Raw genomic sequence first — 243793 nt, 5'->3', positions numbered from 1 at the left:
TGGGCTGGAGCTAGTGAGACCCTCCTTTGTTTCCTCTCTCTAATTGTCTGATATCACTCCGCTCCAGCTTCAAACGTTAGGCCCACACCGTGCGTAATAAGCTCAGGCTTTTGGCTCCAAAGTGCAGAAATCAAGTTTTCTTCAATTAACTGGAATGCGGCCATTTCCCCGTTGTACCCTCTCCCAGATCCCACTGGGATTGGCAGAGCTGTTGGCGCTCTGTGGGATCCACATTAACTGTGTGAACATTCTTGTCATGCTATTCTGGTGTATTTATTGGCTGCTTGATTACATGCATGTTTACTTGGCAGTTTGTTGCCCCGCCAGGGAGAGAGGAGAACGCGTCCAAGCATCATGATCCGCGGGGATAGTTGGAGCTTTCAGGGGTTGTGCTTCGCCGCTTTGATGCGCTGTCAGTCACAGGCAGAAACTAAACAGACGGAGGCTGTTTTCAAATCCCACTCCGCCGCTTCTGACGCCGGCGATGAAAGATGAGGGTTGAAGATGAAGTTGTTGCTGCTGACGGCGGTCAAACACATGACTATGAAATCACAGCCACTTTATTAGGTACCTTTGTCCTCCCTATTTACATACGTGGAGGCAGTCCAGCGCAGCACCTTCACCAAACATGACCTCAATGCTAAAACATATCTGAACATTATAGGCATCATAAAAGCAGACATTATGGCAGAACTATTGTGTTGGATTGCATCAGACTGTACAGGTGTAACTAATAATGTGGATTTTAATGTTTAGCATCATCATTAAATCTCTCTCTCTAACAGGTGGAGGACACCGGGCTGTAGCTTGAAACGGGAATGCCGAGCAACTGCCAGTGAACAGGTAGGATTTCTACCAGCCACACGTTTGTTTAATGACTGTTTGTGTTATGTTGTAGATGTGAATTACTAAAAAGAGCTTGGAGCCAACTGGACCCACAACAGTGTTATTTTATGCATATGTATTGTTATGCACAGTGGCACTGAGAGCTCAATCCATGCAGCTTAAGAAAACAAAAGCAAATCAGGACAACGTCTTCATCAATTTGACAACGCATGCATGTCGATAAAAAATGGAGAAAACAGTGAGAAAACATGACCAAAAACGGAGAACGCAACCAAATACAGAAACGCTGCAAGGAGCACAGACGACAACAGCAACCGTTTCCAGAGGACTGAAAAGCAGTGAACACGGCTGGGTCGCACTTGCTGTTGGGAACGTTTGTGGAGTATCTGAAGTCAGCTAAGTGGTGTTGGAAAATGAACATGTTTTGAAAGTTTTTCTTGTTGGACAACAAGTGTGTCCCGGCCAGGGGCGGATCTAGTGTTTTACTGAATCAGGAGCCATAAAGGGACCACATTTAACTTAGAGGGGCCAAGTATATGTCCAACATCCATGCTGATTCCTCTACTCAGCGAGGTGTACATTTCACCAGTCAGTCCTTGTTTGCCAGTGGCTCTGTAACTTTGAGCGAGGACACACATCATTGAATCTGTTTTGCAAACTGAGCCTTGTTCAAGCACTCTGTGTGCTTCAAAAAAGCAGAGGAAATAAAAAGTCTGAACAATTTTCAGATTTTTTTTTTTTTTTTTTTTTTGCAGTTTCCCCGTACCAGTCCACTAAAAACGAGCCTAAAACGCCGATCCAAGGCTTGCCCGAATACACTGAAATCTGCTGTTGAAATACTTGGAGGACATGTATGGTTTTGGTCTCTTTTGAAAGCTAGCACTCTGAACTTTTATCCCCAGCAGGCAGAATCACTGTTTGAACACGCTGCAGGAGACGGGCTTTTGTTTTGCCTGAATATTTATTTGTGAGTAGATAGCTGGAAAACACAGAAGAACCACAGCATGAAGCCTTACCATGGTCCAAGTTCAATAAAAACAGAAAACAATACCACAGAAACTTATTTTAATGTTTTCTCTCATGGTATATCTAGGCGTGCTCCATATTTAAAGTATATTTTGGCTATATGTCTTCATATTGAGACCATTTATAGAATTTATCACTTCAGATTGTTTGAAATATTGCTATTTGTGTCTGGAGCTGTTTCATTGGCTATTCAGAGTGTCAGTCATCTGCAAAATCGGCTTTGACTGGCTCGATCTTCACCTGCAAAAAGAGAAGGCGGTCCTTCTGTTCAACTGAGACTGGCTTCTCTGGTTGCCAGGCTTCATATGGCAGAACGTGATTGGTCAAGGGAGGTGTCATTTGGAACATGAGGCTCCACAGAGTAAGTGGAGACAAGATGTGAAGGTTTCAGGAAGTTGTAACAAAAGCACAATGCCTGCTGATTTAAAAGGAGAAAATGTCTTTCTGTGGATTATTATGATGGTTTGGATTCAATATTTTGACTGCAGTGGATCGGGTGGACCTTTGTTGTAGTAACCAGACCATTTTTGTTGGAGTATTATCGATCTGTGGATCACTGAGAGACGTAATCGAGTGAGTTGCGTATGTTACATACGTTTTTCATCCCATGCCGCCTCCATTGCATTGGAATTACCATTACTTCTTACTTCCTGCCCCTGAATCCACCCATGGCTCCTGCCATGTCCAGCCGTGGTGGCCACAATATGTCATCCCTCAATGCTCTGTGTTGGCCAGTCAAATATCTACAATATCGACTTTAATGGAAGCTTACACTGTAGAATAAAAGCCAGATTTCTACTGTTTGCCTCTGAACTGGTGAGGATACAATGCCTTTCTGTCCTGCTTTATACTGCTACTGTGGTGTTTTGACATCTTACAAGCTTTAAAAATCAAAATGAATGTTTGTATTCCTCCAACTGGACTTCCTGGATCATATATTATAATCACACCTGACACCAAACAGCCCCTTGGTCTGAACATCTGCCAGTTCTTTGATTCAGGGCAACTTTACATCATTTTTATAGGCGATTCTAGGTGAAGGCTAGCCTCATTTATAACGTCATGTTACTTACTCATTCGGACACATAGCCTTCCTACACAAACCTCATTTACACAACAGCAGACTGTATCTATGGAAAACTCCGGTTTAAACGGGGGAGTGCCGAGTTCACTCAGTGAAGACGGACATACTTTAACTTAGAGTATGTCTCCTTTGAATGAATTAGAATCAAATCAGACAGGTATAATCCCGGGCTGAGTTACTAACTCAGTGCATCACCCCACCACTTTAAATGAAATTTATTTTCGCAGGATGTTGTGAAGTATCCTGGCAAAGCCATCCAACAACTTTTGCCCTGCTCGTTATGGTCTGGCAGGGGCCACAATTGAGACAGATGTGATTTCACGTTGGCTGTGCGGCGGGTGATTGTCAGTTTTCTTTCTTCAGACATCGACATAAAACGCTGAAATTGTTGTTCGAATGTCTTGTTTAGCACCAGAATTAATTTCTGAGTAAGCACACCGTGAGTTGCAGAATTGTTACGTGCACAACACCTCGTTTTAAGAGGTGCTCGGAGGATCAAGTCATCCAGTGTGTATCACGTGGAGCTGAATTGGATTTTCAAACGGATGTTTTCCAGACTTCAATTTCACTGTAAAACTGAACTGGTCAGATGGAGTTTTGGCCTGCGAGACTGATCTATTTTGCTCTTTTTTTAGACTTAAACCTCCCTTACTTACTTAAATAACCTTATTACCCAGAGATTATCTTGCTTTCCCATAGTGACCACTACACTGTAGGTACCAGAGCTATTAGTTTTAGCATTTGGTCCCATGTGAAGAACAACAAAGGAAAAAAAAAAGCCCTGACATTCATATAACATCCCAGAATGATGATTTTATGGCTAGTCTGCAGAGATTTAAACATTACAGGCCCTCATGAAAATGAACTTTGTACATTTTTCCACCCCATAAAAGTTCCCTCCCAAAATACCATAATACATATCAATCTGCAGGAGCTCTTTTAGTTTGACTCTCAGTAGCGGTTTTGCAGGCCTACTGTGCGCATTACCTGCTCGATGGCGTGCCTTTTGTCTGGATGAGAAAGAGTTCATGGTTGTGACATTTATTACGGCCTGTCACAGGGAAGCTCACGGGGCCTTTTTAGTGTCAGGCCTCGGCAGCGTGGGGCTTATTTCCAAACGGCCGCATGTGTCAGGAGACCTGCAACATCAAACTAGTGTCACTCAAGCATCTCTCTGGTTTCTGTATGTGTGTTTTACGTTCAATTTTTTTCATTTCATTTTCCTGGAAAGATAAGCAGTACATATAAGACACCCCCCCCACCCCCCCACCCTGACACGCATACACACCCTGTATGACCAGCCAATATTACCTTATCTCATGATGCCTTGATGTTGTCAGTTTAGAGGTTTAGAGTTTAGAGAGGACATCATGGCCACACTGCTTCATGCCCTCAGGACACTTAATACCTTTTACTGACAGCGCACTCTTCTTTTACAGCTTCCTCAGGGTCAAAGGTCAGCACAGAGGTCCCACTTTTGTTCCGAAAGCTATACACCAAGCCATACAGCGAGACTGTGAGGGGTTCTTTCAAATAGCACATTTTTTTCATGAGATCACAGCATCTTTGAACCTTAGAGAGGATTTACATCTGGCGACATCCCTGCTTTCTTTAATTCCTCTGCGTTGCTTGAACTATGATGAAGAGGAGGACTTTGCTGTCAGCGATGCCCGCGTGCACAGCGTCATAAGTCAGAGTGGTCTGAGGGAATGATGGGGGAGTGGCTCTGAGGGATCAGAGAAATGACTTTGGGATCTTTTCTGGATAAAATCTATCTATAACGCTCCGTATATGGAAGGTTGAACCGCTTCTTTCACTTACAGATTAAATTATGTCCATACATTAGGAACATTCTTTTTGTCCATCTCATTCATTAGCACTCAGAGGAGAGCTAATGCTATTTTTAGCCTTATTATGGGAAAGCGTGCACACCCTTTACATTGCTGCAGAGGTAGAAACTATTCTTTTGGGTTTCACTTGCTGTATGATTTGGATGATCGAAGGAGTATAATTTACATTCTTATAAACAAGAGTGATTGGTGCCCCATGGGGACATGAAATAAATAATAAAGAATGACTTCTCCATATTTAGGGACCGATGCAGAATTCATTCCAAAATGTAGCTCTGGGACATTTTTGTCCAGGGAAAATGTATATGCGATAAGACAAAAAAAAGGACTAAGATGAAGGTTTTTCCCTTTTTTTTTTTACATTGTGTAAAATAAGTATGTGAACGACCCTCGGTGGCAGTCCCATCTCCAGTGAATCGCAGGTTTAAGCCTGACATTGTGACCTGTGAATTATGTCAAAAACAAGACAAGATACCGCGTCATAAACAAGCAAAGTAATGAAGTTCAGATGGTAGGATGGGAGCCTGCTTCGTGGTACCGCCTCTGGGCTGTGGGAGAAAGCAGAGACAGGAGGCTGAGTGCAGAACAAAGTGTTTCGGTTTGATGCCCGTAAATTCCCCACTGAAAGAAAAAGTCATGCAGAAGTTCAGCGTAGTCAGAGCGAGGCTGCGCGGGGAGATAAAGCGCCGTCCTGGCAGGTGATACTCAAGCGGCTCTGGATTACACCCAGCATGCCATCAAAGTGTTGTTTTTTCACTCTGGACTTTTGGTGGCAGAGATGAAATAAATGTGACTCCAGGCAGTGTAGCGGAGTGTTAAGCTGCAGAGGAAAAGTTTCTTTCACACTCCAGTTTGAGGACTACTAGCTGTGTGTGACTGCTTTACAGCTGCATTGCAGTGCTGATCCTTGTTGCTGATTGGGATTACTTTCTCACTCTGGACTGACTGCACCACACTTTAAAGAATAAAAAAAAAGACTAAGAGCTGCTTTTTATGGCCTCTCAGGTGCACCTATCCATGGCCACCCACGTTTCAGTGAAAATTGCTTTCACTTGGCTCAATAATAGAGCATTGTAACACTCTAGACACCAAATAAACTGTTTGTCAGCATCACACTAAAAGGCCGACCTGGTTCTCCATGTTTTCTGCCTGCCAAAGCTCTCTCAGTTGTATCATCTAGGAACACACTCTGGGAATCCCTCCAACTTGCGATTACTTAAAGTCAAGATACTTGATTACTTTAAGCTAAGATATCTGAGAGCGGAACAGGATCTGACCCCATGACCCCTCAGATAAGTTGGCCCACCTCTAACCTCTGGTCTTGACCTGCACCCTAAAGTTCCCCGGAACGGCTCAGACAAGATTAAAGGGGATTCCCTCCATCGGAGACCTTCTGTTTCTATTTTCTTTCTATTTTGACGATAATATCTGCTCATTTCTCAACTCGTCCCTTCAAAGTGACAGGCTCTCCAGTCCAGATAATGTAGTCGAGAGGAGGGCCGTGTCATAAAATGGACTATTTGGCACAAAATCTGTCAATTCCTCGAAGAGTTTTTTTCTCCTTTGGTGTCTCAGGAATGATCTCGGAGCATCAGTGGGTGAAAGGCTGCCCACCCACAGAGACCTTTTTTGTGGGGAGAAGCCAGGAGCGTTGTCTCCTCTCTGGATCTCTGAGCTGTCCCCATGTAAACAGCCTCCCTGCAGCAGGAGGAGGCAGATGCCGCAAACTGTATTACTCCAGCTGACAAAGCCATTCACTTCTGAAGAATGCAAATTTAGATTGTGAACGCTCCCCTTTGCTTTATCACACTGGACAAACAGTGCTGAGTTATTGGGAGGATTATGAATAACTTTTTTCTGCAGTGGAAAAAGAGAGATGTGGCCAAGAAGGAGTCATCAGAGGTCCCTAAAATAGAGTGCAGTCTGAGAATGAAGCAGAGAAAGGTGAACAGCGCTGCTTGGTGTGCTTCAGTTAAGCCGATTCTGCTTCATCGCCCCCAAAAAACCTGATTCATTTCAGTGGAATCCTCACTTTTCTTTGGTGGATATAGCCTGTTTGGGTTTTCAGAGATGCTTCAGCTTTGTAAGTTGTGAAGCATTATTGTTTTCTTTTAATAAATGGTCTTTTGTGTGGTGTTTAATGTAAATGTTTTTGTTGAAGCGTGCTGCGTGCGCGTGTGTTTACTTTGGCGATAATGGCTAGCATGCCCTTTTTTGTTTACAGGTCTTATTGGCTCTTCACTCTCGCACTTTTAATGCGATTTGCTTATTCCTCTTCTCACTCATCGCGTCTGAGGCAGGTCAACAAGGCATCACCACACGCACGAGCACATGTCGAACCTGCGCGCGAGCACAGGCACGCATGCAAACACGCAGACAAATATACACAGAGAAGTGGCCTCCGTTCTCTTGTGTATTTATTATATGCTAAAGATAAATGAGCATTTGCATTAGCGATGTAAATAGAGATACTCAGGGATGACGGTTTCATTTATTCTGCTCAAATCTCCACAGACAGTTTCACATGGTTCCCATGACAGGGTCGCAACAGTGCTGTGGGCGGCTCCTGCCAACCCCTTTATTTTATTTTTGACCAGAGACTCATGGGAAAGCTATTTCGAGACCTTTTCCTGTCGGCCTCAGAAAACAGTGGCAGTGGTTGGTTAACAGGTGCAATGTGACCAGAAGGATTCTTAAAACAGCTTTGGTTTTACCCAACAGTTTGATATATGCTTTCTTTTGTTTGGCTTCTGTTTGAGCGTGCAGCAGAGACAGTGGGGCTTGTATGGTTTTCTCTGTGGATGCATTCATCACATATAGTTTTATTGTATGTCAGGGGACTTGAAGAACATTTTACATCAGCTGCACAATGTGATTTGCTGTTCCACTCTCTAAAAAGGAACTCTTTAATGAGAAGAATAATAAGAAAAACTTGCTTTTTCTTCTGTTGGATTCATCGGTAAGGCTGCTTCAATGGCCTGTCAATGACTGTCTAAGTCAATCACATTTATCGCTGCAGACTGGATGGATTATTAGAACCCATGGACATTTACTAATAGATTACTGACAATTACAAATGCATTTTTACCAAATGGAAATAATAAACACCAGTCATAAGAATTTTCCATAATCTGGCAACCCACAAGTTGTTAATGGTCTATAATTGATCCATAAAGTACCAAGCAAGTGATTTGTCTATCATTAATAAAGGCATGAGGTACAACAATACACTTCTTTTTAATAGGGGTGCCTTATTGGATAGTAGTGCTGTGGTCTTAAATTATTAAGCTGGTCTGTACAGTTCACCAAACTGCAAGTTGTATTTTCCTGAAAAATACAGCAAATACAGTAAACTGTGCAGTGAGGGGAGATCAGTGATGGGTGTCCATACCTGCATACAAAGAAAGTAGTCTTCTCCTCCAATCTTAACCTGTGAGCCTTTAATTATACAATGCCTTCCTGTCACCACAGCAATGTTTTAGTATGTACGGTATATAACTGTCCACACGAAATACTTATTGTTGCATACTCTGAACTTGAACCTCTCATTTTGAATGACATATATATGATCAATCAACCACGCAATTCACTTCATTTCAGTCATGAAACTAAAAGATAAAAAACAAACTGCATAAACACATGCATGCATACTTGTACAGAAACCCACATACTGTATATTGTATGCATATGTATGTACCCTGCACACACACATGGACTGTACTTGCAAGTACACATTCCATCATACTCCGACATACAGTAGACTGTTACATGATGTGTGCAGACACAGCTCAAACACACGAGACACACAACCATCAGCCACATCTATACAACTACTGACTACTACTGTGAGTAATAAAGGAAATACATAACAATTTGTTATGAAATTATTAAACAGCAAGCAAGACTGAGCAGAAAAAGTAGTCACACCCTTTACTTAAATAAAAGTATGAAGACACTAATACAAATGTCAAAATAGTCCATTACAAGTAATAGTTCTGCATTTAAATTGTTACTTCCCTTGGGACTGATATATTACTATGTATTGTATCATTCATTAATCAATTATTGTTACTCGTGCATTAATGTGAAACTAAAGCAGGATTTTACTGTTGTAGTTGGTTGACGTGTGGTTTCAAAAACACCAGAAAATGATGAGAAATGCCGTCACAGTAGCCTGAGCCCAAAGTGACACCTTCACAGCTCTGTTTTGTCCAATATTAAGGACATATTAAAGTAAAAGTAGCGACACCTCACATTTGGGAAGCAGGAACTATGAAATGTTTGGATTTTTAGCAGTAACTAGTGAAATGTCGTGGATTGGAAGTACAGAAGATAATTAAGTAAAGTACAGATACCTCAAATTAAGGCATACACAGTGGAGTGTGTGTGAGGGTGGGCCTGACAGTGAGAGACGGAATGAGTGAGGAATTGAAAGGACAGAGAGGGAGAGAGCGCTGTCTTTGGGAGCAGGACGACCCATGTGACTCAGCCTGCCCCTCTTTGTGTTTCCCACACAGTCTGACATGACCGGAGCTATATCCACACCATCACATTCACATTCACAAGGGCCTCTGTCTGCAAACTTCCCCCTGCTTTTGATTCATAGCTCAGTGAAGGGCACGATGTTTGCTTATGGTACTGCCAGCTGCACATGGCATCACCAGCACATTTTTTCTACAAGGCTGCACAGAATGCACTGGTCACTCCCACCCCCACCCCCCCCCACCCAACTCAAACTCACAGAGCATCGAAGAACTGACTGTCCCGATATTTGTAACTTTCCCAGGATGATGGAGATGCATCATTTTTCACGAGACCTTCTATATTTCAGGGTCATCATCATGCTTTCCATTGTACATGTGCATGTTTCTTGCACAATATGGTCTATGTGCTGTCTGCAGCCGTGAGGGACTGTGGGAATTCTCAGATATCATCTTATATTGTGGATGCTGTTGCCATGGGAACAGGTGTACTTGGCGTGCATGTTCAGTTTGCACACAGCGCTGCCCCATGCTACACAAAAATAGGCAATGCAATTAAATTAAATCAAGTCTGTTTGGGTTTTTTTATCTGAGTGAACTCAGTTTCACAGTACATGACAACCACTGGGGTACGCACTCAGGGTACCATATACCATACGGACGGAGTACATCTCTTAAGAGCCATTGTGAAGCTCAGTGACAGTGGCTCTGGCCAGCGCCATCTTGGCAGTGCCAAACTTGTCATGAACAGGGAAATTAGTTTAAAAAGCAAAAGTGTTTATCTCTGCTGTGAAGTTGAGCGTTTAACACGGGGGTCTGTGAGTATGGATCGCTTTTGGAGCCAGCCTCAAGTGGCCATTGATGGAACTGCAGTTTGGCACTTCCACGTTGGCTTCATTTTTCAGCCCTGGAAGTTACATTCGGCATTAACACACTTCCTTGTTTCTTTTTATTTTTTTTAAAGAATTATGGTATCCACTCCTACACCAAGCCATGAATGAACATATTTACATGTACTGTTTGTACATAAATACCTCTGTCTGCAAAAGCAGCAGAGAGGAGCTACTTTCATTTATGTGTTTCATCCGCAGAATTATTCAACATCAACTTATCATTACAACCAGCTGCAGCAATTTATAGCATCCACATGATTTCCTTATACACACACACGCACACAACAAAGACACACACATCTTGGCAGTAAGATCTTAATATCATCAACAAAAGAAAAGAAAGATAATCAATAATGGTTTACTCTACATCAGTCATGATTAAAATATACATTTTTACAGTGAACGATAAAAGGAAAAGAACAACACAGGTACATAAAGTAACACGTGTAGAACATCCATCCATCCATTATCTATACTGCCTATCCCTTTCGGGGTTGCGGGGGGCTGGAGCCTATCCCAGCTACAATGGGCGGGAGGCGGGGCACACCCTGAATCGCCAGCAGATTGCAGGGCCACGTGTAGAACAGCAAAAGCAGAAACTGGCAGCCAATCTAAAAAAAAGTAAAAGTAAAAAAATAAATACATTTTTAGGCAGATGCTAGTGCCTCCCAGTTGTCCACAGCCAACAAACCATAATTGTCTCATAAACCTGTTGTTTTGGTGCCTGAATCTAACCAAACTGAGTGAAAACTGATAATGATAAGTCATCTAAGTCTAAGAAAAACTTTCAGTTGGCTTTCAGTTTCACACAGCATTCAAGCCTTGGTCTCCTGAGTAAAAGCCCCATGTCTGACCCATTTATCCACCACAGCTTCCTCCTTTTGTGGACTTTGCCGTTCTTTATACGACAGCACCCGATGATGAGTGTAAAGCTGCCGTGTGACTGCTCTCACCTGGGTGCAAATAGATTTAAGCTTCAGCGTATTGACTCCTCTATACCTGCCCTCAAGCGTATGCAAAGTGTGCATCTGTTCATCTTTTTCACACAGGTATGCATCGTTCATCCATCTGGCCTCAGTTCAGTGTTCAGTGTATTTAGTCAAGGTTGAAAAAACAAGAGATGTTCCTTTACTCTGATATTTCAAAAACTTGCTTCAGTTTGTCCCTCAGTTGCATAGAAACTGTCGCTTGTTTATTTGTGCCGTTGGCCAGTTACGTGCCATTATGCACTTGTGTAACTATGTGAGCTATGGCTCTGATGTCAAACTGTTGTCTTCCACTGACCTCTCTTTGAGACAAAGTCAGTGCCCTTGAGCAGTACTCGCATGGCGCGGGGTGCATGGCGTTGCCGCAGTCATGCCAAGCCGACGTGGCATTTTGGCAGAATCTCCTCCCTCAGGTCCTCCGCTCCCCGAGGGCCTCTCGAGAACATGGACCCAGCTTGTTTCCCATCTTCTGGGCCACAAACAGAACCAAACAAAATATGTTGCAGATGGCTGCCAAAAGGCCCATCACTTAACGTCATTCCTACAACAACTACCGCTACTACAGCTGTGCGTCCATCAGGCAGGCCTGCGGTCACTGTCCCAGAATTTACAGGGGCTTTCCCCGCAGTCTGGATGGCTATTTCCATTCTACTGTTCTCCACCCCTACACCAGCGACCCCTGGGAGCCCCTCATTTTGGCATCCGCCCAGAAGCGTTTTGTTTAGCTTTTTTTTTTTTTTTCAATCCTTACAGGCCGTCATTTAATCTTAAGCGAGATAATTGGATGAGACCGAGACTTCTAGAGCCAAGTAAACAGACAGTGTGAAAGTTCACGGAGAGCCGCTGGACATCATATTGGATTTTGAGGGCTGATATTCACAGAAGTGATTTGTGGGTCCCCAGCCTCTCTGCCCCATGACACAATCACTGTCTGTTGAGACAGAAAGCATGGGATTTCCCATACATTCATCTGGCTGTGTTAGCAGCAGATCTGATAAGGGAATAGTAATGTCCCTTATCAACCACAGAGTGTCTCAATACTTTTTCCTCCTTTGCAGATTTGTATGAACTGGCTCAGTGAAGCCTGTAATCTATGATATATGATTACTCTCATGTAATTATATTAGAAGAATCATAGCATAGGCTCTTGACTGCATGTGTCAGGAGTTTTCTGTCTTTGTTGCTGTTTTGGCTCTTGGCTTCAGTTCTGAAAAGCACCAGAACCTCAAAATCGTGACATATATCAAAATTAAAATCACTCCGGGGAACATTATTGCCATTCTACAATTTGTAGCAGAAATCATGGTATTACATCAGTTTTGATTCAGTAAATCAGTGCCTGACCACAGGCCAGACCGCAACCGCTGCTTCCAGTCGACCCCTCTGAGGGTGTACTGTATACACCCCCATACGCAGAGGGCAGGAAAAGAAGTGTCACAGCGGGGGGGGGGGGGGGGGAGTGAAGAAAAGGCAGAAATAATAAGTGAGAGTGAGAGTTAAAGTCCAAGGCAGTGACCACGAGACAGAGCCAGGGGGTCAGATTTGGACAGAGACGAAGAAGGTTCGGGAGGAGAGCCAGCAGAGCTAAGTGGAGGTATTTTGAGTATAGGAACACAGTGTGATTCCCCCCCGCCCCAGTCTCTCGTCTCCTAGGGGGGCAGGGGATGGGAGAGGGATATGGGATACTGTGTTCCCAGCCCAGGATCCGGGGAAGGAAACCTCCCCTGCATTTCTTGGCGGCCCTGGCTGCTCTGACCCTCTGCTGCTGGCCCACCTCAAACCTCACCCTGCAGACACCAGAGATCACAGCATGTCTCGTCTTTGTCATGGGGGCTGATCTGGCGTCATATTGTTGCTCGAGAAATGAGAGAAGGGGGGGATGCGAGGGTCATTATGTGTGAGTTGGATGTGGAGTTTCAGTGGGCCTGCCTCTCTAGTTACTGTTGCCATGCCTGTGAAGCTTTCTGTGCTCGCCTGGCACATACACACAATCAGACGTGTGTTCGACTGGCCACTCAAAGTTTTGAAATGACAGGTCTTTGATTTCAGACAGAAGCAATCAAAGATTGGCTTCTTACTTTTAGTCGATAACTTTCGACTGTTGCTGTGGTTTTGTTTGAGGTGGACTGACTAAACCTGACCATGTCAACATTGTTCACGTTCACTCTTACACAGAAAGCCTCCTCAGTTAGCTGCCTCTGACCTAAAGATACGAATGGTGATTTTTCTATATTCTTCAAATATGTGGAGACCAAACCAGCAACAATGGGATTCTATAGCACAACATAAATAGACATATCAAGTTTGGAGGCAAAGAAAATTTTAGAAAACTGACAGCCTTACCTTTCACCTCTATAACAACATTTGAAGCTGGACTGACCTGTCACAGATGTTTAAAAGCTCAAACCTTGAATTTGTTTGACTCTAAATGGTAAATGACACTTTCAATGAACTCCTCCAGCTGTTATCTGTGAAAGCATCTCTCACCTCTCAAACAAACAAATCTAAATCAAAATAAGATTCTTCTAAATTCAATTTAAGAATGGACAAAGTGATTTGACAACAGTTGTTTCACTTTGCATCCTGAAAATCTGTTAAATTCATGACTGTAGTACAAAAAATGTCCAATTAACAAAGATGTCTCATGGAAACTTATGGGACCTGCAGCATCCCAAAAAAAAGAACAAATAGATCTTCAGCCAAAACATACACACGCACGCCAAAGGAAAAAAAAAAAATCTTTTGCTGACTGACATCAGTCCGGACTCAGATTACATGCCTTCAGACTCCATTTGGTGTAACTTTTCCAGTTGTGACATTATTTGTTGTTGGTACCATGGATATGGAAAAGGCTTCACAAAAAGTTACATTTGAGAAACTAAACAGCGCCATCCATAAATTCTACCTTCAAACAGCAGTCCACAAACTGCAGGTAACACATCGGATATGTCTAAAGGTGTTCTATATTTTTCTTATTGTCAACCAGTTTCATGAGTGGACCCAAGCCAACAATGAACTACTCTAATAATAAGTTTTGTATGTGTATCCAAAGCCTGATAATATGTTATTCTTCTTCTTCTTCTACACTGTAAACCTCTGTTGTTGTCCAGAAACTATTAAAAACAAGCCAGTGAGCCACCCCCTCTGCACTGCATGACATGTTCCTTCATCGCGAAGAGTTTGGTCACGTTAGTTTGTTTGGAATCAGCTCCAAAAAGACCAAACAGCGATCACATTTTGGTTCTCTGGGGACTAATTCTGTGGAAAGCGGAGGCCAAAACACTGACATGGTACTCCCTGATGAGGTTTGAGGGTCGTCATTGAGGTAAACAATTAATGCTTTCAGTATGCAGACTCCTTTTGTTTCCGTGGCATCCTTCTGCAGCAAAGGACCAGAGAGATGTGTAAGAGATGCGTCACTGCTACATGCTTCTTCATTTCTTGACTGCCAGCTTTAATGCAATGCTTTAATGGCTAATAGATATCAACTGGGGCCTCCTTTGTGAAAATCGACAGCACATGTTGACTGCTCATCTAGCTTCAAAACATTCCCTCTGTCCCACTGTCTATGAGGGATGTTTGGAATGCGTAGTGACCAAAGCATGTCAGAGGTTGTGCTTAACGAGGCCTCGGGATGTAATATGTGGTTTGCCACCCCCACTTTCACTTGTAGGGGCCTTCTCAGGCCAAAATACAGATAGATCACATCAGAGACTGGGAGGGGTGGGAGAGGGCTGAGAAGGAGAACAGGGATTTTAGGGATGGTCTGGCATGGAGCGTGTTTGTTGTATATCACATAAAAGGACCTGCGTTAATGTGAATCAGTGAGGAAAATGTATAGAGCATCTGAACAGAGCTGTTAGTAGCTGCTATGTGTGCAGCAAATGAGTGCTCCAAACCTTCAAAGTACATCGTTTTTCACTGGGTCCACGTAGGTACTGGCAGGACGGGGGCCTTCCAAAACTATTACTAATCCCCGCTACGAAACTGACCCACATGACTGTTTCCAACCATGTTCTGACTGGGCTCAGTTTTGGCACTTCTTAGGGTTAGTGAAAGATTGCGGTTTGGGTTCAAGACAACAATTTCATTAAGGGTACTTCTGTCGTCATCGTTGAAAGAATAACTACTAAGGTTGGGGAATGGTTCGGGGAGAAATGTTGACTGCTTGTAGGCAACAGGAAACAAACCGCGGTCTCCCATGTCAAAGTCTAATGTTTTGTTGACACATCCTTCCACCCTGACCCCTCTGTGCAAAGTTTTTAGGATGCATGATGCAATTTTATATGACCCCTTGAAGTCCATGTCAGGAAAACTTGTGTCTAATTCATATTTAAGCAGTGGCTAAGAGGGATGTACTAGCAAAAAAAAAAAAGGTCAGGGACGATAGGTGGTGATGAGAAAGATCCGGCTGGTGGGAGCTTCTTAAGTTTTAAAGGAGAGCACACAACACAAGTTCTTGGAGAAGAAGTCCATCTGCAAAAGGTTGAGAATCCTTGAGGGTAAATGAGGGATTAAAGCGGACAGCTCTGAGCAGGGCTGCGGAGCGTGTGCGCCATAATTGAATTTCACGCTCGCTGCCTTCTTCTGAAGTCGTGTAGCAAAGCGATCATTTGAAAAGAAAGCTATTAGTCAAGCCCTCTGCTAAGCTCAGAGCTGTGCCATAGGAAATCTGGGATTACCCAGGCAGCAGGCTTCGGTGTACTCCGTCAAAACACGAGTGTCACAGTGAGCCGCAGGAATGAGGGGACAGCAGCAGTGTATTATGGGCTGTGAAACGGTGATAAACACACATCGCTTACCCTCTGGATGTTCCATTTTTCTCATCTTTCATCCCCTTTGCTTTCTTTGGACTTTTGTTTCTACCTCGCCTGCTGCATCGACATACAGAATCAGAAAGCCAGACTCACTAATGTTGGCTACATTATGCCCCTTAGCTCATAATGAGCATCATTTTAGCAAACACTTAAATGAATTTATCATTTTTCATTGGTCAGTTTATTCATTTCACCCATTTTATGCTGCATATCTGGGTCCAGGTCATATCCTATATCCTATCCTATATCATATACTGCCAGGATGTTGTGCAAAAATGTGATTCAATAATAATCCTGAATGATTTCATCTCTAATATTACTAGTTGTCCATGATAAATTCATACATTCATGACAGTTTCACAGGTATTAAATATGCAGTACATAAGAATTATCAACAACGCAGGAGACAGGAGTTCGATTCTCATGTGAATAAACTTGTTTGATTGTTTTAATGTTTTAAGTTCTTTTTGTCACACATGCATACCAGCCTAATACTGTAACTGTACAGTACGTGCACCCCTGCCTATATATTCCATTTACACTTATTTTGGCTGATTGTACACATATGAAATACAGTCAAGCAGGTAAAGAAGCACAAATAACTGACTGCAGTTTGAGCTGACAGCAGAATTAATATTGACTGTGTGATGACTCCAGAGTCAACAGCAATGAGGCTCAACAATCACAATAATAATCATTAACTTACTGTTTGCAGGAATGTGATAATTTTGTTTATCGGGGTTTGTTCTGGTAATTCTTTTCTAAAACAATATTTTTATTGTTTTTTTCAAAACCCAAAAGGTTGATTGACAGGTACGGGAGCCGCAAAGAAAGACCAGAATGGAGCAATTATTCAGCTATTTGCAGATGTTGAGAATCCTCCGTCAGGCAACATCTTTACTTTTCCTTCTCCTGATTTCCAAACACACAAATAGCTGCAGCATGCTCCCACTAAATACTGACTGACGTGTGCAGTGCATCAAGCCCCACAGCAAAAAAAAAAAAACGAGAGCTCTCATGAAGTGGAGCAATGCTGTTTATTTGGTTATTCAGAATCGGAGAAAATAAACACAGTAATGGCACATTAATCAAAGACAGAGCTGTTGCTTTTCACTTCCATTGTCCCAGAACCTGCAGCAGCACTGATTACATTGTTATGTGACAGCTTAGTTACATGTTAATGTATGTTAGTAGAATAGCTGGCATGTTTTGATCGGCTGTAAAACTACGCTCCAGTCGGGGAAGGGCGGACATCTGAACTTGGATATATCTTGTAGCTCATTTCCACATAGAAGATTAAAAAAATCCCCTCGAAAACAAAGCGAATGAGATAAATTAAAAGTATTAAAACTGTAGCTCAAGTCGGGATGCCCCTTAATTTAACTTTTTTTTTAATTCTTTTTTCTATCACAGCTTTGAATTGTCATTTTTTTTTAAAAATCATAGTTTCTTTTCAGGCTAGGTTCCAGTTGCTTTTTCGAGTCCTGATCTGTGAAACCCCATCTCGTCGATATGGAAGCTGAGAATGGCCAAATGTTCTCCGTGCCTTATCTTGAGATCTAAAGCTAATTATTTCATTATCAAGATAATTAACCCAAACAATCACAAACATGAGGTTGTTTCCACTTAGTGGTTCTAATAATTATCAGAGATCAGGAGAGACATGCCGGCATGCGTAGATGGCGTCTTGATGACTGGAGCAACTGATTTCAGCTTAAAATGTCAGATGAAGGGTTATTGATCAACGCGAGGTCTCAGTCCTCGTCATTTCAGGAGAAGACGAGCCCGGCTGCACCTTCACAGGCGAGTGCACATCAATGATCCTAGTGATCAGTTTTAATTATCTGATCCATTATTATCCCGTGATCTCGAGAAAAGTGTAGAGTTTGATAACGGAGGTTTGGAAGTGCAACTTTTGTTCACTTTCTTCCTTTTGATGAGACACACCTGAACTCACTCTAAGTTCTGAAATGGTTCTGAAAGTCACATTTAGATGATATAAGGTCTGACTTGAAGCTGCCAAACTTCAAGCTAAATTCCATGACGCTATTGATAAAAGAAGGTCTGACTCAATATAAATGGTATAAAGAGATAAATAAATTTGCTATTTCTTCTCAGATTCTTCTCAGGGCTCGTTCACTTTTGCTGCAGCCTCACATGAGCTTCGCATTAACAAACAAAATTCCTTATTTAGGCCAAGTAATGCAGTTTAATGTTTTTACAGTGTACAGCAACAAGTCCACTCATCCACTTTGTAGTACGTTGTAGTACTTACAAGTCCCGGCAAAGCCAAGAAACTATTTCATTTGAGCCAAACGTATTCAAAAAGCGGTTTACATTAAAGTCAACAAACGGTTTGCCGGCCTTTGGACGATGATCTGAGGGCGTTTTAGAAGTGCTGCTGAGATGCAGGCCAGGCCAGACAGGGAACACGTTCAGCACTTTGAGACACAGATAGATCGGCATCGTACACATCCAAGCTTTTTCTTTGGAGAAAAGAGCTTTCCTGTGAAAAATAAGGTGACAAAAGGCCTTCTGTCTGCTTGTGCGCAGCGCTGCAGAGACGGATGAGCGTGTCTTCAAACACTCTGTCTTCAGTTCTCACACCTTGCAGTGAAAAAAATATCTCCTTTGATTTGGAAGTGCTGTAGACTGATTTTTATTGTCTCCGTGTTTAACTTTGTGAATTCATGTGAGCACATCAAGACTAGTAAAAATTTTTCTCTCTCTCGTTGGCTTGTCTCGGAGAAACCTCAACACTGGAATATTATACACAGCATTCTTCTGTGTAGAGCTACGTGCACGCTGGTCCTCAGATTGAGACAGCATAGCCAGATAATGAAGCTGCACAGCTGCATCCTCGGCTCACGCTGAAATATTTGACACCTTTACATTAAAAACCTGGCCTCGTAGTATTTGTCGTATTCATTCATTTCCCTGCAGTCTGCTAAGTTTAGCAAGCTGTTTGATTCTAGATGTGAAGGACAGCTTCAAGTGCTGCGGCTGTGAAAATGTCTGCACCGTCTTTGACAGGCCTGCTATGGCAGAGGAAGAGCCAGCAGGTCAGACTCGTTTGCTAATTAGCAGCCAATTAAAAGGCTGAGGTTTCAGCGTGACACCCCAGTGTTTGTTTCCTGCTGCTGAGTGTGCAGCACTGATATGACCCCGCACCAGTATCCATGGTTATGCTGTGGATCGCTGCTCACTGGCCCTGTAAACACAGAGGGCCTTCACATGACACACACACACACGCACAGAAGAAGAAGAAGTGCTTAGTGTGGCTTAATATGCCCAGTGGCTTCAAATGGGCTAAATCCAACAGGAAAGCTTAGATTTAACTTATTCCAATAAGAATGCAGCGTTATATGATCTTTCCAGGCAATATTAATTTGTCTATTTTCTTGTGTTTTTCTTTTGTCATATTGGTAAGTAACACTGATTACAACATAATCAGATTATAATATAATCAGCAAAATAATAACCTTGATTCAACCCTTTATTTTTCAAACGTCTGAACAGAAATTTAGAAGAGCACCAGTAGCAGAAGACATGAGAGTAAGAGATTAAAAGCTGATTTTCGGCATTGTCTCCGGGTTTCGACCAGGGGAACCACTGAAGGCAAACTGAACGGGCCACCAAACACGCAGAGGATTTCTTCAGGGACATAGTTCACATTAAGATGATGAGGAGGCGAGACTCCAGTGACTACCTGCGTGGGTTGTCCCTCTGCCAGCCACCTGATATTATGAACCAATCACAGGTCATCACATTTACCTGAACCACCATATAGCAACATATGTTTGATTAGATTGACGACGGATTTGATGGCGACTGCTCTTTTGAGTGAAATGAGTTCTTTTGGTTGGATCATGTGATAAAAAAAAGCTGAGTTGTGTTCTAGGGAGGGTACCTTCTTGTGGCAGATGTTATTTGTGGAGCTTGGGACAGAACAGGAGCTCTTTGTTTGCAGTGAAACGTTATATGTAAGGAGTTATGTCTTGTCTTCCTGGTGTCTTGTAAATCCCTGCGGGGCTGGACGCCTGATAGAAATACAGCTAACGCGCTAGCTGAGACAAATCATTTAGAAAGCTCATGTGATCTGTTTTCACGTAGATCTCAATCCAAATAAATTCTTGTGTTCTGATTCTCGAAGCGATGCCGTAATCTCAGACACATTCCTCTTTTGTGAATGATTGTAATTTCAGACACCATAAAACACAACGTTAAAGTTCTTTCTCACATCCTAAATATCATCGCCACATCTCGCCATAACTCTGCACGCCCAGATAACAGCTCACCCTTGATGTCACCACTTCATCTGATCGCTCCGGTCTCGTCGTTTCCTCCCTCCCATTGTTCTCCTCTCCCCTCAGTTTCTCCCCCGGCCTCCTTTCCTTCCATCCCAGGCCAAACTCTTACCACCTCGGGGGCTCAGGGGCTTATTTGGGCGCTGCTTCCCAAAAGGGCCCATCCGAGGTGCATCAGATTCTGCTGGCGCTGGCTTTGCTTGTCTTGGAAATACAACAGAAATCACAAAGAAAAAGAGCGAAGGAGATAAGATGTTACACGCGTCAGAACCCCTATTTCATTTTCCAAATAGCAAGAGCTCATCAAACATGTGTGACAGGGCGTCAGGTCCTCCTTTGTTTTTATGGCTTTTCTTTCCTTAAATCAGCTCGTTCTGAACACCCCGCAACTTCAGTGCCCAGAAACGAGTCTCATATTCTGGGATGGCTGTCCCCGTCATCTCGTATCTACAGCCTTTTGGCAAGATAGTGGGACATTTTAAAAGCACACAGTGTAAAACAACAGAGGGAACGAGGCACATATTTTACAGTTTGCGAATCTTTGAGCTTTGCCAATTAGACAAAACATAATCACCATATTAGTCCTCACTTATCTGCACTCATCACAAATAGATATTTTTCAAGCTCTTTGTCCAAAGTGCAGCTATTTATTATATTAGCAACATACAATTGAAACAGCAGGCTTCAATTTAGATGACATCATTCATTAGAAATTCCTACTGCACTTATCTGCATTAGATCTCTCTAAACACTCAGAGATGCAGAATTATTTCCTCTTGAATAAATATAACAAAGTGATGCAGTCTATGAGGTTTGTATTTTGAACTATTTGGAGATGTGAAGGCATGCACTAAATACTAAACAGCCAGGCACATCAACTCATACACTCATGCGGAGCAAACACCACCTCTTTGACAAGAAACACTGTCGATGTGTTTCTCTTACAGTCCGTGCTCTTATAAAACAGTGAAAGTACACAGGCTACATTGATCTGGAGCCTAAGGAATGGAAAAAAAAGCCTCTTGGCTGTCTGTTTCCAGTGTTTTCAGGCTGATGTGACACCTATTAAACAAGAACAGCATCTCGCTGGTCTCCCTGCAGTGTCAGATGAGGCCAGCACAGGCTCAGAGGTAAGACACGCTGCGCTCCAGGAACCAGACCCATCAATTCTTTTCTTACCATTTGCAGATATACATCTATTCATAACCTCCTGGAAAAAAGGGGGGCATTTGGCGAAAAAAAAACACACATGGCCCTCGTCAGGCAGCTCGATAGAGTTGCGTCAGGGCGAGGCGCTCCTGCAGCGTGTCACGTTCGAATGTTTGGGTGGAGGAATGTGCTGGTGTGTATCTCCAGTGCTCTGTGTGTCTCCCGCTCCTCTGATGATAAAAGGTCACGGTGGAATGAGACGTTTTGTCATGAAATGCAGAGTTGTAGCACAGGTTTTCACACTAACTAACATTTCCAACAAGGGAATGAGCCAACAAGGGGCGACATCAATTTATCATTGAGACGTCTTACTGTGTGTCATTTATGCTGCATTCACATGGATTCAGGCAGGCAGTAGATGGCAAACTAGATACTGTTTAATGACAGAGAACAGGACAGTAAAATTAGGCAAGGCTGGCCAAGCACGCTGGCAAGGGTAATGCTAAACAGCATTGCGATCCAAAGTTAAAATATTTTGACTTCTTCCCATCATCCGCCACTGAATTTATAACTGGATGTTCCATAGCCCCCAAACCCAAGGAGAAAACAATCTGGACAACGAGAAGCTAATAATTTTGGTGTAGCAACACTCGGAATATAAGATCAGAGCTTAAAATCACACTGAGACATAACAAGGAAAGCATCTGCTAGCTAGTTAGCATCTGCTCTAATGCGAATGCAGCATTATGTAGACAATTGGGATCATGGTGGGGATGTCTGATCGGTTTTTCTGGGGTCTTGATACACTAGAATTTCACAGTGTGAGGTTCCTTTTTCATTCAGGCAGTAGTAGAGGCTAGCTGTTAAGGTGTCAGTGTGCATCAAATGGTGTGTTTATCCGATCGTCCAACAGTATCCGTCAGAAAGGTGCGACATCCCGCACTTCGTTTTTGGATGTGGTAAACATGCCAATGCCATAGTTGACACAAAAGCTTCATGATTTATCACAACTTAAGCTTTATTTTTATAGTTCGTCCATCATTTCGTTGCCCAGATCTGGGAACTCTGGGAGCAGTGTCGCTAAAGATAAGCTGGACGTGGCAAGAAACACAAATAGTTAGGCAGTCAGAACAAGCTTGCAGTTTAGCTAAACTTTGGAAGAGAGAAAAGAGACTTGAATGGTAAAATTGTTATCCAAACTGTCAGTTGGGAACATTCATCACAGGCTTTTCTGGTTCTACTTTGACCTGTCATACTTGCCATAGTTGTGCACACACACAATCTTCCTGGGGGCTTTCACCAGTGTCCAAATAAAGTGTTTTAGCTAATCTGGCTAAACTGTTTGCAACCTATCAGACTGCTCATTTCATGACCTGTCTGACTTTCACCATGTTCTCAGGTCTCAGTGGTTACTTTGGTAAGTTGTTTTAACTGAGAATGTTATACTAGAAATTAGAAAATGATGTTTGTTCCTATGTGTCTTCCCTCAGTTCCCTTATTTTATTCTGAAGTGTCCGCTTTCTATTTTGTCTCATGAAGCCAACTCACTTTGTGCTGTAACAGTGATCAGTTCAGTATTTGTAGTGTTCAAATTTCATATAAACACGCCATATTTCAGAGTCTTTCTCAAAACGGATAGAGGTCAACCATTAGTAAAGCGACCTTAGACAGAACATTTGTGGGAATATTAGATTGTCTAGGAGAGGACTTCAGAGGGCCATGTAGGGCCTCAAAGCAGTGAGGTAATGGCTGGTGAGCTCCGGTGGAGTTGCCAGGTCTCATTCTGGAGCTCACATTGGATTCAGGTCTTAACTTGGAGGGACCTAAGTAGGCGGCAAGTGTGTTTGCTGCCACTCATAATTACTGTCACCCCACCGCTGCTGTTCCCTGGACCGCTTCAGTTTGTTTTCTCGACTAAATGCATTTCAGAGGAGCGTTACATCAGCACTCAGTGCCTGTAGGAGGCTGCATGACACGCGTCTCATGTTGTAGAAGTGATTGAATGAAAGCGGCGAGGTCGGAATGGCGTTTCCCGGTAGTGCAGCGAAACAGAGGGAAACCTTCATCCTCGTGAAGCGTCAGCTGCTGCCGTGGCTGTTATGAGGGTGTCACTAAGAAATTCACATGTATTGAAGTGTCTACAGTTTGACACAAAGCAGATGTTTACATGATGTCTGGGATTTCAAGGTTTTTCATCTCTTTCCGTACTTGTAATAATTCACTTCACTATCAGTCAAAATAAGCTTTTAGCAAAAACAAATTGAGTTTTTAGGACAAATGTCTTCAGTGTTAAGGCTCTACAGTGTTAACAAGTCTGTTTACGTGTGTGTGTGTGTGTGTGTGTGTGTGTGTGTGTGTGTGTGTGTGTGTGTGTGTGTGTGTGTGTGTGTGTGTGTGTGTGTGTGTGTGTGCTTTAAATGGAGATTACATAATCCAGGAGTGTATGAGAGGTGCATGACATACATGTGGTAACCCAAATCTCTTCCCTTCTTTACCCCAGACTGTTTTCCGGTCATGAAAGGCCACTGTGAACATTACTCAGAATACTTTGTGACTCCCAAGAACCTACCGTAATGTAAATATTGTTTCTGAGGGATGTGGCTTCCTAGAACTGACATCATGGAGACACGGTATTATTAGCAATATCTGCGATGAGTTAAAACAACAGATCGATGATGTTGTCTTCTCTCACACTTGCGCTCATTTTACGCCTGTTCCATCCAGTCAGAGAGTGCATGTGAAGCATTCGTGGACCGTCGCGTCCGAACACAAATAAAACATTGATCACATTTACTTCAAATGAAGCAAGCTACATGAACACACAGAAAAAAAAAACAAAACTTTATTTGAATACCAAAATCTTGTTATTATCATTCCTGAAGTGATACAAATGTTAAATAAAATATCCTGTGTCTAGGAACATGACAGTTGAAATATTTTGGCGAGCATTTTCTTAAAATATTAGCTGAAAGAGACAAAATGTGAAGCTTGGAGTTTGGAAGCTAATGTTGGATTTCAAGTGACAAGACTGAGAGATGAAGTAGAGCTCCTGACTCTGTAGATAGTAAAGCTTTATTTATAAGACCTATGACCCATGATCAGACTTATGTCATTAAGTGAGAAGGGTAAAAAGACTTCCATAGAACATAGATAGTAGTGTTGGTTTCTCGCGCAAAGCCTTGAGACTTTGCACTTACCTCTGCTGCATCTAGACATGTAAATAGTTTGGGTTTTGTGTGGATATCTCAGAGAAATCAAGCAAATAAAACCAAAACCAACCAACCATTTCCGGATGCCACAAGCATATTTGTTGGCACTATGTTCACAAGTGTAATACCAGCATAGCTAGCTAGGGGTCGTAGCTTTTCAGAACGGTGATCGAGGACCCGGGAGCATTTTCTTGAATATCGGAGGCCTTACTTGACTGTTGGAAATTAAGTCTTCTTTTCCATCATGGATTAGGCCTATTGCACATGGTGACACACGGCAGGACAAAGGCGAGGTAAACACACAGTAGCCTCTTAGCTTGCAGCCTGACAAACAAAGCCAGTATTAATTGTCAACAGAGGTTTTTTTGAGACAGGACACTAAAGGAAGCAGGGGAATGCATGGAAATGCTTGAATGGAAAGTGGCAGAGTGGATTCCAGGGAGGTCTGTGGCTGTTTTCTTGCTGATGGGTATGGTGCGTTAAAGCTTGTCACACAAAGCCCAGCAGAAGTACACTCTCTGTAAACTTTCCGGGAGCTTTTTAAACACAGAGAGTGCCAGCCTACCCAACCAGAGACGGAGCGGGAGGCACAGCCAAAATGTCACAGTCGCACACACGCGGTCCGCACACACTCAGAGTCCACGACCACGGTGTGTTAGATTATACGGTTCCTTTGTATTTATATTACCTTATGTATTTAGATTACATGGCTTCTTTGTATTGAGCAAGTTAAACACACAGGCCATTATTCATGATGCCAGCAGGGAGCCTGTTCAGCAGCATGGTGGCTGCTGGGCCGAGGAGCAGTGATGTCATATAGGTTATTGCAGGATAAGTTGAGTGTTGGCAGACTTCTGTGTACGTCACTAACTCACTAACAAGCACGGCATTTCAGAAATTAGCACAAATAAATTGATCATTGATGTGGATTTTTTGCAGAGCTCACAAAGTGGTAGTGCACAGTACTGTCTATGAAAATGTGTCTAATGTGTCTAAATAATACTGACTAATCTCAGGCGGCACAAAGGACCCTGGAGTGATTCACACGTCCTTAAGGTTCAAACCAGGTAGTCATTCCATACATAGATCAGCTAGTCTGACTTTTTACGCAATCAACAGTATAATAAAACATTGCAAAGTCAACTGACACAAACACATAAAACACATTATACATGCTGCGCAGCAAAGGAACACATTGTGCTCATTGTGTCTCATTCTCAGAGCCTCGAATAGACTACTTTGTCCCTCCCCTTGTCGTCTCATACAGACGTCTGTATGAGACACACCTGGCTCTTCCTTTTGAGCTTGGAGAATAACCAAGTAACAGCTGCAACTGTCACAGGGATTGTCAAAAATGGGACAAAGGTTTGCGCACACCTCACTTAAGGCGGAAGTGACCACTAAATGATCAGTATGTGCATTTTAGCCGACATTGCACTTGTTCATCATGTTCGGTGTTTTCAATTTGGGTCACACAGCATGCTCCCTGGATTATGCGTTAAATCAGTGACTGATTAAGATTTATGCAACATGGGACATATACTACATATTGCTGACCTTAAGCACCACCAATTTTCAGTGTTGACCAAGCTGTCTTGATAGCGCTTGACCTTTGGAATTGAGAGAAAGTGAGTCCAAAATAGAGGCAAGCCTTCGTAGATTTGGTGTGATGCACCATTAATTTTCAGTGTATCAGCTATTTTTGTCTTTCTTTAGTAACTCTTCATGGAATTTAATGACAGTCTCAAGAACTGAACCCCAGGTGGTAATAAACTGATGGATGAATTTCACGGTGCCGCCATCTGGTGTGACCGCACTTTAGCCCACAGTGGTGAAACACTCAACTGTATTGCATTGTCATTCCTTTGTAATGTACTTTTGACGAAATGCAAACAGCTGGCCATCTGCAGCCGCATGCCTTTACACTCTGCCAGTGTCAATTCCACCTAATTCAGGGTTAATTGACCGACAACGCGTCAATCTGCACAGAGCAAATCGAGCAAGACAGGAAGTCAGACACTAGAACGGTGTAGAGCTCTAGTAAATTTTCAAAATAAAACACCCTGTGCAGACTCCTGATCACACATCAACAATAAACGCAGTTTAAACATTTAGCTATGAAGCCTACTTAGAAATCAAGGAAAAATGACCAAAATCAGCTAAATCCGAGCAGGTTAACAAAATAAGCAAGGCGGGCTTCTGAAACGCACCCAGTGGGTTTTGCAGCCATGCAGGGGACGGAACAAAAACGCGTTGCATATGTGATGTCACAGTTAGCACCCAATAGAATCTCAGCGTTCATAATTAATCACTGGCCAGTCCATTTTATTGATGACAAGTTCCAGTTTCTGGGTTACAACACCTTACCTTGAAGATTCAAACTGTGTGGCCAAGAAACATTAAATTGTTTCCTGTGTTTTCCTGCGAAAGAACCCAAAGCTCTTTAAATTGGTCCTCGGTGTTCCTGCGAGCTGGATCAGTTTTAGGCCAGTTCAGATGAGGTCATGGTCACTTCTCCTCCTTGTACTCGTATCTATCATCTGCATTTTTTATCTTGTTGTTCTCTCTTAATTTGGGAAAGACAAAGCAAGCGATGAATTCTGATCGTACTGCTATTTTTTACGCTGGCAGTAAAATGTTTAAACTTGCACATAGTTTGGTTGTAAATCCACCTTCAACATGTGCGGCGGATGACGTACAGGATGAGGCCTGATGCACACAGGGTGAACATGGAGGTGCAAATCATGCACATTGTGCTGTGGCTGTGACAAAACATTTCAAACACAGACCATTTAACTCTCCGCATGTCTGTTTTTGTGTCTTGGTGTGCATGTGAGAGCTCCAGTATTGATATTTGCTGGATTCAGACCTTTGACCTCCTCAGGTCGCCAGCTCAGCTGGGTGCTGTAACATCTTTTGGCACCAGGGTGGGGGGGGGGGGGCAGAGGGGAATCTGCTTAGGGCTCTTAATGTTGAAGTAATATTTCCTCATCCACCGCGTGCCACTGCCTTTGAAGTATTTGGTGAGTTCTGAGGGCCGGGCAGGACTGGAAGATGATGGATTCATCGAAAGCGTGTTTTTCATAACACTCTGGACATGTCTGGTGAACTGTAAAATATTAACGGATCCTCTTCTCTGGAATATCTTAATCTCTCTTGGCATGTGCGACCAGACAAGACACGACGCAAGCCCCTGCTGCTGCACACCATTCCAGTTAATTTGTGCGTAAGTGGGTCTGGGACATCTTCCACTGTTTTAACTGTGGAAGCTGTTGATGAAACGCCCATGGCTCGATTCCTCGTGTGACTGATGTGGATAAAGGCCGTCAAGCTAAACAGTTTGAAGGAGGGGAATACTAGAAGCCCAGCTGCATTGACAAGAGTGGAAACATGTCGGCCGGACTGCAGCTCCTCACTTACCCTCTCATACTAATCACTAAATTCACACACTTACTGAAGCCATTTGACAGAAGTTTGGAAGATGTGTTGGAGCCACGCTAAGGAAGATTTTGGGGGTAAAAATAAACACAAACTATTCGGGCTGAATCTCAAAGTAGCACTGCAACAAAGAAATCCAGCAGCAGACACCCTGCAGATATGCTGTGTTTGCACAAATGTGTCTGATTTAGACAATAAAGACAGGAAGAGACAAAATGACATTGAGCCTTCAACCTGATTGCACAAACTTTATCCTAAGCAACAGACAGCATCCAGCCCAAATAGGCAACAAGTTAGCATTTGCTAAATGAGCTGCTTTAATATGAAAAAATGCATTGGAAACTTTGCAAAGTCAAACTAGTCTTCCTGGTTTTTCATTGAGCAAAGATGCATCTGTTAAATCTATGGTCTTTAAATATCTGACTGTGGGTCCCATCAGCTTGATGAAGACCACAGTTCACATCATTTACTTAATGCAGTGTTATTCGGAGTCTGAGAGCATTTCTGAGGTCACACAGTCACATGACTTAGACTCAAGTGAGGCTCGAGATGTACAGTAAATCTGATGACTCTACTCAATCAAAAAGACTTACTACTGGACTCACTTGGATTTAGGTTTTTGAAATGGAATGATTTAGTGTCCTTAATTTGTAGTAAATCAAGTCTTTAAGGTGCATGAGTCAGTGTCGAGAAAAACTGACATTCAGTTCAAAAATTAGAAATAATTGTTATGTGTCACAGGACTAAGATACTAAGATACATGTATCTGTTCTGTATTGACTGTCAGCTCTTATTTAAATTGCCATTAAATTTGATGGTGCATAAAGACTTGAAGACTTGAAACACAAATTATTTTAGGACTTAATGGGACTTGATTTAAGAGACTTTCAAGACTTAAGACTTACTTGTGAGGTGCAAAACATTGTCCATGTCTGCATCCAGAGGGTGCAAAGAGATCATGGCAAAGAGACACACATCAGAATAGACGTATGAGGCAAAATAAGCAGAAGGAAATGGAGCAATATTTAAAAATATGGTATATGAGTTGTATTTTTAAGATGCAAAGTACTTGAGGGGGAAAAAAGAAACCTCTTATACTACGGAACAATATTAGTACTGTTGTGCAAAAAGCTCTCCTCCAAGCCCTTTACCTCCACCAGCATCCTTTCATGTCGCCAATCTTCCACAATGTGCAGCAAAAACAGTTATTGTAGCCCTCGCTTGTTTATTTGAAACACTGACCTTTCAACTTTCTCCAACGCTCTATCTGCCATAACTTACAGCAGCTCTGTGTATGCATCAACTGTCACCCGCTGCTTTTAGGGGCCTTCTAGACTAAACCACATTGGTCATAAAATAGGTAAAAGTAACAAAAAATGTTCGGCTTGTTTAACGCAGTTTCAAATGAATAAGCTTAATAATCCCATGTTCTATAATAAATCCCAGAATGAGCTGAGGCTGAAAAGGTGCATTGATAGCATACTTTTAATCTTCATGTCTTATTGTTTTGTTTACATTTTTAGGAACTGCTGAGCGGATCATTTTTAGTTTTTACTCCCTCACCATTGGTACATTCCTTTTGCACATATTTCTGCTAATTCCTTCAGTTATTACCCACTTGAACTTAAGTTTGCACCGCATTATAACGCCGTCATCGTTTACAAATCCTGTAAATGGGGGATGAAGAAGGCCACTGGGCTTTTCTGGAAAGTTCTTCAAAAGCCAGGCTCTGTGTTTACAGGTTGGGAAAGGGCTGGGCTCAGCGATGTGGAGCCTGCAGTCTTTTACAACGTTGTCTTGTCTGTCACTTGACAGTTGACTGCCGTACAGCTATCCCCCCGCTTAGCAAACAGTCCTGTTATATTTTCCATTCGAGAAATCCTAGGGGTCACCAGCGTGTCTGACTGTGTTGGCTGAAGCCAGATGGGGGTTTTCCTATAAACAAGTGTACAGGCAGTATTTATACAGACCGTGGCACCTGACGCCATAACACTCATGACACTCTGTTTAGTGGCCAAAGTTGCCATAAGTCACTTTAGAGAATTAAGTAAATATTTTCATTATGGACACACCATTGTTTATTATAGAATGGCAAAAGTTCTAAATCTTGCCAAATCCTCTGTTAAAAAATCATTTAATAACAACTTGTCTAAAGTGAAGCGCCATGCCTCTTCTTCTTCTTCGTCTTTCTTTTTTTTTTTTCATTATTCGCAAGTCTATTTAGTTTCAAACAAATCCCGAAACACCACCTGTTTCAACAGCGGTGTGAGTAAAGGCTCAGGTTCGAGCAGAACGTTACACAAAGCGTAGAGTGAAGATGTTGGCCGCTCACTCCGGTTTTCGCTTCATCCACAGCAGGATAAAAGCACGCCTCTGGCCTGCTGAGAGGGACATTGTCTCCTTCAAATCCAGTTTGTCACCCATCACAGGTACAAGCTCGCATTCCATGCTGCTAAGCGTTATCATGCTGCTGGATGAAGGATGCACTGCACAGCATTGGGTGCTGAATTACTGGAGAATACCATTCGGCCTGATAATAGTGTGAGGAAGAGTTCAGTCTTTAAGATAAAGGAATTCCCATAGTAAGCGTTGGTCAGTTAGACTTTTGGTGGAAGACATAAACAAGAGGACCCGTATTGTAACGGCACTTTAGCAAAGCTGGAAACAGCCAATTATGGTGCTCTCATCAAAGTGTGCAAAACAAATGTTATTAATCAGAACTCAAGGAGGAATTATCATAATGAGCTCAGCTGGAGGATCCCCCATATTGATTGCAACATAAATTCACAATCATCAGTTGGAAATCCTGGAGTAAACCCAGCATAAATAGTACAGGCCATGAAAGCCTCCCGTAAATCTGGCCGGGCTTCAGCTCGGCTGGTGGTCGCCTGCGAGCCCCGGAGAGTGTGAGAGAAGCAGGAAGGAAAACATCAGATGTGACCGCTCGAATGAATAATTTGTCAATGAAAGACAAGCGGGGCTGATGAGGATATTCAGTAAATGTGTGAATCTTTGGCTCATGACAAAAAAAAACTATAAATAGAAAGTGCATTATAATTCATCGTGAAATACTGTGATCTGTGCTTTTAGTCCAAGTTAAATAAAACAAAGGCTCGATTACAGTAAAGCTGCTCGTGAATGCCACAAGAAATTGCTTAATGACATTGTTAGTGCGTAAGTATACTATAATAGGAAGTAGACTACTAGAAGAGTTCATATAATTTCAGAGTAGTGCATGCATATTTCTCCTAACTATGTCATGGTCAGATGAATGGGATGAGATGACCTCAGTGCGTTACGGTGCCAGAAATACTCTTTGTCTCATTTTAGTCTGTAATGCAGATGTTTTTTCCTGTTTTTCGACAAGCAATTTAATTTCGGGGAGGATCCATCGTGCTGCTGAGTTTGCACTCCGCTCAGGAAGTGGATATGTGCCACGTTCCCAATATGTTAGCCACAGAAGAGGCAAATTAGCTTTGAAAAGGGTAAGTCATTAGCTTGTACACCTGTAAACCCACTACATCTGTACTTTCATTAATGTTACTTGAAAGTCATTGCTGCTCCAATAGCGATGGGGAGTGGGAGGGGCCAGTGATTCACATTTCAATTTTTTTCTTTGAATGATATTCCCATCGTTCCTCCCTCTCCTGGATAACACAGCAGCCATACAGGCTTATGTTATGTTTTGTCTGTGAAAATCACATTTTCTCTGTGAGCTGGCAAATGGTTCCAGAAACTACAATACCCATGAGCCTCGACTGCCGTTGCTATGGGGAGGACGCCAGTGGCTGCAAAAATCAAAGCATTTCATTGTTGCAGTTGTAAAACAAAAGTCAAATTTCAGTTTTCTCAGCAACGTAACAGAATTTGAAACTTGGTTCTTGCCGAAATGCACCTTGGGAGTCGTAGTTGACTTTCCTCTTAAGTTTTGATGTAACAGAAAGAGCAGTCTTTTGTACCGATGATTTTGCAATGACATTTCATGTTGATCCAAGCCCCAAAAGTGCCCCAACTGTCAGTCAGCTCACCCTGTTTATGGGAAAAATTAATGGGACCTTGCTCTCCGGAACGAGGGGCACATGAAATAGCTTCTCCCACTTCACAGCTCCATGAAAAGAAAAAAAAAAAAAAAAAAAAACACGCCCCAAGGGAACTCCAGTGTGGGAGGCACTGTAGAAAAATAAATAAAACTTACATTTCTTCCTTTTGTTATTAAAATTTTTACAAGCAATTTTAACATCGGTTCAAGTTTAAAGCTTTCACCACTAAAAAATAAATCAGAGTTGCAAATGCTGCAATGTCTCACCTCACGTTTTCATCACCGACAAAATCTACGACATGGCGTCTTCGAGTGTGACATCACACAAGCAAGTTCTGTGACCGATAACGTAGACACCGCTGGCTAATAAAGATTAACATCCGACCGCGCAGAAGATATAGGAGGGGTCATAAACATCCTGAGGCGAGTAACTGTCTACCTTCCAGTCACTCCTTAATCCCTGAGTCATTAGAGAGAAGGGCAGATAATACAACAAGCGTTTGGCCCGGCCCGGGCAATCGATAAGAGGACAACTGTTAAGTAGAACCTCCTATCAGCTCATCTTGTTGGGGCTCCGAGTGCCACGTGTCTTGGCTCTCATTGTGTTGACACAGAGATACAGGCCACTATTCACTCAACGCAGCCTCAGATAGCATCAGACTATAACCTGGTTCTTTTGAAGACCGCCTTGTTTTTTTTTCTCTCGTTTTCTTTCTTTTTCCGTACTCTCTTTTCCCTTCAAGCCTATCGGTAAATGGGCATTCTTCTTCAGTGAATCTCCTGTCGTATAACCAGCAGATTCACAGATAACTTATCGTAACGTGAGCTGATGTGAAACATCGACTTGTGCTCGGGTGTCATTGTTGTCCCCTCCTTGACTTTGAGGCAGCGTTCCTCTGCCTATCTCCACCTATTCCCAGCAGGGGTTGTCACTGTGGTATAAATTGTCAGAGTGGGCCTTCTCTGTGTCTGGGTGGGCTCTGGGTGGGCTTTTAAGCCAGGCCCATCAGTTAAGGCATCATTAAAGAGGTTCCCCCTGATGCTCCACGGAGGAGTCCCAGTCTCCTCTTGCCTTTTAACAGACTATGATTTATTCTAAGTGTTGTCTTGTTTCTGTGGTAAATGCACGGCTCTGTTATTGTTTGCCCTGGCTGATGTTTATGTACAGTTTAGCGTGCAACCCCTTTTCGTTCCTTCATCCACATGACGTGTAATCCGTGTGTCAAGATATGGCGTGAGTAGATGCAGTGTCTTCAGTGTTTTTTCCTGGAAGAGGCGAGTGGAATCCCAGAAAACCGCCAGGGCATCCTTGAGGGCTTTCAGGTGATAACACACCCTTTGGCAGCCATGTTGAAGGGCTTTGGCAAAACAGGCTGCAAACAGCTGGTTGTGTCTAAATGTGTTCAGCTTTGTGGATACAGACGGCATACTGAAGTTGACTTCTCTACTGGTTTTGACCAAAGACCGCAGAGAAACATGGGAGTCACCCGTAGATTTCTGAAAGGAAGTGTTGAATTCTAGATTTGCTTTTTGGGTTAACCGCCTTGGCAGTTCATGGAGGCAGACATTACGAATGTGGGCAGATGCCCAGGTAGCGTGCTGGGTCTGGGCTGCCTTTGGCCTACATATGGCTGCCAGATTTGGCTCTTTTTTTTTTTTTTTTTTTGGTGGACTGAAAATCACCTTGAGTTAACAACGCTGGAGCTGGTTTTGGGCCAGTGCAATCAGCCTGGCAGATTCTATTGCATCATTCATCTGGATGCGGTTGAGCGATAACATTTTATCTAGCTGGAAAGCAAGTGGAGAAGCTGAGGAAGAGACAGGGAAGCAATAATCACTTCGGCTGAGGTTTATGGGTTGAGATACCCCTCAGACAGTCATCTCCGTCAGTCTCACACCAAGAACGTTTTGCAGTGGACATGAACGGTACTTTTGTTGAACCACGCATTTTTGCAGAGCAGTTTAACACACTGGATGAGGTATTCTGTACATGGAGGTCCATTCAATCCAATTTAAATGACTGACAGGGTTGAAATGGACCCAACTGGCTTCCACAATATTCTGGACCTAATGGTTCAAAGTGTCTCATGGGTCACTGCATGATACCCATTGTGAATTTATGTTGCAGTCAATATGGGGGATCCTCCAGCTGAGCTCATTATGATAATTCCTCCTTCAGTTCTAATTAATAACATTTGTTTTGCACATTTTGATGAGAGCACCATAATTGGCTGTTTCCAGCTTTGCTAAAGTGCCGTTACAATACAGGTCCTCTTGTTTATGCCTTCCACCAAAAGTCTAAGTGACCAACGCTTGCATGATTACACATTACTCTTTGAAAAGTAACTGCATTACTGTTCTAATTACAGCAGAAAAAGTAATGCATTACTTTAGTCGTTACTTTACTTGCATCAACACACACACACACACACACACACACACACACACACACACACACACACACACACACATATACACACTACTTTTCTTGTTGCAGAGACTCTGCTGTAAAACTGTACCCTTGATAATATCATAACCTTCTGAAGGAGGCTTTTTGAAAACTTGCATACAATTATGGGAGTTTTCTATAAGTAAGTAAGTATATGAGGGCCTCTCCAAACAGAGCTTATTAAAGAAAACAGTTATGTATGTTTGTGGTGCCCTATGGTGCAGGCCTCAGGAGGTGATGTAGTGCATGGAGCGCAGACAGACTGCACAGAAGGCTTGTCTGGGATCTGAGCAAAAGGCTCATTTTTCACATCGACACCTTGTGGGGCTCTCTAAGCTACTGAGCCCACAGAGTAGATGTGTTTAATATTTGTCCAGGAGGTAGGAAAGTCTGCTCTTTGTAAATTGTGTAAATTGATAAGTTGGCAGCGGCAGAGGATGGTGGTGGCTGACGGAGGGATGCATCTGGGAGGCTGACAGTGAGCTTAAAGCTCTGTAAACAAACAGACGCGCCCTGCCGTCTGCCTGAGCTGAGATGGACCTCCGAAAAGAAACAATACAAAATCTGGACCTCACGTTGTGTTCTGCGCTAACACTAACATGGCTTTCCTCCAGCTCCCGGCACCGCGGAGGATTTTTCAAATGCAAACATTCAAATGACTGTTTGCTGTGTCTTTCATGCTGGTTCAAACTCAATTAATGCTGGCTCTCAAGTTGTTACAGCTGAGCGAGGCGGTAGCCAGAGTCAAGTGCGCTCGCTGTGATCAGTATGCTCCTTCATTGTGTCTCGTTCTCTCTGAAAGGGGACTTGAGGTGACCCGAGAAGAGATGTCATCTACTGGCGAGTGAAGCGTGGGCCATGAATGCTGTGAACTGCTCTGAGGTCGTGGGCAACGGTCCAGAGGACAGACAGGGTCCTAGACACCTGCAGAGAGACACACGGGGTCATGGAGACGCTGGACAGCTGAAGGAAAGGAGAACTCATGTACTGAAGAAGCAGCTGCCATCAACAGAAGGCCACAACGGTAAGTGCAGTCTGTTCAGTGCAGTTAGAGGTTTCATACGTAAATCTTTGAGGACATGGAGCAGCATTTTGCTTTTCAAAATAAAGGAAAACAGATTAGACAGGGACAGCACCGCCTTTGGCTCTCATATGATTGGCTGATCATAGGATGAGCCGTCTTGCTGCAGCGTAGCTCCACTTTTAGCGCAGCTGCACAGTAGTTCATTTGCAGTTCTTACTCTGAGCGATGGGGCCCGACACAAACACAGTTTTCTGCCAAGTTTTGGTTGTTTTGCCTCAGAGATATCTCTCTTTAGTTTCTGTCTGTGCTCCTCTCACAGGCTCGTAATGTGACGCGCCCGTGCTTCGTTCGCTCAAAACAAAATCTGGTGCTAGTTTGGAGATCGTTTGCCGAACACTGCGGCGACGAACCAAAGCAGCCGAGCTTTTCAGAACTGTGACTTTGATTGTTGCTTGTTTAGCCATGGATATCTTCTGTTACCCAGAAATACAGAGGATTTCAAACGAAGTTTCCAAAACATGCAAGAAGACCCCGTCCAAATCTCTCGAGACATTTTAAACTTTAGAAATTGAATTAAGCTAGATGCTAAACTTCCAGCAAAATGAGCTCATTGATCGATCTTACACAATTCACCTGTAATTTAAGAAACTAACTCGATTGTAATTAAATAAACCAATATTTTTCAATGCAACCGCAATTGTGCAAATGTTCCGTCTTCACAATGAAAACAGTGGAAAGGATCTGTCAAACATTTCGTACATTTTAGTGTTTCAATGTCATAACAAATGACCATCTTCTCTGTTTCCAGCGCCAATCAGAAACTCTGATTTGACGATGTTGTTTTTGCTCGTAGCATGAATTTGGATTGGCATTTTTCAGAAGGAAAATCAGAGAGAAGTTTCCAGTGTTTACTCACAGTGCCATGAACATCGTCCAGGAGGATACTCACACTGTACACACACTGCTGTACAAAGACAGCAGAAAACTGACATAAGCAAATTGCATATATAGCTGCATGTACAGACTACAGGGTTAAAAATAGTGCAAAGGTGGGAGGCAGTGCAAAGAGTGCAGGAGTAAAAATTGCATGTATGAGTCATGATTTTAGTATATAACCTCATCATGTATAGAGATTTACCACTTGATTTCAGTGAGTTATCTGCAATGCATCATCAAAAGTCCTAATTTTAGGGACATTTTTGCATTGCTACCTCTAAGGTGAGGAGTCATTCATATGAACATGCGTTCCTGTTTGCTGTTCACCTCAAAATGACTTGACCTTTATCCATCTAACTGTGCATAAGCTGCACTTTTGCATGCTTGTCTCGGACATTCACGGTTGCAGAGACAACAACGGCAGCCTTCAAATGATTGATGAAGTTGTCTAACTTAATTTTAAAAAAAAGCAGAGTGAAACACGAACGAGCGCACCTCAGTTTGATAGGAGCATTTTTGTTTTGTTATATTTAGAAGCGTTTTTCTAATCCCCAACTACAAGTATTATTTCAGTCAACATACATACGGCAGGTAAATAGGTAAGAATGCAAGTCACGCATCTTTGCCAAGAACGTCCCCACGCCAGATAAAACAAGGTTGTTTGAACATTTTATTGAATCCGTCTGATGATTAATCCATTCTGAAATATCTCTGCTTTTCAGCTTCACAGCCCAAATCAACCTGGCTTAAATGCCACTCGCATCACAGGGCTGAAGGTGAAAGTATCTGAGGAATCCTGTGATTGAAATCGGTATTTTTAGACTGATGTATCCCTGCGGACTCTCAGAATAGCAAGAGCAACGCAGCGTTTCCCTCTGCACTCCTAGACCCGACAAAGTTTTCCATGATGTCATGGGTGCTGAGGGAGTGAGAGTAATTGAAGAGGCAGATGAACATAAACTGGAATCTCCTCAGATTCAGCCATTCATCTAATCGCCTTATTCTTCAAATCAGCCTGTAGACGTCAGGGACAAGAGAAACAAAACAAGTGAGGAGCCCAGACTGTGGCTCCTCGTGGTCCTGCCAAACTCCACATGACAGACTGCAAACACAACTGAAAGATAAGACTGTGAATGACACAGTGACCTTTTCCTCATGTACTGCTGAGGGATACGGTAAGAAATGCTGTCTGCTGTTCAAACCTTATAAACGTCATTTCATCGCTGTGTACTCGAGCCTGGCTGATTTTTCAGGTCAACATCAATCTTAAAGTTTTAAAGTTGAAGCTTGAAATAAAAATCCTGATGCATAAATGATATATATTGTACAATATAAGGTTTTAAATTGGAAAAAATGGGGGACTGTATGAAGGCTATTGGAGTGTGAATCTTTTTTGAAAAATCATAGCCCTCCCCAGTGTTATTGATACTGTGATAAAATAAAATAATATTGAAAGGGATGTGTATTGGATCAGAGAAAAAATAGAACTCCAAAAAATTCAGACTACTCTCCCTTCAGCAAGAGGAAAAATTCAAACATCTGCCCCTTTTTTGACGCTTCCTTCCTCCCTAATAATTTTTTACAGTCCCTAACATTCATGTAGATTTTTAATAAGAAAGGATCTTTTGTTTAGGGCATGATGGAATAATAAAAATATAAAGAAAAGAAAATTGGCGTGACTAAAACAACACATATAGAACAAACCTATGATTAAGTTGATGTAAGAAAATAAGACTCTAAAGATTTAAAATCCCAAAAGCCTGATTATGAATAGAGATGAAGTAGTGCATGGTTGGTTTACACATGGTAAATCTAGTATTTCTACACTCAGTGTATTTAAATATTACATATTTTGGTGACCATAAATGTATAAAAGACTCATGAATAAGCATTTCTCCAATCCTGTTGGTCTGATGTGGGTAAACCTGCATGACAAACATTCTTCACGGATTTTGTGTATAGATAGTCTGCCACCAATGACTTATTTATTTGTATGCAGTAATCTATGCTTCAGTTTGCCATACAAGTTACAGCCAAGGGTTTTTGTTGTTGTTGTTTATTTTGAAGCACCAGCCTCAGCAGAGCAGAGAGTGGCGAGTGATGATGATGATGTGTGAACTGGGATTAGATGCTGGGGTGGAAATGGGGCTTGTGAAAACCATATGAACGCCAGCAGTGACAGCAGGCGTCACAGCAGGTGATAGCGTAGTTTTCAGGTGAGTGCAGCAGAATAGTGTAAAAGGCATACAAAATAACATAGAAATGACTTGAGCAGAGCATTCAGAGCCTCACAAACTGTGCGTCTTTGTGAGTGTGTGTATGTGTGTGTCGGCGAGAGGACAGAAACAGGGGGTGGGTTCACACTGAGTGTCAGGCGTGGTTCTCTGCCAGAGCTAAATGTTGAGAGCTGGCGTCCTGTCACAGTGATGTTTTCTCTCCGTGGGGCTTCAAATGACTGATTCTTATTTCTTATTGAAACAAGCTGCTCCCTATGACAGCCACAGGACTGAAATGTGAACTAGAGATTCAGATTCAGCTCAGTTATGTTCCTCTTTTGCTGACCGGTGATGCAGACAATACATCTCTTTACTATGACATTCCTAGAACTTTATAAGAGTCCACATGATGGCATCATTAACACAATTTTGCCATTGAAGGTGTTACCAGCGTGCTGGGGCCCACTCACACTTTCAAAGCCTCCTCCTGTTGGAATGGGAAATGTATTTTTTTTTTAATTCACATTTCCACGTTTACGTCATGACAGTAAAGATCTTTATTTATCAGTTGGAACATGCAGGAATAGACAGGCCCAGACATGAAAGCACAGTATGTTTTATCCTTTTATCCCTAATTTCAAATCATTCACTGACTGATCAATTTGTCCCTGAACTAAGTCTGTAATCACCTTTTTTTTTATTTTTGAAAATTCTTTAATGAACTGTTCCCAAAAAACACGCAATCAGACTTCATTGGCCTCACATCAGAGATGCTGATTGGCCAGCGCTCCGACTGCTCGGTTGAAGGTGGCCCAACACCACTTTAATTATCCACGGGGTTTAACATGAAAACAGAGATTTACCTGATACGAATCTGGGCAACGCTCTTTTGATTTAGTCAAATAAGAGTGGAGGAGAGGTCCGAGTGGGTAAGAGGGTTGTTTGGCAGCCCAGGACTCTCTAACACCTGCTGTAAAAACAAGCCTTATTGCTCCAGTCTGGCTTTTCGTGCAGCACCTTTCCCCTGCAAGCCGAGTGGATTCCACACTGATTTGATGGTGGCCGGAGTTGGGAGATTACTCTCATCTGGAGGAGATTAGTCAGTGATGCTGATAGACATGATCAGCCCAACACTTCATCATTTTTTGCAGGTTAACATCGACTCTGCACAGCGTGCTTGTTTATGTAGCGCTGTGCCCCTAAACTGACATGATTCATTTTCATCAGGGGAAATTAACTTAACTTTCTGATTATAGACAATCATGCACTGCGCAATAGCTTTAGCTCCATGCCTGTGGTGAATATTTGAACCTTTAGCTGAGTCGAAAAAAAGATTTTAAATGAATGTAATGAACAGATATTACTCTGGACATGATAAGAACAGCCTGTTCTGTAAATATGGACAGACAAAAATGTTTACCTTTCTATTGTCATTACCAAAAGCGTTTTCTGCAGACCTGCCAGGCGCTCTATCTTAGCCACGATCAGCATAAAACCTCAGCACCATAACAAAAACCTGCCTTTTTCTGCATTAGGCAACAGGTGGAATGTGTGCCGATGCATTTTCCCTGCTGTTGTTTTTAGCTCCTAATTCATCCGTGAAATTACTCACATGTTCATTTATCATCCGAGCGAAGTGGAGAGCAACAGGCCCTGAGACGGGAATCAGTTGATGGATAGAACATTTCTGAGGGCAAATATTACCTCAGTCCACATGGGCAGTAAACAGATTTATTATTTATCAAACCAGTCTGTGTGACGTGATGAAAATCCAAAAGGGAGAACATGAAATAAATATGTGTATTCGACAGGAAGGTTTAAAAAAAAAAAAAAAATTCAACCCAAGGACTGTGTTTGTAGTGCTGGCCCAAGTTCCTAATTGGTTTCATATTTAGTTATACTACAGTAAAACTTATTGAAAGGTATACCAGGGCTCTGTGAGCTCAGACACATAAATAAGTCTTTGTTACCTTTGTTGCAAAAATGCTGCGCACCTCCTCATGCCAAGCGCTCTGTTGACTGGACATTGATTGCCGATTTTTTTTTTTTTTTTTCTTCTTCTAAGCTTTGAAATATTCGCCTGCCTGGGCCAAGTGCTGTTCACCTATCTGGAATGTACAGTTAAAATTGCTTTGCAGCTAACATAAATACAGGCCACGGCTGCTGCAGTGCGGAGAGATGGCAGGCCCTTGTGTGGAGTGCAAGCAACTCTTAGTCACGGGCTCTTCCAGTGAAGTAAAAGGTGGTCATGTTAGCTTTTATGTTGATAAATCTGCGAGTGCGTGTGTGTTCTGCTCCTGCCCTCGATCACTGACAAGTAATTAAGAATATGAGGTCACCATTGAAAACACATCAACGTGTCGGTGATCCCCGGTGACAAACTGGCTGCTTATTGGACGCTCACACCTCCCAGAGAGCGCTTCGCTGTGCAGCTTCTCTCTGGTTCGATGTGAAGCACCAGAGTGATCGATTTCACAACAATAAGTAAGTTGTTGTTGTCAAGTACATAACAAATCGAATGTGTAAATGTTAAATAATAAAACAGATCATTCAGTTTTACTGGAGTTGACAGGCGTGTGGTTTCTCGTCACATGGCCCCAGCTTTGTTTAAAGTGGCTATAATCAGTATCTTTATTGGGTCTTGGACGTGAAAGGGGTCACTTGTAATAACAAACCCGCAGAGAATTATTTTGTGACTCACTCTCATAGTGTTGTTGGACAAGAAAACCCTCCTTTTCCAATGGGGACGTTGAAACATTACTAAGGTGTAATGAGTGCTGAAGTTGCCCACATCTGTTGGACGAGACAACAGCTGGCTAGCATGTTGACGACCACTTAAAGCGTTATTCTGTGACAGTGTTGTGTTAATAGCTTGCTTCAGCTGCCCCCAAGTGGCCAAAAAAAATCACTTAGCAGGCGAGCAAGCTCAACAACTGCTACCTGAGGCCTCTTACGAAAAGCAGATTTAACAAATCCGAACTCTGAGGTGACTAAACCGTGAGATACGAAACTGCTATCTAGGCTTTGTGTAATGTAATGTATTTATTTAACATAAAATACTCTGGGGCTCCATATTTAGGCAGCGGGGAAAATGACATTGTTTAATCTCATCGGCTGACTCCCATTTGGACAGTTTTTGAGGGCGAATAGATGTTATTATGATTTCATGGCTTTTATTATTATGAAAAGGATTTTCAGATTTGAAGCTACTGTCCACTGGAAACAAAAACTCAGCTGGGCGGCTCTTAAACTTTCCGTGATTGTCGCTAATATGCGCTGTGGATATGAGCAAGGACAAATGTAATATAGAGGGAATTAAAGGGCTTAGTTCAGAAGCTTCCATTCGAAGTTTTCATTATTCGTTACGGTCTTCACCGAGGCAGGCAATTAAAGGAGTGCCCTCTCTCATCTGTCACCACAGATACCAACCGTATTTATTATAAAAGCCTTAAAAGCTTCTCTGGAATTAATAGGGATACAGTAACACACACACTGAGGGAGACAGGAACAAGAACGTCCATACAGTTTATCATATGGGCTATATCCTCAGAGGTATCAGCAATCAGTGCAGCACCACATGATGTAGTACACTTAAGTTAAGAACAACACTGACAGTGATCTAATCTGTGCTCCTCTGTAATAATTCATTCATCAGCTATTAGTCGGAGAGATAAAGACCGTCTAGGATTATCTATCTCTTCAAAACTCCGGAAAAGATTAGGTCATTGCATCCACTGGGCTATTTTTAGAGCCCTTTAACGGTGGCATATTAAACAAAACGCTTAGAAATTCAATTAAGAAACCACTCGCCCACAATGACCTGAAAATAACCCAGAGTTATTCTAAAACAAAGGCTCTGCCGACCAGCCGCTATGCCGCCTCACATGTGGTTTGGAAACAGGAGTGCTTAAAACCACAGATTCTTAAGGGCTGCGGAGATTAATGAAGAGTTTCTTTTTCCAGGTGTTGTATTGTGGATACAAGAGCTTTGGGCGGTGAATTTTTACCAAGGGGAGAAATCCTCACGGTAGAAATGAAAACAGTCACACAATATACAGCTCTGATCCGGCTCACGGCTCAGATGCAAGAGCGGGAGCGCATTCCAGAGCCGAGAGAAAGGAAGCGAGAAATCCAGCTCCGGATCATTCGCTGATATCGATCACATGTAGGCATTTATGTGAATGGGGGCTGGAGGCAGTTGGTGCTGTGTGTTCCCATGGGGGCTATTTGTGAAAAAAAAAAAAAAAAGGTTGACTGGTCCCCTTTCCGCTTCAGACCTTTTAATAATACTGTCTGACACTCTGACATAAATATGAAGAAAAAAGACATCTTAGTCCATCCTGTCATTTCTTTTACATATTGCTCTGTCATCATCGGCCCTTTCCTGAGCTGTTAGTCATCTAGCGTTGCTTTCATTGGCACTGCTTAAAACTGCCACATGCGTTTTTGATTCTTATGTAAAATGAGTCTCAGCCTGACTGTGTTTTCAGCCTGAATGACAAAGTGGAGCTGCAACGGTGAAAAGCGGTTGATCCCTACAAATCAGTTTGTCATATTGGCATGAGTTTAATGAGACTAATCACCGAAAGACTCACATACAAACTAAACACATTTGAGTTACTGCCGCGTCCACCTTTCTGTTGTGTAAAGCAGAGGTGTGGACTTGAATCTGAAGTGTGTTAAAAGGCAAGTCATGTGCCTGGAGCTGAGAGAATCCAAAAAAAAGGCTTAAACTTCACTTAGACTTTTAGCCTTTTCCCTGGAATGACTGGTAAGAAGAAACACAAGTGTGAAGCACAACAACTCTCAAAAACCCTCCCAGTTAAGCTTTAATTCATATCAGATTCAATATTATATGAATCAATATATGAAATATTCATTTAAGATCATCACTGTACTACTCCTGAATCAGGATCTCCATTATTAAACACAAGGTGTGTGTAAGTAGGCTAAAATCTGTTAGTCTGATGTTATTAGACTGGGGCATGACTCGGGATTGCCTGTCTTGATTTGGGATTAGACTCAGGATTTAACTCTCTTGACCTGAGACGTAAATGTCTTGATGTGAGACTTAAATCAGGACTTTCTCGACCCGGATCTTGACTTGGGACTCGATCTGGGACTTTAACTGTCTCGGCCGAACTAAAACTGCCAAGAGACATTCAACTTGCATCCATTTGCAGCTGCTGCAGTGCAAAAACACAGCCTGCAACGTCGCTTTGAACTTCTCTGTTTCACTGCAATCGCAGATCATGAAGATTTCATATTAAAGCTTGTGTTACTGCACTCTTCAAATGCAACCAATAACCCAAATAACGCACTCATGAGGGAAAAAAAAAAGAATTTGGGGCAGCCAGATACAATAGGTCCTGCTTCCAATAACTGCGATCCCAGTCATGTATCAAGGTACACAGCAGAGGAGGGCTGCATGCAAGGTGAAATCATTCTCAGCTCTGTTCCACCTTGCTCTCTCAACCATCCTCATGTGTTGTGAATAATAAAAAAGAAGAATTCATTTTACGGTTTTACTAGTCAGCAACCCAGGTATGCATTTGTCAAAATAGGGGGAAAGTTAGAACCATATGTTAATTTGAATGGGAGGCACCTGCTTGTGATTAGGGCCATGCTGTGGATGATAGAAACGCACCGGGCTGTGCTCAGGGAGAGCACAATGGACAGAACAACACTGGCTCAAATCAGGGTAAAAGCATTTATAAGAGCTAGAGGATCCATTTTAGGAACAGGCTGATGGACAGGCTTACTGAGGACACATCTGTATGCTGTGTTTATGAGCAGATCAGTGCGCTGATGGACAGGGCAGAATCTCCACACAAAGACGACATTTTCCATAAATTCTAATGTAATTTATTTTACTACATCCCTCTCAGTATGTGGGCTTGTTTGAGCGCAAAGTTCTCGTCTCTCGCAGAGGCCTCGACAGAGCTTACAAAGCAGCGTTTTTGAGGTGTTATTCATCTTAAATTTCAGATGTTTGTCAGAGCCAAACCTTTAACAGGTGCTGGGAATAAAGTTGATCTGATCAGCTTTCTGTTCAGATTTTTGTTTTGTAGATCGAGAAAGTGCAGAAATATAGTACAGCTGCCAAAAAGCAAAATGCTACTTAGTGTCAAATAATGAGTTGACATGTCATCAAGCCATGTATCTAATGGCTGTGCCACATTTTTGGGATGTTGGCCTGATGAGTAATGAGTACTGAGTACAGAGACAGCAGCACCATCCGCATGCACGCCTAATTAAGCAGAGGCTTCAGTGCATGCAGTGACTGTCAACTGAACTATGATGGAAAAAAGGAGAAAGTTGATGGAAAACACGCAGAAACCACTGTGACCTGTGAGCCTCTGTCAGAAAAAAAGAAAAGAAAAGGTCACATTAACGTCCCATCAAGTGTAACTTTTCAGCCCAGTGGTGGAGTTGAAGCTCCGTAAAAACCAACACACAGTTGTGAGGAATGTTAGCCAAGTCAGAGCTACTTGAACCACAGCAGACAATGGAAATGACTGCTTCCCCGACTGCACGCCGCTGTGGTCACCACCTCTCTTGACAGTGTTGTCAGGAGCAGAAGCCAGAGAAGGCGCACTGCAGTGAACCACCTTTTCAGTTTTCATGCTGACTGCTCGTCCTGATACTGATACTTAAAGTACCTTATAACTGAATTTAGTGTTAAAAGCAGCCCATTGTACTGGCAGTGTGCATGTCACTGACTGCAGCATTCCTCCATCTGTCTTCTGTGATGGCTGAGCTCATCAAAGGTTTTGGAGAAAACATACAATTGGTGAGGTTTCCAGTTCTCTTTGTAGTCCCGGTTTGGTCTCCACCAACGTAATGGTCTCCACCATTATATATACCAGTGTCTCTAATGAACCAGTAATATAACTGTAGTGATCGAAACACATTGGACTACCAAAAGATAATCCCAGCTCACCATATGATAGTGTGCTTTATTGGCAGGCAGACTGAGGCTGAGTGTTGTGATTGATAAGCCTCGCTATCTAACGCTCAGATTCTGGCCTTTTCCCTGTTCTAGATATGTTCTTCATTAAAGTGTGGAACAGAGAATCCGTCAAATGTTACCTCCAAATGTCTCCTAAATACTGCCTATCCAAAAGGCCAAGTACAACATGGCACAGAGGGTCATAATTTCAAAGGTTTCAGCTGACATACCAGGAGCTATGGGAATCGGCTTCAGCAAAAACAACAACTTTTATATTGAGATCACGCTCGAGCCAATTGTATGGAGATCCTATCAGGGGTCAAGTATGTGTTCATTACAGATGTTCTTCAATTAACGTTCAGGACAGCAATCTAGTCTGATCATTCTCTGTTTATGTACGCTGCACTTCATTTTCAATACACCTTGGAAATTTCATTAAAATGAAGAAGAGCTACAACAGGTATCTGGCTTTTGATCCACTGTTTGCTTTGGTTTGATGTAGACGGCTGTCGAATGATACTAAGCATTGTGCAAGTTGGCTTTCCTGTGAAATTACGAACTGGAAAGACTGGGCTAAGAGAGACTTTGTTTCTAATAAGAAGGGGAGAATGGGGTGAAAGGAGTCCATTTTATACTTTATGTTAATACAGAAAAATAAATATGTACTTACGTCAAACTATATCTGCTTTGTCTATTTATGGAATCTGTAGGGGAAAATGTTCAACGCCTTTTCTTTCCATAAAGCTTTCCCTTCTGCAAGAACCTGAGATATCATCTGTTTTATTCCACACATTCTTCTTCCTTTTCAAAACCTGGTGTCTCCATTACCCACAATGCAACTCAACCAGCGACAATTTGATCAGATATTCTGGTGTGTTGTGCTACGGTCCTAACTGTTCATGTAGCCTCGAGCTGCTAACCTCAAGCAGTGGGCTACAGAGGGTCTGTAAAATTAATTCCACACCTCCAGATTTGATCATTTTTAACACAGTCTTCAGCCCCAGCCTACGCTGACTCAAGTGACATCACATGAGGACTTCACACAGTAGCAGCAGCTTTAAACAACGTCTTTCCCGTATGCAGCAGTGCTCACTAACACTTGTCAACAGACTCTGATGTGTAAATTTGGCGTGTTTCCCCTTTAAGGGTTCAGCGCGCTTAAAATAAACTAGGTCATACAACGTGTCATCGGACAACATCTAAACACAAAGCCTAAGGTTTTTACTAGAGATGCACCAATCTAACCTTTTTCTATTTCCTGTTTTCCTGACTAAAAACTGAATCATTTCATAAAACGTGAGGCCAGACATTGCTGTGGCAGTAGAACTGAGTTGGCGTGATTGCATGAATGCAACTGATTTGCCTCAACCTGGCAAATCCCTGCATAATATGGGCATAATTGTTGGATTATTGGTTTTGTTGCAGCTTTTCCTGCTCCCCCAATCCCCCTCCCAATACCGAGGTGGGATAGGTGCCATCAGACAATCCAAAAAGCTCTTTGAAGCATACTGATACCCTTACTTTCCACTGCATGAAGGGCACTGTACATCCTGCACTGGCACTGAAAGTTGGCACAGGATGGAAATTAGTTACATTAGGTCTTGAATCATCCAATATGACCATAATTCATGGGATTCTGAGTTGGCACTCGCCCGCAATACCTCAAGTTCATATTTAATTACCCTCAAATGTACGTCAATGTAAATCGTACTTTTCCTGGCCCTCGTGCTACTTTCTCCACATGCAACTATTTCTTTATCCAAATTTATGATCATATTATTCTCTTTCCATGTGATTGTCTCCTTTTACCCACATGTCTGTCTTACTCCCATTTCGCTTATGTTTCTCTCTTCATCTCTCTCACCTGTCCAGCACATTTTAAAATACCGTATAATTACAGTTTTTCTCTGTAAATGCAACACCTACCATAGCCATTTAGTACCTCCACAACCTCTACCATCCTGCCTCCCGTCTCCCTGGTATGTGGCCGGTGGCCGATGTGATCTCTGACCTGCAGAGTCTGAGCCAACAGCAGACCTCTCCAGAGAATTTCAGGCAGCCATCCCCACAGGCCATGAGTGTTCCCGTCTCTGACAGACAGGAATGATAAGAGTCGCCAGGCAGCACGTTCCCAATCACCATGCAGCCAAATCCTGCAGTACAATACAAGGTCAGACTCGAAAAGGCTCCCTCTGCAGAGGCAGTCGGCTCCTTTTTTCCAGTCGAATCTTTGACATCCCACACATGTCCCCACGGGTTAACTCTGAAGCTTTTACAGTGTGGTGAAGGTGATACTTTGGTGTTTTTTTTACTCAGATAGGTGTGTTTTTCCACGCAAGTGAAAAGGTGAAAACACTCAGAAGCCCGGAGAGAGAGATTCCTGTTATCTCTTTCACTAATGGCCTGATTAGTGAAAAGGACACACCGACAGAGATAACACCAATGACCTCTCTGTTGCATTCAGTTTCTCCAATTTGCCGTCTCCCGCCTCCTCGTCTGACGAGCCGGTTGCTGTCTGTTTCTGAGAGTTGTTTATCTGACAAATTGCGCCCTCGGACATGTCGAGGTGCACAAACATTTGCGAGCTGTCAGTCAAGCTGATGAGCGGTTGAGGGGAGCAATGGACAGTTTGCAGGCTCGTGTGAAGTATGCAGAGAGTGAAAGTCCTCCTTGTCAGCACGTTGCTGAGGCGTCTCCCATCACACACAAATGTAGAACACTGCTGACGGGGGTCTGCATGTGTGTGTCTGTGTGTGTATACATACGTGGAAGCCTGTGAGTTTAATCCAGGCATCTCTACCAAACAGAGGCTCTGCGCACAGCTGCCACCTGTAGTGCTGCTAACATGTGACCAATGTCTGTACTGTACTATATATATTATATATAACATGACACAAGAATCAACTAGATCAGAGCCATAAATCCAAAGATGGATCAGTACATTGACAGTTTTAGTCAGGAAAAAGCTTCTGTTCACGCACTAGGCGTGTGGTGTCTGAATTTATTCCATTTGCCAGTTTTCATGCTCGTGCTCCTCAGCAGGAAGATCAGAAAGTTGAAATGAGCTGACAGTAGTTTCAGTTTAACTTTGTTGGTTTGCTTCAAAATGTGACTTAAGCTTGACTTCAAAAGCCAAACTATCGCTAAATGCCTCTGTAGATGCTGGGAGCTGTACGAGTACAAGTTATTTCCTCCTTTTCACCAAAACTGTCCAGTTTCCTGTCTGTACAGACCAGCTGACCCAAACCACCTTAAGATTCAGTTGTATGTAGTTGGTTTAGGCCTTGACCACACGTATACAGATATTTTGCAAGTTTGAGCCTCTCATCGATGTCCAAACTACATTTTAAAGGTAACAAAAACAGAGATTTTTGTCGGCCTCTGTGTATCTGAACGAACATGAAAAACGGAGCGTTTGAGAACGATGGTGTCATCACCTCAACCCTGTGCTGGTATTTCACGTATCTTTGCTGTCGACTTTATCGCCCCCTACTGGTCAGGCATGCTTTGTTGAGCATTTGGCGTAGCTTTCACATTCCTGTGCGTACGCAGAAATTTTATAAAGGCCTGGTCAAGGCCTTAATTCATTTCCTAGATATATACTGCAGTTGTTTTATTGCTTTTTTACTGCTATTTAAATGTACATTGTGTACAACATGGGCAGCTGAGGAAGAAAGTTCATTCATAATGTATACATGTACACATTAACAGGCTGAAACATGATATCACATCTGGGGGGTAGATGACTGTTGAACAGGAATCACTGGCAGTCTCTCTGATTCCAGCATCATTTCTCTGCAGTCGAGGACACCGTGGAGTTGTCTCCAGCCTTCCTCCCTGCCATTTACTCTCCCTCCCTTGCCTTCGTCCTCCCGGCTCGTGTGGAGCCTGTGAGTTGTTCAGTCTGTGATCATGGCGCTGGTCCACGACTCAGCGGACAGGCAGCCAATGACATCATACTTCATCGTGGATATGTGTATCTGTCGGGGGGGTGGGCTAGACAGAAAATGACACCTCTGGTCACTGTGACACACTATCTGTCTCACCCACCAAGTTCACGCTGTGAGTCAGTTCTAATTGTGGTTATGAGCGTGTGTTGTAATGGTAATCCAAAGACTTCTAAGCTACTAGTACTAAGCTAACTCTGCTTTGGACAGGAAGGTGCAAATTCTAACAGTATGGAATGCAACATCGAGAAAGTTTGAACGCTTGATTTCTGTAATAAATGTTATGAACCATAACCTGCATGCTCTGAAGGAAAACACACCCTAATAACAGAATTCAGAACTTGAAAACAAATATGCTTAAACTGATCCTTCTCATTCGGAGCGTGTCATTCTGTACCAGAGCATGTATATACAAAAGCAAATAACGAACGAGCCAACCCTCTCGTCTCTAATCTGCGTGACATTTAGAATCATTTGTAATAGAGCTACTGTCATTTCAGCAGTGTAAATCCGCAGACGGTGTCCTGAGCAAACAGTGTGGACACTGTGACCGTACACTGGGTGATTATCGCAGGATATAGGAGCATTTTGTGTTTCAGAGCTGTCTCTGCTGCAATGAAATAAAGCTCAGTTGAGCTCAGAGAAACCTCGTTGGATCTGGAATAACGTGACTCCTGTTTTCATCTTGAATGTAACATGGGCTCTTGAGACACTGCATGCACAAACCAATGGCGCGTGCACAAGGTTTGATACAGCTCAACAAAGAGCAGCGCAGAAAGCTAGACTCTCCATATCTCCATCTCATAAATGAGGAAGTTGCAGCCTTGTCTTACCTTATGTGGTGATATGGTGGCCTTAGGGTTAAGGCACCAACCATGAACCCCAACACCTCTGGTTCTTGTCTGGCTGGGGACCTTTTGTTGCACATTGTTCCCCATCTCTCCTCTCATTTCCTGCCATCGCTCTACTATCACAACATGTGGTTGAAAGCTCTGGAAACAAAGCAAGTAAGAGGAGTCTCTCTGTCAAAGCTCTGTTTCAGTTTGGTTTGTCTTTTCCATTCGGCCCTCAGTGGAGATTGTCCACCCCACTCAGAACCCAGGCTGCCTCCAGGCCATGAAAACTGCCATAACCAATGAGGTAAAGGCAATAGTTTTCCACAGTTCACAATCCTGTTAGCTGAGTCAACAGCATCAGCTTTGCTTTATCCTATTACTCTCAATCACGACAGTTCTACAAGTTTCCAAACCCACTTAGCCTGGAAAGGTGTGGGGGTTTAACACACACACACACACACACACACACACACACACACACACACGCACACACACACACACACACACACACACACACACACAGACAAAGGTAGGAAAAAAGACACCAAGAAACACACATGCAGCCCCTTTAAGAACCCTAGAACAACATTTGATCATGACCCACCGAGGGTCCCTGGGGTGTTAAAAACAAGCAGCACCATGTAGCTGTTGGTGCCCCTTTGTTGATTCAGCTTTCAGAATCGGGCAAGGAAGAAAGAAAGGTTTGTCCGACCAAATTACCTATCACAGGAAAAATAATACAAAAGGCAACATACCGAATCAATGGGTTGGCGTGACGATAGTGTAATTTCTTACTGACAAGTCGCATAAGTCAGGCCTCTCAACATCCCGCGGAGTGGAGATAGCACATGTAGCCGTGTGTTTGGTTTGAACGTGGAATGGCAGAAAATGTCACCCCTGATGAATGCTCCGTGGTGCTGATAAGACGAACTCCCCTCTAGGCGAGTGTGGAAACACATAGGACAACACACGTGCACGCATGGACAGATAAACACACACACACACACACACACACACACACACACACACACACACACACACACACACAGACGTAGTCCTATAAATAAGTCTTTGGTTCTGTGGGGTCAAGTGGAGTCCAGCCCAGCAGATACCAGCTCTGTACCCAGGGATCAGTCTGTGGCCCGTGGCAACCCCTGTGTCTGCACTCTGTCTGTCAACCGCCTCAAATGCTGTACCCAGATCAGATTACACAGCAGTCAAATCTCGGCAAAACTGTTTTTTATGCAAGAACCCAAATCTGACCCCGTATCAGCGTCTGGAGCAGCATGTTTTACTCTGTCAAATAGACGTCAGTGGTGGAAGGAGGGGTTGTGGGGATAACGGGGTCGCTGGGGTGGGGTCATACCAACAAAAACATGGCTCCGGTCGGTCCTCATTGAGAGAAAGAATGTGCTGGCTGACAGGCCATTTCAGCCAGGCCATTTGGAAGTGCTGGACCAGCTCAGGAGATCCAGATAGCTAAATATTTGCACAAATGTGTCTTTCCTTTACGCCTTCTCTGAGTTGTGTAATGATGCTGTGGTGGGCCTGCATCACTGTGACTGCACAGTGATGCAGATTTAGGCCATTCTTTAAATAGTTTCAACCCTATGATGCTTTCGGTTTACACACCCTTTATTGACAGGCTTATGGAGTAGTCGCGACAGGTATGTTATTTTTAGAATCAGGCTGCTCAGAGATGCCATCACTTGGTATGTTGGTGGCACTACACATGTTCTATAACAGTCGTTGTGAGCAGTAGTTCGAATATGAATGGATGGAAGAGTGTCACTGCTTCAGGGATATAAGACCTAGGTTTATAGGACCTTCTGGGAATGTTACACATTTTACTCAACTACATTGGTTTGACAGCTATAACTAATTTGTACTTTTATATGCAATTTGTAGCACACACTGATGGATAAACCAGACTGTCTGAGAGCATCACAACTGAATTCTGCAAAGACAAAGACGCACTGATACACTGGTTCACCTGAGGCAATGCTGCTGCACCATATGTTGATATGGCAGCCAACAAAACCAGCAGTGGCATGCCACACTTTATTCCATACTGCTTTCCCAGGACTTATTTCAACTGACGCTGAATCATTCTATTTCGATTTCACTAATTTTTACTTAATGGGTTTCTCTTTATAACTCCGTCAAGCGTGATGAAAGACATTTGTTTGGCATAGATGGTTGTTCCTCTTGATGTGCCTTTCATCTGGCCCGTTAGTCACGGACACACACATTAACAACAACAAAGTAGACTTTGAGTTATTAAATTTCTGATAGTGAAGTTTTGGGAATACCGCATAAAGCCAGTCCATAGCCCTTGGTAATAGGCAGGAGTTAGAGTTAAGCTGTGGTGATGCAGGCCTGTCTCTGTGCTGAAGCCTCACAGACACACACAGCCCTCTCCTCCGCCTCCTGCCCACGCTGCCGTGGCCACCGGCCAGCGCCTGCAGACTGCAGCGGAGGCGAAGTCAATTGCCGAAATCTAAACAACCACAAAAACACAAAACAGCATCTCCCTGTGTTTTCGGTTTTAACATGATGTGGAGACAGTCTATCTCTCTCGTGCTCTTGTTGTGTTTTGAGATTCCATTCGGATTGGTTGCAGCGCCGCTGTCTCAAACCCACTGACATTTCCACCCCGGCGGCAGACGAGCGCCGCTCGGACCCACGGGCTTGCGGAGGCCTGAGGAGAGGGAAGGTGACCAGGCTGCAGACAAGATAAAGATGGAGAGAGAGCCCAAAGGACGGATGTATGTGGAGACAGGAGGGGAGGCTGCTGGCTCGGCCTCGTCTTTCTGTCACTTCTGGTTTGGATTCGGCTCGCTCCCCCTGGAACTTCTTCATTATAAACCGCAGCTCAGAGGCAGAGGGGAAGCGCTGAACCTGACTCCACGTCTGGCTGCGTCCACGTCTCATTCTCTTTCCCACCCTCCTTCACCTCTTCTTCTCCTCTCACAGTATATTTCTGGCTCCTCCACCCTCACTGCTACACCATGCCCTCTTTCCCTCTCTCTGTCCTCTTATATTCTTTATACTTCACTCACTTTGTTTGCGTTCCATGATCCCCCTCCCGTCTTTTTGATTTCAGCCGGTCGCTTTGTGCCGTGAGAAACTCCTCAGTTTTCTGATAAGACTGATTGGGCGCTGATAAAGGACTGAATCACTCTCAAGTCTCTCTGTTGACGAGTCCAACTTCCATCATCTAACCCCGTATCACCCCATTGACTTGCTAACTCTTCTTTTTTTATGTACAGAGGAGCTAAATGTTAAATAATAGCTTACAAAAGCACAAGTTCACTTTAATAGTGATGCAGATTACGTAAAGGAAACAGATGAAGTCAACCTTCCTCCCTTCATTACTGTTGCTATGCCCGTCAAGCTTTCTGCCACCCCACAGTTTACAGAAATAATTGTGGAATAGGAATGAGTCTTTTAAACAATTAATTCCTATTTATTAATAGGAATTAATTGATGAAGCATTGTAATGTCAGAGTGGTAGACAAATGTAACTAGCTATTTAAGCTAAAAAAGCTAGCACTGGCTCCACGAGTTGGTCGAAATTGCTGTCTCCAGCTGACTTTTTGTTTACAGCTGACTTGTCTAATGTGATATCATCCGACAAGACTGAGGTTGAAGCTGCATGTCCCAGAAAAACAGTTATGATTCTCATGGAAATAAAGGAACATGCTTTTTTTGTATTGCAGTGTAGAGATGACATTATAAGTGTGATGAGTAAAAATGTGAGATCAGACTGTTGTTTCATTCGAACATAACCGACATGGGCTGATTAGATTCGGTTGTTCGTATTTAACAGTTCATTTTGCAAGAGAAAGGGCTTTTAGGGTGAGGATTATCTGATGTCATTGGGAAGAGTAACACTATCTTGGGTAACAGGTGTTGATGGGGCTGCTGGTGGGTAAACTTCAGTAGCTAATGATGTTCTCCTTGCCATTGGAAATCACACTCTTTTGGGGAAGTGGTTTAACTCTCAATTCATTCATTCCTCACTGGTACAACTCAGTAATGCCTCTTTCTCCAGCACTGTGATTGGTTGATTAAATATCAGCGTTTACCTGTTCAGGGACAGTGAGCAGAGGAGAGCTGTTATCTGAGACTGAGCAGCACAGAACACACAACACTCAGACTGATAGGACACAGCTGCTGCTGCTGCTGCTGCTGTGTTTGCCCCTTTACAAGCATGCATACAAACACACACACACACACACACACACACACACACACACACACACACACACACACACACACACACACACACACACACATACACACACACACACACACAGTGCCCTCCAAGACCCCCCACACACATCCTGTGCACTGCTGACCTGAGAAACTCATCTCTTGTCATCAAACAAACTCTTTACCCGCACTCTATCAACCCTCTATCGCCCATCCTCCTCCTCCTCCTCCAGTGCAATGTCCAGTGCATGCACGCACGCACGCACGCACACACACACACACACACACACACGCACACGCACACACCTCCATTCTACCTCTTACATTCTCTCCTCAAATCCTCCCCCAATGGATGGCCAAATTATATGGTCAGAGAACTAAAACACAACTTTTTTGAAGAATATGAACCACATTTGTTATTATCAGCTAATTCAATGAAAAGACCCAAACCAACAGTCAATCTATCCAACTACAAGTATCAAAGCCGGATACACACTTCTGTGCCATAGAGCTCCAAAATCTACTAAAAACACATCAGTGAGCCACACTGTTGAACTGGTTGTTCATTACCATGAACACACATAGTTTATTTTGACTCAATCCCACATGAAACATGAATTTGGGAAATTCTGGTATTTGGAGAGGTGTGGGGCTTTGGTTCCCGTGTGTCCTTTTTTGGCAGAGGGTGGGCATGGTTCTCCAGGTGGCTTGAGAGCTGGCTCCAACACAGCTGGGACTCATCACAATCAAGCACAGCATAAAGACTGTGGACTGCAGAGGACTTGTTGCCAGATTGTTTCTGCTGTCTAGTGGTGCATCTGTCTTCTCAGTTGCAATTTTTGTGGCAGTTTTCTGTCCCAGTATTTCATTTATACTGCCAGGTGGTGAGCTAGCTGTGTGGGACCAGTATGTTCTCGCTCTTAATCCTGCTTTTTTTTTTTCAAGAGCCAAGAGAAACAGCAGTCAAAAAGACCAAATTTCAGACCTGTTTAAATCACATCACGATCAGCGATGAGGTCTGGAGCTAAGACACACTGTCCTGGTGTGGGAATCAAATGTGTGTTCACTCTCCGCTGAAAACAGTCCCCCAATGTCCTGCTGCACCTGATTTTTCTTTCAGTCACTTCTTTGAACTGATTTTTTTAGCTGTATTTAGTGATTCTTCAAGTCTTCGGCAGGTAGGAAAGTCAGGAGGTGTTGCGAGACAGACTGATGCATTGCTGGTTTTGTCTCTTATGGAATTTACTGACAGTAAGAAAGATATGGAATAATGCCAGTCTGAAAAACGAGGCATCTGGTGCCTGCAGAGTAGTTGCCCCCCATCCCTGGTTGGTAGTCCAGCCTTGACCCTGGTTTGAAGGTCTGTCTCTGCCCTTCCTCTGATGGAAGCAGGCAGGCAAGATCAGGACAGAGGAGGCTTGAAGATAAAGAGATGAAGGACATAAAACCTTCAAATCTCTTCTCGTTTCCTGTAGTGTAACAGCTGAGTGCAGCTCCCTTGGTGTCCGGCACATGTTCCATTCATACTACGCTGCATTCCAGTACACTTCCTCCTGTGACACTCTCTCAGACAAATGGCTGAGGGACAGCTGGATTCCACGGATGGCATATGAGTCGAGACATCTGAAGCATTTCAAATACGTGTCTGCTCCCATCAGCAGCGAGGGTTAGCTAAATAGCGTTTTTACCATTGATTGAAACTGATGACTCCGACGATGTGACGACAATGCTATTAAAAAAAAAACATTGTATTTTTAATAAATATTTGTAATTTCCTCACTGAACTTGGACATCATTTTTATGATATTTTGTCCACTTTGGGCATTTCGACTAGTCACATCTGCTTTATCTAAAACACACGAAATCACACAAAACACTAACAGTCCTTTTTTTGATCTAGATGTCTGCGCAGTCGGCCAATAAACATGCTGTGGTTATTATGAAATGTGTGTTTTTAGCATGCAAAGGGGTACGATTTATTGCATGAGAGGGGCATTATTCTACAATATGCTTCATGCAGCAGAGAGAAAAGAGACAGACCGTGCTTGTTGTATATAATGTGTAAAAAGTGCACTCCAATCTGTCCATTCGGTCTCTTTCTCTGTCTCTTTCTCTTTATTACACACAGTGTAAAACACACACACCAACATGTGCAGCTCCAGACAGTTCAGATGAGACTTGTCACGTCCGTTGACATAGGGCCCAATTAAAGGGGAGGATTAAGCCAGGGCTGGGTGACCTCTTCAGGAATCTCTCTGAGACGCTGTGTGTACACTGTCAAACCCTCTGACAGACCTTCCCTTTAAGCACTTTCACCTGCTAATTAAGACGCAGGACTGTTGTGTGCGTGTGTGCATGTACATCTGTGTAATTTGTGCGTGCATGTGTGTGTTCATTCACCGTGCAAACAAGACAGATGTACCCGTGAATGTGAGTGATAGATTTGCAGCCTGAGATGCTTCTATGTAAATATTTGATTTGAGCATTGTGTGGGTTTTTCTGGAGTTCACTCCAGTGCACAGCGGCACACGAGCCACAGCGAAGAGACAGGCCGTGTCATTTATTACATTAAATTATTACATGTTTTGGTGTGTGCATCTCGCTGCTGTGTGCAGAGGCTCCTCGGCAACAAAAGCCAAGCAGTGTTTATGGTGTGAAGAGATTAAAATGGATTGCGGCGAGGCAGAAGCAGTGAGCTGTTGCTGGACAAAGCTCTCAATGACTGATTAGTGCTGTGTCACTGCAGTTTTTACACAATGTGGAGAAAAGGCCTGTTGTAATCACACACTTCTCTTTGGGATTCTTTTTATTTACAGTAGCAAACCGTGAGGTGGCAGGGTCGGAAATTGGTGGATATTTTAAGGGAATAATAACTTTGGGACAAAGTCTAGCCGGAGATGAGGCTGAAGGGGATACAAAAGGTAGATAGAAGAGGTTAAAAAAGGAAAGAGGCATTGAGATCAAATGAGGGGAAGAATGACACGAGGACAGAGAGGAAGTGCTGCAAGAATTCCATTGTATGAACAAGCAAAATAGGTTGTGTGATCGAGAGAAACGCCACCATTAAAAGAAATCTTCCTGTCGGGAAAAATGCCAAAAAAAGCCAAATTTTTCTGAACACCAATGCAGCAATCTGCCTTTAATCCAAATGTAAAACTCCTCCTTATGTAGATATCTGGACTGTGTTTTTATTAAATTCAGTAAAAGAAAACAAAATCATATTAGTGTCTTTCATTGTCACAAGACTGATCTTATTCTTGGAATAAGAAAATAAATTTTGCCTACTTTTAAAGTAACAAATTGTTGGGAAATATGCTAATTGTTAAATATGCTAAATAAAAGTTAAATAAGATACCACTCTTATGACATGTGCAGAGTACTGAGGAAAGTAAGGAAGGCATTAGCTTAGCTTAGCATAAAGACTGGAAGCAGGTGGGAAAATAAGCTAGCCTGGCTCTCTCCATAGTTCAAAAATATGGCAAGCAGCACCTCCAAAGGTCACTAATTAACACGTGTCGTGTTTGTTTGACTCTGAAAACATGATCAAATATGACATTACTGAGCTTGACAGGTGTTGGTAGATGTGTTTTTAAATGACAAGAACGTCCCCACAGTCAGTGTATGTAGGACCAGGGAGCTAGGAGGACAGTCGTCCAGGGATGCATACTGTATTTCACCATTTAGCCTCCCCACATTCTCAGCTGCAACCACTGAACCCTTTAATCAGGCTTTAGTGAGGCAGTAGCCCTTTGACACCTGCTGCGCAACGAAAACAAGAACACATACTCTAAGTTAAACTCCCACAACATATGCTTTTGGTGTGTTCCTATTGCGCCTACTTTGAAGCATTGTGTCACATTCCTTATTACGTCCAAATCGAGCCCGGGAATAAGCAACTGCAGAGGAAGCCTCGACGGGCCCAGCTGACGTCCTGTGTTGACGGACGCTCGGTAGGCTCTGCGATGTACGGGAGCTGCAGTTGGCTAACGCCACCCATCTGAGGCAAGCGGGCACAGAGCTTACTCTAACTCTGACAAATGTCCGCCTGGTTGTGTGGGAGCTGGAGGAAGGGATGCTTTGTTGAATGCAGGCTGGAGAATCTGCTATCACGCTGCTGATAAGATAAACGCGCTGTTTCTCAGCTGCTGTGTGACTGGCTGCAGTCAGCCGATCACTTACTGTACACTGTGTCAATAAATGAAAGTAGAAGAAGGCAGCAGCCAGCTTACAGAGATTAACACAGAATGTTTTTATCTGGCAATATAAGCAAAGATCTAAGCAGTCAGTACATCATTTTTCTCCCGTAAGAAGGCCTCTGTGTCCTTTACTTCAACATGAACAGCAGCACACTTTGTGATGTTGTGTTCACTTACCCTTATAATTTGATTACTTTAAAGGCATGTTGCATTTGATGAAGTTCAAATCACAGTCTGACAAACTCTTAACCTTCACGATGACCCATAATGCTTCTCAATAGCTCCATCTTTTTGTTTTTTCCAACTGCAGTCTGCTTTCTTGGCATCACATGTACTGTAAATACAGTTGTGTTGCCAAAGCATATAGAGAAGAAAAACATTTTAGATGTAACATTTACATTGATTGGAGTCATGCCCACGTGATGGATTTAAGGCCAAAATGTACCCATGTACTAATATCATTTTCCGATCATGCGTTCACAAAGTGGTGAATGACTGAGCCTCTCCAGGATGGCCCTTTCATACCCAATCATGATACTCTCACCTGTTACCAATGAAGCTGTTTACCTGTGGAATGATCCAAACTGGTGTTATTGGAGCATTCAACAACTTTCCCAGTCTTTTGCCCCATCTTGTTTGAAACGTGCTGCATGAAATTCAGAATAAGCTGATATTTACAAAAATCTATGAATCTGATGAGGTCGAGTCTGTGTTTTTGGCACAGTATGGTAAAACTGCTCAGTACGCAGTGTCAGCAGTATATATCACACATGTCACGTGCGGATGTGACAGCAGTTAAATGTAGGCTGACAGGTGATTTTTCAGCTGCCACAAGAGGTGGTGAGAAGTGAAACTTGTTGCCATCCTTGCTTTTCCCACTTTCATCCTCCTGGCTGTACTGCTGCTCCACTATCAGCGTCTGTGTCTCTATCTTGATCTCGCCCTATCTTGCTCTCCTCCCTCTTCTCTAATGACAGTCAGCAGGGCTGATAGGCAGATATATTTACACTGTTGGCAAGGGAGGAAGGAGTCATCAGCCAAGCCCTGTCCAGCCTCCAGGCTGTGGCAGGCGTGGCTTCGAGGAAACCCTGGCCGGTTAGCCCCTCCCCAAGCAGGGCATATCTCTGTGTGCTGTCCCTGGCCCTGCTCAGAGTTCTCAGCTAGATGGGACCAAAGCTTCGCTGGCCCCAGACTCACACACTCCCACATCAGCCTCTGGGGGAGAGAGAGCAGAGAAGAGGAGGCAGGAAGAGAAAGTAGAACAGAGAGCGGAGAGCTGCTGCTGGTGCACGCTGGCTGAGAGACAGACAAGAAAGCCAGTGTGTGAGTGTGTGTGACTTTTTTCTTAGACTAGTGTTCTTCTAGAGCTTTTGATGAGGCAGGCTGGGTCAGCTCCATCTCATCTCAGTCTGGCGTCCAGAGGTGGCCCGGGGGGTCGAAGTGTGTACCGCTTCTCAAGTGTGTGTGACTTTATTTTGCAACTCTCGACCACTGGAACTGTACTGTAAGCATTATGACTCTTCTGGGCTCTGAGCACTCCATACTGATACGAAGCAAGTTTAGATCAGGTAAGGCAAATGATGATTGACACGTGACTTGTTTGCACTCCTCTGTGTCTGTGTACGCTCTGTCAACTTGATTGGTGAACAGTTTCTGTGAACAGCTGTGTTTATGCTCTCGTAAACAGTTTGTCTGTCAACACTTGGCATTTATAGGCAGCGCTGTGTACATTATGTCATTCATCTGTCTTCACGGATGAGCTGTGTTGACACTCACGACGCTCTCCTCAGCAACACCAGCAAAGTGACAGGTGTGTGCAATATACTGCGGGCATGTGACGGTGCAAGAGATACCAGAGGGAGGCCAGCCTAAGTCAGAAATCCTCCCAAGCGCCGAGCCCTAACAACAGGCCCTGTCACGGCGTGATGGATTTACGGCTGGGAGTGTTCTTTAATGTTCATCCACCTCCTCGGAAAAGCCCGACATGTGAGGGTGTTGTCTCGGGCAGGTCAGCGCACTTGCTCCGTGCCAGCCGCCAACCTGTTGCCACTGCTGAGGCAAGCCAGTGAGGCGTCCTCACTCTGTGCACGCTGATAAAGGGAGATTAGACTCTGCAGAGAGGTCACAGGTTATCTTAATATGGCTGAATTGGAAGCTGATGGCGCTTGTGTGTGTGTGTGTGTGTGTGTGTGTGTGTGTGTGTGTGTAGGTGTGTGTGTGTGTGTGTGTGTGTGTGTGTGTGTGTGTGTGTGTAACCTGGGCATAGCAAAGAGGGAGGAAGGGTATGAACTACAGCACTGATTTAAACTCCTCTTAACACACAGCAGCTGTTGGGGCTTTGTATTCATCTATCTCCCTCACACACACACACACACACACACACACACACACACACACACACACACACACACACACTTTTAATTCCATTACTCTCTCTTACAAACACACACTTTCTGAGTCTTTATTTTGAAGATACTTTCTGTGATGTGTGTGCTGTGCAGCTCCAGTGTGTGTAGTCTGACCAACACTGCCATCTCCCTGAGGAAAATGTAACTGATGGTGGCAACAGCAGAGCTCAACTCCTGCTCTCTGGCGTGTGAAGCACGACATACACGCCGCCGCCTCTGAAAGTGGCACTCCACACTGCTGCGAGCCTACGAACTGTTGGCTGGACTGGCTTCAGTCCGGACTTGCGAGCTCTAATTGCGTACCAGAAATGGCAGAGCAAATGATGCTTTTCCTCTGAGCTGTTTAGAGCGGATCGGCAGGGTGGGAAATGACCCCCAGTGCTCCGGGGAGCATGAGAGCTGTGTTCAAAAGCAGCAGGAGGCTTTGCGCCAAGGTGCCTCTGGTTCTTGATTGCTTTAAACCGTTGCGTCGTCTAGCTGGTTAATATGGCACACATGTAGAGATAAAGGTCATCTTCCTACAAGTCTGCTGGGTGTTGCAGTCGTAGGGATTAATGTTGGGTGATACAAGGTACAACCGACATGACTGGTGGGGTGAATTTAGGAGTGCGTGAGTGAAATATTGAGCGTAAGAGAAGTGAAACTGCCCATAATTCTCTGTGTGATAACCGCTGATGACAGAGGGAGTCTTAGACAATCAGGTTGTCCAGGATTTACAGTTTTCTTTAAGCTGCTGCAGCTCGACTTGCATTCTGGGCCCCACGAAAACCAGCGACTGCTGCTCCTTTTGCACCACACTGGTACTATATTGTCAAAGCCATGGGAACTGCTGCTGCATGGTTGAAGCTAAAAGGACAGATAAAGATCTCATTTAAGTGCTCCCCACGGACTGCCAAATGTTTTCTGAGTGTGTATGTTACCGACTTGTTCTCATGCCGATTTGATTAACAGCTCAAAGGGCTGTGGTCCGTGCTCTCGAGCTGGCTGCCATTACATAATTGCTTGGCAGAAGCGTCAAATATAAGTCGATACTCCAAGGTGTCGCGCATAGGTTGAAAAGTGAATCAGCGCCAGACAAAGCCGCTTGTAGTTATGAAGCTCCTTGTTTGTATCAGCTTCCGCACCCAGACGCTGGATGTTTTCACCTGAGTTAGATAGAAAAACACTACTTTAATGCTATTGATTCATTCAAAATCTGCTTCTCTGGGGTGGTTAATAAAAACGTCCAACATGTTATTTTCCATAACCACCATGAAACAATATATATATATTGCATGTACATTGATCTGTGAGTTCATAATTCACATGCAGAAGCACAACAATGCTTCACTGCAGAGCCCACACTCACACAAACTATTGTCCTCCAAGCTAAAGTAAAGGGGAGAAAGCTGGCCAAACAGATAGTCACAACACCAAATCATTGGACGGGTGAAACAGGAAAAAATTCTATTATTGCAAAATATATCATAGATAAAATTAAGGCTGCTGACTTAAAACGCAACTGCCCGACCATAACAGCACAAGCCGACAGCCTCAACTGCTATCACTGTCTGCTTATCATGTCAATTGTTCCTTTAGCAAATGTTTCTGCAGTGATCCTGGCCAATTCTATACCCTGACTAATATTTCTGCCATAGCTGACCATTGGTAGTGATGTGAGAGACAAACCCGAGACACCCTCCGCTGACACTGAATGGCGGTCTGGCAGCAGATAAAAAAGCACTTACCTGTGGAATTGGTTGGCTTGTACACTCGTGTTTTTTTTTTTCCTCATCACCCCACTATCCCACTGTTGACTATAAGTCACTGTCAATGGAGCTGCTCCAGAAACTGTATCTTAATGGTGGACCGCTGGCTCCCCTGCATCTGGCTCTGGCTCACGTTCACAAATCTGCCTAAAACTGTCCAAGACCATAGGAATAAAATATGTGAGATGTGTTTTAAGGTAGATTTTCACTTTATGCCGAGGTATTAGACTAAAATAAACCTAATACTTCATTTAGGGATACCTGTTTATTAGAAGTTATACAGTCGCGCTCATACATCTGTCGCAAACACATTCCTGCAAGAGCGGAGGGAAAGTTCAGGAGAATTCATGGAACAAATGCAACTGGTCTCTTTCGCTGAGATGTTGGAGTTTAAGCATAAAAGTGCGCTGTTATTATTAGCTTGTTTCTTTTCCGTGTGGTGGCTGTGGATGTGCGAGGCACAGGAGGACCATAAATCAGAATATCACTACACCGGCTTGTGTAATTATCACCACTTCACCGGTGCAAACCAGGCCAAATGATAATTTATTTACACTATAAATCTGAAAACTTGTAAATGTGGCTGTGGATTTGTATGTCCTTTGTTGTCAAGAAAGCCTGAGTTAAAACAAATGTCTTTGGTTTCAAAGTCAACAGTGAGGGAGGCCGAGTATCGTATGGTTCAGTGATCTGTGATTACACAGCCTGGCTCAGGTCCTCTTTCTATAACATGTACGCTCTGCGGTCGGGACAGCCGAGCCTCTGCTTTTCTGCAGAGAAAGAGCAGATGATATGGCAGCTGCTGTGCTGTTTCAGACAGAATTATTGATAAGCTCTCGGTAAACACGGCGCAGCAAAGAGCCGTTCCTTCAGTTAAAATCAAAGCAGCCTCTGCAGAATGAGCTTACAGTAACAGTTACATGCAGTTTGTCACCTTGCTTTCTCCGAGCCTCGCTGTAAAGTCAGCGTGTCACATTAGCTTGTTAGAAGCACGGCAAATGAACAGAACTCCTCCAGCATAGCTCGGGATGGGGCTGCGTGGGTTGTGTTAGAAATGAATGCAGAGAGTTATGTGCAAAATTGTTAAAGAATCTGCCTTAATGACAAAGCTTTTGAGGAAAAAGGCAGATTATCTTGCATCTGCTGTGCTTTTCCAGACAGAATTATTCAGTTAACATAAGAGCAGAGCAGCGAGGAGCCAGCCCTTAACCAATACTACAAGGTACATTCACTGTCACCTTGCTTTTTCCATGACAGAGGCCAAAGCTGCATAAGCATCTAAGCTGACTTAAAATGCAGCTGCATTCTCATCACTCAAGTAAAACAGTGGAGGCACCACAAATAACAGCAACAAGGCCAGATCTACCACAGAATTTAGGGTCAGAGATTAGGCGATGTGGGTTCCATTTGAACAGTTTTGTTCATATAAACTCTCTGCTCCAAATGTTTTGCTTTGTGAGCAAAGCTGTAAAACCCCAACTTCTTCCCTCTCAAAGGAGAAAGAGCAGATTATGTGATGGCTTCGTCAGAGAGACTCACTGATAACCCTCGCAGTAAATACAACACAGAGAAGCAAGGAGCCATCCCTGGAGTTCAAATCAAAGACTCTCTGCAGAATTAGCTAAAACTAGCTGCTGCATTCCTTTTGTGACTTGTGTTTTCTTTGACTCTGTGTGCCTGCACGCATTGACGGGTGGTCATTATTGGAGGGGAGATGACAAAAAACTGACATGTTAACGGTCAGCTTTCAGTCAGGAACTAATGCCTGCGTTTGCTCTCTGTGATGTTGCGACCAGCAGGTCTCGACCCCCTCACTGTAAACTAAAGCAGATGTCAGATGAAGGGAAGGGCCTGCTGTTACATAATGGAGGTGCTCTCCCAAGAGAGCGCTCCGATGTGGCACCCGAGCTCACCGATACTCAGTGCAACTGCTCGAAAACAGGGATTACATCAAAGGTGGAAGGCTTGAGGAAATTCATCAAATGCTTGAATGTAGCTAAATCTGCGGGAACGGGAACCACCTGATGGAGATCATTAGGAATAGATTAGACGAGCAGAAAGCGGCGAGGGCCTTGCAGAAAAGGAGGAACATTTCATACTCGTGTGTCAGATCCAGGGTCTCGCCGAGAGACCGTCAGATAACAGCGAGGAGGAAAAACACTCATGTACAAAGAAAGGGAAAGAAAGCAAAAGAGCCACAGACACGAGCGGACCGACAGACACGGGGGAGACTCTATGTTTATGGCCCCGCACTCCCACCTAGACCACTTCTTCGCACATGCACACACACACACACACAAGGAGCACGCAGAAACGTGCACACACGCTGCAGACCACACACTGCCGAGCAGATCTGTTTAAAAGCCAGGAGCTGTGTTTATCATTCCCTACATCCTGCTCACAGAAATATTTGTGAGCAAGCAGCGTTGTTTTTTTTTTTTTTTTCTGTGTTGTCTGCATGCGTACGCAGATATAGATACATACATACGCACATGTGCGTCTGTGAACCACCAGACTGACACCAGCAGCTTGTGTTCATTCAGCCTGGAGGTTAAGACGTGAAATGAAATCAAACTACAAGCTCGAGTTATGAAATTTAAAGTGGGTTGAATTCTCAGCCTTTCCCCGCTTTTTGTCTGTCCCTTACCTGTCTTTCCACATGTCTCTCTCATCTTTCCCCTTCTTTTTGCTCTTCCCCTCCATCTATCTCACCCTCCTCCTCCTCCTCTTCCTCCTCCCTCCAACTTCAGTCCTACAGTTAAGACTTCAGCAGAGGAGGACACGAGAACAGCTGGCAGACCAAGGCATCATGCCTCGTGAGTAACGCCCTCCATCACTGAGCTGCCGCACATGCAGGCGCACACACACACACACACACACACACACACACACACACACACAATCTTAGACTCGCTTTTAGACTGCAGTGTGAGTAAGACAGAGGGAAAGGGTGAGACACATGATGAACAATCACAGGAACACATCAACCCTTTGGACAAGTATAAATAAGATATAAAGGTACAAATAAACCCCAACTGACATAAAAACCCTTTGCTTCCACTTATCTGTTGGGGTATGTAGCCATGCTGTGTTTTTACTGAAGAAATAGTCCCTGCAGAGACTGTCCGCCATTTGTTTTGCTGATTATCCACAGTAATGGAGACACTGTCTCAAGATGTTGCTGTTCCATTTTTTTAAATGTTGTTTTGCAGTGCTGTGAGCAGCACAAACAAAATCCAACCAAAACTATTTTCATGGATAGATACCAGACACTAGGAGTAGGAGAGGAAACGTGTTTCAATCAGATACTTTAAACTAAAGCGTGTCACATCGGGCTGTAACGGTTAGTGCACTCGTGCCGTACAGGGATGAACAGGGGTCACGATCCAATGCTTGGAGACCACATGGTATATAGATTGATGCATGTGATGCAGAAAGCTTCACAACAATCAGTCACACTATGGCGAGCGCAAATCCTGCATCCATTAAATCAGCTGTTTGGGTGCAATGCAGATTAGCTGGTCAGCGACAACAACAGAGAGTTGTGGATAAGACGAGGACGGTGTGTGGGTGTTGCTCCACGCTGAGCTGTGTCACATGACAATTATCAGGATCATTATATTTGACTGGTACTGGTTTCTTTTTTAGAATCTGGGTGTAAAGTTGGTTAAAGCTGTAATAATATTTTTTCAGCCACTTGGGGGCAGTGAAGAAAGCTTGAAACTAACCCTAACCCATATTATCACTCTATACAATTTGCATAGCCAACATGTTAGCAAGCGGTTGCCTATTTACACCATCTGGCAAATTTACACCCAATATTCACCCTCTTCTTCCTCTGTTTGTGGTGTCCACCAGCTCCTGAGGAACATATCTGTCTCTTTAGCTGCTAAATGCTCCACTACATTCACCAGCTACTCACTAACGTTGTCTGCTTAGTGTTTGACGCTGGGCAGGTAGTGTCCAGTCCAGTTATTGTTGAAAACAGATGCCTGTCGTGTCTGGAAGCGTTCACATTCACACTGTGAGTGAGAGTAGCTTTAAATACACTAATGATGCAATTAGCTATTAAGTAGACAAATGAGGAATTTTTTAAAAATAATTTAGTACAATGAGAAATCTAACATTGTGTGTGGTGACAGCTTTTGAGAGCAATGTGGATGTAAAGGTTCAAGCATTTAGTCCACGAGTGGTTACTGTCTTTTCAAATTTGCCCTTTAGTTAAAGGTCCCCTTGGCTCAATCAGTATTATTGTTAAAAATCTTGGAGGGCAGTTGTGAAAAACATCACATCATTGATTCTGACATATGTGAAAAGAGAAAGATATGACTGATTTGAGATTACCTGTTGTAGTTTTGAAATGAAACAGTTAAATCAGATGTCAGCTGCTTGTAAGGGAACAGAAGAGGGGGGGGGAGAAAGGATGGAGACTCAGGAGTCAGCAGATGATTTCACTGATGAACTCCAACCAGAACGATGCAGCCAATCAGTGAAATCAGCTGCTGTAGCTGTTTCTTTGGAACCAAAGTGGAAACCTGCAGATTGCTGCTAGCACATACAGTTTTTCTTGCACTCTCCTCGCTGAGAGGAGAAACGTCAACTTGCGTTAGAGCTGAGGTCAATTTAGAAACTCTGCCATTGCACAAAAGACTTACGCTGCAGATTAAAGCATTAGAAACAGACGGAGAGAAACAGGTAGGGAGAAAGGAAAACAGTGGAGATGACAGATGCTCTAAAGACGAGCGGATCCAGACTCCACAGACGGATAAATCCACAGGTAGTGACAGAGACGAGGGTGGACATGGAGGAAGCAGGTGGATATGCAGCGTGCGCCCGACAGGCAGAGAGACAGGCAGATAGCGCCTGCAGCCAGCAAGTAGGGCAGACAGGTCGGTGAGTGACCGCCGAGGAATGCTCTCGTGCTGGAAGAGGCTCGGGGCCTCAGAAGAATCAGTGACTGCTCGGGCCAGATTTACAGAGACGTTACCTGTTTACAGCACAGCGCCTGCGGAGCGCCACATCAAAGCAGAGGCGCGCCTGAGCGCAACAGCATGGAGCGTGAGCTGCCATTTATAAGGCCGAGGCTTTGGGGTTTTAATGTCATGTAAGACACAGTGATGAGAACAAGTAGACCTGACTGTACTGGGCGTACTCTTAAATCCTCACCGCCGTGACTAACGGCCTCTCGTGTTCTTTGGGTCATGGTAGCACTGTAATCTATCTCCCTCAGCTTTGACTGCCAACAGGCTGCACTACATGACACAAGACAAGTAATTCTGCCGTGCACTTGTGGAATACAAAATTTTAAATATTCATCAGAAAGTTTGTTTAGCATGAGACGTTACACAGCAGACAGCCACTTATAAACTAAGATCTTATCAATTCCTTAAACTGCAGCCCTGGCAAACATGGGAGCAGTGAGCGATGGCAGTGTGCAGCATGTAGTGTGTTTTTTTTCCCCCTGGTTAGTTGCCTGCAGGAACAACAAGGGGACTGGGACTGCAGGCCAGGGATTTGTCGAATGATATCTCTGGCACCGTTTGCCATTTCACAGAGGCTCCAGCCTCCAGATAAACTGCTGGTAAGTGTGCGGGGGAACGGAATCCAGGGGCCCGGCGAGGCCCTATCAGTTTCTAGGAGTCTGTCACAGATAAGGTAGCAAGGAGAACTGCAATTGGCCAACGGTGCTCCAAGCACTTTTTTTTTTTTTTTTTTTGAAAAAGAAGTTTCAATTGGCTATTTATCTCTTGATTGCAGGCGGTGGCGCAGATGCGAGAGGCTTTCAAAGACTTGTGTTTGTTGGTACACACTTTCTTACACCCACACGCTAGATGTTTTAAATCTCTCTAAAGCAGCGAAATAATTCGCCCCCCCTGGCTCGTTATGTCCAGAAAGAAGCCATTTTCAGGAGGTTCCAGCATCCTTCTCCTCTGTGCTGCTGTAGATGTGATCCCCCCGATGCTGGCTGGCTCAGCCTGGCTGTGTTATTCCTGCTGGGGAGATGGACACGGCACAGGGTCTGTGTATATATTACCCAGCGAACATCTGGTGTTTATTAGGCTATTCAAGAATCCGCCCCAGCCTCTCAGGCCTGACTGGCGTGTGGCCTGCATAGGAGCACACTGTCTGCCTGCTGGCCACAGGTCTGAACGCACACACACACACATACAATCTAATATTTCCTCATAAAGATAATAGGGCTGTAGCTGCAGGTTTACTGTGCTTTTTCCTGCAAACGTTTGTGCATAAAAACACCCCATTTTCATTCCCTCGGCAGCGGTGCTTTAATCCTCAGTGGATGGAAACACAAAGGGAATAATTCTGCCCAAAGCACCATATGTCTTACCTCTTAGTGTAGTGTTTACATTGGGCAGATACAGTCAGCAGGTATATGTATTACAGTAGGTTTAAAGTGCGTCGTGTGTTTTAATTCTGCTGCAGAATGTTTAAAAGTCTGTAAGCCAGCTCCAGACACACCGGATAATGTTACAGCATGCCCGTGCGGGCCAGCGCAGCCACGGTCGAACACGTTTTTTAAGTAGTTTGGTTACACAGTCGAAACACACTTAAAGCTCCATGTGTCCCCGCGATGTCAAATCAGGTCTTAAATCAGGCCAGTCAGTGACAGGTGAGGCGGGAGGCACGGTGGGCTAGCTGAGTTATAAACAGATGATGATGTCATCCTGCTGGTGGAAGGCGGCGGCTCGCCAACGTGACCGGCAGCTGATCCCTCCCCACCTCCCCTCTGAGGCGGGAAGGGCGCTGGATCCAGGTTGGCATACTGGACCATCTGACCATCTCGTTGCATCCCTTCATCCCTCCTTTCTTCCTTCCTTCCCATCATGCACCTTTTCGTCCATTGTTTTCCTCTCTTCTTTCATTTTTTATACTTTTTCTGCATTTTCTGCCTTTCTTCAATCTCTTTTTCCATGTTTCTTTGTGTCATTTATTCTTTTATTCATCCCTCCAATATTTGTTTCAACCATAATGTCTTACATCCATAACGGTCTTTCTTCATTTCCTCCATCCATCCATCCCTTTTCTGTTCATGGATCCTGTTGGGGGGGGGGTCAGCATACATCATACACATATCATCTTTCAACCCATTCTTTTTTTTCTTCCTCACTTTCTCCATATGTCCATTTTTCCTTCCTCCGTGTTGTCTTCCATTATCTCCCACCCGAATATTCCTCCTTCCTTCCATATTTTCTCCCGTCCGTTCCCCGTCCTTCAGGGACATTCTTCTGTCCTCCTCGTCCTCTAAGTTTCCTAAAGAATTACACAAGTCTAATGCGAGTGAGACATTAAGGCAAATATTTGCTGTATCTGGAGGATAAAAATGCTCAATATTGCACATTAATCTTAACTTAGTTTTGATGTTAAAGTTATTTTTGAAAGTTTCTTATGAAGTCTTACATTTCAGCTCCATTTTTCATCAGCCAGTAATACTCTACCTGAGTTGTCCAGCACAAAGCTCAATATCATTCCTTTCATTTTGGCACTGTATCCTATGTCAGCCCTCAGAAATATCCCACTAAAATTATATTTGACCAAATAAGTGCTGTTGCTCTTTCTTGCTCTCAGATAATCAAACTGATGTGGTGTTCTCTCCTCACTGCTGGGTAATCAGTCCTGTGAGTGCTGTGGATAGACTGTGTGCCAAGCCAGGTTAGCTCTGGCCCTGATTATTTATACTGGACTTAACAGAGGGAGATTGTGGAAGGTTGAAAATCTCACCCAATGCTGCCCTTTAATTACAGCCACTCCATTTATTTTTCTAGCACTCAAAGTATCTGGCTGTGCTGGGAGCGCAGCAGCTGAACAGATATTAGATCCAAAACAGAAATATTGATTATTGATGGCTGAGGGGAGTCATGTGCAATGTGTTTGTTGGGGGAAGTGTCAGCTTTAAATACAGCAGGGTTGAACTGCATGAATGAATAATGTGATGGACAAAATGAGATGGAAAAACCAAAACACTATTTGTAGTAGACAGATATTCTAGATTCAAAATGTGGACATTGATAGAACAATTAAAGAATCTCCTATGATTTACAATCTGTATGTTCACGCTTAAATGTTACTGCCTGAAATGTACTCTGTGGGGGAGTAAGCATGAACAACAGGAGCTAGCGTGGCTAGTGTGCTAACAGCAGGTGAAAATTATACTTTTTTTAATTAAAAAGTAGCCACAGAATGGCAGTCCAACAATGTATGTTACTGGATTAGCATCTTCAATTATTATATGTGGCATCATGTTTAATTCCCATATACCAATCTTGAATTGTCTATATGATCAAAATACATTTTTTAATTAAAGAAATACCAAACTAAATTGTACTTATATGCAGCCTTGAGCAAATGCAGTGCAGTATGTGCAGACGTGTGTAGGCAGTGTTTCCAGGTGTGTCCCATGTTGTTGATGGTGTGGTGCTGCTGTGTGTTGTGCAGACCCGGCCTCAGACGGCTCCTCTCTGGAGGCTCAGATGAGGCTAAAGCGAGCCCGGCTCGCCCAGGACCTGAATGAGAAGCTGGCTCTAAGGCCGGGGCCCCTGGAGCTGGTCCAAAAGAATATCATTCCCCTAGACTCTGCCGTCACGATGACAGGTATCAGCAGAGAGACGCTGCGTGCCGTGTGACCTACCTTTAACACCTGCTGCAGCTCCGGCTGCGTGACTCCACACGTGTGTGTTTGGTAGTAGCATCAGTTTGTTTCCATGAAGAGGAGAGCGAGCCTTCCTCATGACTACTCGTTTGTGTGTTTTTGTGTGTGTGTATTAACAAACCATTGTTCAAGTCATAAGCTAAGCAGTACAAAGCACTCTGTGAGAGATTGTTATCGACTCAAGCAAGCATGTGCTTTAATGACTGTAGCGCTGGACTTCAACACAGTCACATCATTTTGTCAAACAAGCACATAGAATGTTTATTGTAGATTCATCAGCATTGTGTTCCTCCACCTTCGAAAGCGTTTGTAACACCAGCATGATGACGTTACATTTATCCTGCGAGTGACTGAAGATCTGACATCTGATACTTTAACTGTGCCCTCAAACCCTCAAACTCACTTCCTCTCTTACTAACTGTTCATGTTATAGGACTCATCACAGGTCACAACATGAAAATACATGGAACCAGGAAGTGTTTTTTGACAATTTACTAAGAGTAAAATCCATTTATTAACAGCTTATTATCACTGCCAGCTGCATGTGCCCTTCATAAATAAGATAGAACAGTAACCAACAACCCATGAGGTTCGCTAAAGCCAACATTGATTCTTTTCTGTATCTAATAACTGATCTATAAAGCATTAGTAAATATTTATTAACCATGAATTGAAAATATCTAGCACCATTTTCACTCAACAAGTAATTGGTGAGTCTTGATCTCCCCTCCTTTATGTTCTACTGGACTCTCTCAACACGTGTTTCCTGTTGTTCCCTCTTAATGCGATCCACATGTCTTGGCAGGAAAATGTATTTATTTGTATGCCCTGCACACAGAATGTTATTTACATTTTTTGATGAAATCTCCTGAACCCAGAGTAGATCTCCAAAAATGCTCTTATTGTGGGATTGAAAAGGTAGATTATCTCAAAGAGGCAGAGCTTTGGCAGTTCTCTTTACAAATGCATATGGTGGACTAAGGTGTATGCGAGCCCTCCGGAGACCTCCGCCTCTCCCCGTGTTTGATTTAAGGAAATGCACAACATGCATGCTTAGACACTGCGCTGATTTAGGACTGTGCGAAGGATCGGCCCAAGCCATCCGAATGTGGCCCTCTGTCCTCGCACTGTTTGTCTTTTAATACTCAACATGTTACTCACTCTCTCTATATCATTCTTGGCAGTGCAACTAGTGTATTTTAGACTCTGGCGTTTTAGCAGTTTTATGTTTGCCCCCTTGAGCTTCCAGTAAACATGTTGCGTAAAGGAGACGGCGAGCTGCCGTCAGCTGGTTTACACTACCTCTGCAGGAGGAGGGGAGCGCCGTTTATTGAGACGAACAGCAGCTGTATTTGGGTCCACCCTTTCTCTTTAGAAGTGGTGATGTGTGTTTGAGTCTGAGTGCATCCTTGTGTGTATGTGTGGGTGTACCTGTGTGTATGTTTGTCCCATCCCTCCTCCTCCCTGCTTTGTCTCTGCTTTAACAGGCCACCAGTTCAGCCACCTACAAAGCTCTGTGACAGGACCAGGCTGTTGCGTTCCCCTCGCCTGCAGCATTAACCCCTCACCTTAAAGCTCTATATCCCAGTCCACAGCACTCCCAACGATTGTTTCAACCTCTGTCCAGTAATGTTGAAAACTATGTGACCCGCCGTAACTTCTAAACCAGCCACTTGGAAAGCGGAAGTGTGCACAGCTCGCAGAGTTCCTGCAATTCTGCTGTCTCAATCTCCTGGTGACATCGAATTGAATTAAAGACTCATGGAAACAGCATGTGCTGGACGGCATCTCGTGGAGACAAACTGCACCATGACAAGCACGTTCACACATGACCCATTCAGTGTGTGTGTTGTTGTGTGTGTGTGTGACTGCAGAGAGGGAAGGAGTTAAAAATGAACAGGTGGGAGGAAATGGCATTTAGGACAATGTTGTGCACTAAGCTGAGTGTTAAGCTCTGGGAGTGTGTGCGTTTGTGTGTATTGCGAGGTCACTGAGTTGCACATGGGCCTGGTGCTGTGATTGAAACCAGGGTCTGTTCCTGCCTGTCACATGTTTGGATACAAAAGGAGAAACGTATACCTCTGCACACACACAACACGCTCACACATACACACACCAACCTTTGCCACCTCCCTCCCCTGGCTCTGTCCCCTCAGCTCTGTCAGATAGCCGCTCTTAGCTCCTCCAATGAAAGCTGCAGTCGCTATCAGCCCAGCCAATCAGGAGCGTGGTGGATGTAAAGTGGCGGTCACCCGCACAGCGTAACACCTTCGGGCTGAGTGTCGTACTAGGTGTCAGTGACAGACAGGCTGTGTGTGAATACCGCTGGTCACATAGCGTACAGTGGTTTGCTATATGGATGCAAGCTGCACATAAACAGCAGGTATTACCAGTCATGAGCTAGAGTGTTTGTTAGTGTTGATACAACATTAAATATGGAGGCTTTGGCCCCTCTGATGGTCTTGGGCAGTTGCCGCTTCACCTGCTTGTTAATCAAGCCTTGAACTTAGATCTTACTTTCAGAATTTTGGCCAACGCTCATATCTGTGCTTACAAGATTATACTCAATAAGATGTTTTTTGGCAATTTTCAGACAATGAACTTATTTGTTGAGATCTGGAAATGTGGTGACATCACTAAAAAGAAGTCAGAAACACAAGCAGTCAGACGACCACGGCTTTGAAACAGGTCAGATGGTAGAATTGTTAGCCAAACTGTCAGTTGTGGGCAGCCATCAGGGTTTACAGACCCTCTGTCCTTATTTTAGCTGTGTGTCCTGTTTAATGAGGGATTATTACAGGTATTCTGCATATGCTCACCTTCAGTTTGGCCACCAAATAAGGTGGTTTAATCTGGATAAACGCGCCCCATCTGACTTCTTGTGGCCAAACATCGAAAATAAGACCCTAGCTGTAACAAACTGGAGTTATAAGTTAGACGCATGCTCTGTTGTCCCTCTTCCTTTCCTCACTGATCTCAAGGTAATGCCTACTGACCGCTCACCCTTCTCCCTCTGCTCTCCTTCCAGTAAACCATGGTAAGTTCCCCAAGCAGGAGGACTCTTATGCATTTGAGGAGGACAGCAGCAGTGAGAGTCTGTCTCCAGAGCAGCACCACAGTGATGAGTCGCAGAGCTCGGCCTGCCCTTCGTCTGAGGCTGTTGGCAGCACGCCCTCCTCCTCCTCCTCACCTGCCCTCACCAGCCCACGACAGGTAAAGGATGCCTCTCTATCTTGACGGCGCGGAGGTAGAAGATGCCTTTTATCCCAGAATTCCTTCTGTCTCCTCTCTGTTTTCCTCCATCAGTCTTCACTCCGACATTGTTGTACCTCTAGCAGGTGTTGCCACTGCTTTTCTTCTTCTGCCCTCCTGTGGTGGCAAAGTGTACTGCACCACCATCCTCGGCCTCCGCTGTTTTCCACTGACCGTTGGGCTGAGTTAAACTAGGCAGGTGTCACATTCCTGCACGCTGAGCCGTCCCATCAGCACAGCTGCCTTTATTTCCTCAGTGCTTACCTTTCACTCATCATGACCTCATTCCAACGGTCGCCATCAGCAACGGTCGCTTGATTGAAATTCATGCCAGAACAGGATTGTTTATATCTGCTGAGCTTCTCTCTAAAATGTTTCAACTGAATCACCAACTCTCACTGTCTTATTTCTGTTTAATACTTTTGCAAATGAAACATCAATACATGTGCATTTTTGAGTGTAATTATTGCGTTTGGAGGACAGACTGTCCTCATGCCTCCTCAGCCCAACTTCACAATCCTGAGGGAGAAATCAGTATTGCAGGAAGATGAGGAAAACAGATAAATTTAGACTGAAATCATAAAAATCTATGGTAACAATAGTGTCCAGATGAAGGAAGTCATTGGTATACTTTCATTCACGTTTATTATATGCTGTGATCTAAGTGTTAGCACAAGGCGGGGATCATAAAACAGCTTGATGGATAAACCTGTTTGAGCGTCTAAACACTCCAAACGCAACAAGAAGAGGGACCAATGTATTCTTAATATGCACAATGTTTGGTTCAAGCTGCACTGAGTATTTTTTCAAGCCACGCTAGCAGCGTGGCTCCACAGATGTTAGCGTCGGCCCACGCTAAACGAAAATATTCAAATAAATGTAATCAGCTATTTTCCACCACTGCCCTCAGAATGAGTTGTAATAACTTTAGTGACTTTTCATCTAGTGCCAGCTTCAGGTTTAATGTAGATCAAATACTACGTGCAAAACTAAAGACATTCCCATCATCCTCAGTGTTTAGTACTACTTTGCAAATATTAGCATTCCAACATGCCAAACCAAGACTTTCATTACGCAGTCGCTTGTCACTGTGAGCATGTTAGCAAGCATCAGAGCGTCACTGTGACCAATAGGACAGTAAACAGTGTGTTGTTTTTGTTTGTGAACAGGGAGGTGCACCCCGAGATCCACCTGATCAAAGCCAGGATGAAGGCCTGTCTGGTGCCAACAACGGCCAGGCCACTCCCACAATACCTGCTCCTGCTATTGTCAAGGTCAGCAACAAGAATTTACTTCCATCTTCACTTTATAGTTAATATTTTTTCCCCAGTGCTGAGTTAAGCCCATCAGCTTGCACGCTCATACAATCTCACCCTCCTTACTTTCAACAGTCCAAGACGTCAGACAAGAACCGACACAAGAAGCCCAAAGATGTGAAGCCAAAGGTGAAGAAGCTCAAGTACCACCAGTACATTCCTCCAGACCAGAAGGCAGAGAAGTCCCCTCCGCCCATGGACTCGGCCTATGCCCGACTCCTCCAGCAGCAGCAGCTTTTCCTGCAGCTGCAGATCCTCAGCCAGCAGAAACACGCTCACACACATCCACAGTCGCAGCAGTCACAGCAGCACACACACAGTCCACAGACACAGGCCCAGGCCCAGGCTCAGCAGCGGCAGCCTGCTTTCAGCTACCAGCCTCACCCCCAGACCCAGACCCAGAAGTAAGTCACATTTATGGACAAATAATAAGAAATCTGATAAAAGATATAAAAGTAATCCAGTGCCAGCTGTCTGTACATTCATGGGTACACTACAAACAGGGACTTCTAATAGCTAATTCAGCATGCTCTTACAGCAGCTTACAGCTGATCTAGAAGGTAGAGGACATAGTAACCATTAATAAAGTCATCATTTACAACTTGTAATCCATTTATAAATGGTGTTTTATTTTAAAAGTGATACCAAGTCAATGTACGTTTCCACTGCTGCTATTTTGACTTTACTATGTTTACTGACCCACTTCAATTCTCCCATTCTAGAGGAGCCAGTGAGCAGCTATCAGCCTGTAGCTCCAGTGGTCCATCCAGCCAAACCAACAGCAACTCCTCCTCCCCGGTCAAGAACACATATCCCAACCAAAGCAACATCTCACCGGTCAAACCTGGGCCCCTGCCGGCTAATCTGGATGACCTAAAAGTAGGTGTTATAAAGTAAAATGAACATAAGATCAGCAATGTGCTGGAGGTACGATATAAAGGAGGTTAACGTTAATGTCTCTTTTTGTACTGTGTAAGGTATCAGAGCTCAGGCAGCACTTGCGTATTCGCGGCATGCCCGTCTCCGGCACCAAGACGGCCCTCATCGAGCGACTCCGACCCTTCAAGGACTCTAACGCTGGCTCCTCACCCTCCAGCTCTTCTGACATCACCACAGTGACCTTCCCTGTCACACCCACAGGGTCTCTGTCCTCCTACCAGTCCCCATCCTCCTCCAGCGCCCTGTCCCAGGGAGGCTACTACCCTTACCCCAGCACCTCCTCCACCCCTCCAATCTCTCCAGCCTCCTCCGAGCTGTCCCTCAGCGGCTCGCTCCCCGACAGCTTCAGCGATGTGCCCATGTCTTCACCAACGCAGTTCGCCCTGCAGCCGTCTCCGGCCCAGCTCAGCATGGAGGACGGTCTGGGAGGAGGCAGCCTGGGCGGGGGAGGACTGAGGGTGGGGGAAGGTGGAGGTATGGATGGCATGGAAGCTGAAAAAGATAAGATGCTCGTGGAAAAGCAGAAGGTGATTGAAGAGTTGACATGGAAGCTGCATCAGGAACAGAGACAAGTGAGTAACCAGCAGCCTGTCAGTCGATAATAAGCCTTTCTGGAGGTTGAGGTCTTCATAGAATATAAGAGGACACAATGTTTAAGAACAAAACATCTTCTTTGATTGACAAGTTAACCTTTGTCACCATTCATTTTAGGTTGAAGAGCTGAAGATGCAGCTCCACAAGAGGAAACGCTGCTATGGAGCAACGCAGGACAACATCCCTCCTCCATCTCACCCCTCCATGCACCACCAGCAGACTCCAGCCATGATGGGCCAGCACTTCTTTGGGGTGACAATCAAGCAGGAGCCCATGTCCTTGTCCTCCAGCTGTCCTCTGTCCTCTCCCAAACAGCTGAAGGGCTCTCCTGGCAGCTGCATGGAGGATATGGGACACTGCAATGCCCCCCTCCCCAATATGGGGGCCACCGGTGGGCAACAATGTATGGACACAACCCCGTCCTCTGGCAGCCCTTCCACAATGTCGGCTTTCCTTAGTCCACAGTGCTCACCACAAGACTCCCCCATTGGAAAGCCTTCTAGCAGCCCCCAGCCTTCGTCTCCTAATAACTCCTACCTGCTGTCACCTCCGCTGGGAAGAGACGGCTGCAGTCACCCCCACCCCCATGGCAATAATAGAGCACGCAACATGCAGGTATGTCGAATTCATGGATGGACGATTTTTAAATAAATCTAATTGGGCAAATTCATTGATTGTGGAACTACTTACTATTTAACTACAGATGCAGCAGAAGAATGGTGGCCAGGCGGTGAACTGCTCTTATCCCTCTGACCAAAGAGGCCTTCAGGGAGTCTTTCCCAACTCAACTGACTGTGGCCACGGTGGCTCAGCCAAGACTGAGAATATGCAACCAAAGGTAAATATTACGTTGACATCAACAGCACTTGCAGTGTTGTCATGTCAGTGTCATGTACTTCATCTGAATCACCTCACAGTCACGTAACCGTTTTTCTTTCTTCTATTCATTTGTGTTTGTGTCTGCCTCTGACTCTATATAATTGTCTTTTGTGATGAGGTTCATTGTCACTCTTGTCATAGCTCTGCTCTTTAAAACAGAGTTCATCTGTTTTCATCACATATTCCTTCACATGTTGGTGACTTTGCCTTTACAAGAACACAACGCCAACCCTCCTCTTAAAGTAAATATTTCATGTGATGAGATGATTCGATCAGCAGGGCCTGATTTATAGATCTTTTTGCTCTTTTTTTTTCAATCTGCAGTTCACTCACATTTGGTAAACTCCCTTATTCTAATAGGTGGGCTAATGTCACTTTTCACCTATTTCTCATATAGATGTCAGTATTGCCCTCTCCTCGGCATGTTGGCCAAAAGAGCCAGGTCTCTCCCCCTGCCTTCAGTAGCTCAGATTCAGATGCATCAGACTTAAGACAGCCCCCATGCTATGAGGATGCAGTCAAGCAGGTAAACTCAAAATCATGGTAAAATTCCGTAGAGATTGGCTGTCCAGAGATTTTATTTTACCTATCGGCGTTGCTGGAACTCCACTTTTCTTCCTGTCTCCTTTTTTTGTCTCTTGAAGTCCATCACCTGCATTGCACCTCTTTGATTCATCCATTCGCTGTGTTCACCGCACTAACTTTCAACCCTTTATTACCAAGTCTGAAGCAGAGTGGTGTTTTAGTTGTACAAACGCTTTGGAGAGGTCGCTACTGAGCCCAACCGACTAATTGGCCAGGCTGATATGAACAGCCGATATTAGCTAATATATCATTAACAGGGCTGCACGGTGGCGCAGCAGGTAGTGCGCGTGCCTCACAGCAAGAAGGTTGCCGGTTCGATCCCCGGGTCAGACGGGGCCTTTCTGTGTGAAGTTTGCATGTTTTTCCCGTGCATGCGTGGGTTCTCTCCGGGTACTCCAGCTTCCTCCCACAGACCAAAAACATGCTCATTAGGTTAATTGATGACTCTAAATTGTCCGTCAGTGTGAGTGTGAATGTTTGTTTGTCCTTGCATGTTGCCCTGCAATCGGCTGGCGACCGGTTCAGGGTGTACCCCGCCTCTCGCCCATTGTAGCTGGGATAGGCTCCAGCCCCCCACAACCCCGAAAGGGATAGGCGGTATAGATAATGGATGGATATCATTAACAGCACAGAAATGTCAAAGATATGTTTGACAAGCAGTGTCTATGACATAGTTTGTCCAACAGTGAGTGTAATCTCAACCAATAAACTGGCCTGTCTCCAAGAAACGTTTGTATTACCAAAACCCTATTCTGCAAGTCTTTGTAGACTGCTTGACAGCTTGCATATTTGTCATGTAAAACCCTTTGACAGAACTGCATTGGATTTTTAAGCGTTGCTCAACTGATAAAAGAATAACTCTTTTCATTCCTGTTCCAGCAACTGACCAGAAGTCAGCAGATGGACGAGCTTTTGGATGTGCTCATAGAGAGTGGAGGTAAGGTGACATTCAACAGATGCTGATAGCATAGCATAGCTAGCACTGTGCATGTATGTGCAAGATGGTTAAAAAGTGGTGAATAAGCACATGCATTGGTTTGGAATCACAGTGGTATCAGATCCCAGTAGTACCTGCTGTGACCCTCCCTCCTCTCCTCTTTCTCTTCAAGAGATGCCAGCTAACGCCAGAGAGGAGAGGGAGCGGTGCTCTGTAACCAAAGTTGTGCCTCACATTACTGTGTCCCCAGGGTGTCCCGGCCTCCTCATCCCGAGGTTCCACAGACACTACGAACACCTGTCCTCCGCCCAGCTCCCTTACGACCACTCGGCCGGTCACATCACCGAGAGCCACCTGGAGACTCTGCTGGGAAGTCCAGTCGTCCGGGGAGGGGAGGCGGCCCTTCTCAAAATGGCTACTGAGGACGGGGGACAGGAAGATGAAGGGAACAGAGACGGCGAAGGGTACGGCAGCCCCCACAACCACCACCGTCAACCTCATCACCCCCAACAAGACAAACTTCTGACCAACAGAGATCTGATTGACACCCCTCTGTCACCCATCAGCACCAAGGTGTCTGCTGTCCCGGAGGTGCAGGGGATGGTCAGCATGACTTTCAGCGAGACGCCTTGGGAGACGATGGAGTGGCTGGACCTGACGCCACCTAGCTCGGCCACAGCCTTCAGTGTTGCTCCACCCAGTGGGCCCAGCATCTTCAACACAGAGTTCCTGGATGTCACAGACATTAACTTGAACTCTGCTATGGACCTTCACCTGGAGCACTGGTGAAAACATCAGCTCCACCAAAGCGCCATCAGCCATCAGAAACACAAGACACCAGCTCGCAAGTAGCTGTACGTCCGCTCATATCAGCTATGACCATACCAAAGAGTTACTGAATCCTACCTTAAGTCTAAGCACCAGAATTTGCCTCTTTTTTTTGACAGCGGGATGTGACATCGAATAACCTACATCCAAAGATTGACAGCTAAGTCTGAGGTCGAAATGCAGAATACAGTATATTTTTTTGATTCTTTTCTCCACATGGCTGAAATGAGGTTCTCATGTTGTCGTTATACCCAGAATCCAAAAACTAGGTGCTTCCTGACATGATCTTTGTCCATTTTGGACAACGACACGCACAACAGCCAAATAGGTATGACAGTGGACACATGAAGGATTTTCTAGATAATGGAGATACATGATTACAATGCTTTATACCAACACTTTATGCAATATCAGTGTTACGCCACCTTGACTTGAAGACACATTTTGACAGTCATTGTATATTTTCGGAGTTTATGTTTGTATTACTGGAAAAAAAAAAAAAAAAAAATGAGAGGAATTACAAGGTGAATTGGATTGCTTAGTACGGCCATTCTGTAAATATCTTAAGTATCTGTACTGACAGAGACAAGTTGACGTCTGCATATTTTGTCAGTGGTGTGGGAGATGACACAAACCACAAATCAAGTGTATTATGTAATCAGTTCATCAATTGATGTAAATATGACAAAAAAAATCTCACTGTGCACCTCTATCTAAATACACATTTTTCACAGTTTGCTTGAGCTTAGAGTATGTGTGTAAAAATGGTTGTCATTCCCTTGAAGGACCCCCCCCCCCCCCCCTTTTTTTTTTATACAAGTTTCTTTACACTATTTGGCGTTTCTATCCACAGCGTGACATTCTGGAGACAAATGAATGTCTTTGAGAAAACTTTGGTCTTATGGGTTTTAATCAGCAGACAAACAGTGCCTTATTGCTTTTTATTGAAGACATTTTCTACCAGTTTCCCCTTTACAATGTTATCAAGTCTCTACTCCCAGATTAATCTAAAAAGCTCCACCAGTTTCCCTTTAGCTGCAAAATCAGGCAAACGTTCATGAAAAATCCAAGTTCATCTCTATATTTTCTTACAAAGTAATTTTTTTTAACCCTTTCTATTCCCAATCACAGTTATTTATTTTGTGTTTTTATATTTATATTTTATCCTGTATTTATACTGACATTCCTTTCTAATAGATTGGGGCTCGCTGATTTACCTGAAAACTCCAGTGCTGCCATTTTGACCACAGAAACTTCTTAGTACATCAGTTCTCTTAAAAAAAACGTAAGACAAAGTGAAGGAACCACTTCGAAAAGCCATGCTTTCTTAAATCACTTCTCTTTAAAGACTCCTATGAAGTGGAAATGTCCATTATTAGCACTTGTGAATAGAAAAATGTAATATATTCTGATCTTTACTGTGAATACTGCATATTACCACAGCGTAGACTTGGACCAGAGCCAGCCCATACACACATCAGTCACACTAAGGAGACCATTTCAGACTCGGAACACCTTTAAGGCTGCAGTTTTGGTCAGAAATTGTCTGTTTTCCACACAAACTCAAAGGACTCAGATGAGACGATGGATAGCGCTCTCGCATCTATACACTAAAGGCCAGCAGCCTGTTAGCTTAACTTACATAAAGACTGGAAATGGGGATACTGCTAACCTGCCTTTGTCTGAAAGTAACAAAATCCACCCACCAACACCTCAAACTCACTTCGTCCTCTGTGTCCTCTGCGGGACGTCCGGCCACAGTCAGCTCCCTCCAACGCTGTCCATCACCAGTTCCTCTAACACTCACACATGAACACGTTATACCTCTTATTTAATTCAGCACTTAACCCATCATCAGAGTTTGTTTTCACACCTTTTGTACAGATAATTATTGAGCTTTATTGGTGCTGGTGGGCAGACTTCATTCCCCTCAGAGTCAGGGTAGTTATTTGTTTGCTTGTTGTGCTAAGCTACGCTAACGGCATCCTGGCTCCAGCTTCATATTTAGCAGACAAGTGCGAGAGTGGTGTCGATCTTCTCATCTTGTCCACTCTCAGAGAGAGCGAGTGAGCGTATTTTCCAAAATGTCAAAAACTGTTGCTTTAGGCGCATCGGCCAATTCATTTCTTGCCTTTTCAGTGGTGTCCTCTGTAAACATGGGTCTCGTTTTCTATTGTTTAGACCAAATGTTGCTTTTTTTCTCTGTTTCTTATGAAGTGTTGCACTTGTTAAATGGATTCAACAGTCGCCTGTTGGCTATTAATGCCCATCCTGAATGACAAAGCTGATATTCTTTCCTTCCTGTCCTCTGTTGAAAGAATATCTCCTGGCCTTTTTATCTGGGCTTCATTTTGCAGAATTTTCCCTAGTCAAGAAAAAAAAGACAATCAAATCTGACAGAAGCTTCCATGTTGCTTGGCCACTGACTTGCTTTACTATTGTAAAACCAGTATTTGCCTGCATCCCTGTATACTACAGAACGAAGAGCAATAAACTTATCACAGCAAAATCAGTTCTACAGTCACTTTTTATTCACGTCCAATTCACAAGAAGCACACAATACAGCTTTTGAATCTTTTCCATGGGGACTTTATTTGTAACCCTTGATAAAGATATAATATAATATTCATCGCCCTTAATATCATCTTATAATCTAATATGAACATTCTAGTAAATTGCAATTTATACAACATGTACCCTGGAGATTCATGTTCACCAGTGGCGTTAGCTTCCTGGAAATGTATCCCATAGGAGGAGATCAGATGTGGAGACGGTCTGCAGTGAGACATGAGACTGTGGGCTTTTTCTCAGGGCTTTGCACCATTTCATATGACAGACATGGGAAAAACAGAGCTGACGTGATGACTCCATTCAACAATAGAGAGAATCACGCCTGGTCTGCACTGCATCTCCCCCAACTTATGTTTTATCCCCATTCCCAATAATCCACAACTACTCAGCAAGTCCTCAAACTCCCCAAGCCTTCCCAATGATGGTGGCCATTTTCCAACATGGCTGACATCTGTAGAGGCCTATGTCAAACATTACAGGGGAACTCCAGGGAATTTTACACATATATGTCAATGAAGCTGCCATCAGGCGTACTTTTCTACACTTGTATACAGTCTTCTGTGGTTCTGGAGGAGCTTTGTCAAGTCTTAGAAAAATAACCTGATGATGTCAGCAAGATTAGCCTTTTTGGTTTTTTCTCCATACGAAGGAGACCTCAGCCTCTGCGACATGAATTTTCACCATTCTTTGTTAATCTGTCTCTCACATGGTTATTTAAGTACACTATTAAAATGGCTGGAGTGGCCCTTTAAGTGTGGCAATTCCTTTAGTGCAATGAAACTAAATGTAATAAAGCATAGTGATAAAAAAAAGGCCAAAAAAATACAATCAAACCTCGAACTGTGACGATGTCAGCATTGAAAACAGTTGACAAATGTATTTTTCCACATGAAGCTGAGCGAGTAACAATAATAATAATACTCAGACACGTAAAATATCATGTTGCATCATGTGACAGAGTCAACAGCTGACTGAGGTTACTGCATACTCATGGCTTATTATCGCATGTCCCGTTAAATTACATTATTAGTATTTGCTAGATTAAAGGATAAAGCTGGCAACATTCAATGATATATTAATGGGATTTAAAGAAAATATAAAATAATGCCATCCTTATCCTTTAAAGTCATTTATTCCATTAGAAGTCTCTACAGTGTCCCAGTCTTGAAGGACCACCATCCATACAGACAGTTTGGTTTAGTAGCTAACTGCCAAGTTGCGCCTGGTAGACGTGGCTTTCTGAGAGGGAATGACGGCGGATGCATCTCAATAGTCTCAAGCTGTGGCCTCTGCTTCACCTGCTAAAGCGCCGGTGGAGGACGACATGTGAGGTGAGGCTTTCTAGACGATGGAGATGCATCGCGAGTGTAATACATGGTTTGACGCGGGAAACATTCTATCATCAGTGCAAGCCAGAGAGACATGCCGACTCACAGAGGAACATGCTGAGTCCATGTTGACCTTACGGGTCAAAGAGCAGTAACTACGAGGAGCGATCTTCATCCTCTCCTGACACGTGTGTGGTTGGTACAGAATTATGTCATTTAGCAGCATTTCTGGGTGTCGCTGTTCTTGACAGGAAACCCTTGCCAGGACTCTTAAAAAGGTAGTTACTACTGTTTGCCTCTATATGGCAGCATGGTGGATCTGTGATCAGTGTGGATGAGCACTTTAACTGTACAGTGCTATGACAGGCTGCTGAGGAGCGTTAGGGCTCATTCTCAAACTGAAACGCACAGACGCGTTTGCACCCGGCGTCCGCATCTCGCCACTGTTTGACTCCATCATCTGCGTTTAGAAGTGAGCCTTAACGGTCAAGCAGCACCTGCCAGGAACAGCAGATTAGATGTACTATATACATACACATTTACATCAGCGGACGTAACATCCTATGGTAACTTTACATCAGGCAATGTAGCGGTGCATTAGCCCCACTTTGTGACCATTATGGACTGTCGCTACATTTGAGTCATGGAGCTCAGCAGTTTTTGATGGGAGATAAATCGCTGATGAGCTCTGAAGATCCAGACTTTCAGACGCCTCACAAGTTAAGACTTTATTTCCTAATCCGGACAAAGATGCTCATGGTTAGAAATGGCATAGCTCCTCGTAAAACAAAAGAAACGTGTTTTAGGTGTATTCAGGTGTATTTGTATATACTGATGTTAGTTTTGCTGTGCAAAGAGTGTGTATCTTTTACAAAACTGCATGCTTAGCTCTGTGACTCAAACGTAACACATGAGAAGTCCAAAACGGGGCTAATGCTGGATGTGAGAAATGTACATGTCCCAATAATGTGTCAAGATGAACTCTCACAGATTGCATATTGGAGAAAGAAGTACTGTAAAGCCACGCTACCGAATCCATGAGCTTTCCAAAGAGAAAACACTTTTTGCATACTCAATTACCATGAGTGAAGGTGCCCACAACAAACCGTGTGAAAAGAGCGTGTGTGTGTGTGTGTGTTTAGACAATAGGTCTATTGCGGACATCTGTACATGTCAACAGTTCAGAGGTGAACACACATATGCATACATACAGTCCACAAAGTACAATCCGATAGGTGGCTATGTTGGTTCATACAACGTGAGTGTCACTGTTCAACATCTTATTTGGTAGATTCTGCATTTGCATTTTACTGAGACACTGTCATGTCTTCAAGTTTTTCTGGGTGGAGATGGAGGATAATATTTTAGATTTCACTGACTTTATCATGAGGTGACAGGAGGTGGAAGGGTTTGCTTAATGATATTCATCTCATTGCACCGGGCAATTCAGACTGAGTTCCTCTGTTCTTTGGAACGTGTGAATAAACAGGTGATCCTACGTAACTCTAAGATGTCAAGCGTTGCATCACAAAGCTTAGTGTCCCCCCCTTCCCACCCCCCTCCCCAAAACTCCCCAGCCTGACTCCATCAGTCCACATACATAGGAGAGATGGGAGAGGCGGGGATCTGATCCAGGATGCAACACACGTAACTGGCGACATCCACGAAACGCTCTTCATACATCAGAATGAAGGGTTGTTTCTAGAGGAAAGACACAGTGAGACTCATGGTGAGGAACTGAGGAATGCTCTGAATTCACAAAAAGATCTGTCGCCAGGTGGATGATAGGCAGGAATTTACATGGATGTTAAATAAACACGAATTTTCCATTTTAACATTTCATGTGGTAGAATATGCTGCACTGATATGTTTAGCCACTTGGTGGCAGCGAAACAAACGTTTCCTTCTACTGCATCTGCGGCAGGAGAGAAAAAGGCTCCATAGAGCTCAGAGGAACTGTAGAGTTGAGTGATAACTCTGTGGGTTTTTCACGGTGAGTGACCCCCCTCCATATCACAGTATCTATTGTTTACATGATAGTTAGCGCAGCGTTAACAGTTCAAAAGTCAAATTGATGAGATTGGGGTCATCTGATGTATCCATTTGTGAGGTGTAGAAAAAAAACGAAAGGACCGTCCAAGAACTCACCAGAAGCTCCTTGTACTTTGGCCTTTTTGATTCATCCTTTGTAAGGCTGCACAGAAAAACACAAACAAAATCAACCTCCGGCACCGACACTTATTTCACCCACTAAGCCTGCAATGCTTCACTGACTGGACGTGAGGCTGAGTGTAACGGTGCTTACCATAGGTTAACAAAGTTGATGAACTTGGGGGAGAACTGCCTCTCCTCGGAGTTGCTGAGCTGGGGGGGCTCACCCTTCACCACCTGCGTCAGCTGATCAAAAACACTATTCCACTTGGGGTAAGGGAACCTTCCCGTGGCCAGCTCATACTGAAAGCAAACACAAAGCAGCGGCTCTGAGGAGACCGGACTTCCCTTCAAATCGAACTCGCTCTGACATTACAAAAGGTTAAAGTTCAAGCGGGCGACATGATTGGTCTTACCAGGGTGATTCCCAAGCTCCACACGTCAGAGCGGACATCGTAGCCTTGTCTGGAAGCACTGGGGTCTATCCTTTCAGGCTGAAACACACAAGAAAAGACTCTGATGTGGGAGGTCAAAGGTCAGGCTGAGCAGCTTTACTGCACACAGCCTTTTATTCATTTGTGTTGGAGCATCCTGATATCCATTTGCCTCTGATCCATTTCGTTTTTTCACTCCATATTTTCGATTGCTTACCGCCATGTAAGGCCTGCAGCCTGCATCTCTGGTCTTGGCTATGGAGTCCACCAGCTGGCCGCTGATGCCGAAATCACACAGCTTGATGTTACCCCTTCGGTCCATGAGAATGTTGGAAGGTTTGATGTCTGAAAATGACAGAAAAAGCCGTTTCATCCAGAGTAACGTGAACAGAACTAATCCAAGGCTTTAAGGAAAGCACAATAAAAGGCTTTTGAATATTGATGAATTCAACTTTACAATTATCATGAACTCACCTCTGTGAATTATTTTCAAGTTTTCTTTTAAGTGGTTCAGTGCTTTAACGGTCTGTTGAAGACAAAACAAAATGCATCACCTCTGTTTCCAGGACGTGCACGCCATGAAATCCAAACGTGAAGAAAAAGGGAATCCTCTACTCACCGCTAATGTTATTTTGCCTAATATTTCCTCTGGAATGACGTGATCTAATGCACAATATACATATTTGTAGAATTTGTCTAATGAGGTAGACATAAGCTCCATGCAAATCCAACAGTCCCCCTGAAACAAAGAGTCAGCAGTTAGTTTCAAATGAATCTGTGACAGTTCTTCATGAGTCACTTCAGGGACACATCTGCACAGAAATGCTCCTACACAGTAAACACAGAGTGTGATGGGGTGCGTTTGAGGTCACACCTCTCTGAAGAGAGCGCCGTAGAACTGGACAATGTAGGGACAGTCACTACTCCTCATCACCACGTCGAGATCCATCAGCAGCTGCTTCTGCTCCTTCTCATCCACGGTGGAGCGGATCCTCTGAGACACACACACACACGACACCAAAACGCCATCACAATCTGGAGTCGTCCCACTTTCCACACCATCTACTCAGCCACGATTCACTTCATTATCAGACCAGCTTGTTTCAGCAGAGTCATTAATAGCAGTTTTTTCACTTTGTGTAATGCAGACATTTTTTATGTGCTGCTATGGTTAGTTTAAAGCCGCCATCATGCAGCTTCACTGCAACAAAATCAATTTTCAAGCCGCTGTTGATACAAATCCAGCTGGTCAATACTGCATTTAAGACTCTGAGATCCCATCACAGTGCAGGCAGAACAGGGTGAGGACCATTATTGATAACTGGTGTAAATACAAAGGCCTGTGGGGATCAGACGTCCAGATAAATCCCACTGGTGATTATCAAACTTCTTCCTAGTGGAAACAGGCTACTTGATTAATTACTGCAAAGCTGAGACACTAATGTAGTTACTAGATGGTGGTTTAAACCAGTGGTTCCCAACCTGGGTCACAGGGGTGCGCACAGTTTTGTCTACGCTGAGGTTGTGAGGTTACCAAAATTATATTTGTGCACATTAAATTTATAAAATCCCAATAACACACCCAATTGGATAATTAAAACTCTGTATAATCCAAATTTAAACATATATTTGGACCACATTTAAGTTCATTAAGCTATTTATTACCTCTGACCTTTTATTTTTGCAAATAAAAGTCTGTAATTAATCACTTTATTCTTTTAGTGCGTGTATGCGGGTAGGAGTTGGGGTTGGGGGGGCCTGGCTTGTCTTGGACACAGGCAAGGGGGGCTTCGAGGAAAAAAGAACTGCCTCTCTTACTAAATTATGCTCCCTGAAGATTAAAAAGCGTGGGCAACATGAGGCGTGTCTATCATCAGGTCACCTTGACAGCCATGATCTGGCCCGTGGGTTTGTGGACCATCTTGTTGACGGAGCCGTAAGCCCCGCGGCCGATCTCCCCGAGGTCCCTCAGATCCTCTGCGGTGAAGTCGCAGTGCTGCTCGGGAGAGATCTTCAGCTTCCCCGACGACTCGATGCTGTGTGTCCGCAGACGCTCTCTGGGGGAGCGCAGAGCATAGAGGAGGCGGGGTTGGACGAGGCAGAGCAGGAGGAGGAGGAGGAGGAGGAGGAGGCCACAGGAAGGGGGAGAGAGAGAGGACAGTGTGGAGCCATGAGAGGACCATGCATTATAGATTCATGTGGATATGATCAATAATTAATCAGTAATTCCCTAATCTGGAACATTTGAAGGTTCCATGAATGGAATCTGTAATCAGAGCTTTCTTATATGATCTGGCTCTCTCTGACTTGAGAGTGCAGAAATAGGCTAATATGAGAAAATTTGCTTGTTTGTAGGACGAGGGCCAGATGCATGATCTAAACCAAAAACCCACAAGATCCCACCGTCAGCCGTCTCTACTCACATGTGAGGGTTCTGGAAAGAGGGAGGTGTTGGATTGAGCGGGAGCCTGGAGGCTGGTTTCACTGGAGGGTTGGCGAAGTTCAGCTTCAGAGCTTTACGTTTACCTGGTGGGACAAAGAAAGAAACAGATCCAGAATCCCACGGCATGCACACCACACTGTGGGTCCAACCAGCTGGTGCAAACAGAGGACGCACACCGTGATAAAATGCTTGTCTTACCTCAGCAACTTATGTCTCTGCGCACTTGAGATAAGCCTTTAAATGTGTGCAGTAAGCAATTAAAAAAAAAAAAAACATGCCACAATATAAGGCCCAGTACCAGCACAATGTGTGCTTGGTACAATGAAATCTGGCTAACAGGTCATTGGAGAGCGGTGAGGAGAAAACTGCTGTAGCATGAATATGACTTAAAGATCCAGTCGATTAACAGCTGTTTTCATCCACACTCTGACCTTTGGGTTATCTCAAGCTCTTCTCAAGATCAGAGGAAGCACAAAATGCATTCTGAATGCAAGCAGAGTGCCTGAATGTACAGGGGTTCCCAATGCTCAGATACTGCACCAGTTCTTCTAGCTTTTAGACCATTTTGCATCCCAACCATACATGCATGCAAGTTTTTGATGCTGCTGTTGCCACAACAGAGCCACAGTGCCGGATACTGATATTGGGAATCCCTGTCCAAAACATTTCCATTAAGAACTTTTAAAAACTGCAATTAAGATCTGAACAGTTCCTTTGCGATACCAAAGTGACCCAACACTTAAAAAGCACTTGATTCCAGTTTAAGACTGGAGTAAGTCCACAGCGTCTGTTACCTGTACATGTTTGTTAGAATGTACCTCCAGAATATAACTGCCAATTAAACTAGATTCTCTGCCAAGTGCTGAGTTTAAGCGTTGAGTCGTCTTTGCCATGCCCTGTTCAACCAACTTGAGTGCAAACAGGTCCCTTAACCTTGAAGCCCCAGTGCAAATGAATCTCTCTTGGCCATAACTGAATTGGTGACAATAGCAGTGAACAGTGGACAGACTCCCCAACTACCAGAGCACCACACAGGCTGTTTCAATAGTATACAGTGGCTTCCTTTCACCGAATTTATCCAATTAAACACAAGCGTGATAAAAACATCAAGAATCTGGAACTCAGTAACAACGCTAACCAGTCACTGAGGGGTCAGGCAAGAACTGAACAGAAACGTGGCTCAACAATGGTCCAGGAGGAGAGGAAGCCACTTTAGACTACTGAGGTGTACCCACAAAGAGTAGAGGTCGGTGTGCTTTGTGTGTGAGACTATTGCTTACTTTGGGACACTCCAGACAGGCTTATCTGAAACCCTGAAGTAAAGGAAAAAACATTTTACTACATCTTCTCACGGCTCGTTTAAGTGTGAGTGGGTCGTGATTCGCAAATGCCATCCCAGGACGAGCCAATGCTGAAAGTGGAATAGAGGGCAGGTTACTTTGAATGTGCTTCAGCTGGTAAAGCGTGGCACCACACATTGGTGGGTCTGGTTGGGTGCACTGCCATGCAGCTGCATGTTGAACTTGATGTGATTGCTTTGGTTCATCCCTTCTTTCACCCAGCAGTTATCACTTCAATGTCATTTCACATTACACTGCAAAATGAGTGACACTGAGATAGAGGCATGGCTGATGCTTTGTGTCTTGTTTTAGTGGCATATACCAGTTCTAAGCGGTATATCACTGCTGGTCATTCATATGTTGCTGCTGTTCTTTTAGCATGAAGCACTCACAGTATATCAGTCACATTCCATTGGCAGATCCCACTCCCCACCAGCATTTGATAAGTCTGGCTTGCCTGTGCTGCTGCTGTCAGCTGGAGTGCTGATGCTGCGTGCCACACGATGATGACATGCCACTGACAGGTGCCACTCTTCACTGGCAAATACTGTGTACAACTGGTGGCCATAACATTACATTGGAAGATAATGATAACAGCTGCCTGCCACTGATGTTTGGAAGGCTTTCCAAGCTTATTCCTGCCGCCTTGATACCTTGCATGACTTTAAACAATTAAACAAATAAGATACAATGTGGTAAAAGCTCTGACTGGGCTCTCCGTCTGCTTTGAGATAGACGTGGTTCTGTTCCACCTCCTTTCATACAATGAGCCTGATCTTATTATTAAGTACTGATTAGCCTCAAAGCTTTTCGAATATTCACTGCTGGCAGCAAGAGACTCGGAAAAATAGCTAAATATGATATTGCATGGTATCCAAGGCCACTGCATCACACCATGCTTCCATCCCTCAGCCGCAGAAGACAGAGGTATAATCATATTATTCCATGTAAGGTATGGCAGGCTGTGTTCCCACATAATATCTTTCTCCATAATCTCTAAGAAAGAGGAAGAGGAAGAAAATTGTTGCTGTATAAGAGGCATATCATTACTACAGCAGTGGAATGTGTCACTGAGAATCGTCATGTGCCAGTGGAACGCAGGTAACCATTTTTATATGTCTTACACATTTGAATAGACCAAAAAATAGCCAAAGTGTCATACCACTAAGGATGGGCATATGGAAGGACAGAAATAGTGGCACCCGACTGGCATGTGCCACTGAGAGCGGCATCTATCAGGGGAACACAAGTGACACGCTGTTGATAGGTGGCTGTTTATGCTAACAGGAAGTGGCATTCACCAGCGGAACATGACTGACGTTCTGTTTACATATGCCATAGCCAGCAGAACAGCAGCGGCATACCACATAGAACTGAGAGGTGTCACTGCCACAGCCACATTCTGTTATCTGTGTGGCTGAGAGAAACCCCCGTGGATGGGGCTGACCGAGGCAGTGTCTCATCGGACGGGGTCTGTCTACTGTGTCTACATAAAGTCATTCTAACATGAGGAAAACATGCAGATAAGTGAGGAAAAATGCACAAAAATATAAATGAAATTTGGAAACAAATAATGATCAACAGAAGGAGGGGGAGAGGGGACATTTTCAGGAATTCCTTTGCCAAGATGTGGCCTAAACAAACACAGTTTAAACCCCAAACAGCAGACTGAAACCTAGTAAAGGAAGTGTGAATACCTGTTTCATTTTGACATCTCCAGCAGGTGTTGGTTTCTGTAAGGTTTAGATAAAACATTTGATACTAGACATCTGCCACAGGGTGAGAAAATGCAACTCAGATCTGTTGATCACTGGATACATGACTGCACTGCTCTTAATTAGGTTATGGGATGGTTAAAGTCAGTCAATGGAAATCCTTTCACTTACCTACCATCAACACGTCCATTATCTGACACGACCTTGTCAGACGTCTTTTTTCCATTAAGATCAAGACGGCAAATCATACAAACACACGTCCTTCTGCCTTTAAACAGGTTTACTATTAGTTATGACTACATACAAACGATTAAGAGTAACATTACAAATTGAATTTAATACCAAGTGAGCTAACGTTATTGGTGCTGGTCGCGACCAGGCTTGGCTTTCCGTCCGATAATGGACTCAGAGGCGAGGTTGCATCGGACAACACTGGCTAGCTGGAAATATACTGATAACAAACGACAGACATGTTGTTTCAGGGGTAGGTGTAGAGGTAAACGGAGGGGTTTATTTTAAGTCATCGCAATATTCATCCGGCTGATATCTCGACAGAATTAACACTGTCCTAAACGAGGACCTTCGTGACGTTGTGACGCGACTGAGGCAGATTCTTCATCAGCGTTTGTAAATGGATGTTGGCATGGTGGATTACAAGGATCTTTGACATAACTGTTTGTGTAGCTTCTTTGCAGCAGACATCAGTGCATTCAAACAGTGGCCTGACTGGGGAGAGAGAAACACTTCAGTGTAGGCCTTGGTGGTGCTTGTAGCAGCCTGCTGCTAATAATATCGGGGAGTAGACGTTCATGAACACATCTTCACGCTGTCATACATTTGGGATTTGGGCTTTGTGCGTCATGAGAATCATGTCAGACTGAAGGAATGGAATCGCTTCGCTGAGCCACTACAGGTATGTCAGCCCAGCAGCTGAACAGGGGATACTTCATCACTGCTAACTTGATAGCCGTGTAGTTTCAGGGAGCCACTTCAAGCTACGCGAAAAAAGCTAGAGTTAGCGGAAACTGAGTAGTGCAACCTTCATAATAAAAGCGTGCAATTTGACAAAGGGCTCATGCTACAGACACTGTTTTAATCAAAAGTCGACATTGTATTGTTAGTACTAAACAGTAACTGTGGATTATAAATACTGTGATATTAAAATCGAAAAATGCACTAGTATATCAATATGTAATATATAAAACGCCAGTCCTACACTAAACTGTATGACATAATATTTGTCTAATTAACAGACCATAGATTAATACAAAGAAAATGATGAATAACCTTCCATATAGGACTGCTAGTGCTCATTCATTATCCTCGTTAATTACATCTACACAAGCAGTCCGCTTCACTTTCTGCTGAATTAACAATTCAGAAACGTACATTTCCAAATGAACTTATCAACAACAAAATATTAGACAGCGTTTCACAGCCAACGCGAATTTTATTTTGAAAATTCTGACCGGAAAATTTGAATTACTCCGTCCCACTTGACAATGGTTTCTCTGGTTATGGGAAGCTACAAGCTATCTTTTCCTACTAACTCCATTGTCCTCAGTTGAAATACAAAAATATGAAATAAAGGCTATTGTCGCCTACCTTGCATGCTGCTGCTCTGTGTCTGCTGGTGAAAATGGTGCGACGTAGATCCTACAATGTTACTGCTGTTGCTGGAGCTTGTGGAGTTGCTGTCAGGACTGGGAGTCGCCATTGTTGTGTTGGATTCCGGCAGCAGCGCTCAGGCTGCAATGCAGAGAGTGAAACTTCGCCCTCTCTGCCTCCAGTCGGGACACTGCGCCACTTGAACGCAACAGCTGCACCACGGCCACGTCTGTGCCGCTGCTGCATTCACGGGCTGTCGGAAATACAGCATATCACGACCTCACAGCGCAGTGATTCACATATTTCCATCACTTAGACAAATTAGCACACGCTACACATTGTACCGCCTTCTATACTTCATCATATTCCCTCGTCCTATATTATTTAGCCTGCATTCAACAAACTAGTGAACACAATAGTAGGTATACTCCTTTCAACAACATTAGTGTACATGTTCTTTCTCCTGAATCAGGTTCTTTGTGTAGTTTGAATCACACAGTTTAACATATTAGTGTTTTATATTTCATCTACATGTCACAGTTGCATTCTTGTTACTGATACATGTCATCACGTCAAAGATAATGCAGTATGTCATTTAGCATCAAAGTTCACTCTTATAAATAAAATAACCTTACTAGCTGAATCAGAGGTTTGAATCACATTCCATTGTTTGTGTCAGTAGATGGAGTTTGCTCACTTGTCATGGAGATGGTTATACAGTATATTAAGAGAAAGGCATTTGCTGTTTGTCCATACTTATGTAACTAAACCTGCTGAGATGCATTTAAAAGCCCCACAATAGCATCATCTCTTCCTGTTTAACATTCCCAGTGTCGCTTGTCAATATCATTTTATCATGTTTTCATCTTCCTCTTTTTGATACTTGAATGCAGCACAAGATGCCAGAGACATGAGTGTGACATTTAGCTGGGCATCGAAATGCAAATACTGCTATTGCAAAGATGTTTATTACTCAGTGTGTTGTTTTACATTGTAAACCATACAGATTGCACTCATCTTGTGTCATCACCTGAAAACTGGTCAATATTATCACTTAAAGTTACACTGCACTAATCAAATATCTCACTACATTGCACAAAACATTTTTCAGCGAGTATAACAGCATAACAAAATCAGTTACAGTGTGTGCAATATGCAATATGCAAAAAAAAGGCACCAATAGCAATAGAAAACCACTTGCTTCTCAAAACAGTGCATGTAAATATGCAAATTCTACCACGTGCCCTCCAGATTAAAACACATCCAGCGTATAGTGTATATCACACTTTGTCATTACTAAAAAAAATAACAATAAAAACCCATAGGTCCAATAAATTATCTGAGGCACTGTATTTGTTGTGCTGAGGTAAGTGGACATGCGCCTAACAAGTTTTCATAAGACCTGTCTATACTTCACCTTTTAAGATATTTACACCTTGGCCTTTAAATAGAACTAAAGAAATAAAAAAACATACTAAACCATTACCGTTCCATTACTGGAGCACTTTCATCACCACAATTTCATCCCTTCCTGATTTGTGCATGTGTTTTTCCGCTCAGAAGAACACATAAAGCCCTTTGCTATGGGATGGGAAATAGCTGCATGTATATCTTTTCAAGTGACTCCTGTAAAATTCCCTGACTTTTTCCTTTTTCCAATTTTCCAATCTGGAATATAACTCTAAATTCCAAGCAGTAATCTCTGAATCTTAATTACAGCATGTGTCATTTTGCCCCCTGATCTGCGTCACTTTGGCACCCCGGAAACACAAACACTCGATCTGTGATCCTCCCGTTCCCTTTCAGCACCATCCTGTCCTCGTACACGGAGACCGTGCCGAAGGCGTTGCCATCGGGTGGAGTCTCGATCACCCCCTCTAATGTCAGGTGGTGCACCCCTGTAACTCTGTCCCGGTGGTATCCGCCGTCGTGGTCGTGTCCAGCCATGAAACACACCACGCTGCTGTGGGACCGAATGATAGCTAGGAGCTCGTCGAAGTTCCAGGCGAGGCAGATGGGGTCCGTGGAGTAGGGGTGGATGGGGAGGTGACCTGGGCAAGAAGGAAAAAACATTTATTTCTGGTATACGCTGCAGGATAGACTAACTTGGGCTTCTTAGTTAGTCTGACTATCCATCCCGCCACCGAGTAAACAGCACTCAAAGCCCACTGGTTGTACAAGGGCTGGCTGAATACCCTGCACCACACAAAGGGGAGAACTTTAAAAAAAGCCAGTACGACCGAGCTGCTCATTTTAACTGCATGAAAGACTGTTGAAACAAGTGCTTCAACGGGCAGATCGCAAAAATGGCATTACATATGGACCCCGCCACAAGCAACATGGTTTACTTACTGACGATTGTGACTCTCTCCCGCTTCTCGTCGGCCGAGGTCAGAACAGAATCCAGCCAGTCCAGCTGAGCCTTACTGAAGCCACCGTTGAACATTGTGAACCTCTGCTGCAGACCCTCAGACTCTGAAATATAAACACAACACAGAGTCTATGGAGACATCAGAGTGCATCCCTTTAGATTAATGGTGTCTCTGCACAACTACAGCCAGCTGACAGAGTGCCCTTGAGCAAGGTGCTGCACCCAGGGACCGGCAGTGAAATGTCTCAGCAGCAGGTGTAACTGTGTTAATGGAAATCAGAGTCTTTGTTAAGGACATAAATATGCTTAGCAGACTTCCCTCCTTGTAGTGCTTATGAATTCAGCCTCTCGAACGGGAGTTCCATAGTCTCGCGTTATCTACTGAAGCCAACTCTAAAACGTTACAATTATCCACAACTTAGCTACGTATTATAATATGAACTACAATATTTATCCCAATTGTTCATATCATGGTATTGTTTTACATATTAAGATACTTTAAAATAAAATCCCGTTAGCAGGCTAGCATACCTGGTGGACAGTTGAGATCCTCGTTGTTGTTGTACTGTTTTATCAGATTCATGGCTTCGCTGTATTGTTCGCTGGTCTCCTCTCTGCCCAGCAGACTCACATCATAAGCGTCCAGCACAACAAACGTGAAGCCGGGGAAGGGGCTGAAGTGGTAGGCGTAGATATCAGAGCCGGCCCGGGCTCTGCTCGGGCTGCCGTCCGTGTGGAGGCTGCTGTTGAGCCGTGAACGCAGCAGCGCGCTCCTGCTGAAGTTATAAAACTCGTGGTTGCCCCATACATGGTGGACCTCCGCGGCGCCGGAGCTCAGCTCTCTCAGCACCGTGTCCAGCGCTCGGTCAGAAGCGCCGGAGCCTTTGTTGAAGCCGTCGATGATGTCTCCCAGCTGGATGATGAACTCGGGTTTGACAGCCGACTCTGACCAACTTTCCTGAGCATTCCTCAGCAACTGGAGGCTGCTCCGGTAGTACCGCCTCCTCGTCTGGCTGTAGTTGTATCCGTCGTCGATATCTGCGTACTGAATGTCAGCTATCACGCCGAATATAAACAGCGGCATTTGTTGAGGATGGTCGTCCATTCTAGATGCTGTCTTGGGAAGAAGCGACGTGTGAGTGTGTTTACTGTGGCTCCGGAGGGAGTTGACCGCACAGGAAGTAATAACAAGGTGCCGGTAACCTCGGAGCCCCCTCACATGATGAAATCCAGCCAGGCTGTCTGATGTGGTGCTCAATTTCCACAATCGTCCGACACGATGACAGTTCACTTACCAACGCAGCCGCTGCGGCAAGCGACACATAAAGCGCAATAACAGCAACGACTTCCGCTTGTACCCTTCAAAATAATGCTGTCAGGCAGCCTGTCGGTAAAGATGGATGTGTTTCTTTCACTAGTAGGGCCCAGTATTGTGCGACCTAAGACAAGGATCTTACTGTAACAGGTACAACGGGTGTTTCGCCTACCCGCCCTGAGGCTTTTACCTATATGCTGCTCACAAACACATTCTTCCCCTGTTGCAATTGTAGAAAATAGTTCAATCAATTCATTAGATTCGTGAAATTCGGCACGGTGAAGCAGCAGGTAGTGCGCGTGCCTCATAGCAAGAAGATCGCCGGTTCGATCCCCGGGTCGGGCAGGGCCTTTGTGAAGTTTGCATGTTCTTCCCGTGCATGCGTGGGTTTTCTCTGGGCACTCCGGCTTCCTCCCACAGACCAAAAACATGCTCATTAGGTTAATTGGTGACTAAAATTGCCCTTAGGAGTGTGAGCGTGAATGGTTGTCTGTCTCGATATGTTGCCCTGCGATCGGCTGGCGACCGGTTCAGGGTGTACCCCGCCTCACCCATTGACAGCTGGGATAGGCTCCAGCCCCCCCGCAACCCCTAAAAGGATAGTCGGGTACAGACGATGGGTGGATGGATTCTTGAATTCACTTCCTGTGCTCTTTATCACACACGTTTTGCAGATTGTGTGGAGTGTATTTAACAAAGGCCCCCGAAAAGGCTAAGACTGGACCCTCAGATACTGAGCTTAAACTTGTGATGGGGGTGTAACCATACATCTTCATAAAAAAACATGGACACTATAAACTTAACAGATTTATTTACATATTTATGTTATTTTGTTTTTAAGACAAAGGTTGAAAGATGCAGGCTGTGGATGGATCACACAGGTTGGCTCTCTGCCCCCTCCTCTGCTGAAGCTGTGTCCTTTTCTCTGGCTGACAAAAGAAGACACACACACACACACACACACACACACACACACACACACACACACACACACACACACACACACACACAAACTTAAGGACAGATTATTTGAAGCATATGACAACAACACTACAAACAACAACAAACACTGAAATGGCCAGGTTTGTCAGTGTTTCTCCTCTTTTTTGTTTTTGATGATTTAAAAGTCAATGTAAAAATTTACCATTTCCCTAACTGCATGGATAACTGTGATTCCAAAATTGGCAAAAAAAAAAAAAAAAAAATCCCCTCCTTGGTCTTCGGTAGGTGGGATTCTACTTTGGGTGGATGAAGTTTACCTGAAGTCTCTTTGCCTGAACTCTGATGCGTCAGGCCGGTGACACACTTGGGAATCCACTTGAGGACCGTGGTGGAGGCCGACTCATCCAACTTGTCCTCAGCTCGGTCCTGCGAAGAATGAAGGGAGAGTGAGAGACTTGATGTTTTCACAAATTACAGCAGCCAGTTATGCACACTCCAGGCTCACTACACATGATACACACTTGCATACTTCTTAGTTAATAACATGCATCCTGAATTTCTTTATATAGTCACTGATGATGATCACATTAAGTCAAACATGCACGTAGAACAGGAAAGAGTGCACACTGAAAAAGAATAATACTGCTAGCAATAATGAATTCTTGTGCAGGAAAAAACATTATCATGCAACACACAGACGTGTCTATAAAGGCTGTGGCAGCACCTCCTCTGCTCCTCCTGAGGTGAGATAACCCTCCCTGGAACCCGGGTAGGGTGACCTCTGTGCTTTCATATTTTTACCGTTCTCCTCAGCGGTCGCTGGCTGGAGTTTTAGTCAAGAGAGTTGTCCTGGTTATGTTCTGGTATTCATTCAGTGTGTTCTACCTCTAGATTACTGTGAGTAAATTAAGTACTTATAGAGTTTAAGCCATTAAAAAAACTGGATTGTGTTGATGTGGAATTACCTCCTCTGCTTGGTGGTATTCACCATGCTGCTCACACCCAATGTCAAACACATACTTCCCCGGGCCAGACGGCTGCAAAATAAGAGTGGGATGGCAAAGACGTCTCAAACACTGCTCTCACCATACTCAGGCCACAGAAAAATAAATCCTTTCATTAATCATTGACCAAGCATCTGAATAAGTAATCAAAGTGGAACTTACATTATTGTTGACAAAGTTACCCTTGTATCTGTGGTCAGAGTGGATGTACTCTCCAGCTGACTCCATCTTGCCATTCACCCACGAGCCCTTGTACTTTGAGCCAGTTTCATGGTAGTGGTAAATGCCCTGGCCATGCCTGGCAATCAGACAACACCACAACATCGAGCAGACTTTAAGCGGAGAAGCCACAGCAGGAAGTGGCTTCTGAATACAGGATGTGATCCAAACGGGCAGAGGAATGTCTGCTTTCAGAAATGAAAACTACAAACATCTCAGTGACATGATTTTAAAACTGTAGATAGACCTCATATGATGCAGCCACTCTCCATCGTACGTGTCCCCATTGGGGTAAGTGTAGACGCCGTGTCCGTGTCTCAGGTCCTCAACCCACGACCCTGACAGACAAACAGAGGCAACAATCAGGGCTTGGTTTCTGAGGGTCTGTGTCGGCTGGACCTACATCTGCCAGCTGAAAAGTTTTAAGAACTAACAGTCACAGTCACAGGACTGTTGATAAATTATGTACACACACTAATGAGATGCAGGAGTTGGCATGTCTCAGTTTATATGCGTTAACTTTGTTGTACCTTCATATTTAGAGCCATCTGGATAGTAGAAGGTGCCCTGCCCATGTTTCACATTCTGGTGATAGTCTCCCACATATCTTGCACCATTCTTGAAGCGATATGTTCCCTATTAGACAAAATAATCAAATATTGATTGGTCAGAGAGACAGTTCTTAGGTAACATCATGGAAACCTCTGAGGCAATCGTTTTCATCATGGATGGAATATGGATCTAAGAGTAATCCAAAGAAGTGAGACACTTCTTAAATACAGTGTTGACAGTGACATCTAATTTATTTCATTTTGACTCATAGTCTGGACTTGGACTGACTTGCTATGGACTCAACAAAGACCTCTTCAGTCTCGTTACCTCTCCGTGTCTTCTGCCGTTCTCATACTGCCCCTGATAAATGTCCCCGTTGGGCAGAACAGCTTTACCGACTCCGTGCCTCTCCCCCGCTTCATTTCTGTCCCCTTCATATTCCTGCGCCAAAAACATTTGTATCCAAAGAGGAAGAGGAAGCAACAAACATCAACAGACAACAAACACACACGCCAATGGCTAACAGGTGGTAATGCTAACGCTAGCTTCAGCCAGCTAACATTATTCGACAAACAGAGTTATATCGCTAAATATCTCTCACCCCGAGTTTACTGCGCTCATCGTCAAACTCATCAGACCCCGCGTCAGACATTCTTTTGTCAATATTTCAGTCCGGACCGATGTGACTTTCAGTTTAAAACGGAGTGGGACAAACTGGAAAGATGCTCAACCTGCAGCGTGCGCTTGCTAGTTTACGGTTGCCATGACAACTGTCAATCACACGTGACCAAGAGCTGCTTGAAGTGCAATCCTGCCGCCCGCTGCGCGGTGTCACTCACCTTAATCAACTATGCAAAATGTCATCTTTTCAGAGACTAAGAAAACAGCCTTGTCTGCAGCTTGGTGACTGAACATCTTTAAGATTATCTGGTGAGTTTTTAAAGGTTTAAAGATGAGACAGTATCTTTTTTTCAGCCTATGCAGTCCTTCAATATTGCTGAAAACGTCAAGTCTCAGAACCTGGAGAAACTGGGCTGCCTAGCCTAGTTTTCTGTATTAGTTTTTTTTTTTTTTTTTTTAACTATGAGCAGAATAACATTTCTGGCAAGCAAAGAACCGCATTATCCCACAATTACCGTTCATATAAATTAACAAAATCGTTGAATGATGCTTAAGAAACGTGTGATAGCTTTTTAAACAGACTCACAGACTTATCTGGTCCATGGTTAGTCCTGCGCGCGCGCTCACTCACTGACAGACCGGAAGTAGCTTCTTGATTATGGAAGCTAGTGATAGCTCCATTGTCCCTTATTTTTACCCTGTGTCCAGTTAAGAATGTTGGTTTGGGAAGGAGAAGAAGATGTAAGGCTGCTCAGGTGTTTTACTGTTTTACTTTTGCATTTTTTTCCACCCTGCACTGCTGAGTCCAGCATGCTGTCCACATAATGCATGATGCAGTCTTCAAACACGGCGCCTGACACTGGAGGGCGCTGTAGTCTACTTTTTCATTGGAACGGAAACTGATTTCCTTATCATGCTCCTTAAACATATCAGCAGGAACTTATTTCCTTCTAAAGTTTGAGTTCAGTTTATGTTCTTTTAATTTAATAAAAGCTGAACTGCTAAATTTTTAAGACCATCCAATACCAGAAAATGACAACATGCAGGAGTGGAAATAAATGTAGACTAATCTATTAATTGATTAAGCAGCAATGTCTTCAAAGATAATCAAAGTTAATTTACATACATTACACAAATCTACTCAGTATGTCAAAATTATTGCTTTTACATATTACTGATGATAACTAATGAGTTGTAGCTGACCATTAAATGATATCAAAGTGCATCTGTGACAGATAATGGACTGTGTGACCTTTGCTTAGCAGCCCTTTATTTAGACAACTTGAACTTGACTTGACATTAACTCATAAGCCATGAGATTTTGCCATCTGTTGCATTAAAGATTAGACTGCACTCTGGTTGCGATCCACTGCATTCACTTTGGCTTTCTGAGACTCATGAGGAGGCCATATTCAAAATGTCTGAAGCAGTTATTCAATCAAAAGAAACACCCACGCCAGTTAAAAAAGGCAAATGAAAGGCAGTTTGTGGCTGCAGTGATAATCCGCATTGCATCATTGTCCTCACACTGAGTAGTATCATTGTCCCTTTGAGGACAGTCCCTAAGAATATCCCACTGATGATTAATTCCCTAAAGTACCCCATATTTAAGATGGAGGCAGTGTAAGCCGTAAGTTCATTGGCTGCTTGTTCATGATTTAGCACCCTTCTTGTCAGTTTACAGCCACCTAAGCTCCCTCTCATGACACGAGAATTACAGATGAGTGACAGATTGAAGACCTCGCTTCACTCAAGAGTTGTTTAGGGACTTTGATGTCTTGTTACCTTGGTGTGTGTAATATAGGGCTGGTTGCATCTGTCTGCATGCAGATGCATTTTTGCCAAAACCGGTAAGCACACTAATTCAAGAAATAGTTGCTTTGATCTTGATTTATTGATATTCATAAGAGGATCAATATCAATCTCATGTCTGTGTGTCACAAATGGGACTGAAGCCAAAAATGACAACTTGTAGTTTAATGCCAAGTCAAGAGTTGGGACATAAGAGGTCCAGCTTTGTCATGACATTGATCTTTCTATGATACAATCCAGAGTAGCCCACCTGTACAGAAACCTTCACCAGAGCCTCACTGGCCACTGACTCACTCACTGTGAGTGTGGCAATCCACGCTAAAGCCTGAGAAGTAGCACAGAAATACTGTGTGGATGGATAACCAAAACCACGAAATGTCATTTTACATTTTTGGTTGGGAGCTTAAGAGGAGTTGGTGTATCTTTTTAACACAGACCGGCTCGCTGCTTTCCACTTCCTCCACTCTTTATGTTAAGCTGGGCTGACCACGTGCTGGCTCCAGCTCTACAACCCAGTTCCAAGAAAAGTTGGACCACATTGTAAAACATAGATGATAACAGAATGCAGTCATTTGCAAACAAACTTTAGTGACCAACAGCAGTTTTATGAAGTGTCCCTGAGTCCATGTACTGATCTGCTTTCTATAATAATGTGTGGTGAACCTCACTCCGTCCTCGATTGTGAGCAACTGAGCCTTTCCAGGATGCCCCTTTCATATCCAACCATGATATTATCACCTGTTACAAATGAACCTGTTTACATATTTTGGAATCAGGATTGTACTTAATGCTTGAGAGTGATATTGATCTTTCTTATCTCAGTCTTGGAAAGAAAGTGAATATTTCTAAAAATGCTATGCTGTTTCTTTAAGTTACTGATATCCTGTAAGTATTCTTTACAATCATAGATCATTATTTTCCTCGCCGTCCTGCAGCGTCCCTCAAATCATGGCAGCAGAAAAGAGAGGACACGACTCTTAGTCCACTGTAATCTCTAAAGCCATCCCAGGAGGATCCTGGGGGAATTTCTATCAAGGGATTCATCAGCTATGCCTTTGTTTATCAGCCTGTCAAAGCAATCATAGGGGTCACGGGTACATTTTGTGTAATATTTCCCAACAGTTTTTAAGCCTCAGAGACATATTGTTTGTTTTCCACTACTGAAGTGCATGCATTTGAACACAACAACTGTATAAAGTCATTAAAGTGACCTTTCCTCTATATATTATGTGAATTTATCAAGTCTAACATACATATAATCCAGCATAATGTTCCATGAATCCTGACATGCAAGACAAAATACTCTGTACGCTAATATTGTCTGTTCAGATTGGCAAAGTATATAATGTACAGGGCAGAAATAACACACCTCTGAGTAGTAGTTTAATTGGTGTTGTCACTTCTTTCTGAGAGTTAGATGACAAGATTGATATCGGCTCAGCTGGAGTGTGCATGGTTAGCCAGGCCGAGCTTCCTTTTGCTTCAGCATAAAGAAATTTGACAAGTTCAGGTTTAAGGAGAAGTTATGTGTTGGAGAAATGTCTTGGCGTGTTGCAATGCGTGATAGAAGGTTTCTTTAAACAAACAAGATCGCTCTGGACAGATCCAGGCCAGCTGTTTACTCCTGCTCCCAATCTTTAGACTATAAGCGAGGCGAGTCACATCCTGACCCTGGCTTTGTGCTTCCCGCACAAACATGAGATTGATATTGATCTTCTCATCTCACTCTCACACAGACAGCAAATGTAATTCCTCAAAGCACGCTTTAAACACAAATTTTACTCTTAACACTCTCCGAAAAAGAGATTTTGACCTCAACAGACCATGCTCATCAAATAAAGGTTAAAAAAATGTATAGATTAACAAAAATATATTGTATGATCTGTAACAACAATGCACATTGTTCTGTGCCTGACATACTAGATGAAACTTGAGTTAATCGACCGCATGTCTATGCCGACGCGTACATTATGCTTATGAAAAATTTCTTTATTTGGTTATGTCAGTTTAAAAGCAGCTTAGAGTAGAGATGCATCCTTAATAGTGCCGTTTAGTTATAATCTTCCAAACACAGCAATGAAGATGCTAAACAAACAGCGTGCCGGTCCCTGCGTGCTTGGAACATTTCAGCATCTACGCGAGCGCTGGATCTCAGGCAGAGGTCACCCTCCTTTGGCATTCATTCTTTTCTTGAGCTGCAGTTGCTCCCCGCCACGGATTTATAACAAAAGCTCAGTGACATCTCTGTGATATCACATGCCAAACTAATCACTTCTCTCCACCCACATTCATTAGAGGCTTTGACCTAAATATAGGTGTTTGCTGTGTCTCCTAATGCACCGAGAGGGACCTTATAAAAGCAGTAAGGGTCAAAGCCATCTGCATTTTTCAGCTGGGTCTTCTCCTGGTGAGGGCATGCTTCTGTTTCATTGTTGTGTGGTTATGATAGATACTGGCTTCACTGGTAGGATTTCTTCTTGTTTCTGAATCAGGTGTCTCTAGGTGGAGGCTGCGTAAGCATACCTTCTGTAGCCCGCTGAGGTAAGAGTTGGTATTGATTGTGATGACTGATATTATCCCACAGATGTTACAGTCACTGTTCTAACCTTAAATCCTGGACCTTTCAGTCCCCTCCGGGGTGTGCTGCAGAGATGAGTTCTGATGCTGAGATGAGTGTGTTCGGGGAGGCTGCCCCGTACCTGAGGAGACCTGAGCGAGAGAGAATCGAATGCCAAAATAGACCCTTTGATGCTAAAACTGCAGTGTTTGTGGTGGATCCAAAGGAGCTGTTTGTCAAAGGCACTCTGCAAAGCAAAGACGGCGGCAAAGCAACTGTTAAAACCAACGCAGGACAGGTACGTTAGCTGGAGATGAGGCGACTCAGCCGTACGCTCTGCATACTGCTCAGCGCTGAAGGGCACGTCTCTCTTCGCAGGTTGTAACAGTGAAGGATGATGAAGTCTTCCCCATGAACCCGCCCAAGTTCGACAAGATCGAGGACATGGCCATGATGACCCACCTCAATGAGGCCGCCGTGCTGTTTAACCTCAAAGAGCGTTACGCAGCGTGGATGATCTACGTGAGTAATGCAGCATTTACTGTAGTTGATGATGGTCATTCCCACACAATGCCAGAAGACCATGTGGACCAACATTAGAGCTGCAGGAAGTTTGTGATGTATGATGCTGAAAGTGCATCGTCTGCCTCAGCGAAGGCTGGAAGCAGCAGCTACTTTTTATGCACTTGAAGTGTCAAATGGTAAGACGAGGGATTTGATTTTTAACAGCAGTCCTTTGGTGGGATGTTTTGAAACCAGTGAGATGATCTGAGTGTACGGAGCCTGGGAGAGGTCAGGGTGGAAAAAAAAAAAAAATTACCAAGTTATGCTCTCAGTGTAATAGTTGGGCTCTCAAATTAGTCATTTGTGCTCTCCATTTAACAATTCATGCATATGGATTACTAAGTTCCTCATCTGCTTGCTGTGTCCGAAACTACAAAATATTCATTAGCATTATATCCTGATTGATCCTGTCGTGGTGAAGGCATAATTAACAGTCAGAAATAATTAATGGTTTTCATAGAAATGCATGTTCTCAATTTGGAGACCCTTGTATTGTTCGTGCTGCTGTGTGATGGCCGAAAGTATTTAATAAAGCACATAAATTAATGGATTATTCAGTAACGTGTGCATAATAAGTAATATTTATTCATGTTTGATGAGTACATTTTCCCACGCTACTTCCTGCATTACTGTGCAGGACAGTAATTGTTCAATATGAGCATAATGCCTGTGCTACGAGGCTGGAGAGACGAAAAACTGAAATAAATGAGAGGAGAAACTAACAATGCAGATGCTTCCATGTATTTTAACCCGTGCTTCTTAACATATTTTGACCTACAAATGATCCAATCTATGCTTCCTCAAACAAATGTTTTGTTTTACATTTCTCAGACCTACTCTGGGCTGTTCTGTGTCACCGTGAACCCTTACAAGTGGCTCCCAGTGTACAACCAAGAGGTGGTGGTGGCCTACAGGGGCAAAAAGCGCCAGGAGGCTCCTCCGCATATCTTCTCCATCTCCGACAACGCCTATCAGTTCATGCTCACTGGTAAACTGAATTATTCTGTTCAGTTTTCTTCAAGGTTCTGATGCAACGCATGGTACATTTGTAACTCTGCTGTCGTTTGTTATAGATAGAGAAAACCAGTCCATCCTTATCACGTAAGCTGCATGTTGACACAAATGCGACAACCAATTTTTGCTGCTTTTTATTAAAAAAGAAGAAATGAAATATTTCTGCTGTGTGTTTTTCTTGTTCTGTAGTGGAGAATCTGGTGCAGGAAAGACTGTCAACACCAAACGGGTCATCCAGTACTTTGCGACAATCGCTGGGTCTGCAGACAGGAAGAAAGATACTACTGCCTCTGGAAAATTACATGTAATCTTATAATGAATTTCTATTCTTTCATATATTTCTAACCAAATCACTGCTTATCTACATTTAGACTATTTGTTTTTGTTCTGTCTGTGTCTATAGGGGAATCTGGAGGATCAGATCATCTCCGCTAACCCACTGCTAGAGGCCTTTGGAAATGCCAAAACCGTCAGAAACGATAACTCTTCACGTTTCGTGAGTGAAAAAGTGAAAAGACGGAGATTCTGCTCATTTGCCACCTTGCTTCCTTCATTCTTTTTTTTCTTTTTTTCAGGGCAAATTCATAAGAATCCACTTTGGTACCACAGGAAAACTGTCTTCTGCTGATATTGAAACTTGTGAGTCAGAATATGATGGAGACAGAATGTTTTGTTGTTGGAGGCTTTTGTTCAAGCTCATTTAATTTCCACTCACAGACTTGTTGGAAAAATCCAGAGTAACGTTTCAGCTGGCTGCAGAGAGGAGTTACCATATTTTCTACCAGATCATGTCCAACAAGAAGCCTGAGCTGATAGGTAACATGAAGCAGATCAGTGTTACAGTGTTGTGCAACAGCTCTTTCTGTACATTGTTAGAAATTGTATGCACAATGTGTTCATATTTGAAGGCTCATGTGACTGACACATTATTATTTCCATCCAGAGACTCTCCTCATCACCACCAACCCCTACGACTACCCATTTGTTAGCCAAGGGGAGATCTGTGTGGCCAGTATTGATGACAGTGAAGAGCTGATGGCTACAGATGTGAGTCAGATTCGCAATGTTTTCTTCTCCGTCTTTCCTCACGTTCACTGGCCCTTACATCAGCCTTGTTGTGCTGTCTTTGCAGAGCGCTATTGACACTCTAGGCTTCACTGGAGAGGAGAGGATTGGCATCTACAAGCTAACAGGTGCTGTGATGCATTACGGGAATATGAAGTTCAAGCAGAAGCAGAGAGAGGAGCAAGCAGAGCCAGATGGGACAGAAGGTAACTGTTATTCACTGGATTTACCTCAATCTTTTAACGTCTTCATATTTTTCTTCTTTTCTGTCACACTGTGCTTTATATTTGTCTTATTTAATTTTTTTTTAAATCAGTGGCTGACAAAGCAGCTTACCTGATGGGTCTGAACTCTGCAGACCTGCTGAAAGCATTGTGTTACCCAAGAGTGAAGGTTGGGAATGAGTATGTGACCAAAGGGCAGACTGTTCAGCAGGTATGTGTTATAAACCAAAAAGAATTTTATTTTAACTACACCTTTATAATCATCATTATCAGCCACAAGAGGTGGCAGGTGAATTGCAAGTTCATGGTCTACAGCAGGGGTGGGCAATAAATTTTTACAAGGGGCCGCATGAGAAACCTGAGCTGTGTTGGAGGGCCAAACCAACAATAACTTGAACTTAATTGTGCTCAATTTTAATTTTCTCCCATTCGAAGAAGCAGTAAATTATATATTTCGATTGGCTGCTACCGGTAATCAGAAGAAAAATGATATTCTGGAAATATTTTTATGAATATATGAAATTGTGGTGTAGGTCAAATAGGAAAATACTCCTATAGAAGTAACGAACAGTAAAAACACAGACAATCATTACATCAGTGTTTCATTTTATTTTTAACACGTTTATCTTCATAAATACTGAAAAGGTGTTTTGCAGTATGTTGAAGATCAGCAGTTGGTCAACTTTATACAAAAAGCAAATTGTGCTTTTAATGTTTTTCACTTCATTTTTCTTGTTCAGTGGAAAAATCCAATCTGTCAAGTGCATTGAAATCTGGTTGAATGTCTGCACTCTCTTCAAAAACGGTTCACTTTTTCTGGCTATTTTGTGGGATATGACATAACTTGTCTTGACAGCTGTACCTCTGGATGTGCAAAGTTTCGTAAAAAGTCCTTGTTGATTTTGCGGCTTAGCTATCAAAGCGTCCGACTCCCTCGCGCTCTGGATCAGACAGCTTCTTGTATTTCTCCTTGTGTTTGGTCACGTAGTGGCGATTCAAACTGTAATCCTTGAACACACCTGTGGACCACAAACTAAGCTCGTGGCTTTACCTTTGACTTCTGCACAGAAATTTTTAGCAGTCCATGTCTTGTTGAAAACGCAACATTCATTGTCAACTTTTCTTTTTTTTGGCGTGAGCTGACATTTTGAGGGCTAGCTGGCCAGCATCACACGCGTCCTTACGCCAATTAAAAAAACAAAACAAAAACGGCACGCTTTTCAAAATAAAAGCAACACAGCTGTATTGCGTGCACAGCATAAATACTTTTTCATTTATGTTCGAATTTACGATTGAGCTCACGGGGGCTGGACAGGGATGCCCTGAGGGCCAGATGTGGCCCGCAGGCCGTGAAATGCCCAGGTCTGGTCTACAGCATAATACTAGAAGGTTATGCAAAGGTTACTAATGTGTTGAGATTTGACTGGCACTTGTCATTGTGCAGGTCTACAATTCTATTGGTGCTTTGGCCAAATCAGTCTATGAGAAGATGTTTCTGTGGATGGTCCTCCGCATTAACCAGATGCTGGACACCAAGCAGCCCAGGCAGTTCTTTATCGGCGTCCTGGACATTGCTGGGTTTGAAATCTTTGATGTAAGTTAACATTGTTTAGTGTATTTTACTGGAATTTGCAATGTGGTTATGCTCTAAATGGTTTGTTGTACAGTTTAACAGTCTGGAACAGCTGTGCATCAATTTCACCAACGAGAAACTGCAGCAGTTTTTCAACCATCACATGTTTGTGCTGGAGCAAGAAGAGTATAAGAAGGAGGGCATCGAGTGGGAGTTCATCGACTTTGGGATGGACCTAGCTGCCTGTATAGAACTAATTGAAAAAGTTAGTATCTGCAGATATGATATACAAAGTCACAGCCATAAATGCCTACAAAGAGTGGATGTTTGTGTTAAACCTAGATGTTTTTGTCCTCAATAGCCAATGGGCATCTTTTCCATCCTTGAAGAGGAATGTATGTTTCCCAAGGCATCAGACACCACCTTCAAAAACAAGCTGTATGACCAACATCTTGGAAAATCCAACAACTTCCAGAAGCCCAAGCCTGTCAAAGGCAAGGCAGAGGCTCACTTCTCCCTGGTGCACTATGCTGGCACCGTGGACTACAGCATCACAGGCTGGTTGGACAAGAACAAGGACCCACTGAATGACACTGTGGTCCAGCTCTACCAGAAAGCCTGCCTCAAACTGCTGGCTTTCCTATATTCTACCTATTCCTCGTCTGAGGGTAAGAATGTGGGACGGGGGATGCTTTTTATTCCAAGGTGCAGCCTTATAATGTAGATGACAACATTTCTTCTTCTAGATACTGCTGGTGGAGGAAGTAGTGGAGCTGGTGGAAGTAAGAAAACAGCAAAGAAGAAGGGCTCGTCCTTTCAGACTGTGTCAGCTCTCTTCCGGGTAACTGCAGACTGAAATAATACTCTTAACTTTCTGAGAGTAATTTTGAGACATATGATTTTCTGTCACAAAGTAATGGCACTGATTGCCTCTAACAGGAGAACCTGGGAAAGCTAATGACAAATCTCAAGAGCACCCATCCTCATTTTGTTCGGTGTCTAATTCCTAATGAGACTAAAACTCCAGGTAAGTCAGTAATGTCGTATTATAAACACAACTTATGTCGTATTATAAACACAACTTCCATCTGACCATTTAATTAATGCCTTTAGGCATCATGGAACACCATCTGGTAATCCATCAGCTGCGATGCAACGGTGTGCTGGAAGGAATCAGGATCTGTAGGAAAGGCTTCCCCAGTCGAATCCAGTACGGGGATTTCAAGCAAAGGTAAGAAGCAAAGATTTGGTTATTTGAGAATTTGGAAAAAACTTTTCTCTAACAAGAGTTTTTCTTGTAGGTACAAAGTATTGAATGCCAGTGTGATACCCGAGGGACAATTCATTGACAACAAGAAAGCTGCTGAGAAGCTTTTGGGGTCTATTGATGTGGATCACACGCAGTATAAGTTTGGACATACCAAGGTAAATGACTCTGAGTAAGGACCTCACTATGTTTGATCTGCAGTGCATCAGTTTTCTGTAACTGTGCAAAACAGATCATCTGACGTTACACCAGCTTTACACAGTGGTTGAACAGGTGTGGAGGTGTCACAGTAAGCCAGGTTTCATGAGTGCAATAGCATGAATGCCTTCAAGGAGAGACCGGTGTCCCACGGGCACTGTTCTTCCTGTTTGTACCACTGACTATGTTGAAATCACAAAGGAACACATAGGCATTGAGTTCTTTGAGAGTTTGGGGGCCTCTGTGAGATGCAACCAGAAAAGGCTATGATGTCACTTTTGAGGTGACACATCATACTAACCATTCAAGTATCTCAAGATGAATTCCCCTTTCCTGAAGGTGTTCTTCAAAGCTGGACTTCTGGGGCTACTAGAAGAGATGAGGGATGAAAAACTGGCCTCTCTCATCACCATCACTCAAGCCTTGTGTCGCGGCTTCCTCAGAAGGAAGGAATTTCAGAAAATGATGGAGAGAAGGTAACCAGAATTGTGGTAGATCAACATTAAAGATGATTGATCACATGTATAGTAAAATATCATAGATCCACAGTATATGAATGTACCTTGAACCCACAAGCTAAGAACGACTCCATGACTTTTCAGAGAGTCCATTTACATCGTCCAATACAACATTCGCTCCTTCATGAACGTGAAACACTGGCCGTGGATGAAGCTCTACTTTAAGATCAAGCCACTCTTGAGGAGTGCTGAGACTGAGAAAGAGATGGCCATCATGAAAGTGGACTTTGCCAAGTGCAAGGAGGATTTAGCTAAAGCTGAGACTAAGAGGAAGGAACTGGAAGCCAAAATGGTTTCTCTGCTTCAGGAGAAGAATGACCTGCGTCTGCAAATTCAGTCAGTAAGTAGAAAGAAAGCATGCACGCAGAGTTCTTCTGCATGTGTGTGCGCACTGTCCACAGCAATTTATGTGTACGTACTCTTATGGACCAGTACAGTATATAGCAAGCACACAGGAATGCTGCTGTAGAAGAAGAAATCAGGAAAAGATGAACACCGCTCTCTTCAACATGGTCCAAGTGCATGTGCTGTTTTTCACTTCCTTTCATGTTCTTCTGGACTTTGTGTTATTATTAAACAGGAAAGTGAGAGTCTGGCAGATGCAGAGGAAAGATGTGAGGGGCTCATTAAGAACAAGATTTTACTGGAGGCCAAGGCCAAAGAGCTCAGTGAGAGACTGGAAGATGAGGAGGAGGTGAATGCTGAGCTCACAGCCAAGAAGAGGAAGCTGGAGGACGAGTGCTCTGAGCTGAAGAAAGACATTGATGATTTGGAGCTCACCTTGGCTAAAGTGGAGAAGGAAAAACATGCCACTGAAAACAAGGTGTGTATCTGCTGGTTCATCATCTCAACAGCAAGCCCAGACGTTTAACCGCTGATTAAAAATGGCTTTTTGTCTCATGCAGGTGAAGAATCTGACTGAGGAGATGTCCACTCTTGATGATACCATCGCCAGGTTATCCAAGGAGAAGCTGGCCCTGCAGGAGGCCCACCAGCAGACACTGGAAGACCTGCAAGCAGAGGAGGACAAAGTCAACTCTTTGACCAAAGCCAAGGTCAAGCTGGAGCAACAAGTTGATGATGTAAGTGTTTGGTAGTTACCTACTAGACTTGTAGCATGTGTAAATTAAAGGTGCTGTAGTGAGTGTTTTTACTTTAAAGGGGAACTCAACCGATTTTACCCATCAAAGTCTGTTTACAGGTGTTGGAGAGTACTGCTGAATATATGAAGAGTTTTTTTCTCTCCACAAGGAGCTTCATGAAGTCTGATAAATGTTGGTTGGGGCTGAAGGCTGCAAGTTTGAAAATTAAGAAAATCTGAGGGTGTTGAGTGAGAAAGGCGTGATTTTTATTAGAGCTCTGCAGCCCGCTACTCATCTCTGCTTCAGGCTACCAGTTCACGGCTACATTAGCCACAACGAGCATAACACAGCAGAAGCTCTGAGTGAACTGTTGGCAGTCAAGTTGCATTGTTAGTAATGTATGTGCAGGTTTTGACAAGGAAAAATGTGCTGACTGAACAAGATGATATCAGTGGAGTACTCTTTAAACAATGGATGAATGCAGGATTTTGTAATTTTACTGAAAATGTGTCAGCTTGAAGGCTCTCTGGAACAAGAAAAAAAAGTCCGGATGGATGTCGAGAGGGCCAAAAGAAAGCTTGAGGGAGACCTGAAACTAACTCAAGAATCCGTAATGGATTTGGAAAATGACAAGCAACAGCTGGAGGCACACCTCAAAAAGTATGTTCTGCAGCAGTGTTTAAGCGTAATGATAAGAACAGTGCTGAACTTATTCTCTAATCATATGGTTTGGTTTTGAATAACAGGAAAGACTTTGAATTCAGTCAACTACTGGCCAAAATTGAAGATGAGCAGAATGTGGCTGTACAATCTCAGAAGAGGATTAAGGAGCTTCAGGTACTTGAAACTCAGAGGTCAGCGGATAATCTGCTGCAAGTCAATGACTGATCTTGGGTTTTTCTTGCTTTTACCCAGGCACGCATTGAAGAGCTGGAAGAGGAAATTGAAGTGGAGCGTGTAGCCAGGGCTAAGGTGGAAAAGCAAAGGTCTGATCTCTCCAGGGAGCTCGAGGAGATCAGCGAGAGGCTGGAGGAGGCCGGGGGAGCCACCACTGCTCAGGTGGAGATGAACAAGAAGCGGGAGGTCGAATTCCAGAAACTGAGGCGAGACCTCGAAGAGTCGACCCTGCATCACGAGGCCACCGCTGCAGCTTTAAGAAAGAAACACGCTGACAGCGTGGCTGAGCTGGGAGAGCAGATAGATAACCTTCAGCGGGTCAAACAGAAGCTGGAGAAGGAGAAGAGTGAGTACAAGATGGAGATCGATGACCTGTCTGCAAACATAGAGGTCATGGTCAAGTCAAAGGTAAACAACACCACAGCAGATAGTATACATATTCAATATATCATTGTAAAAACAGCAATTTTGTGTCAATTATTTATTAATAATTAATTACAGATTAACTATGAGAAGATGTGTCACTCTCTGGAAGACCAACTGAGCGATTACAAGACAAAATACGATGAGAATGCTCGTCTGATCACTGAAGTAAATACTCAAAGGGCAAAGCTTCAGAACGAAAATGGTACTGAACACAACTAAATCTTGTTGAACAGACCTCTGGAGTCAAATGCTTCTCTCTTTTCTTACATTGTTTTCTGAAAACTCTTGAACAGGCGAGCTTTCTCGTCTTCTTGAGGAGAAAGAAGCGATACTCTCTCAGATGCTGAGGGGCAAGCTGGCGTCCACGCAGCAGATCGAGGAACTGAAGAGGCAGGTTGAAGAAGAAACAAAGGTTTGTTGCAATACTGCAACGTACAACCAAACAATGCCTGTGATACTGATGATGTATGAAGGTCAGCAGACTAAATAATTAGCATTGCCTAGACAAATCAAAGTGTATTCAGCTAAAATCCAAACCTGCCTCTCTGTCAGGCTAAGAATGCCCTCGCTCATGCTCTCCAATCTGCCCGTCATGACTGTGATCTGCTGAGGGAGCAGTTTGAGGAGGAGCAGGAGGCCAAGGCTGAGCTCCAGAGAGCAATGTCCAAGGCCAACAGTGAGGTGGCCCAGTGGAGAACCAAGTATGAGACTGATGCCATCCAGCGCAATGATGAACTGGAGGAGGCCAAGTAAGAGTTGTTTACACACATATTATGAAATGATACATTTGTAATGTAAAAAAGTGACAATAATTACTCATACCTGATTTGTTCTGCTCAGGAAAAAGCTAGCCCAGCGTTTGCAGGAGGCCGAGGAGGCCACTGAGGCCGTGAATGCCAAGTGCTCATCCCTGGAGAAGACCAAGCAGAGGCTGCAGGGAGAGGTGGAGGACCTCATGGCTGATGTGGAAAGAGCAAATGCTCAAGCTGCTGGCCTGGATAAAAAGCAGAGAAGCTTTGATAAGGTGACAAAGACATCCCGCATGTTAATTGTGCTAAACAACAACAAGCCACTAATGCTACAACAGGCCAAAATTAGGAAGGTTGCAAGGTTATCATTCTCAAAAAGTTTTGCTTTGCTTGTTGCATTTGTTGATTGATATAGGCTAACATACCAGTGACTCAGCCCATACACAGTAATCAAGGGCATTGTAGTGGCGGGAAAAGAGGGACAGACTACCCAGGACCCAAATAAGGGGCCCTCGAAAAGTCTTGAAGGAAAAGTTTGTTTTTGTTTGGAGTTTTTTATTTCAAAGGAGTTAGTATCATAATTGAATTAAGATTGGCTGAATAAATCAGTTCATGCAGCAGCTGAAGTTAATTTGAAATATAGACAAACTGGGTAATCACAATAACTGTCACACATCACCTACAGAAACACACAATGAGCACAACAAGTAAAAAATGGCGACATTGTGAAATCAAACAAACAAAGCAGTCGTTGGTGTCTTCTTTAGATTCTGTCTGAGTGGAAGCAGAAGTACGAAGAGAGTCAAGCTGAGCTGGATGGAGCACAGAAGGAGTCTCGATCCCTCAGCACTGAGCTCTTCAAAATAAAAAACTCTTATGAGGAAGCTCTGGAGCACCTTGAGGTCCTCAAACGAGAGAATAAAAACCTGCAACGTACGTATACAATACTGTCAAATAGTGTTTTCTTAAAGGAAAGGGACGTCTTGATCACATGACACAGAAATGTTGCCTTCATATGTCAGTTTATGTTGCTATCTCCTGAAGCGAGAAGGCAGCAGACAGCTGTGCATCATTCAGAGTGTGATGCATTTTTCCATATTTAGAGGAAATATCTGATTTGAGTGAACAACTTGGGGAGAATGGTAAGGCCATCCATGAGCTGGAGAAGACTAAGAAACAAACTGAGACGGAGAAGACGGAGATCCAGACTGCTCTGGAAGAAGCCGAGGTAACCTTTGTAATATAAAGAAAGCAGTTACACCGTGGCACATCCCAATGTTCATCAATGCATACATATTTTTATCTCCCTCTAGGCTTCTCTGGAACACGAGGAATCCAAAATTCTGCGCGTCCAGCTGGAGCTCACTCAAGTCAAAGGAGAGGTTGATCGCAGGCTGGCTGAGAAGGATGAGGAGAACGAGCAGATGAAGCGTAACAACCAGCGCATAGTGGAAACAATGCAGTCTGCCTTAGATGCCGAGACACGCAGTAAGAACGATGCCATGAGAATCAGAAAGAAGATGGAGGCTGACCTCAATGAGATGGAGATTCAGCTGAGCCACGCCAATCGGCAGGCGGCTGAAGCCCAGAAGCAGCTGAGGAACATCCAAGCCCACCTCAAAGTGAAATACTGTTCATTGGCATCTTTAACACGAGAATATTAGCTTTTAAAACCGCTTTTTGGGGAAATCACACAGCCCTTACCATCCTGCCTCTCTGCAGGAGCAAACCCTTCACCTGGACGAGGCACTACGGAACCAGGACGACCTGAAGGAGCAGGTGGCCATGGTGGAGCGCAGGAACTGCCTGATGCAGGCGGAGGTGGAGGAGCTCAGGGCTGCTCTGGAGCAGTCGGATAGAAGCCGCAAATTAGCTGAACAGGAACTGGCTGATGCCTGTGAGAGAGTCGGGCTACTGCACTCCCAGGTGGGCAACATGATCACAGTGTGTCAGTGAGGGGAGAGCACCATGATGTAAGATACCTGTCGTTCAGAACAAACAGATGATGATAACACTGCATACCTGCGGGGGGTTGTCGGGGTTGCTAATGAAGAATGTCTCAACGCTGACTTGATCCGTTGCCGAGGTCAAAAGTGGAGCTTAAAGACCCTTCTGGCTATAGAAAATAGCACAATAAGCATCATTTTAACTTCAAAGAAAAGGGTCCTTCAGCTGGTGATCATAGTGGAGCATTTACTGCTGAAGAGTCAGATATATTTCCCTGGAGTTGGTGGAGACCAAAAACAGAGTTAATTAATGAGAGAATTTGAATTGTGAGTTTGTGAAGTCCCCAGAAAGAGTTTCTTAACCATCCTTTGACTGTAGAACACAAGTCTCCTCAACTCCAAGAGGAAGCTGGATGCAGATGTCAGCCAGCTGCAGAGTGAGGTTGAAGATGCAATCCAAGAGGCTCGCAACGCAGAGGAAAAAGCCAAGAAGGCGATCACTGATGTAAGCATTACGGACTTCTAATTGTACTGCTTACAGGTTTCTGATAGTGTAATTAGTAACTTCAAGAAACCATGATAATTGTTAAGCAGCCTCTGTTGATGCTGTCAGGTCAGCTTGATTATGAGCATCGATAAGGTTTGTAATGACAAATATTGATCTCAGACATCACTTGCTGTGTTTGTGTAGGCAGCCATGATGGCAGAGGAGCTGAAGAAAGAACAGGACACCAGCAGCCACCTGGAGAGGATGAAGAAGAACCTGGAGGTGTCTGTGAAGGATCTGCAGCACCGCCTGGATGAGGCCGAGAACCTGGCTTTGAAGGGGGGCAAGAAACAGCTCCAGAAACTGGAAACTCGGGTATCACACTTGCCCATACGAGATTAATGTGACGTTGTAGAAAACAACAATCACAACAGAGTTGTTTGTGGGGTTTGGACTCTCTTTTCTTTAGGTGCGTGAACTGGAGGGTGAAGTGGACAGTGAACAGAAAAGAGCTGCTGATGCCATCAAGGGAATCCGAAAATACGAGAGGAAGGTGAAGGAGCTCACTTACCAGACTGAAGAGGACAAGAAGACTGTTTTGAGACTGCAGGACCTGGTAGACAAGCTGCAGCTCAAAGTCAAAGCATACAAGCGGCAGAATGAAGAAGCTGTAAGATCTTTTTTGACTTCAGTAAATAAACAAGAACAATTATTGTTTTTTTTGCTTTTTAAATCACAGTTGTAGCTCACTATGTCTGCTTTCGCTGCAGGAGGAACAGGCCAGTGCTCATCTCACTAAGTTAAGGAAGGTGCAGCACGAGCTGGAAGAGGCACTGGAGCGGGCAGACATCGCTGAGTCCCAGGTCAACAAGCTGAGAACGAAGAGCAGAGACTTTGGAAAGGTAACACTTCATACATTTGTATATTTTTTGCTTTGGTTTAATTGGATCTTTACGGGCTAAGCTGTTGGCTAATCTTCCTGGGGTGTAAAACAATCTGATACATGGTCAACATCTGTGTCATTAATTGAATGAAACAAGTGGAAACAAAATCACAAAAAATGCATTATATTAGTTGGTAAAAACAACAAAAAAACAAAAACAACAAAAACATCAACCTGTCCACACAGTACCTTTACATGTACTACTTTATTTATACCACAGTTAACAGTCAGTCCTTATTACATCATTTTTCCTTATTTTCCCCTTGCAATCGAAAATGTTTTCTGTGATGCTTTGTATCACAAATGAGGTAACTTCCTTCTGTTTTCCTTTCCTTTCCTTTCCTTTCCTTTCCTTTCCTTTCCTTTCCTTCTTGCCTCACCTGTCCTGTCCTCTGCCAGGCTGCAGAATCTGAGTAGACCTTGCAGTGATGAAACATAGGAAATCCTCTATGCAAGCTCTTAGTACAAGTAGACGCTAGCCAGAATGAACAAAAGCTATTGTTTTGCTGTGAGACTGTAGCAGAATAAAGTGTGAAGCATCACCTTTGTCTGTTTTTCCTCCACATCTAAAGACATTACTGTCTTTCATTAGAAATACTGTGCAGCCAAACATGTTTCTGAATAGCAACACAAATGAATGGAAACTGAGTGTTTGTCATAGCTCTTGGTGTATTAGCAGATTAGTAGAAGCTTTGCAGTGCTAATGAGTCAGTCAGAGGAGTCAGTGTAACACATAATCGGTTTCATAGAAGGAGCGTTCAGTTTATAGGAGCCCCCCCTCAGTGTGTGCACTTTGCGTCTAATTTGAGCATCTGTTTGCAGAGATCAGGGCAAATCCCGACAGAACGCCTGCTGACATTTACATTCTGAGTTAAAATAGCCCCCCTCTTCGCTGCCACTCATCTACATACTATACCTAATGCTGGCATGAGAGATGTGGATTAGAGCAGCCTAATCAAAGGAGCGTATGGAGCAGTCAGAGAGGCCGCAGAGCATCGTGTGTTTAGCTGTGTCACTCCATCCTCCAGCCTGTTTGCTTAGCGCTCCAGACAGAGGGATTCTCCACTGTTTTCTTTAGTTTCTCAGTCGCTGTCCTCATCATTACAGGAATTTCATTTGTCTGAGACCCAGATTAGAGGTTAAAGCGTGGCATGGAAGTATAATACTCATCAGCACTTGCATACATACAGGCACTCACAGGAAACCTCAGCAGCAAATACTCTGCAACAGCCCATAAGTTTGGATGTTCAGTTCACCCATTAAAAATGGGTTTCCAGAACCTTCCAGTAGTACATGTGTCTGTCAGGAGCTGCCCTACATTTTTGACATTTTTAATAATCAGGTGATTCTTATCAGTAAGACTATAAACCAGGTAACGACAAAGTGTTCTGGTGCCGTCTGTAATAATACAGCAACAGCAGCTAGAGGGCTCCCTCGAACAAGACGAGAAGCATGGAGGGAGAAAGACCCAAGAGAGGATTAAGCTTGTTCAAAGAATTTCATTACACACCTGGAAAATCCCTTTCTTGTTGTTATCCGTCACGGGCTGCACATGGAGTGGACTTCTGTATATCTTTTAAGTCAAATAAAGACACAGTAAGCTGAGCTGCGTGTGTCGTAAAGAGTCTCTGAGCTTCACAAGATGAAGAGTTTTGGGGACTTAGAGTGTGGATATGACTCTGTGTACTCGTCATTATGAGCAACACCTTTCCCATGACACACTTACACGTTAGTAAATAAAATTTGATGTGGAAACAGGAAATACAGAGAACGCATTGATACACTTAACACAGTGTAATTTATTAAATAAGTATGATTGATGTAATTGAGATTATAGTGTAGAGAGAGCAGCTGGTGTGATTCACTCCTCAGTGGACACACCCTTTGTCCTTCATTTCACCTAGAATGAGCAAAATTACTAAAGCGTCAGCTGAAGTTTAATAGAAGTCTCAAATTAAGTAAGACTTAAAGGAAAAACTTAGAGGAAAAACCTCACCGGGCCACTCTGCAGCTGCCAGAAAGCTGGAAAAGAAGAGTTTATGGATCGAATTATTCTTACTTTAATCTTCCACATGATCGGCAAAGATCTTCTGAGCACAAACATGTATGCTTTGATGGTACGGCGGCTCTGTTAGCAGGGTTTGCTACAGTGGGGTTCTTCTGCAGCTGACCGAGAGCCCAGTTGCATGCAGCACTCTGCACTCTGTTGTCCATGTTCTGGATGGCGCAGACGGCGCTCTCTCCGGCAGTGATGACGCTTTCATCAAAGTCGATGAGGTGGAACTGGAGCGGTCAACAAATGTTTTAGAAATGGCTTTGACCATGTCCCAGGCCACTGACGTGCAGCTCTGCAGGAGACGAGCTGAAAGATGTGTTCAGACAGACGAACGTAGCTGCTGCGTCAGCCAGCTGTTTGCCAATCAGAGCGCTGACAGGCCCGTTTCTCAGAGCAGAGGCCAAACCTGAGTCCCTGCCTACGACGGCACCCTCTGCCTGGGAGGTCCTGACCTCAGCAAGTGGCTTCAGGTCATCCAGGAGGAGCTCCAGAGCAGTTCCCATGCGGTACTAGAGGGGCAGTGGTCCGCTGAAGCTTGGCCAGCAGTGCCCGCCTGGAATGCGTAGTGATGTGAGAGCCTGATACAGAGCTGAGCAGTTCATTGGACAGGTGGCGGAGGAAGGTTTGAATGTCCTGCTCCGCTTTTGAGCGGATGATGGAGAGAAATATTTTAAGACCCTCCAACGTGACCTTTGTTTGGTAGGAAGATAAGGAGAGAAGGAGAGTGAGGGAGTGATGTCAGAGGAGGAGCTCGTGACTCACTGCATCTTTACCTTTCGCTGGAGCCGCAGTGAAAGGTGTTTTTCTCTTTTGAGCTCTTCCCAGAGCTCTTCCTCCATCTGATTTAGACAGAGTCGCCTCGCTGAGGTCCAGGCCTGAACACGTCACTCATTAGTAGACTCAACTGGTGCAGGTAACACCTTATATTACAAGTCAGGACTGTACTAATCATCTCAGGTCAACAATGTGCCTTTTTGTTTGGAGTTTTATCTTTTGAAACAGCGACTTTAAGTTGGAACTTTATTTGTGACTACTGTTGGCTGCACAAAAGTGTCTGTTTCTATTAAGTTACTCTTAAGTTACTGATGACTTGACTGTCAGTATCTCATGGATCAGAGAGATTTCTCAATCTCCCATAACTTGCTTTACTTCCCTTTATGTTGAATTGTATATTGTATACTTGCCTGTAGACAAGTCATTCACTATTATACAAAATAGATTTTTCTTCTGGGAACTATAAATTTACAGATTGATTATAGCTGTGTTATAGCTATACATGTGCGTTAAGTTACCACAGACACTAGGTGAAATTGTATGTTTAAAGCTGCTGTATCTAAGAATTGAAAATCTCCCTCTCTGGTGCCACCCAGAGGTAACATTAAAGAAGGACGCTGATAGAAAATGCATGGTAACCCTCGGACGGGCTCATGTTTCTACAAACAAAACAGTAATCCATTACAATAATTTTGAAAAAAAACAAACAAAACATATTTTGTTGCTGACTTTATTGCTCATGCATTTGTGCAACTTTTTCCACCATATTACCACTAATCATGACACTTTTAGCAAATGTTGCATAGGCTGTGTATGCACTTTTACATGCTGTATCAGTCAGTCATGTATGTTGTATTCAGCAGTTCAGCCAGAAGATTTCTTGCCTCTGACTCTCTTTCTATTCCTCCCTGTTTCTGTTCCCTGGAACCTTTAAAATGAAGAAACATTTTGTTATCCATGTCATCAAATCGTTGTGCACTTGCAGTGAGCTTTGATCTACAATGCCGCCGTGGACTCACTCCTCCAGGAAGCTTCTTCCATGCAGCAGCCAGTTCTTCACATCTCTAACATGGAAATAAACAGGAACTTGATTCTGCAGCTTCATGAGCATCTTCTGCAAGACAGATCCATCACTGCATCAGCTGACACAGAGGCACCACACTGTGAACGATGCACCTTTGCTTCACCTTGACGAGACTCGCCTCTGCTCTGTAGCGCTGCCGCTCTCTCGCTGAGAAAGAGGCCGGCTTCATGTGCTTAACCTGCATAAGTGTCCATGTTGAACAGAGGTCAAACCCCTGAAGAAGAACAGGAAACACTCATTTAGATGTCTAGTATCCGCAGAGCATGACACATTTTCATTCACTGCGTGGCTGTTTTAAAGATGGGGCCGTGGATAACAGGGATTGCCTGGACGTGTGGTGGTTGTTGCTGCTAGCAGTGATTTAATGATACTCATCATTTGAATAAAGCATTCTGAACTAGCCCTCAGTGTGAGATAAGGACAATAACATTACTGAAGTAGAGCTTTTTGAATAATGACATAAACAGTGTGTCTGTCTGATTAAATCTGGGTGTGGAGCAGTAGACCGTTACATTTTAGTCAAACTGAGCAAGATTCAGAGGAAAAAAAGTCACTAATATGCCAATTTGTCATAAAATAACTTCACTTTAAGGAGCTGCAGGCTTCTCTGGTGAAGATGATGACGAAGGCTTTACATACCTGGTACAAGGATAGAGTTGCCACAGTTGTAGTTGCTCGCACTCAAAATGTAACAAAGTGATTGTTACTCTTACGCATCTCAGATGACCTTCTGTCCTTTGTCTTGTGGCCATTGGCTATAGACATATCTGGTTCAAATATAGACTCGGGTTAATACATATAGAACATTTCTATATACAATCATCAGTACTAAAAAGGTGTGATGTGTGAACGACTTTGTCCTCTCTTCTGTGTCACTTGCTGCTGCTCATACGACGCTCAAACAGCTCCCTCCTCTGCAGGCTGCCGTCTGTGGCAGAGCGCCAGCGGGACGATGGGTGTGAGGCTCATCACCTTTTATTTTGGGCTGAATTTTAGTGATTCATCGGTCCGGATTAGTCATCGGCTTTTGCTTTTCCAGTCTGATCATGTGCAGGTTGTTGTTTACGTTGATTTTAAAGGGAAACACGATTGATTTTACACGCTGGGATCAGTTTACTCGTCACTGCATCAGGGAGGGTCAAATGAAAGATGCTATCAAAGTGCTTTATGGTCCTTAAATCATTGTCTAATTATTCATTCTTTGTCTATTCTACTTCTGTTTCTATCCAGTGTATATTTTAAGTTTCTGTTTTTCCATGTCACAATGAAAAAGACATTTTTATGAACTGGTGGGACTCAGACACAGCTGATCGCTCCTCCTTGTGGGATTTATGGTACGATCCAAAACAGCAACGTCTGGTTCTGTTGATTCCAAATGAAGAGAAAAAGAAAATATAGGCCTCCTAAGAGCCACATTGGTAAAACTTTCCTGATACGGCTTGAGTCATGGGTCACTGTGATATCTGCTGGTCAGGAATAAACAGTGATATGTCATAATACCAAGCAACAGAACAAATGAGGAACTGTCAAGCTTTTGTGTGTTTTGGGGAAATTTCATGTTGAGGTCAGCGTTGGCTCTGAAAATGTTGAATCATTAGAAATGAAAGATAGAAAGTTAAGAATAAGATGGCATCAAGAAGTCTGCAGCTGTTACTCAAAATGACAACAAAGGCTTTAAAGATAACGGTGAATATTTATCACACCCTTACTTTATTCTGCTATTGTTAATATTATTGTTTGACGTTGAAATTGTAGTAGTATAAGCAGTGAGATGTGGCCATAAAATCGAATCATAAAATGGACAAATGTCTCCACATTAAATCATCATTCATCAGTATATAAAATGAGTGGGTGAAAAAGTAAAGAAGCGCTGGAGGGGAGTTGCAGGTTTCGACAGCGCTAGTCAAGTGTACCACAATAGGAGAAAGAGCTTCCGTTAATACCTTTCAAATTAAAACTTAAGAGGATAGTTGTATAAAAACAAAACACCAAGCAAAAATAAAGATGTTTTCTACCTAAAACCATTGGTAATCATTCTAACACAGGGTAATGGATGGGAGCTGTCACGAGTTCTCCCTCGTGATAATCATAATGAAGTATATTTATTTATAGCAGCAGCAGTATAAACGTGTGTTGACCAATTCACACACTGCTGGATAATCTGCTTTGCCTCCATGACTTCCTTTGCTGAATGCTAACGATTACTGCCACTATTGCTAATAGTACTATTAGCGTTTCAATTAAAATAAAATGTGGGAAAAAAAATAAGGTTTAAAGTAAAAGTTTATTGTTGTTATTTAAAAAAAAACAGCAAAATAACGTTTTAATTACTAAAAGTCTACTGGTCTTGTCACTGATTTACTCACTTGTAAACGCTCCGTGCTTCAATTTTGAAATCATATTTACCCATGTTCCGGTTTACCTCCGCCCTACTGTGTCTAGCTTGACGCTGGTCTTGCAGCCTCTCACGGTGCATACAGGCTGGCAGGCGGGCTGGAGGAGCAGAGCGGAGAGGGGCGTCCTGACAGCAGGAGGAGGAGAACCTGTTCACCAACTTCACCCAAGTTTCACTCCGCTTCTGTCCTCTGCGAGCCGTGACCGAGACCAGCTCCAAACTCCTACTGGAAAAAAAAGTCACTTAATTCAAAAGTTTGATTTTTTTCTCCGAGGAGCGGGCGACCCTCACCGCCGCCTGGCTGACGATGTCTGGATCCTACTGCAAAAGTTTGTACCCTTTCAGCGGAGAGCAGCACCAGCAGGGACTGAGCTTCGAGGCCGGGGACATTATTAAAGTGGTCCAGGCTCTGCCCGGAGGCTGGTGGGAGGGAGAGAGGGATGGAGAAAGGGGATGGTTCCCCTCGAGTTATGTCCAGGTCCTGGAGGTAAGACTCAGTGGCTGAACACACATTTCTTACTGCTCCTCTGCGCTCCATCAAACCTTAATTGCATCTTAATTGGAGGTGATTTTGCTTCAGTGACTTTGACTTTTTGATGGTTTTGTTGTTAATGAAAAGCACATTTTCTTTTTAAAAAAGTGTATTTTCTACTCTCTCTTTCTCTCTCTCTCTCTCTCTCTCTCTCTCTCTCTCTCTCTCTCTCACACACACACACACATTGACATGAGTGGAGGGTTCAGACCAGACACACACACACACACACACACACACACACACACACACACACACACACACACACACACACACACACACACACTTGAGAATAAAGACAGCATTGACAGATGCACTAATGAATCGTTTTCCCGTGCTGTGCTTATCAGATTAACTCTAACCCTCCCAGCAGTCAGCTCCCTGCTGCCTGAGGCTGCACACTTCCTCATTCCACACACATTCCAGTCAAATGCTCAGGTCTCCTGTCTGTGGACATGCTCCTCGACCCCTCCCTTCCCCACCCAGCCTCCCTCTCTGGCTCCTCTGCTCACTTCACACTGTTGCAACTCAGAAAAGATCTCCCCCTTCCCTCCTTTTCAAATGGATTTCTTTTACATTTGGCTGTGCCGTGGAGACGGTTGGAGTTGGTGGCAGTGTCAGCGACACCACCCAGTAAGCTGACAGTTTCTTCTAATCAGCTTGTATCCAAGAGGGACAGGCTTGGCGCCAGAGTTCTCAGCTATGGCACCAGTGCTGCCGTTTTTGTCACGTCTTCCCCTCTGAATGTGAGAAGATATAAACAGTAACATGATTTGTGACCCGGCTGCGCCACAGCTCTGCCTCCTGCTGATTTAGATGCTGTAGGATCACGTAAACCTGTGGCAGCAGACGCTTGGAGCGCAACATCTCTTATCTTTTCTGAGACTGGTTTGAGGAATGGAGCTGCTGGGTGGGGCAGAGGTAGAGGGGTGGGGAAGGGGGCAGAGAGGCTGTTCTTGTAGGCCGGGTTTCATCAAGCATGGTGTTGAGGTGGGGAGTAAGATGCTGACGTTTTAGAGCTTGAACTCTGACCTGTCTGTGGTGAAGTGAGCTCATGAAGTAGAGGTAAACCATTTGGCCAATATCATATTTCAGATTTTTATTGGCCTGTATGTCGGCCAAAGGTAAGAAGAAATGACTGTAAAGAATGGATGCACTCTGTTGGAGGAGGTTGGAGGCTGCAGCAGAGGGCGTTAAACTGACCTTTGTTATGGGTCAAGCTGCTCTTTCCAAGGTCAGACTTTTTCAGATTATTGAGACAAACATCAATAATCAGACGTGAGGGAGAAAGTCTGGGATCTAAAAACACTGAGCTCTCAGCTGGGCGTTCACACGTTTTAGAAAACACTGATTCAGAGTTAGATACGGCCTCAGCCCTTAAGCTAGGCTAAATGAAGCAACAACAACATGCTTATCAGATGCTGGCGTGACTTGTCACAGACTCAGTTTCATGTGAGCCCACACTGAGGGAAGCTCTGTGGTCTGCAGGATGTTTGTGGTGCTGTGGATTCAGATCGCCCTTCTTGCCACAAACCCACCTTTCCTGTCACTCTCCTCTGCTCTCTGCCCTTGAATGGAACTAAAAATAACCAGAAAAGATGAGTGAATGGGAGACAGAGGTGAAGTGGGGAGAGGGCCGCGGTGACTCACTGATGAGTTTTGTTGATTAGGTGTCGCTCCGTCGCCTTACCTGCTCTGCCAGACAGCTCCATCTCTATTGAGACGCTAACTGAGACAAGTTTCCCCTCATATGCACCTAAGCTGCTCTGAGGAAGTCACAGTTTGGGTGTTAGTCCTGGACTGATTGTCCTGTAGTCTGCCTGTTTCCCCTCTATTTCCAGTCTTTGTGCTAAGCTAAGCGGCTGTTGCCTTTAGCCTTAACAGACAAAGTGGATTTGACCTCATCATCTTTAGATCAGGAAATGGTGTTGAAATAAAAATGATTTCAAATGACAGTTCTGGCTTTTCTTACGCAAGTGAGGCAAGTAAAGTGAGAGCTCTGCAGCAGAAAGCTACTGTGAGGTAAAAGAACCTTGAGTTAAGATCATTTGTCACACTGCTTTATGAGACTTGAACTGAGAAGAAAATGAATTTAAATATAAGGAAGAAAAGCTGCCTAAACGCCCTGCAGCTCCTCCCTGTGTATCTGTCAACATAGATACGCTCACTGTGATATGTGTTATGGTTTGGTCGAATTTGCCTGTTGGTATCAGTTTCAGTAACGCATCCTGAAACTGGAGGCTTCCCCCAGCTTGCCTTGAATGTGTCATCTGTAGGTTGTTCCAGTGGAGGGTGTAGGAAGGTGCAGAACGACCGATGGTGAAACAAAAATTCACTAATTCCTCATTCTAGTCATTTATGCAAACCCAGAGGGGCCGTGTAAGGAAATTGCCGTCACTTCTTCAGGCTGTTGCGCGGTTGCGTCATTTTCGTTATTGTAAATGATCAGAAATTCAGGCAGCTGTGCATTAATCACCTAGATGGGGATTTCTATAATTGGCACAGAGAACAATGCAGCTCTGATCTGGCTCTGCTGTCATCTTCAGCATCGTGGCTTTGTTCTACAAACGGCTCCATTCTTCCAAACGTAATGAATCATTCAGAACCTGTTGCTCCCTGGTGCATCGTTTCTGAGGCTGGCGCTTGTGATTTCTGCCAATGGATCCTCCGCAAATCCTCCGCGCTGGACCTTAGCTTTCGAAGGAAGGCATGACAACAGTCTTCTTAACAACAGAAAGTTCCCAAGTCTTCCCCCAACAGTCTTACTTGATCTGGTGTTAGCGTTAGCCTTTGATGGCTGTTGCTCAGTCAGTTCTACAACTCTTTAATGCTATGATTTAGCAGGTACCATTATCCAATCGCCAAGTTACTTAGATTCATCTAAAAGGAAATGTCCAGTGTACTACATTGCGGCTCTTTTTGAGCACTTCTGAGCATCATTTCATCGGCGTCGACATCGCTATAACATTAAGAGAGAAGCAGTCAGACAATCACACAGGTTGTAAACAAGCTAACAGTCTCAGATGCAACCGAAGTGTTGGTGATAATCTGTCATTGCGCAGGAATTCTTAGCACGCTGTGGTGGACTTTAACTTAATCAGCGGTATCAGTCGTCTCCTCTCAATCTCAGACAGAAAGCCGATGAGAGTATTTAAAAACATGTTGAAATATTCCTAAGTTTTACATGTGATCTGTGCTCTATGAAAGGTTCTCTCATCCACTCCAGGAGAACGCTGTATTTGTGGGGTAAGTATGACTCGCACCACCAGATGATCTTGAGTCATAATGTCAGTGAGTCAAGTCAGTGTCTGCCTCATTACCGCTCGCTGCTCGCCTAATGAAGAGGAAATGAGAAGAAAGCACCGAGAACAAAAGGCGGTTAAAGCGGTAGCTGAGAGCCACCAACGATGACCAGCGAGTTTCTGCCTGATGACGCCGCGATGTCACCCGCGGAGGGTCTCGTCCGTAACAGACTCGAATGCTTTGATGTGTGGAGCTTTTATCAGCCGGTGAATTGGACTGATTCATTCATTCATTCATGCAATCAACCGGCGAGCCCGAGCAGAACTGTGAGCCTCCCTGTGGCGTTCGGAGCTGCCGTTTCCAGACAGATGTTTAAACGCTGTGGAGCTCTTGGTGACAAAGTCTGGCTCTGTGCTATTGCTTTTCTGCTCCATCAGTCCATGGACTCATGTCTTATTTCTGTGCTCCGTCTCTTTTCTTTACTGGGTGGGTACCTCAGTGTTCGCCCACGTCAGAGAGGATATTTGCTCACCTTATGAGCTTTTCCTGACAGCAGGATGTCTCTAGTACTCATGAAATTTTGGGACCAGGCCGGGCTCGGTCTAGGGAACAGTTCATTCCACTTCGGTATTTCCACCATTCTACAGTTTCTATTTTTTAGCAACAGCTATAAAACAAATAGGAATTTGATTCCAAACCTTGGAGGACGGTTTGCCAGGCCAATAAATAAGCGAAGATTTATGTGATAGGGAGGGCTGATGTCTTTGAATGCAGCAGCAGAGACTGCCACCTGGTTGCTGCTTTTCACTGCATCAACATTGGCAGGTTCCTCAAAGCTTCTGGCATTATCCAGTAATTAGAGTCTGTATCCTGCACTGTGTGATTTAATCCAAACTATATATCAGGACTGCATTAGCTGCTAAAGATAAATGCTTGTCTGGAAGATATTAAGGTTTTTCTATGGAGGACCAGTCCTGCCAGGAAAAACACAAAAGAATAATAAAAATACAGTAAGTCAAAATCCAGATTATTTTTTTTATTTTTTTATTCGAAATGTGACAAGCTAACTGAGGGTTCTGACTTAAGAGTCAGAGTTATGAGATACTAATTCATAAGGCTAACTGAATCAGAAGTGACCATTTAATATGGCCAAAGCAGGACAGTCAGTCTGCATTGATCTCTAAAGGATGATTCCCCGGCTGTATGACAACTTCCCCCTCAGTTCATTGAATCCCCGCAGCCATCTGAAGGCAGCAGGACATGTGATCATAAATCTGCAGCCTCTGATGTGAGCCGTGCCGCGTCAGAGCGCAGTGCGTAGTGTTTACCTTGATTGAATCACATGCAGACGACACCGGGATGCTGCAGAACCACCACACACACCTCAACACACACGGGACTGGTCTATTATAACTCTGTCTTGCTGTGCATGAAGGCGGCGCTGGATTACCAGAGCTCATTCGTCCTGTGCGTCACTGTCTCCTTTCCAACTTCTTCAGCTTTATTCTTGAAATACATAACGATGCAGATGCTTCTTGGTCACCCTTTACAAAATTATATGACAGTTTGCAACATGAGAGTAGAATTAAGACTGAAAAAGCATGATGTGATCATTTAAATGTGAGTTAATTGTAATTTAAGACGCCTTTGAGTACTTATTTCTATTGTCATTGGACTCATTAACTGTCAGGAAAACAGATTTTTCAGTGTTCTGTGATATTAAACACAGGATTTCTGGGTAATGGACTGCTGGCTTGACAAAACAAGCACCTCCATATAAACATGCTGTTCATATGAAAGTTCAAGGCACCAAGCCGTGTTAGGGGCCCACAGTAAAATCCAGTTTAAATCACTGAACTGGGAACACACTGGGTTATAGCCTTTAACAACTGGTCAGAGGGCAGTTACACACTCTTGTTGCTCTAAGGCTGCATATCAACATGGGCAGTTAACATGTAATAGAAGCCCTGCAGCTGGACCCCCTCCCCCCCGGACAAGTTCATATGGATGAAATATGTTGAGTGCAGGTTGCCACATATTATGCAATCAAGTGCAGCTTTTTCCTTCCACTTGAAGAGGCCAGCAATTTGAAGTCAATTTAAAGATGATGTAATGTTGATTCTCCCTAAATTTTAATATTGGCCTCACGTTATTATGATAGCATCATGTATTGTTTCTCTCCAGTGTGAATTACCTTGTGCCATGATGTCTCTTGTAGTCAGGGGAACTACTGTAAGCAATTTGCAATGAGCTGTAAATTATGGAGAACCACTTTGTCTCCCTAATGCCTCTCCTGATAGAGTGTCAGCTGTGTTTATTATGAAACTGTAGAGTGGAGAGCGAATTGGCAGGGCAGGAGGGGTCGGGGGGCTTCTAGCAGAGGTTTGGATGGTGATATAGCCTGGCATAATCCCTGTCATGGAATGCCGGGGGTCAGACCACTGTTGTCGAGCCTCCACTGCACAGCCAGGTGCTTCCCCTGCACGCAGGAAAACTAACAGCACCCCTCCTGTGGTGACATCATACCGAAATACAGTCATTTCTTGTCGTGGAACGTCCTGCTGTCGAGTGGTGAAATATGAGCTGAATGACTGTGAAGCGCCCACTGTGGCTCCCCTGAAAGCACCTTGTTAACCACAGACTGTTGTTTGTTGTGACATTCAAGGAGACGTTTGAGTTTTTCACACATCTTCTCGCAGAGCTGTCATGAAGGACCGTGTCGATATAGTGCCTTGTTACATAGCAAAGGAGAAATGCTTTAAAAAGGCCGGTGTTATGTGGCAGCAAGTCAATTTAGGAGGCTTTTAAAGTAAGCATGATTAATGTAATAAGGCAAATTTGTTACCAGATTAAGGTTATGGATTCAGAGACAGGAAAGCTGTCATCTCTTTGGTCCTAGTGTCTTAGCTATTTTGAATTGTAGCTGGAAAAACATTTGCTCAGTTTAAGAGTAATTACAGTTATTTTCATCTTGGGCCTCATTTCTCCAGTTTTGTGCATACCAATGGAATTTGGCCCAAAACTGGTGAAATACTCCTCTGGGATGTTCTGTCAATGTCAATTTTCTGGGATCACTGACCTGAAGTATGCTTCAGAGGGGCAAAGGGAAACTCAAAATTGATGGACCAGGCCTGTTCAGATCTGCTCAGATGTATATTCAGCTCTGTTGAGAGAGTAGACCTTCAGTGGCAGCACACAGTGTGGGTTAGAGTATTTACCAGTACAGTGGCTCTGAGCTAATTATCATGGCTGCTAATTTGGGAGAACACCCACATGGAAGCCTGGCTTCAGTAGAGCTGGTGAGAGTATATCAAGTGTTTGCCATCTTTGACACATGATTTGATTTTTAGTTTGCGGGCATGTCCAGAAATCATGAGGTCATGTCAGAATAGGAGGCTTCTGTGAGGCAGCTAGGCTGTTCAAATACAGCTGCTCGTGTGCTTGATAGCTGGTGTTTGGGAGACAGATGTAATGTTTGGTTGAGGATCAGGGACATGCTTGAAACAAATTTGTGTTGCCCAACCACGTCTAAAGGTATCAGTGGTGTTCCGTATGGTCACACCCGAAGACGGGTTGAAAAGCATTCCGCCGCAAAGAGGGATGGGTCTTAAAGAATCAGACTAACAGGGACAGGGATGGTCCATCATGGTGTTTCTTGGTTGTACAATTCTTTAAAACATACTGACACCTGAAGGGTAAGAACAGACATCCAGTGATACAGGAACCCCATTCCATTTCTTGTATCCATGACCACAGTTGACGGGTGACGTGTATAATGATAAATTAAGGACCTCCCCTTCCTTCTTCCGCCATGACAGTCCAATACAACTCTCACGTTACTGCCGAGCTTTTCTGCCTTTCGATCTGACGCTCCATTTCATCTATTTTACAAAGACCCTGCAACACTTTGGGTGGCAACTCTGCTCCCAATCTGAAGGCAGCAACCCACCACTTCCTGGCAGAGTACCACGGCCCCAGACTCAGTTAGGCTGATTCTCATTTCAGCTGCTTCACACCCAGCTGTTAACTGCTGCAGTGCACCCTGAAGGCCACACGCCCCATCATCAGCGTTAAACTGGATACTCCTGTGAGATCTTAATCTACGGCAAACGTGAGTCAGAATATTCCATGCATTAAAGCATCTGATTCATAACTTACAACAAGCTTGGTGACTTGAGAGGAAAGGGGTCCGTATGGGACGTTTGGAGGGGGAACTCCAGATCAGGTGGTGAAGTCTGTATCAGTGGAACCACAGAAGTCAACCAGTTGATATTTCACAACAGTATATACACAGTCTTAACCACTGGCATGCATACTCAAGAATTATGCTGCATCTGTTTCAAAGAGGTTTATGTTTTGGGGGAGGACAGTGTGCATAAAGCTTAACGCTGAACTGACTCACGTGGTTACAACTGGGACGTCTGGGGTTGCAAAACTTTGCTTTTAGTGAAGCAGGCGAGCTTTGATAAGTCTTTGTGGCGCGGTGCTGCAATGGCTGTTGACTCGTCACAGTGACAAATGGTTTCTGTGCAGTGCTCAGTGAGTCTAGTACTTGGGTGGAAAGCAGAACAGCGGATTGACATTCTGCCATATCTGATGCCAAGAACATAAGCAGGCCCGAGCAGATAAGATCTGCACACTGTCTTCGTCGTTTGTATGGCTGAATTAGAGGCTTGGAGGGTGGACAGTGAGATGAACAAGGCTCGAGAAATGGGATGTAACAAAACAGGCTTTGTTGGCTGGTCTGACCGTGCTTGCCTGCACATGCTCACTCGGACAACTCATGAAACCAGGGCAGTGAGGAGGCACTGGTGACAGTTTGCGTAGTGTGCAGTATGTATATATGACCGAGTGCATGCTTAAGCACGCATGTGCATCCCTCCTCTTCTCTGAGTGTCTGAAGTGTGTCTACATCTGGGAAAGTAGCTTCGCTTCAGGCTCCCACATCTGCCCAAACCAAAACAATGTCTCCCAAATAAAGATACGGTCCACAGCCCCCATCGCCCTCTTTCCTTCTCCCTGTCTCCCTCCGTCTCCCTCCAAGGACTGTTTCATTCTTTCACTCCTCCTCCATTCACTCCAGCTCACTCTTGCCATGTCTTGACACATTCTTCTCTCTAGGTCTAGTAGTTAGCGGCTAAGCGTACGTGTGAGAAATTTCTCCCCGGCTGCATTTCTCACATGAGGTCTAAACGCCCACTGAGTGATCCCATAGGGCCCTCGACTCAGCTCCAGACCTCCTGGGAAAGAGGTTACAGTTTCCACCGGGGACTACTGATAATAAGTCCCATCTACAGAGATGCAGTCACACTGCTGAAATAGCGATTTGACCGTCGCAAGTCAACAAAATACCTCTCCACTTTCTTCACAGCATCATAATTCAGTCCAATCAGGGCACACAGACATCATACATATACTCAGAGCTACTCACTCCTGTCAGCAAGAGCAGTTTATGTCCAGTTAGATGTTCATAAATGCACTTAGAGATCAAATGGAATATCTCCGTATATCGTCTGGTCATTGCTCTTCATCACATGTAGGCTGTTTCTTCAGCATCAAAACTGTTCCAGGTGATTTCCGTCTGCACATCCATCGTTACATTGCACTTCTAGGAACTTGTTGTAGCTAATGGAGCATCACAACAGCCATCTCACTCCACTCACAACATTGTAGTTCGTGGTTATGTCATCCAAACTGTGGTGGGACAAATGGAAATCAAGTAATTGGCTTTAGCTTTTTTGAAAAACAGCAAATTCGCATCATGAGTAGCTTGAACTTGCCCTTTTTTTGCTAGAAAAATGATCCAGTGATCCAATCATCCAGGCAAGTGTTGCATCCGTACATCAGCTCCTGTGTCACGCTGCTGATTGGGCAGCTGCCTCTCCGACGCAGACGCAGCTTCAGCGTTTGTGTGTGAACTTCCCAGCAACCCGGGCCGCGCAGATATGACAGTGTTGCCACAGAAAGGGAAGGTGGAGGTATTTATGAGGGAATAATAGGAAACAGACACTTCCCCCGTCTGTCACACCTCTGTTTCCATCCTCCTCTGACAGGGCGAGGTAGAGGAGGGGAAAAAAAAAACATCACAGTATGCATGCACTGTGCACCTCGCTACTATTTTAGTAGAAACTCCAGACTGGAGATGGCCCACGCTCTGCGTCTGCATCTCATCATGAAAGAGACTTTGTGTTTGTGGCTGTGCTCTTGCTTGTGGCTGTTTACAGTTCTGCTCCAGTATGTATACAGCTGGAATTTGTTTGGTTTCTCTTCAGGACGTGCATGCCTGTATACAGTATGAAATATCTTAATGGGGTAGCAAAGCAGACGACACATTTTCGCCAGGGCGGACTAATTGCGATGAAGTGAAGACGTTATTAGGTTCGCGCTGAGATCGTCTTGCAGGTGTCCCTCGGGCCTTGTTTGAAATTTTTCATCTTAGGTAATGATTAAAGCAGAATATGATCATGCAGTTATGTAGGCAGCTCACAGGTTGTTCATAAAGGGAGCAACATACCATCACTGGACCAGTTAAAATGTAAAAAATCTAATTTCTGTCATGACTTGGCTGAGACTGCGATGCTCCAGCCAGTCGCAGCTTGCTGTCTCTCCTGACTTGCATGATGGACACAGATGATCTGTATGATTTGCCAGGGACAGGCTTCACTCTTCCACCTGACAGCGTCAGCATCATCGCTCTGCGTTCTGCACGTACTCTGCGGATCACTGTCACAGAACGCAGAGAAGGCAAGAACATCGGGACAGGCTATCACAAGGCGTCCCAGGTGTTGCTTTGGTTCTCTTCTGCTATGCCAAACAGAAATATAGGACTGCTGCATGAGCAAGGTTTCATTTGTAACCACCTGTTCAGATGTAAAACTTGCTGTAGAAGTGCAGATTTAAGATTTAAGGGTTCAGATTTGTCTGAACAAGTTATGTATAAATTTGACTTTGTTTAAACTTGATTCTTTGAATTCTTTGACTTGTGCTCACCCGACGCCCCTTGTGTGTTGAGTCTGGTTTGATTCCACTCTCTCACATGATGTCAAATTAACTTATTATGCCTCTTAAAATGATGTGGTAAAACTTTGCCTTCAGGGTTGAATGTACGTTTGTAGCCCGCAGCTACAAATTCCCATTATCCAGTGTAATCCATTGGCTTCATAGTGACTGCAAAAATGTGTCAGAGCATCCATAGGAAGCATTCCTGTAGTATACTTCACTTCTCCACCAAAACTTGCAGATAAATTACTAAATATGTGCATCACTGCGAGCAGAGCTTCGGATCTAAGAGGAAGTGACAGTGTGGGATTTATTGGCAAAGCTTCCTCAGATGTTTTGACATATTCCCAGTCAGAATCCATTGTTACTGTCACGAATCCAAGTTTTTCATCAGTCTTTGACGCCGAAAACGTAGATCTAACCTGCGTATTCCTCCAGCTCGTATAAAACCCCACTGAATAAAGAGCGTTTTATACACGGCCCCTGGTGCTGCAGTCTAGGACTGTTTCCACATCGTTAACAGCTCACGGATCAGCTCGTGTTCATGTTCAGGAACCTCTCAATGTTTCCAGCTGGAAACTGGACAGCTGCTCTGAGAGACCTTGACCCCGGCAGACTCTCCTCTTTCCCAAATCCAGATGTTTCCACAGGGGTCACCTGAGGTCAAGTTCACACATAGCAGCAAGATACAATCCGTTTCACACCCACACTAGCAACTGCCCCATGCAAACCGCACTTGTACACACAAACACACACTCTGTCACAAGTCAGGAGGCGCTGAGTCACTCAGGCATGTGTGAGGACAGCTACTTTAGTCCTAATCCAGTCTGTTGAAACTGTGGAGCACGGAGGCCGCGCATTGGTCCTCCTCCACACAGCCAGCGAGTGGGTGACCGGCATTTCACAATCCATGTGATCTCAGACAGCGACAGTTGCATCTGATGACTCACCTTTTTCAGGACAATCCACGTCTGTGTCGTAACGCCACTAACCTGCTGAAAGCTGACGACTCAGGGTTTAGTCGTTGCTCAACGGTGGAAACTGCTTTGAGTCTTCTCAGCTAAAAATAATAGTGTCTCTGACGTCAGTGGAAGAATGGACTCGATGGGGTTGTTCTGTATCTTACGGCCAGCTGAGCTTGAGATTAATTCTGTTATCCTGTGGATTTATTTTAAATAGCATGCTAGTTAGTTGTAAATCCTTAAATCATGCCACAGTTTTTACTAGAAGTTAGATAATTCCCTGGGTTTGAACTTCCTTGAATGTCTGTAAGAGGGAAACGAGCCGAATCTTTAACTGCAGGTCTCAGCTGTGGCTGTTAAAATCCAGGTGAAGGGCCAACGACCAAGTTTACTACACTGTTATTCTGTGACCGACCTCAAAGCAAGGCTGGCTATTTATTTAAAAGCATTTTCCAAGGGAATTTAACAAATTATTCTTGGTTTTCCAGGCAGGGAGCCAGTGTCACTGAAATAGAGAGACCATGAGGTATTTTGTTTTCCATAATAAGAGATGCTGCCTGTGTTTGGGGATGTGTGGGAAATGCCTAGAATCTGAGAAAGAATCTGTTTATAATACCAAAACTATTTGGTTTCTTCTTTTTTAGCATCATAAACATTTCACGTTACAGTTGCTCTACAGCTACAGCGTTTTTGAAGCAGAGCTAACTTTGATTAAAGGAACCGACACAACCAAAACCACTGATTAGAACTCAGCGGTTAAATGTAAAATAACTGGAATCATGTTTTTGGCTCCTACGACATGTGAAGCTTTGCATTAAAGGGCTTTACACTTGAACTGTCTTAAATGTTAAGCACATAATCGTCGAGCCTGCAAATGATGTTTTGTGCCACTTGGAGGCAGAAGCTGTGAACACAACATTGGTATTATCACCTTGCAGCAAGCAATCGCCTATTTGCGCAGAGATAAGCCACAGAGAGCATTAGCATACACATCAGGGGATCAGCTCCACCATGTCCACTCGCAAGATTGTTTACTCAAAATAGTCCCCTTGTAGTGGCTGAACGACGCTCATTCTGCTGCTGAATTTCGTTTTCTGCAGGTTTGTCACTCCCAGCCTCACCTTTCACATTACACACAATCAGCTGATCCATTTGTAGTACAACAATATTGATTATCGCAGCTTTCTTTAGCTTTTTGTGTGGAAAAAAGCTCCTTTCCTTGTCCAGAAGCAGGCAAAATAATCATGAATATCACTGAAGTCATCTGGGTCAGCTGCCTTTTTACCTCAGGATGGTGTTAGCTGTCTGAGCTGTTCTGTGCTGAGTGTCTGATTGTTGCCGCTGCTCCTGTTTTTATCCGACTGCCCGCCAGATTTCTCGCTTTGGTACCACAAAGATTGATTGATTGCTTGATTGATTTTAGTCAGGCCAATACCATGTATGCATCAACAGTAAACATCAGTAACCAAAGAGTGAGTGCGGTGATGTTCCTCAAGATGCATCACATGAAAGACTCGTCCACCGACAGAAAAGTACACAGGCTAATTCAGCCTTCGCAAAAAGAGCGACAGGTTCGTGTTCTATTTAGTATCTGATGGTGACATTTTAATTAAAGCACATTTCACCGGCTCACAGTCTGTTGGTAAAAACAATATTACTCCAAGACTCTGTTATCTTATCTTCGTGTTTCTCAAATGACTGCTGTTATGACTAACGCAGGTTGAATTAAAAGTTCGCCTCTCAGAGCGGAGTGCAGACACGCTGGGAGCGTCTGCGGAGCCCACAGACAGCAGCAATGATTGTTGTGGTCGCTCCTCAGTCATCGCAGCCTGGGATGAGTCCTTGTGTTCTCTGCCAGGGGCCTTTCTGGCATGCTGTGAATGTGGAGCCAAAGGCAGTCTGGGGTTTAGAAGGTTAACCATCTGGAATGGTGCATTATTTAATGTTGCATATGCCGAGACAAGCTGGCTCTGAGATTCATCGCACTTCTCGCCACCAAGGTGCTCCAAATTCTCCCACTCGTGTTTGTTTTTTTGTGACGGGGCTGTCAAACCTTTGTCAGGGAGGAGGATTTAAACCCTTGTGGCTCAGAGCACTTTTCGCTCCTTCTTGAGACTCTGTGGATGTTTCAAGATACGGAACCATGTCAACAACCTGAAATGTCTTCGTGTCCAAGATTTCTGCGCATTATCAGCGTCCTTCCCACTCCCATCTGTCTTTGCCTGCTTGTGAGAACCATTTCTGCTTAGCCCTGAGAAAAACAATACTGTGGTATCATTTCGCTGATAACGAACATGTGACCAAACAACAGCGAGTCTGCAGGAAACCAACAGGAAAGTTACCAGGAAGCGCAGAGGAAGTGCGGCACATGCTAGCGCTGATCCTGGATCCTGAATCTGATGGATCTAAGACAGAAAAAAAAAACAACATTAGCTGGGATTAAAATGATGAAAACTGATTTATCTTGACTGAGCAGTGGTCCTGGATCAGTGATAGATGTGATGAGACACCCAGACCCAACTGTGTAGCTGTTAATTGAATTGTAAGGGCCTTAAGGTGGCCCCAGCACTATCATCACTTCCTGGCCCTCTGTGTTGACACCTGTATGTTTCCAGGTGGTTTTACACTGGTGCATATTCCTCACAAAATTTGTATTCGAGCTGGACAGACTAACAGGGAGTACATTCAACTGGCTACATATAAACCACATAAACTCCCTCACACACAGAGTAGGAGGAATGAGGGGTCAATAGGGGCCAGCAGCTCGTTTTTTTTTTTTGCTGCGGGCCCCCCCTTAGCAGATCAGTGTGCTTGCTCTGTGCTGTTTTCACTCAGTTCTGCACCAGAACAGTGAAAACAAATGGACTATGAGCCATGTTTTCTGACTTAGGAGCAACACGTGTGGAACAACTGAAAGGCGCCTTTTCCTCTGCGCAGTCATGTACTGCAGCGCTGCACTGCCTCTCTTCTGTAACTGTATCTGTGGTTTGGCCGCCTTATTGACTTTCTTCTCTCGTTTCTTTTTCGGTCCATAAACATGTGATCCTGTGTCGCTGACAGGTTGGGAATAGCTCTGATTTTCTTTCATGGCATGTTGGAGTTTATCCATTGTTACATCCAGGACTACTTTCCACTGCTGTTGGAAATGACGGGACTATTTAAGAAAATCTGCCTCTCAAAGGCACACGAAGGACAAATATAACAGTGACCACCAAGACCATCAAAGGGAAAACATTGCTGCAGTGCTGTCAGAGACTGTGTAATTACATGTAGTCATAAGTCACCCGGGGTTGACATGCATTCATACTCTCCCTCCTGTGAGACCAGAGGGCTCTGGGTTTCTTCCTCCAGCTCGGGCCCAGAGTGACTTCACTCTCTGAGGTGACGCAGCTTTTACCTCCAGGGCCAGTTTATGCTTGAATTAAATACTGCTCGATCACCGCTAAGAAGTGGGGGATGAGATGGTAAATATCTGTGAAGAAATGCTGCCTTAGAGCTGGTATTCACCATCCTCCCTCTGGTGTGTCTTATGATAATGAATGGCGTTCCTGTTTCCCCTCACCCACCCTGATCCGAGCACGTCTCCGCCGTGGCCTCCTAAGACTTTTCAGTCAGAGAAGAGAACTCACTCCTGTCAGATTCACTGATTATTGGTTTCCTGTTCTCGAACAGCCGAACTGACCCATCGCCCACTGATTAGTCCAGGATACAGCATATAGCTTGTCGATGACCACTGAACTGTCACTCACAGCATCAGCCATAGTTCGCAAGCTAATGAAGCTAACCTCAGCTCCACAAGTTGGCAAATAAGGTCTTCCCTTAGTGACATTTTAAGATTCCCAGCTTATTTGTCTTAAAATGATGCACATGTGCATTTGTTTGTGTCCAGCTGGCCCCACCCACACATTCCAGACTTTACATCGGGACTTATCTATGGTCTGGGAAAAACAGGAAAACATGGAACAATTATGGATGAACAATTGATATTACAAACAGTAATAACTGACCTTGTTTTGCAGTTTGATGTGTCGTGTTGAACAGTTTTAGAGATGTTTTATATTGGGGGTCTATGGGAAAATGCTTAAAAAGCTACATATTCTAGACAAAAACTCCACCAGTAGATGATGCATGTGCAAGATGCAAATAGAGGAACAGCATTGTTCTTGTATTGCAGTGTAGAGCTACTTAATTCTAGTATTGGTAAGTATGATGAGGAAAAATGGAAGATCAGGCTGTTCTTATGTGTTTAGCTGCTTACATAGATGGATATTAAAGACTGAAGTTAGATTTTTTTGTTTACTATTCATATTTTCACTGTATGTTTCAGTTTCAACGTGACATAACTGAAAGCTTTTCGAATGTGCTCAGTTACTGTAACGCTAAAACAGGCACCAGGCTTGGCCGGGGTGTGCTGGAGTGTAAACTCCACCGAACTAATAAAGAGCAGGATGCAGCTGCGAACATGAACTTACACTCTGATAGCATCCAGGACTGCTAGACACGGAGAAAATACTACACACAGTGAGCGTGCAAGTTGACAACACAGGGTTTTTTAACGTGACCTATAACCCAAAACATAACATAGTATCAAACTCTCCTCTTTTATTAGCGGACATGCTAACATTTGCAGCTAACATTGGAGCAGTTTAATCCATTCCTTACATGTTTACCCTCCAAACTCTTTAAGCGCCATGCACAGCACTTTAGCATGCAGAGAAAGCCAAACGCTTGGCAGGCCTTCCCTGCGTAGTTATGCTCGTAAAGCTGTGATTGGACAATCCCTGTTCAGAGATGGGGTGTAGCAAACGCTCATTTACAGTGCGCCTGTGATTGCTGCAAAGCTGAATCATATCTAGCCTGCAGAGACTGGATTGAGTTTCCTTGCAGTTACTAACACTAACCTCTTGTAGATGCCTTAATGAGTGGCCACGGACCCCTGTAACCAAACTGGAGCTGATATAGAATTTCATCCGGCTCTCCAAACAGCATCTCCATAATGTGTTACAATGGTCTCAGCCTGTTGTTCTCGTGCTAATCAGAAGCAGATGTGTGCAGCTTGCCTACACGCTCTCTCATGGTCTTCTCGTGTATGCTGGAGCCCGGGGTCTCAGTCCAACTGCAGAGGCAGTTTGTTGTTCTTTGTGTGGCAGCAGCAGCGGCTCAGCCTGCTCTGCTATGATGTCATCGGTTGCTGGTTGTGAAATACTTGAGGAAATGAGAACCTCATTGAACCCGAGCTGAGTGCTGCACATTTCTGCCGCATCTCTTGTGCAGCCTGATCTTCAGTGGTTTTGTTTTATCTCCTTTTATCTGTTTATCTCCAGCGGTTGTTTCAGTTGGGACAGACCTTTGAGACGTGAATCTTTGTCTTGGATGCATCTTGGTGTATAAATTAGCCTCCAGTGTGGTGTTGAGCCTGTTTATGGTTACTGACACGTACTGATGTTCTCGTTGCTCTTTCTGTTTTGACAGAGGACAGCATCTCTGAGTCAGCTCCCTGTTGAGGACCTCAGAGACCCGCTGCCTCCTCAGTGGAGGTGCTACATGTCTCCACAAGGGCGGCGATACTACGTCAACACCATGAGCAACGGTAAGAGCTGATGACAGGTAACAGTCCAGGACACATTCTGCTTTAGATGCACCATTTCTATAACTGCTATGACTACTAGTATCAGTTTACTTAGCTTAGCATAAAGCTAGCCTGACTCCATATATCTCTAGAGCTGTCTTATTTACGCAGTGAGTAACTTAACCCACACACACAGGCACGACGGTACCTGCCAAGGCTGCAGGAAGCTAGTCGTAGCCATTGCTATTGTTCACTAAGAAATAGCTCCAGATAACTAAAACCACAATATGCAGTTTGCAGATTTCTGTTTATGTGCAGGTCAAGGAAGGAAGGAAGGAAGGAGCAAATAACCACGTTTTCCATCATGTTGAGCTACAAATATTCAGTGTATGTAAAGCAAGAGGCGTCCAGTGTACCTGTGACAACTGGCAACTGTCACTGGATTACTGTGATACTTAGAAAAACATGATTATCGGGCAAGTTCTGGAGCCAATTTCTGGAAATTCATTAGTGATGGACATCAGCTATCCTCAGCAAGTGTAAGTCACACTGAATCTAAAACTATGTGCCTCATGTCTGTGTCTTCAGATTTGTCTGTTGTGACTCTGAGGAGTACCATTTTTATGCAAATTGCAGTCCTGCTGTTGCTTTTAGAACATCAGCGCGCACCTTTCCCTTTTACCTCACACAGTATCTTTGTCTCACATCTTTCCCTCCTCGCCCCCCCGGAGAGGTGCGCCTCGCAGTTTAAAAATCTCTGATCTGCCACAGTGTGAGAGGAAATAACAGAACATGCTTATGTGACTGTTTGATTTTTAGGAAATGGCAAAGTAATCAACATGGCTGAAAGGAGTTTTGGGGAAATCATCCTTACGTTATGTTTTGTAAAGCCAATGTAGGATTTTGCTTAAAATCAGAGCTCTGTGATCTCTTACATTTTCTACTGCTGCTCTGACCTTCTGTGTGTGGAGCCTGACATCAGAGGCGCATTGCATTGTGGGTCCACACGTAGAAGCTAAAGTGCGCATCTCTGAGACGACTCCTGAAGTGAGACGTTTTCCACCTCTCCCAGTTTTAATCACTTTGCACAAAAAGGTGTCCTGCCCCGCTGCCCCGCTGCTCTTTGGATTTTAGAACTAAAACAGTATTTCTCATTAAAAAAAAATGTCCGTGGAGGACAAAACAACACCTGAGCGGCTTCATTTGACAGCAATTGAGTTAAACGGCGACGAGTCTGTGTCTCTGCAGCAGTGATGGTACCAGTGAGAGACAGAGGGCGTAGAAGAACTGATACTGCTGATAGTGCCTTGTTTCTGTCAACACAATCACCGCTCAGTGTCTCCCTGAACACACACACACACACACACACACACACACACACAGGCGCAGAGACAGCTTAATGCCCTCCTCTGTTCCGCAGACATAGCAGCATAGTCTGTCTTTACTATCCCTGGGTGACCTCACTGTAAAACCTGACTGATGATACTAATATCTTGTCTTGGCAGCTCTCGTGTGCCTCTGCCCTCAGGATGTAATAAGGTTTGAAAGTGCAGCTTTCTCACAACCTGTTTGCACCTGGCATTAAAATGGCTCTTGCGTCCAGATTGTATTGAGGTATAACTTAACGTGATTACATCTATACCTGGTGTTTTTATGTGTCTCCAGGGTCTCGCGTTGAGATCCAATCACTCGGTCCAGCTTCTTCAGTGTTCTTCATCTTCTTCCGTCTTACGCTCTCGTCTCGTTTGGGTGGGTCCAAAAAAAAAACAACAACAAACAAAAAGAAAAGAGAAGATGGCAGCCACCTGTGAAACTGCGCTATTGTATGCACTGCATGCAGAGGCGTGCACTCGCACTTGGACAAACTGTTAAAGAAGAGGGCCCCATTTGTTACTGCGCAACACCTTTTATTTCCACCCACGTGGCTGTTGTACATATGTGGGCTGAAAACACGACTGCATTTACGGTTGTGTTCTATTAGGTCACACCTTCTGCGGTGCCTGGCACATCAAAATTCATCTGAGACTTTGCAAAACATTCGAAGCTTGGTGATGTCGGCACCACTTGCAGCTAATGCTAACGCTCACACGTTCACTACTCCCAACATAAAAGACGCCCAGTAATTTCACCTCATGACTGGTTAAATGAGATTTTAGACACATATGAATCATCATCTTTTTGCATCATCACTGACGGCTTTCCACATCTGTAAAATGAAAGCGGTGCTAGCTGCTACCAGAAGGTGCAGGCCATGGATGAAACCAGCAGCCGGACTGAGCCTGCTGTGAGGACGGCATCAGTCTGCGACCTTCTGTAAGGACATATTGCCTGTGAGATCATTTGGTAACCATGGTAACATGTATGCGCATGAGTATGGAGATTGGTCAGTGTGAACATGAACCGGCCCAGACCACACTGAGCCGCACTGCAGGTGTGAAAGCGCCTTAAATCACCCACATGTGCCGTTAAAGATCAGACGAGGCGCAGTGGCTCTGTTCACCTGTGCCCTTTATGTCACAGGGATTGCGGCTTCGCAGTCACTTAAGAGTGTAACCAGCTTCACATCAGAGCTGCTCACATCATGTACGTCTCTGATCACGGTTGCAGTGGTCAGATTGTGGCCATGAGGGCATCCAGAATTAGCCGAGGGCTCCACCCATCCACGAGTCCGGGGGAGTCGCTCCTCCCTTTCCTCCCCTCGCTCTCTATTTTTGACCGTCTTGAACGTGTCGTTATTAGACGCTTTAGCAGTTGAGATCAGAAACGTTTGACTTGGTCTCCAGGTTATTCCTGTGGGAATACGACAGATCTGTTTTGTCTTCATGTGACAGGGTGTGGAGGCTCTCCTCCGCTGTTAAAACTGATCGTATCCCAAAGGGACAGAGTCAGAAATGACAAGAGCTCCACAACATTTCCTCGGGGAGAAAATGATTAATTTTTCATAACTTCTTGCACATGAAAAAACATCTGTATCCTGGCTCATAAATAAAGCAGTGTTGTTGCTGCGGTGGTGTAAAAGTGGCCTCTGAGGGCACAGTTAACCTCCAGGACTTCTTTTTTTTGTGCCTTCGCTGCATGATGACTAAATGAAAGCCTGGAGAACGCTCTGTCCTAACACACGCGCTGTACGACGGCCCTGTGGTTCTTTCAAACTCACCGCCGCAGCAGCTGTTTCCAAACAAACCCGTCCGATAACATTTCTTTTTCTGAAACAGTATTTATAGCATCTCAGCTATTTTCACCGGGCCTCCCTTTTGTTACTCTAAAGTTCAGCTAGATTAGATGCTGTCCTGCGTGTGTGCGCGCGTTTGTGTTTCACCGTCGCCATAGTAACGGAGCCGTGTGCGTGGGTGAGGCCTGCATGTCCTTGTGTTGGAGCTTTGTTTTTCTTTTTTTCTCGAGGTTTTCCTTCCTGTGTTGCTGGGTGCAGCGGTGCACGGCGCTGTGGTTTGTACCAGCCTTCTCCTCAGACTCTCCTCTCATCCCAGTCTGACCAGTAGGCTCCTTTCTAAACACACCAAGCCTGACACTCAGCGGTGTCAGTACTCATGCTGAAGATTTGCAGCAGACGCACACTGAATGAAGTCTGAGTCACACATTAAGCTCTGATTAAACAGCATGATGTTTTTTTCAGCCCCTGCGTACGTCGGCTCTGGAAATGTAACATCCTGTAGCCTTTTGAGAAAACCTCAGTATGTTTGTTTTGCTTCAAAGTCTGTGGCTCTTTTTGGTCACATGGTCGCTAAAACGTCTTCTTATCCGCAGTATACATATCCAAAACACCCACTCGGGTGAAGCACAGGACCAGAGTTTACAGGCTGAATATGCTTAAGTCGCCACTTGTCCACTAGCTTCTGTTTCTGTCAATCTGTCTGAAACATGTTCGGGAACCAGCCACAATTTGACAACATAAAAAAACCTTAATTTGTTAACGTTCAAAAAAACTACAGCTCCCAGTTTACCAGCATGGCTTAACATCACTGCATCAGTTTCTTTACACTTCATATTGACTCATCTGTACTGTGACTGTACAAAACATGGCTGCCGTTCAGCCCTGCTTGTCCTGGCCTCAGATGTGATAGTCCATCGTTTGCTTCAGTCTGACTGTTGAGAGAGGTCTGGAGGAATTTGTCTTCCTTGGGCAAATTGTTTTTTCATGTCAGCTACTGTTGGCCATGTTTTCAGGGACCTGTTGTCGGTACTAGCAGCCGTGTTTTTGCTTGTTATGGAATATCTGGGAAGATGACGACAGTGGAAGCAGCTTCTTCTTCTTCTTCTTCTTCTTCTTCTTCTTCTTCTTCTTCTGTGAGTCATGTTCGCTACGTCAGAACTTATTTGGCAAAGGTGTTTCCACCTCCCATTGAGCACACTAAGACTTTTTTGAAAAGGGCAAGAACCACCCAGAGCGAGCGTGAAAGCTTTTTGGTGACTTTTTTTTTTATTTCAAATTGTGCATAAAAGCACCTTAATGGAAACACTTGTTATGACAAATGTCAGCGTGGCTCTGTGCAGCAGAACCCAGATGCTTTGGTTTCGTTTCGGCTTCCTCTCCCGCAAATGTCAACCTTGTCCAGTTTAGATCCTAAGAGATGGCCCTCATTCTTAAATACCACGGATAAGAAAACGCCGCCTGTCCTGTCCTGTCCTGTCCTGTCCTGTCCTGTGTGAATGAGTGTCCAGCAGAGGTTTGTGTCAGTCAAAAGCATCGGCCTGCGTGCCCACTCAGAGGCGTCGTCTCACGCCAACTTACCCGAGTGTTTCTTCTGCTTTATCTTAATGGCTACGAGAGGAGATCCGTTAAGCACTGTCTGTCACCGGTGTTTCCTCTTTGGGATGATACGGAGTGTTAATGGGCTGTGATTGATGAAAAACAGAGACAGGAGGTAGCTAATGCATCATGGACCAGTGTCATATGGTTATGAATAAAATATGGCAGTGTCAAAGCAAACTAGGGCATTTCTCCTTCTCCACTCAGCGATGTCTCGTCTCACTTGCAGCTTAGTTGGCGGACAGTAAGCTGATACCAGAGTATTTTTGATTTTCGAACCTGCTGTTGACTGTTTTCATTCATACATTCGCTTACACACATCTGCTCCGCCACAGCTGCCGTCTTCTGCTGCTGCACTCTGGTGAGCGTGATCCAGCGATGACTCCGAATCAAAAAAGCATTAATTGGTGTTTTTATGCTCCATAAAAGGCCGTGTCCTCATGCAGCTTGAAGCATTCGATGCTTCGTGCCGTCATTGATGTCGTGAATTTACATCATTACGAGCCATGACAGGCCTGAAAAGGGCGGATGAATTATTCCACAGATGGTAAAGTGGGTAAATTGAGCTGACTTGGGTTTATATTCCACAATCAGGGCTATCAAGACGTTTTAGAGTGACTGACAACTTTTCAGGCTTCAGCATGTCAGTGACAATGAGACTGATGAGAATCGCTCCGTCTGCTCCTGCATATGTATCGCTGGATCTGCAGGTATACATCTGGCAGGTGCCAAGTCTGATCTCTCACCTGCATAAAAACCTGTTTGACAGACATGATCAGCAATCTGCATTTCAAGAGCCAGTTGCCTAGAAACTAAACCTGTTCCACTCGATTGTCAAACATTGTAGTAAATATGTGAGGTTTCACATCTCAGACACATCTGAAGTCACTCATAAAACAAATAGAAAAAAAGCTGTTTGGCCAAAAATATGTTAAAGGGTGTGTCAGATTTAAGATGATATTGATGCTCTAACTGAATTTCTCACTGATATTTTAGCTTCCTGGCTTTGAATCTGGATCATCTACACATCGAAAGTAATATAAATTGTTTTCCAAATGGTGTTTTGACTTCTATCCCTTTGGCAGGGCAGAGCTAAGTAGATTATGCTGTATTTTCCTGCATTAATATCCTATTTTGTCTCACAGTATTGATTTGTTTATGACAACCCAACAGAGGGAAATTGAGGCGTTTAGGGCCGGTGAGTAAAGGCTGTGCGCTGGTGTTGTACATCAACTGTGAAGGCACAGCCTCTGTCCATAAGCCTGCTGCCAGTTATCCCCACCATGCGTGTCATTTGAGCTGATGGGCTTGGCTCAGTTGTCTCCTCTGCTAAGCGGCGCCAAATAGAGCAGAGCCAGCCAAAAAGACCCAAATGAAATAAGAGCTCTTTACATGTCCGTGCCTCTTCTTTCCATGTTGACAGTGAGGGACTAATTGAGCTCAGTGCTGCGGTGAGAATGGGCACTCGAGAGTAAAAATCAAAGAGAGCCCCTTATATTAGGGTAATTGTCAGAGATGCTTTTTGTGTCCTCGTCCAAGATTTTATCCAGAGTCACGTAAGGTGACAGGTGATTTTAAAATAAATAACAGTAGTAAAAGTAGTTACTTGCTGATGTTGAAGCCGCAACATCCAACATCCAAAAAAGCCACAAAATGTGACAAACACCACAGATATCAGTATTTAAGAAAAACACATGACTGTGGAAGCTGTGTGTGCTGTAAAATGGGCTTGCGACTGCTAATGTTAACGAACAAACGAATGTTAGCAAATGAACTTGGGAGCCATGACTATTGACATTTGTGATTGATGGGCCAAACTCCAGACTTCTGAATAAACCTCCATATCTCATATTGGTCCAGTGTCACAGATTGCTCTGGTATTGTGCTCAGTAGCAGCTATTTCAGCAGGTTGGAGAAACCTGTCAGAGCTTTTTAGGCTGATTAATCATCATCTTCCTGCAAAGGTAGCCAGCTATCAAGCTACACGAGAAAAAAGAAAAATGGCCACAAAATTGGTGGCAGAGGTGGATGAAATTCACCAGCTGCACAGGTTGCTGTACGCTGACTTCCAGAAATAGCAACTCTTCACTTGACATATTTCTCTGACTGTCGTGTCCAACGTTAACTGCTCCCACTTTCAAACAGACCCCACTCCAAAACGTGAACACAACGTGTGAATGAATGAACAAAATGTCAGTCTAATTGCTGGGCTAGTCATCACAACAAGCACTGTAAGATACTGTAAGAGCTGTGCTCCAGTTTAACTGCTGACTGCAGCAAGTGCCAAATGTGCACCCGTGGATGGATTCACTTCTTCTTATTGTTGCCCACAAATGCTTCCAACTCTGTTAACAAAATGACAGAAAGAACATGACAGCTGGTGCTGCTCTCCTCATGTCATTGTTTTTCTTCCCCTTCTCCTTCTGAACACCCTGTCAGAGACGACATGGGAGAGGCCGTCCAGTACACCTGGGACTCCCAAGATGTCCCTCCGACACAAGAACTCCCTGCCTGCAGGTACCACAGATCTATCTCTCTCTGTCTGAACTCTATCACTTCCTCAAGTTTTAGTGCCCTCGGGCTGTGAATTCTCCTAAAATTCCATGGTGGCACAAAGCGCCCGCTCATGCACACCAAACACATACACACAGACGCTTCCTGTGACTAATTTTATCTGTAGTCTCGACTGCAGAACTAAGGCCTCCTCTGTCTTTCTTTTGGCCCTGCACTAAAGGCAGATAAACAGAGAGAGCCAGTAAGGTTTTCAAGATGTGTCCCCCTCTAAAGAGGGCTTAAATGAGGGGAACTGCCCCCATGCATTTCTATTACTTTCAGCATAAACAACTACTTTACTTCATTATGAAGTAAGTGTTTAGTAAGTAGAGATTTAGTAAATTTAATTAATTAGACACCACAAAAACTAATTCTCATGTAAAGCTTGGTTGTTGCTAACACACCCAGTAACTGTGTAGCTAACTGGAGTTGTGATAGTTGTGTAGCTAACTGAACCAACTAGCAAAACTTCGTGTTACCTTGTGTGACCTGTTAGGTTTCAAGAGTGAAAGAAACGTTTATTAATGTTTATATTAAAGCTCATACACATGATACAGTATGCCTCAAATTACAAAACATTAAGCTATTGGCATTAGCATTTGGACAAATGAGGTTAGGTTAGCGTAACTGGACATTTCCCGCTCGTTTCAAACTGCACGAATATTGCCACAAGTCATGCTTACACATATAAAGCATGGCAGTTAAGTTTGATATATCATTTGAGTGACAGCTTGTGATGTTACAGTAACTTCTTGGTTCATATTATAGTTACTTGCACAGTACTGAAGTCTGGCTAAGACGTGCATGAAGTTTTAATGGTAAAACCCAGTTTTGTAAGTTCAGTCACTAGTTTAAAACTAGCTAGCAGTTACTATGAACTTAAGAAAGACTTCACACACAAATTTACTTACATGTAGCTTGTGTGACCATATCCAGATCTTTGACTAGCTCTAGCCCTTGAAAGACATTCATCAAGCCAAATAACTAATTTCAATCAATGTCTTTCTCTCATTTCTCTCCAGTGAATGGATTTCACTCAGCTGGTAGTCCCTTGCATCATTTGGAGCAGTCACACAACAGTCTGGTTAGGAAGAGCAGTACGGAGCCACAGGTAAGGACGTCTGACTATTGTTATCCCTATTCCTTGACATAGTACACACCCACCGCAGTCTTGAAAATTTGTTGAGTGAGCATCACCTCTGGTTGAAAGTTTCCACTGAGCTATGTCAAACTTGCCTTTTTTACATCACTGTCATTTCTCATGCACACAACACATTATTTGTATTTTTGCAGATGCAGATGACCTCTGATGTCATCAAACTAACAGCATAGAGAAGCTGAGAAGAGTTTCACTGAGGCATATTACATTATTACTTTAGTACAAACACTTACGAGTGGATCATGGGGTTTTTGCCTTGATTTGACAAAATTTAATTTTGACCCATGAAACTGGGTGAGACAGAGAGATGGTTATGACGTGCAACAAAGATCCAGCCAGAATTAAAGTATGAGTTTTTTCACCAGTTATGTGTAGTTTAGATATGCAGACACAAATCATCAATATTACCATTCAATTGTAGTCGTGTTTCTTGCCACCTGACAAATGTAGGTCCAGTGTACACACTCTTTTAACTCTGTTTTGGCCTCCACCACCTCATGGCCGACCCTTACTTTAACTGTCTGCTGTTTGGCATAGGGCAGGTTGAAGCTTTTCTGCAGCTCCCTGCTGCTCCTGCAGACAGAGATGATGAGAGCTGAGAGTGAGCCAAAACAGTGAAGTTTGAACAGCAGCCCGTATCACCAAAACAATAAGCTCAAAGTCATTAAAACCCTCCCTGCAGGTGAGGGGACTGACAGGGTTTTATCACTACAAGCTCCCCCTTTCATACTACATGTGGACATTTAATCCATTAAAAATAGTGATTAATGCAGCTTTAAGGTTCAGTACCCAGCCCTACCTTTTGTAGCATCTTTATACAGTCATAAAAATAAACCACAGCCTGTTTTTGATAATAATAATGATGCATGATGTAGTCTTTCCACATTTCAGATGATCAAACCCCTCTCTCTTTCGCCTCTCATTATTAATGGAGAGGCTGATGGCAGTTAGAGCAGATTAATCCCTCCTACAGTATCTGTTCCCTTGATCATAATTAACCAGGCAGTCCGGGTGCAGTTATACAGGATCCACCCACCACTTATTCACTCTGTCTCCTCATTTCCCCCCTTTTCTGCATCATACACTTGTGCAGGCATGTGCCCCAAATTGTCCATTCAGATAGTCTCAACATACTTTCACTGCTGAGGATTCAAGGTCCTGTTTTTGTTGATATGTTTCATTTTTCAGGAGAGGAGGTGTGGAACTCCTTACTCCCCACTTCATTTTGCTTTATATTTATGCTTCTTTGCTAATTTCTGCCCCCTCCATATGCTCTCCCCCACTGTTGGTTAATCTCAGCACACTGGAAATTTCTCTATTCTAAGCTTAAGTGTTAAATCACACACACATACGTCCACACTCACACACAAAGAGAGCGAAAGCCAACCATGCTTTGCTTTGCTCTGCAGAACTATCCTCCCTACTCTGCACAGCAACACACGCACACACTAACACACATACATACACACCAGCAGCAGCAGCAGAAGCAGAGGCAGCACCAGACAGACGCTAGCAGCGCTCGCCAGGAAAACAACTGTGTTTGTGTGCGTGTGCGAGTGACAGTGTGTGTATGTTGAGCAGTCATGTCTGACACGGAGGACGGTGGATTTGATGGAGCGTCCTTCTTCTCTCAGCAGAGCCCGGGATCAACGTCGCCCACCAGGAAACAGAACAAGGAGACCACGGTCACGGTGAGTGGGGTAACTGATGGGAACTCTTAACTCTCCACGAACTCACCCCGGCTCTCTACAGTAGCCCTGGAGGACCAGATTTAAGTATTTTTTCCTCAACTTTAGAAAGGATAATATAGGAAAATGCAGTTTCCAGGAGTGCACCATGCCCAGCTGGGATTTATTTTTCCAGATACATATTCGCTGCATCAGTTGTGTCCATAAAAAAAAAATTAATATATTAAACATATTGTGATAACATACAAACTAAATCTTGACTATGTGAGAGTCCTAAATGTGTTGAATTTCCTCCTCAGTGTTGCTCTGTGTGTTTGGTGCTTGTTTGCAGTTGCTAGTGTACAGATACACAGTGACATCATCCCATCCAGCATCCAGATGATCTCTCCTCTGTTGTCAGGTCGTTGCATCCTGTTGGGCCTCACGCTTAGTAAATAGCAGAGGTGTTGCTGCTTTGCCTTTGTGGCTTTCATTTTCTCAGGACTTTTTTTTCTTACTGTGCATTTGAAACCACAAGCTTGAGATTCGGTGGAGAGGGGGGGCATGTCTCGGCTTCCATAGCAACCAGGGTGATGCTATTGATAAGCAGATAGTTATAACAGGGAACATGAGAGAAAGAGAGGTGAGGAGAGCTACGCTTGGCACCAGTTTTAATTGCTGCTGATACTGCAGGCGAAAGGCCAAGACTTGAACAGATCATTTGACCCTTGGCCAAGCCCTTTTTCCATTTCAGCATGGTGTGTATGCAGTTTTACCACTTGAAATTCACACTACTTTTTTTTTAAATAATGGGTCCATTATTGATTTTAGACAAAGTAGACAAAAGCAGCTTCTCATTTTTTAGCTGACGACTGTTGATTTAACTAAAAAGAGAACTACCTTTAGCAGCATTAGCTAGCTAACATTAACTCCGTGAGTTAGTTTAAAACAGTACCTCTCGCTGACTCTCACTGAAACGAGAATCCTGTAAAAGTCTTTGTGGTTACAAACTTGAAATAAAGCCCAAAAAATGAGGCTACAGTTACAGTAAATGTCCCAGGGAACAGTCATGGAAAAGCACTCTTGTCCTGCAGGTAAGCTAGATATAATAACTGAGGGAAAAAAAAGAAAGCGTATTATAGAAAAAACATACTTGCATAAGCAGCACAGGTTAGATTCCTGCTTTATTGTTCATATTTTCATAATACTGTTTTCCAAATTTCCACAAGATAAAAGACGTTTAGTGACACTAACTAACACTAACTCGGACAGCAAGATTGTTCCCATGGTTGCTTCCCCAAATCCAACAAAGGACAGAGATGCTAATGAGCTGCTGACGTCTTCTTAAGCTCTGGTACAGTAGCACCCAATATTCGCTTGTCTAGCTTAGCAAGTGAATGTTCCTGAACGAGGCTTTTTCTCACTTGTAACCATGCTAAATAATGAAGTTAGCTGAAGACATGCCTCCTCTTTGCTTTGGAGGTAACACTGGTCTACTGTTGTGAGTAGTAAGCTAGTTAGTACAAGTACATGCTAACGTTTGCCGCTTATGCTAAAGCAGATAAACACACTGTAAGCTGTTCTGTGCCAGTTCACGCTTGTGTTTTTGAAAGGCAGTAGACACCACCCCCCAAATTCTTCTGTTATAATGCACGCACCCTTCAATATTCGGACAAATCCAAAGCTTGGCAGGCCTGCTGTGCCCTGTTACGAATGTTAAACTAATATTGGACATTCACTGTTAAGAGGAGGGGGTTTAGTGAATGTCAATTGATCGAGGTCAACAGAGGTCAGGAAAGAAGGTGCTGGAAGCAGTGTGTGGGCATGAATGCAAACAAACTAAGCCCTTCACAGGAGACTGTTGGAAGTAGCCTTGCCCTCATCTTCACCAGAGGAAGTCGGGGTCAGTTTAAAGCCCTGCTAGCTGTCAACCTCTGGACCTCAGCAGTGATTAAATAGAGTCACTACCTCAAACAAATTATAAGCTTCATAAGCCAAGATAAGGTTGAATTAGAGGCCTTTTTCTTCTTCTTGCATTTCAGTCTGAATATTGGCTCTGGAAATGTCATCAGCTGAACCACATTTGTCGATTTGCTCTGGACGGCGAGGCTTTGGCAATGGAAGAGAGTGCTCTCTGGTGCCACTGAAGTTTTTTAAATAGAAACAGTGCATCTTTGCTGCAGGCTTTTTTACCTCCTGAGGTTAATTGGAATGAATGTGAGAGAGGATGAAGCTCTTTTTGTTTGCACCGGAGTTCTTGCCTAACCTGGGGTCAGTCTGTGTCTCTTTATTGCGAAGACATGGCTTTTAATTTAGTTTCTTTTTGAGCTGTGTGGTTTCTTCCTCCTCCTTTTGTCTCTTTATTTCTTTTCTTCTTTCCTTGTCGTGAAAAATGGAATTGGCAGCTGAAGAATCTGTGGAGCAAGTTCCTCATTTTCAGAGCAAAGCCGAGGTTTTGTTCTGACTTTTGTATCCAAAGCAGCTGTGATGTCAGAGATTTTTATTATCCTGTGTGACTGCATTTCATAAGAGGTTAGAGGTGATTGTCTTCTACCTTCCCCACTTCCCTAGAGGTTTAAATGAAAAATATAGAAGCACGGCACTAAGCCCCTGAGCACAGAAAGTACGAGAGTGCCATGCATTGTGTACCATCCTATTGAGTGTAACCCCAGAGCAGAACCAGGCAGCTCACAGCAGGGAGCCCTGAAGCCCATGGATTCAACATCACTGCTGCTGGGAGAATGAGCAGCGCACAATTAACTGCACTAAGATAATTAAAGGCAATCTTTGGGAATCCATTTCGCTGATTGCAGCGGGCCAAAGTAGAAGTTTAGAGTGTTGTGGTAGAAAGCTGAACGATGAATCCCAAAAAGGCTGAGAACCACAGAGGCTCTGCATCGACAACACGGACCCGAGGACGGGGCGAATGGAGAAAAGTGAATGAACAACGCTGGGTCGATTGGAAATGTCGTCTTTACTTTGGTGCGCTCACGGAGCTGCAGAGATGAGTGTTGCCAAAGCAACAGAGTGCAGACTACCTTGAATACCAGAGCAGAAGTCTGTGTGTCTGTGTGTGTGTGTGCCCATGTATTACTCACGTTGCAGGGACATAAATCTGTTTACACAGTCACATTGTGGGGACTCGCCGAACAAAATGCAGATCCCCATAATGCAAATCATTGAATTTTAGGGTGAAAACTGGGGTTAAGGTTAGGGTTAGGCAAGTAGTGGTTATGGTTAGGGTAAGTCTCCAGGAAATTAATGTAAGTCTATGTAACGTCCCCACAAGTGATGAAAACCTAGCCTGTGTGTGTGTAACAGTAATAGTGCTGCTGTACAGTACAGTGGCATCAAAGCAAAGTTGTCTGTCATGATAATATAAACTACCCTATTAAACTGCCCTCCCTGTTGTGCTCTCTCTCTCTCCCTCTCTCTCTCTCTCTCTCTCTCAGATTAACTGTGTGACGTTCCCATCTCCTGCGTGCATGCCGGAGCAGCAGCTGCTGAAGCCAAGCGAATGGAGCTACTGTGATTACTTCTGGGTAAGTTCACCTCAACATTTAAGAGAGCCATAAATTTGCTGTCTACTGCCCCATTGCAGAAACTGGCTACAACATATCTGAAGGGGTAGATCAAGACCAGTACCATAAAAAAAATTGCAACCCTTTTTCTCAGGCATCACGTCATCATACACAGACTGCTGGAATTGGAGTTTCTAGTTATTTAAGTTTCTGTAATAATGTAAAGTGATGATGATTCATAAGTGGCCAAAAGTCCATTTACGACTCACTTCAAGGTGAGTGTATTAAATGTATTATACAGAGTGGGGAATGAGTGAAACAAGGATTATTTCGGACACAGCCACTGACTCCATGGCAACATTGTACTTCTTGTTCTTATCCCACAAAGCATGAAGGAACCATACTGTCAGTCAAGTGACTAAAAGGCTTTGTAGGAAGGCAGACGCTGTCCTACGAAAACAGTATACTACTGGAAGAAAGAAAAGATGTAGATGAGGACACTTTCTGAGAACCGCACAGTTCTTGAATGTGAAAAAGTGGCAACCCGAAGACAGAAACACACTTCTTTCAAAAAGCGATTCTGCCTCTGTTGACATTTCTGCTCTCTCCAGTATATCGTTAAATGAACATCCCCAAGAGTCCGTGTGAGGAAAAACAACACCAGATCCTTTTCATCTTTCAACATGACTCCATATTTATCCCATACTGCCTTCACTGCATGCTGAGAATCAGCATAGGCTCTAATAAGATCCACTAGACAGCGCGGGAGGATCATACTTTACATGTAGCTGGCTGGAGGACAGTGAGCCAGCTGGCCTCTGCTGCTCTCTTCGGACATCTTCCACCCCCGCAGTGTAATCTGTGCCAGGTGTGGTGTGTTTGGCCAACACTATGTGGTCATACACACAGAGGTGACAGTACAGTGGAAAGACAGAGAGAGTGGGTAAAAGTGGATACTAGAGCCGGGGAAAGGCAGGTTTTGGTAAAATAAGTCAGTTTTGATGAATCATTCAACTCTCAGACCTCCTGGTTTTGGCCTCCTCCTGGACTAATGTGAGTTTATGAGCTTTGCTATCAGTTTGTTCACATGCACTTAAGTAAGTGCATGTAGTTGATTCAGCCTTCCTCTGATGCTGCTGCATTACCTCTGTATTTGAGGGAGCACGTGGACGGTGTTGTATGTCTGTGTGCTGGTTGGTCAAGGTGTGATTTTCTCATGTTTGCTGTTAAGTGTTTGTTCAATGTGTGTCTCGGGTGCTCCCTCTGTTTCTCTTGCAGACTGATAAGAGGGATACCCAGGGCAACGGCTGCATCACAGGATTTGAGGTCTTGCTGCAGAAACAGCTGAAGGGGAAACAGATGCAGAAAGAGATGGCCGAGTTCATACGAGAAAGGTATCAGCCTCGTCATCAGCCCTCTTCGCTTTTTGTTTTTTCACACTTCATCCTCAGGGGCCACTTTCACCAGCAGGGCTTATGCCTGGGCTTAAGATAAGTCTGTCCCATCTTGGCGTTCTAAGTCAACCTAATAGATGCGGCAGTTGCATCATCCAGGCTGAGGCCTTATTCTTGCTAAGACCTGGTGTAAATCTTTCATACATATGGTGTGAATTGTGAAATCAGTTGAAACTGTGTGTTCACAAACACCTGCTTATTGCAGCTACGGCGCACTTTAGACACGGAGGCGCCAACAGGTCGATACAGCGATGCTGCGACATGCTGACAGTATTTTTTACAAGAAAAGAAATGACTCAGTGTATTGCTTTTAATGCTGAATTTGCAAGACGCCATGAATGATTGAGAATATTCTGTAGCAAAGTTTATTCAGATCCTCCCAACTGAACCACGCTCAAACTTACACGAATGTGTCTGAGGGTGTTGTTACTAATTCAGCGGTAAAATCGTCTTAAACAGTCAGTGTGCTCACTAAAATATATCTGTCCATCTATTTTATCTGAACAATCATTTATAACTTCCATTTATGGCTTCTTCTGTTAATCATTACTCTGGACTGCTTGGCAGTCAGTGGTTTCTCGTGCTGGCTGTAAAGCTCTATTAATAGTGTTATCTCAGTGTGAAGGAAATTGCCTTTTCCTTTTTCTTTGACCCTCCATAACATTGATGCAAAGTAGAAATAATTCACTGCAAATTAGACAGTGGTAGATTGTTAATAATGTATCCTAGCATCGCACACTGTTAGGAAATAGCCATAGTCTGCATGATCATCCATGTGGTTGTGCATCACTAAGACCGGACATGGTTAAGACTAGGCTTGAGTTCATTTGGTGCAACTGACGTAAAATCCATTTTTAAGACTGGTCTTAACAACACTTAGGACCAGGCTTAGTAAATACCAGTTGGTGCAACACATGGTTACCATGAAAACCATGCAGTTGTCATTAAAACAAACCATTTCCCTTTTTTGTGCTCATTCATGAACATCACTGTGTTGCACAACACAGAAAATGCACATGGAAACAGTCACATTGCATAAAGGCTGTGTGGTAATGAAACTCTCTACTTCCCTCTCAGGATAAAGATAGAAGAGGAGTATGCCAAGAATCTCTCAAAGCTCTCCCAGATCCCTCTAGCAAGCCAGGAAGAAGGGTGAGTGACCCTCCTACATGAAGCACCTTCAGGAGCGAAACAAACCCCCTGTCGCTGAAGAGTAGCTTGTCGCACACATGGCTGCATGGAAGATGTGAATCAACATTAAAAATATCAAAATTAAAAAAGCAAAGAAAGTACACGTCAATACTTGGAAAAGAAGTCTTTCCACTATGCAGCCGCTTTGGAGATGAGGAGGCTGTAAATTATGTGTTTTTTGGCTCCTTCGTCCAGAGCAGATTTTGTAATAACATTAAAATGATACTTTATTGCACCACAGAGGGCATATGTCTTCCCGGAAAGGTCAAAGGTCAGGGTCAGCTGCAAAACAACAGTCATAAGGCTGGAAGAGATTCAGTGTCAGATGATTGACAACATGGGCACATAGTGTATAAATGTCTAGAAAGAAACATTACTTTGAAATGATGGAATAATGAGCTGATGATAAACAATTAATCTGAAAATATAGTTGAAAGATTAAAATAACTATACAATCTAATAGCTATAGACTAAATAAACACTATATACAGAGTTAGTTGCACAGGGCGGAAGATGAATTAATTCAGAAACATCAACACGTCTTAGTCACATTTACTTAAACCTGGATGCAACCAAGCTTGCAATGTAACATTAACTGTCTTACCGTCCCTTCACCAACATGTTAAGTCAGTAACGTTATGCGACATTATGCTCAGTATTTCTGCATCCAACATCATTTAAACGGTATCTAATGGATTATCAGTGTGTTTTTATCTTGAAATGGGAGCCTCCGGATTTTTACTATCAATCATCTTTTGAGTTGCTGGTCAATCGGGAAGCTGTGAAATGATGGCGACTTGTCAGATTCCCTATGTTTACATGACTTGCTGTTATGGTGGAAGGTAGGCAGTAAGCTCCACCCCTTCAGTGATGTGCACCTATTGATGGCACCTGCACTCATTAGCGCAGCTGGAGCTCATCAGCCGGGCTGCTCTATAAAAGGAGGCTTGTGACTCTGCTGCAGTTGGCTGTGTGACACTGGAGGGTTAATGCCTTCAGTTGGCTCTCCTGGTTTTGTGTGTGGCATTGTGAGTGAGTGTGTGAATGTTCTTAAACTGTAGTGCTCTTTCTTTTCCAGAACTTCACTCCCTCCTTTTTTGTTGACTCCCATTTTTTTGTTTTCTGGCTCGTTTCTTTTGTTTTTGTTTGGTTAGTTTGGTTTTTGTTAGTTTCCCCTACCAGCGACCGCCATTAAGTTTTGTTTTGAGGGGAGATGTAAGATGCAACCTTTAACACTGCAGCACAACATTATCCTTCTTTTAGTAGCACAAGCTGTGTGTGACAGAGGAAAATGGCCGCCATGTGGTCTATTGCCTCTTGGATCATACATCTACAGAACCTTCATAACATCAATTGACTGATGTTAAAGCTGACATCGTAGTTGGCTAGTTGTTAGCTTGATTGGGCTGCTCCCAGTCTGCATTTAGCACTAAATTCTGGTGGATGTGGAGAACGCTGACATGAGCAAAATGTTTGCTAACATTAGCAACATTAGCCATCATTAACTACTGGTCAAGCAAGGCCATAGCAGCAAAACTCCAAGTGTGTTGAACTGATGAAGTATGTGGTTTGTTGTACATGAATTCAAGTATTATAGGAGGAAATTATTTTGTCTAAGTTACACAATCTAGCATTAAAGTCTGTTCTGATTGATTCTGGTCGGTGAAAATAAACGCTAATGTTGAATTAGACAGCCAATTAGTCGGTCGGGCAGACAGCTCCTCAGCGAGCGAGCCAGCCAACCAGGCGAGGCATCCCGGTGTGAGTCTGGGTCTGGAGGCCCTGTCAGTGATGCTGTGAAACAGTATGGCCTTCCTGTAAATCACTAGACGCTTTGATCTCTGTCCTGCAGCATACTTGAGCTATTAAGAGAGAGCAGAGGGAGAGAGGAGAGGAGGTGCAGAAGTAAAGGAGGGGGGGATAAGAGTGAAGATGAGGGCAATGAGATTTGAGGAGGCAGGCGTTTAGCTGTGTGTGTTGGGGGTTGTAGGGGAAAGCGAATACAGGGAGAGCCTGCAGGGAGAGTTTGCAGCCGCTCCTTCTCTCTCCAGTTTGACAACAGAGGGAATATCACGCTGAGGGCAAGTCTTTGTCTGATTCTCCGAGGGGACGCAGGAGCATGCAAAGTAAACTAACAGGAAGCTCAGAGAGGTACGGCCAGCTCAAGACACCCACAAAGAGAAGAAGCTGGGATTTGCACGGATGCCACCTACGGCAGTGTTATTAAACTCATCTTTATTAAGAGAGTCCACAAGGACATGGAGAGTGTGTAGTAGTGTGACAAAATGTCCCTCCAAGCATCGCAAGCTCTGACGTAACTTTCAAAGGGAACAGTTTCAAGAGGCCAAGTGGTGTATTCAGCTTAGCTGCCAATCATTTGTAAATTAAGGTCAGATCCAGAGTGAGTGGGACATTTTTAATTAAACTACTCAACCTTATTGGCCCTTTTAGCTGAATGTTATTGAAATATAGTCTTTTCCATATTGTGTGAAATGTAATTTGATGGTACTTAACATAAATCTTGGCCAGGTCAGTGGATGTTCTCCACATATACAAGTTTACATCGGCTCACGTCAGCCTCAGGAAATGATTAGTGTTATTTTGCACTCCAAGCAATTATATCAGACCAAGAAAGTGGGCGCACTCTGCGGTGCAAATGAGACAGCCTGAACACAAGGCTTAGCGAGGCTTACCCTCCCCTGCACTGTTTACATGCACATAAAATAACCCCCCTTCATATTAGCATGGTAATAGAGGGCTGGAGTGGGATGGAATTGTCCTATATAGAATCCAGATTATGCCAGCCGGCTCAGCCTGCCCACACCCAGAAAAGTGCAACACAATACTTTCATTATGCTCTCCCTCAGGCCAGCTCTGTTGTCAGACAGGACAATCGCTGTTTTGTTGGTCAGTTCCTACTGTCCAAGCAGCCGCAGCCTAGAACCAGCCGTCTATTTATTCCTGAATTTGCCATTTGTTTGGTAGAGACGTGGCTGTGAGGCGTGTGACCACTTTTTATTGCTACCAATGTCACTGTATCAGTTCTGTAGAGTCGGGGGCAGGGGGAGTGTATTTTGTTGATAAGTGATTGCTTTCGCCAGGGACTGTAAGACTGCAGAGACATGCCAGATGTAATTTGCTGGGTGTGAATAGAGTTTGGAGTGGAGCAACTTTCGCAGCTTGGAATCCTGAGCTAGAAACAAACGGCTAACTGCGTGACTCGAGTTAACCTTATTAAAGACACCTTGAAAGAGCCTCTTCACCCGCTTCATGTTGAAGTCCTCAGTAGAGGAGAGAACGTTTGGTTGAATTGATGGGAGGGGGAGCAGGGTGGGATTACTTAAAGATTTATGATGGCTTTAGCGGTTTTGCTGTTCATACCGACCAGAGCCGGAGGGGATCATCATTACTTTGCCACAGAGCCAGAGCAGTGACTTTAAATTTTGGCATTGAAGACAAAACCTGAACTCAAAAAGTAAACGCTGTAGAAACTTACTTTATTAATATTATTAAACATCAGCTACCCAACAAAAAGCATGTTTCCCGTATATACAGAAATCTGTTACTGGATATACCAGACAATACTTTTCATATCAAAAATAAATGGGAGCTGGAGTTAAATATTATAATTGAGGATGGAGAGTGGGAAACAGTGTGCATTGGATGTCATAAGGGTATTAATAATAACATGTGGAAGGAGTTTGATTGGAAGATGAAGATGAGATTCTTTAAGGCGCCTTCGGTGATTTCCAAATTTGTAGATAACCCAACTGCAATATACTGTTGGAGAGAATTCGGAATGGTTGGCGACCACTCGCACATATTTTGGGATTGCCCAATGATGCTTCCTTTTTGGAAGGGGGTAAAAAGCGAGATAGATAAAGTTCTGGGAATTGGTGTTTTGCTGTTCACCCCAAGTCAGTTTCTTTTCGATTTAACGCCTGAAGACATGTATACCAGAAACCAAAAGTACCTGTTACATCTCCTCTTGATGACTGCTAGGAAAATGGTGACAATAAAATGGATGAATTCACAGCCACCTACAGTGGCACAGTGGCAACGGAAGCTGGGGGAGGTGTATGGAATGGAGGCTTTAACTGCTCAATTACAATTAAGCTTTGATATCTTTTTGAGGAGGTGGCTACCTACAGCAAGATACCTCTCTAACTGAGGGGAACCCCACATTGTGCTGTAATATCCTATCTTAACTGTCCATTTATTTATTCACTTATTTTTCATTCATTATTATTATTCAGCTTCTGGACCCTAATGTTTCGTCTTGTTGTTTTGTTTTGTTTTTTTCCTCTCGCACTGTCATACATACTCTGTGATGTTGTCAAGGAATGTTCTGTGCTGTGTTTTTCCATGTTTAATAAAAAAACAGTTAAAAAAAAGTGAACACTGACATTAAAAGCCTTGTACTGGGTGTGCGTGTGTGAATGTCTGACTTTAAATTCAAAGCAGGAAAGCACATCTGAACTCTCAAGTGTGCATGTGTGACACTGAAGCTGACCCGTCTGTGGTGGCGCTGGAGCTGCAGGTGCTAGACTTTACCCTGACGGTGTCAGGAATGTTTTGGATGTCAGTCTGAGGGAATTCCACACATGTCTTCCATTCAGAGCGACGCTTTGAAGTAGCCCGCTTACCCATAAAGACTGTCAGTCCTGGACCCGAAGCCTTGTGGCTGCGACTGCCTGCCTGCTGGGTGATTGTTTAACAGTCCTCAGCTTGAAGAAATATGAAGAGGCTTTCTGCCTCATTCCACTTCTGTCAGGGCTGGTTATGAATCATCTGCTTTCTTCAAATCCAAACAAATGTGTGGCCTAATAAAAAGACAAGTGGTGTATAATTATTACGTAATGTGCCTTTGCTAACTTAATTTCAAGGCTTATCTGCAAAACAATGCAAGCTTTCTCGGCGTTACTGCCCCCAGCCGTGTTAGAACGCTGAACTCGGAGCAGAGAGAGTAAGCTGAGCCGTATCTCATGTCCCATACATCCTGATCATCTGTTGAACTGGCTGTGGACCTCAGCTCAGCTCTCTAGATTTACTGGTTACTTGTGTATCCGTGAACTTTTGCACCGGCTCTGCTGCTGAACTCCATCTGTGCATGCGTTCCTCGGCACTTTCGGCCCTCCCCGCATGTCTTTATGCAGAAGTGTGTGTGGTCTTTTCTTGTGGAGGATATTAAACACGCACACACACTCTCCCTCACTCTCCTTTTTATCTGTTCTCAGGACTCTGGGGGAGGCTTGGGCTCAGCTGAAGAAGAGCCTGGCAGATGAAGCTGAGGTTCACCTAAAGTTCTCCTCAAAGGTAATTCATCACATTTTTCTCCACCTCTCATTAGCCCATACCTGAAGTTATGTTCATTTATGTCCGTAAAGATTGAATGTGAGGTGCTTTTGACTGCTGAAGTCCACCAGTGTAGCGGCTGTACAGACATTAGCTGTAACTAGTTAGCAGCGTAGACACTAGCTACATGTGTGTGGCGTGTGCTGCTGCTGTGTGACCTCTTTCTCGTCTTTCTTCTCCTTGTATTCTTGTCTGTGCATGGCCATGAATTGGAGACATAAAGTGTCAGGATACTGGGGGTGGGAATGTTTTTCTCAAGGTGAAATATTGACACATCTTTGCTTCAATTTGCGCTGCCTCAAGCAGAATTGGATCTATTTATGTTCACTGATAATGCTGTATATTTAGCATCTCTAAATTTAACTTCACTTCTGGGTGCAATGAAGTGTAAATGTGAGCTACTGTCTGATGCTCGTGTAATGATTTCAGTTTGTTGCAAAATTTGTGAAACCTCGTTTGTCGGGTGCTAACGTTTTATTGGCTTTCCACAGCATTTACATGGATTGAAGTGTAACTACAGTTGATTGACATAATATACAAGAGGAAAAAGGAAAAAAAATAGAAAAGCCACCCACATCCCCTCATCCCTCCTGCTGCTTTGCATATTATACAGAAAATGTTTCAACTATCTTTACATAATGAGCACATCATGGTGCTCATGTTATCCTTAAACGTGGAAACCTACATGTGTGGTAATAAACCAGATTCTGACTTTAATGTGGATTTGTCGCATCACGACCAAGCGAAGGCTCAGCCGTTCACAAGCAAGGACGGAGCGAGGTTCACCACTTTGTGAACACATGACTGGATTGAGGATATTAGTGCTTTGGCTTTGTTTGCAAATGATTGGATTCTGTTTTTATTTCTGTTTTTCACAGTGCTCCAACTTCTTTGGAATGGGGGTTGTTCAGAATATGATTCCATATTGACTGTGGGCTCTGCAGCCTACAGCACGTGACTCACCAGGCAGACAGACTGCCTTCAAATGTAATTAGATACAGTAAAGGGCTTCATGATGGCTCTGTGGGCTGAAGCACACACATATGACACTGAGGCTCTGAATCAACATTCATCACCCGCCGTCTTTTCACTCCCGTCGTGACTCGCTCCTAATGAGGAAGACTGAAAGTTTGAGCTCAGCCAAAGAACCCGGCTCAAGATTGCGTCTCCACTGCTGGCTTTGGCTGCTCTTTTTAGGGTTTTAGGGTTGGGAAGTGCAAGTGCTGAATGAGTTTGTCTTGAGAGTTAAGAGAGGCAAGACGATAGATAGAGGCCAGGATTACAGCTGGACTGACGGAGGAAATGGAGGCGGTGATGTTATCCTCCAGAGATGCACAGATGTGCGGCGCAGCTCCAGGTTCGTGTAGGAGACGGAAGGATTTGAGTGGAAATTAACTTTGAGTGATGGTTTCCAGTGTGGCAGGAGGGAGCTGCAGATCTCATTCATCACTGACGGCTGGGCCAGAGCACCACATTTGCTTATTAGGATCAAATAACCACTTAGGCCCGTGCTACTCACAAGTTACTCATTTCAAAAATAACGTTATCTTGTCCCATTCGTGTAGCAGTGAGTTTTCAGGCTGCACGCCGTTTTAGAGGCGAAGCAGTCTTGATATCTGATGTTCTGGTTGTCGTTTGTCTCTGAAAAATCAAACCGTTTCTAATCATAACTAACCCAAGTGTGTCAGGATGATGACATAATGCTGAAAGCAACTACACGGCATGCAGCTAATTATTGTTTTTGGATAATTAAATCAGATATATAGAGGGGGGATTAAAGTGATTTTCATAACTTTATCACGACTGAAGTTTAAATAGTATAATTCTTTTCATGACTTTCTGCTGGAAATGCATATAAAGTGGTGTTGATTTTACTTCAACACCACTTTATATGCATGCGGAGTTTATATTTATATTGTCATTCGACACTTAAAGCTTCCTGACAGACTTCTTTTCAGATATCAGGGATCTAAAGGTAATCAAAAGTTGTGCATATTTCTGGGCAGTCAACACAACACATTATCGCTGAGTGACACCAAATTGAAATTCACCTGTATGCCTCACCATAATCATTTTTTCCCTCCTGCCACAGACTGATGCGGGGAAAAACAATAGAATTGAGTGGAAATGATATTTCCGAGACATTCTTTTTCTATATTTGTCCTGTTGCAAACTGGCTGTCCTCACCGTTCAGCTGAATGTGATAGACAAAGACGGCGAATGCAGCTCTGGCCTCCGACTTTATTTCAGAATCAGTGTGAGCCTGCCAGCTGAACAAGCTCATACTGACAATGTTTTGCCTCAAAATACAAAGCATTAGCCAAAAGAGTCTGACTGCAGGTCTCATGCCTGTGAGACAATGGGAAGAGGGCAGGCTGTCCAGTCTCCAGAATGAAGCATGGATGCATTGGACGTTGTTTCCCAAGATGGCGCCCTATTCATTACAATAAAAGTTTTTTAGTTTTTCTTCGACTGGTGGCTCAAATTGAGATGATATATATATTTCATCGCTCTTGAATAAATAATGTGACGTTAATGTTTAGCTTGTTGCGTAAGGTGAGATTGTGTCCATCAATGCTGTTAGTTGCTAATGTTAGCATTTTAACATGAGCGAGGTGCACAAAGAGAGTTATGCGCAACTTAATGCTAAACTTATCACTGACTACACTTTCTAAGATGAACTTGTTGCATGAGCTGATACTGCAGAAAGGTTATCCTCTCATCCCGAGTAGGGTAGATTTAAAAACAGCACTCAAGGAAACCATTTCTTTCATTTAAGAACGTGTTTCTGCAAGTAAACCCGCTAAAATCAAACACTGACATCAACAGCACACACATTTTCAGTTTGAATGTGCGACTTTTAGCCAATGCTCCTTTAAGTCCTGAACAAGACAACTCTCTTGACATTGTTAAACCTCATTTCATGAAGTCCTTAGGAGGACTCTTCCTTACAAGACGTCTCACCTCTCACTCTAGCGGACCCTCTCCAGTTGTGGCTCTAGCCTTCTGTTATCTTGTGCTGCAAAGTGTTGAACTGTTGTTGTTGTTTTGTGTTTGAGCAGCTGCAGAGTGAAGTGGAGAAGCCTTTTCTGACCTTCAGGGAGAACTTCAAAAAGGACATGAAGAGGTTCGACCATCACATCGCTGACCTGCGGAAGCAATTGGTCGGCCGCTACGCAGCTGTGGAGAAGGTACACACACACACACACACACACACACACACACACACACAGATAGAAAAACAAGCGCAGCGACTCAGGGGTAACACTGCTCTGTCCTTCTGCTTGGCAGCAGCTGAATTTCAGGAATCATCTCGCTGGTGATTAAAATTCCACGTCTCTTTCATAAGCAGGCGGCTGTTTCCCATCCCTGGAATCTTTCCTGCTTTTTGTATATGTACAATGAAAAGTAATGACCTCAAGTCCGAAGGCAACTGCAAATCTCTCTCGCATCATCTGTCATGTGAGCAGCGTTCGCTCGGCGAAGGGACAAAACAGTCTCTCTTTAAACCCATCTGATGGAGTATTGAGCATTTAAAGCGGGACAGGAAATAAGATACTGGTCATGTCGGCTGAGAGGAGACAGCTTTAACACTAGAAGATGGATGACTGCCGAGAAAGTTTGTAGCAGACTGCATTATCACTGTGATGAATGGAGGCAGACTGTAACGTTATAACAGCTGCAGACTTTTAGGACTTTAATTAGAATGATGTTTGTTTCCACAACACTACATGTCTGTTAAAGACATGAAACTTAAAAGCATCCCATTTGCTAAAAGTAGCATAATAAGAGGGCAGCTTTAGGATAAAAAGTTTTCTATATGTGCAGCAGTGAGATCTGAGCATGTCTCTGACTTCGGTCCCTTATCTGCGGCAGGCCCGGAAAGCTCTGGCTGACAGGCAGAAAGAGCTGGAGCTGAAGACTCAGCAGCTGGAGATCAAACTGAGCAACAAGATTGAAGAAGACATCAAGAAGGCCCGCAGGAAATCCACGCAAGCAGGTCAGAGCCGGGGGTCAGAGGTCAAACTGTAGGGTCACGTCTCACTCAACTGTTTGTTGTTTAAGACAGGAGGAGCACCACCCAGCAGGCTCGCATGTGTCGTAAAACATAGGGTGACATATTGGTCATTTTTAACTGAGATTTCAAAAATCCAAGCTTTCAAGTGTTTCCCCAGATTTTGGAGAGGCTCTTAAAAACACGTCTGCACAGTGAATGTAATCAGATTCTTCTCAGGTTAGAAGCTCTGTAAACAAGGAAAGCAGCTACTGTGTGACAAAAAAAGCAACATGTTTCAGCCACTAAAGGAGCAACACTGGCTCAGCTACACCAAACTTAACAAGCAAAGTCAGTGGATCTGCATATGAAGCAGATCTGATGGAAATCTGCACAAGTCCTTTGAGTCATGCTCAACTCTGGGTAACCGTGGCGCCGGTGATCAACAGCAAACTGTTTTGCCAGTGCTGTCCTTTGAGTGAACAGAGAACCAGGCAGTCCAAAATGGAGAAGCTGTTCTAGCCTCTGCTGACAAATATATCTTTTAAAACTGTGTCAACTGTGTGACTTATTGTCCCCTTAGTGACCAAGCTAGCGAGTTTGCTAACTGATAATTAGCAGACTAGTTTGGAGAGATGGTGTAAAGTACCATGCTCCCAGCTAGCTACTGAGAGACTTGTTGGCCATGCAAATAGGCACTACCTCACCAACCTTCCATCCTCTGGGGACCATGCATTTCAATACAGTCTGGTCAGACAAATCAAGATGTATTAGACAGGCCCATGTTTGTTCTTGCCTCTAAATCACTTTGCACCAACAGTTATGTTATTTAAGCTGCATTACTAAACCCAGTGAGCAAAGAAAATAGCGTTTGGACCGCAGCAGTGCTCTGTATAGCAGATATGTGGATCTGGATTTCATCATTAAAATCATAAAAGTCCCCCTGCACCAGATGCAGGATCGTGTGAGGATGGTCAGCAGTGGTTTCTGTCTCAGTCCAGCTACTAATGAGACTCCACCGACAGCAGAGCTGAGTCAGTCCTGTAAATGGTTAACTTTCTAGACATGACTCTGTGTCCTCATCCAGTGTTTCTTTAGCCCTTCACTGGTGCGGTCACTTGAGATTGGCTGCGAACCGAGATGCCGTTTGTCTTTTTACATGACTCATGAGCTTTATCAGCACTTCGAGCCAGACTGGTAGTTTTTTTTTAAATAGAGGCATGGGAAGGGGGGGGGGTCAGAAACATTCCCTGCTGGACTAGACTGTGTTCACAGCAGACTGACAGAGAGGCGTGGGCGTGGACTAACTCCAGAGTCCTTCAGGGAGATGCACACACATACATGCACATTAATAATCTTACTGCAAAAATCATCCATCCCACAAAGTCAGGCTGATTTTTGTGCTGATGGCTCCTCTCTGCTAGTGCTGCTGTGACACTGCACCTCAGTATTTAGCATTATCCTGTAACGGTCACAGTGGGCTCGGGTCGTGGTGATAGAATCAATAGGAACATGTGAAAGAGTCATGTCCTCAGTGAGAACATTAGAACATTTCTGATATATATATAACCTTGACCTCGAGGTAACAGCGTCGGCGGTACAGCAAGACTTTAGCAACATAGAGGTTACTTAAAGCTCGACGTAATACAGACTGGTGTGTGATGTATGTTGTTAAAACCAAAAATGCACACAGAGTGCAAGTGCGGAGTTTCAAGCACCAGTAATTAGACTCGTCCCAGGCTCTCAGAGGAACAACCTGCAAGAATGTTGCAGTTTGTTATTCTGTCTGCTATTTAGTTGATTTTTTAGGATTTACTCTTGTTTGTAGATCCAATAACTCTTGGTCATTTTAATGATCTGAATCTAGGGAAGTTTAAGCTTCAGGGATTCCTGAAACTCAACAGAAACAGTGACTTTATTTATACGATAAAAACTTTTCGACCTATGGCTCAGCCCCATGTAAGCTTGTTAAATAGGTACATGTGTTCGCCCTGACGTGATTCCAGACCTTAGAACTGTTGCCCGCAATTGATTGACGTGACAACCTTTAAGCACTCCTAGCAGCCACTAGCGCAGCCTCCGTGTTGCCTCGACGTGACAGGTTCATCAGTCTCTACTGAACGTGAGCAAGGAATGGAGATCGCACACATGTCATTGTCTCACTTGCATTACAGGATCTGTGCTTATCCAGTCAGCTGTGAAAACAGTGAAAACACTTACAGTGTGCATGTTAGACGGCTGCGAAGGGAAAAAGAGGCGTGGCGGAGGAGTAGCATTAGCCGCAGCAGCCGGGTTGCTTTGTAAAAGTCTTTAATAGGTGTGCAACCTGACGAAAGTGACTGGCTAAAAGCAAACAGATGTAGACTCTCCGCCGGAGTGTGATGTCATGACTCAACCAGGCACGACCGCATGCTGTCACACACAAGTACGAATCCTCCATCCAGACTGGCTCTCATCTCTCTCTCTCACACACACACACACACACACACACACACACAGTCATCCCTCCTCCGTGCTGCTTATGCAACCAGGGAGAAAAACAGCAGCAGTTGTTGACGGTGCTCATAGCGTCTGGCTGCCAGTGATGATGACTGCAGTGTGAGGGAAGCAGAGAGGTGCTGATGCCAAAACAACTAAAGCACAGCATCTGTATGCTCATAACAAAGACTCATTATGGGTTGACGCGCTCGCTGCAATAGGCTGCGCACGGCGTCGGCCCATTTATGTCTCCATATATCAGCAATTTCCTCACATTTTTGTACCAACTACTTACGGCCATGATCACCCTTTTATGGAGTTCATTACTTTTGGTTTTTATGTTAAAAGGGAATTTGTCGGCTTATCTGTAGCATAAACAGTAGCTCTTTTGCCTTTTCTTGCCATTTATCTTCACTTCACTGTATGTGAACACAGTTATGAGAACAATTCACAGGATAAACAAGTAATAGTCACAATAAACATTGATCTGTTATGCCAAGTACATTAAAGTAGGTGTACATAGAAATATATAGAACAAGTGTTGCATAGATTGAGCAAAGTGCTACTTTATATACATGAGATAAGCTCTTAACTCCAACAGACCAACTTGTCTGCCATGGTTTTTTATTTTTCCATACTGAAAGCTGACATAATCAATATTTTTGTAGTGTGAAAGGTATTGCTGCCTCCATCTGATGCACGCTTTTAACCACATTTGTGGCCATTTGTTTGCTGCTCTTTTTGAATGTAGCTAGGCAGCTAGCTGTCTATATAAGAAGATGAGTGACTCCCTTTCTTGTCTTACCTACAACAAAGCTCTGATTGGAGCTCCAGACCTGTTGAAATTGCTGATTGATTGAGAGGCCTGGACCTTGGACCACGCATGATCATTCACCGTTAGACGCGTCTCGGAAAACTGCACATTTGTTAGCACTGTAGGTGGCAGGAAACAGTGAAGGTGGGCCTGATGGAACCCTTTGAAGGGCCGTTTTTGGGGGGATTTCCTTTATCTAAAAGAAGAGTACAATATTAATGTGCAGCAGCAGGTGTATGAGCAGACACTGGCTGTAGCTGATGGAGAGTCATCTGCTGAGTGATCAGCATCATTTCCTCTCTGATTTAATCTCACAGATGATTAGTGTTTGTTTTTGTTGTCACCAGGATACAGACTGCAACATTAATGAAAGACAGATTAGACCCTTCCCTTTATCATTGCTCATGGTATCATAATGAAATCCATTATCAGTCCAGATTGTCTGTGCTGTTTGGGGTAATCCTATCAGCTGAGTGAGGTGGAACAAATACTGCATGTCTGTTACAGTGAAGCATCAGATGTGAGAGAACACTTGGCTAGTGGCACCATCTAGTGGAGGAATTGGGCATTATACAGTTTAATGAACGGTTTGTTCAGAGAAACAAGGTTAGCAGTGACATTCTGTCAGGTCTGTTGTCCTGTGTGCACATTGATTTCCATTTAAAAAGCCTTTGATCGTTTTCTCCTCCTTCCCTCTATCAGGAGACGATCTGATGCGCTGCGTCGACCTTTATAACCAGTGTCAGTCCAAATGGTTTGAGGAGATGGTCACCACAAGTCTGGTAAGAAATCATCAGTTTGGGTCCAAACTTGGAAGTGTCACCACATTTTGTGTTACTGCATCACTAATTGAACTGTGTTATGAAAATTGAGCCAGTAAAAATACTGCATTACCTTTTCTGGCAGACACAGAGCATAACACTGTGTAAAGAAACTACCAGTGCCAAATAATAAAGAACGAAACACAACACAGTGACATACTGTAGAACTATTAGAATAATTAAGATTTCACATTTTAGTTTTTTATCCTATCATTTTTATTCCTATGTACATACACATGCTCATGTGCACTCTTACTCAACCACGAGTATGCATCAGGGCTCCCTCTGGATCTTAACATTTGTTTAGACGACTTGAAAGCGTTCAGGCTCGTTTTATGTCCTGTCAAATCATTTCTAAGTCCCCTGTTAGCGTTGCACACCGTTGTTTCTGCTCAGCGTAGACAGATGGAAGTGTAGAGACTTCTCTCTGACTCAGCCACCCCAAACTGTTCTCCTCCCCGCAGGAGCTGGAGCGGCTGGAGGTGGAGCGAGTAGAGATGATCAGACAGCATCTGTGTCAGTACACCACCCTGCGGCACGAGACCGACATGTTCAACCAAAGTGTAAGTACAACTTCAGCTCACTATTACAACTAAAAACAATTCTAAAAAGCTTTATACAGCTCTGTCTGTATTTGAAGTGATACAGTGTCTTTTGCAGGGCTGTAGAACTCCTGTGTAGGCATTATTGCACATTAAAAGCAACCAAGTTTCCCTCATGGGAGATTAAAATTTGAGTTGAATCCCATCGTCATTCCACCTGCACCAGCAGAGGGAGCCCCTGTACATGCCCCCCAAAGCATGAGGCATCACCTTAGCTGCAAGCAAAAGATGTGGGTGTGTAATGTGATGCTTCAACTGACTGCTGTTCCCTCTTTGTCCAGACGATGGAGCCGGTGGACCAACTCCTGCAATGCGTGGACCCGGCCAAAGACAGAGAGCTGTGGGTGCGGGAGAATAAGACTGGAGAGATCAGGCCAGTGGACATAGAGATCTGACCTCAGTGCTGTCCGACGGCTCTGCATATGCACACTTTTACTCCCGAGCTCACACTCAGACAAATGGACCCGCAGGCACCGTGCCTGAAATCTGCGCTGGGCTCTTCCCTCCCCTGCTGATCCAACTGTGACTCCTAAAAGCAAGCTGCTGAGGATGATGTCAGTATATGGGGAGTTTAGTGTGAACCCTGAGCGATAAATGAAGATGTCACATAATGGCAGGTCGTAGCTTCCTGTTATGATGCCGATGCCCAGCTGAGGCAGCGCAGGAAAATGGGAACTATGAGTGTGAATTGTGAGGCGAATGATCAAGAAGCACCAACAGTGAACATTTAACACCTGTAAATGTTGAATAGCTTTATGTCATGCAGCAGTGTAACGCTACAGTTTGTGTGTGCTTTTGCTCTGTGGGGTAATTCTCTGACTCACGTGTGTGTTGATGCACATGTGACCTCAGAACTGCAAGTTGTTGGCAAAAAGTCTTTAACAGATGCTGCTAAGCAAGATGCATTCTGGCCTGAGAGTGTTGCATTACTGTGTCCCAGAATAAGACTTAAGTATTTTAGTACTAATATCCACCACGTGCAGGTATTGACTGTTTGCTAAGCCCCACTCCCTTGTTACTGATGCTGCATCCATACCATTCTGGCCCCACATTGGGTTTCCAAAAAAGAAAATCATCTTCTAACTTGTGGATGTTGTCGACTGAAATGACAACTGTCGCTAGCGGACTTTATTTGCTGTAATTAGCTAGCATAAGCTAATGCTAATGGTAAAATTCTGTCTCCAGCTGACAAAAGTTTCCAATTTGTCTCTAAAGGGTTGCACATAATGGCTACATACATGATGTTAAAAGACTACAGCTAACGCTAACAGGTCCCACACAAAAAGTTCACATCCTCACAAGCTCATGATGAAAACATGAAACATTGGCTAATTGGCACCATTGGCTCCCATGAAGTGGATGTTCCAGAGAATTTGCTAATGACCTGGCCCTTGTTTTTTGGAAATGATGCTAGGTGTCTACAGATGGTAGTAAAGCCAATGTTAGCCACTAACATCATCAAGTTTGGAGCTTACACTAGAGCAGCTAAAGACACTGTTTAATCCATTCGTCACAGCCTTAGCTACGTTTGCTAAGCTATGATTGACAGTCTGTTCAGGGTTTAGCAAATGGTCAATTGCTGGGAACCAAAATCACAAATCCTCCTCACATCTCTGAAAAAAGTATGAACTCTAAAGCTCAAGACCACTCTTTCCACCTCTGGCTTACTTCATTTATTCTTAATCAGAATTAAAAATCATCCAACTGCACTTTATACCCAAATGATTTTTAATAGCTATACTGTAAGTTGCTGTTCTAATGAAAACTATTCTGTAGAGAACTTCATTGTTCCTCGTGTTATTACTGCGCTGGGAGTGTGGCGCTTACGTTCGCAGGCAGCCTGGTGTACATATGGGATGTGTGATTTGCAATGAGGCAGTAGAGTGAAGGATGTAGAATACAATAGAGTAGAATCTGACACAAAGACAGTTGGGTATACAGACATTTGGTACTGTTAATATATGAACTGTACAAAGTGTTTTATATGCAGTAGAAATAACAGCCCTCTTAGTATTCTACAGTTTTTGGATTCAGTGTCAGTGCTGCTGCCTGCAGAAGTTCAATGTTGTACAAAATGCTATTTTACCACCACGTCTTGATCAGTACGACTGCCAAGTGTTGCTCGACTATTGACAGAAGAGGACTGAGACGCTTTTGTGCATTAACAGCTAAAGGTTGGCATTTTTTCATTAATAAAAGGAAAATATGTATCTTATGTCATAACGCGCTCCTTTCTGGTTTGTTTCGGCTCTCTGTGTGACACTTTTGTGCGGACACTGAATGAAAAGAGGGGGAACGCGTAATAAATGAAAAAAAGTTTTTTATTTCCTAAAAAACACATTCAACAATAAAATGGTTCGGCCAAGCCTGGGTAAAGGTTTAGGCAGAGATAAAGATGAGGTTAAAAGATCAGACAGAGATACACTTGGACTTGGACAGATAGGTAAAATACATGACACTGCATTTCTTATTATTGGCTTAAAATAACCAATGTGTTGATGGCACCTTGTCGCATATCACACACGGTAACACTTCATCACAATGATTGGTTACATTTATAAGCCATTAGCTGATGAACACTTACAAATTCTCTATATGTAAATGCTTTTATGGAGTCTGCAGCAGTTGCAGTTTAATTTAGCACGTGTTCACTGCAGCTGTAGCTTCTCTACGTTGTTCATTCAGTGAAGGCGAGGCGCTGTTGAATTACCAGCTTCAGACATTTCTGCCATAACTAACAAGTGATTAATGATGTTTAATTATTTTTGTGACATTTACAAATCATTGATTTGTTAAGGATGTTCATAATTAATTGACAGTTTATGAATGACCTGTAACGTGTCACTGCAATGAAGTGTTACCCTAAGTGGGATTTTGGAAGACTTCCAGTACAGTTTTCCACATTTTCTCCGTTTTACATATATCACATTATGAAATGTATAAAAAGTGTGTTGGATTAAATCTGGAGTGTGTTGTTAAAGGTGTGATCTTACAGACTGCAGTCAGAACAGAGAGAAAGGAATGAGTACACTGGAGAAAGATTCAAGGGAATGTACAGTATGCACAGACAGGTGACGCACACTGAATGGTTTGTCTCTGACCACTGAGAAACTGCAGTTTCAGCCTCACTTCATACTGCACCACGCATCACTTCTTCAAAAGACGTCAGACACTGAGCGTCTTGAGAGGGCTGGAGCTGTCTCGGCCAGGTTTCTAGTCAATCATGAGCTTCTTGAGGGAGTCCAGATACGCCGGGATGAGGGAGCTGACGGACTCATTGTCGTCGTTGAGGATCTTCTCTCCTCTGCCCTCTGAGCCCACAGAGCTGGGTGACCTTGCTAGGCGGGGGTACGGGGTGCTGTAACCCTGGTGGAGCACAGACAGATCTCATTAGCCAATCATTACTCAGAGCAACACTATCTCATTAGGATCGTTAAAAAAAAAAGAAGCCAATTCTTGCATAGCTTGTTGCTTCCTGTAACTGATGGGGGACAAAATTCACAGCCCCCCTCCTGTGTGACAATGCTGTACAAAGTTTATCTGAGTTAGTTCAAGCAGGTAACTTCCAAAAGCTACAGCCTGTCCAGTATGAAATCCCCCCTGATGTTATTATCCCTCCTCTGTGGCTCCAGACACACGAGGAGGGAAGCGCTGCGGTTAAGAAAACATGAAAAAATGATTGGAAAGATTGGAATGCTGTTAGCTTGGCAGGTATTTGCTCATGAATACATATAATGGACAAATATGCGGCTTGACCTGGTGGTGGCGCTGGAGGAACGCTGTGTGGTGTGGCTTGACTTGCATGCAGACAGCATGCTGGAGCTGATGACGTGATTTCAGGAGGGTCTGCCTGATGCATGTATGGTAGTTAACTTACAGAGGAGTATCCTTTGCCGAAGCTGCCTCTGTTCTTGGTCCTGATCTTGGTGAGCGCTGACTCAGCGATGTCAGCTCGCTCCTCAGCGTCATCCAGCTCGTGGACGGTCTTCCTGTACTTCGCCAGGTTCATGTTAGCTTGTTCCTCCTGCAGTGACAACAGTGTGTGTGATCAGAACAGACAGGACTCTCATCAAGTGACCTGTGCTGTGTGGGATTTCGTGTAAGCACGGTGACGTACAGCCTCCTCCACTTGTCTCTTGTAGGCCTTCATCTTGTTCTGCAACCTCTCCACCAGCTCCTGCATCCTCTGCTGGTTCTTCTGGTCCTCTTCTGACTGAAACAGTAGCTCCTTCAGCCGGCGCTCGTTCTTCCGCAGTGTCTTCACTGTCTCAGCGTGCCGCTTCTGCTCCGAGTCCAGTTCCAGCTCCAGCTCTTTCACCTGCGCACAGACACACAGCAGTGACTTTACCTCACAGTGTGTGTGTGTGTGTGTGTGTGTGTGTGTGTGTGTGTGTGTGTGTGTGTGTGTGTGTGAAGGCTTTACACTCATGAAGGCACATGTTGTTGTTGCTGATTACTATCAGTCTCTTGCACCCTGTAAAACTATGCTCTAAGTCTGCCAGCAGGGTCAGAGGATACTAAATCCATTGATTTAATATTGCTAGTAGGGTTTGCATGGCTCCAGATCAAAAATGCTGTATCCTGCAGCACTCGATGTGAGGTTACAGAGTCCAGTAATGCAACGAGCTAGCATGTCATTAGATCTTCTCTGCCTGGCAATGTTTCTGCAGCACCGCTTTGTAAACAGACGTTCTGTTTCAAATTTGCAGTCACCAAGCGGATGGCATTGTCATGGTTATTTTCTCAGATTTAAGAAAGCTCATTTATGCCCCGAAACACCCTATTAAGTTAGTCTGGTCCTGGAATCTACTCAGCTATTTTCTGTCAAGCAGATGTTGATACTCAATATAGTTTTTTTTTTTGGTTTCCTCAAAATAAATCACAATGAGAAACATCATCAAAATGTCTTGCTCGGTTTGTACCTTTCCCTCCAACTTCTGGATGATCTTCTTGCCTCCCTTCAGAGCCATCTGCTCAGCCTCGTCCAGCCTGCCGCTCATGTCTTTGATCTGAGCCTCCAGACCTTTCTTCACTCTCTCCAGGTGGAGGGTGTGCTCCTGCTCCAGGCGCAGCTCCTCCCCAACTCGCGCCAACTAAAAGAATTACACCATCCCTTTAAAATGCATGCGTTACATCTCTCCAACTATGACATCACGGTTAATACCAGTTGTCTTCTACCTCGCAGCTGGCCTTCTTGGCCTTGTCCGTGGATCCTCTCAGCTCTCCTTGCAGCTCCTCGTGCTCCTGCTGTAGAGTCTGGAGATCCACCTCCAGCTTCCTCCGCCCGCTCAAAGCCGACTGGAACTGAACACACAAGAGCAAACATTGAGAAGGTCATGAGCCTAAGTTTGAGTTTTAGCTGATGCCTCTGCAGAGCCACAAAGCAAAGAGCCTCTATGCATCACCTGGTTGTTGAGGTCACTGTACTTCTCACTGGCCTCCTGCAGCTCGGTCTCCAGGGCCTTGCGAGCCCTCTCTGCAGTCTCCAAGGCTGTGCGAGTCTCCTCCCCTTCACTGCCCAGTAGTGCACAGCGTCGTTCCATGGCCGCCTGGTCCTCCCTGTGCTCCTCATGGCTCCGTACCTCCTCCTCCAGTTGAGCCTGCAGCTCCTGGGACAGGGGACAGTAAGTGTGTGAGGAAGTCTTCCAGATCATTAAAGAAAAACAACAAAAAAAATCATTCTTTAACTTCTCATCAGACCTTAATCTGTTGCTGCATCTTCTTGCTGTTCTTGCCGAGCTCTGTGTTGTTCTTGGTGAGCAGGTCAACCTGCAGCTCCAGCTCGTTGAGGTCGGCCTCCAGTTTCTTCTTCAGCTTCAGTCCCTCTGCCCTGCCTTTCACCTCCACATCCAGGCTGGCCTGCAGGGACTCCAGCGCCCTCTGGTGGCTTTTTCTGACAGAGGAGGAGGAGGATGCATTGAAAAAAAGAGGCATTACAAAGTTGAAGTGTGCATATATCACTGCAGACAAGGTTTAATGAAACAGGCCTTACCTCTAAAGATACTGCACTATGACTTTGTTGAAGGAACAAAGGAAGATGAGAGACAGGGTGAAAAACAATAATAGTAAGAGATTTACAGAGCATTAGCGCTGAAGGTAATAATGATAAAAGTGTATTTCTAAGCAAGACACACTAAATGCCTTCCAGAGTTAAGAAAAGACAGTGACAGGGCGTAAGCAATGGTTAAATACAGTAAATAATGATACTACAGAGCAGAAAAAACAAAGGAAAATACAAGTGAAGGTAAGAAGATGTATCAGTTATTGAGAAATTCGGCTTTTAAATGAGCAGTTCAACATTTTTTTACTCGCTTTCTTTCTGAGAAAAAAGCTGTCTTATATTTGTTTAGTGTAAGCTGAAAGCCAGCAGCCGGTTAGCTTAGCTTAGCATAGAGACTTGAAACAGCAGGAAGCGGCTCAGTAACAAACTCTTCCTGACAGCACGTCTAAAGCTCACTAATTAACACGTTACATCTCATTTGTTTAACGTGTGCAGGACTCTTTCTTGGCTGAGCGCAGTGACTCCCTGGAGTTCTGCTGTCGCTGTGTGGTTGACAGCAAAGATTCCAGAAAGTACCTGAGCCTGGCCAAGAAATACTCCCACACACTACCCATGTAAAACCACAACTTGTGTTTTTTACATGTCAGGTTTCGTACAGATGAAACAAACGAGCCCTAACATATTAATTAGTGAGCTTCAGAGGCGTTTGAAGGTGGATTTTGTGACCAGGCTTGATGTTGTGCCCTTTGCAGCTAATGGGCTGCTGGCTGTAGATTCATATTGAATGGAAAAATCTAAGAATCGTATCAGCCTTCTTACTAAGAAAGCAAATAAACATATTTCCAAGATGTTGAACTACCTTTAAGACAACATTTCAAAGCGAGGCAGTTTTAGCTGAACTCATGCTAAGTATAAGGCTGTTTTGGGGGCCAAGGAGCCAATATAGCAAAAACCTTGATCACCTTTCATTTTTTTAGCTTGGACTCAGGAATAGTTAAGAAACTGAAGGCTGTTAGGCAATAAATGGTGATGTTTAGTTATGTACTCTGGCGCCAGACCATGCTAGGACCTTGGATGTGATTAACAGTCATTGAAAATGAATTCTGCCTTCCTCTGTTCCATAGCTCGACCCTTGGGACGAGTAAATGAGGCATTACGATAATCCAGGCATGAGTATATGAAAACACATTTTGTGATAAAATGATACTGTAGCATTGGTCTAATTTTGGATATATCACTCACTTGACTGGACTAAAGCCACAGTACAGAAAAAAAGTACACAGAATTTTAGTAGTTCAGTGCAGATGATAGGACCTCTTTGTTAGACTTTTAACCGTCATCTAAGCAGCTATGCAGAGAGGTAGGTCTGAATCAGAGGTATGGCGGTAAATGGTGTATGCAGCATAGGAAAGAGGTGATCTGTCTTAGGGATGAGGACACTGAAGGAATGAGAGGAAGCTGAGGTACCTAGTGGCTTCTGCCTCTTCCTCCTTCTCCTGAAATCTGCGCTCCAGGTCTCCTTTAGCCTGAGACAACTCCAGCTGCAGCCTCAGCACCTTGGTCTCCTCAGCCTGGAAGGAAGGAAGGAAGGAAGGAAGGAAGGAAGGAAGGAAGGAAGGAAGGAAGGAAGGAAGGAAGGAAGGAAGGACAAGTGTGATTTGTGATTTGAGCGATCTATATTAAATGAAATCAATGAAGAGTAAGTATACAGCACATACTGACAGCACAATACACTGAATATCACAGCTGACAGGCATCTACCTCCAAAGCTGCCTCAGACTCTTCCAGTGAGGCCTGTAACTCTTCTTTCTCCATCTCGATCTTCTTCTTTGCCTTCTGGAGCTCGTGCACACATTTGCCTCCATCTGAGAGCTGATCTGTCAGGTCTGCTATCTCCTCTGTCAGACAAAGTTAAACATGGTTACTGTTAGCTGACATATGCTAATAAAGAAGATTCATACCACTCTCCTGCCTGCGTTTTTTGACGCTGTACACAAACAGATATTCAAGGACAACAATTTTTAGTTCAGTTGTACCCAATGTGTTAACCATTTGCTTTTGCGTACTGTTCAAATAAGTAGCCGTAGTAACTCTGGGCTTGCTGTCACCTCCTGTGTCCAGTCTTTATGCTAAACTAAGCTAAGCTAGGCTAAAAGCCTCCTGGCTCCACTTCTGTGCAGCACTTAACAAAAAGATATGAATGAGGTCATCTCATTGTCCGACTCTCGGCAAGAAATGATTCATCTTATTTCCCCAAATGTCGATCTAGTCTATAAAACCTGCTAAAGGCATCAGCCTTCCCTCCACATGTGTATTTTCGTACCCTGGTAGGCCTTGTTCTCCCTGCGTAGGGCCTCCAGCTGCTCCAGAGACTCTTCATGGGCCGTCTTCAGTTTGAAGAGCTCGCTGGCGTGTTGCCTGCTCTCCTTCTGGCAGCCTTCCACCTCGGCCACCAGCTCCTCGCACTTCTGCTTCCAGTCTCCGAGCTGCCTCTCCAGGATCCGCTGCTTCTTATCCAGAGTCTGACCGCAGCTGCTGGCCTGGGACGGGGAACATATGCTCAAAGGTAACAACGGGGAAGTTCATGGCACTGCATTACTCACGCAACATTTCTCCAGCTCTACCTTCTCCAGGTCCAGGCAGAGCTCCTCCACCTCTCCCTGCAACCTCTGTTTGGTTTTCTCCAGTGAAGAGCATTTGGCTTGGGTGGCTTCCACGGCCTCCTCGGCCTCCTGAAGCCTGGTTGCCAGCTTCTTCCTGTGACACACACACGAGTTGGACCGCTGACGTACATTCAAAGTGTCAAATGTGACTGTGGACTGCCAGTATCAACACAACGCACTTGGTGTCCTCCAGCTCGTCGGCGTGCTGGATGGTGTCCGACTCATGTTTGCTCCTCCAGTGCGTCACCTCGCTGTTGAGTTTGGACACGAGACGCTGCAGCTCCTGCTTGCTCTCCTGCTCCTCCTCCAGCTGCTCCTTCAGCACCTCGCACTCCTGCCGAACTGAGCTCAGGCTGCTGCTCATCGCCTGCTTACACTGGCACCAGAGAGACACGTGTCAATAAAGGACTTTGGGGGGGAGAGCAAGCACATTATAGCCATTAAAGGGATTTTTTTTTTCCATTTAGCTGCACGCTAGATATTTGATTTTCCACACACTAACCTTGAGCTCCTCGTCCAGTTGTTTCTTCAGCTCCTCCAGTTGGGATTGGAGCAGAGTCTTGGAGCGGCCCAGCTGGATGGCTCTGCTCTCTGCCTCCTCCATCTGTCGACCCACGTCAGCATTATCAGCTGACAGGACACACAATAACACTGATTATCAACACACTGTAGCAGACAGTAGGCGTTAAGCAACGTGCCTATGCCAGGTTCTGCGGCGACACACAGTGTGACTTGTTTGCTTTGTTTCTGTAACTGTCTCTGGTTACACGCCAGCAGATGTAGTTTATGTACCTAACTGAGAAAGATACACAGTGTAAAATAGCGAGGACTAAATGGAGCTTCAGAGACTCATCTGCCAGTTCATCACAATCATATCTGTGCCTGTTGCATTTTGCTCTGCGGTGAATAAATACACAGGTTTCTCGCCATTGGAAACAAAGTGGAGATGGAGAGGTCATTCTGTTAAAGTAGCACTCCACTCGTTTTCTATGTGATGAATGCTCATTCAAGTCTCTGAAGCTAAGATGACTCAAGTGCTGTCGCTCTTTTATGACTTGTCACTCGGAAGTCAAAATTTCTGGAAGGATGAATCTCTGAAGTATTCTTTTAAATGTGACCTGCAGAGTTTTCTTGTAAAGAAACAAAGGTTATGTTTAGTGTATTTGTGGGATCTAATGTAAGTGTTGAACATATTTACATATGTACTGAACTGTAATGTTCAGTTTTTTGGAATTGAATTAACGCCTCTGGCAGCGTCAGAGAGGTGTTAATTATAGTGTATGTAAAGTCATACTTAGTGATGGTGTTGTACTGTACCCTCATGTGTGGAAATAGGGAGGGCAAAAAGAAACACCCACCAATAAGGTATAGCTAAAGAATTTGAAAAAATGTGTCACACAGCTAAAAGAAATCTCACTCTTTCTGCTTGTTAATGTTCCCAAGATCTCCAAAATCTCTGTTATTTCTTAACTTTAAAGTCCCTGAAAACCTGCATTTTCATCAGCTTCTTCTGGGGTCCAGCATGAAATGGCTTTAATTGTTGCTTGTTCAGTCACCAGTATTTATGGAGAATACTTTTGAGATTTGAAATTGAGGTTTTAGGGCCATAAAAATGCAAAAGATGGCAGCTGCCTGGCTGTGAATGTGTCACATGACTTCTTGAGACGAGCTGTAATTGCTTCAGAACATGAGGAGAAGGGAACTTCTTTCAGGTGAGCAGTACCTGTGAGTCTGTTCTTGGCCACACAGAGCTCAGTCAGGGACCTCTGCAGGTCGTCTCCTCTCCTGTTGGCTTCTGACAGCTGCTCCTCCAGCTTCTTCATCTGGCTTTCCGAGGACGTCTGCAGCACAAAGCGAACACACCCGCAGACATTATGATAAGCATCACAGAAGCCCGGCTTTACTTGCTGGTTTGGCAGGTCAGCGTGAACCTCAGTGCATGTGACCTAACTTCCTGACCTTGGCTTTCTGCAGACTGTCCAGAGAAGCGGCCAGCTCGTCCACCTCCATCCTCAGGTTCTGCTTCTCCTTCTCCAGCTTGGCCCTGACCCTCTGCAGAGCCTCACACTGCTCGCTCAGCTCTGCCATGGCATCACTGTGCCGCTTCCTCAGAGACACAGCCAGCGCTTCTGACTGGACAGAGGCCTCCTCCAGGTCTCGCCTCAGACGCTGCAGCTCAGCCTCCCGCTTCTTGTTCACCTCCATCTGTTAATCACACACAGGCTGAATGTGGAGACATGTGTCCTCAATTTTGAGTGACAATGTCCTAAATTACTAGTTCTGAATGACCATTCTTTAGATTTCTAACTGTTACTCTCTCTAACTGAGATGATGCTAATGTACCGGCAAGCTCCCCATTCCTTAAAATGCTCAACCTGAAACTGTCTCTGTGTTATTTATGTGGAATGATCCATGCGAGAATACACAGATCCAGTCTGGAAACTCTCGAGGCTAAATCTTCGGCAGCTTTCACAGATGAAGGAATTAATAAAATGCAAATATAGGAAATATGTTTATTTGTTTTCTTGCTCAGAGCTATCTGATAACTGTCAGGTAAAAATGAAGCCTGTTACTGTAGCGACTAAATCTGCCTTGCAGCGCCTCTAAAGCTCACTAATTAACAAGCTGACAGGAGGCTGTCTGCTGTACCTTTTCCTGGCCTGGAGAGTGACATCGTGGTGTCATCACCATAAATTTGCCACGCAACCAGTTGAGACTCCAGGAAGTCTCTGAGTCCGGACAAGAAATCGTTCAAGCAGGTAACTCCCTGCACAAGCCGAACTTTTTACCCTTTCAAGTTTCCAAATCTTTATGCTTATCTGAGCTTGACTGCAGATTCTAACTTTCAGCAAGAAAGTGTATGGCTTATAGCCTAAATCTAGTGCACCCTTAAGAAAGGCTAATGGTGCAAATGTGGGAGAATGTACACAGCTGACCTGTGAGGCAGTGATCCCTCCTGCTTCCTCCAGTCGGTCAGTGAGATCATCCAGTTCTCTGTTTAGATCTGCTCTCTGCTTCTCCACCTGTCACAAACAGCAGTTCAAGCATGGTATTAAACGTTACATGACGCCAAACTTAATACAGATTATCATAATTATCTTATTATGATTCAAATCAATGTACAGAGAGCAAGTCCTCTGGTGGGAGGTGAGTGAAAAGCTTGCATTTCAACGTTCACATGAGTTCAGATTTCCTTGATCCAAGTAAATGTGTTGACGAGAGCCTCCACTGTTTTAAACTTCAGGCAGAAGACTCCATCTATTCTGATCGTAAAGCTGTCCCACCTCCTCGGACAGGATATTTAACCACTGGGGGATCAGTATGATTGACAGCCCACAAGGGGAAGTGATCTTTCCTGAGGTCAGAAGTCAGGAGGGTAGCTGGTATCCAGTCAGAGCAACACAGGGGTTAGCTGCTGTCAGACAGTCCAAATATTATCTGTGAACTCCTGTTTCCTTCCTAAGTTATCCAGTGCTGTTCACTGCTAAACACCCGACGTAGTGAAGCCATTCTGCTTTTTGCTTTTGTTGATGTGATGCTTGATTTTGATCTCTTTTACAAAGATGATTTAACGAGCTGTTCATGAACTTAAAGCTACAACAATTGATTTTTTTTTTTTTTTTTTTTTGGCTAATTGGGGACAGCTTAACAAGCTGTAAACACCACACTGAAATGTTATCACCTCATAAAACTGAGACAAAAACAACACTCAAAGCTCGGAGGGGAGCTGCAGAGTGAGGTGATGAGTCTCTACATTGGAGCCTTTTCACATGACACAGTCATTTAATAGGTTGCTTATATGGATTAGCACCGCTTTAACTTGAAAAATACGTATCTATACACACACATATACATGTATGTATGTATGTATGTATGTGTTTGTGTGTATGTATGTATGTACTATATGTATGTATACTTATATACATAAACACACGCACATATACTGTATGTATGTTCGTATACACACTATACATACATATGTTTTGGATCACACCCCGGCTTCAATGATACAATAAAATCTAATACCAGTATAATATGCAGTATAATAAAACTTGATACCTTTCATCAAAAGAAATACAAAATTTACTTGTTCCACATAAATGCCGAACAAACAACATCTATAAAGCTTCAGAAATGCTCATATACGAACGATGATGATAAGCCCCTCAGCAAAGTCGTCAAAGAGCCTTCTCACGCTCCGACACGGCACAGCACACATGGAGAGAGTTTATAACGCCGGGCCGTTACATGCACAAACAGCCAGCGCTCTGCAGTTAAAGGCACTTGTTGTTTTTACGTCGATCTTTTACAGCTGCTTTAAAGACAGCCATAGATGTTGAGACTGGTCTGTAAAAGCTGGAGTCTCAGGCCTCCCTGATAGCACCAATGAGCCACAGCCGTCAACACACCTCAGGCAGAACAAGGGAAAACAGATGATACTCACTGGGGGCCTCCTCTTTCACCTCCCACACCCACAGCTCACCCCACCCCCAGCCCCCTCCTCACAGCCCCACCCTCTAGGTCTACAACCTTGCTCTGAAAACGGAGCACTCAGCTCACTCATCGCTCTCCTCCGCACTACTGACCGAGTCAACAGCTCCTCCAGATCAGCACCACCCAACACCACTCAGTCCCATTCACGTGCTAATAGAGGGTCAGTGCCCACAAAGTCCCCTGATGAAGAGGGGAGATTCATCTTCATTTGCACAAGAGCATGAAGGAGTAAAAGCATGAGTCTGTGCAGTCTGGGCATACAGGCCAGTCTGGGTTTGCCTATGTGCTCTCTTGCATCCGTCCATGTCCTCAGCCAACAGTATGATGGAAGCTCTTCCCTGACCACAGCGAAATGACAACACAATTTAGTTTAGAAACCACTGTCAGCAAGAAAACATCAAGAATTTTATGCTTTTTCAAAGCTATATATGGCTAACATCAATAGGAGAAGTATAGGGTGGAACTTAATTAGTGTGGTTTTGACTGGAAGGTAAATGTCCTCCAGCTGTATATCTAGCAGTATCTAATCACGCAGATCGTTTGTCAGAGCCGTTCACAGTGTGCTGTGTTGATCATCCAGATTAAGCACATTGTTTCCCAACAAACACACTGCAATTAGATTTTGTTGTTGTGTTTCAAAATTGCTTTCACCTCCACTGCACTGGAATGAAGGAAGGCATCTGCAAATGGAAACCCAAACTATCTGCATGGCCAGATACTCTAGAGGTGCGTGAGAGAGTGAGTTTTTATGAATACGGTTGACAACATTTCATTCTGTGGTGAGTTTTTGTCAAAGCTGCACCAATGCATATTTCCATGTGACCATGCAGTTGCTGCATGGTCTCCCTCAGCTGTTTGCTTGTTTGTGTTTTAGCCTCTTTAGCTGGTTTTACAGCCTGTAACTCCAGCCTGTAACCTGTAAGTCCATTTGTACAGCGCTCATCAGCCATGTTTCTGACAGCAGCAGCAGCAGTAGCAGGAAGCTGTTGTCAGCAAAAAAAAAAAAAAAAAGTATCTATAGGGCCACTAGAAACATGACCCAGCAAATGAATGCCCATGCTGCTCCAGTCCTACTGCAAATGTAGCCGTTAGCCATATCAACTTTACAAACCTTAATATATTAAATATAAAACTTCTTAACTCGTTGTGGAGTTCAGCCCACATATGACAGGAAAAAAGATTAATGCAGCAACAAGTGGTTACAACCGCAACACATTTTCACCTTATGATGTTGATATGATGAATGTGTTAGCAAACACCTATAAGCCTATAAGCCTCGCTATCACGATGTTATTGGGTAGACACAATTACATCCAGGCTCCATCTCCCAGGAAAGTTTGTCACGACTCGAGACCCCTGTCACATTACACATAGCTATTTGACCCATTGTAAAATATTCATGAGTGCAGCTTCAAGGTTAATCTTTCTTTCGTATGGGTCTTAATGGAGAACATGGCGTCATCTAAGAGAGTGTCGTCCCGGAGGCTACTCCATCCTGACAAGGATATGTGGTCCAATTCATAGAACTAATGCCATATTTGTGTTTGTCTTAAAGATTACACATTAATTGGATGCTATGTATGCTCTTTATGTTTCTGTGTGTGTGTGTGTGTTTCCGAGTGAGCGACAACACTCCACAGTACACATGGATGTGTGTGTGAGAGCGGCTGGCATTCCAGCTGGGAGAAGATCCGATGGAAAATAGTGCTGTCTGTCAGCCTCTATCTCCTGCTGATATCTCCCCTACGCGACCTGAGGAGCAGAGTCTAACAATAGCGAGCCTGTCTGCAGCAGAGGTATGCTGTATTTGAGCTCCCCTGAAGACGCAGGCTGTGGAACAGATAAAGACCTGCATGTCTCTGCTTGCCTCTTTCACCGCTCTGTGGTTTTGGAGACCGGTGGGGTGGTGGTGGGGGGGGACCCAGCTTGTACCATTAGGAATACCACCCAGAGTGGGGAGAAGTGTGCAAAACACACCCTCGGGCCCGCTGTCACTCTATTCAACACTCAGGGTGAAATATGTGCCTTTGCATTTCTGCCTTTACCTACTGTAACACTGAAACCGCCATCAGGTCTTAAGAGGGGCAACCAGGTTCTGCGGCTTAAACACACACACGCTTTAAGAGGGTCTTGTTTGAAACAACAAGCACTTAAAGCGCCCACCTTTGTAGACTGTCTTTATATGAACCAGGCATGTTTTAAAACCCCTTTACATCACGAAGACAACGTCTTAAAAACCTTGCGAAGGAAGGTGGAAAAAAAGGTCCTGTTCCTGTGAAGCGCTTTGAGGAGAAGGCGAAGGGATTATTACAAGAAACAGAAGGTGCACTGGTGTGTGTGCGTGTGTGTGTGTGTGAGAGGGAAGAGAAAGATTGGGAAAAATAAGAAATAAGAAAGAGGAAAAAGGATGTTGGGGTCCCTACGCCTCTAGGGTTGCCCTGTATGTTAACCAGAAACACAAGGTCTTTCCCCCCTGAGTTTATTATCACAGGTGCAGATGGTTTGGGGTGACCAGAGGCGCAGCACCAACACACATACCCCACCGGCTGCCAACAGATCAGCAATCTTCCTGATTTTTTTCCCTCCCTTTAAATGTTCCCTTCAGTTCACAGCACCACAGGCCTGGATGTTACAGCAGAACCAAGCTGATCCCAGGACTGCTTGGCATCTTCTTATCTGCCCTGCAGCCTGACAGACAGATTCAGGGCTCAGCTGCTCTTTCTTTCATTTACGCGGAGGGCAGATGTTCGACAGCGCCTTACAGTACTGTACCTTGGCTCTCATGGCCCGCTCAGCTTCCAGCTCCTCCTCCAGCTCCTCGATGCGAGCCTAAAGACAGAAAAGTTGATGTTGAAACGGATTTCAGTGAAAAGAATAACAGTCTGCTTTCGCTAAAATATAACATATGAGGATATCTGAAGCGGAGCTGTTATCCACTGGTTTCACAGCGCCTATATCATTGTGACACAGAACAAATGGGGCGTCACCTCCACAGATTGTTTGCTATTTCAGGGCAGCACTTGTGTGTGGTGAGGCCTTTTCATACACTCTGCTTTCTCTGGGGATTTGGCACGCCTCTGGCTTTTTCCTCAGGTAGCAATTTAGGGCAAGAATGTCTGTATTCACCATCATTATCTGTATTCTGACCCAGGGCTGGGTCTGCTATGTCCGGTCCCACAGACAAAAAAGCATCCGTGCCATTTTCATGACATTCGAGGAATTTGTGTTATGTTTTTGCTTTTTCTTGGTTTTACAGTTCTGGCTGGAAATCAGTGATGCATTTCCCAAGAAGCATCAAGGAGTGGACAGACAGTGGAAATGATTCAGTCTGTCTGTGTAATCTTTATGTTCCATGCGGTGCTTCTAACTTTATTATGCCTATAAAAGAGACCATATCCTGATGAAATAACATACATATGCAACCTCAGAAAGGTTCAATAACAATGCATTTATTTAAAACTACTGAAGACATGTATGACAGCAACTATGTTAGACCATTTATGGATGTGTGATGAGTTATTGAGGTTATTCATGTGTTATTAGCTGTTTATGCACAATGGTAGATTCTTCACAGAGTTTAACAGTTGCTGAGAAATACATCAATAACCACTTAATAAAGTTTAATTTATCCAATTGTGACCACTTTATAGCATGTTATAAATCATTAATAAACGCTTCATACGCTGCTTATAAATGCTAAGTAGGGGGGTTGTAATAAAACCAAAATGAGCAATTCATCCTTTTCAGGCTTGATTTTCTTATATTCTCTTTTGTCATTTTGTCCACAGCAGAATATAAAAACACGCTGGTGCTGGTTACAATTCTTAAGAATACTGATTACAATCAGTGGGGGAATGTCGCTAAGTGCATTTACTCATGTGCTGCTACAGTAAAGTTAAATTAAAGTTAAAGGAGCTCTAGATTACCTACAACTGCGAATGGCAATGTACATAACACTGCATTAGTAGTAATCATGTGATATCATATTAAATATAATCGTATAACACCCACAAGAGCCATTATTTTTAACTGATCACTCTTGCTTTTGATCAATGCAGGGTGGTTACTTGCATTAGAGTAGATATACTACTGTTTGCTACTGTTAAGAATGTGAATACTTCCTCCTCCACTTGTTATAATACACACATGACCATTTGTGTGCACTTGCACGCTCATGACTTAAGGCTCTGAATATTACATTATTGGAGTCCGCTCAAACAGTCAAAACAGTGAGAACGAGCCAACATAAATCAATCACCCACTCCACATTTCTGCGCCACTAATCTTGTGCCAAAGCCACATTTTGCCCTGCTAATAAAAGAATTTATTGCTAGTTTCCCAACATGGCTGCATCCTTCCAAGTTGTGTCATGTCCTGCGTTATCTCCAGCTCTATCTGTGTCTCAGTGTCAGGAAGTGTGTCTGACATGGCATGTAGCCGAGGGCCATTCACAGCTACAGCACCTACAGCACACCCACTGATGTGGTGAAAGCCACTCACCGGCTACACGGCACCCGACGCTCCCCAAACATGACTGAATCAGATACATTAGGGCAAGATTAACACACATAGGCGAGGAATTACCCTGCAGTTGTACCATAATTGTTTCATTATTAATTCAAGGGCAGTTTGTCTGCTTTTCTTAGAAGCGTCCCTAAAGCAGGGTCAGACACATCACAGCCTAATGTGAAAAATAACGCACAAAGACATAAACTCGTCCTGCTCTTTCAACAGGATTTCTAAAACATAAGCATTAACAGAAAGGAGGAAAATTGAAACAAAAACTCACATGCCAGCGCAGGACATCTGCAGAGAGAACAGCCATGGTGAGGCAGCAGCAGCCCAACTGACTGACTGACTGACTGACTGTCCCACACACACACACAAATTCAAACACACACAAACACACACACACACACACACACACACACACACACAGCTTCGCTGTTGATCCCCTCCGGCATTCTACTGTCCACACCCCCTTATGCATGCCCAGCCTTTTTTCTGTCTCTCACAGTTCCCCGCTCACATATCTGTTTCTTGTTAAAAGTCTACTTTCCACAGCCTCAAACCAGCCTCAAAATAAATACTGTGGCTCTAATACAATTGCAGAAAACATAGTGTACTAACAGTGTTAAGATGTCTGAGCCAGACTGCATGGATAAACACAATTTGGACTAGTTATCAATGGCAGAAAGAGTTTATGCATTGATTTTGTGCACTTTTATAAATGAAATTTATTCTAAATGACCCCACACCATCTCCTCTACTTAGGGGGACTCTTGGAGTCGTATGGGGAAATAACAAAATTAGCCCATCATTGCTGAGAATGGTTGCAGGATTTGATCTCCATAATTGTATATGCTTAAAGTTTTAGCTTTCCTTTTTTCTGCTGTGCTCTGAAACCATAATAATTGTCCATGAATTGCAATCAGATGTGGCCTCATAGCTGATGTCTCCCCGCTCGCGTCTGAGGGGATATTCAGCGGCGTGGGCAGTTATATCCTGTGAGATCCCCCCCATGTCAGTCGGAGGGGAAAACAAAGCCAAAAAAAATTGCACGTCCTGCCTCGGCACCAGACCCAGACCCCCTGCCGATGTGAGTCCACCATACTGCCCACACATGCTCACATAATTCAGGTCCCTGCGACTGAGCTGGAATCTGCTTTGTTCTTTTAAATGTCTTCAGATGGCAGTGTACAGCTTCCAACAGTAAAAGTCATGGTTGTTTGATTGGCTGGGTGATGACAGGGTGCTGTTGACCTGGTCAAAGCCTTGCGCTGCAGGTGATGACGCAGGTCAGATCAGTGGTATTAGAACTGACGTGACGCCTGCTCAGCACAGGCGCCCATTTGACAAGAGAGATAAAGACATTTGAACGAGACGCACGTGATCTTGCATCACAAGCTGGTCTCCAAACCAAACCTGAATTCATATGATACACAAATTCATGTTTTTCCTGCACAAATATATGGCCAAATATAAGCAAAGTCACTGTGAACAGTTTTCAAAAATCAGGCAGATTTAGACAAACTAAAGGAAATACATCATTACAATACACTCCCTGATTTGTTACAGATCCCAGTACTCTGCCCAAACCCCTAACGTTTCCTCCCAGCTCACTGTAGCGCAGCTGGCTTCAAAACAGCTTTGGTTTGTCTTCGTCTGATGGTCAGGGTCCAGCACCGCAGGGACACGATCAAATTAAATGAACTCATTGGAAAAGTTCGGTTGTTTGTGAGCAGCATGTTAGCAGAACAATGGAAGCAGCTTCGGTGCTCCGTCTGCGCACACACAATCAGCGGAGTTACACACATAAAATGGAAGATGATAGACTTCCAGAATGTGAGCTGTCACCGTGCCTGCGGTGAACGAAACAGAAGCATGTCTGCTCTGTCCAACGCGCGAGAGGCAAGAACTAAAAAAAGTTCGCTAATTAGCATGTTGTGTCTGGTGTGTTTAATTGTGCACAACAACAATTATTGTAGAGGGAGGATATTTAACTACTTCTTGATGAACAATGCTTTTCTTCCCCAAAAAATTCCAGCACACAGCTCCCCTGAAACCAAAATTGTTGTTTTCACATTCCTGTTTGTGTATGGAAGAGTTAATTAGTGAGCTTACAGGTGTTGGTAGTCGTATTTTTGACTTTCCATAGAGCCGGGCTGTTTGGCCCTGCTTCCAGTCTCCAGGCTGAGCTGGGCTAAGATAAACCTAACCTGCCGCGACTCGCAGACCTGACACTGACATCAATCTTGTCATCTCATGGAAAGAAAATGAATCAGCATTTTTCTCAAATAGTGAACTATTCTCGTAACTGAATAAATTCAGTCTAGGTATAAATACATGCACAGTTGTAGTGTGGTGCGCCGATAAAGAACATGTCGGTGGAGATTTTGTTGGCTGCAGTGTATTTCAGTCCCGAAAAGACGATTAATGCAGCTTTAAAGAGCCGATAGAGCCGAATTACAAAAAACAAAGACATATTGAAACAACTTTCAATCACAGACACAGTTCCTCTGTTGGTTTGGGGTGTAAGCAGAAGTCTTAGTGGTGGATATGTTGATTCCAAAGCTATCTGCATGGCTGGATATCACTAAAAGTACTGGGAAAATATGAAAAGCATCACCTGAATGTTAGACTATGATCCCCACTGTGGCACAATCTGATGCGACACCTCCAGTGAAACATCTGGTATAAAACAAACAAGGCCACAGGGTAAGACATAGCTTTGTCTTCTCAGAATTTGAAGACCTTTAACAGCACTGTGGGTGATAATGCCTGCTTTACAACCCTGTAATAAAACCACTAAGAACACGGGGCTGTTCTAAGAAATCAGGGCTGCAGGCCTGCGACCTGCATTAGACCCCCTTCAAGCCAACTGCTTTAAATTACAACAGACTGGAGAGGGAGAGGCGGCTTCATCACTGAGGATAGACAAAGCTATCTCTTTGATTCCACTCAAGCTTGTGGACATATTCATGTGACCTTTACGTCAAACCCAGACGTGAGTGGGCGACAAAAGTGATGGGCCGTGCAGTCAGCTGGGCTGCCCGTCCACCTGCATCTTTATCAGTAGGAGGAGCAGAAAAGTTCACACACATGCCGGCACACAGGGACACATATAATGGCCTCATTGTGAGATGCCAAAGCTACAGTAAATCTAAAAACATGCCCACCCTCGAAGACACACGGATCGCCTTTCACTCCTCCGATCAGAGACAAAGGCGCTCTTTATTTTGCCCCTTACAAACCTCTGGATGAAGCATCAGCCTCCCAGAGGCATCGGCAGAGCGGGGAAGCGCCACCTGAGCATCTCACTCCTCTTTTTCTCTCTTTCTCTGTCAGCCTCTTATCCCATTCGCCCCCTCGAAGGGACAGACACAGACGAAACGTTATCTGCAACGTGCACCAGTGGCACAGATCAAAGCTCCCAGACTTGCACGATTCTATCTGGATGGCACTTTAAGAGTCACAGGAGCGGCCTCAGTATAAACGTCTCTCCAGGACTCTGTGCAGAGGCAGGCGAAACATTAAAGGAACTAAGACCAAAATAATCCACATAGATATGCTGTCCAGGCTCAAATACACAACGACTATATGCTCCAAGGCCTTTCAGAGTGGAATCCTGAAGATGCTGTTTTAACTAGGATCATCTTTGGTGGTCATTGCTGCAGAGATTTCCACTGCACAACCCAAAAAAATGACTTGTTTATAATCCGTGTGGCCGTCGCTGCAATTACTTTTTCCTTCGCTTTGTTGTGATTTGAGGTTCAGTTGAGCGACACTCTTTTGTTCCGCTGTAAAGGCCACAGTGGTTTTAGTCAATACAACAGTCACAGTCACTGATCGCACTGTCAGGCTTTGGATTTCTCCACATGCTGAGGCAGTTGGAACTGGGGCTCGAGTCAGAGTGGTACTCACCATAAGCAGTAAACCCAAAAACACATGAGTGAAAGCGTCTATGGAACAGGGTTCTTATGCTGGTAATGCTAGCAAGCCTGGGTAACTAGCTTAGCACTAACCTAGCCAAGAGTTAGCATAGAGGTAAATAGCTAACTTCATTATTTTGCTATGTGATTATTAGGAATCCACCAACAGCTGGTGGCGCTAATTCTCCAGTCACATGCTATTAAACCATTGCAGGAGAAGAAGATTCAAAGAGATGATAATTGAATAAGCGCCTGTCAAAGATCAAACTGCGAAAAACGGGAGAAAACACTGAATAAATATGCAATTTACGTTTGTTTTCTGTCTTAATTTGAGGAAAGTTACAGTTCCCTGATCGCTGCAGAATGATCTGATATTTTGGTTTGCAGCTGTTTTCATCTCTTCAGTGGAGCCGCGGCCATAGTGGATGTTTAAGTCGCACACAAAACATGTTTTAGCAATAATTTTTCTACTTTTTGGCATTTCCACTCAGGCAAATTGAAATCCACCCCCTGAGCCTGAATAGCTGGACTGTGGGATTGTGCTGTTCTATCATCACAATACTGGCTGTCCTCACCAGCATGTGTACATTCATGTAAAACTGTTGCACACATTGTCAAGAACCCCACTGTAGGACTGACTGATTGCTTTGCTGCCATGATTTAACATCTGTAACCACTGCTGGCAGAAGAACATAAATAATGCCTGAACTAGACACCTTTGTCGTGGCAGATTTTTGAAACATCGGCGTAACAAACACCATTAATGATGACTACAGCCCATTCAGGTGTTTCACTGTCAGCGTGCTGGCATCCTGAACCCTGGCATGATTTACTGGATCGTCTCAATGGAACAGAGCCATCGATACTGTTACTAGCTGCAGCTGTGTTTTTCCTGCTGTGACAGGTCAAAATGTGAGCGAGAGAGATCTATAACAGCCAGACTAGGTGGACTGTCTCATAACTCAACTTCATGTACTGTCTTTCTCAAATTGTCATCAACACATAAACAGGATGAATCATTGCGTTTTGTAGAGGAATACTTGGGAGTGTTGAGCAAGCAAGTGAAACAAATTTAGGGCCCCAGGAATAAATGAATTCAGACTTCAGCATTGTCATACATGGCTTACAGTTTGTGATTTCCTGGTCAATTTCTACTGATTAACCCACATCGGAACTGAGGCATCACATCATTTTTCAGGGCTCAATGTGGAGAAATTTCATTTTACGTTAGCTCTAAGCAGTAGTATACGTGTAAAATGTTCGTGCTTGTCATGCTAACATCATAACATCATCATACACAGTGTCATGGCAATGCATCCAATAGAGGTCAATATATGTAATACTGAATTGCTGCAGCGCCCCATGAACAGGCAGCTGGCCTTTAGGTCACTTAACGCATAGTTTCCATGTTTTTGTTTCACTTATATTAATGCCAACACCAAGACATCCTTTGAGGTAGAAACTTCCATGTTAGAAAAAAACAGGGAACCTCACACCTGAAGAAGGTATTCAGGGTCTTAAAAACTGTAAGAGCCAAAATAAACAAAAAAAAAAAAAAACAGAAAACCCTGCTGACTGCAGCTACCCCCGACCGCTCCTGCTCACACCATCAGAGGGAAGTGGGAGATGGTTATCAGTTTGGATGTAGGCAGTGTGTTTTAACCATCTCCTGACAGGCATGGAGCTGTGAAGTGACAGCTCCAATCACGGAGCAGAGCCCAGCAGCTCTGTTGAAAGGCAGGAATGCATCTCACCACTCTTCTGTAAGCTATAGCTGAGCTCCCTGCACGTACTTTAAGGAAACCAGCCTCTTCCTCTCCTTTGCCAGTCAACACCTCAGACTGTCATTCCTGCCAAATATTATCCAATTCTAATCACTGATTAGTTACTCCTTCCCTCAAAAACTCTTGTAGTGTGATACTGTGTGTTAATTTTTTCTTCTTCTTCTTCTTCAAACGTAACCATAAGTGCTCCTGTGCTCCTGATGATGTGCATTGATTCATCGTGAAGAGCCAGCTGCAGGTTGAGCAAGATTTCATCAAGGTGCCCGTATTGGATGTGACGTGCATAATAGCGCAGCGCTTTGAAAATATTCACCACATCTCTCAAATTAGAGGCTGCAGATGGAAGGCACATACCAGTCCTGATGCCTGGGAGATGACTATTGACCAAAAAGGGAAGGAATTTGTGCGTTCTACAAACAGTTCCAGTGTTTGCATCAAAGCCTGATGTGTCTTATTCCCACTGTAGTCCAATTAAAAACACATCAATGAGCCACACTGTTGCACTGTTTCTTCATTACCATAAACACACACACTGTAGCTTATTTTAAATCAGTCGCACACACACCATTCCACTGCGATAAATACTAAGACAAGGTTTTTGTTTTGAGCCGCCACAGTGTGTCTGTGTGAATATATATTTGTCCCTGCAGTGTGAGTAATGCACCATGTTCAAAGGCTCTGACCTGCAGCTCCTTGCTCTTCCTCTGGAGTCCGATGTTGAGGGCCTCTTCCGCTTCTAGTTTGGAGCTGGTGCTGCTGATTTCCAGGTCCTTCCTTCAGGGAGAAACATATATTCAAAATTTCACTGATTTCACTCAGGCACAGTCAGTTCAACACTGTAATGTTATGGGTCCCTTCAAACACAATTTCAACTATCCCAATATTTAATCCAAAAAGGACAGCAACTAATTTTGACTGAATAAAATCTTAAACTGGATTTATTGCCGTTTACACTGTGACTGCAGGAAGGTTTGCAGTGTTACGATTTTGTTAGATGTATTTTAGAAAGAGAAAAGAGCCTTTCATCGACTTGCTCAATGTCTTCTTCACTCTCAACATCTCCAAAGTGACCTCTCTAACCTCTTGTACACAAAAATGTTTTTTAAGTCCATTAAGGCATGACAGGTGGTACAGATCTATCTATCTATCTATCTATCTATCTATCTATCTATCTATCTATCTATCTATCTATCTATCTATCTATCTATCTATCTATCTATCTATCTATCTATCTATCTATCTATCTATCTATCTATCTATCTATCTACTGTAATGCACACAATTTCCATTCCCTTCTTCTGATTCTGAGCACTCTGTATCATCAGTACCCAGCTGTTTGATTGAATATCCTGTGTATGCGTTGGCAACATGTTCTTTGATCAAACATCATGCCAATAAAACATCACTGAATTTCGAGCAGGCAAACTGACAGATTTTATATTCCCTGTTTGGAAAACACAGCACCTTAGCAACAAGGTGAGTCACTTGCTTTATTGATTTTCACAGTGAGAGAGAATCACGCACTTATTGATGCCAAACAGAACAAGTTTTAACTCCATGAAGGGGATATTATTGCTCAGTGATCTGTGTGTTCACTATGTATGCGTGTGTGTAGCCTGACAATTGGTTCTTGTCTTCAATTTATTGTTGCTGCAAGGTAAAGTACAGTGAATGATTTCATTTGCTCTCATATTACTGAGGGCAGATAGCTACATGTTAGGATGTTATTGAATCCCTGGGGTGGGGGTGAAGGTGGGGTGAGGGGGATGTACACCTCAAAGTGAAGGAAACTGGACTGAGGAGCAGGTATGTTACATCTTACAGCCTCACAGTCCAAGTTCTGCTGCCTCGGGGCAAGAGTGTCATATCAGAAGTCCAACAGTTAGTAGATATGATCGCTGCAGCTCTCACTTCAATGGGACATCGATAGACAGCTGTGGATAGGACCTGTCTCCTCATGCGTATGTGCTTATAGAGTTCTATGTTTTTTTTTCAGGCTAATAAAAATGTTTATGAGGTTACTTCAAAGCCTGTATCATCATCGCCATAAATGTATACTGTAAGCCGTGCAGTGTGCTCATAATCGGCCTGTTATCAATTAATATGAGAGAATATCAAAAATAAAAGGGACAAAAACAAGACTAACAGTCTCCAGCCATGCTAGCAGCTCTTTTTACGTGCTTACGATGCAAGGACAATGCTAACATGCTGATATTTAGCAGGTATAATCTAAAGTAAAGTAAAAGCAGTAATACCACAGTGTATAAATACTCAACTATCTCTGCGTTGTAGTTATCAATGCATTCACGTGTAAGCATCAACATTGCCACCTGAGAGCCATGCTGCCAGCTAAAAATAGATTCAAGATCGACCGAGACCAGAATTCAATTTCAGCTTCAAGGAAAACTTTTTCATATACTGTTAGATCTATGACACTGTGTGTGTGTGTGTGTGTGTGTGTGTGAGAGTGTGCGTGCGTGTGCGTCTTTGACCTTTTGATGAGGTCTTCCAGCCCACTCCGATTCTTCTCCATCTCTCCCAGACTCTCCTGCGTGGATCTGCTGTCACCCTCCAGTTTCCTCCTGCTCTTCTCCAGCTCGCCACGCTGACGGCGCTCCTGCTCCAGTCGGTACTCCAGCTGAACACAAATGACGTAAAAGAGACATAAAATGCAACGTTCACAACGTAATGCGGCAGTAAATGGTACAGTTAAAAGGAAGCTTCGGCTGTGTTTTTTGAAGGCTGGTACTAATACCAATATTTCATGAACTATAATTGCCAATGGCTGAATATTTTGTGCCAGTAATCAATATCTTTTATATTGACCATTTATTACATTTGACCATTTTTATACATGAAATTACATGTGTTCATTGTTTCCCCAGATTTGCCAAGGCCTACTGGCTAACAGGGTAACAATTAAGTCGAATAAGCTCAAGTTTCCATTGCTCATATTACTGTCAAATAGAGCGTTCATGACCTCAATACTAATCCTTTATGTAATGTGTGCAGCATGTGTGCTTATGCTGGATGCAGAGGTTAGAGGAACATACTGGGTCTTATACTGACCTTTAATTAAACATCAGATATGTCAGTGCAGTCTATCATATCTGATATGGTATGATAACACCAAGAACCTTTTAGTGTTACCGTTTAACAGTTGGTGGACAACATAAGAGAGCTAAAAGGAGTGAGTATGAATTTAAATTTGCACCGCCAAGTGAATGTGGCTGTAAAAGAGGTCGATGTGATTGAACTTAACATGTAATTAGTGTGAAAATATCAAAGATGAAGATATCAAACACCCCCAAAATATGAAATATCCCAACTTAAAATGACATAGACACTACATTTAAGCTAAAAATAGAACAAAACACTGTAATAATAATAATAATAATAATAATCTGAACTTACATCTTCAGCTTTCATCTGTAACTTGGTTTTCTCTTTGGTCAGCAGGTTCACCTTCTCCTCTTCGCACTGCAGGTCCTCGATGGCCTGCTGTTGGGGTGAAACGAGATTTCACAGCCTGGCCCGCACATGTGTCCCTCAATCACTGATCCTCCACAGCATTGCCTCACATCCATCTGTCTGCCACATTGGTGCTTGGAAAGACAGGAGTTGTTTGGTTGCACAGAAAATGTCAGAAGTCATCTCCAGTTTGATCTGACGGATCAGAGATGTTCCCTCTGTTTTATCCATCGACTGGGAACAAACGTGTTGGAACATCAAACTCAGTGACTCCGTGCCTAAACTCACTCAAACAGCTCTTTTTTTTTATAAGCTTTCTTTGTATTCCAGACTAAATCAATAATATTAACACATGCTCAACAGAGAGGAGGAAGATAATGAGGCTTGATGCTGAATTGCTCCCACAGATTAGACTGCTACTGTTGGTCAAAGCATCTGGCAGAAATTAGTGAGCAGGGGCCTCTTATAGCTGCCATAGAGTATGATGAGGTTGTTAAGGGTTAAGATTTCTTTAGATTTCAAAGCATCTGCTCTGCTTTTCAAAGCTGTGAGTGCTGTGTGTCTGATGGAGAGCACATTTATCATGACTGCCACTTCTGGCAGGACCGCGAGCCATATGGTTCCATTTTCCTAAACCTATGTTTCGTTCTCAGTCAAGCAGCAAGCAAGGTATCTCTCTGCGCTCTGATAAATGGGACAAGGCTATCGATTACACTAATAAACACAAATAAAGCTTAACAGCATGACATGCTGTGTAAGTATTGGTGTAGTTTACATAGTTTCGAGTGAGCATGACCATAAATCTCACAGCTAACTTTGTGCTATACGTTACAGTGGGACATAACTTTGACTTGTGTACAGTAGTGAGTTGTCAAAGTTCATTTTTGACTTTGGAAACAGCAAGAAGGGAAAAATTAAACTCACTGTCTTCATCAGCGGATAGTTTGCTCCGCTGTCAGTCAACAACAGGTTGACCTGCACTTTGTTTAAAGGGAAACTCCATCAATACTAAACACAAAGGGCTTTTTACTACCCTTGGGGAGCACTACTCAGCGTAGGCCTGGGCAATATGACAAAAACATAAATAAACTGGGATTCTTAATCCAGCCTTGGACAATTCATGATTTTAAAGGATTTGCATAAATTGGGTTTAAAGGAAGACTCAAACCTCACTGAGACATCTTTGTGTTTTAAGGCATGCGTATGCAAGCAGATATGATGACCACTATACTTTAAAGGCATGTTTTTACAGGTGGACCCCAAAGTTCATTTAACTCTCTGACATTGTGCATGTGCCCAATGTCAGAGAGTTAAATGAAACGGAAAATTTCAATTACAGCACAGCTCAATAAGATGTTTTAAAATCTGCTTCGCGACAGATTTGTTTGACCTCAGTGTGTTTTGGTGAGAAACACTGATGTAAGCATACAGTACCACTGGCTGTTTATATCTAGTTTCATATATTGCTCAGCCCTGACACAGTCTGTTGTGAAAGCTGTTATATAATGTCTTCTGTGGCTCTGGAAGAACTTTGTCAAGTCAGAGAAAATAAGTGCTTTTGCATTCTGAGCCACACTAGAGACTAGAAGTCAGAAATCTCAACCTTTGCGGCTTCATTTTTGACCATTCATTTGTTCATCTGTCTTTCTAACGTGGCACTCCACTCACTTGATTGAAATGCAATATAAAATTGCTGCGGTGGCCCTTTAATACTGTATCTCTGCAAATCATACAGAAATATCTTACCCTGAGCCTTCACAACACTCACTGTTTTCTCACCTGGCTGAGCTCCACCAGATGTTCTTTCTCCTTCTGGAGCTTCTGCAACGCCTCGTCCTTCTGATGTAGCGTCTCTGACAGCCTCCGTACCTCACTATCGGATGACTAGAAAGAGACACAGAAAGGACATAAACAAAAATCCACTTCAAAAAAAATTCTGCAACCTCAAATCATATTACATAACACATATTCGGACTCACTAAACTAATTACTCCAAAGTATCATGCTCAGTAACATCTCTAGGCAAATAAAAGGTTTAGCTCTGATCTACCTCTGTTAAAACACTTCTTTCTGTGGTTATTAATGTTTTCCTCTTGGGCAAGCAGCCATGATGGCTTGTGAATACAGCGGTTTCAATCTGCAGGCTCTTTGCAGACTTTGCAGCCGCACCGTAAAACAATTATCTCCTTTCATGACAGAAACAGATGTCATTATTTTGCCTCTCTCATGTACATCAAAGCTTTATTTGCATGTGGAATCCTGGCTCCTATTGATGACATGAGGACCTAATGAGACAAGTGCGATAGTTTAAAATCTGTTAGAGTACTGGAGTGAAAATGTGAACCAGCAGAATGGGAAAAAGATATACGACGGTGTCAGTTTGAATGCCAATTCTTCGAAAAGGGCAGCAAATATCAGTTTTACAATACATTTCAGATGAGTGAGCTCTGCCCTAAACTTTAGCTGCTTTGAATCAAACAGTCATAATGACTGTTATGGCAACATACCACAAATATTAGACATGGTCACGTCATTTTTTAAAAAGCCCTGTGTCAACTCTGATATCGAGCAGGTCTGGTCTTGTTGCATCGGTGTCCTCTCACAGTTCTCTCCCACAGTATCGTCACCACGTGGGAGACCAATTAGCCAAGAAAACTTTCATATGCCCAGAGTATCAGCTTCTTAGCAACATGACCCAGATCAAATTAATCAGTGTAAATTTGTACAGGCTAAATCAACACTGCCAAGCACCACTGGAGACACCTTTTTTCATCTTCACATGCAGGGTTGTGAGTACAGTACATTCTTGTGGCATTCCTGAGCAAAGATAGCATCATAATCCCTTAATACACCTCAGTGAAACAGATAAAGGGGTTTGGTGAGGGGCTGTAATGGAGATGTCAGAGCAGCCTCTGCTTGTTAGAGTCTGCACAGAGGAGACAGTGCTTCATCATGGCGGGAATGACTCCTTCATCAAGCAGGAAGGCATGAAATTTATGACACAGACGCTGGACTTTAATATGTACACCATTTTTAGTTTCCTTCATAGGCAGGCCTACCTGATACTTTCAGATGGATAATGCTGTATTGGTGTCTAAACTATGAAGTGGTCCCCTTGAGGGGCCCCAGCATTGGTAATAACAGTGGAGGACACTGCAGCATTCGCTCTAATGCACTGTCAGTCAAAAAGGACTCCACCCATCTCTCCTCTGTAAGCTGTAACAGCCTTCCGATGAAGTATGTTTTTTCCTCATTAAATGCAGACGAGCATGTCGTTTTGGTTAATCAAGATGAAAGAAAATTCTCTGCAACACACACAAAAGAGAGTATTCTGTGCTCCTCCCCCTCCTGTATGCAAATTGCAGTGAGTAAAGTTTGCTTTGCACCTCACAGAGAACATGATCTGGCACTATTCCCTCAAGACTTGATTTGAGATTACAACAGACGTTAAGGTTACTGGACGGTAAGCATTGAAGACCTGTGGTTTTGATGTCTTCATCCGCCTCAGTTGCCTAAGTTGTTCCCAGCTGTAGCAGAAGCACCAGTGGCTATAAGGCCTGATCAGCTGTGTCAGCAGGTGGAAAACAAACATCTGCCCATATATGAGCGCCATTAGATGCACCTTTAGTGCTTTCAGTGCATTTTAGCAATCAAATCTTCAGCTCCAGCACTAATATTATCCATCATCTCTGGAGGCAAATCCACACAATCTTCTGCTGTGGGCTGTGTGAACAGACCAGGCAAATTTCAGCTCCTTGTTGCCTCCAGCAACAGGTTCTCTGGTTTGATATCCCTCTGGACACAGTGGCAATAACTGAGGGCATCTGCCAGTCCCTGGGACAATTTCCACTGCTGGGCTGCAGCTTACTGTGGGGTGGGTCAAAACTCAAGCATGAGATACACATGAGATGAGTCATCAAGCAATAAGGACGCATGATATCCTCAGCTGGAGGTCCAGCCTAGCCTCCAGCTGCTTGTTGAAGAGCACCTTCAGGGCCAGCCTAACTTGCGTTGATGGAGAGGCATTTACAGAATGATTTTTGGCAGGTTTGTCCTGTGGATGCTCCAGCTTGGGCAATTCTGACAGTGGTTTGGCTGGCCCTGGGTTCACCTGGGGTACATTTGTCTTTGGCTGGTGGTAACCACGATTGGGCTGTAGCGCAGGGTACCCATTCTTAGCAGAGGGTTAACATTTGGATCAGCAACAACAGAGGCATGACAAATTGGTTTTTGACAGCTCACAGGCAGCTGAATGGGCCGAGGTCCATTTGACATACCTGGGACCCACTGATGCAGGATGGACAATGAGAGAACAATGTTCAGAGAGGGAAAGAAAACTTTGACAATGAAAATGGGGGTTGAAAAGTGATGGGGTCATGTCCCCCCAATCCCCAGTGGATTTTAGGGCCTTGGTGAGTGGATGTTGTTTTTTCACCTCAAAAAATATATTGCTCGCTGCCACCTAAAAACCCAGTGGTACAATATGCAGAAGTTGGAAAAGGTTGTACTCATTTTGGAATAACCACAAAGTTAACTGATTTCCGTGGCTTCTTCATTTTCTATATTATAACTTAGGAGAAAGGTATGACATTTTGGGACAGACTGTACACTTTTTCATTTTCGTGCCTACAACAGCTTGGTCTAATATATACCAGGAGTGGCAGTTGATTATGCTCTTGTTGATTGTTTTAAAGAATAACTGAATGTTTCAAAATGCAAATGCTTCTGTTGTTTTTTTGGAGTAACTCTGTTTTTATACAGTTCAAATAGGATCTAGATGGTGCACCTTGAATTTGTGGTCTTTATGACAGAACACCGTCTTAATGACGGTAGAATTGGCCATTCCCCCTTCGCATCATCAGTTCCAGGAGGTTATCCTGTGGTGAAGATCACATGATGTTCTACCTGTTTATTCTGCTCAGCCACAGTCAGGGCGCTCTCCAGTTCATCCAGGTCTCTCCTGAGGCTGCTGCACTCGGTGTCCAGCCTGTCCCTTTGGAGGGCAAGCTGAGCTGAGCAGGCCTCCTCCTCCTCCAGACGGTCTGACAAGCCTGACAGCTGCTGCTCCAGCTCACGCCGGGCCTTCTCCAGCTGGGCACAGTGCTGCTCGGACGCCTGGGCACTCTCCTGCTCCTGGAGGTTAGCAAACGCAGAGAGAGTTAGACGAGTGGATATACATCTCTTAATGCCAGTGTTGTGTTACCCACAGTATTTCAATTTTTTTTTTTTTTCATTTTCTTGTACCATACATTTCAGAACTAGAATCGGCTGGACATTTTATCCTTAAATCTTTGTGTTGCATTGACTCTGTAGAACAAAGCGTACCTGCTTGCATGTTTAGATTTTATTAGGTTTCCATCACTCTCAAGGTTAGAAAAATAAGTTCCATACTTAAACCCATCTTATACTGTTCCTACATTTATAATTCAATTAGAAAGTTATTGATAAAAATTGTTATCTTTGCTTGTATGCTTTTTAAAGCCCTCAGACTACAACTACTCACATTGCATTTCACTGAAATGACTCTTATTTGCTTTGTGCAATAACATAATGATATCCCTGCTGCAACAGAAATATTACATGATAATATACATGTAATATTATTCTAACCAAACCATAAATAGACTGCAGTTTTAACTGGGAGATGAACTGGTTAATGGAGTTAAAGGACATAGTGAGGTCAAATGAGGTATAAAAAACAGAGAGATTTAGTAAAAGGCTAAGGGGTGAAACATTAATATGAAGGGATTAGCTGAATAAAAGTGGCCAAAGCAAAGAGAGACAATCAGTTCATGCAAAGAAGATCTTACCCCAGGTTGTGCCACAAGATGAAACTTATCCTCTCTCAAGTCAGAAGAAACCTTCCCTTTGTTCATTTGCAGTCGCCTTAATAAAGCACAGCTGAAAAGGCAACGCAGTGACGTACAGTGCCGACTTGATAAGCAAGTTCTACCAAACACCAGGTCACTTTGTCAACAGCCATCCATAACAGGAGTGAAAAGACCTGATTGTGAGAGCCTGCTCTGGTTACTGTTACTTTCTTATGGACCAGTCATCATGGGCAAGGCATTTGGAACGAGCTAATAGCATACCCAAATATCTGGGCATCTGCGAAATGATCAGGCGACCACATTTCCATCTGCATTTATTTCCATAAAAGTACTTTGGTTTGAGTTGCTTCCCTGCCTTTTCTGAGCCTCCTCTCATCATCTGTGTCCTCGTGCTTGGTTATTTGCACCTTTAACACTTTCACAGAGTGATAAGTGAACAGGTGTAAGCAGGTATGACAAGATCAGTCCACACACAAAGGACACGCACACACAAAGGTGCATGTGTCTGTACATAATGTTCATGCACATATAAGACACACACAGATTTATGGTCTGTCAGATGTTTCCATTATTTAGTGGAATGTCTTTCCTTGGTGTATGCTAGGGTTAGCATGCAAGTGGTCCTTGCTAATTTGAATTTAGTAATACTTCTGCTTTTCTTGAGTCAATATGTACTCTGTTATGGTCGGTTGAGGTTTAGTTGTACCAGTACAATTAATTTTGCAACACAGAATGCAGACTCAACAATCAGTGACACATACTGCATTTACAAACCGGCAAGAGTTACCCACAGCTGCTAATCTGTGCTCCAGTGTGGTGCTATAGCTATCCCAATCCAGTTCTTCAGGTTCTGGTTCTGGTCCCGGATCTGCATGGTTTCCATTGGCTTCTTCATCAGAGAGGGAGTGGCAACGGCGACTGCGCCTCGCAGACATCATCTTAACTTTCTGTGTCTATACACTCTTGCTTTGCAGACTTCACCTGTTTGGCAACGTAGCAACTTGCCTGTTCTGACAGAGTTTCCGTCCTCCTGCGAAGTTAATTAGCCGCTTCTCTGTCTCTTTCTTTGCTTGGCGTACAGCTGTTCTGGTTGCTCCAGGTGGGTTTCAGCAGGAGGGACAGTACTAATTCACTCAGTGATGGTGCTCCACTCTGTACTCTCCCAGCAGATTCTCTCTCTCTCCCAACACAACAGCAGCTCTGCTCACCTGTATTTGCCTTCCTTGCGCTCTTTTACCTGTCAGCCTTCTTTTTCTTAATCCTCTCTGTGAGCCTTTGCTATTTTTTTCGTCTCTCTCCTCTCAATCGACCACTCATCTACATTTCATTGTAGAGCGTGCTGGTATATGAAATCCAAACATTCCTTTGCACATACTCCCAGCCTGCCCACAGCCTGCTACTTCTACTAGTAACCCTCTGTAGATAGCCACTGCTCAGTCCACTGCCAGACTGCGTTTCACCACAACAACCTTCTCTCCTAACTTCTCTCCTCCCCCAGAAACAGGTGTCTCTCTCCAGTTTCAGGGGATCCAAAGGTGTCCCACAGGGAGGGCGGTTGGTGTAGGATGTCAGGTCAGGAGAAAAGCCTTCAAACTTGTGCCGTGCTGCCACAGCCCTCCGCTGTCAGAGCCACACCACAGAAAGACAAGAAAACAAGGGCAGTATTCCAGAGTCAAAAGTGCCCTTTCTCCTCTCAGTGTACGTTATAATTGACATAAATGTCTTGTGCACCCACGCCCACATGGTCCCTCCACAATGCCGCGGCATTCATCTCAGCAAGAACAACGAGGCATATTGTCCTTTGGATTCAAGTGTGGATGTTTTTCTTGAATGAAGCTTTAAAGACTAGACTAAGCATTTCCTTATCTAGAGTTAACATCAAGCAGGGCTGCGAGATGGGATCATGATAAGGTAGGAGGGAAATTAATGCTCTCATGTAGCCATTGCAGTAGAAAATAGTGACAAACAAAGACTATAAACACATCATAATTCAGCAAATAGAGGTGTTTTTTATCCAGCCGTGGTATTATTGCATGGTGAATTACAGGAATGCTGAATCAGAAAGAATGTGAAGTATGTACCAGAAGAAATAAGTGGAAAATATAGGCAAAATCTATCCATTAAGAGTAACTGTATAGATAGAAGAAAAGCTACTGGATGTGCAAAAATGTACTTCTGTTTAGATGAATGGGTCTACAGAGAGCCATACATTTGTACTTTACAGGGTATCTCGACATATAAATGTGCACTTTAAAAACCATCCACCTTTGTGACATATGCGCTTTATCTTTATTATTGTGAACACGTATGGAATGTGCAGAATTGAGAACATGTGGAAGCCATCCATTTCATCAGAAACCGCAGACAGAGAGGCTATCTGTGGCTAAAATGGCAACCACCATGCAGGTGCAATGATGTTTTGCATTCAATTTACTTCACAATTTACCAAGACAAATTGTAGTTCATTCATCGCAGCGTTTGATAGTAGTGATTCTCACTCTAAACCAAAGGTTGTGGCAAAGCAACCTTACATGGCCTCTGTAAATTACATGAAGTGAAAATAACACGGAATCTAAAACACTGCCCAAAAGTGGACAGTTACATGAGCAAGGATAAGCACTCTGCCAACGCCACTGAGCCGCTGAAGACATCCAGTCACAAAAAAAAGCAAAAAAAAAACAACAACCATGAACAGGATTTCTGAGAATTCCGATTGTTTTATTTTGACAATGTGGTTTGGGTTCTTGTGTGGAGAGGCAGCACAGAGAGATCTGTTCATGTAACTCCCACTTGATCTGGAGAGGCCAGAGACACTGAGCTGCCTCTCCAGACATTACTCATGTCCAACACTAACACACTTATCTGACAAGAAGGCTGCCGCAGAATCAGATATGTGACTAACTCAAATATGAATCAGGTTTTCATCAAGCCAGCTCTAAGGCTCGGAACCAAGAAACACTATAAAGGAAGGCCAATTTCCCGTTTATACTGCTGTTCTTAAGTCTTATTCATCCATTCATTAAGAGATCTGAATTGCAGTTGATACTGATTACAGAGGTAGAAGGTAATGTAAGGACATGGTTACTGTAGATGAAAGCATTACAGGAAAGCCCTCCGGTTAAACAGATGATCTCTACGTTTGACTGCTCAGTGCTAAATGCAACCCACATTCTGAGAGTCAGAGTTCATAATAGTACCTCCATGAGGTAGAAAGCCTGCCATTTAATTGCTAGCTGCCTTTTAACATCCTAAAGGCAATGATAACACCGGAGGGAAGAGGAGGTTGCGGGTTCAGCTGCCGGATGATTTTAATCTAAGATATTTACCATGGAGTCTTGTAAAAAAAAGACCAAGAGTCTACATCCATGTTAGCGGCTGTGTGAGGCTGCAGTTAGACACAGTGGTGCCTTGAGCTAAATTATATTGTCTGCATGGCAATATGCTCACACCGACAATGTGAACATACTGATGTTTAGTATGTTCATTGTCTTTACTGAGTGTACTAGCACGCTAGAAAAGTGAATTTTCAACCTGATAATAGATGAAATAGATGGTGCTAGATGAAAGGTTAGGGGACCATCAAAGTCATGTTTGTTCATTGTCTGTGAACAATGAAGGTTTTCATGGTGATATGATAGTTGTCAAAATCCCCAAATTTCAACCTCACGGAAGCTAGAGGAAAAGTTAGGATCCATCGTCAGATGTTCATAAACATCTGTGAAAAATATTATTATCAAAAATTATTGCAATTAGTCCAATCATTGTTGAGATATTTTAGTCTGGATTAAAGTATTGGACCGACCAAACAGCCAACATTGCATTGTCATGCAGCTAGCCTGGCTAGAAACATAAAAATAAGAAACATAACAATAAACCATCTGAGCAATAAAGCTTCTTTTTTTATGACAGAGAGAAACCAAGAGCTCAAAGCAGAGCAGAGAGAGGACAAAATGTTTGGAGAACTTAAACCCCAGATATTGCTGTCAGGAGCTTCCTATTTCCTATGCAGTCAGTCTGACAGTCTGATTTCTTGTGCCGAGACTTTCACCCAAAACTCACCTCAAAGTTTATCTCTCCTGACCAATTTGTTCATACATTCAATTGCTTCCTTCCCCTCGCCCTTGAACATCAAGTCAGTCTTCCATTCCCTGGCCTCTCTTCACCCTGAAATCTCCTCCCCTGCTCACCCTCATCCATCTCTCCCTGCCAGTCTTTTGTCCCACAGTTTGCCTTGGGCCTCAAAAACTGCAGAGCCCGTCCAGACTGAAAGTTTTTCCACATGCAGAACTGGGGCATCTGGATAGCTCTGCAGGAACACTCCACATTTATTTCCCATTAGCAGTAATTGAGGGGTAAACAGTGGGCTTTTCTCTGTTTATATCCATTTGTACCAGAGATGGTTGGAACATCAGTGGAAGCAAGAAAAATCTTTTCCTTTCCCCTTTTTTCTTGCATTGGTAATCCTGAAATTTCTCATTCAGCTTGAATGTTTTTATTGGTGTGTTTGTCCTGCACTTCCAAATATGAGTAGTTCATCTCGAAGAGTGAGTGGTGCTGTTCCATATCTTTCATGTGGTTTTTCTGAGTTTACCTTCTGTGGTACTTTTCTAGAAATATTTCAACTACTGTTGGGTGGATGGCCAAGACATTCAGTACAGACATTCACATCCTCCTCAGGATTGTTTGTTATAACTTCATTGGCTTTCCATCTAGCAGCATCATCGGGGTAAAAAAATTGAATTTGTCAAATGATGTTTGGCCAAATATGCGTATGCAAAACCAATGACATTCCCATCAGCCTCAGCTATACTCTGAATTTAGTGTTAATATGAAAATGTTAGCATGCTACTTAGCTAAGGTGGTGAACATGGTACACATTGTGTCTGCTAATATTCAGCGTATGCAGCAAGAATATTGCCTTACTAGCATCAGTATTTAGCTCAAAGCACTGCTGTGCTGCTAGCCTCTTCTTCTGGAATTTTACAACTGGAATCATAAGATGCTGTGAACCAGAGTGCTACAGACCTACATAACACCAGATGTTGATAACATTTGTACAGCATGGATTATATTACAATAGCTTCATCAATCAATCAATTACTTTTCAGGCATTAAATAACAGTGAATAAAAAGAATGTCGGTCTGTCAGGACGGCGTTGACCTCACGGGGCAGCAGAGCATTAAGCTTGATTAAGAAGCAGGAATTCATCGTGCCCTACTTGAGATGTGTGAAGTATCCCTCCAGCCTCAGCAAATGACGGGATAATGAGGAATGGGACAAACTTCCTCTGGAAAACTGGAAGGCTTCCTACAGGCAGCAGCAGCAGCAGCAGCAGCAGCAGCACTAAATAGCTCTGACAAGGGGTCACATTTCTCACTGCAGTCAAATCAGAAGGGCTCCAAGGTATGAATTATGCTGGCTGATCTGTCTCCTCCACAGATTAACTTCATTATTTATGGTTGGCTAATCTAAGCAGCGAAGAAAAGAAACGGTCGGAGCCAAAGCACACCTGGTGATTTCAATTAAATGTTTTTTGTCCGTGAAAGGGTAATTAAAAAGTGAGTTATACTGTTAACACTTTACCTCTACTGGAATAAAATACATTTTGAAAGAAGTATCTGGACTGTGGATTCTAGAGGGAAAACAAAGTTAGATGTTTGGTTTATGAGCATCAACGATAAGTCATTGCACAGAAATCCCTTAATTTATTATCACTTATTTTAGCCGACAGCACAGACATATTCAAGGTCAGCGCACTCAAAGGCACATACAGACAAAGATCAACAGTGACACATGAATTTGTCATATCCAGGCAGAATGACGGTTTACAATGTGTTCCATCGAAGAGTCTGCTAAGGCAGTCAGCACCAGTAATGACCAAATCCCGTGGGCAACCCTGGAGCGCTTTCCACAAACATTGGCAACAGCGGTGCCATGCCACACTCTCAAAATCCTCTGCCTCCGGGAGAGAGGAGAGAAATGAGACATCCACTCGCTTTTGGAAAATGAGACAACCACTCAAACAAAATGATGACTATCATCACTGCAGGAGTTATCTTGAATTTGAACTAGTCTATGAACAAAGCACTCCCTCACTGCAATATAGAGAGCAGTAATTTTGCTTTTAAGTTTCAAGTCTTCACTTCCAAAGTGTAGTAAGGTGTGCTTACCAAACAAGTATTTCACTTGGGCAAAACAAGATTTATGTGGTTTCATTTAGCGAAGGATTGTACGTGCGCAGCATAAGTCTTTTCCTCGAGCAAGCTCGCTATTTATGTATGATTAGATGGCCAAATACATGGCTTTATGTTAAAAAGTAAGTCTGACATTTTCTGTTTGCTCTCTCAGTCTGGGAGCACATTAACAAAATAAAGATCAAAACATCAATTTACTGGTCTGCAGAGCTATTTTGTGAAAATTTTGCCATGAAGCTGACATTATGTGCCACACTGAGGTCATGTGATGAGAGAAGTACAATGTTCATTCTAACTCTCTCAGTACTTTCTGATTCTCCTGTAACAATCATCCTTGATCCCATTTGTCACCAAAGTCTAGCATTTAGCTCTGTTTTTGGTCTCTACCAACCCCTTAGGGAAGTATTTGGCCCCTCTTAGGCTCCTACATCCTCCACTGTTCACCAGCTAGTTGCTAACTTTGCCTGTCTCCCATTTGCTGGAGGTCAGTCAGTGTGTGGTGGGTTTTATCAGAACTTTCTCACAGAAACAGCTGCCTGCTTTGGCTGGAAGCACATTAATGAGAGCAGAAAGACTGAACCAAAACAATAAAGCTGCAGACCAGAAAACCAAAACAATAAGATGAAAGATGTGAAAAGCTCTGCAGAGCTCAGGTTTGTCCCTTTTCACATGACACAGTCATTCTGCCGTATCGCTCATGTAAAAAGTTTTCATTTTGATGGATAAACCTTGTTTTGCATGTGTTCTCATAAAGCAGCGGCAGACGAAAACTAAATGTGCTGCATTCAGTGGTGCACTGAGAAAGAAATACACCCCTGGACATATGATGCTTTGTTGTGATTGGCCAGTGAGCCTAGACCCGGAACATGCACTCGAATGGTAAAGAGATAGACTGGGACGGTAAAGTTTTTACCAGCCGCCCGGCCACCAACCGTCCGGCCACCAATGTGGCAGCCTAATGGGATTTGTTCTTTTATGCCAGATGGTCAAAACACCGCTGGCTGTATTTATGGACTGAATAATGCGGATTTGTAGTTCTCACAATAAAACTTGTGGTAACGCCTCCTCCCAACCAAAGGGGATGTGTCACTCAAACAGTCCTCCTCACAGTAAACCAATCAGTCATACAGTGTGCCGCAGGCCAGGAAACAGCATGGTGCCTCACAGCGTTATGACAGCAGTCTCAGTGAAAAACAGACTGCTTGCTCTCTCAAATAAAACGATCAGCTGGAAAATGGTCAACACAGCAGTAAAAACCCACAGACAGAAATGCAGCATTAAAACAAGCTTCAACACAGTGACTGCCATGGTGGCTGCATCCCTCCCTCCCCTTGCTAGGGTATCATTATCCACTTAATTTCATCCACCCGGGGTCGGTATAATGGCCACGTTGAAAATCCCTTATCGAGCAGAAATTCAGACTGAATCACAAATCATGTGAGTCCTAAAGTATCAAGTCAGTGAAACAAAAGAGGAATGACTTTTTTAAAGGGAAAAAATGAGAAAGGAGAAGGAGAAGTGAAGAGAGAGATGCAGCAGAGCGGAGCAGCAGACTTACAGCTCGGTATTTAGTGGCCACCTCATTCTTTTCCTTGTTAAGCTGGGTGTTCTGCTCCTCTAGCTCGCGGACCTTGGAGAGGAGTCGGTCACTCTGCTCTATGGCTTTCCTCAGCTCCTCTCTCTCCCTCATCCCTGCCTGCTGTGTATGAATGTGCTGCTGCAGCGACAGAGACCCGATGTGGAGCAACACTCACACACACACGCACAGATATTCACACATGCACATACAGAAAGCCCGATATTTCAGCTTGGCTGGCTGATCTCGGAGTCTCTCACTTTTGTTCACTTCTGTCTGGAGTCTGCACTGTACTCTCCCCTCTCTCCTCCATCCACTTCACACACACACAGACACACACACCAACACTCTGTCAAAGAGCTTTGTCCTCTAAAAGACATTCACATGCATGTATGAATACACACACGTGTGCTCACATTCCCTCCCCTCTCTCCAGACTGGCCTCCTGCTGGCCTTCTTTCACTAAAACCATGTCAAACTTTCTTCCTGCATTGCTGCATTGCTACTGAGTGGTCTGGAGCCATAGAGGAAAACTAAGTTTGCAGTCTTCAGCCTGGCCAGGTAGATAAGATAGTAGATAGCAGCACAGAAGGACATGTAACTGGAAACAGCTGCCTGCTGTGCCTGGAAATGAAATCAATGAGGGTGATGAAAGTGAACCAGATCGTAAGCTAGAGCTGCAAACCATAAAACCAAACACAATGAACTTAAACATGCTAAATTTCTCTGTAGAGCTGAACAAAACTACAGTTAAGAGTTAATTCTCTGTGGCCCCATTCACACGTAAACTTAGTTTCCTCTTCTGGCATTTGAAAAAAAAAAAAGAAGAAGCACCTGTTGAATGCACCAACATGGCCCCCATTGCTTAGAGTTATTATACTAGCGTATAATTATTGATGTAACATGGCACCTTAATTATGAAAAGGGAAACAGGAACAACACTTGCTTTTTGATTATGTATTTTACTGCAAACAAACAGTGCTCCAAAGCAGCAATGCAGGTAGAGTTACTGCAATATGAGACCTTGATCAGATCATTTTGAAGACGTTTATGGTTGCTGTTAGTCTGAACCATACAGTTGGTACCAGATGACGGCGGTTTGGCAAATAGGAAAAGGCACGTAATGCAGAGACATTTAAACAACAGACCTTCCTCCCTAAAAACACAGCCGTATAGGTCATCTATGCATCTGTACATTAAAACTGGCTGTCTAATGTTGTGTACACCCCCCTTGTGCCACCAAGTCAGCTCTGACCCACCAAATCATGGTGGACACAGGCCCTCTGGGGGTGTCCTGTGGTGCCTGGCACCAGGGTGTTGGTGGCAGATCCTTTGGATACTATCCTGGGTACTGTGACGAGGTGGGGAATCTATGGATCAGACTTCTGGCAGATGCTTAAATGACCTATTCTGTAGATGTGAGGGTGTGTTAAAAAAACATGAATGACAGTTTTTTAAGTTATCTTAATACAGTTGTCCAAAATCTAAAACTCCTTAAGCATTCCTTGTGCAGTTACCTCCACCACTCTGACGCCTCAAGCCAGTTAAAGCAAAGGCTATAAACTGTCAGCGCTCTGTCACCCAGACCTGATCACTGCATGGTTCAGAGGCCAAAGCTCAAAGGCAGAGTTCAGCCAGCAGTGTTCAGCTGATCAGAGGCAGACGTAAATAATGTAAAGATGCTGTTGGTATGTGAGCTGCACTTTATTCTGCTCAGAGCCAGTCGGAGTCCTTCCTATCAGCAGTACCTCACCAGTCGACCAGATCGCATAGAAACAGACACACAAGCTAAACAGACGTCTGTCAACCCCTGACAGACTGATGTAAACACAAGAATGTTCTGTACACAGTGGGACATTAACCAGTCTGAAGTTTTATGGTAGAATTTATCTCAATACAAAATAAAATAAGAAACTATACTATACTAGATATCAACCTGATATAAGCTTACTATATACTATACGATAAATTGCTGTTATGTAACTTCAGAGAACAAGAAACATTTATTGTCAACAGCACATAACAAACAATACAAAAAGCCAGACAACCAATAATCACGTGACAAATAGAATTCATAATATCAATTACAAGAGTCGTTCACACAGCAGGTTATAAAGCTTTAAAAAGAAGGGATGAAAGAATCTAGCTCAAGGGCAGTTTGCAGTTCAATCCACTTAAAAGGTATGTACGACCTGAAACTCATTCTGCCAAGATTACTGCGCACGTATGGTATAAATAAGATTAAGAAGTTATTAGATTGTGTACTGTAATTGCAAGATGTAAATGAGAGAAGAGGTGTGAGGTAATTTGTAAGATAGTAGAGATTTATAGATGCATATTAAAACATGATTATTCCTTCATTGCTATTTTAACTATATAAGGCGACAATATGTCAATGTTGTGTCTCAAAGTTCCTTCAAGTATCACCAGTAGACCAAAAGAATCAGTTAATGCCTAACAGCATGTAAAATCTGGCCAGTCTACCACAAACCCACCTTAACACATAGTTATGTTCTGAATACTAATCACTTGAGTAACAACGTGAGTAGGGCCATACAATATTGTACCATCGGCACAGAAATGGACTTTAAAATATTTAGTAAGATTAAGGTTATTCATGTGTAGGCTAATGTAAATAGTGATGTCCTCAGGGTCCGTGTGTTGTCGGCACTGAACTCTTTACATTACAAGGCTTTGCAGTGACCATAAACACGCAAATGTAAAACATTTTACACAGCAAGCAACCGACCGTGATCTAAACGCACCATCCAAAGCAATTAACGTGTCTCGCAGAGAGCAACTGTCTATTGCATGCATTTACACTCCACACCACGTTCAATCAGCCTTCTTTTATTTCTCTCCACACCTAACAAGATTCTACAAGTAAGCTTGGCTTTACTTCCAAAGCAAAATGACAAAATGTAGTTTCCTTCCTCGGAAAAACAGATGTGAGCTGATTTTCCACAGAGAGTTCTGAAGAAGAAGAAGAAGAAGAAGAAGAAGAAGAAGAAGAAGAAGAAGAAGAAGTTTGAAAGGGAGAGCTGTGTTACAGGAGGACATTCAACACACACACACACACACACACACACACACACACACACACACACACACACACACACACACACACACACACACACACACAGATAAACCTGTTGCTGCTTGAGCACCGGTTTCTGTGCCATTGGAAAAGAGCCGTCATTAGCTCAGCTCTGTGAAACCTGACAGGGAGTTTACCTCTCCAACCTGACAACCTGGACAGTTTGTCAGTGGGGAAATGAGACAGGGAAATGTGGTATCATCTTTCTTAAGTGTGCGGCGGTAATTGCCATGTTGTCCAAATACAATTTAGGACATGTGCATTTTTAACTGCCATGAGGATTTGCCTGCTGACACACCTGAACTTCCTTTGCCTATAGTCAGTTTAAACACAGAGCATATTCGCCTGTCAGTGCTGGATTTACCCCCGCACTCAACATCAATCTACACACTGATGCCAAGAAAGCAGAGGAAGATAACTGGGACACATCAATGGTTCACCTTTAGCATGATCACAGGGCTCAACCCCTTAAGCCAGCGCCATTGTCGAGAATGCACATATTAAATGCTCTCTTTGTTGCAGCACAATCCCTTTTTTGTATTGATGAATGGGAGTTACAAGCAAAGCTTTCCTGTTTTGACTTGAAGTTCGGAGATGTTTGTCCGATCAAACCTGCAGAGCAAAGCAGACACTGCACCTCTCCTCCCAGTAAAACAAACTTTCCAACTGTCCGCCTGATTCACAGCTCTGTAAAACCTGTTTTTAGTGAGTTTGAAATATGAGGATTTTTTTTTTTTCAAATTTTTCCTAAATGCGGCAATGCAGTAAGTTCTCAAGAAACCCCCTCTTCCTCTGATTCCTGGCATTCCTAGTCTGAGTGGATGTAACTGGGATATTAATCCCGTCATCTCCATTCTTTTATTTGAACAGCTGTTCGTTACTTCAACTCCTTTTCACACCTGCTACTGTAGGCTAACCATTCAGGTCCTTGAGCGATGTTGGCTACCAGTGTACAAATTCCACACAATGTCTACACCACACAAACATTCAACAAGCTCTACTACTTTTGAACAAAGAAATGAAAACGTAATGCAAACACAACCTCAAGCCTTGCAAAGGCTGGATTCTGGTTGAAAGCTTTGTGAACTGTCTTGACGCTTACAAAGTCGCAAACCGACACTTTTTTTGGCAAGCTGCAGATTCCCCACATGCAGGAGCTCTGCATGCGCCACCTACAGGAAAGTACTAGTACCAACATGCGCATGTATACATGGTGACATTGCCACCCACAGGCAAAGAAAGTAAAACCTACTGCAAGTTTAACAAATGTGATACCCGCAGCAAGAACTGTAAGCTAACTTTAGCTGTTGTTGTAGCTGTTTGTGTTTAAGGGTTGACATTTAAATGCCTGGTCACACTAGAAAGTGACAGAGATGTTTGTCTGATCAAATGTAGGTGGTGCGAGAAGCTTGGTGAGACACATTCAAGTTGGCAAATCACTGTAGCGAACAAGCTAACTGCTAATGAGAAGCCAGCTGGGAACATGATTCTGTTAGTCAGTCACAATAGCTCTCCAAGCAAGCTGGCCTGCTCATCGAAGGGCATCACAGTGAAGATGGTTAGATCCTGTTCAACAGTCTATATTTTCATATCAAACATCACAAATGTGAACTCGACATGGCAGATTTGCACAGAATTATACTTTGACACTCCAAATGACAAATCCATTTCCATTTCCATTTCTGTAACATGGGATCAACACAAAGCTTTTAAGTTTAATTTTATATGCATTTATTATAACATTATATACATTTATTTTGCTTTTATTAAAAGTGAATGTTTCCTACAGAAAAAACACTACTGCTCAAGCACAAATTTTCTGCTAATTGTAGTAGCTGTTCTTAGCCTGTAGATGGCACACTTTAGCACATCAGCATCTGCTGGTCAAAGCCGCTATTGCTGTTCCTGCCTGTAGGTTTGCACACTACAGGTTGAGAACTGAGGTCTGAAACTGGCTGGACCTGGATCTGATGGGTGCATCGCGTCAGTCACGTGTGTCCCTGTTTCTGTTCAGTCACTTGTGTGTATTTGTGCGGGGGAGTGCTCATACTGTACAGGATAACTTCAAACTCTAGTGTGCAAACTGCTCCCAGCTGAATGGACTGCAGGGTGAAGCCTGGCCTCTGGCTGAACTCTGGATCCAGGTCATGGAGGACGGCACAGCCAGCCTTTGATCACTGAAGCACCTCACAGTTCACTTACACTCATGTGGTCAACTGGCTGCAGGTCAGGTACGATAGCAGCAGCTTATGAATCATATCAATGACATGACTGTTGTCGGGTAATTGCACTGGAGAGATAATGACATTATAAGTTGTCTTCAGTGCCAGTTATTGTCCTGACAGTGCTGATTGAAATACCTGACATAGCTGGACTGCAGTACAAGTAGATTACAGACAACACTGACTGTGGTTATGCTGAACTGAACAGACACAAACGTAGTATTATCCGTAAACCACTGGGAGTCCTTTCAATTTAACACCTTTCAAATGTATTAGAAGATAAAGCACACACAAAAGGTTCAAAGTATTTTCTCTGACTCCTGAAAACACTCAAGTGTAATAATGACCCACATGCATCATCATCAAAGGAGTAAACGACACAGCTTTTCATGTCTTTGTTGGCTGACCCAGTTGTGTGTATGTGTGTGTGCTGCATGTGTGTGCAGGTGTGAAACAAGAACAAGAGATCAGACCAGCATCTACTGAAAGCACCATCACGGTCTGCAGCAGAGACGGTGGTCGACATCACAGAGTCGTACATCATAGATAGACAGATAGCAAGGAACATACCATATACAGCAGGGAGCTAGACACATACACTGGTTTGTCATTGGATACTGGACTTTGATGAAACATGGGACAACAGTGAGTGGAATGGAGGTTATTGCATGGGCTGTTCCCAACATTTTTTAGGAGGTGTAAGTAACCAGTATGTTACAAAAAAGAGGAAAGACTACACAAAAGGCTAAGAAATATGCAAACATGTCTTGTTTGCCAACGATCATCTAGTGATCCCTTGAGCAGCTGCATTAATAAGATAAACCCACGATGGAGTTCAAAGCAGAGCCAATGGTTCCTTTAGCTCCCATGACGGTCTGAATCTAACATTTAAACTCAGAGAAAACACTGAATTCTTGGAATGTTTGGCATGAAAACTGTACCATGTTTAATATCAATACAAAATATAGATGGTATTTGATACTTTTCTGATTTTCCGTGTCCTTAAAATTTTCCGTTTTCCTGCCCAAACTGACATGAATCCAGTGTTTCTCCCTAAACATATTCTCCTTATCGCTTACTTGTTTTATTTCTGAGATTTCAATTGCACAAAAATGTGAAAGTTGCTCAAAGACCACACTTAAGGATGACCCCCCCCAACCCTCCACATGCCATATAGACACATATGAGCACTTGTGATCATCTGACCAAATTCTATACACCTGAGATATCTGCATGAGCAAACTCAATCTGCTGATGAAGACCAGATGAGTGGCTTAAAGGTCAAAAACTACTATTCAGGAGGTCAGTGACGGGTTGTATCTGGTTTGTGGCGGGCACAGGGCGACCGTCATGGATGCAGTTTTCCTCTGAGCTGTGCTTCAGATATGTTTGCAAGTAGACGCAATTTACTGATGCTTGTCTGTGTTTGCATTCCTCTGTTGTGTTTGTGTGTGTGTGTGTGTGTGTGTGTGTGTGTGTGTGTGTGTGGGTGGGTGTCTGCATGTGTGAGAAAGAAAACAGAGGAGAGTGTATGATATTAGCAACCCTTTAGGACTGATTTACAGCTGAAACTATGGGAATAATACTCATGCAGACACCATAATGTCAGAAAAGATACTGCATTTCACTGCACCAACCACACACAGTACAAACACATGATCCTACACACTCTGACGCCCCCTGTTGAAACAGAGGTGAGGGCCTGCAGCGAGGAGGAGCCGCATGCTGAGGAACACAGTGACAAAACAGGCTGACGGAGCCAGGAAGAAGCTAAAGAGTAAAGATGGAGCTGGGAAAGAGTGAACAGAGAAAGAAACAAGAAACACTGTCAGAGGAGGAGAGGCAGGTTGCTTACATGCGCCAGGGGTCTGCTGTGCAGAGCGAAGGTGGGTCTGTACTGGTGGAAGTCAGTCTGGATCACACACACTCTCTTCTCCATCCTCACCGCTCACAGCTGCCCATGCTGTCTTCACCCAAGCGGGCTCTGGGGAGGAAGTGAGGCATGTGCGTGTGTTCTCTTGAGCCTGTGGGAGTGTGTGTGGGAGAGAGAGAGAGGGTGTGTAAGTGTGTGTGAACGTGTGTTACGCCTGCTACCTGACCCTGAGAGGAGCAGGAGGGAGGGAGGGAGGTGACGAGGTAAAAAACAAAAAAAACACGAACGAGCTTGAACAGCAACCCCCTCCAAACCCACACACACACACACACACACACACACACACACACACACACACACACACACACACACACACACACACACACACACGTGCATACACACACCTCTCCTCCCTCCTGCCTAAAGCCACACCGCCTTCTGACAGTAGTGCAACACTGCGAGGCAGACTGTCAGCCTCCAACAGAACAATATGCAACCCCCACCAACACACACACACACACACACACACACACACACACACACACACACACACACACACACACACACACACACACACCTCATCTTAAGAAAAGTACATTCCTGTGCAGAGAAAAAACACTTCAGAGTGGGCTAATTTGCAAGCAAAATATGTCAAACACACCTAAATCACCAAAGTTCGCAAATACGTGAAAGCTAACTTGCTTTCTATCAGTAGTTTAAAAAGAAAATTTAAATATTTTGCACAAAAAAATAGGACCGTGTGTTTGCTTTTTTCAAAATGTTAGATAAGGGAAGACATTTAATCGTAAGAATTGTTGCAAAAAATTCATTTTTAGAGAAGATTCATGTGTTTTCATACTATAGAGACTGGTTTAATTTCTCTGTATGGGCAGATTTTTTCCTGTGTGTTATAAGAAAAGATGGGGGTTAGAGAGAGACTTTTAGTGTGGATGAAAGGCTTATTTTCTAAGGAAAATCCTCTTTGTTAGGTACACATATAGCAGCCAAGTTTTTCTAAAGTGCGAGATTAAAGATGTAAGATTAGAGGAAGACATGACATCTCACACCCAACATTCCTCCAAAACGCATACCAGGCAAGCTCTTTTCATGAACAGAGAAACATTTTGTCCTTAATGGTTATGTGCATTTCAATGACTGCAGCGGTCTTCAGAAGTCAAAGAGCTCGACGGCGTCACAAAAACCGTGTAACAAAGGGGGCAGGTTACACAAAAAGACTAAATCTGCTGAGGCGGTTTTCCGTTAAAGCCTGTGAAATCAAATTATTCATGTGGAATTAGCAGGTCTCAGAAAGGATTCATCAAATAATGGGCAGCTCCTAATTCTTAACCCTTCCCACACTGCTTTTCATTTCCCTGCTAATCTACAGTACCTGCATGTGCCAGTGTGTCAGTTAGTCATGACCTCACTAAGGATCCGTGGCATCCGCAGGCCGCAGGCAGGGCGAAATCATGCACAAAATGATATGTTTACCTTGCAACAGCGGAAAAATGACAGCGGAGGGTAATTTATCTCGTTTCATCTTGGGGGTATGAAGGGAACAGTTCATTGAAGTTTTTAATCAGGCTGGCAGTGGAAACTTGGGATTTTTACAGGCTTATTTTCTGACAGGGGATCAGATGACAGTCGGCTTCTGGCCTGTGTTTCACAAAGCGCCAAGTCGAGCGGATGTCAGCATGTGTGCAGTGCTCAAGAATTTGACCTCATGCTCATGAAAAAACATACAGTATGTCAAAGTCAATTTATCCTTTACGCGTATATACAGTATGGAGTCTCACCAAGCAGCGCCGCACCACTGCAGGGCATATTAAATTTCAATTTAGTTTCACAGATACTAACCAAGCCAATATTTTAGCATTTAAGATGCTTCTGTCACACTCTGCTTTGTCACCTCTGCTGTCTGAAGACTCTCACTTTCTACTTACACCCTTTTTGTATTAGCAATGGATCAAATGACCATGTGTAAGGCAAAAGCGGTCTGTCGTAGTGACAAATCCACATAGACTTTCCACTCGACTGTGCAGCTTGCCTGAGGCTAAAAAGTCCCCTTGGCAGGCAGCTGTTTTCACTGAAAAAATTTTGATAAACTCTCAACGTCGTCGTCTCAGGAGTTGGTGGAAACCAAAACAGAGCTTAAAGGTATACTGCTAAGGATTTTCCTACAAACAACGGAAGACTCATGCAAAAGGAAAAAGGAACAGTAATTAAAAACAAGCTTGTTGCACTGGCCTTAAGGGTGAAAAATAAAAGTTTTGAGGTGTCTCAAAAAACCCCACATGACACAGCACAAAACAGAAAGACACATAAAATCAGAGACTAGAAACATGACTGTAAATGAACATAAATCTTGCTTTGTGCCTGTTGAAATTTGCAGCTGTTTCACATCTCTGACATCTAAACACTCACACTTTTCATGTAAACTGTGTCAGCAGTTGGAGAAGGCAACACTTTCCTGGCTGCCTCCTCCAAAACAGCCCTCACCGCCCCTAACAGCTAATGACCGCACGAAAGAGCTCATATCAGTTCGGCCATTTTTGACAGAGCTCTTATTTCTGTGGGAGCTTTTGAGATTTGAGAGGAAGTGCTGCGTTGTATCCAGCGTCCTTATAGAGCTTATCTTTGGTAGGGATATACTCTGGCAGGGTGCTGTGTCTCAGAGAAAGCCACCTACTGCTGTAGGAAGGGTGGTCTTCGCGTAGCCGTTCAGACAACCTCTGACAAAACCACTGCGAAACCATCACCATAACCTAAAAACACTGCAAACCGCTGACTCTGACTTATAGCGAACAGAGTGCAGCCTTCTATCTGTGGTTATGTTTGCCAAGATAAATAATGGGATTTAATCTGACCCATCTGCCTTGCTATGGGCTAAATACACTTAACAGTTAAGCACAGAGTTGCTGCTGTCAGAGCATAAAAGCAAACGTAATTCAGGATGAGAAGGTGAAAAATACTTTTCCATGGAGCAGCAGGATAACCACTGGCTTTTACCTGTTAATTGCAGTAATCCAGCTGCCTTCTATCAGAGTGTAATTATAGAGTTTGATCTGTTGTGTATCTACCCAGCGCACTAAAAAGTCTGTCTACATAGCTGTGTTTGGGTGCAGATCCGGGATCAGCTATCCTTCAGCACAAGAAGAAGAAGAGGTGAAGAAGAGAAAGGCTGATTTGTATCTGGGATCAGATTCACGAGGGGGGCATCTCTCCTCTCTTTGTCCTGCTCTGGCTTGTTCCTGAAGGTTTTCTGCCTGTGCATGACACGTGTTTATGGAATTTGATTAATTAAAGGTTTGAGTTGGCAGCTGAAGCTTGACATAAAGATTACAACTTTGGCAGAAAAAAGCCCCCCTCCCCAACCTTGTTATCAGCCATGTATGTGGATCCAGTGACATTTCACACATGTTGTGGTCTAAATTCACAAAGGCATTAAAGGGATCACACGGCACCATATCAAGCATGGAGGCAGGTCGCTAATGGCGTGGTTTAGGAATAGGTTGACATTTTGGGAAATATTTTTATGTGCTGTCTTGCTGGGCCATTCTTTTTCCAGTTATGCTCAGCTAAGCTCATGAACGGCTTGCTGTAGCTTCATATTTATTGGGCAGATGTGAGAGTGGTATCTGTCCTCTTATCTATTCTGGAAAATGTTCAACTATTGCTAGGTCTTAAGGAAAGATTGAGTGGAAGCAGCAAAAAATATGCATGACTGAAAAGCTGAAGTGCATTTCATATTATTGTAAGGCTGAGAAATGGCCTGTACCAGCATATCAATAACATGACAACTTGCACTGCGTCACACACTCCATGATACATACTATTTACACTGCGATTTGTCACTGGAGTTCTTCAAACCCCTCAGAGACAGCAGCGGAGTTGCATGCATGTCTGCTATGCTGGGCCCCGGGTAATGAATCAGATTGCCAGTGTTATCCTATGTCTGGAAGACAAAGTACCTGCCCGCTACTACTGACTGCTCTGCAACAGCTTTACATAGCGGTGAGAATTATCTCCATTAATCGTGTGGATCTCCTTCTAAAGAACGGAACATGCACTGTATGCATGGAAGCAGCTGGGAAATATGGAAAATGACAGGCGTCTCTGGAGGAGCACATTTCTGTTGATAAAGAATGGAACGCTCTCTGTTCAGTCAGTGCTGCTACATGAGAGACTGCTTATCCGACCTCATTCACTCGACTCAACATGGAAATTTCAGGTCATTTGTAAATGCATGTTTGTGTCGATCATGGCTGAATCCCAGAGGGAAATATGTCACCCTCTAGTGGCTAATCATCCGCAGTACATGTGACAAAATAATATTGCCTCAAGGTACATTGTTGCTGTGTTTTTGAAATGCTCAGGCACAATAGGAGGATAAAAAATGAAAAATATGTTTTTTGGCTTTGTGGATGAGGACAACTCTGCAACCTATCTGCTCGTCCTGTAGGGCTTACATATCTGGTGAACTTTGAGGAGCAGCCTGCTGAGGGGATGAATGTGGGAGCGTGAACCACAAAGCCCAAAGAGCGTGAATTATCTGGAGAACAGCACCATCTAGTGGCCTCTTGCGTTAGTATAACTTCTACCAGACAGCCATAATCACAGTCATGTTTTTACTTCAGTGCATCCTGGATAGACCAAATTGTCTTTTTGTGAAAATTGGACAGAACAAACAGCTTCAGCTCTGGTCTTTATGTCCATCCGTCATTACGTCCATCTACATGCTGCCAAGTTTGACAAGAGTGCATGGAGGAATCCCACTGCTCCAGCATTTGCTTACATGTTACATTTTGTTGACTTTTGGAGGAATTACACATCTCACGGCTCCATCCCAGGATTTGTAAATGAAACGGAGAGGCCCAGGGGGAAACTGCAGTTACAGCTTAAATCAAGGTGACATATTTATTCGTGTCGGGCCTGGAAAGGGATTCATCATGGCATGCTTCCCTGAAAACATTTACAAAGCGTCTGTGAAAGAGCAACAAATGATGAAACCAAACAAACTTTAGTTTATCAAAAAAAGACAGGTAGCCTCCAGTGGAAATCATCACTTTCTTGAATTTAGCTCCACATGCATTCACTCTTTTCTTAAAAAGTCTTGAAACACCCGGACAATCAAGCCGAAAAAAAAACCATCTTTTATTTATTATGCAGCACAGCACCGACAAAACTGCGACACAATCAATCAGGATTAATGCAACACGTTGAGCGATGACAGTTTTGTACCACTACATGTCGGCACCCATTCAAACTTCCAGGGTTGAAATGGATGGCTTTAAATTAGACAATAATAATAATTCTCCTGTCCTGCAGTGACAGCTAATGTTAAATGTCCTGTGAAAGAGCGTAGCTGCACATATTAAGGATAAAACATGTAAACTGATTTACTAAAAATCTAATATATGTGAATGTAATATTTGATCTCTGACAACCTGTAGAATACAAAGTCCAAACATTTGGATTTGCTATGAAATCTTTGGTCTATAAAGTACAACTATAACAATATAAAATATCATTTATCAGTGTTCAACAATAAGTAGGCAAACAGTGAAATTAAGTAAACAGCAATAAATGGCACTTGTACATGTCCAGGGCGACCACACAGAACATCTCATTATATCAGCGCCCACACGTCTACTCTCCTCGATATATCACAATGTTCTTATCTGTTTCGTGAATCTTAATCTCGTACAGCAGGTTGGGCGGGAGCACCTTCACCATGTTGTCCCAGATATACACAGCCACATTCTCTGTCGTGCTAATGGACCCAAGAAAAAAAATGGAGAAGAGAAGAGTAAAAAAAAAAAAAAAGCAAATAAATTGAGCAGAAAATGCTGTGAAAGCAAGAACACCCACCTGACAACGTCAGTAAAGTATGGGACGTCCTTGTCCAGGTTTTTGTGGTCCATAGGAGTCATGATGACGTCCTGCAGGAGGAACTTTAATCGGTCAATGCAAAGTTGCACAATAACACCGACACCAGCCCAGCCACCCTCAAGGAATCTGACATTTTTACTCAGAGCCAATGAGATACGAGTGAAGGGAAAAATATTTGAATAATAGATGAAGTGTTTGAAAGCAGCCTGCACAGAGGACAAAGGCCTTTTTAAAGACAAAGCCAGGCACTGTTAACACTGATCTCCTGGAAGATATCTGTGCATACTTTAGATTGGTCCACAGTGAGGATCTAAGCCACAGGCACGGTTTTCATTCTCTCCAAACAGAACAACTGGTGTAAATCTAGTGAAAACACACGCTGGATTAAGAAGATTTAGGATGGAAAACCATATTCACTTCAACTTCACGTCATTGTAAAGCTGCACCCGTCAATATTGTAGACGAATAATGGGACAGTTCAGCCTATCAGCTGACTCTGCAGGCGCCTTGTGCTCTGAAGCATTCCAGCTTCTTTCAGCACTTTTCTGTTTTGACTGTCATCTCTTATCAACCTTGTTAACCGACTGCAACACCAACCAACAGCGGCCATACTGTTTAAACCTGGTAACGTGGACGTGGAGAAGCTAATATCTGTGAATAATTCAAATATTAAGAACTGTCCCTGTACAGCAAGAGCATTTGAGCTTTTCGCCCAGATGACAGCTTGCAGTATACGCGTGCATTCATGCATGACAAAATATGGCAAAATATAGTAACCTGAAGGGACAAATCTCAGCCAAGCAACCATACATTGATTAATGAAAGTATTTGGCATGTATTAGAATAGTGTATGAAAAGGTTTTAAGGATTGTCATGCAGTATTTAATTATCATACCGGTGAAATGAAAGCACAAGAAGTACCACAGGAAGAAGTACTCAGAGCTTTGGGTAAAAGAGGTAATACCACAGCGTAAGCATACTCTGTTACAAGTAAAAGTACTGCATTACATGAGTAAAAGTACAAGTATTAAAAGTAAGAGTGCTCATTACACAGAATAATGGCTCGTGTCAGATTCATGTGCATTACATTATTGGATTATAAACAGTGACACTGTAGTGTTTAAGCACCACTTTAATGTTGCAGCTGATGAAGATGGAGCAGCTAGCTAAGCTAACATTATCTTACAGTAATCTAGAAGAATATATCATCATTTATTAGTTGATTATATTTGTATAATAATCGGAATATGTAAAGTAATGAGCAACAAAATTGATTGAATAAATGTTGTGGAGTAAAAAGTGCAACATTGACATGTAGTAGACTGTAAGTGTAATGGTATACTATGTAAAGTGCATCAGAACTGTACTTAAGTACAGAACTTGAATAAATGTACTTAGATATGATGATCTCACCTCAATGCACTTCTTCAAGTCTGTCAAGTTCATGACCATGCCAGTGAGATGGTCAATCTGTGGACGGATGGACGGAGAGACGGAGACACACACACACACACACACACACACACACACACACACACACACACACACACACACACACACACACACACACACAGGTTAAACATGTGACTCTGCGTGTCAGATTACGTTTCACCACCCATCCAACAGGTTTGATGAGCAGGGCCGTGACCGGCACTACACACATTCTCTATTCATTCTGATTCAGTTCCATGTTAGTGACGCTTCACCCCATATTGTGAGAGAAGTACACAGTGAGAGAGACGCTCACCTTTCCTCGCACTGTTACCTCCACTGTGGACAGAAATGGGAGCATTGAATGAATGAGAGATGGCAAAGTGTCGGCTTTGCAGTGCTTCACACTGCATATAATGTGTCACATAACAGGAGTGAATGAAAGAGCTGGGCAAACCTTTGTAGTTGTGTCCATGACCGTTGGGATTGTTGCATTTTCCATAGACTCTTTTGTTCTCCTCATCACTCAAGTGAATGCTGGAAAGAAGATGAGGAAGTTGACATTTATCAAAATCTGTTTGTGGCCCACAGTTTTCAAAGTCAAACAACAGCAATGTGGCCAGGGTTTATTGACACGTGCTGCCTTCAGGTACACTTTGTACACTCAAAATTGAAAGTGTAGTAGAGGTAAATTGTAATAATCACTTAGAAAAAAAGAGCAAATACCAACCAAAAAACCTGGAAACTTAGTGATAGCAAATGTGTGTGCTCTCAGAGCTGAACCTCAAGCTCCAGCAGCTCCTCGGCTCTCTGCTTTCAAATGTGAAACCATTCGAAGTGAATTTAAAGCTAATGTGCAACTGGAGAGGGGAAACAATGTATCTCCCTGCTTTGAAAGAACAAACACCCGCTGAGACATCTGAATATCCTGTTAAGTGTGAACACACCGTCAGGCATCAGCTGAGAGGTTTCGGGACATGAAAAGTCAACAAAAGGAACTGAGCATGTTCAATAGCTGTTAAATGTGGAACCAGCTGATGTGGCTGAGGTCAAAGCTCATTCAGCAGCCTCCCTCTGCTGCCGTTCTATGGCCTATGTTCGTCCTGAGGATTTTCCCATTCTGAGGAGACAAGTTTCTGTCTCTGTTTGGGACAACCTCCCACTGTGAGCAGCTCTTGAATTTGTACAACTTAAACATAAAGAGAAAAAATTTCAACACTAATGCTGTACGAGTATACTAAAGAAGAATGGAAAAGAAAACCTGCAATTAGCAATAGAATTAGCATATTTGCAATACAGCACAATCACTGGTTTATACGTAATTTTGTGTTTGCTCGATATTTTTGGTCGTTTGTACAAAAAACGCCGGTTCATACGGGCCATTAAGGTACCGTAGTCTATTTTACGACAGCACGTTAAGGCAGCACCGGCGCTTGCGCAAAGAAGCGTCTCTTCGAATCCTAAATGAACTACAATTCCCACGACACTGATGCAAACACAACAGGTTTTAGTCGTACAAAACATATAAGAGCAAACATATTTGGCTATCGGGGACAATGCGCGCTGCAGGAGAGGCCGCCGCTCTGCAGTGCAGTGAATATTCACCATCTTTCCGTCTAATAAAAACTGTTACAGCTGATTATAACATGCAAACTCCACAACAGTGCTTTTAGCTGCTGTCGGCATCAGCCAGTGGCAGTGATGAAGGCAGGTTTAAGTCCGTATCGGGTTGCCTCCTCATCAAACGCGGATGCGAGCCTACCTGTGGAGCCGGTGACAGGCGCTGAAGCTCTGCGTCCGGCTGATGTATCCGATACGCTCCGTGGACGACCCAGCCATGATCAGGACCTGAGAGGAGGCCGGAAAGAGACGGCAAGGAGAAGTCAGCTGTAGAAGCTCCAGCCCCCTTGACTGCCGCTGCCTGCCATTGGCTCAGATCAGGGCGTAAAGAGCTCCAACTCACATGTCCCAGATACATGCATGCGTATCAAAACCAGGCTTGTAACACTGAACACAGATTACCTGCAGAATAAAGGATGTTGTTGGTTTTGTGTGTGTGTGTGTGTGTGTGTGTGTGTGTGTGTGTGTGTGTGTGTGTGTGTGTGTGTGTGTGTATATATATATATATATATAAACTAAATGTGTTGCCTTCATATAGACAGCTTATATATTGCTTATATATTATATGCTAATATAAACTATAGAAAATGTGCAGATGACATGAAATTTGGGATATTCTGAGTTGGTTTAATAATGATTCAGTGGTAAAATATACATATTAAATCTAAGGAGACTTCATTGTTCAGTTATCAGTGGTACAGTTTCTTTTTGAGGTACTGTATGAGACTCCAGCCCCTGACTCTGGCCGGTCTGTATCAGTGTCTCTGTTCCATTTTCATATTATTTAGTCTTCAAACAACACCCCGCTGAGGACAACGCCTAAAACTCTCTGCTCATCTGCCCCATTTGTGCTGATTCAACACAGTCAGTGAGTTTGTACGTTCAGCCGGTGTTATCCGTCTGTAGTAGAGTTAATCTGCCACATTGGGAGCAGTGCTGCTTTAGAATAAATCCTTAAAAGGCTGACCTGACTGTAAACTCCCAGGCTTGGAATCTATTTAAAAAAAAATGCTTCACTGTGAAATGTGTCCTATTAGGCCTATCCTCCAGTGCTTCTTTCTCTGCAGTGACACTGTACAAAACCAGTTTTTGTGGTGTCTCTTTGTGTGCGTGTGTGCCTCAAGCAGATTTACGGGCGTGTAAGATAAAGGTGCATGATTAATTAGTACATCTAATCCCACAGTGTGGTCTACTTTATCTGATCCACGCTGGTTAAATAACTCACCGCAGTCGGCAGCATACAGAAGCAAACAGGTGTGTCTCTGCAAGACTGCGGTTCACATTCTGAAAATGTTCAGAAGACGGTCAAGGAAGAAATAAGCAGACAGAAAGTAAAATGATGGATGGTAAAGGACAGGAAAAGGAGCCCATCGAGGGAGCTAAAAGAACTACTAAGCACCTGCAGCTGTGGGGAAGAGCTTGAACTGCGTTGTGGAATGTTAAACTTTAATGGCTCAGCTCCCGACCTTCTCCTGGTAGATCAAAGAAACTGTAATATTTTATTACAACCTGCAGAGGTGGAGTCCTTTAAAGAGCCACTTGAGACAAGTCATCATAAGTCATTTACTATTCTGTTTAGTAGCTGATGGTTTTCCATGTTCCCTGACTATGAATTTCGCTATGACTCTGGGGATGAAAAAGTCCAATGTAGACCACTTTGGTACTGTGAAACGTATAGACTAACATTGCATGGATTGTCCTTCATGTCCCACTCAGGATGAACTGAAGTAACTTTAGTGATCCCTCAAATTTCATCTAGCACCGTCATAAAGCCAAAGTGCTTTGGTTTATGACTTAATACCTGCAAAGCAAATGTTAGCTAGCTAATGCAAATATGACAAGAGGGGTAGTGTGTGCTGCATCGTAGCTGCAAGGAGGTCTGCTCTGATGTTTGAGGAGTGAACTTTGATGAACATGGTTCTGGAAGAACTGTTTTCAGTGCTGTGTGTGTGCTGAAGGTATGTCAGCTTTTATAGTAAAGTAGGGGGTTGGTGATTGGGCACGATCAGTCACCATGATTGAAAAAACTGGAGAAAATATTACTGCAAGGGCCGCCCTGGAGTTAATGTGATGTGGATGCCAGAGATGCTAATGCTACTGGCTACGGTCTAACTGTGAAAGCAGCACTGTACAAAAATTGGTACAAATTGGATTTTGTGCCGCGAGCAGCATAATTAAGACCTGGATCTACTATGAGAAATGTCAGTAATCTTGAGTTTGAAGGCGTGTTAAAAATATTTATTGGTGGCTAGAGTCAAATAAGATGTAAAAGGTAGAAAAACAAAGGGATAGAGGATAGAGGTTTTAATTTTTCTGTACAGTTTTTCAAGCGCTCTAAATGGTCAGCCTGAATTCCAAAGACTGTTGCTGGACTGCCCCCTACAGGTTGGTCTGTGTCACTGCACTATTCCTCCCACTGTCCTTTTGAAACCCTTCATTATCCAGGATGTTTTTAGTCTATTGAGCCAGACCTCCCCCCCCCCCCCCCCCCCCGCCCCATTGTCATAGGTGTTTGCTTATATTTGAATACTATTTTGATTATTAATATTATTAACAACTTTCATTAATTTTGCAAGTTCTTACAGGAAAATAGTTGGATGTTCTTTGTCCCCCCCCCCATTAAGGTTTAAAAACACAAATTATTTATTAAAAACACTATTTCCACGATTTGCTTTGTCTTTAAATGACATTGTTGGGCCGATTTCTGGTATAAACTGATGAATTTTCAGATTTGTGAGCAGCTGCCGTGCCTGTTGCATCGTGGTCCTCATGCAAAAATCACAATATTAGTCACAGTGATTTTCTTGCTAAACACATTTCTGCCACGTATATTCACATGACAACCACTGCTGAGGACTAGAAGGTTAACCATTCATACCGTGAAGCCAGGACTGACCGTAAAATTAGACAGTTTTCCATTTAAGAGGAAACAGCAAATCAGACTGAACAGCATCCATCCATCACAAGCTGCTGCTGTGCCGTGTGTCAGACTTAAATATCTGCACCAAGTGCCACACTGCAATACTTCATAATGTTATACAGCACCACATATTATCAGTCATTTATCATATAGCCTGGTGAATAGCACAACAAAGCAGCCATCCGCACCAGGAATAAGGTTTTTGTTAGGATTTTTAAAGCCATTTCATCAGTGGGCGTATTAAACCTGTGTGGAAAGTTTATGTGCTGTTGGTCTGTCAGGTCCATATAAAGTAGGATGAACGTAAGGAGACAGTACTGTTTAACTGTTGTTTAATATGTGCACATACATTGTTGTAAAACTACATGTACAAATCGTGTGATGGTTTTAACTGTACAACAACGCAGTCAATACACTTTAAGCCTCAGAAGAATAGAAAACATGAAAAGCCTGTAAAAGTTGCTGCACATAGAGCCTTTGCATTATTCACATTCAGACCACAAATACATTGTATTTATATGCACAATTCAATCCAGATGTTGAGTCAAATGGATATTTATAACTGGCCTGACACAGAAAGATGTTATATTTTACATGGTAAATAAAACTGTGAAAAAATGCTCAACACTGCTGTTGCATTTGTTTAGTATGAGATTCACGGTGAGGTTTACTGAGATTATTTGTACTGCACGTACAGAAGTGCAAAGTGAACATTAAATGCCTGCAGTTGTATGTTAATCAATGCTGTAACTGTAGAGAACTCATCAGCGATAACTGTTCAGAACTTTTGAAGAAGGCCTGGATTGCTGCAAAAACAAATGTTTTAGAGAGAAAATGTTTTAGTTTTCTGTTTTTAATCTCAGATAAATCTGCAGAATACATTTAATTCCTTCCCTTGTCTCGATAATCGGACTGGTTTCTTCATATGTACAAAAAGCTGTAAAAGTGTGAAGTGACCCACTGGCCAAATGTCCTGTAACTCTCTTATATTCCCAGAGCATTACTGGAATTCTCAGCATTCCCAGTTTAGAGTTCACTTCGCTAAACTAAATTCCATCAACAGTGGTCAACCTGTTAGCCCCAGCCTGCATGTGAACACGGCCTCCTGGGACCAATCACATCGTTCCAGACCGTTTGATGACCAGACTCCGGGGACGATGACAGGGGAGGTGTGAAGCAGAGGAGGAGAGAGGGAGGTCGGGCATCAGTCAGTGCCAGGAGGCCTGAGCGGGGCAAACCATAGCAAACCGTCCTGACAGTGCTGAGCCTTGAAAGAGCTGACATCTTTCCCCTAGAGGAGTTTTAAGTGTTAACTTGTTTGAAAAATATGGGAGACCACAGATATAATGACAGATTTTTTTTATATTTTTAGCAGAAGAATGCACACCAGATGACATCAGAGTGGTGATTTCAGGGAGGAGGGATCTTAGAGAAACTCGCCTGTTTAAAAGTGACTTCAGAAAAAAAAAAAAAAATGCCATGGGGGAGTAGACAGCTGGCTGAGTTAGCCCTCCATCACAGCCTTTTTTTAGCCATGCCTTTCTGGTGTAACATGTCTTTTAGGCTGTGTGTAGAGCAACTAGTTTGAGGCGGCTTTACTTGGGAATACATCATTGGAAGAATGTGTTTCTTAATTTCTCTTGTCGCCAACAAAGAGGTTCAGAACTCGCTCTCCTCCAGAATCTCCTCCATGGTCTCCCCCAGTGTTATCTCTCCATCACTGCTGGACAGGCTCTTCCTGGTGAGAAAGTCAAGCCCTGTTGTGTCAAACCCCTTCAACCCCTGACCTTTAAGCTCTCCTAGTCCAAGCCCCCCGATCCCTCCACGCACAGCCACCTGAAGCAGGTTTGGGTGCGTGGTGGAGATGCCGCCCTCGTCGTAGGAGTCGCTCTGCCGAGAGCACTGCGGCCGGCGCCCTTGGGTGCACTTCCACAGGTGCTTGAGGGGAACACCGTGAAAACAGCTCCTGACCTGGAAGTGGTTGGTGAACAGGAAGAGCTGCCAGCGCTTCTTCAGTTCAGTTTGGACCTAAGGTCCGGGATAAAGAGAAATGTCACCAGTTAAACCATGGCAAAGGTCAGCTATGAAAATCACACAGAAGGAGAAACTTACCTCTCCGTTAGCAAAACAGTACAGCACTGCAACCAAGAATCCCTGAAAAGATTGTAACTTATGGTTAATATGGATTTAGAGCAGAAAAACTTGTCAGGTGTGCAATGAACATTCCAGGTGTTACCTGAAACGAGCTGAGGGTGAGATTGATGAAGTTGCGGGCGTAGCGACTGCTGCCCTCCACACATTCGTCTATCAGCACGGTGAAGACCACTTCATGGATTCCCAGCAGAGGAATCAGTACCAGCGTCGCTCTGGCCAAGCTGAAGGGCATTCACAAAAACATACAGTGGTGCATGATTATAGACTGCTGAGCTGTAAAATTTATACTGGCAGATGGTTCTAAGAGCAAAGCACAGAGTAGAGGAGGAAGGAGAGGTTTGTAAATTTATGCATGAGCTTCTCTCCAGTGGTGACATTTATGGAAGCGTAAAGAGGCCAGAGCTTATGGGGGTGACATTTGAATTTGTGCTGAACATGGGAGTGATTAACATTTAAATGTTAAATCAGGAATCTACTGTACTGTTTAAAGACACCACTTAGAAAACAGCTCTCAAGGTCAAACACGTTTCTTTACCTTTGGATTTGGAAGCAGTTAGATTACAAAGGCAGGGGGGAAAATACCTGTATCTGTAGTCGGTAAATTTCACTTGGTCTGCTTTCAGCTTGGACAGCAGCAGCATCAGAATTTTGATGAATATGAAGAAAATGACCTGCAACACACATCAAATGCACATTTAACGGACACGCATGGTGACTTAGTGGCTGACGGGATGAAATTTGCATGAAAACATGCATCTGAGAATGATTCTGTAACGGAGAAATTAGTGATCAGTCACGATGACAGTATACACTCACATGCCCTCACAAGACTGGAAGTGCTAAACACAGTATGAAATTGACATGACGGCCGGCACCAGAGGAACAAGGAGCAACACAATGCATCTGAGGCTGATGTGATCATCAGGTTGATTAGCTGTCCTGCTGTTCTTGGAAAGGTTCAGAAACGTCACTCACCAGCACCGATAAGGTGATCGGGCCCCGTATTATCCACCAGAACCATCTGTTCACAATTGACCAACACCTTAGGAATAAGAGAAGTTTAAAAAGTCAAGCAATGATGCACATTTGAATTGATGCAATGTATTTATTATGAATTATGTAATGAAACACTCACCCTGTGTTTTCATATAAAATTTTGACCACTGTCCATGGCGTTACAAACAGGACAGGCGTTCCTGAGGAGGCAACAACACGATACTGTCAACAGATTCTTCTGAATTCAAATAAGTTCATTGTAAATGTGTGCGTTATATTGATATGACTGATATCATTCATAATATAATCTGTATGTTTGCTTTGAGCCAATTTTAGCTAAACTTCAGTTAAAATTTCATGCATGTTTTGCATATAAGCCAGGTGAAAAAAAATACTATACTCATTCTAATTTGGAAGAATGTGCCAAATACACTTTTTGCTATTCTTGTGATTGTAGTCCCCAAGTCGTCCTTGACTGCCACTTGAATAATACTTAAGTATACTTGAAGTGTAAATAGTTTAAATAGCCAAATTGGCACAACTTTTTGCAAACTTTAAGTGCGCTGAAGTCCACCAATGACCATTCAAAACACGGTTGCAGTACAATTGTATTATATCACCAATGTGTTTGAAATATTCTTAAATAGACCTTAAAATGAAGTAAAACATATTGACAATGTTAAAGTACACTTTAATTAAGCTAATACTGTATCACAAAGAACTAAGTACATTTTATTACTATCAAAAGTATTTGCAATTTAGTACACTTTTTAAAACAACACTTAAGTACAATTCATAAGACACTTATAATAAAGTGCATTTCAAGTATTGCAGAATCAGTATATTCATTTTTAATAAATTTTAGTACAACTTAGTGACACCTTTTAAAAATATGTTAAGCATAAAAAGTGAAAGTGTACTTGATTTTTCTACTTAAATTATATTTCTAATACACAACAGTATACTACTTTACTTTAATGACTGTAGAGATATACTGTGAAAGCCTGAGTCCCTGAAAAGCTGCACCATCATCCTTCCAAATATGGATAAACACAGACACACAACAGCTCATTCATACTTTACCCCATCCTAGCAGCATGTATTTCTTCAGCAGTCGTCTCTTGGTCAGCACAGCTGTGAAGAGCAACGTGTGGAGGAAAATGGCCTCGACCAACAGCCAGAAGTAGTTACAGGCCACAAAGTACTCCATGCACACTTGGGAGAATTTGCACATCAAGACTATCTGTTGAAGGATATGTTGAATTAGTCTTGCAAAATAAATTGGCTGAATCAAAGCACTTTTGTTGATTCACAGGTGCTTTACTGTGTACCTTTAAAAAAGGCCCAGTACTCAAGTATCCAGTAATATGTGAATAATTAAAACAGGATTTTTATACCGCAGAGCTTGAGTAGGAGCTCCATCCAGGGTCATCCTTGGGTAGGTTGGAATACATGATGTATAACATGATTTCCTTTGAAATGACAGCCATGGCTCTCAGGATGAACGACACAAACAGATTCATGTGGATATAGTTCCTGGTACAGTGGAGCTTCCTGGTAAGCAGATACGGGAGCAATTTGAGGAAGGCATTGATTCCTGTGCAACTGTAAAAGCATTACTGAGAGCATGTCATAACATAAGTGAATGAAAAATGAGTCAGGCACATGTGACTACATGGTTTTTATAATGTTGTTTGTAATGACTTGTCATCCTCATGATCTTGTAAATATCTCTTTACGCCCCCTCTTCCTAGTGGGCCATCCAATACTGTGAAACCATGCACATCATCATCGTGGGTTAAAGCTAGTAAATCTGCCCCATGCCTTATTGACTGTCTATTAGAATGACTAATAGAGGCTGCATCATGACAAGTGAAGGGCAAGTAGCTGTTTAACTGTCAGTGTAGCTTCAGCCGCGGCTGCTTTAGTTTTGCTTTAACACCTTTAAAAGATCTACTATAAATAAAAGAAGGTGTCGGTAGAGATGTAGCCTCAGTACTTAAACTTACCCATCACATTTTTTACAGACTTAAATGTACCATGAAGCACTGTTTTGAAGCTTGTATGGCTGCCTCTTGCTATTCGTCTATGCAAGCAATTTATCATGCAAACATGCTTGCAAGATAAATAATGTTATCGCCACAGATAGAAATGATGGCCAAAGCTACACAAATACGATCAACCTCGGAATAGAGCAAAAAGATCCTTTTTCTGCCCTTTCTCCACACAAACTGTACACTTTCATCTGCAAGAACACCAGGAACATCTCTACCCCACCCACTGACCTCAAAATGCCCATCAGGAGAGTGGCCAGTGTGAGGGAAGTCAGGGACAGGGAATAGCCAATGATAGAGATGAGCCTGAGGGCCGTGTGGCGGTGCATTTCATCCTCCTGGACACACACAGATGCACACATCCAGGAAAATTGATGGAGAGAACACAACACTTCTTCATATGTTTCTAATGACAGACAGTCTGGGACAGTTGTCTAGAAAACAATCCATGAATCACCAAATAAAGACCTGCTTTTCAGATGCAACACGCGGGGGGAGCAGAACCTTTAACACCCTCCTCCTCACCTTGTCTTTGAAGTAATGATCCTCCTTACACTCTGAGTCATCCCTCCAGGGATCAGAGGAATTCTCCCTCTGTCGCCATCTCCCATTTTCTAAACATTCTCGGTGTGCCCTCCTGGAGTCATCTGCAGGTGAATCAAAGACACAGTAGTATGCATGGTTTCTCCCCTCAATACGCTTAATAATTCTAACTGTGCAAGAAGGAGAATTATTCTACCAGTGTGAGCTTTTTGTTCTTTATCTCTGGTGGGACAACCAGTGCAGTGCATGTTTTTTTTTATTACTGTACATAGTTTTGATTTAATGAATTATTAATATGAATCACTTTCAGACTTAGTGCTGACAACAATGGTATCAATTAAATTGTCTGGAGGCTTGAGAAAGACATTTATTTCATTGCATGGAATAGGACAGGGATACAAGGGGATTAACAAATCATGGTAATTAAGTCAGACCACAGTGGCAAAAGTGATACAGAAAATCACAAAGGATGGACTTAAGAAATGATGTCAATGTCCTCCACTGCAAGCTTTCACCTTGTCATGCTGGAGAATCACTATGCAAGTTCAGCAGAGCTGGCAAAAGCTGTGGAAAGCCAAACTGGAGTGACTGTTTCATCTCACGCAGTAAGAAACACCTTGCATGGAGGTGGAATGCATGGCTGTCACATACGCGGCTCAAGCCAAATAATAAGACAGTCCATTTAGCCTTTGCCAAGGCCTATACTGACAAAGGTCTGATGTAACCAACGTCAATCTTTCTGGATTTGATGTCATCCAAAATGCATGGCGTTGCAATGGTACAATGAGAAATACATGATCCCCACAGTGAAGTATGGCAGTGCATGAGTGCTGAAGGTGTGGGGTAATTGGACGTCACTGATCATGAGTAAGTAGATGTACTGCAAAATCTTGAAAGAGAAGATAGTTCCCTCCCTCCGCACTTAAACATTTAACTTAGCGGTTGAATGCCTCATGCTGTGACAAGTCTTGTGATTTGCTCAGTGATCTTGAAATGAATGAATTGACAAAGAAAGTCTGAATAGCAGCATTTTGTCATACTGTACATAGTGTAATATGGTCAAAACTACAAAGACATTTACTGGATTACTGGAAGACACAACATTACCCTCGCTGATCCACGGTAAGTAAGAAGGACAGGGGACCGACACATTCCCAGGAGACGAATGGGGCCAACACACGAAAATGTCAAACGTTCCTTTACAGTAAATTCCTGTAAGACAAGAATAATGAGGATTTCACAATAGTAATAACGATCAACATATGTAACGTTAGACAGAGGCTCACCAGTTTCTGGGAGTGTGCTTAGAGTTCTGTTGCAGCTCTCCGAGTATTCGGTCCGCTTAGCTATCAGACTTTCAAGCACTGAGCCTGTTCCCTGCAGGTTGGTTTAAAAAGTGAGAGAAGTTTGAAAGGGTTATTAAGGAGTACATGAAGATTATTATATGTACATTCATCCTACAAAACAATGATCATTTAAATCATCATTTCATTTTCCATTCCACCCCAAATTAGCACTGTGGAATACCAACACTTGGCTTCAATGTAACACATTAGCACACAGTTGCCTATTTTCACATCCATTAGACACATTGCAAACCTTAGCATTCATTTAAAGTTGTATTTCTGCCCAAAATCAAGGTATTTGCTTTTCTTTTAGCTCTGTTTTGGTCACCACCAACCCCACAAGTTAGCGAGCAAGCTTCGTCTGCTGTTTGGTGATGTTCAGGTTGTAGAGGATGGCTTTATTAAAGGGTTGTCACTGAAAGCAGCAGCCTGCTGTGGCTGAAAACAAGTGGCTCGGCGCATGGGGACATTTTTGGTAGAAACCTGTAAAATGAGCTTGAGATGAAAGTGGTAAGAATGTATCAAGAGTAAGATTGTGGGTTTTAAGCTGGAAGCTGAAAGATGCTAAAACTCTGAGTAGAGCTGAAGGAAACTGCAGAGTAGGGTAATAATTCTCTGTGGCTTCATCACTAAAAGCCACTTCTTTCACATTACACTTGAATATGTATAGTATACCGTGTGCAGTTTAGAGATCCAAGGAAAGGATCAGTGAGTCAAGCAGTCTAGTTTAACTAAAAAGCCCGTCACTCTCTCTGCTACCAGGGGAGGGACATGGGAGATGCCAGGTTAACTAGGGGGATGCATTTTGGTCATTTTGCTAACAAGGATGGTTGTTCTGATGTGAAACTCACTGAGTGAACATAACTATTCTTAAGAAATTTGGTTTGATCACTGAGAATTCTTATATGCAGTGTTGTCCACAATTGCCATTTAGCTCAAGAATGCTCATTCAGTGCACATTCAGTTGAACATTCAGTCTAGTCATCATTTCAAGTTATAAGACTGAACTCATGACTTCTTCATTATCCTGAATGTAACAACACAATTTATCATTTGAGAATGATGATATTATATAAAACTGATTCATGATATAGAACGATTTACAGAGTAAGTGCATTTGCTCACCAACTCATTTCACTGTATCTGCAGCCTCTGAATGGATGTGATGAGCAGCGGTCGTTGCAGTATTTGCATTTACCCACTTGGTGGGAGTATTTAATAAGGACCACCTTTGCTTGCGGAGGTGATATTTTTCACCTGAGCATAATCTGTAATTGATAGAGGCAATTTATCAGTGGCCATCTGCATTAGTGTCTTTGAACAGTCTATGGGTGTGTCCCTGACTAAAGGTTATCGTATGTGACAGCTATCATATTAATTAATTTCCAGGTACGAATGATTCTTCCTGACTGAACATTAGTGAAACAAATTTCCTTTTTTTGAGAAGCAAGCTGCAGACCACAGCTGCCCTCTGCCATTCATAATTCAGTGTCAGGGACGAGGACAGTGGCTCTCCTATCTCGGCCAAACAGTCCCAAGCTTCACACCCCAGTGAGAAAGCAGCTGAACTCTGCAACCTCTTTATGTCCGTTTGACTACCTTGTGGCTTATCTGCCACCTGTGCCACAAAGATTTCTCATTTGAGCTGGCTGACAGAGGACGTTTCAATCCACTGGGGCTCGTCTTGTCAAGACCCTGTCCAGATCGCCATCACCAATGAAAGAAGGACAAGAGATGCTGTCTCCCCGTCTTCTCTGTTGTCTCCCATGAGAATAAGCCTGTTTCAAATTCAGCAGCAGACTCAAATCCCTCGATATTTGACTATAGTATAATATTGAAGATGAAAGTGAATTTGCACAAAACTTATAAGTGCTTATATTGGAAGCATTTCTCAGTTCTTTCTCCCTCATTTGATCTTCAAAACAGATACCAAGCTGTTTTTCAAGCATGTCACTAATCTGTGATTTTCAGGAAATGATACCAGAAGTAGATATTATGGAACATGCATATGGGCAGTGGGACCTCCTACAGCCCAAACCCCATTTGAAAAAAGACAAATTAAAATAAAAAGAACTGATCGCATGCTGGATTTTTAATTTCTCCACAATCTAAGGTCTTCGCTGTGTTTCATGAGAAATGTGGCGTGTTATATTGTCTCATACATTAAATCAGATGGAGAATTTTATTGTGGAGCCAAGTTCTGTTGAAAAAAACAGACAGCACCAGGTTTGATTGTGGCTCACTGTAAAATCCAAAGTTAATCGAAGGCCTAACGTGTATGTGTGTGTGTGCATGTGTACGTTCAGTAATAATTTACCTGGTGGTTGAAGAAAACAAGGAAGAGTAAGAGCAGGAATGTGTGTCCTGCTGGGGTCTGGCTCCTCTTGTGCCAGGTTGGCAGCGGGGTTGGCATGGTGCTGCGTGTTTACATTGAAAGCAGGTGGTTTCTGGGTTCTCAGCTGGATTTCCACTTCATACCTCACCCCTGCGCTCGCAAGGCCCCTAACTCATCCTCTTGTTATCTCCCTTCATGCACTCAGCGCTGCTCCCCTTGCCTTGCCGAACCATATATAGTTGATTTGAAGTTGATTTCCTCATAGGCAGCTCCAGAAAGATTTATTCAGGATTTCCTGGATGAACAGAAAATGTTCTTCTGCACTTTGAGATGCTTGCTGCACACTAATTTTCCTCAAAATCAGATTTTTCCCAACAGTTTTCCAAGAATCCAAGCTCTTTCAATAATCTTTGACTTGTCGAAAAAGTTACCTCCCAATGATCTCAGATGGAAGACGATCCTAGCTGAAGAAATCCTCGGCTGCAGCTCCAGCTCCAGCCCTCCTGTCTATGAGGACCTCTCTGGCTGTGAAGGAGTTGGATCTCTCTGTCCTCCCTATAGACACAGTGCAACTGAGAGCGCCTGTGGATCCTCACCGACAGATCGCCTCTCCCACCCCATCCTCCCCTAACCAATCAAGATAAGGCCTGTGGAGAGTCGGCTACATAACCGGACTAATTTTGTTGTCCAGGACAATTGATCACACAGAAGGAAATGGGCACACTGGCTAGGTGTAACATATGAACAGCCATGATGAGCACATACGCACACTTAAATACAAGCACATATATTAAAAAACCCTAATATATGCATACATGCAATGGCAAAAACCACCTGTACTGTAGACAGAGAGGGAAGGCACTGACCCTTCCCTTCTATTTAGCTATCTCACAGTAACTGGGCATTACCCAGGATTTCTGACACTAATGGGGATCTAGTGTAAACTAATAGCACTGAAACCAAACACAGGCAAGCAAATGGGAGAGGAAAGAGCCAAAGCTGTCTGCACAAGCCTCGTGCCCTGCGTAACACCTGTTTCAATACACGTTTCTAGGCATTTAATTTAAAAGTTTGACAGCAAGGAACGGAGGTGGGGGCAGGTTTTTTTGTTGCTGTTGTTACCAATCTAATACTAGAAAGTAGAAGAAAGTAATAACTTGAAGAAAGTAATAACATTATTAGTTCTTTTATTAGTTGCTGAAGTTGAAGGATTTTGGTTGGTTAGTTGGGGGGCGTGCACAAGCTAAAAAACAACTACTGACAACATCTAATGTATTATTGCCTTACAAAGCCACTAATGTGCAAGCATTTCCCTGTCTGCATGTCCAACAAACACAGAGTAACATTAGAATTGATTTCTAGTTGTGTTTCTTGATCCCTGATAACTATAAGTCCACTATTCACTCTTCTTGTAGCTTTGTTGTTGAAAAAAATGCCTGGCTCGTTTGCTTCATCTACCTGCTTTGCTGATGGTGGGCAAGAATCCTACAGAGGTTTTATCAGATTTTTCTCATTGAAACCTGCTGTGAAGCCAGATTGATGATAGTTAAATTCGAAAGCTTTTAAAGCCAAAGTTTGTGAAGCAGAAATGAGCTAAAAGAGGCTAAAATGCTCCACAGAGCTACAGTTAGGTGATTATTACTAGTAGGATCATTACAAACAACATGCTTCACATGACATGCAGTCATTTGAGTTAATGTTTACATGGAAATATTGATTAATGCAGTCACATGGGCATTTACAGAGGAGCCATGTATAAGGAAAAAGCAGCAGTGTTTTGAACTGCAGGAGCAAGCCTCAGTGATGCATCATGTGGAATTGTAATTATTTTTTTATTGCATGGTGATATAATTTTCAAATGGCCCTTTGGTATGAATGTGACAGAA

General features: G+C 43.5%; 9 protein-coding genes across 20 annotated transcripts; 3 read left to right on the top strand and 6 right to left on the bottom strand.

Annotated features, from left to right (window-relative positions):
• Positions 1-795: 795 nt before the first annotated feature.
• Positions 796-81157, top strand: myocd (myocardin). 7 transcript variants are annotated; one of them, XM_070991224.1, is made up of 13 exons: positions 796-843; positions 35377-35598; positions 65806-65871; positions 74749-74933; positions 76142-76246; positions 76364-76692; positions 77011-77167; positions 77266-77799; positions 77939-78436; positions 78525-78659; positions 79098-79226; positions 80165-80222; positions 80473-81157. In XM_070991224.1, the coding sequence occupies exons 2-13, from the start codon at positions 35433-35435 to the stop codon at positions 81009-81011; spliced, it is 2901 nt and encodes a 966-aa protein (XP_070847325.1). In that variant the 5' UTR covers positions 796-843; positions 35377-35432; the 3' UTR covers positions 81012-81157. The 7 variants fall into 7 exon arrangements, with proteins under 7 accessions (XP_070847325.1, XP_070847323.1, XP_070847324.1 ...); XM_070991222.1 differs by having other exon boundaries at positions 80395-81157; XM_070991223.1 differs by lacking the exon at positions 65806-65871 and having other exon boundaries at positions 80395-81157.
• A 3185-nt stretch (positions 81158-84342) lies between these two features.
• map2k4b (mitogen-activated protein kinase kinase 4b) lies at positions 84343-94859 on the bottom strand. Of its 4 annotated transcripts, XM_070989900.1 has the most exons (13): positions 94638-94831; positions 93015-93050; positions 91258-91290; positions 89958-90060; positions 89417-89591; positions 88409-88528; positions 88154-88273; positions 88009-88060; positions 87752-87879; positions 87517-87594; positions 87255-87403; positions 87098-87143; positions 84343-86650 (listed from the first exon to the last, which is right to left on the bottom strand). In XM_070989900.1, the coding sequence occupies exons 1-13, from the start codon at positions 94747-94749 to the stop codon at positions 86537-86539; spliced, it is 1266 nt and encodes a 421-aa protein (XP_070846001.1). In that variant the 5' UTR covers positions 94750-94831; the 3' UTR covers positions 84343-86536. The 4 variants fall into 4 exon arrangements, with proteins under 4 accessions (XP_070846001.1, XP_070846002.1, XP_070846003.1 ...); XM_070989901.1 differs by lacking the exon at positions 91258-91290 and having other exon boundaries at positions 94638-94859; XM_070989902.1 differs by lacking the exon at positions 93015-93050.
• Positions 94860-95590: 731 nt separating this feature from the next.
• Positions 95591-98351, bottom strand: adprm (ADP-ribose/CDP-alcohol diphosphatase, manganese-dependent). Its single transcript, XM_070989898.1, has 3 exons — positions 97543-98351; positions 96993-97115; positions 95591-96691 (listed from the first exon to the last, which is right to left on the bottom strand). Exons 1-3 carry the CDS (start codon positions 98114-98116, stop codon positions 96366-96368), a joined length of 1023 nt encoding a protein of 340 aa, XP_070845999.1. The 5' UTR covers positions 98117-98351; the 3' UTR covers positions 95591-96365.
• A 783-nt stretch (positions 98352-99134) lies between these two features.
• rsph1 (radial spoke head component 1) lies at positions 99135-101815 on the bottom strand. Of its 2 annotated transcripts, XM_070989896.1 has the most exons (9): positions 101645-101815; positions 101371-101484; positions 101022-101127; positions 100739-100829; positions 100435-100570; positions 100234-100305; positions 99993-100091; positions 99586-99694; positions 99135-99255 (listed from the first exon to the last, which is right to left on the bottom strand). In XM_070989896.1, exons 1-9 carry the CDS (start codon positions 101693-101695, stop codon positions 99200-99202), a joined length of 834 nt encoding a protein of 277 aa, XP_070845997.1. In that variant the 5' UTR covers positions 101696-101815; the 3' UTR covers positions 99135-99199. The 2 variants fall into 2 exon arrangements, with proteins under 2 accessions (XP_070845997.1, XP_070845998.1); XM_070989897.1 differs by lacking the exon at positions 99993-100091 and having other exon boundaries at positions 101645-101808.
• A 4312-nt stretch (positions 101816-106127) lies between these two features.
• LOC139349357 (myosin heavy chain, fast skeletal muscle-like) lies at positions 106128-119480 on the top strand. The gene is made up of 38 exons (XM_070990083.1): positions 106128-106331; positions 106412-106555; positions 107429-107585; positions 107671-107698; positions 107801-107915; positions 108015-108107; positions 108187-108250; positions 108329-108427; positions 108555-108658; positions 108744-108882; positions 108993-109111; positions 110345-110494; positions 110568-110738; positions 110835-111141; positions 111247-111314; positions 111413-111500; positions 111587-111704; positions 111775-111898; positions 112278-112414; positions 112541-112796; positions 113037-113279; positions 113362-113538; positions 114053-114198; positions 114285-114375; positions 114454-114843; positions 114937-115063; positions 115155-115273; positions 115414-115610; positions 115702-115885; positions 116378-116543; positions 116714-116838; positions 116924-117232; positions 117333-117536; positions 117936-118061; positions 118248-118418; positions 118513-118713; positions 118814-118945; positions 119386-119480. The coding sequence occupies exons 1-38, from the start codon at positions 106128-106130 to the stop codon at positions 119401-119403; spliced, it is 5811 nt and encodes a 1936-aa protein (XP_070846184.1). The 3' UTR covers positions 119404-119480.
• A 5848-nt stretch (positions 119481-125328) lies between these two features.
• On the top strand, positions 125329-175192 carry gas7b (growth arrest-specific 7b). Of its 2 annotated transcripts, none has more exons than XM_070991219.1 (14): positions 125329-125782; positions 142504-142621; positions 149808-149885; positions 150944-151032; positions 152715-152771; positions 156200-156289; positions 157547-157662; positions 158800-158874; positions 164151-164229; positions 167331-167459; positions 168145-168268; positions 172257-172336; positions 172840-172938; positions 173259-175192. In XM_070991219.1, the coding sequence occupies exons 1-14, from the start codon at positions 125603-125605 to the stop codon at positions 173370-173372; spliced, it is 1428 nt and encodes a 475-aa protein (XP_070847320.1). In that variant the 5' UTR covers positions 125329-125602; the 3' UTR covers positions 173373-175192. The 2 variants fall into 2 exon arrangements, with proteins under 2 accessions (XP_070847320.1, XP_070847321.1); XM_070991220.1 differs by having other exon boundaries at positions 125375-125782; positions 152718-152771.
• An 89-nt stretch (positions 175193-175281) lies between these two features.
• LOC139350109 (myosin-16) lies at positions 175282-220822 on the bottom strand. Its single transcript, XM_070991218.1, has 23 exons — positions 220599-220822; positions 204728-204955; positions 201602-201706; positions 199766-199852; positions 198844-198989; positions 197035-197125; positions 188908-188964; positions 184578-184664; positions 183601-183846; positions 183365-183482; positions 182144-182271; positions 181821-182017; positions 181603-181735; positions 181302-181518; positions 180740-180876; positions 180446-180549; positions 178678-178870; positions 178383-178586; positions 178156-178281; positions 177900-178070; positions 177095-177295; positions 176855-177001; positions 175282-176343 (listed from the first exon to the last, which is right to left on the bottom strand). The coding sequence occupies exons 1-23, from the start codon at positions 220680-220682 to the stop codon at positions 176191-176193; spliced, it is 3360 nt and encodes a 1119-aa protein (XP_070847319.1). The 5' UTR covers positions 220683-220822; the 3' UTR covers positions 175282-176190.
• A 4698-nt stretch (positions 220823-225520) lies between these two features.
• Positions 225521-229853, bottom strand: pts (6-pyruvoyltetrahydropterin synthase). Its single transcript, XM_070990690.1, has 6 exons — positions 229702-229853; positions 228397-228476; positions 228256-228278; positions 227922-227978; positions 226488-226558; positions 225521-226389 (listed from the first exon to the last, which is right to left on the bottom strand). The coding sequence occupies exons 1-6, from the start codon at positions 229776-229778 to the stop codon at positions 226266-226268; spliced, it is 432 nt and encodes a 143-aa protein (XP_070846791.1). The 5' UTR covers positions 229779-229853; the 3' UTR covers positions 225521-226265.
• Positions 229854-234138: 4285 nt separating this feature from the next.
• LOC139349877 (glucagon-like peptide 2 receptor) lies at positions 234139-241985 on the bottom strand. The gene is made up of 13 exons (XM_070990917.1): positions 241890-241985; positions 239513-239603; positions 239334-239438; positions 238209-238330; positions 237915-238021; positions 237027-237183; positions 236713-236872; positions 235769-235829; positions 235609-235675; positions 235216-235304; positions 234716-234854; positions 234592-234633; positions 234139-234507 (listed from the first exon to the last, which is right to left on the bottom strand). Exons 1-13 carry the CDS (start codon positions 241983-241985, stop codon positions 234139-234141), a joined length of 1605 nt encoding a protein of 534 aa, XP_070847018.1.
• Between the last annotated feature and the right edge of the window lie 1808 nt (positions 241986-243793).

The sequence above is a fragment of the Chaetodon trifascialis genome, chromosome 21, assembly GCF_039877785.1.
Source record: "Chaetodon trifascialis isolate fChaTrf1 chromosome 21, fChaTrf1.hap1, whole genome shotgun sequence".
Classification (NCBI taxonomy): Eukaryota; Metazoa; Chordata; class Actinopteri; order Chaetodontiformes; family Chaetodontidae; genus Chaetodon; species Chaetodon trifascialis.
The sequence above is the reverse complement of the archived record's forward strand: the minus strand, read 5'-3'. Positions and strand labels throughout refer to the sequence as shown.

What these genes read in the sequence shown, in the direction of transcription:
- myocd (XM_070991222.1), top strand. Translation starts at nt 35,433, where the DNA reads ATGAATGCTGTGAACTGCTCTGAGGTCGTGGGCAACGGTCCAGAGGAC. An exon ending in TGCATCAGGAACAGAGACAA is followed by an intron (nt 77,800 to 77,938) that starts GTGAGTAACCAG and finishes CATTCATTTTAG; the next exon opens with GTTGAAGAGCTGAAGATGCA. An exon ending in TGTGCTCATAGAGAGTGGAG is followed by an intron (nt 80,223 to 80,394) that starts GTAAGGTGACAT and finishes TTTCTCTTCAAG; the next exon opens with AGATGCCAGCTAACGCCAGA.
- map2k4b (XM_070989900.1), bottom strand. Translation starts at nt 94,749, where the DNA reads ATGGCGACTCCCAGTCCTGACAGCAACTCCACAAGCTCCAGCAACAGC. An exon ending in GCTGCAGGCCTTACATGGCG is followed by an intron (nt 87,595 to 87,751) that starts GTAAGCAATCGA and finishes TGTGTGTTTCAG; the next exon opens with CCTGAAAGGATAGACCCCAG. An exon ending in GGAGCTTGGGAATCACCCTG is followed by an intron (nt 87,404 to 87,516) that starts GTAAGACCAATC and finishes GTTTGCTTTCAG; the next exon opens with TATGAGCTGGCCACGGGAAG.
- adprm (XM_070989898.1), bottom strand. Translation starts at nt 98,116, where the DNA reads ATGGACGACCATCCTCAACAAATGCCGCTGTTTATATTCGGCGTGATA. An exon ending in GGATCTCAACTGTCCACCAG is followed by an intron (nt 97,116 to 97,542) that starts GTATGCTAGCCT and finishes TTTATATTTCAG; the next exon opens with AGTCTGAGGGTCTGCAGCAG. An exon ending in GGAGAGAGTCACAATCGTCA is followed by an intron (nt 96,692 to 96,992) that starts GTAAGTAAACCA and finishes CTTCTTGCCCAG; the next exon opens with GTCACCTCCCCATCCACCCC.
- rsph1 (XM_070989896.1), bottom strand. Translation starts at nt 101,695, where the DNA reads ATGTCTGACGCGGGGTCTGATGAGTTTGACGATGAGCGCAGTAAACTC. An exon ending in ACGGCAGAAGACACGGAGAG is followed by an intron (nt 101,128 to 101,370) that starts GTAACGAGACTG and finishes TTTGTCTAATAG; the next exon opens with GGAACATATCGCTTCAAGAA. An exon ending in GAGTGGCTGCATCATATGAG is followed by an intron (nt 100,571 to 100,738) that starts GTCTATCTACAG and finishes TCTGATTGCCAG; the next exon opens with GCATGGCCAGGGCATTTACC.
- LOC139349357 (XM_070990083.1), top strand. Translation starts at nt 106,128, where the DNA reads ATGAGTTCTGATGCTGAGATGAGTGTGTTCGGGGAGGCTGCCCCGTAC. An exon ending in CTATCAGTTCATGCTCACTG is followed by an intron (nt 107,586 to 107,670) that starts GTAAACTGAATT and finishes CGTTTGTTATAG; the next exon opens with ATAGAGAAAACCAGTCCATC. An exon ending in ATAAGTTTGGACATACCAAG is followed by an intron (nt 111,899 to 112,277) that starts GTAAATGACTCT and finishes CCTTTCCTGAAG; the next exon opens with GTGTTCTTCAAAGCTGGACT.
- gas7b (XM_070991219.1), top strand. Translation starts at nt 125,603, where the DNA reads ATGTCTGGATCCTACTGCAAAAGTTTGTACCCTTTCAGCGGAGAGCAG. An exon ending in GCTACTGTGATTACTTCTGG is followed by an intron (nt 156,290 to 157,546) that starts GTAAGTTCACCT and finishes TTTCTCTTGCAG; the next exon opens with ACTGATAAGAGGGATACCCA. An exon ending in GCCGAGTTCATACGAGAAAG is followed by an intron (nt 157,663 to 158,799) that starts GTATCAGCCTCG and finishes CTTCCCTCTCAG; the next exon opens with GATAAAGATAGAAGAGGAGT.
- LOC139350109 (XM_070991218.1), bottom strand. Translation starts at nt 220,682, where the DNA reads ATGGAGAAGAGAGTGTGTGTGATCCAGACTGACTTCCACCAGTACAGA. An exon ending in TACAGATGAAAGCTGAAGAT is followed by an intron (nt 198,990 to 199,765) that starts GTAAGTTCAGAT and finishes ATTTGTGTTCAG; the next exon opens with CTGGAGTACCGACTGGAGCA. An exon ending in GGAGAACAAGGCCTACCAGG is followed by an intron (nt 180,877 to 181,301) that starts GTACGAAAATAC and finishes TTTGTCTGACAG; the next exon opens with AGGAGATAGCAGACCTGACA.
- pts (XM_070990690.1), bottom strand. Translation starts at nt 229,778, where the DNA reads ATGGCTGGGTCGTCCACGGAGCGTATCGGATACATCAGCCGGACGCAG. An exon ending in TCATGGACACAACTACAAAG is followed by an intron (nt 228,279 to 228,396) that starts GTTTGCCCAGCT and finishes TTCTGTCCACAG; the next exon opens with TGGAGGTAACAGTGCGAGGA. An exon ending in TACTTTACTGACGTTGTCAG is followed by an intron (nt 226,390 to 226,487) that starts GTGGGTGTTCTT and finishes TGGGTCCATTAG; the next exon opens with CACGACAGAGAATGTGGCTG.
- LOC139349877 (XM_070990917.1), bottom strand. Translation starts at nt 241,985, where the DNA reads ATGCCAACCCCGCTGCCAACCTGGCACAAGAGGAGCCAGACCCCAGCA. An exon ending in AAGCACACTCCCAGAAACTG is followed by an intron (nt 239,439 to 239,512) that starts GTGAGCCTCTGT and finishes CTTGTCTTACAG; the next exon opens with GAATTTACTGTAAAGGAACG. An exon ending in ACTGTTTTGCTAACGGAGAG is followed by an intron (nt 234,508 to 234,591) that starts GTAAGTTTCTCC and finishes CCCGGACCTTAG; the next exon opens with GTCCAAACTGAACTGAAGAA.